Genomic DNA, 288,358 nt, shown 5'->3' on the forward strand with positions numbered 1-288,358 from the left:
GGCTCACTGGAGCCGCCCAACATCACAAGAGTGTACTTGGCCACATATTACTAGCCCAGGAAAAGATTCAAATTCAAAATTTGAAATATGGGTTCTACTGAATACATATTGCTTTTGTACCATCATAAAGTAAAAAAAAATTGTATGTTAAACCATTGTAAGTCAGGGATCATCTGTAGATATACTAGTGGACAGAGGCCTGGGGGTGAGAGTGGTGTCTGTTGAAGGAGCTGTTATGGGTTACAAAACAGTTTTGCACTCCTGGAGAATAAAATGTGAGATAGAACAGTTAGAATTGAGGCTGGAAAGAGATTCAGGACCCAGATCTTCAGGCACCCAGTGTAAAACATTACAGGTTCTCCCCATTTCACTAATTTGTCTTGCATTTCCTAATTATTAAGAAAAAAAAGAGGTATCATTTACGAGTCCCTTTTATGTACCAGTCCCTTACATATATTATCTCATTTACTCTTCACAGCAACCTTATGATATAGGTATTAGGATTCCAGTGATGATATGAGCTTGGAAAGTTTAAGAAGCTCTTGGACCACAATAAGGAGTAAGTAGTGGAGTCTGAATTCTAACCCACAGCTTTCTGGCTTCAGGGCTTGTACTTTTACCCCATTTGGTGACTTGTTTTTTTGAGACAGGGTCTCACTATGTAGTTCAGGCTGGCCTTGAACTCTCTATGTAGCCCAGACTGGCTTTGAACTCACAGCGATCCTCCTGCCTCTGCCTCCTGAGGGCTGGGATCACAGGCATGCTCCACCATACCTGGCCTTCAGTGGCCTTTTAAATCAGGCATGTCTCCATAGCTTCTTGGCCTTTTGGCTAAGATCAAGTATAAATCAGATATGTCCAATCCATGGCACCTGGACTAATGTAGCCCTGGACAGCTATGCAGTAATTTGGCTCCACAAGATGATAAACTTTTAACATTATTATGTGATTTTTAGTGCTACTTTTCATGATTCAGTTGTGTAGTGCTCTGGTGTAGGATGCATAGGTGACAACAAACACTGTGTAGGGGCGGGTGCAGTGCAGTGCTAACTGTTCCCCGTGTCCACCACATACAATCAGTGGCATCCAAACCTGCGTGTAACTGTATCCGACTTTACATGCACTTGAGTGGCTTGGAGGGTAAAACAAAGTGATTACCAATAATGATATTTCAATCTACTTGCACATGTGTATCTGTGAAGACAGGCAGCCATTTATTGTTATTTAGCAGATGTGTATATTTTCTTTTTTTTGGTATATCCTTTTATTGGTACATTTTAGGTGCACAATATAATGACATTCATCATTGGAAATTTGCACCTTTACATACTCTCTTGGTTCTTATTTTTTCCCCCTTCCCTTGCCCTCCCTTCAACCCCCCCATCCCTCCCTATTTACAAAGACTTTGTTTCCTTTTTCTCATTTTCTCATATTAATTCCATTCCCTTCTTTCCTTTCTCCTACCCCTCTATATTTTCTTAATTAATAAACTTGAGTTTCTTTTATTTTGAAAGATAATTTTTAAAAAGTTAAAATAGTTTTGTTACTTTTATACATTAACTATATTATATATTATATGAAGCCCAAGATAATTAATCTTTACTCATTGTGGTCCTGGCAAGCTAAAAGTTTGAACACATTTTAAGTGATGGGTTTGTCAAACATTTACAAAGTGTAACATCTGTTTTAAGAAGATTGTATAGTCAAAAGAAGAATATATCCAATCAATGATTTACTGAGTAATATGTTTAAAAACTTTTATTTGTACGGTAAAGGGCCAAGTAGGAAATTGATAACTCCAGTATAATAAATGAAATTTTTATGACTTTCTTATGTGCCAGGCACTGTGCTAAGTGCTCTACATTACATCATACAGTTTAGCGATAACATCAACCCTGTGAGTTAGATACTACTATCACCCACATTAAAGAAATAGGGGAAAAAAAGAAATAGGGAAACTGAGATACAATTAGTAAATATAGCACATCTGGAGAACAAGGAGCTGCCCTGTAGGCACTTACAGTCTAGGTAGGCTCAAATCAAGGCACACAAAAGTGATTTTTAGGCAAGTTTATTTTCTTATCATTGATACTCAATTTTGTCAACCTTTATTCTCTGGGGAAATCAGATTATCTTTCCTGAAAACTTTCACAAGTGTTCATCACAGATTTGTAGACTGCTAAAGCCAGTAAGGGTATAAATCTTTATCAGGGGCTTATAACCTTTTTTGTGCTATGTACTCTTTTGACAGTAAAAAGAAACTTATGGGCCCCTTCTCAGAAATTTCTTAATAATGTTCTTAAGTGCAGTTATCAAAATGTTAAAATATAGAAAAGTGTGGTATAGTTATATAAGTGCTTGTTATTAATGTAAAAATACCAAAATCTAGGTGCAGTTTAGAGTTATCATAATCATAGTAACTTCAAAATAATAGTATAAATATATTTAAAGATACTTGTAATAATAGTAATGTGACATAAAACAGTGATTTCTGACAAAGTCATAGGTACTGCTAATACTACTGGGATCTGTTCTCTGCATTTATAATTGAAGGCAATACAAATTTCAGTTGGAGGTTGGTGAAAATAAAGATGTAATATTTTTCTATCTAAATTTATTTATTCCCTTAATTTTTAAAAATTCATGTTCTAGAAGGACCCTGTTATGTTAATACAAATAGCTCACACAAGTAAACCTTTGCTAAAGGGCAAGCACTGTGCTGAGGGCTATACAATATCTTTGTGACTGTGAATATTTTTCTATATGGAATTTTTCAGGCCTTCCTCCTTTTTTTTTTTTTTTTTGGTACTGGGGATCGAACTCGGGACCTTGCACTTATGAGGCAGGCGCCGGAACCACTGAGCTAACTTCCCGGCCCTCTATATGGAATTTTGACTGTGGATACTGTGTATGTGGGGTATGGTGTTTGAGTATGATTGCTTATGAGTGAGAGGAAATTGTATGGAAGGGTGTGTAAATGTGCACATGTATCAGATTTCTTCATTTGTATTAAAGGCCACTTTCTCTAGTCTTTCCATTTTATTTTAAAAATAAAGTAGTAGTAGTAGTAGCAGCAGCAGCAGCAGCAGCAGCAACGTAAGTTCCTTGTCTCCTTTACTTTTTCTGCCAGATGTGGTGGCACATACCTTGTAATCTCAGCACTGGGGAGGCAGAGGCAGGAGGATTCCAAGTTTGAGACCAGCATGGACAACTTAGTAGGACCTTATTTTAAAATTTCACATATAGTATATACGACTGAGGATGTAGTTCAGTGATAATGGTGCCCTGGGCTCAATTCCCTTTGCTGCCAAGCACCTAAAAAGGTAAATACAAAAATCTTGACTTTTTCTAGATTTTTTTCTCCTCCTCTTTCCTCTCTTCTCAGGGCAAAGTAGACTTCAGAGAATTTGCAACTTCTCAAAGAGGTCAGACCCCATCACCAGCAAGCCTAGATCTTTAAACATTTATTTTGCTATAGTTGGAGGTTACATCCTTCTTTTTTATTTGGTACCAGGGATCGAACTTGGGTCCTTGCGCTTGTGCAGCAGGCGGCAAAACCACTGAGCTAAATCCCCGGCCAGAGGTTTTATCCTTCTATCACAACTGAAATTTTCTCTCCTCAGAATTTGCACATTTTTATGTTGTTTAAATTAAAATAGTTCCTCCTACCTAAAGATCCCATCTAAAGTATTGACAGTACTTACTTCTAGGAGGAGGGTGGGATTAGGTGTCAGAGGAAGAGAGTGAAAGAGGAGACTTTCTAGCTTTCTCATTTGCCAAATAATTAGCATGTTTTACATGTGTAATTTTTGTGAGATTCTCATTATGTAGCTCAGGCTGGCCTTGAACCTGTGATCCTCCTACCTCAATCTCCCAGTTGCAGGATTTACAGGCATGTGCCACCATGCCCAATTTAAAATAAATATTTTTGCTATGAAAGTAATACAAGGTGATTTTAGAAACTTGATTGGGCAGGATGGCATGATGAAGTCTCAAAACTTACCCATATGTCTGCCACCCAAAGAGCAAGTTTTATTTCTGATTCTCCTCCTTTTATATGTGCATGTTCGTGGAACAAACTTAAGAACAGAGAGAATATTAACACCCTTGGCAACCACTGTTGACATTCTGGTGCCTCTTTCAACTCACTTCTACCTCTCTGTACATTATGCAGATGTGACCTCCTTGACAAAGCACTGTTGCTGAGACTACCAGATCAGTTTATCCAGGCCTCCCCTCATCCTCACTTCCAATGCCTGGTCTAAGGGAGCACACAGTACCTGCCTTTTATTGATTACAAGATGGGTGCCTAGGACTCTGTACTCCCCTTTCATGACAGAGACTACAGGGGATGCATGTGTCTGATGTAAAACTCAGCTGTTTAAGGAAGCAGCCCTCACACCCGTGGACTAGGAACATCTGGGTCCCTGTGAGCTCAAAGCTCATATCTCCACAATATCTTTCTAAGGGCAGGAATCAGCAGGTGCTTTCTTTTCTTTTTTAGTTCTCCTTTTATTTATTTACTTTCCCCAGCCTTATTTTGTCATAATTGACAAAAATTGCATATTAGGTTTACAAAGTGATGATATACATATACCTTGTGAAATGATTACCACAGTCTGGTGAATTAATATATCCACTAGCCTCTCTCTTTATATAACTGTTTTACAAAGGCCATATATTTTTGCATCTTAATATCTTCAATGTTTTCTTCTGGAGTGTGTGTGTGTTGGGGATGGGAGCATAGGCAAGTAAAGAGACAATCACAATTATACATGGTAAGGGTTATGAAAGAGGGAAACATAGGGTGCTAGTAGAAGCAACACAGAGTGACCATACTTAACCCAAATTGTAAGGGTCAAGAAAGGCATTCTAGAAGAGATGATACCTTGAGGGATGAACTAGGAAGGGCAAAATATTTATCTGAGCCCATTTTCTAGTACCTAGTAGGCATTCACCTAATGAGATGGTGAGTATATAACAGTGCCTAACACATAGTAAATGTTCACTAGGTGGTAGAAGTAATTATTATCTGACATTTTCAAATGAACTTCAGTGATGACTTCTGTTCAATGAGATAAAATGCAAGGTATGTAAACTACTTAATATAGTGCTTGGCATATGATCATGGCACAGAAAACAGCAGTTGATAGTGTGGCTGTCCCTGCTATTATTTTTAGATTCTACTGGACTGAGGTGGAATCTTGTATCACCGACCTTCTTGGTTGTCTGGCTCTGCAGTTTGTCATGCTACATTATTTCATACACGATGTCTCCAAACATGATTATGTTTGGAGATTTTTCTGATAACAACCTCTGGCTCCAACCACCACTACCTCCATTACCAGCCACATGATATGCTCAAGTTTTACTCTCCAAAAGCATATCAAAAATAGAGAAGCCAATGATGGAAGAAGTGGAGCAAAACTGGGGTTGCCTTCAAAAATATTTTCTGTACAATAAAGACATGACTTTAGTTTCTCATCAGCCCAACCTCTGTATTGCAAAGCTAAAGACAGTTGGTAGAAGAGAATAAAAGCTTTCCTCATTTTTCCTGGGGACTTTACCTGTTCTGATCAGAGGACAAAGTAGTATGTGGGCCATAAGCATGCACCTCAGTCTAATCCCATAGCCCATAACAGCTGGCAGAAATTCCTTTCCCACTAGCAACTAGTGGTCACTGTTTCTCTAGTTTTTTGAGCCAGTGCAAATTTTAGTGTTTTTGCAGAGCATTTTGAATATTTTAATGGACATTTGTAAATGATGGTTATCAGACAGTTCCAGCTCTCTGCTGTGTTAACCAGAAGTTCCCTTGGATGCAATAGATCATCTTGCAATGATTTAATGAGAAAACACAGAAGTTTTTTGCTTTTTCATGGTCCTTTGTTACTAGCTTTTAATCTTTCCCTGTCCTTGGGATCTTGTTTTCACCAGTCATTTTACCCAATAAAGAAGTCTTCTTTCTTTTTGTGTGGAAAAACTATGCTGTTCTTTCCTTGATGACATTATATCTCTGGAAAAAAAGGAGGTTAAGGGCAGAGGGAAGTTGGCTGAACCTGGGGGTTGGATATCAAGATGTAGGGCTGAATAGGATGAGGGACATTGCTTATTATCTTCCTCTCTGAGCAGAGAGTAGGGCAGGAGAAGGTCAACTATCTTGGTGAGTTAGCTTATAAGGTATCAGTGTTGTTTGTAGATCCTAAGCTACTGACTGGGGGTTCCCTGACCTAATATACTAGAAAAATGATTTGTGTTTTTATGGCCTTTGTTTCTAAAATATCTTTCCCTAAGTGCATCTCCCTTCCTTTATTAGCTTTGTAAATCTTGATACTATGTACTTACATTGATCTATTTGCCCTGCTTTCCACTTCTTGTAGTGTTCTTCATTTGCCTTTCAGTTACCTCTGGAATTCTGGCTTTTGGTTTGTCTGCCCCTTTGTGACTACTCAATATGTTGACATACAAATAGCCTCCACTTTACAGGCAGGATGAGTTCTCAAAGTTCATTCTGAAGTCAATTATTTGGAAGGTGACACACATTTTTCTATAGGAGAAAAATAATTATAAATGGAATTACATTTCCAGGCCAGTTTACAGAAGATTTTCTTAGCTTTAATGTACTAGAAGTATAGGTCATTTGGAATGAAAAAGTAGGAAATCTTGGTAATTGAGCAAAAACCAGAAGACAATCCAATGGAATAAGAAATACTTGATCTTGATTGCTGGCACTGCAATCAAGGAGGTAGAACTGGGTGAGGTAGGCAGGACTTTCTGAAAGCCTTTTTGAAAGGCTGCAGAGGGTTCTAACAGTTCTTTAGTATTTCTAATTATACTTCAAAACTGATGGTTTTTTAATAATAATGATTACTGTGTATTGAGCACATACTGTGTGTCAGGTACCATGTTAGGCAGTTTTCATAACTTCCCCTCATTTCATCTTCACAACAGCATTATGAAGTAAATCCTTTAATGTCCTTTATTTTACAGGTGAGAAGACTGAGGCTCAGAAAGGTCAACGAGCTTGACGAAAGCTATGTAGGTGGCACATAGTATATCAGTCCTAGTCAATAGTTTCTCTTTACTGAAACTTGTGCTTTATAATATATACTTGGCCACACTTTTCTTTAAATGAGTATTTCAGGACTCCCACTCCTAGGGATGTTAGCCTTGATTAGAGTTATTTGCTAGCTCACTAGGAAACAAAGATCAGAGAAAATAAGAGGTGGAAGAAGGGAAAGAAAGAAGGAGGAAGGCAGAGAGAGTTTTGCTAGACAAAAGTTCAACAAAAAATCACATACAACAGGGCTTTTCAAATTGTTCTGTGCATGCAAATCACCCAAAAATTGTTAAAAGACAGAATATCATCCATCCAGCAAGTCTTGGGAGGGGCCTGAGGTCCTGCATTTCTAACAAGCTCTCAAGTGATGTTGCCTAAGGACAACACTTTGATTAGCAAGGCCATATAGTACAAATAATAAGTATTGTATCCATTAATATTGAGTTCATAATTTAATTGAAATCAGTTTCTACACTAAACAGTCCCTTACTCTCTTTTTTCTTACAGGATGCTCCAGGCCACTGTCTCTTCTTTGGGTCTGCCATTCTGTTTCAGATTATGTTTAACTGCTCATTTAAATACAGGTGGTAAACAAATACAAGCATCTTCTTCCATTCTGAGCTCTAAGCAGTCTTAATGAGGAACTAATTTGTCTTTGCACATACTAGATATCTGGTCTCTCTCTCTCTCTCTCTCTCTCCCCCTCCCTCTCTCTCTCTCTCTCTCTCTCTCTCTCTCTCTCTCTCTCTCTCTCTCTCTCATCTCTCCTTCCCTACACCAGCTCTTTCTAATTCCCTTTCTCAGAGCTACTGCCTTCATCTGAAGTAGGAAACAGCCTGGCTTTTTAGAGTCCAAAACCTTCCACATATCTGAAACAGCACCAAGCATTAGTTTCAGTCAGTCATTGAAAAGGTTCTTTTCAGAGTCCTCTCTGAAATCCAGTTAAATTTGTTTCTTGGAAGGTTATTTGCTTTTTCTTGCCACCTTCTCTCCTTCCTCCCCTCAGGATATTGTGATCATTTTGAGCCATTCCTCAAGATTTTCTTCTATTTTTAGTCTATGACTAATTCTTCCCCAATAGCAGAGTGGTGGGGAGGACTCCTAGTCCAGCCAAACTCTACTCTTCAAGTAGGAAATAGTCTGTCACAATGCCTACAAATCAACCTGATGGTCTATGGCCCCTGGCAACTGGATTGTTTTTTCTTCTTCTCTTTAAACTTTGGGGAGGTTAAACTTGGGAGGGGTAGATTTTTTTTTTTTTTTTTTTGGTACAGGGGATGGAACTCCGGTCCTTTTGCTTGTGAGGCAGGCAGCAGAACCACTGAGCTAAATCCCCGGCCCTAGTCTTTATAACAACCTTAGCAGGTAGGTGTTTATCCACCCTTTACTTTAACAGACTGAGTAAATTCACATTTCATCTTTGTTGAATTAAAAACTGCTGAAAAACAATCACAGTTTTCTCTTTGTACCTTGTATTCATCTTACTTTTACCATATGAAACAGAAATAGCCCTTAAATGTTTCATGGTAGCTACCATGCCCTCCTTTAGTCATTTGTTTGCTAGACTAAATGTACCCAATTCCTAATTAGTATTTGGGAATTTATTTTCTCACTCCCTTCCTCCTTCTGCTGGGGATGGAACCCAAGACCTCACGCATGGTAGCCAAGTGCTTACCATTCAGTGGTACTTTTTTTTGGTACCAGGGATCAAACTCAGAACCTTTCATTTGCTAGGCAAATGCAGTGCCACTGAGCTAAATCCCTGGCCAAGTACTTACCATTCAACTATTCCCACAACCCCTTGGAGATTTCTTGACTCTTCTCTCAATGCACTATGGCTCACGCATATTCACTTTAAAATAAGGCCCTTGAAAATGGACATACTGCTCTCTGTGTGTTTGACCAGTGCTGAGGACACTGGGACTGTCACTTACTGTGGTCTTCTGATGAAATTTTATAGTGTTGCTAGTTTAAAAATGAGTAAGTCATTTCTTCATATTTATTGCACACCTATTTCTGGTCAAGTATTTAACATCTACCAAGCAACCAACCTCAGAGTTTCAATGGTAGAGGTTCTCTGTTCTTTCTTACACTGTGGGGCTAAGAGATGCTATAGCCACTCTCTTCTAATCCTTTCTGCTGTCATCTACTGTCCTTCAGGTTTTTTACTTGTCAAGGACCACAGTACCTCATGTGCTCCTCCCTAACTCTGGTCACCATCCTGAGTGATTTTAATTTCCTTGAAGATGATCCATCTCTAAGCTTCATATATATTTTTTAAGACAGGATCTCACTATGCAGTTCAGACTGGCCTTGAACTCACTATGTATCCTAGGCTGGTCTCGTACTTGCATTGATCCTCCTGCCACAGCCTCCTGAGTGCTAGGATTACAGGCATGTGCCACCATGCCCAGCAAGCTTCATCTTTTCAGTCATTTTTTCACCTCCATTTCATTTCAACCTATTTACGTGACCCACTTTATTCTCAGCAGATGACCTCACCTCTTATTCTGTTATGGTTAGATCTAAAATGACTCCCAAAATTCCCATGTGTGTGAAAGTTGGTTGGATCAATCCATTGATTGGATTGATGAGTTCATAGCTAAATGTGTTGTCAGGTGGGGCCTGGTTGGAAGAGATGATTGCTGGGGGGCATGACCTGGAAAAGTGTATCTCCCTCTGTGGCCCCTCCCTTCACTCTTTAGTTCTTGATCACCATGGGCTGGGCACCATTTTTTTGTTTCTGTCACTGCAGAAAACCCTGCTTCTGAAAAATAGGATGTTAAAATAGAAGCAGGCTTTTCAGCTGTTTTGTGGAAATTTCAAGATATTCTGCCTTAACTTTAATCTAGATGGAATGGAAACTTGAAGTTGTTGCAAACATACTTTTAAGGGCACCATCATTTGTGATCTCAAGCAGTTGATCCTCTTCTAGCGTGGACAACGTCAATTCATCTCACTTATTCACAAATGGATCATGGATCCATTCCTTCCCTGTTCAGGGATCTTTTGTGTTTGGAAAGTAATGCTCAATCTCTTTAGAAAACTGAGATAGGTGATCATGCACCAACTGGGAGAGAGAAGGCCCTGGCTCAGTCTCTGTCAGTATCTTTCCTAATGTTTGAAACATATCAAAAAATCCTAATACTCACTCATGTCACCTTCATAATTCTAGTTTGGTATGAACAGACGTGAGTGAAAGGCATGTACTTTAATGCTATTAATTTTAATCACATCCTGCAAAATGTTGGTACAGTCAGGCAATGTTTTTAGCTAGCCAGTACTTCTGTATGGATGACACCATGCATAGACTCACATTCAGAAGCCACTTCTTTGACTCAAGTAGTGAAATCAGAAAGTGATCCAGTTATAGCAGCCACTCCATGCATATACTGACACAAAATGACCAGTTCAATCTTCCTGATATGTAATCATTCAAAGGTTCAAATAGTTCTGTAGCAGTGGTATTGGTTGGCAACAAAAGTGTGTATAACATATCCTCGTGCACATGGTTCTGAAAAATATGTACTATAAAAACAAGCATTGTTGCCTTATTGTGAACATCGGTAGACTTGTTAACCAGGATTGTGTACCACAGTGACTCACTAATCCTCTCTAATAATTGTGTGTCAATATATTTTCTGCTGTTTCATCAATTTATTTATGGTGCTAGCTAAAAGAAGAAAACATGCCACCATTTTTACTGCAGCCTCTCCATTCATGACAAATGTCCTTAGCAGGTTGGAGGGGGTCAACTCTTTACCAGTAGTAAAGGGATTCTTAGCTTTAGCAATGCAGTTAGCCACTAAGAGTGATGCTTTTAGGGCAGACACATTTGATGAAGTGGTGTCCTTCAATAATTGCTTCTGTTCTTTGTGTCCACGTTTTTTTCTTTTGAAAAACCCCAATGGCTTGTCTTTGAATGCAGAATGCTTGGTCTCCCTGTGGCAAAGCGTTTTTAGAGTTTTCATGGCTTTGTTGGATAGCCAGTTGGCACATATTATACAAAGTGGGTTTGTACTATAATACATCACTCATTGCAGTGAACCAATAATTTAAGTAAGACTCTTGGTATTTTATTATAAATTCAGTTTTCTTTTTGTTGACAGTCTTAGAGTGTCCTGCTGTCTCATCATTGGGCCTTTCTCCCATTATAAAGAAGCTCTCCAGTGACATTTGTTTTTTACTCATTTTGGCTAGTGTTACCTTGTGAGCTTAACAAAACTGTGACTGAGGCAAGTGCACAGTGAGGGAAAGAGGAGTGAACATAAGTGGTAAATAAAATAATGAATGGGTCATGTGCAGATTAAAATAAGTGTTTGATTCTGACTTAAAGTCTGTCAGTAGATGTAGCTGTACAATTAAGTACATCAACTCGCTTGCCACTATGAAGTCTGCCACCAGAGGCAGCTTAATTGTCACTTGTCACTCACTGATAAGATTATGAAATGAGTCTGCAAGCCATTGATTCATTATAATCTCTGTGCAGTCAAACCTCTCTGCTAATGTTCATCTGTATTTGTAGCCATTTCCCAGCACTAGCATCAGTGCTTCAGCTCCACCTCAGGTCATCAGGCATTAGATTCTCATAAAGAACCTGCAACCTAGATCCCTCACATGCATAGTTCACAGTAGAGTTGGTACTCCTATGAGAATCTAATGGAATTAATGTGAGTGATGAGGAGTGGCTGTAAATACAGATGAAACTTCACTTGTTCACCTGCTGCTTACATCCTGTGCCAGAGTCTGGTTCCTGATAGGCCACAGATGCTAGTTGGTCCATGACTCAGGGATTAGAGACCCCTGTTCTAGCCAAACCATTATTGACTTTCAAAATTGGACTCAGAGTATATCTAGATAGATACACAAGAAACTAGTGACAGTGATTTGCTTCTGCAGAGAATTGTGTTTTTGGAGCACAACAATAGGAAGAAGAATTACTTTGCCCATCTTTTTGGGCAATTTGAATTTGCAATTCAAAAATAAATATAATTATTTTAAAAGGCTCAAAGATCATAGCCCTTGACCTCTTCCTGTAGAGTTTTTCACTCCCTTCTGTGTGCTTCCTCTGGGCCTACTATGTGTTCCTAGACTAGAATAAACACACTATGTTTTAATTTATTTTATAAGTTGTCTTTCTCTCCAGATTGTGAGCTCCTTGTAGGAAGGAGCTGCCTCCTCAGGATCTAACACAGTGTCCCATAAGTGTTTATTGAATGAATAAAGAAAGGGAGTAAGTGTGGGATCTCCCCGATTATAATATAGAGCACCCAAGCTTATGCTCCCTCCAGATCTCCATCATTTTGCCCTTTTGCCATGTGTTGAGCCTAACAATAATCATTTTTATTAATTCTTGTTAATTATCATTCGTCATCTTGTCAGTTTGGGCCCCTGCCTCCTCTGAGACTATCTAAATCATTTCTAAATCCCTTCTACCTTTGTGTTATTGGTATATTTAAGATGTATTTATATGTCCTATTCTGAGTCACTGAATCAGAATAATTGGTATAACACCTACCATTTATTGAAATACATATAATGTGTCAAGCAGTGTGTTTTATGCTTTTACACATGGCATTGCCACAGAATTTGCTGCAAGGTGGATATTTTGATCTCCAGTTTACAGATGAGGAAATTGAAATCAGTATAGTTAAGTACCTTGCCCAGAGACACATTGCTAGTAAATAAATGATAAAGCTGAGATTTGAACCAAGTTCTTTTGATTTCAAAATTCATGCTTCATTCATAACACCACACAGATTAAAAAGATCCTCTCCATTGCTTAACTACCAGGCAAGATGCTCTCCAAGGTTGGCTTCAATCTGTTGGTGTCTAGTGCTTATTGTCCTTCAAGATAATGCATTCAGTCTTTGAGTGGTTCAACCATTTTGAAAGCTATTTGTTTGCTTGCTTGTTTTTTCTTAAATCTTTTATTGGTACATTTTAGGTATACAACACAATTACATTGTTTGTTTTTTGATACCGGGGATGGAACTCAGGTCCTTGCGCTTGCAAAGCAGGCAGTAGAACCACTGAGCTAAATCCCCGGCCCTTGAAAGCTCTTATTTGTAGTGAACCAAAATTAGAAATGGCCCAGGAATAGGATCTTTTGGTTCTCCAGTAGAATTTCCCTTCCAGTCTGACCAAATCATTCTTTCACTTTTTTGGCTACAGTTGTTTGACTAGTTACAGGCTCATCTCAAGAAACAGCTCAAGCATCTGGCTTATATTTTGTCATCTCATCCACAAGGAAACTATAGAAACTTTGTCCAATGATCTGATGAAATGAAATCCCCTATAGCTATCTCATTGCCTGATTTGCCAATCTAGTAACTAGATTAAAAAATTAAAAGGAAATGAACTCGGGGGGGAGGGGATATTTGTTTTTTAATGCAGCAATTTGTCAGTGACTCAAAGTAATGTTTCCAGTGGCATACTTTCAGACATCATTGATAGGCTGTCAGGAAGATGATCTTTTGGGCAGAGCTCTTCCTATTGCTCTTCAAATGACATCTAAATTGGCAGGGCCTCCCAGTTTCATTGCTTTGAATTGTATAGCATTGTTGTTACCACCTGGTATGTTTTTAGGCTTGCATTTCAGTTTTCTATACTTGTATTGTTTTTGAGTGTATTCTGTCGTTGCACATGTTTCTCTGCTTGGTTCATTCCTAAACTTCTACATCCCCCAACCTCTAATGCACACATCCACACACACAACACACACCCTCCTTGTCCCCTGAGAATTAGTGCATGCAGCCCTCCTCTAGAAACACTCTTTGTTGTCCCCAAGTTGGGTTAACTGCTTTTCCTCCTATGTTAGGTAGTGGAAAGTGCACACAGTGCCTGGTACAAAATAGAGTCCCTGTAAATGTTGGTTTCATCCTCCCCTTCTTCTAGAAGTATCTCTAACACAGTATTAATCACATTATGTTGTATTTTCTTGTCTGACTTTATCACTCAATTATGAACTCATTCATTTATCTATTCATTCAACAGATATTTATTGCATCTCTACTGTGTATGCAAGTTATATCATACCTGGGATACAATGATTTCTAAAAATTTTACTTTCACTGTGTCTTTTAACTCTTGTATTCATAGCACCTAGCATAATGCCTGGAGAATGTAATGCTCATTAAATGTTTATTAAGGGAATGCAGTTTCTCAGTAGAGTTTCTGAAAGTTTGGTCCTTGGCTGACTTGCAGCTGGATCACTGAGAGGCACAGGTTAAAATGTCAAGTCCTGTGTTCGTCTCCAAATCTACAGATGCAGAATCTCTTAAAGTCAGGCTACAAGAATCTGCATTTAAATTTAAGTTTAGTTTCAGGTATTTCTTTCACATTAAAATGTGGAAACCACTGCAATATAGGAAAGAGAAAGAGGGAACTAATGTCTATTTTTGAAAAGTGTAGATAAAATCAATTGAATCATTTTAAAAATGCCTCTGACGTCTGTAGGTAAATTTAGTAAAGGAGGAAAAGGGCATTTGTTAAAATTCTCTAAAAAGGGATTTAAAATAGACTTGGAATATTCAAGTAATTAAAAGTCTAAAGTCTAAGGTGACAAGTGGAATTACTGCTAATAAAATCTAATCTTAATTTAGGTTATGTTTATGACACCAGGAAGCTTTCATTTTTATAGAATTAATTGTATACTTGACAGTATACAGCAACTCTTTGTATGACCTGAAAATATAATATTTTTAAAAAATTTAAGTATAGCACATCAGAGCTTCAAGCAACAACACCCAATGAAACCCTGTATGACAAAATATCCTCCTTTTCCTGATAGCTTGGAATGTAAATGAAATTTGTTCCTTTTTATTGAAGAAAAAAACGTGAACAAAGTGTCCAATAGGATCAAATACCTGCTAAAAAGACTTGTCTGCTGCAATTAAACATGAGCAATTAGCTCTACACTGTAAAGCACTGCCTTAAACTGAGTCCTCTTTTTCTTTATAAAAAGTTTTTCTCAGCCATTTCAGATCACTAAGCCTTATAATGGAAACTGCTACTCAGTTTTAACTAGGAAATCCACATCCACAAAAGGCGTCTTCAAAACAGGGCATATTTTGAAAGTACATACACGCAAAACTAAATTTCTAAACAAATCTAGGAGCAATAATTTAGTATTCTATTGCAAAATATAAGTAGCCTTAAGAAAAACATGCTTGGTCAATCTTTCTTAAAGCTTTTGGGGCCAAAACATTTAAAAACAAACAAAAAATACCATAGCTCTTTCTTAATAGCTCTTAAGATATTAATTTGCAGACATAGGTAAATAATCATCTAAAAAAGTATCCAGGCTAACCAATTATATTTGCCATGAGTTCAAACACACACCTATAATATAAAAGTTTTTTTTTTTTAAAGATATTTTAGGCCTAAGAGAGTTTACCTAAATATGAGTTTACCTAATAATGGTTACATGAGAAATACCACATAAAATCCAAATAAACTTCGGATACAAATTTTTAGGATGTGGCTTTGTTTGAACACATCTAAAATTCAAATTCAATTTAAATAACTAGGCTGGCTTTTTTTTATATCACTAGCCTTCATTAGGGCCTTAATTGCTCTTGCCCTCATCTCAAGTTCTAGCAGCTCCAGTTGGTGTGCAGAAGGTTGAACATCTTCTGGTGGAGGAACAGTCAGGGTGGCTGCTTTGGGTTCCTTTGGGCGAGACTCTGCCAGTCCCAGAATTTCATTTACACTTTTTTCAATGTCTTTCTCCAGGTCATCTGTCTGACCAGCTTCACTTTGGACTGTGCTTTCTGGGGCCTCAGGAGCAGCTGCTTCTTCATTGCATGGGCCTTCTATGTTGCTGTCATAAACATCTGCATTTATACTGAGTACATCACTATCTTCCCCTTTGCCTTGTTTTAACTCCAAACCTTCAGGTTGCTTGTTGTCTCTCAAGGATGAAGCAGAATCTATACAGGTGTCTTGTTGACTGACTAAATCAGATCCCATCTTAGACCCATCATCTGCCTCCTCTTCCATTTCAGAGTCCATACCATTGTCACCCTCAAGAATCTTCAATATTTTTTTTTCAGACAGGAGCTCTAACTGTTCCTGGCATAGTTTTTTAATCTCTTCTATTGAACAGTTCTTTAACACATCAGGAAGCATCGTCTGTAACTTCTTCTCTCCTATGATACAGAAGCACTGTTGGAGCATTTCTTTTTTGTCTGATATATAGAAACTAACTGGTTTTAATGACACAGTCAGGTCCAGTACACCTTCTTCAAGATCACTGTGCTCTGGCAAGAATAATTCTTTTTCCAAAGTTGACAAAAGATACTTGGTTTCCTGCTGCAGAGAGCCCGAGACACTGGAAGAAGAGTCGGTGCTCCTGCGCTTCCAGCGCTCGCAGCGCTCCACGTTGCTCCCAGCGCCCGTGACACCGTCTCTGAAGCTGGCGTTCCCGCAGCAGCTCACACTCCCGCAGCCGCTGGCGCTCCGGCAGCCGTTGGTACTTCCACTACCGGTGCTGGCGAGGGCGGGTACGAGATCCGGGGCCGCGAGCGAAGCGGCTGCCTCCTGACCGCTACGTTTGCGCCGCTTCTCCCGGGAAGATTTCTTCCCCGTCATGATCCCTCTGTTGCAACCATGCAAAGAAAGCCCGCCTTGTGCAGAGCAACAGAAACAGGTCCAGCGGTACCTACAGCGGGCACTGGCGGTGCAGGTTTTACGTCACTTCCGGCCTCGATGCAGAAGGTTGACAATATAATATATTGATTCCCATCTAATAGATTTGAATTGCAAATTATCAGAATATGTCCTAACAACATTTGTGCCTTTTCCCCCCAGTACTGGGGATTGAATCCAGGGCATCACGTATGCTATGCAAACACTACCAATGAGCTGCATCCTTAGCCCAGTATTTGTACTTTGATACTTATATATGTGATTTATCTGATATCTAGTCCTTGATGAGGGATGGTAGTGCCCATTTTCCATGAGATTTTGATCTACTTAATTGTTGTATGTCATATTTTCCAAAAGTATACTATTATTAAAGTGTTCTTTGGTGACAGGTTAAGTTTATAAAATCTAAGTCAATCAAGGACAGACAGACTCTTTCAGGAAGACTTTAAAAGTTGGATTTTGTGATCATGTTCTTGGGCCTGCAACTGTTCTTTTCACTTTGCCTTGATATGATCCTCAGTTCAAGAGCTGAGCTGTTCTTACATCTGTACACAGATGTTTTAAATATCCACAAGTTTGTATCTGTGTCTCCCTCCTGATAATTTCCTTTTTAATTTCAAACTTAGAGTTTCACTGGTTGTGGCACTGCTACCAAGTTGGACTGAGAACTGCTGTTTGTACACTCCACACTTAGTACCATATCCAACGACTTGAGAATTTTGAGTAGTGATTCCTTTCTGGAGCTGAGTGAGTACCAGGACCAGCAGTTCCATTGTGATAGTCATAAGAGTGAAAAATTTCTGAGAGGAAGCTTCATATTGTATGTGGGGAATCTTTCCTTTTATACAACTGAGGAGCAAATATATAAGCTCTTTAGCAGATGAAGTGGTATCAAAAAATTCAATTCCAGGGGCCTGGGATTTAGCTCAGTGGTTCTACTGCCTGCCTTAAAAGTGCAAGGTCCCGAGTTCAATCCCCAGTATAAAAAAAATTTAATTCCATTTAACCTAGTTATTTTTTTACTAGGTATCTTCTCAAAAGAGTTAAAGACATTATATTATAGCATATTGATGTTTATAGCAGCACAATTCTTAATAGCTAAATCTTGGAAGCCCTCTACATGTCCACCACCAGACGAATGGGTAAAGAAAATGTGATAGTTATACACAATAGAATAGCACTCTGCTATAAAGATGGATAGATTTGAGTCATTTGTAGGAAAAGGGATGCACCTTGAAAACATAATGTTAAGTGAAATAAATCAGACACATAAGCTTCAATACCATATGGTTTATCTCATATGAGAAATACAAAGCATAAAAAAGTAAAGAACAAAATGAAAGACAGATAAGAGGAAATAGGCAGATAGATCTTTTGCAAATGGGAAGAGGACCAAGAGATGGAGGAAGGAGAGAAGAGGGGTAGCAGAAGGAGATATAAAAAGGAATTAAGATGTGTCAGGCACATGTGCCAAATATCCACAATGAACATACTCACTATGTATCACAAAATATACTACTAATTTTTAAAAAAAGAATTTACTTACTGGCTTGGATAGAATATAAAGACATTGGCATGTGGTTTCTATTTCACAGAATATCATAGCAGAGCTGATGCTGAAAATACTATGCAGTTCTTAAATAGGACCTGCCTGGATGATCTTATCATTTGCACAGATTGGGGGCTAGGTTTTTAGAGAGTACACAGTATGACTGGGGCCATGAGGCCAAGTAAGAGATGAATTTCATGAAGAATTTGATACTGACTTTCTCAATTACTTTATCGTTACTGAGACACAATACCCAACACACCCAACTGTAGGGAGGAAAGGTTTATTTTGGCTCACAGTTTGTAGAGGTATCAGTCTATCGTCTGTTGGCTCCAAAGCAGGGTGGAATGGCAGAGGAGGCTTACTTATGGATGACAGTGAAGCAGAGAAAGTGATCAAGGGAGGAGGGAGATAGACCCTTCCAGGCCATCCCCGCAGTGACCCACCTCCTCAGTCTAGGCTTCACCTCCCATGACAGCATGAGGCTTTGGGGGGCCATCTAGATATAAACCATAACATTGGTAGAAGAGGCTTTGAAAAAAAGTTTCAGCCAACAATAGCAAAGAATCCACTTGAGAAAACTTTGCAGCTCAAATGTTTTGAAAAGCCTATTAAATAACAACACTAGGTCTGCAAATAATCCAATGTATAGCTTTACTTGCTAAGCAGAAATAATTTTGATATATTTTTCTCTCTGAAAAGTTATTAAATGATACAAAATAAAATCTTTTTATTCTCATCTTAATTTTGAAGTTGGTTGTCAAATTACCAGTTTGGCCATTAGGTGGTGAAAGAGAAGTGTTTTTCAGGAATGAATTAGGTATATAAGGTCTGAATCCTCCAAAGCACAATTTCCCTTTGAGGGAGATTTCAGTTGGATTCTATGACCATGTTCCCAGAACCCACGGTGATCATTTTTTAGAGGCTGTGTAAACTAAAGTCAAATGAAAGGAAATTTTCAAAAATTATCAAAGGAGTACAAGAGCTTTATTTTAAACCATAGAAAAAAATCTGGAAGAGCCAGGCGTGGTGGTGCATGTTTATAATTTTATCTACTCAGGAAGCTGAGGCAAGAAGATAGCAAGTTTCAGGCCACCTAACAAGGCAACTTAGTGATGGCCTGGCTCAAAATAAAAATAATAAAAGGGCTGGGAATGTAGCTCAGCACTCCATAGATTCAATCCCTAGTACCAGGAAAAGAAGTCTGGAAGAGTTTATGATGAAAGCATAAATCTTCTTGTCTTACCCCTTTCTAACCTAGGCTTGTTCCTTACACAAGTTTTTAGCAGATTTTTGTTTGTTTCTTAATAGTTTCATAACTTTCTAAGCAACATGACTGCATATTTATTTTCTTTTCTATTTTAGTTTATTAGTACATATGTGTGGTACATAATATTTACATTCCTTGTGGGAAGTTGGTACATGTCATAACACATCTTAATTTCTTTTTTCATCCCTTTTACCTTCTCTTCTTTCCCTTTCCTCCCAATCCTTTGATCTCCTTCCTTTTTTTTGTACATGTTTGCAGTAAATAATATTCACATTCCTTGTGTGGAGTTGGTATGTGTACATAACACATCCCAATTCCTTTTTATCATCCCTTAGCCCTTTCCTTCCTTCCTCTCCCTCAATCTCTTGATCCCCTTCCCCTTTGAAAATGATCTATCTCCCTACTTCCTATGTTGATAACAGCATAATTCACAATAGCTAAATCTTTAAAAAAATTAATTATATCGGTACATTTTAGGTATACAATATAATAACATTCATCATTGGAAATTTGCGCCTTTACATAATCCATCTTGGTTCTTACTTTTTCCCCATTCCCCTGTCCTCCCTTCAACTCCTCTATCCCTCCCTATTTACAAAGACTTTGTTTCCATTTTTTCTCATGTTAATTCCATTCCTCTTTCTTTTCCCCTGCCCTTCCCATTTCCCCTTCCCCTTTGCCCCTTTTCTTCCTATTTCACATTATCTATTATACCTTTTAGTCCTTATTTACACTTTCAGTTTCTCACACTAGAGAAACTATTTGGGATTTACACATGTGTGTCCTATTTATTTCACTTAAGAGTGTCACCTCAATGTGCATCCATTTAGCTATAAATGTTTCTAATTTCTCATTCTTTATGGCTGAGTAGTGCTCCATTTTATCAAACAAAACCACATTTTCTTTATCCAGTCTCCAGTTGATGGGCAATTGGGCTGTTTCCAAGTTTTCATAATATCTAAATCTTGGAAGTGGCCCATATGTCCATCAAAAGTTGAATAAAGAGGGGCTGGGGATTTAGCTCAGTGGTTTCGCCGCCTGCTGTGCAAGCACAAGGACCCGAGTTCGATCCCTGGTACTAAAAAAAAAAAAAAAGTTGAATAAAGAAAATGTGGTACTTACACACCATGGAGTACTACTCTGCCATAAAGAAAGATAAACGAGTCATTTGTAGGAAAATGGATGCACCTTGAGATCATAATGTTAAATGAAATAAATGAGATACATAAGCTTAAATATCACATAATTTCTCTTATGTGAGAAACTCAGAGTAAAAAGAAAATGCTCATTTATTTTCATTTAAAACATTATCTATTGACTTCCTGCCTTCCTAAATGAAAATTTAGTTTACTCACCATCCCCATTTGTACTACTCTCTGCACTCTTAATATAGTTTGCAACATTTTACTTTTTCTATTGGTGCACAGCATAGGCCAGATTATGTTGTAGTAAGAAGTAATCTCCAAAACTTTAGTAGTTTAAATTCACTAAGGGCTTTTCATCCTACTACATTTTTATTGCTAACTACCTTGGAGCTCTTTCCATGTCATGATTATTATTCTTCTGAGGCCCAGGCTGACAGTATAACCACTACAGAAGAAACAACAGAATGGTAGAGTATGTGTTGGCTCTTTAAGCTTCTGCCTAGAAATGATATGTACCACTTTTACTCACAGTTTTAGTTCTCAAAACACATTGCCAAGCCAGGCATGATGGCACACCCCTGTAATCCCAGCATTCTGGGAGGCTGAGGCAGGAGGACCACAGGCTTGAGCCTACCTTGGGCAACTTAGTAATTTAGAGAGACCTTGTCTTAAAAATAAAAATAATTCAAAAAGGCCTGGGGATGTAGCTTAATCCCAAAGCCCTGGATTCAATCCCCAGTACCACCAAGAAAAAATATGTTGTCAAAACTGACTGAGGGGCTTGGGAATATCTGCAGGAAGAATCCCTGAATATAAGAGACACTCTTGTAACATTAGTATGAGTACATTTCCATTTTTGTTTCATCACATAGTACTCTCCTCACTTTATATGATGAAGTTAATCCTCTTTTGCCTTTCCTTCATCTCTCCTCCTTCCCTTCTACTTCCCAGCTTCTTTCATCTGTATTTTAAATCTTACATTGTTAAGTTACTAATTAAGTTATCCACACTGTCTTTAATTCCAAAAGGTTAAAATTAGTAAAGATTCTTTTTTTTTTGTATTAAATTCTTTTATTGGTACATTGTAGGTATACAACACAATTACATTTCTTATTGGGAATTGTACCTTTATATAATGCACCTTGGTTCTTATTTTTTCCCCATTCCTAGCCCTCCCTTCACGCCCTCCACCCTTCCCTATTTACAAAGACTTGATTTCCATTTTTTCCATTTCTCAGCATTTTTCCTTTCCCTTCTTTCCTTTCTCCTGGCCCTCCCACTACCCCTACCACTTTGGACCTTTTCTTCCTATTTTACATTATCGATTATTCATTCCAATCATTGGTACATTTTAGGTATACAATATAATGACATTCATCATTGGAAATTTGCACCTTTACATAGTCTCTCTTGGTTCTTATTTTTCACCCTTGCCCAGCCCTCCCTTCAACCCCTCCAGTCCTCCCTATTTACAAAGATTTTGTTCCTATTTTTCCACTTTCTTATATAAATCCCATTCCCTTCTATCCTTTCCCCTAGCCCTCCCACTTCCTTCCCCTTTGCCCCTTTTCTTCCTATTTCACATTACCTATTATACATTTAGTCCTTATTTACACTTTCAGTTTCTCACACCAGAGAAACTATTCGGTATTTACACATGTGTGTCCTATTTATTTCACTTAAGAGTGTCACCTCAATGTGCATCCACTTAGCTATAAATGTCTCTAATTTGTCAATTTTTTATGGCTGAGTAGTACTCCATTTTATTAAAAAACCACATTTTCTTGATCCAGTCTCCAGTTGATGGGCATTTGGGCTGTTTCCAAGTTTTAGCTATTACAAACTGCACTGCTATGAAAATGGGTGCACATATATCACTGTGGTATGATTCTTTTAATTCTTTGGGGAAGATCCCCAGCAGTGCAATAGCGGGGTCAAATGGGACTTCCAGTCCTAGTTCTTTGAGGTCTCTCCATACTGATTTCCACAGTGCTTGCACCAGTCTACACTCCCACCAGCAGTGGAGCAGGGTTCCTCTTTCCCCACAGCCCCACCAGCATTTGTTATTGGTTGATTTCATGATAGCAGCCATTCTTTCTGGAGTGAGGTGGAATCTCAGCGTTGTTTTCATTTGCATCTCTCGAATGACCAGTGATGTTGAACATTTTTTCATGTACTTATTTGCTATTTCTACTTCTTTGTCTGAGAAATGTCTGTTCATTTCAGATGCCCATTTTTGGATTGGGTCTTTAAATTTGGGAGGTCTGATCTTTTTAAGTTCTTCATAGATTCGAGATAGTAGACCTTTGTCTGAGGAAGAGCAGGTGAAGATTTTTTCCCACATTGTGGGGTGTCTCTTCACACTGCTGGTGGTTTCTCTTGCTGTGCAGAAGCTTTTTAATAAGAAGAGATCCCATTTGTTGATTGTTTGTGCTAGTTCACGGGCAACTGAGGTTTGGTTCATAAAATCTTTTCCTCCACTGATGTCTTCAAGGGTTCTACTTAACCACTGTTCCAACTGGTTCAGAGTTTCTATTTTAATATTTAGATCTTTAATCCATTTTGATTTTAGTTTAGTGCATGGTGAGAGATACAGGTCCAGTTTTAATCTTTGGCAAGTTGAAGCCCAGTTTTTCCAGCACCATTTATTAAAGAAGCTATCTTTCCTCCAGTGAGGGTGTTTGGCTCCTTTGTAGAAGATGAGATGGCTGAGTGTGTCTGGCGTTGTTTCTGCATCTTCTAATCTGTTCCATTGGTCCTGAAGTCTGTTTCTTTGCCAGTACCATACTGTTTTTATCACAGTAGCCTTGTAGTATAGTTGAAGGTTGGGGATTGTGATACACCCTGCCATGTCTCTGTTACCTAGAATTGCTTTTGCTATTCTGGGTCTCTTCTTGTTCCAAATGAATTTTTGGATTGTTTTCTCAAGGTCTATGAAGTATGCTGCTGGGATCTCAATTGGAATTGCATTAAATCTATATAGCAGTTTTGGAAGTATGGCCATTTTCACTATATTAATCCTTCCTACCCAGGAGCAGGGGATGTCTGTCCATTTTCTGATATCATCTTCAATCTCTCTTTTCAGAGTGCCATAGTTTTCAGAGAAGAGGTCTTTGATTTCTTTCGTTAGGATGATTCCTAGGTATTTCAGATTTTTGGATGCTATTGTGAAAGGAATTATTTGCCCTATTTCTCTCTCAGTGAGTCTGTCATTGGTGTAGAGGAAAGCTCTTGATTTTTCTGTGTTGACCTTGTAACCAGCTACTTGACTGAATTTGGCTATTAAGTCTAGAAGACTTTTGGTGGATTTCTTAGGGTCTTCTATATAGAGCATCATGTCATCTGCAAATAATGACAATTTGACTTCTTCATTTCCTACCTTTATTCCTTTTATTTCTTTCTCTCATCTAATTGCTGTGGCTAATGTTTCCAGAACTATATTGAACAAGAGTGGTGATAGTGGACATCCTTGTCTTGTTCCTGATTTTAGTGTGAAGGATTTCAGTTTTTGAGCATTTAGTATGATATTGGCTGTTGGTTTTTCATAGATGGTTTTTATCAGAGTGAGGTAGAGACCATCTATTCCAATTTTTTGTAGGGTTTTTATCATAAATGCATGTTGGATTTTGTCAAATGCTTTTTCTGCATCTATGGAGATAATCATATGGTTTTTGTCCTTGGCTCTATTGATATAGTGTATTACATTGATTGATTTTCATATATTGAACCATCCCTGCATCCCTGGGATGAATCCCACTTGATCAGGGTGTATGATCTTCTTGATGATCTTCTGCATTCTGTTTGCCATTATCTTATTAATGATTTTTGCATCTATGTTCATTAGTGAGATTGGCCTATAGTTCTCCTTTTTGGTTGTGTCTTTCTCTGCTTTGGGGATCAAGGTGATGCTTGCTTCCAGGAATGAATTTGGGAGTATTGCTTCCCTTTCAATTTCATTGAAGAGTTTAAACAGTAGTGGCAGCAGTTCCTCTCTAAATGTCTTGTAGAATTCAGCGGTGAAGCCATCAGGGCCAGGGCTTTTCTTAGTTGATAAGTTTTTAATTACATTTTCAATTTCATTGGTTGATATTGGGTTGTTCAGAATTTTTAGGTCTTCTTCATTCAACTTTGGTAATTCATATGTATCTAGGAATCTGTCCATTTCTTCTGTGTTGTCCATCTTATTGGCGTATAGCTTCTGGAAGTAGGTATTGATGATCCTCTGGATTTCTGCTGAGTCTGTTGTCATTTCACCCTTTTCATTCCTAATTGCATGGATTTGGGCCTTTTCTTTCCTTTTTCCGACAAGGTTGGCTAAGGGTTTGTCAATTTTGTTGATTCTTTTGAAGAACCAACTCTTGGCTTTATTGATTTTTTGTATCGTTCTCTTAGTCTCCATTGCATTGATTTCTCCTCTGATCTTTATAATTTCCTCCCTTGTATGAGCTTTGGGGTTGTCCTGCTCTTCTTTTTCTAGAAGCTTGAGGTTCAGCATCAGGTTGTTTAATTGGGCTCGTTCTGTTTTCCTAATATGTGTATTCACTGCTATGAATTTCCCTCATAAGACTGCTTTCATTGTGTCCCATAGATTCCTATATGTTGTATTGTCATTGTCATTTAATTGAAGGAACTGTCTGATTTCTTCTTTAATTTCCTCTGTGCCTCATTGGTTATTCAGAAGTGTGTTGTTCCATTTCCACATGTTTATGAAATTTTTTGAGTTTCTTTTGCTATGGATCTCCAATTTCATCACACTATGGTCTGATAATATACAGGGGATAACTTCAATTCCTTTGCACTTACTTAAACATGTTCTATGTGTGAGTATGTGGTCTGTTTTGGAGAATGACCCATGTGCAGCTGAGAAGAATGTGTATTCTGATTTTGTGGGGTGGAAGACTCTGTAAACATCTGTTAAGTTCATTTGTTCAAGAGTTCGATTGAGTTCTAGTATTTCATTATTTTTAGTCTAGTTGATCTATCTATTTGTGACAGTGGGGTGTTGAGGTCCCCCACTACAATTGTATTAGTGCATATATGATTTTTCATGTCCATTAATATTTGTTTTATATAGTTGGGTGCACTAGTGTTTGGTGCATAGATATTTATGATTGTCATCTCTTCCTCTTGGATTCTTCCCTTTACAAGGATGTAGTGTCCTTCTCCGTCTCTCTTAATTAGTGTTGGTTTGAAATCTACTTGATCTGCCAAGAGGATAGCTACTCCTGCTTTTTTTTGGGTTCCTGTCACATGCAGTATTGTTTTCCACTCTTTAACTTTCAGTCTATGAGTTTCCTTTTGAATTAAGTGTGTTTCTTGTATGCAGTATATTGTTGGATCTTGCTTCTTGACCCATTCTACCAGTAGATTTCTTTTGATTGGTGAATTGAGACCATTAACATCGATGGTTCTAACTGATACATATTGAGTTATCATTGTCATGACTTTTTCTTTTTGTTGGATTCTCCCCCTTTCCATTTAATTTCTTGTCATGCCAGATGGGTTCATTCTGCTTTGCTTCGTGGGGTTGTGATCCTCAATGTCTGTTCCTAGGCTATTGTGTAAAATTCTTTGGAGTGCTGGTTTGGTATTCACGAAGTTCCTAAGGTGCTCTTTGTCATGAAAGTATCTTATTTCTCCATCCATTTTGAAAGATAGTTTTGCAGGGTACATCAATCTGGGTTGGAGGCTGTTTTCTTTTAGGGCTTGGAATATGTCACTCCAAGCTCTTCTTGCCTTGATGGTTTGTGTTGAGAAGTCTGCTGTGATTCTGATGGGCTTTCCTTTGTATGTGATTTGTTTCTTTTCTCTGACTGCTTGGAGAACTTTGTTCTTCTGTTGTGTTTCTGGAATCTTAATAATGATATGCCTATATGTAGATTTTTTTTTATCAAGGCTATTTGGAGTCCTATATGCCTCACTTATCTGTAGGTCAAGCCCTTTTCCCCTGCTTGGGAAGCTTTCTGCCATTATTTCTGTGAAGAGATTTTTTATGTCATCTGCACTCTCTCCTGTTTCTTCATTGAGGCCAATCCGTCTTATGTTATTCTTCTGTGCATCATCTAGCAGCTGCTGGATTGATTTCTCATGTTCCCTTATAATTTTGAAGCAATTTTTCTTTTCCTGGTCACTAATTGCAATTTTATCTTCTAGATCTGAAATTCTGTCCTCACATTGGCTCATTCTGCTGTGTAGACTTTCAGTGGAGTTTTCCATGTCCTGAAAATCTATTTGCATCTGTTTTATGGATTCCATTTGTTTCTTATGTTGGGATTCCATCATGTTCCTCAGCTCCTCTCTAGATTTATTAATCATGTCTTGCACTAGGGGCACAATTTCTCCTGTTATCTGAGAAATTATTTCTGATTTCATTTTTTCCAGATACCCTTTTGTTGCCAGTTCAGTGGGTCCAGGTGGTTGAGTATCAGAGTGTTCCATCTCATTTCCCTTTGGGTTGCCGTAGGTGATCTGGAAGTCTGGTTTTGAGACTTATTTACGTGTTTTCTCATTTCGACTGGGGCAGGGGGCTGTTAGCGCCTGCACGGATTATGATTACCTCCTCTGAGCTGGGAGAGGTGGGCCAGGGGCCGGGAGCAGCGGTAGGGATGGTGACCCAAAAGCCCTTTCCTGTGGGCTGGGAGCAGGGGGGGGGGATGGTGGCCGGGAAACCCCTTCCTCTGGAGCAGGAGCAGTGGGATGGTTGCTCAGAAGCCCCTCCCTCTGGGCCGGGAGCGGTGGGACTGATGGTGGCCTGGAAGCCCTTTCCTCTGGGCCAGGAACATGGGGACAGAAGGTGACCCAAAAGTCCTTTCCTCTGGGCTGGGAGCAGTGGGATGGATGGTGACTGGGAAGCCCCTTCCTCTGGACCAGGAGCAGTGGGACGATGGCTCAGAAGCCCCTACCTCTGGGCCAGGAGCAGCGGGACTCAGTACCATGGTCTGGTGGTCTGGTTTCCTCTGCGTCTTTGTAGTGTGGAACCAGGTGGCTGCCTGTCTGCAGTGTGGTGATTCGGTGTCTTCCGCGTGACTCAGGACCTCGGTAGGGCGTGCACAGACCTTCCTGTGTGCAGCGGGCTGATTCGGCATATTCTGCATGACTCGGGACCTCGGTAGGGTGTGGTTAGACCTGCCTGTCTACTGCGGGCTGATTCGGCGTGTTCTGTGCCACTCAGGACCTCGGTACGGCATGGGCACACACATTAGCATATTAAGGCTTAAGAAGTCTTACCAAAAATAAAATCCATTTTAGTTTTTTTGAGTATTCCTCAAACATATTTGACCATGAAACATTTGTCCTGTACTCACTTATTAATATCTCTCAGGACACAACTCTCTCAGAATATAGTTTTGAAAACTGCCATAGATATATAGAGGTGGAGACAGAGATAGAGACACATATGCTTGTGTACATGTTTATGTATGTGTATAAATAGTATGGATATTAATCAGAGTTAATAAGATCCATGGCAATAAATTCCCACTCAAAGATTTGTGTGAGATGAAATAGAGTAGGATGCAAGTTTAAAATAAGGCAAAGACTGTAGATAATGCATCCTGTTGACATGTTAGGAAAGTACTGGCCTGCAGTGGGTGAAGAATGCTACTCTAAATTAGTTCAAATATCCTGGCCTGAATGAATTATCCTTAGGCTACAAAGACTGCAGATAAGATTGATGAACCACTGTCAGTGATCCTAGAGAAAACACAGAAATGGGAGAAATATCGACATTAAAGATTAGAGATAAGCAACTTTCAAAGGGGTAAAGGTTAATTCTACAAGCTAAAGACTGGTGGATTTGATGTTGATTTGAGGCAAGATTCAAACCACTCTTCCCCTTACTCATTTCAGTACTTTTTTCTGTTCCTTGAACTCTTCACATTCCTCCATGCCTATGGCCTTTGCATTTGCTTGTCCCTCTGCCTAGAGCAGGAAATGGTAAACTATTTCTGTAATAAGCCAATGATAAATATTTCCGACTTTTTGAGCCATATGATCTCTGTCCCAACCACTCAACTGTCCCAACAGCACTCTGCTGTTGAATCAAAAAGCACCCATAAACAACACATAAACAATAAAACTTTATCTTCAAAAACAGGTTGTGAGACAGATTTGGACTTTAGTTGTTCAACCTGGAGCATAATGTTACCAGGGTCCTTACATGACTCATATTTTTCATTCAAAATTCAATTCAAACATCATTGCCTGGGATTACACTGCCCAGTCTAAAGTAATTACATGTTTATTTGCTTTACTTGCTTTAAAATAACCCTATTTTAATTATCTCCATTACATCAATAACTAGTATTTTCTTGTTTATTGACCTAACTTCCTTACACATACATGTACCCCAGAATAACTAACATTAATTTCTTTTTGTGTGCTTGATGCTATTCAAAGCACTTTACACGTATTAACTCTTTTAATCTTAGTAATAACCTCCTGACAATAATCCTTAGTCTCTGCATTTTATAGATGAGGAAATGAAGGCTGAGAAATTAAGGAATTTATCCACAGTCACATAGCTTAGGCAGTGGTGATTCCAGGATTTAGACCCAGGCTCTTGAGCATTATGCTACATTAAGTCTCAATGACAAGCTCCTCAAGAGTAGGAATCTTGCCTGTGTTGTTTACTGATGATCCTAGGATAGAGTTAAGAATAATTTTTCACATATAATAAGTGGTCAATAAATATTTGTCAATTCAATAAAAGTTTGAAGACATGGTAATGATTAAGAAAAGACATACTAACAACAAGTCAGAGTAACCTGATTTCCTTCTTTGATGAAGCTAATAGAACAAAAGTGAGGCTAATAGAACAAAGAAAGGGGAATGGAATCTTACAATGCTTTGGATTTTAGCAAAGCATTCCACAATATTTTTCCTGAAATCCTTAATTTTCTAAACCTTTTGATGTCTTTTAATGCTGGTGTTGCTTTTTCCCTCTTTCTCCGTTTCTATGACATTTTTTGGTTTCCTAGTTCCCTGCACAACTTCTTATTCCTTTATTGTGATCCTCCTTCATCAGGCTAAAATGTAGGTGTTGATGAGGATTCCATCTTCAGTTCTTGGCTCTTTCTACTTCCCAAATTCTCTTAGATGGTCTCATCCATTGATCTACTTTTACCTCTATCCTGAGAACACCCCAATTTATATCTCCAGGTCAGAACTTTACTCCAAGCCTGAATAATTCCACAGGTACCTCAAGTTTAATGTATCCAAAACCAAACTCATGGGGCCAGGGATTTAGCTCAGTGGTTCTGCCTCCTGCTTCGCAAGCACATGGAACCAAATTCGATCCCAGGTACCAAAAAAACAAAAAACAAAAAACAAACTCATTATATTCTCCCTAAACCTATTCCTTTTCTTGCATACCTTGCCTCAATCAATGGCATCATCCCACCACACTCACAGTACCAACCTGAAAGTCATTTTTGCCTTCTCACTAATCTCATTCCACCCATACATAAACATTGACCCAATCTTAATGATATTCTCAAATAATTCTCAACTTATCACACACCTAGTAGTTATAACTACCTCTTCATTTGTTACTTCTAATAGTTGTAACTAACTCTCATTCAGTTTTCAACACAGCCACCAGAATTAGCCTTTTAAAGTGAAAATATAAACACGTAACATCCTATTGCCTACAAGACAGAGCTCAAATTATGTCAGAACCATCAAATTGCCTCAAAACTTCCCAGCTACTGTTACACTCACAGCTAATATTTCAGCAATTCCAAATAGCTTGCAACACTGCAATTCTCCACTTCCATGCCTTTATTCATAACATAGCTTCTGTTTTGATGCCCATTCTCCAACCACCCACTCTCTTTTTCCCTGGCTGACTTCTTGCCATCCTCTTAGATTCAGCCTGTGTATTATTTTCTCAAATAAGGCTTTCCTTAACACATCTCATCTCCAGCTGGTTTAGATGTCCCTCTTCTGTGCTTTCAAAGTATTTTGAACTTGTCTCTATCACAGTACTTGTCCAGCTGTACTTTTCCTGTTTGTTCACATGCTTTATCCCTTATTAGATCATGAGTTTCTTGAGGAACTATGGCTGATCCAAAGTTGTACCCAAAGTACCATGTACAGTGCTTGGAGCATAGTAAGAATTCAATGAGTGATGGATGAATCAACTATTTTATGGCCAAAACACACTGTTGGATTATTGAGTTGACTCATAACATCCTTAGTTCTTTTTCACACAATTATTACATAGCGTGACAAGTACAATGATAAAGGAAAAATAAAATAAAAGAAGAAGAACAGCTGACTTGGCCTAAAGTGAAGGGGATATAGGGAAAGGGAGAGATTAAAAATGTAATAATTCAAACTTACACTGCACTAACAGAAATAGCATATATGGATCCAGGGAGGAGATCATGTGAATCTATTTTACATGGTCAAACTATACCCAAGCAACATTTCAGTTGGCACAGTGGGCTCAGTTATTCAATAAATGTCAGTGTTTTGGAAAAAAGAAAGCCAAGTAACAGAATTGGTTGAATGAACAGGAAAAGTTTATCCAGGAGAGGAGAGACTGTGAGGGATTTGATGTTTTCTTCAAATATTTGAAGGGCTATATTATGAGTTGAATTATGAGTCCCCAAAAGAAAAGTTGAAGTCCTAACCCTTAGAATCTCAGAATGTGACCATATTTGAAAACAAAGTCTTTGCATATGTGATTAGTGAAGATGAAGCCATAATGGAATAGGTTGGGCTTCTACACCATTAAGACGGGTGACCTTATGAGATGAGGGAAATTTAGAAAAGACATAGAAGGAAGACAGCCATATTAACATGAAGGCTGAGACTGAAATTACACTGGCACAAGCCAAGGAACAGGGAGCCTCCCTCCAAAATAGAAAAGACAAGGAAAGATTCTCCTCTAGAGTCTTCAGAGGGAGCATAATCCTGCCAACACATTGATTTCACACTTCTTACCTCCAGAACTGTGACACAATGAATTTCTGTTGTTTTAAAACTCATGACTTTATAATACTTTGTTATGGGGGCTACAAAAAACTAATACAGGGTGTCAAAGAGTAGAGGGAGCAGATTTACTCTGTAAGACCCAATAGACACGAAGTACAGACAAACAGTTTAAATTGAATACAAACATTATGGTCATATTATCTAAAGATTAAAATGAACTGCTATGGTTGCCAGCATGTTCCTCATCACTAGATGTATAGGCTGGAGTTTTGTTTGGTAGAGATTATAATGATAATATTAATAATAATAGTACAACTACCACCTTTAACCTGATTTCAACAAGCCAACTTCAAAAAGAAGTTTATGACAATTGAGGATTTTTGAATATTGGTTTGATATTTAATTATATCAAAGACTTCACATTAATTTTAGGTGAAAATAATAGTATAATGCTTATAATGAGCGAGAAAGAAGAGAGAAATACCTTTTAATTATCACCATATTTCCCAAACTGTTATACAAATTCAATGCAGTCCCAAGCAGAATACCAACAGCATACTGTACAGATATAGAAAACAATCCTAAAATTCATGTGAAATCAGAAAATACCCAGACTACCAAAAAGCAACTTTGGGCAACAACAGCAAAGCAGGAGGTATTATAATACCTAACTTTAAGCTACACTACAAAGCATTAGTGATAAAAGACAGCATGGCACTGGAACAAAAACAGATATATGGATCAATGGAACAGAATAGAAGATACAGAGATATCCCAAGACACATAAAGCTATTTGATTTGAGACAAAGGGAGCAAAAGCATGTGTTAGAGAAAAGATAGTCTATTCAACAGGTGGTGCTGGGAAAACTGGATAAAGGGCCAAGAAGAAGCCTTCAAGGCCACTGAACCATCGCCCCCAACTTTGAGGATAAGAGGTTCCCCCAGCACCAAGGAGGAGGTGAGACTTCTAGGCCGCCGAACCACTACTCCCAACTCCAAGGAGCAGAGCCGACCCCAGTACTGAGGAGGTAAGCCACACAGGCACCAACAGCACATTCCCACCCACACACCCCACTCCATGGAAATGAGAAGATGCATAAAGAAGTCTCAAAACTAGACTTCCAGATCACCTAAAGCAACCCCAAAGGGAAAGGAGATGGAACAATCTAATACTCAACCACCTGGACTCCCTGAACTGGCAACAAAAGAGGATCTGGAAAAATGAAATCAGAAATAATTTCTCAGATAACAGCAGAGATTGTGCCCATAGTGCAAGACATGATTAGTAAATCTAGAGAGAACACAAATATAAAAAAAAAAGAGGTGCTGAGGAACATGATGGAATCCCAACATAAGAAACAAATGGAATCCATAAAACAGATTTCCAGGACATGAAAAACTCCACTGAAAGTCTACACAGCAGAATGAGCCAATGTGAGGACAGAATTTCAGATCTAGAAGATAAGATTGCAATTAGTGACCAGGAAAAGAAAAATTGCTTCAAAATTATAAGGGAACATGAGAAATCAATCCAGCAGCTGCTAGATGATGCACAGAAGAATAACATAAGACGGATTGGCCTCAATGAAGAAACAGGAGAGAGTGCAGATGACATAAAAATCTGTTCACAGAAGTGATGGCAGAAAACTTCCCAAGCAGGGGAAAAGGGCTTGACCTACAGATAAGTGAGGCATATAGGACTCCAAATAGCCTTGATCAAAAAAAATCTACATATAGGCATATCATTGTTAAGATTCCAGAAACACAACAGAAGAACAAAATTCTACAAGCAGTGAGAGAAAAGAAACAAATCACTTACAAAGGAAAGCCCAACAGAATCACAGCCAGCAGACTTCTCAACATAAACCATGAAGGCAAGAAGAGCTTGGAATGATGTATTTTAAGCCCTAAAGGAAAACAGTCTCCAACCCAGACTGATGTACCCTGCAAAACTATCTTTCCAAATGGATGGAAAAATGAGATACTTTCATGACAAAGAGCACCTTAGGAACTTCATGAATACCAAACCAGCACTCCAAAAAAACTTCAGACAATATCCTAGGAACAGACAATGAGGATCACAACACCAGGAAGCACAGCAGAATGAACCCATCTGGCATGACAAGAAATTAAATGTAAAGGGGGAGAATCCAACAAAAAGAAAAAGTCATGACAATGATAACTCAATATGTATCAGTTAGAACCATCGATGTTAATGGTCTCAATTCACCAATCAAAAGAAATCTACTGGTAGAATGGGTCAAGAAGCAAGATCCAACAATATACTGCATACAAGAAACACACTTAATTCAAAAGGAAACTCATAGACTGAAAGTTAAAGAGTGGAAAACAATACTGCATGTGACAGGAACCCAAAAAAAAGCAGGAGTAGCTATCCTCTTGGCAGATCAAGTAGATTTCAAACCAACACTAATTAAGAGAGACGGAGAAGGACACTACATCCTTGTAAAGGGAAGAATCCAAGAGGAAGAGATGACAATCATAAATATCTATGCACCGAACACTAGTGCACCCAACTATATAAAACAAATACTAATGGACATGGAAAATCAAATAAGCCCTAATACAATAATAATGGGGGACCTCAATACCACACTGTCACAAATAGATAGATCAACCAGACAAAAAATAAGTAATGAAATAGTAGAATTCAATCATACTCTTGAACAAATGAACTTAACAGATGTTTACAGAGTGTTCCACCCCACAAAACCAGATTACACATTTGTTTCAGCTGCACATGAGTCATTCTCCAAAATAGACCACGTACTCACTCATAGAACATGTTTAAGTAAGTGTAAAGGAATTGAAGTTATCCCCTGTATATTATCAGACCATAGTGCGATGAAATTGGAGATGCATAGCAAAAGAAACTCAAGAATTTCATATACACATGGAAATTGACCAACACACTTCTGAATAACCAATGAGGCACAGAGGAAATTAAAGAAGAAATCAGAGTTCCTTCAATTAAGTGATAATGACAATACAACATATCAGAATTTGAGGGACACAATGAAAGCAGTCTTATGAGGGAAATTCATAGCAGTGAATACACATGTTAGGAAAACAGCGAGCTCAATGGTGTAACCTGATGCTGAACCTCAAGTTTCTAGAAAAAGAAGAGCAGGATAAACCCAAAGCTCACACAAGGGAGGAAATTATAAAGATCAGAGCAAAAACCAATGCAATGGAGACTAAGAGAACGATGCAAAAAATCAATGAAGTCAAGAGTTGGTTCTTCGAAAGAATAAACAAAATTGACAAGCCCTTAGCCAAACTTATCAGAAAAAGGAAAGAAATGGCCCAAATCCATGCAATTAGGAATGAAAAGGATGAAATCACAATGGACCCAGCAGAAATCCAGAGGATCATCAATACCTACTTCAAGAATCTATATGCCACTAAGACGGAAAACACAGAAGAAATGGACAGATTCCTAGAAACATATGAATTACCAAAGTTGAATGAAGAAGACCTAAAAATTCTAAACAACCCAATATCAATCAATGAAATTGAAAACATAATTAAAAACTTATGAACTAAGAAAAGCCCGGGCCCTGATGGCTTCACTGCTGAATTCTACAAGAGATTTAGAGACGAACTACTGCCACTACTGCTTAAACTCTTCAATGAAATTGAAAGGGAAGCAATACTCCCAAATTCATTCCTGGAAGCAAGTACCACCCTGATTCCCAAAGCAGAGAAAGACCCAACCAAAAAAAACAACAACAGGCCAATCTCACTAATGAATATAGATGCAAAAATCCTTAAGAAGATACTGGCAAATAGAATGCAGAAGATCATCAAGAAGATCATACACCCTGACCAAGTGGGATTCATCCCAGGGTTGCAGGGATGGCTCAACATACACAAATCAATAAATGTAATGCACTATATCAATAGAGCCAAGGAAAAAAACCATATGATCAACTCAATAAATGCAGAAAAAGCACTTGACAAAATCCAACATGCATTTATGATAAAAACCTACAAAAAATTGGAATAGATGGTCTCTACCTCACTCTGATAAAAACCATCTATGAAAAACCAACAGCCAATATCATACTAAATGCTCAAAAACTGAAATCCTTCACACTAAAATCAGGAACAAGACAAGGATGTCCACTATCACCACTCTTGTTCAATATAGTTCTGGAAACATTAGCCATGGCAATTAGACAAGAGAAAGAAATAAAAGGAATAAAGATAGGTAATGAAGAAGTCAAATTGTCATTATTTGCAGATGACATGATGCTCTATATAGAAGACCCTAAGAAATCCACCAAAAGTCTTCTAGACTTAATAGCCAAATTCAGTCAAGTAGCTGGTTACAAGGTCAACACAGAAAAATCAAGAGCTTTCCTCTACACCAATGACAGACTCACTGAGAGAGAAATAGGGCAAATAATTCCTTTCACAATAGCATCCAAAAATCTGAAATACCTAGGAATCATCCTAACGAAAGAAATCAAAGACCTCTTCTCTGAAAACTATGGCACTCTGAAAAGAGAGATTGAAGATGATATCAGAAAATGGACAGACATCCCCTGCTCCTGGGTAGGAAGGATTAATATAGTGAAAATGGCCATACTTCCAAAACTGCTATATAGATTTAATGCAATTCCAATTGAGATCCCAGCAGCATACTTCATAGACCTTGAGAAAACAATCCAAAAATTCATTTGGAACAAGAAGAGACCCAGAATAGCAAAAGCAATTCTAGGTAACAGAGACATGGCAGGGTGTATCACAATCCCCAACCTTCAACTATACTACAAGGCTACTGTGATAAAAACAGTATGGTACTGGCAAAGAAACAGACTTCAGGACCAATGGAACAGATTAGAAGATGCAGAAACAACGCCAGACACACTCAGCCATCTCATCTTCTACAAAGGAGCCAAACACCCTCACTGGAGGAAAGATAGCCTCTTTAATAAATGGTGCTGGAAAAACTGGGCTTCAACTTGCCAAAGATTAAAACTGGACCTGTATCTCTCACCATGCACTAAACTAAAATCAAAATGGATTAAAGATCTAAATATTAAAATAGAAACTCTGAACCAGTTGGAACAGTGGTTAAGTAGAACCCTTGAAGACATCAGTGGAGGAAAAGATTTTATGAACCAAACCTCAGTTGCCCGTGAACTAGCACAAACAATCAACAAATGGGATCTCTTCTTATTAAAAAGCTTCTGCACAGCAAGAGAAACCACCAGCAGTGTGAAGAGACACCCCACAATGTGGGAAAAAATCTTCACCTGCTCTTCCTCAGACAAAGGTCTACTATCTCGAATCTATGAAGAACTTAAAAAGATCAGACCTCCCAAATTTAAAGACCCAATCCAAAAATGGGCATCTGAAATGAACAGACATTTCTCAGACAAAGAAGTAGAAATAGCAAATAAGTACATGAAAAAATGTTCAACATCACTGGTCATTCGAGAGATGCAAATGAAAACAACGCTGAGATTCCACCTCACTCCAGAAAGAATGGCTGCTATCATGAAATCAACCAATAACAAATGCTGGTGGGGCTGTGGGGAAAGAGGAACCCTGCTCCACTGCTGGTGGGAGTGTAGACTGGTGCAAGCACTGTGGAAATCAGTATGGAGAGACCTCAAAGAACTAGGACTGGAAGTCCCATTTGACCCCGCTATTGCACTGCTGGGGATCTTCCCCAAAGAATTAAAAGAATCATACCACAGTGATATATGTGCACCCATTTTCATAGCAGTGCAGTTTGTAATAGCTAAAACTTGGAAACAGCCCAAATGCCCATCAACTGGAGACTGGATCAAGAAAATGTGGTTTTTTAATAAAATGGAGTACTACTCAGCCATAAAAAATTGACAAATTAGAGACATTTATAGCTAAGTGGATGCACATTGAGGTGACACTCTTAAGTGAAATAAATAGGACACACATGTGTAAATACCGAATAGTTTCTCTGGTGTGAGAAACTGAAAGTGTAAATAAGGACTAAATGTATAATAGGTAATGTGAAATAGGAAGAAAAGGGGCAAAGGGGAAGGAAGTGGGAGGGCTAGGGGAAAGGATAGAAGGGAATGGGATTTATATAAGAAAGTGGAAAAATAGGAACAAAATCTTTGTAAATAGGGAGGACTGGAGGGGTTGAAGGGAGGGCTGGGCAAGGGTGAAAAATAAGAACCAAGAGAGACTATGTAAAGGTGCAAATTTCCAATGATGAATGTCATTATATTGTATACCTAAAATGTACCAATGATTAGAATGAATAATCGATAATATAAAATAGGAAGAAAAGGTCCAAAGTGGTAGGGGTAGTGGGAGGGGCAGGCGAAAGGAAAGAAGGGAAAGGAAAAATGCTGAGAAATGGAAAAAATGGAAATCAAGTCTTTGTAAATAGGGAAGGGTGGAGGGCGTGAAGGGAGGGCTAGGAATGGGGAAAAAACAAGAACCAAGATGCATTATGTAAAGGTACAATTCCCAATGAGAAGTGTAATTGTGTTGTATACCTACAATGTACCAATAAAAGAATTTAATACAAAAAGAAAAAAAAAAAAGAATTGCTGGTCAGGGGCTGGGGATTTAGCTCAGTGGTTTCGTTGCCTGCTGCGCAAGTGCAAGGACCCAAGTTCTATCCCTGGTCCCCCCCCCGCCCCCCGCACAAAGAAAGAATTGCTGGTATACAGGCAGTTGAGGCCCTGAGAGATGTGTCTGGCTTCCCAGAATGAACCTACTTCAAAAGCAGTACTTTTTGTCAAATGTTTCTTTTCATATGTGATATTCTCATTGCAGATTGAAAATTGGGGTAAATCTATGTCAGGGTTGCAAAAGTCATCTCTGAACTATACTTTTTCCATTTTTTATTGCCATTCATCCAGTTGTAGGTTTTGGAGATACACTTATGATAGAGATAGACAATGCTTTTGCTCTCACAAAATGCATATTCAAGTGTGTGTACAAAAATGCATACATAGAGATGTATAATAAAGATGTATGATAGTTTTCACTAGTAATAATTTCTCCAAAAGAAAGGAATGGGGTGCTATATTAGAAAACAACATGCAATATTACTTTAGATAGAGTGGTCAGGGAAAGGTTCTCTGACAAGGCGATACATAATCTGAGAGAAAACACCAGACAGTCTTGTGAAGAGTGGAAGTAAAAGCAGAAGAAAAAGGGCATATGAAGTTTCTGGGGGTGGCTAAGAGCATGGTATATTTTCAGCAGTGTCAGAAGGCCAGTTGTAGTGAACAAGGGTGAGAACAGAATAAGTTTGGTAAGATAAGCAAGGGTAGCTGATGCCAAGTCTTGTAGACAACCATAAGTAATTTTGAATTTTACTCTAATGGCAGTAATAGGAGATTGAGGGCTTTTAAGCAAGGAATGGGAGTAAAATGATCACATTTCTATTTTGAAAAGATCACTCTGGCTACAGTATTAATTGCAAGCAGAAAAGAGGAGACCAAATATGACTTGATCATGCATTGGATAACGGGCTTTGGGGCAAGGAAGGTGTCAAGTATGGCATCCCAATGTCTAGCTTTAGTAGTTGGGTGATGCCATTAACTGATATGAGGAGAAGGAAACTAAGATTTCTCTATTGGTCATATTCAGTTAGCATTGTCTAGAAGACAGCCAGGTGAAGATGTAAAATAATCAGGTAGATATGCAAGTCTGGACCCAGGTGAGAGGTCTGAACCTGAGAGAAAACTGAGATCTATCAGACTACAGATTGTATTTTAAACCATGGAATTAGAACAGGCCACCTCAGGAGTGAGTGCATGCAGAATGGAACCAAGGCTTGAGCCCAGAGATATGCCAGCTCTTCAGAGGTTAAAAAAAAAAAGGACCTGGAGGAAGACACAACTAAACTCAAAGAACTAGCAGTGAGATGAGAAATCAAAATGTGGTATGGTGGAAGGCAGATCCTAAGTGATGTGATGCTGTTGTCAGTATTGGGCCTGAAGACACATTAAAACTCTAGGAAAATATTTACTAATGTAACATGGATAACATACATGCTTGTTGTAACAAACCCAATTCAGATAAGTTACAAAATTGATAAAAGCAATGGCAGAATATAACTCAAAAGAGAATAATAAAAAAAAAACTACCAGAGGCATGCCATTTCTTCATACTGGGAGCATATTTATTTTGAACTACTCTCTTCTAAGTAGCCTACAGGACCCATTCACAACTAGGGTTTTAGAACAATGTTCTATTGATGAGTCCATGCCAAAAGTGCCTTTCTTCTCACCATCCTGTTAAGAGCCCCTGGTTAGTAAAGCCTTTGCTCAACCTCTGCATTTTAGACAACAAGCTACTTCTTTTGAGAACAGTATGAAGGTCCCCTTCTGCAGAAGCAATGATCCTCTTGCACAACAAAATCACCCTTCTGTGATTTTTCTTTCTGGAACAAACTGGGCTCTGTGCTTCTCTCTGCAGAAAGTATTTGGAGTCGTTCCTCCCCTCTCCTACATTCTTAGCTAGAAAAAATAGCTCATGAGCTGTCCTTTTCATACTGTGGGCCTGTGTTGTGGTGACTCTGCCTCAGATTAATTCAATTAAACACTTCAAGCTAAATCTGTCAAAGTCTTTTCTTTCATTGACCAGATTTATTTGGTTAATAGTATCAACATATGTTATATACAAAGGTAACCATTAATTATAAACAATTTCATCACATGCTTCTAGCCAATTTTGCATCTCCTGCCAGATATAAAACATTTACTTTAATAAATTTATGGTGAGTAATTTGTATAAAACCACTAAAAATGGGAATGTTTTTAAAGCAGCTACTTATATGATGTGATTAGCAAAATCTCCCCATCTCCCTCCCCTACCCACACAAGCTATTAGTCATTCCCTTGAATTAATACATTGAAGCCTTCTGTTAAAATTAAAATATTATCTACTAATAGACAAATGAAACTATTAACATTTAGCTCAAATTAGTTGATTAAATTCTTTAATCACTTAGCAAGATCCTTTGTGAAAGGGACCTGAATGTGGTTAAGTTTTGAGGAGGGAAAGAAAGATCCAGAATGTGGGTTGCTGCTTCAGAAAGGTAGATGGAGCTAGGGAGCACTGTGTAGAACCAGGGACTATCTCAAAAGTACTGAAAGTTTAGGTGGAGAAGAGGTTTCTAAAAAGTGAAGGATGGGACAGTTTCTAAAGGATGAGAAAAGCCATTAAAAGCAAATCTCCTTTACTGTCAGTTCTGCTAAGAGATAGCTAGTTCTTTCCCAATATGTTCCTGATGAAAAGTGGTCATTTCTTCACATTTTAGAAAATTCCCCAGCTCTCTGTGGGGATTATTTTGAAATTGAAGGAGAATTCTCAGGGATCAATTGACTTCTTACTCAAGTTTGGGTTCGACTTTGTTTTTTCCAGACATGCCATAAAATTTTGGTGTAACTTACCAAAGACATTCTTACTGCAGACTATCCAGGTGTGGAATAAATACAATTAAACCCAGAAGATCATTCAAATACCAACCTTAGTTCTAGGCTCACACTGTTTGCAGGGTACTCCCAAGCTGTCTTCCTTGCATTTACTGGCATATGCATATATCTCTTTTCTTACACAAATAAAATAATATGTACTTGCTCTGTCTACCTCTTTTTTTAAAGTTTATTTTATTGTGGTAAAATATACATAACATACAATTTATCATTTTCACTACTTATCAGTGTATGAATCAGTGGCATTAAATTCTTTCATAACGCTATGTACCATACTATTTCTAGAATTTTTCATCCTCCCAGACAGAAACTCTGTATGCTTTAAATAATAATTTGACCCCCGGGTAATCTCCATTCTTTCTTTACTTTTTTCCACCCTCATGGTATCAGGGATTGAACCCAGGGTCTTCACATTGAACTATATCTCCTGCCCATTTTCTTCTTATTTTTTATTTTGAGACAGGGTCTCACTAATTGCTAAGTTGCTAAAATGCACAAGCTGTGCTGGGACCTGAGATTCTCCTGCCTCACTCTACCAGAGTGCTAGGATTACAGGCATGTGCCACCTGGCCTGCCTCCTCCATTCTACTTTCTGTAGCTATGCTTGATCTTTTAAATTATTTTTGAAAAGGAAACTTATGAATATTACAAAAATTTAAACAATACAATACAGCATATTCAATGTTAAATGCTTCTCTGTTATGGTTTGGTTCGGAAATGTCACCCAAAAGCTCAGGTGTTGAAGGCTGGGTCCCTGGTAAAGCAGTGTTCAGAGATGAAATTCGGGGAAATGATTAGATCATGCAGGTTCTGACCTCGGAATGGATGAATCCATTGATGTACTCATAGTTTAAAGGGGTAGTGGGAGGTAGTGGCAAATTTAGGAGGTGGTGCCTAGTTGGAGGAAGTGCTACACTGGGGGTGCGCCCTTGAAAGCTATACTTGACCCCAGTACCTCTCTCAATCTTTGCTTTCACATGGCCTTAAGAAAAACAGGTTTGCTCTGCCATACTTGCTTTCCCATAGGACAGTGGTGGTGAACCTATGGCATGCATGTTATTTGTTTTTCTTTTAAGACAAAAGATGTTAATGTATGAGTTGTTTTTTCTAAACTAAAACCTCAGTACTCAGGTTTAATTGCAGTGTTGGTACTTTGTGATAAGTAATTGGGTTTGGGGTTGCAGTTTGAGCACTCATCTCTAAAAGGTTCACTGTCATTGCCCTAGGTTGTCTACTTCACCACAGGCCCAGAAATAAGAGTCAGAGAAATATGGGCTAAAATCTCTAAAACACACACTTTCTCTCCCTCTCCCTCACTGTCTCCCTCCTCTTCCCACTCCTGAGGATTGAATATTCTTAGATATTTTGTCACAAGGACAAGAAAGCAAATTCTCCCTCCTATGCTTGACCACCAGTATAATCAGCATCTTAGGTATCTTTACAGACCTCTTCCCTTTTTAACACAAGTAGTAGCAAATCATGCACATTTCTGCATTGTGCTTTATTCATTTAATAATATCCTATTTATACATATATATACACCTATCATATATACCTATATAATTATTTTTAATGTCTGTATAACTTATTTATCCACTTTCTCATGTTAGGCTAAACAGACTTTTTTTTTTAAAAGGTATTGGTGATTGAATCCAGGGCCTTCACACTGAGCTATATCCCTAACTATTATTTATTTTGTATTTTGAGACAGGGTCTTGCTAAATTGCCCCAAGCTGGCCTCGAATTTGTGATCCTTCTGCTTAAGCCTTCCTAGTAGCTCGGATTATAGGCGAGCACCACCACACCAGACTTAGTTAACTTTAAAAACTATTTATTTATTGTGGCAAGAAACCACGTAATATAAAATATATCCTTCCACCAGACATTTTCCAAGTGTACAGCATATTATCAACCACATGTACACTGTTGTACAAAAGGTCCCCAGAACTTCCCCCATCCTGCTTGACTGTAATTCTACACTGACCAAACAGCCCCCCCCGCAGCTCCTGGCAACTTTCTGTTTGTACTTTGTATGAGTTTGACTATTTTAGATATTAAATGAGTAGAATCACACAGTATTTGTTTTTTGTGTGTGTGACTAACTTCACTTGGTGTAATGTTCTCAAAGTTCATCCATACTGTAACATGTGACAGGATTTCCTATCAGGGAACCAATAGCAATCAGCCAACTCCCCTGTTAAACAATGTAAGAGAGAGCACTGAAGTGGGAACAAGGCAAAAATCACAACCCGAGTAACTTGGTTTTAAAGACTGAACTGTATTCCATTGTATGTATACACCACATCTTCTTTATCTGTTAAACATTGGATAGACACAGATGACTTTTGAATGTTTTTATTTTGAGACAGAGTCTCACTAAATTGCCCAGGCTGGGCTTGAACTTGTGATTCTGCTGCCTCAGCCTCACAGAGTGCTAGGATTAAAAGCATGTTACCACCACACCACCACCATACCTGACTCTGTTTTTTTTTTTTTTTTAATAGTGGCCATCCTGACGGGGTAGGGGAGTGGGGAAGTGGGGAAATGACCTCTCTTTGTGGTCTTGATTTGTATGTTCCTCATAATTACTGATGTTGGTATCTTACATACTTGTTGCCCTTTTCTTCATCTTTGGAGAAATGTCTATTTTCCATTTTTAAATAAAGTTTTTGTTGTTTTTATTGAGTTGTAATTGTTTATATATTCTAGATATTAACTCATCAGATATATGGTTTGCAAATATTTTCTCAGTGTATAGGTTGCCTTTTCACTCTGTTGATTGTGTCTTTTGCTATACAGATATTTTTAAATTTTATGTAGTCATATTTGCCTATTTTTCCTTTCATTGCCTGTGCTTTTGGCATGACTCATTAACTTTTACTACTCAGAGGGCCAGACTTTCCCCAGGGTAGCCTGGCTGTTATTTTTGCCTTATGTGCCTCAGTACTCTATCTTACATTGTTTACCAGGCATGTTGGCTGATTGCTATTGGTTCCCTGACAGGATACACCTTAATTTTTCTAGACTTGTTCAGAAAAATAGGAGGCCTATGAGAAGGGATTATTTTCTTCCATTTTCTGGCTTTTCTCCTTTTTGCTTCATGTTAGAAATAAGGTTTCTGATGGGGTTTCCTGGGCCTTCTTTCCCTTTCCTATCCATTTTGTGAGTGGGGTGGTGGCCTCTGAGCCAATGAAGTTGAGTACACAGGTTGACTTCAGACCAATGGGAGGCTCCTGGGTTCCAAATGAACCAATCATCTTATTAGGGATAAGATGGATAGCTAGCATCTGCCCTATTGTTCTCTCAGTAATGACCCTCTTGTTTTTCCTGTAAAGGATTTGAAGGTGCAAAATAAACCATACCCTCCAACCCCCCTCCCCATTTGGTGGCTTTAATTCATCTATACGACTTTTGTCCAAGGCCAATAAAACACAAGCATTCTCTTTGTAAAAAGAAAAAAGGGGTTAGATTTCCTTCAATTGTCTGCTTTCTTTTTTGTCTTCACTATTTTTGCTTTACTCTCTAGTGAACTTTACCTAAAGGACCTTTGCAGTGGACCCAGGCACTCTTCTCATTGGCATGTGCAAAGACCTTTTCTTACAACTTGGGGTTTGTGGGGCCAAGGGTGCCTGTGGCGGGAGAAGACTTTGGTCCTAGTCTCCTTCTGCATTTCACACATTCTGGGCTCACACTCCTGGTCTTTCTTCCCCTTTCCTCTCTCCCTCTCCCTCCTCTTCTCTTCTCTTCTCTTCTCTTCTCTTCTCTTCTCTTCTCTTCTCTTCTCTCTCTCTCTCTCTCTCTCTCTCTCTCTCTCTCTCTCTCTCTCTCTCTCTCTCTCTCTCTCTCTCTCGTTCGCATTAAACACACACACACACACACACACACACGCACGCGCGCGCGTGCCCGCTCGGGCCCCTCTCGGTGTGTCTTCCTTCAAGATGACAGGGCGCTGGAGAAAAGGCTGCTGGAATCAGCTGGTAGGTACAGTAGTAACCCGAACCCCACCCACCCACTGCCTTTGCTTGCTCAGGTTTCTCCGGTCCTTCCTGCCGGGGGAGAAAACAAGTAAAGGCGCCTCCAGAGGAGGGGCTGGGGGGACCTGGGAGTGGCAGGGGCGGTGAAAGGTGAGAGAGGGAAGGTGGCCCGGTGCCCCTTCAGCCGGGGCTCCTCTCAGTGCTCCCTGGGGGTGTCAGCCTCAACCCTGTCTGCACCCACTCCACCCCCCTTTTCGAAGGGGTTGCTTTCCCCCCCCCTCCTCTGCGGCAGCGGAAATGACAGTGTGGTGTTGCTGTGGTGTCATGGTGCTGCCCCTGGACCGACGGGCGAAAACTCTTTAAGTTTAGCCCAGGAGACCCAGCCTGGGCAGCGTCGCGGTCGCTGTGCCATTCCCTGAGAGGCGCGCGGGCTGGCGGATCTCGGCTGTGGTGCGGCGGAGGCGCCGGAGGCGGCGGCGGCAGCACCGGGGAAGGCGGGCGGCGGCCTAGAGTGGCGGCGGCGGCAGCGAAGGAGGCCCGGGAGCTCGCGCGGGAGCCCTAGCCAGTTTGCTGCGGAGGAAGGAGAGCGTCGGGCGCTCTTGAACGCGCCTAGGAGATGGCTGGCACCCGGGAACGCTACGGGTAAAACGCGCCCCCTCGCTGCGGCCCTGGGGGTGGAGCGTCGCCTCCCCCGCTTAGGGCTCGGCCGGGCTCCGGCCTCTCTTCAGGTGCTGCCGGGGCCCGGGGCTGGTCGAGGGCTCTTGGGCTCGGTGAGAAGGGGTGATGGGGGCAGCTGCAGTGGCCCCGGCCCATCACCGGCTTCCCGTCCTGCCATTTGGGTGCGAGCTTCTCCTGCTGCCCTCCAGGGACTGAGTTTGCACTCCCTGGTGCCTGGCGGGGCGGGCCCGAGGCTTCTCGCGCAGCTGGGCCGGGCGGGAGGGACGCTGGCAGTAGAACGGCTCCCTTGGCGCCTGGGCGCGAGTCTGGGAAAGGGCACTGCCGCCTTCCCACGCTCCGCTGTCTGCAGTTTCCTTGGCCCGGGCGGCGTCCTTAGGTCGGTAGTCTCCCTAGCAGTGTTGGTGCAGCAGCCTGCGACGCTGCGGACACTCTGCCGGCGGGAGGCGGGAGGCCCGGCGAAACTTAATCCTTGCTCTGCTCCTGGAGCGATCCTCCAGTCTCCCTCTGGGTAGTTCCTTATTTCTGGCCTAGCTGTGAAACCAGCTCTGTGGGGAAAAGGGAAAACTTACATATGTCTACAGGACAGACTGCAACTAAGCCAGGGGAAGGTGGGGTTTTTCCATTTCTGGCTGGTAAGAATTAAGTAAATAATGGCGGAGTAGATTTACAGAAACATTACTGGTAATGATCCGGTTTAGGTTACTTAGCACTTCCTGGACTTGGAAGCATCTCTTCTCAGAGCAGGAAATAGGGATCGTGGTTGGTTGGGCTCTTCACTTTCTTCCACATTGCACTATGCTCCTTCATGATCACTCAGCTTATTCTTGCCTCATAACACCTATTTGCACACGCAGTCTCCCACTGGATCCCCTCTGCTGCCAACCTTTCCCCACCAACCTGTGTACCCCCAGCCATACAGCTTCTTGCTTCTCAATCAGATTGCCTTCTTGAGGATTTCTGTGTGTGGGGCGAGTGAATGGTGATGATTTTGTGTCTCTGAGGAGGCGCCCTCATGAAGGAAACATTGGGAACTGTAAATAGACAAGTACTATGTGGGGATTAATTTTTCTGATTCTCAATTTAGGCCACAAGGGCTGCCTTTAACCCCTTCTGTTCCCTCTCAGCACTCCAAACGGTTCTCTGGCAAAGTTCCGAAAGAAGGGGAGTTGCCAAATAGAGAGTACCACCCACCTGCTTTTCTTCTGTTTTGCTCTACCTCAGATGATCCCCCTCTATCCCTCTTTCTACCTTCTCACTGCCCTGAGGGAGAAAGTCTTTGCTAGTTTTGTATATTCCTGCCCAATTAGCTTAACTACAGATACATAATGTGAATTAGATTTCTCCTGATTGTTCCTCCCAATTTGATTTATGTGGTTGAAATATAGGTCTAGGAGCCAAGAAGATCAGAGAGTTCACCCCAAATCTGATGTTGCGTTGGCTTTATGGCCTTAGGACATTCTTACGACCTTTCTTTCATAGTTAGCCCACTTGTATAAAAGGCATAATATTGTGTACTGAATATTGTGAGCCTTGGCTTGGTCCTTTGAAGATGAAAGGGTTCTATAAACCCTTAGCATTATACTTTTCAAAGAAAGCACTTAATTTACCTTTTATTGGGTTAGTGGATTGACTGGGTGTAAATAGGAGCCCTAATTTACAGAAACCTTAATTTGCCATTATTAGTCCCCTGGGATTCAAATCTATCATTGTATATAGGTCCTAAGTCTGTTTTCACCTCCTCAATTCATGTACAAGAGAATGAAAATATACAAATAGGCATACAGAGTAATGGTGATGATTTTGAGCTGTGAATCATATCTAATATGCTTTCACCTAACAATCTGAGCCAGACTCATTTGAAAACATAACCTCACCCATTTTTAGTCTCTATGGAGGTAGTCAATTTCTAATAAAAATGGTACAAATAATTACAGACCTGGCCATATAAGCATGATTAGTATCTAGCAGCAGTGAGTCAACAATATTAAGCACCTATAATGTACAGAGTTCTTTGCTAACTGGACTGAGGCTCCAGACTTGGCCCAACATTTTGTCCCCTTGTTTATTCCAGGATAGAGTCCATACTTGCTGCTTCAGGATTAGGATGCAGGAGTGTTGTGTTGGGCAGCGTAGAAGTGAAAGACGTGAGGGGCTGATTGTGTCTCTCCTATTTACTTTCCTGATGACTAGTATTCTCATTTAGCATGTTGTACCTTGCAAGCCTGCCTTCAGGAAGTACTGTTGCAAATTAGAGTGACTTGGATGCTTCATCTGAACAGTGCAAATTGATTTAGATGAAATTGGTTTAGTTAATCCCTTTAAGAACAATTCAACTTGCTTCAACTTGCAGATCTTAAAGTAGTACCAGCGGAGTCTCATAATTGCATCCAAATATTGCTGTGGGTTGTGAGCTTGTCCATTCATTCATCCCTTCTCCCATAAAATCTGCTGACACCACAACTGAGAAGGAATTTACAGAAGGAGTATGTCTTTATCACTCAACAAACCTCATTGGCTTGCTGGAAAAGGAGAGAATGCTGTTTTTTCATTTTGTCCCTTAGAACTCAAGTTTCCTCTTATTCATTTAGGGCATAGAGCTCTAGAGAGGGTGAAGACAGGGCTGAAGACAGGCACAGAGTATATCTCAAATGGCTGTTCTTGAAGGTACCCACACGAACTCATGTGTGTCTGTCATTCAGACTTTATGGATCTTGATAAGTTCCTAGCTGTTAGGTCATTGGACTTGGCTACTAGAGCAGGCCCAAGTATTTGCCATTTCAATTTAGCATTACATTTTTTGTCCCCTCTTCTGTGCAAAAGATAAAATGAGGCTTTGTATTCATGAAGCACCTTCTTACTTAACTTGGGTGTTATGACCTGGATCATTGCATCATCAAAATATGAAATATAACATGTTCATACTGGATATACCACAGTTCAGGAGAGTTCAAAGCTATTCACTTTTTGATGGATGAAATTTTGATGCCAAGGCATTATTGCTTTAATGCCTATTTCGGATCTCTAAAAAATATTGTGCTCATCACTGAGCAGTATACAGAAGAGAACAGAAAAGTATTTGTCAACCAGTGTATTGGGTCACACTAGCCAGTGAGAAGATCAAATGTGTGGTACTGGGACAAGAAATTCCAACCCGTTCCCTCCCCACCCTGCCCCGCCCCAGCAGACTGCTAGTCCTTTTTAATTCTCATCTTCAAGAATTAGTATATGTTTATTTCTCACTTTTGTGTATTAAAACTTTGCTAAGAGTTTTCTGTGGGTTCTAGAGGTCTGTGGCTCTTTCTATCTGTTACGTTTTTGATCTTTTCCTTCTTCATAACCATGGGCAGATGGAATGTTTATGATGGTCTTCTAGATCCTTCATTTTCCCTTAAAAATCTTATAAACTGGTATAAAATGTTGTGAAGTATGGGTGGTGGAGGGATTTTGAGTAATGTGCCAGCATCTCACCATTTCCTTCTCCATGTTGGGTGAGTTCATCTGAATACACACAAGGATATTGGTTTAGCCTAAGTGGATTAGCAAAGCACCATTTGTAAGAGATAGTCCACTGGAGTTCATATCTCCCTGCAGCATTCTGACTGCCTGACCTTGTCTCCAGCCTCTTTCCTGCAGGTCAGACTCCTCTGGTTGATAAACAGCATCTCTAGTCTCTGGAACTTTATCTTACAGAGATACCAGATGATCTGATAACAACCCATTATATAATCTAAAACTCTCCTGCAATATATAATCCAGCATTTGTAAATTGCCTTGATAAAAGCATAATGTATAGCATGGCAGACATGCTGATTCAGGACAAACAAGTGTCTGAATATATACCAACAGAGAGATAGAAAAAAGGTTTACGGTTCAGAATTCTCAATCACTTTTTCTGTAGCCCTTTGTTCAGTGTTGCTAGGATTCATGTGGTTCCCAAGAGAGTTGAAGCTTGATTTCAAATAGGCCTCTGTTCTCTGTCCCTTGTTTCTGACCTGAACTTTGGGTTCTCTCAGTGTAACATTCAACAGCATGCCCTACATACGTATATGTTGCTGGTTTCACTCTGTAGAAGTAGAGATGACTGCCAGTCCAGGTGGACCACTGAACTTTTAAAAATTCACAAATATTTCATTGGGAAATAGATTGGGAAAAGCAGTTCTAGAATAGATGAAAAGCTGTACTTGAAGCAGTAGGTAAGTTTGTTCTTCATTTGTTCCTCAACCTTATGACTTTGCCAGAATAATCTGCATCAAGGTGACAGTGTTATGAATTGTGCTTGAATTCCTGTCAAGTAATATGTGTTACCTTGGCAAATCCATTTCTTGGTTACTTAGATTAATCTTTTGCATTTGTACCAGATTTAGGGCCTTTAGTTCTGCTATTTTGATACTCATTTCAATGTTTATGATGACTATATTCTATGAAATGCCCAGTAGTTAGATTTAGAGGCTAATTATTGAAAGGAAAGAATGATTAAATTCATGTGCTATAAAATATTAAGTAAGCTTTAATAATCTATTACACAGGAATTGGTTGTGGTAATCAGCCTTCAATCTTGAGTTCTCCCCGTGTATTTTGAAAGTTTAAGAGAACAAGAACTGAGATAGTTCTTCACTGGGGGGTGGGGGTGGGGGTGGGGGTGGGAATCCTAGCCTAAGGGGAAAGCCATATGAGCTTAAGAAACAACTCTTTGTGGAAGTGTGATTTAATTGCCCTCCATTATGTCAACCATGTGTTTGGGGGCAAATTTCCAAACATTTGCTGCATTTTAAGAAGCAATATACTCCATGTCTCTCATCTGTGAATGTTATTATGAAAATACTAATATTTGTAAAACAGGCTAATAATTTTATTTTATCTTCATCTGATCCTCACAAAAGCCTGTGAGATGTATAGGGCACATAGTTTTTATTCAATAGATGAAGAAGCTGTGGCCCAGAGAGTTTAAATGTCTTGCCTAGGATTGCTCAGCCAATTCAGTTTAGATTCAAGACTAAAAGCAGGCTCTATTATGAGGATCAAATAAGATAATGGCTTTGAGTTCATTTGAAAAGTATAAAGTACTATGCAAATGTAAGGGAGATATTATTATTAATTGTGATTACTGACCAACTATTGCCCTTTTTCAGGGTTTCTCTTTTCAGTCCTTATTCTATCCAGTGATAGTTCTATCAACTGGTTGCCTTTTATGTTCTGAAACTACCTTTTTTGAACTTTAAAAGGTCCTTTGTTAATCATTATGTTTAAGGATTTGGTTGTCTTCTTTTTCAGTTCCACAAGGTGTGTCACTACTTTATACTGACACAGGATACTCCCAACCCCCATGAATGTCCACAGGAACAGTTATTGTATCTTCCTTGTGGTGTAACAGACCAAACCATTCACTGTACTTTAACACCTTGACTTAGCCAAAAGAAAATAATGAATTTTGTTTATTTCCATGTTCTCTGGTGATGTAATAAATAAGATACAGTACATGTTTTTATGAGCTGGTTTACAATAATCCAAAATATCTTTCCTATGTGGCAACAGATAGCAAGAACTCTATGATAATATGATGTTAGAGCTAGAAAGCATCTTAAAGAGATCATCTGTTGATTCTAGTCCAACTTGAACAACATTTTACAGTTGAGGAAACATTAGATTAAGCCAGGACTCATTTGCCCATTCCATTCCCCAAGGAAGGGAGACAGTTTCTAGTATTTTGAGAAAGTTCTCATGTGAGGTTAATGTTACTATCCTGAAGAATATTTATTTTATATAAAACATTTAAAAAATAAAACTCTATAACCCATTTCAATTATCAATCTACAGCTCAGAGGTCAGGGTTGGTTCTCATGGATTTTCTGTGAAGGAGGGTAAACTGTGGCTCCTCAGGAAGGAAGTGAGAACCCAGAGCCACATTCAGTAGATGGAAATTAGCTGTTGGAATAAGAGAGTGATTAATTATGTTCAAATAACATTTGAAATGAAAGAATTCTGCAAGTGTAGATCACATCTTTTCTCTTAATCAGAGTTAGCTAAATGCTGGATTTGCAGGGCGATGCTGAAATCATCTTTTTTTTTTTTCTGTTGGTATTTATTTATTTATTTTTTTGTACCGGGTATTGAACTCCGGTCCTTGTGCTGCGAGGCAGGCGGCGGAACCACTGAGCTAAATTCCCGGCCTAAGATTTCTTTCTTTTTTTTGGGGGGGGGTACCGGGGATTGAACTTGGGTCCTTGTGCTTGCAAGGCAAGCAATAGAACCACTGAGCTACATCCTTGGCACTGAAATCATCTTATGAGTATAGAATGCATTTTTTTTTTTTTGGTACGGGGATGGAACTTGGGTTCTTGCGCTTGTGCAGCAGGCGTCGAAACCACTGAGCTAAATCCCTGGCCCATAGAATGCATTTTTTATCTTAACTACTATCATTGAAACTTTTTTTTTTCTGCCAAGGCACAGAGCTTTCTGATACCTCATCAGTGAGTTAATACTCATTAATTTCTTTTTTTGACAGTTCGCATCCTGAAGAGGGGTGCAGGGTAAAGATAAACTATATGGAAACAATTATAATTGTAATGTGATAAAGCAAAGACAAATACATAAGCATACATATTTGACTACACATTACTAACTAAATGATTTGGAAAGGAATTAATCAAAGCGTATACATGCAGGATTTGTCCCCTCCCTCTCTCCCTCCTTTCCTTCCCTCCTTTCCTTCCTTCCTTCCTTCCTTCCTTCCTTGCTTTTTGAGACAGGGGCTCATTACATAGCTCAGCTGTCCTTGAACTCATGAACCTTCTGGAGTGCTGGGATTACAGGCATGTGCCACCTTGCCTAGATTTTATTTGTTTCTCAATATGACAAATGGTCCTGCCCTCCTGGGAATTTTATTAATGTATTTTAATGACAAACCATTGTGTTTTCTGGAAAGTTTCATGATTACCTGTTGTTAAGTCATACCCTATCAGGTTTACATTCTGTCTTTGTCCTGGGTCTACTCTCTAATTCTGCATAGATAAGTGATTCAAAGTTTTCAAGATGCCCTATGAAGAATGTGATCATTATGTACTACAAACATGTACCAATAAAAATAAAAATTTGGAAAAAATTTTGAAGTTGCAGTATATTTTTGTCATGTGACTTTCTCCTACTAAACGTATTTTGTGATGACAGGTGTCAGATATTTTTCGGGAATCACTTAAAGATTTTTAAGTGAATAGAAATTTGGAGTTGAGAATTTTATGACACCTGTTGATCATTAAAGTTATCTCAGGACACTGGAAAACCTAGATAAGGAATCATTGACCTAGAATAATTGAAAGAAATAAGCAATCTAATAGAGTTTATGAACTCTATATAATTAACACCTTTGGCAGTATAATTTTATTTTTTGGGGGGGTACCAGGGATCGAACTCGGGACTTTGTGCTTGCAAGGCAGGCGGTGGAACCACTGAGCTAAATCAAATCCCCGGCCCTAAATTGTTCTCCTCTTTTTTTTTTTAATACCGGGTATTGAACTCGGGACCTTGCGCTTGTGAGGCAGGTGCTGGAACCACTGAGCTAACCTCCCAGCCCGGTTGGCAGTATAGTGGTTAACTATTTACATTCTAGAGTCAGATAGACCTGGGTTTGAATCTTTATTTAAATTGAAGTATAATTCATATACCATAATATTCACCATTTTCAATGTACAATTCAGTAGTTTTTAGTATATTCACAAAGTAGTGCAACCATCACTGTCTAATTCCAAAACATTTTCATCATCCCAAAAAACTCTGTACTGTGAATGGTCACTCCACCTCCCTGCCTCCTGGCACCTGGCAACCACCAGTCTACTTAATATTCCTATGGGTTTGCCTATTCTGGACATTTCATATACAAGGGATTATGTAATATATGACTTTTTGCAGCTGATTTCTTAGAATAATGTTTTCAGGGCTCATCTGTGTTACAGCATGAAGCAGTATTTCATTCTTTTTTATAGCCAAACTGTGCTAGTTGCTTTTCTCATTGCTGAGACAAAATACCTGACACCCATAGTTAAAGAGAGAAAGGTTTATTTAGCTCACAGTTTGTAGCAGTTTCAGTCCATAATCGGCTGGCTCCAAGGCAGGGTGGCTTAGCATAGGGGCTTCACAGAGAACTGTTTATGGCAGTCACAAGGTAGCAAAAGCAACAAGGGAACCTTAACAGTGTCCTTCTGCCCTTTTTATCTTATCCAGACTACTGGAATTAGGGTGGTGCCATAACAATCAGTGTACTGGTTTAGTAATCACATACCCTTAATCCCAACATCACACACTCTAGATGCAGCCGCCTCTGAAAACACCACCTAAACCATAACACAAAATTTTATTATATGAATACACCACATTTTGTATATCTGTTCATCAGTCAGTGGACTTTTGGATTGTTTCCCTTGTGGCCACCATGAATAATGGTGCTTTGAATATTTGTGTACAAGTTTTTGAATGAGCACATTTTCATTTCTTTTGTGTGTACACCCAGGAAATGCTGAGTCATATGGTAACTACATTTAACCTTTTCAGGAACTGCCAAACTATTTCTCAAAGCAGCTGTACCATTTTATACTCCTTCCAGCAATGTGTGAAGATTCCAATTTCTCCACATCCTGGCTGACACTTGATATTTTCTGTTTTGTTTATTTTAGCCATCCTCGGTGTATGTTAAGTAGTATATCAATATGGTTTTATGTGAAGAGCACTTCACATAGTACTCAGAATACAAGAGGCGCTCCATAAATCCTAGATTCCCTCTAGATTAAGGTATATTTTATCAATAATTACTGAATATCTAGATTGTGGAAGTCACCATGTTGTGAATAAAGATATGAAATTATAATGGTTAATGATGTTGGGCATCTTTTTATGTGGTTATTGGTTATTTGTATATATCTTCTTTGGAGAAATGTCTATTTAAATCTTTTGCCTATTTTTAAATTGGGTTGTCTTTTCTATTGTTGAGTTATAAGAGTTCAGTATATTTGTAGATCCCATACTCATATAAAATATGGTTCGCAGATATTTTCTCCTATTCTGAGTTGTTTTTTCACTTTGTTAATGATGCTTTTTGCAATACTGAAGTTTTAAGTTTTGATTAAGTATCAATTATCTATATTTTCTTTTGTTGCTTGTGCTTTTGGTATCTTCTGAAAGGCTATTGCCTAATCATAAAGATTTACACTTATCTTTCCTTTCCAGAGTTTTACAATTTCAGCCTGTATGTTTAGGTCACTGATCCATTTTGAATTACTTTTATATATGTTGCTAGGTACAGCTCCAGCTTCATCTTTCTGCATGTGGAGATATGTTTGTCCTAGCATCATTTGTTGAGAAAACTATTCTTCCTTTATTGAATGATTTTGGAACACTGGACAAAAATAAATTGACCATAAATATATGGGTTTATTTCTCAGTTTTTCCAAGTATGAACATTAGCATTGCTATTTGCAAAGAAGTGGATAAATTACCTTTTTAAAAATAATAGTAATACTTACTTTTTAGAAAATTATTAAGCTAAATGAGAAAATGGATATAAAAGCTATTGTAAAGATGCTTAGATAATCATGCAGGCAAGGAACAGGGAGGATAGTTGAAAGAATGCCAAAACATTGGGTATAACCAGATGGAGATTTCATAAATGAGAGATGAATAAACAGATATTTGAAGAAGTTGAAGAAAAGTATTGAGTTTCCCCAAATTAGCTAAAGCGGCTACTATGTATTTTTTTAAGAGTAGGAAAAATTTATTGAGAGAAAAAAAGCTTCTGTCTAAGAGACACAGAAAGGGGACCAGAAAGTGGGTTGCCTGCCCACCCCAGTTTTCAAAGATGTTTTATACAGCAAAGCCATGTGGTGAGGTGGGTAGAAAGTGGGACAAAACTATAAGACCCAATGGAAATTTACAAGGTGGGCAGGAGGTGGGACAAAACCATGACCAACCAATAAGATTACAAGTACAGTCACCCAGGTAATATTAATTAAATGGGGATCAAATGGGAAGACAATTCACATACAAGGAATTTCCCATTTAGAATATCAATCACTGCTATCTATCTCTAGGGGAAGTAGTACTTCTTTTCCTTTTTATAATGCTAACCAGTGAATGTGCCTCAATTGTTCTCCATGTTGATTCCTTGCTGTGTTGGCTCCTGGTGGGCTGATGCCTTAAGGGAGGCTCTGTCTACCTGCCAACGAGATATCTAATTAACTTACCTATCTATAATATTCCCTTCTTTGAAGAAGTACCCCTAACTGCTGTGAGGGGGCAAAGGGCGAAGACCATTCTGGCTCCTTCCAGCTGAAGAGGGTCATAGTTGTGATCAGCAGCTAGAGTTACTCTACAGAGTCTATCTAAAGGCCCTCGATAGGTGCCAAGCATTGTCATCTTGGTAGCCATATAGCTTTGAATCTGCAGGAGACAAAGCCGAAGAAACAGTTAATACATGGGCCAAATTATAAGGTCAGCAGGATTGCTATGAATATAGCCAACAAGGGTCTCCACTGGGAGGAACTAGTAATAGCCTCCCACAAAGAGGATAAGGAGAAGGTCCAGGGGACTTCAGAATCCCAACATAGAAGTCATATTGTATAGTTTAGCAGTTATGATCTGTTTACAAGGTCGATCTGGTGAATCCCGGTAAAAGAAGTCTGCACATTTGTCATTGGTTCCATTTGTATGACTGCTTGGAGTTTGGGAGCCTCTAGGCAAGAATAAACAAAACTTTTAAGAAATTAGAGCATAATCTAAGCATGAGCACACTAGAACGAAAGGGCAGGTTGGGAAGAAAGTCACACTTAGAAATTGAAATAGTGATTGTAACCTGCTGACTCTTAGATTCTTTTATTGATAAGAGGTTATCTATAAGTCTGATACTTTGTCATAAGTTTCTCTAGTTTCAGCTGTAAGAAGATAAGAGACAATTTGAAGAACAAATTTCACTAAGAAATATAAAACTCTAGCTGAGCTCTCATAGATTTTACCATAGTTTTTTTTCTAATGATCCATAATCATGGTCAGCTACTGGTAGAGCTGGAAACTGCCAGAAGAGGTCAGTGACTGGAGCCCCATTTTTACATCTAGCTTTATTACTATGGCATTATTTTATACCTCTTTTGGTTATTCTTTTCTGCTGGGTGTTTAAGACCAAGTTAAAGTGAGACCTGTCAATCAGTATGAACCTCTTGCTATCTGTCAAGGTCAGTTAAGTCTCCTCAGGCATTACTTTGGAACCATGCATAGAGCCTCTCAGCTCCTCTGTCAGTGTCAGCTGTCAGGATGGGTCACAGCCTTGCTTGACCATGTTACTTTCAGTGAAACTGTGGGAGATATTTCCCTCTTGGTGACCCTCCTTTGGCACACGGTACATTTGTCCTCTGGTGCCCAGCAATCTCCCAAGCAGCTACTATATTATAATAAAATAGAACAGAATAGAAATAGTATAGAAAGTTACTTAAAATAAGCAACAGACTGTAACCATCTTATGTTATTCCTTAAAGAGCTGAAATCAGTTAAGCTAGGTTATTTTAGTGTACTGATGCTTGAGTTTTCTGTCAAGGACTCTTTTTTTTTTTGGTACCAGGGATCGGAACTCGGGTCCTTGTGCTTGCGCAGCAGGCAGTGAAACCACTGAGCTAAATCCCCAGCCCCGCCAAGGGACTCTTTTGATAATCCTTTGAAAGCTATGGAAAACTGTCTGTCTGTGAAAATGCATATATGACATTTATACAACATTCTTTGTTTCGACACATAGGCATGCCTTTCAGCAACGCTATTGACCAACCTAGGTAGCTTCCAACCCAGAAGTTGAAGAATGCAGACATCTACTCTGGAAAAGATAGTAATAGAAGTGCAGTGTGAAGTGAAGATGCGTCTAGAGGAAAGAGATATGATTCTAGAGGGGATTAGACTGAGGTAGACAAATTCAGATGGACACAGAGACAAAAATAGAAGTAGAAATATGCTGTTTTGAAACCCTTTTGAAAATATTCAAGATAAACTCAAGTGAAGGAGATGAGATGGTTGAAATAAAGGTGTAGGGGAAAGAGCACAGGTATTGGCAGTAGAGTGACCTGTGCTCTGGGTATATATATTCCTGGCTGATTTACTCGATGACTCAAGAGTCCTACTTTTCTAATTATATGATAGATATAATAATAATATCTTCCTCAAGGCATTCTGAAATAATGGAATGAAGTAATATTTGTAAAATGCTTTACATAGTACTCAATACAAGAGGTGCTCAATAAATGCTAGATCGTCTCTTCTTATTTCTAGTCAAGAAATTATTTATTAACAATTATTAAACACATAGTTTGGAGGAGGTACCATGCCATAAATAAAAATGTGAAATTGTCGATGCCCTCGAGGAGCAGAGAAAGTTAGCTAGAAATATTTGTATATAAATGAAACAAAACAATGTTTTGGAAACCACCAGTAATTGTAATAATAGATGTGTAAAGGAGAGAATTCATAGGTTTTTTGATTTGGACTTTGATATTCACCAGCTAGCAAAAATTAAAAAATTAAAAAGGCAGCAGATTTTTTTGTGTGGAGGTGGTTCTTCAATTCTAATATATATATATATATATATATATATATATATATGTGTGTGTGTGTGTGTGTGTGTGTGTGTGTGTGTGTATGTATACCTTTTTTACTTACTCTATAGGTGAATGCTGTAGATGTTATAAGCCACAAAATCCTACCAACAGTTTTCAAGCACTTGTAAATTATAAAATGAAAATATCACAAGTTGCGCCCTTTTTTTGGGAAAAGTGGTTATACAAACCTTTGAACCTACTGAACTGAGAATGGCTGCTTTATAAATTCTTTCCTTTTACAGTTTCCTATAAATTTCCATTAAATAGCTAGTTAGCTCAGTACATTTAAAAAGTTTCATTTAGAAACAGCTTTTAGATGTACATCTACTATACTTATGAACTAGGTATAATTGTATTCAGTATTCATGTATCTTGTGAGAGTTATATATCAGATATCACTGATAAATGACAAATCTGAACATATACCAACAGTAGAATCCAATAATCAAGCTCTGGTGTAGGTTTCTAATAATATGAGATGGTGAACAAAAGCTGGTCAAAATCAAAAGATGCCTTTCTTTTTCCTATAAATAGAATTAACATTTTCAGTCACTAAGATATGTTTTATATTTTTCCTTAGGGCTAACTTAGAATATTTATGTGCATGAATTTTAATTAGTGGAAGACCCATGACAGTACATATTTGTATATTCACCTCAGAAATACCAGTGGGAGGACAGATAGACAAGTTAGTTTCTTATTGGTTGGAATGATTTTCTTTTGCTCTCAATGAAATTTTTTTGCTGTTTACCTTGCTAATTTCTATCTATATCTAGATTTGCATCTGGTTGTTTTAGGCAGAATGGAAAGATACATGGGAGATGAACAGGCTTGTGCTAGTTTAGGGATTGTTTAATAATAAAACCAAGCTGAAGCCACATGATAAAATGACTTTCTTTATCAACAACTATTGCTGAGTAAGTCATAAAGTTGAAGTTCTTTTTCATTTGACTTGATGAAATGAAGGCTTTTCTGTGAATACAGAAAATAATTCAAGTTCACATTCTCAAGAACTTATCCTACACTCGGAACATTTTTTCTATAGCTCTCCTTTTTATGTAGGCTTTCAGAATGGAATCATTTCAGGAAGTAGAGAGTTAACTTGAAATACTGCCGTTTTCCTTCCACTGGATATGAAATGGGAGCAGCTCTTATATCTTGCCTTGAAGTGAAATAGAAAAACAATATGCGAGAATGGAGATTGAGAATTTTGTAGGGCCTCTGACTCATCATAGTCCAGAAGAAGAGATGTCAGTGGAGAACATGGGAAAGAATGATCCATGCCAATGTTGTAAACTAGAATGGTAACATTGAAGAAACCAGGATTCAGAGATGGTCACTCAATTCTGTTTATTAGTGCAGGAGAATAAACTCAGACATTTGTCAGAAACAAGATTTGAAAGGGGAAAAAGTTTTTTGATTAATTCCAAAATCACTTTCCTATTGATCAAGCATCTCTGGGGAGTCCAATATGTAAAGTCTCCATTGGTTAGAGTATAATTATGCGCTATCCAGTTTAACTTGGAAATGCTTAATGACTCTTGCTTTGTATTCATTGCAGGTGAAAGCCCAGCCTCTGTGGTTCTTAATGCCTCAGAAGAATTATTTTCACTAAAGATGGAAACATTGGAGTCTGAATTGACCTGTCCAATCTGCCTTGAATTGTTTGAAGACCCCCTTTTGCTCCCGTGTGCTCATAGCCTGTGCTTCAACTGTGCCCATCGCATCTTGGTCTCAAACTGCAGCTCCGGTGAAACCATTGAACCCCTTACTGCTTTCCAGTGTCCAACGTGCAGGTATGTTATCTCACTGAACCACAGGGGCCTGGACGGCCTCAAGAGGAATGTGACCCTGCAGAATATTATTGATCGCTTCCAGAAGGCTTCAGTCAGTGGGCCTAATTCCCCAAGTGAGAACCGACGGGAAAGGACTTATAGGCCCAGTTCCGCCATGTCTAGTGAGCGAATTGCTTGTCAATTCTGTGAGCAGGACCCACCAAGGGATGCAGTGAAGACGTGCATCACCTGTGAGGTCTCCTACTGTGATCGTTGCCTGCGGGCCACACACCCCAACAAGAAACCTTTCACCAGCCATCGCCTGGTGGAACCAGTGCCAGACACACATCTTCGAGGGATTACCTGCCTGGACCATGAGAATGAGAAAGTGAACATGTACTGTGTATCTGATGACCAATTGATCTGTGCCTTATGCAAACTGGTGGGTCGTCACCGAGACCATCAAGTTGCATCCCTGAATGATCGATTTGAAAAACTTAAGGTAAGGGATCTGGGGACTATCCCTTATACAAGTTTGACTCCTCATATATAGTTATACAGTTATCAAGTTTCCTAGTAAAATACGTCATTTTTCCTATATGATGAGTGAATTAACTCCCAGTTGTTCTCATGTAGAGTAGCCTACTCGTCTCCAAGCTCTCGTGGGAACTTATCTCATCTGTTGCATTAACCTGCTTCATAGACTTCTGGACAATTCTGGGGGAGTTAGCCCATGTCTCACTCTATCAGTACTCTGTCTAGGGAAGCAATACCTTCTCTGCTTTTCTCTAACAGAGATATAGCACATTACATATCTTTGCTATGATCCTTTTATCTCTTCTTCTAAGTGAGTACCCATGTTTAAGTGTGCTATAGTTAGCATATGTGCTGATTTGCATAAATTTGAGTGTATCTGTGTAGGTACGGGTGGAGGTGTCTATCTATGTAGATGGTAGATGAGAGATTTTTGTGGAGGACTTTAACATATGTTTGTGTTTGCACACTTATTACAGTACAGAAACAGAAGTTTGTCATTAGCCATTACAAATTGCCATTAATCACTTAACACAGGGCTAATTCTAAGCCTGTTTTAAAAAAAAAGAAAATAAACAAAAAAGAAACCAGTATATCATGAAATCTGGAGGGATAGTCAAACATTTGAACTAAAAATTTAAACTGAAGACAATAGTTAATCTAGTATTAAATTTTCTGCCAGTGCGTTTTATTGTGGGTTATTAGACAGAAGCACTTGTTTGATGTTCCTGCCTTAGAAGTTCCAAGTCTTTCATTTATATCTAGTGGGCAGTTTTCTGAAGTTATTGTGCCATATAATATTTATATACAAGGCTAAGTGCCTACTTCTTCTTCTTTTTTTTTTTTTTGGTACCGAGGATCGAACTCTGGACCTTGCACTTGCGACGCAGGCACCGGAACCACTGAGCTAAATCCCCGGCCTTAATTGCCTACTTCTAAAGTTCTCCTACCTTAAATTTACGTTAACAAATGTCAGATATAGCAAATTGGTTTATTCCCATTGCATACTTACTGTGTGGTATGATTTCCCTTAAGAAGGAAGCTACTTAAGAGCTTTCTATAAAAATAAAATGTTTAAATAGATGGTAAGACTACCACTTCAAAATAAGGCTTAGTATATAATCCAAGCTAGAAGAAAGACCGAGATAGCATGGAAGGGGTGGGGGGCAGAAGGGAGTGGCCTCCTGCCACTCCTCCTGCCATATTCCGGAAAATTCTTTCAAATTTAATATAAAAAGGGCCAGGGATTTAGCTCAGTGGTTCTGCTGCCTGCCTCACAAGCATAAGGACCTGAGTTTGATACCCGGTACCAAAAAAAAAAAAAAAGATTCCTTCAAAATTTAATATAAAAAGTTATACACAAGCTTAAATATTGCATAATTTCTCTTATATGAGAAACCCAAATTATAAATGAAGAGCAAATTTAAAAAAAAGGAAGTATGGAGATAGCTCTTTCTCTAATGGGAAAGGGATCAAGATATGGATGGAGGGGAGAGGGAGGTAAGGGAAAGGGGATAAAAAAAATTAAGATATGCTATGTAACATGTGCCAACTCCACACAACGACTGGAACATGACATTCTACAAACATGTACTAATAAATAAATTAAAAATTATGTTGGTGAGGGTCGCAGTAAAATATGATACATTTTTCCTTCTGTAATTTGTTGTAGGTAATACTGAGAGTGGTCACACTGACAATGGTTTGTATCTGTTTATCATTTATATTTAATGTGCATAAAGTTCAGTGTTTATCTTTTGCATTTACTCAAGGTGATACTTTCATGTCAAAGCTGTAGAGGGGAGTTCCTATTGATATCAGTTTTTAAAACTGTAAAATGTTCTGCCTTGGGAATAGTCTGATTGAAAGCTCTGTACTTTAAAGAGGCATAAACTGAAACTTGATGGTTCGCGTGATTTGGTTAAAGTCACAGAGCTGGTTAGTAGTAGAAGTGCTGGATCTGAAACTCAGCTCCTAGACTGAGTTAACTATTCTTTCTACTGTAGCCTACTGCCACTATTTTTGGACCTACGTTTTCCCCATGAAATATGATTTAAAGCTTAATGCTCGAGAAACTGCACATTTCATGCGTCATAGATAAATGGTTATCAGCATCAAAGAAAGGACATATTATATGAACTTACAACTTCATAATACAAAAGATGGGGGGGATTATAGGAAGAATGGAAGACATGAGGAGGATGGAACAATCTCTGCCAAGTATTTGCAGGTGTTAGGACTATAATAAGGCATTGGCCTTGAGAAATATTCCAAACAGAAATATCTGTATCCGTATGAACTGCTGAGATAACAAAACGACTGGATAGAGTAAGCCTGTATCTACAGAACACCAGCTATTTGAAAACATCTGATGATTGATTAGACATTTGGCATCATGCAACTATATAGCCCTTGCTTCCAGGGATAGAGAGAATGCAAAAGTATTTTATCAAAAGACACTGCAGCCTGTGATTAATCAGTATTTTTTGGAGAAAGGCCAAATTTATAATAGGTCCCCTTCAATATTTTAGAAAATGTGCAAAAAATTCTGATTATGAATTAAGTGGAAACTATTTTTTGCTCATTTTTGGAGGAAGAGTGGAACATATGAATCATTCCCAATCGTGTGGTTTGTTATGTTGTGTGGAACATCTTGGGCTTCAAGGAGAAGAGGGAGATGCTGCTAATGTGTGTATGTGGGGGAGTCACTTTGGTTTGGTGCCAAATGTACAAGAGTAGTATTTCTCCACATTAAACAGAGAGGACTGTGAGTGCCACATATAGTCAATTTTCTGGGGTTGATTTTAAATTAGAAAAGCATTTAGGATTATCCTCCTAATCTACTTGATTTTTCCCTAAGGAGATAGGAGAAAGCTGACTGGCGCAAGCTATGGGGAGACTGCCTGAGCATACTCTCATGGCCTTAAGAGGAGGTGGGGAGTTCTGTTAGGGACGGGGAGGAGTGATAGGACACACACACACACACATATACATACACACACACACACACAATCTCAAGGGCTTTGACTCTGACTAGTAACTGATAAAGTGTTTATTTTTACTGTTTGCTTCTTGAGCTTCATTTTTGGCATTTATAACTATGTTTTATGTACTAATCTCCCTGATTAGGATTAATGACCACTGATATTTTCTTGTTCAACAAAGAATAAAGAAGCCATAATGTTATAGACAAAAGGGCAGAATAATAAAAAGTTAACTTGTCTTCTTAACATGTACTCAAAATGGATCAGAGGACTGGGGGTACTTATATAGTTTTATGATCCTATTTAACTGTCTAGTCTACTTGTAGGGTTAAGATGCATGACAGATATCATTCCGAAGGTACTAGTGGTTCAATTAATTCTTCAATTTCAAAGAATACTTGCATTGCTGACAGTCATTATAGTTGTAGGTCCTATCATAATATTTACTTTCTTCATTATCTCTCTTTTTTCACACACACATACATATATGTACGTAACATATATATGTATATATACACACACACACATATATATATTAGTTCATGATATAGTCTGCATTTTTGTAAAACTGCTTCACATTTCAGAATTTTCATCCTATGAGTTCTTCCCCTTATAAAATATTAATATTTTTATATTATTAAATGTTAGCTTTATAAAAGGAGGTCAAATTTCAATGGCTCTTTTTTGCCAATAGACTTCAATTTGATATTCTAAGTCCTGTACAATTTGATTTCATGCCCACCGTTTATCTTTTTCCCTTAATATTCTCCAACAGCTTCCTTCATCTACCTACTTGAGCCTCCTTATTGACTGCTAAGCAACCCATTCTCTTTTCTCTTAACTTTCAAGAGTATTGTTCTTTTGACTTGCTTAGGAATTTACCTATTATTTAGCGCTCAATTCAAACCCCGTAAGTCCAATCCAACACACCTCAAGTACTTCATAAATTCCTTGAGGCCAGACACAACATCTTTTATTTCTCTAGTATCCTCTTTATTGTCTAGCATACTTACATATTGCTCAAGAAATCCAATTGAATTAAGTCCTCATAATGGTTTTGGAGGAAGGATACCAGTGACTGTAGCTTGGTTCAGTTCTCATCTTAGTAGATTAAAAACTATGAATACTTTAGAAGTCTGAAAAAAGTCTCCTGTGAACTGACAGTCTTCAAAGCCAGAGTGTTAGCGAAAGTATGATATGTCCTTAATTTTATGTGCCTATTCATTTTGATTGTTAGATTTTCTACCTGCCTAACCCTATGGTGACATCTATATAAATCAGATATGATTAAAATAGTTCTCTTGAGAGTGGTGCCTTCACATTTCCATGCCCACAGCCTGCCAAAAATATAGCTGATGAAAACCAGGGAGAATAGAAGAATTTTCTGAAAGAAATAAACAAGCACACTTTCTTTTTCTCATTACATTTCCACAAATTTATTACTACAAATAACTCTTAAATAAAGTTACATTTACATATCAGGGATCTTGTAAAATATTACCTGATACCGGAATAAACTTTTTGCCATGGGGAAGTAAAGCGCACACACACACACACTCTCTCTCTCTCTCTCTCTCTCTATATATATATATAGAGAGAGAGAGAGAGAGAGAGAGAGACTGAGACAGAGCAAGAGATGGCCAAAGAGAAAGATATGAGAAACTTGGAGAATGTTCAAAGGAAAGCCACAATGATAGTCAAAATGTTGGAAAATATGATATTGTAAAATTTTATCACAGTTGATTACTTGTCCTTCTAATTCAGTCACTCTGCCATCCATTCACCCAGCTGCCATCTCTTCCCAGTCATTTGTCTACTCACCCACCCTACACTCACTTCCGTTGTTCAAGATAGACACCCTCTCAACTTATGTACCACTGGGCATTTGACTATTTCTGAAGCAGTATGAATATGAACATAAGTATAAGAAAGAGAATTATCTTTATGAGGGACTGGGTTGAGAGAGGTTATATTTTCATACTTGCATGTGTGCATCATTATGCACAAATGTGTTCATTTCTGCATGAATGAGTAGCTGAGAATGACCCTGGCTGAGTACTGGTGTGTCTATAAATGCATATCACTGTATGTGAGGATAAGAGTTTGTGATACCTGCTGGTAAGTTGGGTAGGAAGAGGCCGTGAATGTAAGGCAAGCTTTCTGTGGCCACCCTTGAGAGGATTAGATCCTCAGTAGAAGCTATCCTGAGGCTAGAGATAACACTAATCAATGAGCCAAACTACATATAATCATAACAAAAATCTTCAATTGGAAGCCAGGATGGATCACCACAGGTGCAGGAACAAAAATAGTTACATCTTACCCTCATTGAAGTTCTGAATCACATTAGCTAAATATAATAAAAGCAAAATATCTGAGCCCGTATTTGTGCTCTCTAACGTGTGGTAGTGATTGTAGAGGATATGTGTAAATGAAAGTGGGGCCAGTCTCTTTCAAGGTATTTCTCAGTTAAGACAGTCTTCAACTCATGATCATAAAGTCATTACTGCTTGTAGAGTTGACTTCTCAGTTGTCTCTTAACTGCTTCAGGCTTGCTCCCTATTACGTATAATATATGTAAGTCTGCACATGTTTCATGTGTGTATGTGGGTAAGAATACATTTTATTCCATCTCTACTCAAACTGTGTTCTAAGATTCCTTTGAATCCCTATTCTTTCCCTTCCATGATTTATATTGATTGCTCCGGCTCTGTATTTGGTTAGTATTAATTGGACCCTGTGTTGGAAGTTTTCTGTTGTTTCTTTGGCTTGAAAGGAAGTTTAACAGATACTTCTATTATCTGTGATCTTATCTTTTTGTTTTGTCCCAAGTTGTCTCATCAACATCTGAAAAGGGTCAACAATCATTAGTTTGAGAACAATTTGCAAAATGTTATCTCAGATTATTCTTCAGTCCATAAAAATCCTATCTGCTATTGTTGGGCAAAGAAACATATATTCAAACCCAAAGCAGTGAAGTTTAAAAGGAAAAAATGTGATGATGGCCTTCAAGTTCATGAAAAGTTCATATATTGATGGTTCTTTGTCTCTTCTGATGATAGAATAACCAATAAGTAGCTTTAATATGGTGCACACTTGTAATTCCAGCACTCTGGGAGGCTGAGGCAGGAGGAATATTTAGAGGCTAGCCCAGGCTACATAGTGAAACCCTGTCTCAAAAAAGAAACAAACAAAAAAAGACTATAATTTAAAATGTAGAAACAGATATTTAGGCTAGAGAGTCATTCAGCAAACAATTAATGACTATTTACTTTGTTTATGAACACTTTGGACATTGTGGTGGGATCTGGTGAAACAGAAAATAAGGAATTGTCCCTCCCATAAAGGGGCTTTGAGCTTTGGGGATACAGCCAAGTAAATGGAAAATTCTAATTTAATATGGTAAGTGCCATGGCAGAGATTTGAACAGGATACTCTGAAACACAGAGGACAAGTCAGGGAAAGATGTCATCAAGCTCAAAAACAGAGGATCATGAGTGTTTTTGTGGGAGAAGAAAGGTAAAACTAGAGAGGATCAATGAAGAAAGACTTGAAAGGACTTGAATACTGGATAGTAGTTATAGATGATGGAGAGAAAGAATTAGAAAAGGACTTTTGTGTTGGGAATGTCTTGAAAAATGGTGGGATTAAGGACAGAAATGGGGAAATTAGGAAGAGGCAGCAGTTTTGGTGAGATGCTTTGATTTAATATTTGAATTTAATGTTATTGTGGGTCATTCAACATTCACTCACTCATCAGACATTTAATAGCACACCTATTAGAACACCTATTGGGCACCAGGAGATGTATTGAGGTTCCAGTGATAAAGACAGCATAGTTTCAGCCCTGGTATAACTCTCAGTTTAGTTTTGGGGAGACAAACAATTAAAGACACAGTTATAAGGCTGTGTAAACACAGACTCATAAGAGAGTAAAGGAGGGACAGTAAAAAAGACTTTAGGTCGGTTTTTGACCATGTCCCCCTCTCAGGGCATAAGAATAGGGACAAGGATGGGGAGTAATTTGGTTCAAGAGAAAAGAGTTTGTTCAAACATCTGGAAAAGAGAAAGCAAAGAGTACTGTACTCTTAGAACCGCAAAGGCAAGTGTTCTAGAAAGAACTGAAATTCAGGCTTTTCCAGTGGCTGAAAATTTAAGGCTGGAGAAATAGATTTGAGAGTCTTCAGCATGGAGTAGAGCCATGTAGTAGTGAGCTGAGTAGGAGCCATGGATTGAGTGTTATGGCACCCTTATGGTCTAGACATTAAACATGAAGGAAGAGTGGGTGAAAGATTATGAGGATGTACATGAGAGGCTGGCATTGAAGAGGAATAGTTCAAGTAGAATATAGTCCTGAGGTCTGCAGGAAAGTAGAGTAGGCTTTGGCTCACTATTCTGAGTGTTATCAAAATAAACACTGGATTTATGCTTTTAATTCAGATTTTTTAAAGAGGAGCCAAATGATAATTTACCTACTTAAGCTAGAGATTTAACTATGCTGTGTACCTGAAGAGGGAGAGGGAGAAGAATATCAGATGGTTTGGGTAACATTTCTAATAAGGGTAGAAGGGGAGGTGTGGTTCTTTGCTCCATGGTTGCAGAGACTTTTGGAATGAAAAGAGATGGCTACTTGTTTCATCTGGCTAGAGGGTCTGCTTATTTTCTAACAAGCATCAAGAAGAGTAGACCTATGGGATATACATCCAGTATATTACCCGCATCTCCTTCCGAGATATAGCCTGTGTCTATACAACAGCAAATAAATGTTTGGGGAAAGAATAAACTCTGGCATAAGGGTGTGGGCTTTAGTTTGTGGACCAGATGGTGTGTTCTGTTGTTTTAAAGCCATATGTAATTGATACATAAAGTGACAGACTGAAGTAAAAGCAAAATAAGTATTTTAAGACAAGCAGTCAAAAAGAAGGCAGAATATGACCCCCAAAGCATAAGTGAAAAATCTGGCTTTTGGAAGAACTCGGAATGTTAGTGTATAGACAAGTTGTCAAAAAAGAACATGTCAAGGAGTAGTTATGGGGTTGCTGGCTCAGGTTATTTTAAGAATGAAGCTGTCTTTTGACAACTAGGAAAACTCAGGTTTGGGGTACATTGACCTTCTCTTCTTTACCTCTCCTTCTCACTCCCTACCCTAGGGTTCAATTCCTACATCAAAACCCCAAGATTAGAATCTTGCCTAGATTTAAATAATATTCCCCTTGTGCCTTTCACAAAGCATGTGAGTATACACTTAATGGCTTTCAATAGAACAAGCACAGAGGCTGTACCTTTTTTTAGTCTTTGAGACTTACTGTGTCAGGGCATTGTGTGTAAGTGTGCACATATATGTGTGACTACATCTGCCTTCACAGAGCATGACAAGTGGAAATCAGGGTCCTGTTTGTGCCGTTAGAGTAAAATCATTCTCACTTTAGTAAAGAGCAAGTGTTTTGATTTATGGTTAGGTTTCTTGAGGGAGTCAATGAGAAAGTGACCTGAAGTAACCTATGTCTAGAGGAGTAAAAAACAAAAAAACAAACAAACAAAACCCAGAAATTATTTGAGAGGATTAGAGAAACCATTTCTTTTAATGGGATGCTGTCTGGAAGAAGAACAGCCTGTGTCAGTCTTCTTAAGATGGCAAAACATGTTCCTCCTTGGGAAAGGTACTACAGAGCACAAAGAGGCTGAGCCTATATAACACAAATGAAGTGGATCTTGGGTAAAAAAATGGAATCAGTGTAGATTGCCAATTTAGCTAACTCAGCCCTTTTAAAGTCTCAATTATGCAAGCCAGCGGAATTGTCCCCTAACTTTGTGCTGTTTAGACACACATATGATTTTGTGAGAGCTAGAATGATGCAGTTATCTGCAGGTGAAGAGGGTCTGAGATTCATAAGCTAAAATGGCTTCTGGACCCTCACAATGGGGAAGCACAGAAGGACCCAGAGGTAACCTCCTGCAACAGGAAATGGGAGCTTCCTCTTACTCTCCTGCCAACCTCCTGTCCCCATTTCCGCCCAGCAGATATTGTCATTCCAATCTCCCCTGCCACTTTGGCTCTCTTGCTGCTGTCATGGTTCAACTGTTCTGAGAAACTTGTACTCACCAGGCTTGGACAGAGGGAACTTGACCCAGGCATTAATTGGACTATATAAGAAAAGAGCAAAACAAGCCATTTCTTCAAAACTGAACAATATCAAAAAGACATGTTTATTTTTACTTGAAGAGATTTTACACACACACCTTCTTTTATTCAGCTACAGTACAGACAGGATAATTACTTGGTCGAATCAATCAAATCATTCAAACCTAGAGTGGCCCAGAATTTTTAGTTCTAAATGATTTGTCAATGGTAGGAATGATAAGGAAAGGATTAGGAAATAAACTGCATAATTGTTTCGCTTCTCTGCTTTCTTGCATATGTTCATTATTGAGAATCAATTCCAATTTGAGAGGTTTTAATTCTTTGTAAATGAATAGGAAGTGAGGAAGTAAATGTTCAGTGTTTTCCTCAAATTATGTCTCATAATGTAAGAAAATAGTGGCAAAAAGCCATCAACAGGTGGTGTTTTCATTAGCCAGTGATTTATTTTTCAAAGCTTTTTCATATTAATGAAGCAAGATTGAAATTAGAATCATCTTGTCAGTCCTAGTTCTGTGTTGTTAAAATGCACTTACATTCTGCAAATTTCTAGGAGGGCAGAGCAAACTAACCATTTGTCATAATTTTATGATGGTAACTTAAGGCCCATAGTCTAACCAGACCTCAAATTATGTGTTCAGCCCTAATTTTTGCTTTCAGTGGGTTTATGGAAGCTGTGAGTCTCAGGAACACACAGCAGAAATCTTAGTTCTGCTCTGCACTATGAAGTATTTATAAGATATCAATTTCATGACCAGCATTGCAACAGTTCAACATATATTTGTTAAACATATTCTTCCCATGGAATCCCATGTTTGAATGGAAGTATATTACAGTTGGAAACACAGATTTCTAATATTGTCTCTGCTCTGGGTTTATCAGTCTTCATTATAGTTACCTAATAGTCAATATAGTCATTTGTGATACATGGAATTTTCATTGATATAAGAATTAAGACCACTCTGCTAGAGGAAATCATCTATTGACTGGGTCTGTTACCAATTCTCATTCCATAACTGAAGCTAGCCCCTTTGGTCAAACTGAGTTCTATCACATTCACTTTAGAACTGAAGATTTGACAAGGAGTCTAGACTCGCAGCTCCACTTTGTCACCACGGACATACTCTTTAACTTCCTATGATTTAGTATCTCTTTCCGAAACCCAACTGAAACTCCATCAAAGGTTATCTGTAACCTCTAATTATGAAATCCAGCTTCCTTTTATCAATCCTTACATTTCTTGTATCTCTGCATACCTGATAATGACAAATCCTTTCTTAAAACACATTTCTCTTAATTATCTTCTTAGGTTGGCCCAGACCTGTATTAGCAACTACCTTAAATATTTCAGCCTCCTTCTAACCAGTGTTCCTGCCCCTAGGCTTTTCTGTTTCAATTTGCCCTAAATATTGCTGCTATGTTAATGTCCTAAATGCTGCCTTGATTATACCATTACCTTGTTCAATAGCCTTTGGTAAGCCCCTAATGCTAAAAAAAAAAAAAAGTAGGTATAATCTTACCTCTTTTTCAAGACTTTCATAACAGAGCTTTTATCTCCATTTCCGGCCTTGACTTCTACTACTCTTTGTCTCTTTGTACCCTCTATTCTAGCCAAACTAAACTACTGTTTCCTGAACATGCTCTGTACGTTTTTTTTTTGAAACAGAGGCTTGCTATGTTACCTAGGTTGGCCTCAAACATCTGGGCTCTAGTGGTCCTCCTGTCTCAGCCTCTGGAGTAGCTGGAACTACAGGCCCGTATCACTGTGCTGGCTATTTTATTCATTTTTACTTTTGCTCATGCTACTCCTTGTGCCTAGAATACTCTGCCCCCCTCTCTCTTTGTGTAGTAAAGTCCTACATATTCTTCAAGATCCATCTTAATTTCACCTCCTCTCTATCTGTGAATACAAAATAGGTGTTTAATACATTTTTGTTGTATTAAATCTCTGAACTGCTATTTCTTTTTTTCTGATATCTATGTAGAGATCATGCACAAATCACAGTTGCTTCCTTTGTGTTTTTCTTCCTCCTTCCCCTTGTCCTTGCTAAGAAGACCACAGATTGAGGTGTGAGTGGGATTTAAAAAGGTCAGGGCAACCCCCAAACCAAGAAAAAATGGAATACATAATGAAAAATCATGTCCGTGAGAACATAGCTAAAGAAAGCAAGAGAGATCTGGCAGGAAGGGAAGCAAGGTTGAGCTTTTGTTCAAAATCCAGTTTGAGAACAAGTGAAATTAGACTACTAAGCTTAGAAATACATGTATCTATGTGAATATATCCTCTGGGATATATTTATGGGACAGTGCCAAGGTTATTAAGGAGCTATAGCTACTTACTAGACAGAAAAGGAACAAAGGACACAAGTTCCCTCTATTTGTGCATGTCCCCTCATCCCCTGTGCCCTTCCCATCCTCTTTTCCAAAAGAATGAACTTTGAACAATTACAAATCACAAGACCCATAGAGACAGCGATGAAGCAACAAATATGACTGAAGGAAGGGATGCTGGCAGAATAAGGGCCAGTAAATTGGGGGTAGTATATTTGAAATAGACTTTGTGGAGGGTTGGGATGGCGGATGAGAAAGTAGTAGATATGGGCACAGGTCTTAGAGGAGAAGTAGCTGTCAAAGCTGAAGACTTGGGGATAGGAAGAATAAAAAAGTCTATGATCAATCTAGAGTGATGTAAGATTTTATTTTTCACATAAAGAATGAGAATAGCTTGCTCAACTGAAAATATGTTAAGAGTTCTGAGTATTATTATAACTACATTGTAGTCAGTAATCTGCAAAAGGCTCTTAATATGTACCAGTAAGTGATGGTAAGCAATGAGTGTCCACTGTTGAGACAGCCAGGCGTTGTGTTCAAAGCTCGGCATCTCTGTGGGTGATGTCTCAGTGCAAAAGAAGGAAAGCTATGAGGTACAATACTTGATTTTGATAAATCTTGCACTAAAAATACTGTTTTTATCCTGAAGGAGTCTACTGATAAATATATAATGTCACTACCAAAAAACTCAAAAGAATCATAGAATGCTAAGTGAAAACCATGACTATGAGTTTGAGACTGGTTCTAGTCCTAGCTTTGCTGCATACTGGTTGTATGATTGCAAAACACTTTATCATCACTCTAAAGTTCAGTTCTCGCACCAGTGAAATGCTGGCATCTTCTTTGTGGGATTGTTATGATTATTAATTGATATATGCGAAATTTTTTGGTATAGTGTCTAGCAAGCAATAATCATTCAATAAATTATAGTTTTCTTGGTCTACTCATCTGTTCATCATATGCTATAGAATTATTACAAGGGGAGAATGAGATATTGACTATGAAGTACTTTGAAAAGTTAAAAACATTAGGTTCTTTAATGTCAGTAAATTTCTGCAACCACTCACAAAATCATAAATGTCATCTTTTCTCCAACAGTGACAACCTGCTAGAATAGATATATATTATTAACCAGCATCTAAAATAGTGCTTGGCCCATAGCACGTATTCAATCAATCTCTGAAGTATTTGTCTACTGACTGACTAAACTCCATATGATAATTGGTTCTTAATCTCATTGTTTTTTTCCCCCTTCTTCCCTGTTTCCCTCTGGCTTCATACTTTGCGATGACAGCAAACCCTGGAGATGAACCTCACCAACCTGGTTAAGCGCAACAGTGAACTAGAAAATCAAATGGCCAAACTAATACAGATCTGCCAGCAGGTTGAGGTATGTAACAGAAACATTTGCAATTCCTTTAGACCTGGATCAGGCAATTGTCTGGGGCAACTTCAATTTTGGCAGAGTGTATTTCAATCATGTGGAGTGAAGGACTGAATGGTAGTACCAGGTGGTCTCATTTTTCCAGGATGCTTGTTCTAAGAAAAGTGACAAATATCTATATTTTTAAAAAATAGGCAATAGAAATGGATTGGGGGGAGAAGACAATCTGAGGGATAATCCCTTTTCCTTTTCAAACAGCAGGAAGTGTGAGAATAAGACATAATATGTGCTTCTTCTTTCATGAAATTGACATTATTACTCCTTAAAGATATTAATGGGGTGTCATAGGCAAGTTAGGAATCCTGAGTCTTTGGGGTTAGGATGAGGTTCATTCAATGAACTATTGTTTCTATAACAAAATAATCAGGACTGCTTCTCTTTCCTAGCTTCTCCTTCTTCATCCCCTGCCCTTGGTCCTAACTATACCATGTTCTCTACCTGGTCCTCACTCATCACCTTTCCACTTATTCTTATCATCAACAAATAATATCTATGTTAAAGTTGTTTGTGAATTGCAAACTGCTCTACACATATAAAGCTTTACAAATTGTTACCTACACTAAATCTTAGAGGATAGCTTAGAAGAGGACTTGACCTCTTTGTAACTGGACATAATAAAAGAAAGATAATATCTGAGCTTGGTAGTACATGCCTGTGTAGACCTAGCCTTTTGGGAGGTTGTAGCAAGAGGATCACGAGTTTGATACTAGGCCGGGCAATTTAGTAACACAGTGAGGCCCTGTCTCAAAAACCAAAAAAACTGCTGGAAGGTAGCTCATTACAAACACCCTGAATTCGATCCCCAGTACTGGAATGAATGAATGAATGAATGAATCCTTCTCTTTCAAGAGGATGCTTGAAACTCTGGCTATATCATTTAGTTTAATCTAGTGTTTACTTTGTTAAAGAATTGATGGTAGTAGGCCTCAAAGTCTAGACAGGGTCACATAAAATATTATAGGATTCCTAGGGCTGGGTATTTAGCTCAGTGGTTCCGCCACCTGCCTTGCAAGGGTAAGGACCTGAGTTCAATCCCTGGTACCAAAAAAAAAAAAAAATTATAGGATTCCTAATGGGCGGTGATTGAATAAAAATGTTTCTAATTCTATTTAAAGCCTCATAGTCCAGTTCTTTTTTTATTTTTCTTTTTAATATTTTTTAAAAATTTTATTTCCTTGGTACATTTTAGATATACACTATAAAGACATTCATCATTGGAAATTTGCACCTTTACATACATAATCTCACTGGGTTCTTATTTTTTCCCCCTTCCTCTGCCCTCCCTTCAACACCTCCATCCCTCCCTATTTACAAAGACTTTGTTTCCATTTTTTCATTTTCTCTTATTCCATTCCCTTCTTTCCTTTCCCCTACCCCTCCCACTTCCCCTTCCCCTTTGCCCCTTTTCTTTCTATTTCACATTATCTATTATATCTTTTAGTCCTTATTTACACTTTCAGTTTCTCACACTAGAGAAACTATTCGGTATTTACACATGTGTGTCCTATTTATTTCACTTAAGAGTATGGCCTGAATGTGCATTCATTTAGCTATAAATGTCTCTAATTTCTCATTTTTTATGGCTGAGTAATACTCCATTTTATTAAAAAACCCCACATTTTCTTTATCCAGTCTCCAGTTGATGGGCATTTGGGCTGCTTCCAAGCTTTAGCTATTCCAAATTGTGCTTCTATGAACATGGGTGCACATATATCACTGTGGTATGATTCTTTTAGTTCTTTGGGGAAGATACCTACTTCCTACTTCCTAAGTCCTACTTCTTTGAGGTATCTCCATACTGATTTCCACAGTGCTTGCACCAGTCTACACTCCCACCAGCAGTGGAGCAGGGTTCCTCTTTCCCCACAGCCCCGCCAGCATTTGTTATTGGTTGATTTCATGATAGCAGCCATTCTTTCTGGAGTGAAGTGGAATTTCAGTGTTGTTTTCATTTGCTTCTCTCGAATGATCAGTGATGTTGAACATTTTTTCATGTGTTTATTTGTTATTACTACTTCTTTGCCTGAGAAATGTCTGTTCATTTCAGATGCCCATTTTTGGATTGGGTCTTTAAGTTTGGGAGGTCTGATTTTTTTAAGTTCTTTATAGATTCGAGATAGTAGACCTTTGTCTGAGGAACAGCTGGTGAAAATTTTTTCCCACATTGTGGGTTGTCTCTTCACACTGTTGGTGGTTTCTCTTGCTGTGCAGAAGCTTTATAGTAAGAAGAGATCCCACTTGTTGCTTGTCTATGCTAGTTTACAGGCAACTGAGGTTTTGTTCATAAAACCTTTTCCTACACCAACATCTCCAAGAGTTCTTCCTAAACTCTCTTCCAGTTGGTTCAGCATTTCTGTTTAATATTTAGATATTTAACCCATTTAGACTTTAGTTTAGTGCATGGTGAGAAATATAGGTCTAGTTGTAGTCTTTGGCAAGTTGAAACCCAATTTTTCCAGCACCATATATTAAACAGGCTATCTTTCCTCCAGTGAGGATGTTTGGCTCCTTTGTCGAAGATGAGGTGGCTGCATGTGTCTGGAGTTGTTTCTGCATCTTCTAATCTGTTCCACTGGTCCTCAGGTCTGTTTCTTTGGCAGTACCATGCTGTTTTTATCACAGTAGCTTTGTAGTATAGTTTCAAGCTGGGGGTTATAATACCCCCTGCCATGTCTCAGTTGCCTAGAATTGCTTTTGCTATTCTGGGTCTCTTCTTGTTCCAAATGAATTTTTGGATTGTTTTCTCAAAGTCCATGAAGTGTGCTGCTGTGATTTCAATTGGGATTGCATTGAATCTATAGACCAATTTTGGAAGTATGGCCATTTTCACTACATTAATCCTTCCTACCCAGGAGCAAGGGATGTCTTTCCATTTTCTGATATTGTCTTCAATCTCTCTTTTCAGAGTACTATAGTTTTCGGAGAAGAGGTCTTTGATTTCTTTTGTTAGGTTGATTCCTAGGTATTTCAATTTTTTGGATGATACTGTGAAAGGAATTGTTTGCCCTATTTCTGTCTCAGTGAGTCTGTTGTTGGTGCAGAGGAAAGCTATTGATTTTTGTGTGTTGACCTTGTATCCAGCTACACTACTCAATTTGGTTATTAAGTCTAGAAGACTTTTGGTGGAGTTCTTGGGGTCTTCTATATAGAGTATCATGTCATCTGTAAATAATGACACTGTGACTTCATTTCCTATCTTTATTCCTTTTATTTCTTTCTAATTGCTGTGGCTAATGTTTCCAAAACTATATTGAACAGGAGTGGTGATAGTGGACATCCTTGTCTTGTTCCTAATTTTAGTGTGAAGGATTTCAGCTTTTGACCATTTAGTATGATATCAGCTGTTGCTTTTTCATAGACGGCTTTTATCAGATTGACGTAGAGACCATCTATTGCATTTTTTGTAGGTTTTTTTCATAAATGCATGTTTAATTTTGTCAAATGCTTTTTCTGCATCTATTGAGATGATCATATGGTTTTTGCCCTTGGCTCTATTGATATAGTGTATTACATTTACTGATTTGTGTGTGTTGAGCCAACCCTGCATCCCTGGGATGAATCCCACTTGGTCAGGGTGTATGATCTTCTTGATGATCTTCTGCATTCTATTTGCCAGTATCTTATTAAGTATTTTTGAATCTATGTTTATTAGTGAGATTGGCCTATAGTTTTTTTTTTTTTGGTTGGGTCTTTCTTTCCTTTGGGGATCAAGGTGATGCTTGCTTCCAGGGATGAATTTGGGAGTATTGCTTCCCTTTCAATTTCATTGAAGAGTTTAAACAGTAGGGGCAGTAGTTCCTCTTTAAATGTCTTGTAGAATTCAGGAGTGAAACCATCAGGACCTGGGCTTTTCTTAGTTGATAAGTTTTTAATTACATTTTCAATTTCATTGGTTGATATTGGGTTGTTTAGAATTTTTAGGTCTTCTTCATTCAACTTTGGTAATTCATATGTATCTAGGAATCTGTCTATTTCTTCTGTGCTTTCCACCTTATTGGCACATAGGTTCTCGAAGTAGGTATTGATGATCCTCTGGATTTCTGCTGGGTCCATTTTAATTTCATCCTTTTCATTCCTAATTGCATGGATTTAGGCCATTTCTTTCCCTTTTCTGATGTTTGGCTAACGGTTTGTCAATTTTGTTTTTTCTTTCAAAGAACCAACTCTTGGTTTCATTGATTTTTTTATATTGTTCTTTTAGTCTCCATTGCATTGGTTTTTGCTCTGAGCTTTATAATTTCCTCCCTTGTGTGAGCTTTGGGTTTGTCCTGCTCTTCTTTTTCTAGAAGCTTAAGATTCAGCATCAGGTCGCGCAATTGAGTTCGTTCTGTTTTCCTAATATGAGTATTCACTGGTATGAATTTCCCTCATAAGACTGCTTTCATTGTATCCCACAGATTCCAATATGTTGTATTGTCCTTGTCATTTAATTGTAGGAACTTTCTGATTTCTTCTTTAATTTCCTCTGTGACCCATTGGTTATTCAGAAGTGTGTTGTTCAATTTCCATGTTTTTATGTAATTTTTGCAGTTTCTTTTGCTATTGATCTCCAATTTCATCACACTATGGTTTGATAATGTACAGGGGATAACTTCAATTCCTTTACACTTACTTAAACATGTTCTATGAGCGAGTATGTGGCCTATTTTGGAGAACAACTTGTGTGCATCTGAAACGAATGTGTATTCTGATTTTGTTGGGTGGAACACTGTAAACATCTCTTAAGTTCATTTGTTCAAGAGTTTGATTGAGTTCTAGTATTTTGTTGCTCATTTTTTGTCTAGTTAATCTGTCTATTTGCAACAGTGGGGTATTTCGGTCCCCCACTACTATTGTGTTAGTGCTTATTTGATTTTCCATGTCCATTAATATTTGTTTTATATAATTGGGTGCACTAGTGTTTGGTGCATAGATATTTATGATTGTCATCTCTTCTTGGATTGTTCCCTTTATAAGGATGTAGTGTCCTTCTTTGTGTCTCTTAGTCAGTGGTGGTTTAAAATCCACTTGATGTGCAAAGGGTATAGCTTCTCCTGCGTTTTTCATGTTCCTGTCCCATGGAGTATTGTTTTCTAACCTTTAACTTTCAGTCCATGAGTTTCTTTTTGAATGAAGTGTGTTTCTTGTATGCAACATATTGTTCGAACTTGCTTATTGACCCATTCTGCCAGTCTGTTTGATTTGATTGGTGAGTTGAGACCATTAACATTGATGGTTATAACTGATACATATTGAGTTATCATTGTCATGACTTTTTCGTTTCCTTTGATCCTCCCCCTTTGCTTTTAATTTCTTGTCGTGCCCGGTGGATTCATTCTCCTGGGCTTCCTGGGATTGCTATCCTCATTGTCTTTTCCTAGGATTTTGTCTAAAATTTTTTGGAGTGCTGGTTTGGTATTCATGAAGTTCCTAATGTGCTCTTTGTCATGAAAGTATCTTTTTTCTCCATCAATTTTGAAAGATAGTTTTGCAGGGTACATAAGTCTGGGTTGGAGGCTGTTTTTCTTTATGGCTTGAAATACATCACTCCAAGCTCTTCTTGCCTTAAGGGTTTATGTTGAGAAGTCTGCTTTGATTCTGATGGGCTTTCCTTTGTATGTGATTTGTTTCTTCTTTCTAACTGCTTGTAGAATTTTGTTCTTCTGTTGGGTTTTCTGGAATCTTAACTATTACATGCCTCCGTGGAGATTTTTTTTTGATCAAAGCTAGTTGGAGTCCTATCTGTCTCAATTATCTGTATGTCAAGTTCTTTTCCCCTGCTTGGGAAGTTTTCTGCTATTACTTCTGTGAACAGTTTTTTTAAATGTCATCTGCACTCTCTGCTGTTTCTTCACTGACTCCAATCAGTGTTATGTTATTCTTGTTTGCATCATGTAGCAGCTGCTGGATTGATTTCTCATGTTCCCTTACTATTTTTAAGCAAGTTTTCTTTTCTTGGTCACTAATTGCAATCTTATCTTCTATATCTCAAATTCTCTCCTCACATTGGCTCATTCTGCTGAGTAAACTTTCAATGGAGTTTTTAATCTCCTGGAAATCTGTTTGCATCTGTTTTATGGATTCCATTTGTTTCCTTTGTTGGGGTTACATTATATTCCTCAGCTCCTCTATTTTTTTTACCTGTGTCCTCTCTAGATTTAGTAATCATGTCTTGCACTATGGGCACAATCTCTGCTGTTATCTGAGAAATTATTTCTTATTTCATTTTTTACAGATTCTCTTTTGTTGCCAGTTCAGGGAGTCCAGGTGGTTGAGTATCAGATTGTTCCATCTCGTTTCCCTTTGGGGTTGCTTTAAGTGATCTGAAAGTCTCATTTTGAAACTTGTTTACATGTCTTCTCATTTCAAGGGGTGTGAGGTGGGGTGAGGGGGGGTGTGCTGCTAGCACCCATGTGGCTCATCTCCTTGGTGCTGGGCGGGGGCTCTGTTCCTCAGCCCTGGAGGCAGCTCTGCTTCCACAGGTCCCACTCCTGCTGTTCTGCGCTCTTAGAGCTGCACAGGGTGCCCACACGCTCCCATTCTTGCCAAGCTTAGTGGGAGCCGGGAGCCTGGAGCTGCCTGGAAGGGAGGAAGGGATATAGGAAGCCAGCAGCAAAATACTTTTGTGAAAAAAAAAATCCTTTCCATTGCTTACCCCTGCGTCCTCTACAAAATATGAAATGGCAGTCGATGAGGTGAAGGTGAAGACTGCACCTTCGGCCAATTCTGCATCCTTATAGTCCAGTTCTAATGTAACTTGTATGACAGATAAATATAACTGTTCAAGTTTATTTTTAAACAATAATGTAATTTTATTATAATCTCACCTGGGGATTTCTATTTAATAGACAGTGGAGAATCTTCTCATAAGGTAAAGAATCCTCTTATCATATGACTAACTTCATATTCCCCAGTTGTTTGAATTTGTCAAAGTGTCTGACAAGTGCTCTTCTTCCAGTAGCACGTACTTGTCTAATGAGCCTAACATAGCAGTATAATCCTTGCTGTGGACTCCATTTGTAGACATAATGATATGCTATGTAGGGTGTATAGTGTGCATAGTGTACTGATTAAACTTATATGTGAGATGCTAGAATGGGGTAGGGGATTTGAGAAGCATAAGAAATGAAAAGAAAGAATATTAGAATGTGAGTTGGAAAATTAGGCTCTAAACTTAGCTCTTGTATTAACTGTATAATGTAAGTCATTTAGTCTCAGCTTTCAGGATCCTTACCTATAAACAGGGAGTTAAACTGACTCCATGACCTTTAGTATCTTTCTAGATTTCATCAATCACAATTCTGTGAATGGTTATTTTCTTTATTATGTTCTTTTTCTCTACAGTTTCTTCTTTTCCAAGAATGGAAAAAGCAAAGTAGAATGTATTTCAGAGTGGTTTTCAACTAATCAGAATCCTTCTGTGTTCTACTCTATCAAAGTTTTTGATTTTCCTGTTGGATAACAGTATAAGAAATGCACACTTGTGAAGGGACAGTGGAGTATTATAAGTAAGAGATGAGATAAGGGATCCCTGGGTTTAGAATTTGCATGATTGAAGGTGGAATAACTGCTAATAGTGAATAAAATGTGGCTAGAGATTGAAATCATCACCTTCCTCATTCTAATAAAAAGACTATTAAGTACAGAGCAAGTTATAGTCAAAGTAGGAAAGTTCAGTGGTTTACTTCCTTTGCTCATTCATTTTAGAACTTCTCTAGAGTCTCATCTCCTGACCCCTGAGAAGCTTATCACCTTGATCACTCTCAAGCAAGCATAGTCCTATTTCAACCTTGCCCAAGCCATCCTGCCATCCAAACCTTTATTTTTAGGACCCTACTCTTTTCAAGTGGCAAGGAGTTAGTCTCATAAAACAATTCATTATTGCCTTAGCCTGGGAGGATTCACACTGGCCTTTTGGGTAACTGATGATGTTTAAATAGTGCCTTTCTGAAGTTAGCATTCCTGTCTAAGCCTTAAAAAGGTAGCACTTGTGGTGACACATGTTAGGAAAGTAAGAGAGAAGAGTAGCCCCATGATGTATCAGCAAAGTAGGTATTCAAAGTAGGTATTGTTAAACTTCATGTAGGCCACTGCCTGCTCTGTTTAAACAAAAAGTTATCTTTTACTAATACCTTTTTATGCATGGCATCATACCAGGTACAAAGAAAACAGCACAGCCACACTGCCTATTCTCTTAGGACTTACCCAATATAGAAATCCAACCTGATGTGGATACATGTGGGCAGGGAATATGGAAAATAGAATAAAAACATTAACTCAAAAAGAAAAGTGAGATAGTATAATAATGGTGAACATGAGAATGTATTTTGGGAATATCAGTGTAGGATTCTGTCCATAACCAGGAGCCCTACAGAATGGATTATGGAAGACCATAGCTGTCCTGTATGACATCATCTCTTCTGAAAAGTTAGGGATGTATCTTTACCTTCCCTCTTAATTATAGGGTGAGCCTAGGGTACTTATTATACTCGTTTAACGCAGAGCATGCATGTCCAGATGCCTTTAGGAGAAGCCCCAGGACTAGAAATGCAGTTAAAGAAGGGACTTGAGACTTCATAAATGCTTATAAATACTTTATAAAATGAAATAAATAATAGGATTCTGTCAATCATGACAGCCAGACACTGAAAGGTGATTTGAATTTTTATCTAATCAAGATTTATCTATACGGAATGACTATTTTCACAGCGTAAGCCAGGCATTTCATATTGGTTGAGGGTAGAGGATACCAGCTCAGGCACTTCAGAGAAAACTGGAATAGGCTATTTTCATGCCAAACCTGTTCCTGCCTGCAAATATTTTTGTCACTGATTGACTTTTTATAAAGAGGCCATAACTATTGCCTTCCTATTCTAGTTCTTTCTCCCTGTTCTCTATTCTCCTCAGAAAGTAAACAAAGCTGCAGTCTTCCTTTTATTACAGAAACAGATTAAGATCACCACAGATTTATTACCTGAATTGTAGCTTGTTATAGTTGCTGCTCAGCCTTCAGAATTCAGTAAATAGGCAGTTAGAAATAGTTTCTTTGGGAGCTGGAGAGCGTAGGAAGGAGGTAGGTGCAGACCTCCAGCTCCCTTTAATCTTGTTAAGGAAGGGCATAATTTGACCTTGCTACTCTGGTCACTTAATCTCTATATATAGTTCTTTGTCCTGGCTCATCAGGCATCCTTTGTTTATATTTCCAGAGGAAATCTCTGTATAATGCATAGCTAAGGGAAAATGTATACCAACAGGTGGATACTTCCTTTTGGCTTCCAAGACACTGTGGTTTTGTGAATAATAAGCTTTCCTGAAAAACAGCAAAGGGAAAAATACTTAGTAACCAGTCTGTCAACAATATTTTTTGAGCATCCACTACATCCTCAGTATGGTGGACAATTTAGAGGCTACAAAAGAAATACACATGGTTGATGACCTCCAGGAACTTTTAGTCTAGCTGAGGAAAATACAATATCTATTGACAAAGAAAGATATTTATATAGCTGCAGCAGTACGATAGTACAGATAGCCCTTACAGTTTTACTTACTTAGTTTTATTCCTAGCGTTTAGGGCACTGAACACATTAAGGCACCTTCCTGGATATTTTGTGTCATTTTCTTTTTTCCACCTCAGAACTGCTATAATACAATGGGTTAGTCTCTTCCAGAAGTTGTGTGAGAAGGTTGAGCTCCTTCTGGCTCTTCTCAAGCAGCTGGTGGCAGTGGTCTTTGGCCTTAGGACAAGGAAAAAAAGAAAGGAGATGAATTGGTACAGAAACTCTTCCTTTAGTTTGGGGAATTTCAGCTTTCTGCCTTTTCCCTAGGTCTTACCTTCAGTCACTTTAAAAGACTTTTTCTTTGAAGTTTGAACTTGAGGTGACTTATTGTTCTCCCCTTCCTGTTCCTGTTGCTCACTGGAAGTGTATTTGATTTGGGAAGGGCAAAAATCTTGGCATCTTTGTAATAAATATCTGACCACTTCTGAAAGCATAAAAATAGATCATTTGAAAGAAATTAAAAATTACTGCTATCAATGATTTCAGCAGGTTATCCTTGATTATTTTAGGATAGTTGAAGAAAGGAATGGAATCTGAATCATTGTTGGAGGACATCTCAACAAGCATTGAGAACATGGTGAAATGAAGATGTGATTGGAGTGAAGTGAGGGTAATCAGGGAAACTTTAATAGAGAAAATGCATTTTAGTCAAATGTTGAAAGAGGAAAATTAAATTACTCTCTCTGGAGAGGCAGATAGTAGAGGTATTTAATGAAGACAGAAATGGTGAATTGTATGAGCAAAATGGCACCCTGAAGTCTTGATGTATAACAATAAATAAATATTAAATGGATCTTGCCTTCAAGGAACACACAGTTTTCCTGAGAACTTACTGGTTTTGAAAAGAAAGAGTTCTTTGAGATTTAAAAAATGTTTTTAGCCAAAATGTTCTGTATTTTTGTGAGAGGTGGAAGAATAAGGGAAGCAGACTTAATAGCTCCCAATCAGGATTTGGGCTACCCGTGCCTTATGGAAATGAAATATCTATTTTGAAACCACTGTAGACTTATAGGTGGAGAAAATGGTTTCCATGAACAGTGAAAAATAGGTGCATATTGACCTAGTCAGCCTATTCATTTATACTACAGTAATGACTAATTCAGAGTATTACATTCAATCTTATTAAGTATATAGCAATTGACATTTAATATAGATGAAAAACCTAAATCAGTGGTGCAATCTAAAGTGTAGACATAGCCTATTTTTGCACTAAAACAGAAAACACTTTGTAATTTTTCAGATACCTAAGGCATTCAATCATTACAGAAATGTGTAATGAGAATTCTTGATATAGTAAAATATCATTTTGAGGACTTCAAATGTTGCAGCTGAAATCTGATAGGGTTTAAGGATAAAATGAGTTAGATTAGCATTACCCCCACTCCCATCTATAGGACGAGTAAGTTTTTATGTCTTTGTAGTGAAAACAGTTCATAAAGGCATCCAGTCTCATTCTATTTTAACACTTACAGTACAGTACAGTGAAGCTCATTTTTAAAATATTCAATGAAATTTACCAGGAAAACCTATCTATTCAAATTCAGGGTGTGGTTGCAGAGACCCTAGTACACAAAAGATAAAAAAAGGAGAATGAATTTTTAAAAACTTATTTTATTGGTACATTTTAGATATACATAATGATAACGTTCATCATATAGAATTTGTACATGTAGGTAATGTATCTTGATTCTTTTTTTCCCCATTCCTATCCCCTTCCTTCAACTCCTCTTCCCCTCCTTATTTACAAAAGCTTCGTTTCCACTTTTCCTTCTATTCTCTTTTTTTTCTTTTCTCTTCTTTCCTGACCATCTCCCCCCTCCCTTGTTCCCTTTCCCATTTGAACATTTTCTTCCTGTTTCACAATATCTATTATACATTTTAGTCCTTATTTACACTTTTGGTTTTTCACACCAGAGAAACCATGAGATATTTGAACATATGTGTTCAATTGATTTCACTTAAGAGTATGGTCTCCGCATGTATCCATTTAGCTAGAAATATCTCAAGTTTATCCTTCTTTATGGCTGAATAGTACTCCATTGTATTAAAAAAAAGTCTTTATCCATTCATCAATTGATGGGGATTTGGGCTGTTTCCAAGATTTAGCTATTGCAAACTGTGCTGCTATAAACATAGGTGTGCATATATATTACTGTGGTATGATGCTTTTAGTTCTTTTGGGAAGATACCAAAAAGGGAAATAGCTGGATAAAATGGAACCTTTAGTTCTGGTTTTTTGAGGAATCTGCACACTGATTTATGCAGCAATTGACCAGTCTATACTCCCACCAACAGTGGAGAAGACTTCCTTTTTCCCCACAGCCCCACCAGCATTTGTTCTTGGTTGATTTCTTGATAATAGCCATTCTTTCTGGAGTGAGGTGGAATCTCAGTGTTGTTTTAATTTGTATCTCTCAAATAATCAGTGATGTTGAACATTTTTTCATATATTTATTTGCCATTTCTGTTCTTTATCTATGACGTATCTATTCATTTCAGATGCCCGTTTTTGTACTGGGTCTTTTTTTTTCCCCATTAACTTTATTGGTACATTTTAGGTATAAAATACAATTACATTCATCATTGGGATCTTGTACCATTACATGAGTCTCTTGGTTCTTATTTTTTTTTCCCCTTCCCTTGCCCTCCCTTTACCCCCTCCACCCTTCCCTATTTGCAAAGACCTTGTTTCCATTTTTTTCCTCTTCTCATATTTTTTCCTTTCCCTTTTTTCCCTTCTCCCAACCCTCCCAATTCCCCTGCTCTTTTAGACCTTTTCTTCCTGTTACACAATATCAGTTATACATTTTTAAAATGACAATATTAACATCTAGGAGACGTTACCACAGACTTTACAGAATTTAAAAGGATATAGAAAGCATATTACAAAAACCTTTTTTGAAATAAATTTGGCAACTTCTAAGCAGTACCTTGGAAGACAAATTAATGAAACTAACTCTGGAGGAAATATAAAATTTGAACAGCACCTATTAAAGAAAGTATATTCCTAGCTTGAAAACCTACCTATATGACAACAGCAGGCTCATGAACATTTTAACTGATAAATTATATCAAACATTTAAAGCAGAAAAAAGAAGGAACACTTCTCCCCTCATTTTAGGAACTCAACATTGTGCTAATCCTAAAACTGGATAAAGATAATAGAAGAAAAATGTATGAACATAGATAGAAATTTGTTTAACAAAACAAACTATTGGAAGTCAGATCTGGCAGGATGTAGAAAGTGGTTTTGGTATAGGGATGGCAGTGTTGGTTCAGCATTAGAAGATCCACCTCCAAAAGTCATCATTTTAACAGAGGAAAGGAAAAAGCTATATGATCCTGTCACTAGTTGGGGAAAAAGTATTGGACTAAATTCGACAGCTGTTCACAGTAAAAGCTATCAGGAGCCTAGAACTAGAACAGAAACTTCTCAACAGATTAAAGACATGTACTCCATACTTCCAGTGAGAACGCCTTATATGAATGGAGAAGATACAATGCTTTCTCCTTAAGGTGGGGAACAAGGGCAGATAGGCTTAGTCTTCATCTGTCCATTAAACTTTGAAACCTAGTCCCCACCAAAATAGTCTGGCAATAAAATGACACAACTAGGATAGGATTAGCATGGCAGAAGCAAAATCTTTATATGTAGATGAAATGATCATCTACAGAGAAAATACTAGGAAATCTCTAGGAGCCCCTAGAACTTGTACTTGAATTTAGCAGGATTAGAAAACACAAGGTATATATAAAAATTCAGGTCTGTGTATACTTGCTATAAATGAAGAATTGGATATTGAAATTTAAATGTTATGTAGGAGTACAAAGGACCGAGAAAAGTTAAAAACAAAAACAAAAGCAAAAACAGTGTTGGAAGCTGTTTAGTACCTAATTTTAAGACTTCTTCTAAAGCTACAGTAATCAAGGCAGTGTTGGTGTAAGGAAAGACATATAGATCATTGGAATAAAACACAGAATCTAGATATAGAACCACACATATATGGTCCACTGAGTTTTGAAAGATTATTTAACATTAGCATTTTACAGAATATAAACTCAATTCAAGAGCCGAGGAAGAGATAGTGTTTTCAGCAAATGGCACTACAACACCTGGTATCTGTATATAAAAAATTAACCTCAACCCTTTTTTTCCATACATGAAAATAACTTGAAGGGATCTATGAACCTAAATAAGAAAGCCTAAAAGTATAAAACTTTAAGAAGAAATTATAAGGGAAAATATTTATGAATTCAGGGTAGGCAAGAACTACCTAGGAGACAAAAAACATGACATATAAGAGAAAAAAACTGATAAATGAGATTCCATCAAAATTTAGAACTTCAAATGACATCATTAAAATGAGAAGTAGTCCTTAAACAGACCATATTTACAATGCATATAACCTATGAGCAGAATATATAAAGAATTCTTAGAGCTCATTAATAGACAACCCAATTAAAATGTAGACATAAGAAGATGATAAATAGCCAGTATAGCACAAGGAAAGGTGTGCAACTCTAGAATCAGAAAAATACTAATCAGTACAATAATAAGATTGAATTATACACTCATTAGGGAGATGAAGTTAAAAGTTTTCAAAGCCTTGTCATGACTTTTTCTTTTTGTTCGATTCTCCCCTTTTGCATTTAATTTGTCACACCCAATGGATTCATTCTGCTGGGTTTCCTGGGGTTGTGATCCTCATTGTCTTTTCCTAGGGTATTGTCTAAAATTTTTTGGAGAGCCGGTTTGGTATTCATGAAGTTCCTGAGGTGCTCTTTATCATGAAAGTATCTTATTTCTCCATCAATTTTGAAAGATAGTTTTGCAGGGTACATCAATCTAGGTTGGAGGCTGTTTTCCTTTAGGGCTTGAAATACATCACTCCAAGCTCTTCTTGCCTTGAGGGTTTGCATTGAGAAGTCTGCTGTGATTCTGATGGGCTTTCCTTCATATGTGATTTGTTTCTTTCTCTCACTGCTTGTAGAATTTTGTTCTTCTGTTGGATTTCTGGAATCCTAACTATTATATGCCTATGTGTAGATTCTTTTTGATTAAGGCTAGCTGGAGTCCTATATGCCTCACTTATCTGTATGTCAAGTTCTTTTCCCCTCCTTGGGAAGTTTTCTGCCATCACTTCTGTGAACAGTTTTTTTATGTTATCTGCACTGTCTCCTCTTTCTTCATTGACTCCAATCAGTCTTATGTTATTCTTCTTTGCATTGTCTAGCAGCTGCTGGATTGATTTCTCGTGTTCCCTTACAATTTTAAAGCAATTTTTCTTTTCCTCCTCACTAATTGCAATCTTATCTTCTATATGTGAAATTCTTTTCTCACATTGGTTCATTCTGCTGTGCAGACTTTTGATGAAATTTTTAATCTCTTGGAAATCTGTTTGTATCTGTTTTATGTATTCCATTTGTTTCCTATGTTGGGATTCCATCATGTTCCTCAGATTCTCTATTTTTTTAATCTGTGTCCTCTCTAGATTTATTAATCATGTCTTGCGCCATGAGCAAAATCTTTGCTGTTATCTGAGTAATTATTTCTGATTTCCTTTTTCCCCAGATCCTCTTTTGTTGCCAGTTCAGAGAGTCTAGGTGGTTGAGTATCAGATTGTTCCATCTCGTTTCCCTGTGGAGTTGCTGTAGGTGATCCAGAAGTCTGTTTTTGAGGCTTGTTTATGTGTTTTCTCATTTCCACGGGGGGTGGGGGGTGTGCTTCTGGCACCCACATGGCTCACCTTCTGTTCCCTAGGAGATTGGGATGGTGGTGGGGGAGCTTCCTTCCAGGTGCTGGGACTGGCTCACCTTCTCTGCCCTAGGAGCCTGGGATGGTGGCGGGGGAGCTTCCTTCTGGGTTCTGGGACCTGCTGAGCTTCTCTGCCCTAGGAGCCTGTAATGGTGGCAGAGAGCTTCCTTCCGGGTGCTGGGACCGGCTCACCTTCTCTGCCCTAGGAACCTGGGATCTCCCTTACAATTTTAAAGCAATTTTTCTTTTCCTCCTCACTAATTGCAATCTTATCTTCTATATGTGAAATTCTACCCTCATATTGGTTCATTTTGCTGCACAGACTTTCTATGGAGTTTTTAATGTCTTGGAAATCTGTTTGTATCTGTTTTATGGATTCCATTTGTTTCCTATGTAGGGATTCCATCATGTTCCTCAGATCCTGTATTTTTTTATCTGTATCCTCTCTAGATTTATTAATCATGTCTTGCACCTTGAGCAAAATCTTTGCTGTTATCTGAGTAATTATTTCTGATTTCATTTTTCCCAGATCCTCTTTTGTTGCCAGTTCAGAGAGTCCAGGTGGTTGAGTATCAGATTGTTCCATGTCCCTTCCCTTTGGGGTTGCTGTAGGTGATCTGGAAGTCTGTTTTTGAGGCTTGTTTATGTGTCCTCTCATTTCCATGGGGTGGGGGTGGTGGTGGTGGTGCTTCTGGCACCTACGTGGCTCACCTTCTCTGCCCTAGGAGCTTGGGATGACAGCAGGGGAGCTTCCTTCTGGGTGCTGGGACCGGTTCACCCTCTCTGCCCTAGGAGGCAGTGTATTATCTGATCACATCCAGTTTTAAGATGAGACTGACTTCTTTCAGTGTCTCAGGCCATTTTGAGGTGGGCTATCCCTGGCAGCTGGTGTAGTGGGCACTTGCAGCTGCTGGAAAGTGATGGCTCCCCATAGACTGTGCCTGCAGCTCCCACCTCCTGCCTCTTGCTCACTTCCAGAGGCTTCTGTCAGCCCCTCCTGTATTGGGTCTTTAAATTTGGGAGTTCTGATTTTTTTTGAGTTCTGTATATATTGTAGATATTAGTCTTTGTCAATATGTCCTTTCTGTGAGGAACAACTGGCAAAAATTTTTTCCCACTCTGTGGGTTGTCTCTTCACTTTGTTGGTGGTTTCAGGAAATATCACAAAAGAATCAACAATGGGGATGTCATCTTATTAGAAAGCTTTTGTACTGCAAAAGAAACCACAAACAGAGTGAAGAGTCAATCACAGATTTCCACAGAATGGGAAAAAATTTTTTTCTCAAAAAAAAAAAAAAGAGCCGGAGATTTAGCTCAGTGGTTCCACCACCTGCCTCGCAAATGCAAAGAACCCAGTTCAATCCCCAGTACCAAAAAGAGAGAGAGAGAGAGAGAGAGAGAGAGAGAGAGAGAGAGAGAGAGAGAGAAAAGAAAAATAAAGAGGGTGATGGAGCCCAGATCTGTGTTGATTGATACCAGCAAGCCAGCAGTACAATTATGGTACAGTGGTGGATAATCCCAGAAAGCCTGCTCCTTCAGTTCCACTGACGTGTAGGCTGCTTCTGGTCTCTGGCTGTAAGGCTGGGACCCGAGTTGTTCAGCCCACAACACTCTGGGGGCCTCCTGCTGGCTTGAAGTTGGCTTGGGTATCTAACCTTGAGTGTCTCCCATGGCTGTGCCTTAGTGTGACACTGGGATCTGCTAGATGGAGCCAACCCACAGCTGCTCTTAGTTCTGAGTTCAATTGGCCCCTTTTCAAAATGGCGGCCAGCCAGTCACCTTTACCTGGGGGATGTCTGAGCCAGAATAACTCACCAGCCATTGCAGTGGGCTGTGTCCACTGCTTCATTCCACTGTTGCATTTCTCTGTGGAGGCATCTGGGGTTGCCAGTAGTCATTGTGCCTCTGCAGGTTCAAGCCAGCTCTCCCAGACCATGAGCCAGGTCTCAGAGAGAGCATGGCTTGCCATGTCCCTCTTCTGAATTTAGGTCCCTCTCTTTTCTCTCCCTATGGGCTCCAGTTCTCGCTTCAGATCCTTTCTGGGTCCTGGGGACCCACTTCCCTCCTTCTTCTCTTCCTCATTGCCATATTCCAGCATCTGGACTCCAAATCTTGGAGAGGTTGTTTCTGTGGTGCTCACCATGCCACCATCTTCCTGGAAGTCAGTGAAGATCATCTTATAGATCTATTTCCCATTTGCTACCTTCATCCTCCAATTCCCATTTCTCCAGTTCAAGTTCGAGGTTACACTGTATGACTATTTGTGTAATTTTGGCCTTTTCTTTACTCTACGTTTTTCATAATTTGCCAAAGTCCTCCATTTCCATTGTGTTCTTGGAAAGTTGATGAAATCCTAATAACTCAGCTAAAGACCTATCAAGCCTATCTTATACCTTTAAACATTTCCAGTCCAAAACTAAAACAAAAGAACTTCAAACCTAAAACTAAACCAACTATTACCACAATAAACATGCACATAGCTGTTGAGAGAAGTCCTTACTTTTTTTGTCTGCACAGAGGAGTCCAGCTGTGTGGTATGGTAAATAGGAATTGGAAAGGGGAGAGAATCATATTTGAGTAATTTGTTCTGGATACTGTGCTACACGCATTTTTGTTTCCAGTCTCATTTAATGTCAACCCTGCAATGCAGCTGATCTTCCCATCTCTCCAATGAAGAACTCCAGGGTCAAAGAAGTCATAAATACATAAAATAAGCTGGGACTCATGCCTACATCTTCCTAACTCCAAAGCTCTTGTTCTTCCCACTTCACTGTGTAGCCAGAGGAGAAGCTCTTTTTTTATTGGCCACTGATTCATTTGTGTTCAGATAGTAAGGAGACAGATCTGGACTGCCCACTGTTTTTCTCCACTGAATAGCTCGAGCTCTAGAAAAATGGATGGTTTGTTTTGGACTTGGTGTTTCTGAATTCATGGCAAGCCTCTTCCACTCCTGCAGTTTTCCTGTCTTTATAGCTCAGAGCAGGCCTCCATGTCCTAGCAGCCCTTCTTGGGTAGGGAGGAGGGGAAGAACTGCTATAGTTGGCAGAAGGAAGCATTAATGCCCATGACTATGGACATACTTAGTCTGTTTGTTTTTTGGTTATGTGAGTGGTGAAAATAGTGTAGGCAGCTCCAGGTATCAGTACCGTTCTCAGTTATATATAGTCAGTTTACTGTGGGCCCTGCATTTTCTTGCCAGGACTGTCTGGCTCCTCCTCCTAAGGCTGTGCACTACCATGTTGCAGTGTAAAGTGGTCTCAATGAGACACAGGTTTTTTCAATCAGTTAGAGTTTGGCAGTGAAGAAGTACTCTCTGAAGCATACTTAATACTGTATTGCCACATTGAAAATAGACTATAAATAAATATAATAATACAATGATTGCAAATATATAGATTTCCTCAGAAAAAAGAGTGAATGCATTGTTCTCATTAATGGTGGACCCATGTCCGTTGATGGAATTATTATTGAGAAATGCGTGTACACCCAGGAAGTTATATACTGTCTAAGTTAGTTATATACTACCTGAGTTAGTTATATACTATCTAAGGACAGAAAAGGAATCCCACACCTAAGTCCTTCCTACTACTTCTCTCACCTAAATCAAATCTTGAATACATGTTTACTCTATCTCAGGTCATTTTAGAAACTCTCATTACTCCTAAGAGCCTTAAGTGCATTATCACAATAACCTGATGAGATATGTATTGTCCTCATTCTGTGCATGAGGAAACTGAAGCACAGAGCTGGTAATCAGTTTGTTCAAACTCACACAGGGAGTAAGTGGCAGAATGAAGGTTTACATCTAATTTGGCTCTAAAGTTTATACACTTAACTATTATGCTGTATTAAAAGTAAAGGGCAAAACTAACAAGATGCATCAATCAATGGCTCTATGTGCAATATTTTGCAAGTCACTGACTATTATGCTCATGACTGGGGTAAGTACAGATATCTGTTACTAGTCTTCTGTTATATGAGTATGTGCCCATGTGGGAATGGTGTAATGTGTTGGTAGAACAGTATTTAAGGATGCCTTTGTTTGTGGTAATAATATCTTTCGAACATTGTATGTACTATGTATTTCTATTTCTGGGCTGCCTGGGTGCTTATCTTTTGTATTTGTGTTGGGGGAGAGATGTGTGTGGAAAGAAGGTATATAACCAGTGAGAATTCATGTTTAAATTGGATGGTGAAGACTGCTTTGACCTCTGGGTTTTCTTTTTCCTCAAAGGGTTCTTTTAGTTCCTTAGTGTTTTCTTCATTTTAGGAGAAAAACCTAGACACAACTGGAGAATGTGGGCCTTTTTATTTTCTTTGATTTGAAACATTGTCTCTTCTGTTTAGAGCTGACTTTGCCCTCTTCTTCTCCATATCCCAAGCCATTGTACCTTCTGCTTAGTAACATCGAAGACACAAAATAATCATTGGCTTTGTAATGATTTCTAAACCAACAAAACTTTAGCTCAAAGATTGTATTGTACCAGTGGGAGTCTATGTCTCAGAATCACACAGTTCCATGCTTAGCTCCTCCACTCCAGTGTACATACGAATAATCATGCACTGATACAGAACAGCAGGTATCCGAATACCCAAAGATATCTCATTAGAAAAATCTGAGGTGCAAAGAGCAAGCCCAGATCACTAGGTAGGAGCACCAGGCAGGAAGGGATAAGAATGTTAGATAAAGTATGTGAAAATGAGAGGGAAAACAATTACAAAGTGCCGGTTCACTTTACAGTGCATATAATGTGACTTTTCACCCAAACTTGTGGATGTTTTAGCATCCAAAGACCTCTGAATCTTCTAGTCCCTGGGCCTTATTCTGGATTATTTTTATTGCCACCTAGTCATCAGTTAAGAAATCCAAACCATTACAGGATTCCATTGCCCTTCTAATGAAATGGAATTTATATTATTTTGGTAGCTCAGAGAAATCATTTATATTTAAGAAACAAAAATCTGATATTACAGATGAGTAGATGAATTGTATATTGTCTGAATGCTAGAATAAATTTAAGCACTTTCATGCTTTCATACTCAGTTTTTGTCAAAAACAGAATATTGGCAGCAAACCACCTGAAAAAACCCCACTGACCTCCAGTGAGCATTGCCAAGTCCCATGCTAAGCCAGTGACACCCCATTACCCTAGGAGGTGAGAGCAAATGATACTCCTAGGGTTTTGATGTTTATTTTATGGTCTTTAAAAATATTCTGTAAAACCTCTGTCACTTTTCCGTCTGTGAAACTTTATCAAAATGTACTTACTAAACTCTACTGCAAGTTAAATATTGTACTATGTGCTGCAGGAGATACAGCAGGTGTGTCTTCAGGGACTTGTCTTCAAGGACTTTACAGTCTACTTAGAAGTTAGCATTTGAAGCAACAACAAGCAATAAAAATAATTCAGTGCAAAATGGTATGATTAAAGTTAGTATCACAGGAAGGGGGATGGAAGAAATCTAACATTACCATTATGAATAGCTAATACTAATTAACACTTAGTGTGTGCCAGGTAATTATGCTAAGAGCTTTACATGTACTATCTCATTTAATCCTCAAAACCACCTCTGAGATAGGTTCTACTGTTATCCCAATTTTTCAGATGAGGAGTTTCAGATAGTTAAGTGACTTATCTAAGGGGACAGATAAGAGATGAGACTAAAGAGAGATGAAGGTACCTGACCACAAAAGAGCTATGTTAAGAAATTGGAAATTTACCCATGGTCATAGAGAACCCAATTGAAATTTACAATGAAGCCATTTTAAGCATGGGGGTAGAATTTTTGTTGTTGTTGTTGTTGTTTTTAGTACCGGGGATTGAACTTGGGACCTTGCGCTTGCGAGGCAGGCGGCAGAACCACTGAGCTAAATTCCTGGCCCAGGGTAGAATGTTTTTAAAAAAGATCATGCTGCCTAGCTGTTGGACTAAGAATTCATTGGGAAGATGAAAGACTGAGAACAGAGGGACCAGTTAGGGAGTGTTATAGCTCAGTACTTGGCACAGAGTGGGCACTCTACAGTATTTAGTAGATGGATGGATTACTTAAGAAAGAGATTTTGGTGAATAGATTAGTGAAGTAATGATTAGGACAGAAAGGAATAGATTTGAATTATTCTAAGAAGTAAGATATATGGAATGTGATGATTCACTAGATATGGCCATGGAAAAGAAAGGAATTAAGAATAGTGCTCAGGGCCAGGGATTTAGCTCTGTGGTTCCACCGCCTGCCTCACAAGTGCAAGGTCCTGAGTTTGATTCCCAGTACCAAAAAAAAAAATAAAATAAAGAATAGTGCTCAGTGTTCTTGAGAATCCAGTAGTGCCCTTCATTCCTTTAGGGAATATTAGAGAAGAATCAGATTCAATGGAAAAGGGTGTGGAAAAGAGACTAGTTCAGTTTTGGAAACACAGAGTTTGGAAATACACAGTGTAGTGCCTGTGGTACGCAAATGAAAATGTCCAGTAAGCAATTAGATATATGGGTCTAAATTTCAGGAGAGAGATTTAGGATAGAGGTAAATACAGTGAGGCAAATAGGGATCTATTTGAGGTGATGGAATTGTTCTAAAATTAGATTGTGGTGATGTTTACATAATTCTGTACATTTACCAAAGGTAACTGAATTGTCCACTTAAAATGAGTGAATTTAAAAAAAATTTTGTATTTCAGTAAATCCCTTAAAGATTTAGAAAACAGATAAGTAAGGCACTAGCATATAGATATTAACTGAGGCCCTAGAAATGGAGATCGCTGAATTCTCTGGGATGAGTCCTATTTTGTCTTTGAAGAAGAAAGTAAAATTAATTTCTATAATTTTGCTGTGAGAAGGAAGGCAGTGGGGTTGGAGCTCTGAGAAGTACAGTAGCTTGAGAGTCTACTTGAAGCTGGACACCATGAGTTTTTTCTTTTTTGGTACTGGGGATTGAACTCAGGACCTTGGGCTTGTGAGGCAGGCGCGGTGCCACTGAGCAATATCCCTGGCCCTGGACATCATGAATTTAAACAGGAGTTCATATATGCTTATGTGATCAACATATATGTCACAATTAATGAGAATGAATGAAATTGCCCAGGGAGAGTCAGTTGATTAGGTGAGAAGAGGGCTATATATATTAGTGATGTTAACCTTTTATTTAACACATATTGTAGGCCTTCTCCTCTCCCTGTTTGTAATTTGACTTTATTTTCATATGGCTTTTGATTTTTTGGCTTATGGAAAGAGGTTTCCTCCTCCTTAAACTTTATTTTCATATATCTTCAGTGTATTTTTTTCCTATTTTAAATTTTATATACTTGGAACTTATTTAGGATATGAAGTTTAAAATTTTATTTTACAATATGTAGTTTTGTTTTCTTTTTTTAAGATAGACATCTATTGTGCCAAGACCACTGTCTTACTTTCTCATCACTAAGACACAATACCTGATATCCACAACTTAAAAGAGGAAAGGTTTATTTTGTCTCACAGTCTGTAGAAGTTTCACTCCATAGTCATCTGGCTCCAAGGCAGGGTGGCATGGCAGAGGGGTACTGCAGAGGAGAAACAGCTCAGAGCATGGCAGGCAGGAAGCAGCAAGGGATCAAGGGAGGAGGAGGGCTGTTTACACTACTAGGCCACCCCCACACTGACTCACCTCTTCCCATCAGGCTTTACTTCCCAACGTCACATTTAGCTATAAATCCAGCAGTGGACTGTTCCAATGATGAATATCACACACCCATGATGCAGTCACCTCCCTAATGCTCCACCTATGAGCTAACAAGGCTTTGGAGGGGACATCTAGACATAAATCATAGCAACCAAGTATTAAAAAAATCCTCTACCCATTGAATGAATATGCTACCTTTGCAATATATTGGGTTTCTGTTTATACTTACTGCTATTCTAGACTCTGTTCTCTTCCACTGATCTAATTTTCTCTTCTCATGTCAATAGTTTTCTACTTTGAGTATAGTGGCTTTATGATAAATTTTAATATTTGATAATATTTGGTATCTTTTTTATAATTTTCTTTGTTTTTTCATATGAACTTTAATATAATTTGATCACTGATAAAATATAGTTTGATTTTTAACTATCATTTTATTACAATTCTATATTAAAGAAAAATTATTTTCAGAGGTTTGCCTTATCAAGAATCAGTGTAGTAACCAGGTGCATTGGTGCACATCTGTTCTCCCAGTGACTCAGGAGGCTGAGGCAGGAGGATCACAAGAGCTAGGTCAACCTAGACTACTTAGGGAGACCCTATCATGAAATAAAAATTTTTTAAAAGCCTAGGAATGTAGCCCAGTGGTAGAGCATTTGTATAGCATGGGTTCAATCCTCATTATAAAAAAAAATCATGGTAGTATTATCTCTGCATTTTTCAGTTTTATTTGAAGGCTTTTTTTGTTAAACTGATTCCTAAGTATTTTGTAGTCTCATCTCTGTTGTCAATAAGTTACTTTTCTGGTTGCACTTTTAAAAAGAACATGGAGAAAAGCTTTTGATTTTATGTGTTTTCTTGTACATAATGATCGTACCATATTGATATGTTTTGATTTATAGAAAACTAGAGTCTCTTGGGTTTCTCTGAGGCACTTTTATGTCCTTTACCAATACTTACACTAATTTTATTTTCTCTCTCTTTTTTTTTTCTTTTACCTTAACGAAAACATTAAAAGCACAGTGGTGATGCAAGACATCTTTGCCTTTTTCATGATCTTACTGGAAAAGGCTTTAGATTTCACCATTTAGTATAATATTTGCTATTTGTTTTTTTCATATTGAAGTCTTTTATTTAGTTTTCATTTGGATTGACCTGAATTTTGCTTAAAATCTTGTTTTTAATCTTTCTTTGTAGTCATCAATCACTTAAATAGCATGAGAAAGATTTGTTTTTTTGAAGAGTTTTCAAAACTCAGATAGAAAACCATCTGGACCTGAAACTTACAAAACATCAATGCCAGACTGGGGATTTAGCTCAGTGGGTCCGCCGCCTGCCTCGCAAGTGCAAGGACCCAAGTTCGATCCCCGGTACCAAAAATAAATAAATAAATAAATAAATAGCAGATCTTTAACCACCTTTCTAATCTGGTCTAAAGTTACCAGTCTTTTGAGGTTTTGTTATTTTTTGGGTAAAATTAGGTATTATTTAATAGAATTTTCACTATGCATCATAGTGTTCCCTTATAACTACTGTAATATCTATCCAGTAGTGTACAGGGTCTGGCTTGCCAATTATGTGCATTTTCCCCATTATTGGTTTAGTAGCTAAACATTAGTAGCTTAAAATCCACCATAGTGAGAGTTTTTACACCATGGAAATCAGTAAGTACTACAAATTGTGGGCAATTGTTAAATGTTTACCAGCATAAAATTGTCTTGTATTCTTTTCCATTGTTACTGTTGTATTTTTTGTTTTGTTTTGTTCTCCTTTTCCTTAGTAGAATTTTCAAAGAACCTTAAAGATTTCAGTTTTAATGATTCTTTGTTTGGTAGCTTCATTTTTATTTCATTAATTTCAGCATTTTAAAAATGAGCTCCCTTCTCCTAATTACTTTTAGTTTGCTTTTAAATTTTGAGACAGGAGCCCACTGCAGACAGGCAGGTCTGTGCACGCCCTACCGAGGTCCTGAGTCACACAGAAGACGCCTAATCACCCCGCTGCAGACAGGCAGGTCTGCCCATGCCCTACCGAGGTCCTGAGTCGCACAGAACACGACGAATCAGCCCACCGCAGACAGGCAGGTCTGTGCACGCCCTACCGAGGTCCTGAGTCACACAGAAGACGCCGAATCACCTCGCTGCAGACAGGCAGGTCTGCCCACACCCTACAGAGGTCCCCAGTCACACGGAACACAGGCCGAATCAGCCCGCTGCAGACAGGCAGGACTGTGCATGGCCTACCGAGGTCCTGAGTCACGCAGAACACACCGAATCACCCTGCTGCAGACAGGCAGCCACCTGATCCAACACTACAAAGATGCAGAGGACACCAGACCACCAGACCAAGGTACTGAGTCCCACTATTCCCAGCCCAGAGGTAGGGGCTTCTGAGCCGCCGTCCCACTGCTCCTGGTCCAGAGGAAGGGGCTTCCCGGTCACCATCCCTCCCGCTGATCCCAGCCCAGAGGAAAGGGCTTTTGGGCCACCTTCTGTCCCGCTGCTCCTGGCCCAGAGGAAGGGGCTTCTGAGCCACCATCCCACTGCACCTGGTCCAGAGGAAGGGGTTTAACGGCCACCATCCCTCCGGCTGCTCCTAGCCCACAGGAAAGGGCTTTTGGGTCACCATCCCTACCACTGCTTGCGGCCCCTGTCCCACCTCACCCAGCTCAGAGGAGGTAATCCGTGCAGGCCCTAACAGCCCCCCGCCCCAGTCGAAATGAGAAAACATGTAAATAAGTCTCAAAATCAGACTTCCAGATCACCTACAGCAACCCCAAAGGGAAATGAGATGGAACACTCTGATACTCAACCACCTGGACCCACTGAACTGGCAACAAAAGGGGATCTGGAAAAAATGAAATCAGAAATAATTTCTCAGATAACAGGAGAAATTGTGCCCCTAGTGCAAGACATGATTAATAAATCTAGAGAGGAGCTGAGGAACATGATGGAATCCCAACATAAGAAACAAATGGAATCCATAAAACAGATGCAAATAGATTTCCAGGACATGAAAAACTCCATTGAAAGTCTACACAGCAGAATGAGCCAATGTGAGGACAGAATTTCAGATATAGAAGATAAGATTGCAATTAGTGACCAGGAAAATAAAAATTGCTTCAAAATTATAAGGGAACATGAGAAATCAATCCAGCAGCTGCTAGATGATGCAAAAAAGAATAACATAAGACTGATTGGCCTCAAGGAAGAAACAGGAGAGAGTGGAGATGACATAAAAAACCTCTTCACAGAAATAATGGCAGAAAACTTCCCAAGGAGGGGAAAAGAGCTTGACATACAGATAAGTGAGGCATATAGGACTCCAAATAGCCTTGATAAAAAAAAAATCTACACATAGGCATATCATTGTTAAGATTCCAGAAACACAACAGAAGAACAAAGTTCTCCAAGCAGTCAGAGAAAAGAAACAAATCACATACAAAGGAAAGCCCATCAGAATCACAGCAGACTTCTCAACACAAACCATCAAGGCAAGAAGAGCTTGGAGTGACATATTCCAAGCCCTAAAAGAAAACAGCCTCCAACCCAGATTGATGTACCCTGCAAAATTATCTTTCAAAATGGATGGAGAAATAAGATACTTTCATGACAAAGAGCACCTTAGGAACTTTGTGAATACGAAACCAGCACTCCAAAGAATTTTACACACTATCCTAGGAATGGACATTGAGGATCACAACCCCAGGAAGCAAAGCAGAATGAGCCCATCTGGCATGACAAGAAATTAAATGTAAAGGGGGAGAACCCAACAAAAAGAAAAAGTCATGGCAATGACAAGTCAATACGTTTCAGTTATAACCATCAACGTTAATGGTCTCAATTCACCAATCAAAAGAAATAGACTGGCAGAATGGGTCAAGAAGCAAAATCCAACAATATGCTGCATACAAGAAACACACTTAATTCAAAAGGAAACTCATAGACTGAAAGTTAAAGGGTGGAAAACAATACTCCATGTGACAGGAACCCACAAAAAAGCAGGAGTAGCTATCCTCTTGGCAGATCAAGTAGATTTCAAACCAACACTGATTAAGAGAGAAGAAGAAGGACACTACATCCTTGTAAAGGGAAGAATCCAAGAGGAAGAGATGACAATCATAAATATCTATGCACCAAACACTAGTGCACCCAACTATATAAAACAAATACTAATGGACATGAAAAGTCATATATGCATTAATACAATGGTAGTGGGGGACCTCAATACCTCACTGTCACAAATAGATAGATCAACTAGACTAAAAATAAGTAATGAAATACTAGAACTCAATCAAACTCTTGAACAAATGAACTTAACAGATGTTTACAGAGTCTTCCACCCCACAAAATCAGAATATACATTCTTCTCAGCTGCACATGGGTCATTCTCCAAAATAGACCACATACTCACACATAGAACATGTTTAAGTAAGTGCAAAGGAATTGAAGTTATCCGCTGCATATTATCAGACCATAGTGCGATGAAATTGGAGATCCATAGCAAAAGAAACTCAAAAAATTTCATAAACATGTGGAAATGGAACAATACACTTCTGAATAACCAATGGGTCACAGAGGAAATTAAAGAAGAAATCAGACAGTTCCTTCAATTGAATGACAATGACAATACAACATATTGGAATCTATGGGACACAACGAAAGCTGTCTTACGAGGAAAATTTATAGCAGTGAATATGCATATTAGGAAAACGGAACGATCCCAATTAAACAACCTGATACTGAACCTCAAGCTTCTAGAAAAAGAGGAGCAGGACCACCCCAAAGCTCATACAAGGGAGGAAATTATAAAGATCAGAGGAGAAATCAATGCAATGGAGACTAAGAGAATGATACAAAAAATCAATGAAGCCAAGAGTGGGTTCTTCCAAATAATCAACAAAATTGACAAACCTTTAGCCAACCTTGTCAGAAAAAGGAAAGAAAAGGCCCAAATCCATGCAATTAGAAATGAAAAGGGTGAAATTACAACAGACCCAGCAGAAATCCAGAGGATCATCAATACCTACTTCCAGAAGCTATATGCCAATAAGATGGACAACACAGAAGAAATGGACAGATTCCTAGATACATATGAATTACCAAAGTTGAATGAAGAAGACCTAAAAATTCTGAACAACCCAATATCAACCAATGAAATTGAAAATGTAATTAAAAACTTATCAACTAAGAAAAGCCTGGGCCCTGATGGCTTCACCGCTGAATTCTATAAGACATTTAGAGAGGATCTGCTGCCACTACTGTTTAAACTCTTCAATGAAATTGAAAGGGAAGCAATACTCCCAAATTCATTCCTGGAAGCAAACATCACCCTGATCCCCAAAGCAGAGAAAGACCCAACTGAAAAAGAGAACTATAGGCCAATCTCACTAATGAACATAGATGCAAAAATCCTTAATAAGATACTGGCAAACAGAATGCAAAAGATCATCAAGAAGATCATACACCCTGATCAAGTGGGATTCATCCCAGGGATGCAGGGATGCTTCAATATATGAAAATCAATTAATGTAATACACTATATCAATAGAGCCAAGGACAAAAACCATATGATTATCTCCATAGATGCAGAAAAAGCATTTGACAAAATTAAACATGCATTTATGATAAAAACCCTACAAAAATTGGAATAGATGGTCTCTACCTCAAACTGATAGAAGCCATCTATGAAAAACCAACAGCCAGTTTCATATGTAATGGTCAAAAACTGAAATCCTTCACACTAAAATCAGGAACAAGACAAGGATGTCCACTATCACCACTCTTGTTCAATATAGTTCTGGAAACATTAGCCACGGCAATTAGACAAGAGAAAGAAATAAAAGGAATAAAGATAGGAAATGAAGAGGTCAAATTGTCATTACTTGCAGATGACATGATACTCTACATAGAAGACCCCAAGAACTCCACCAAAAGTCTTCTAGACTTAATAGCCAAAGTCAGTCAAGTAGCTGGTTACAAGGTTAACACACAAAAATCAATAGCATTCCTCTACACCAATGACAGACTCACTGAGAGAGAAATAGGGCAAATAATTCCTTTCACAATAGCATCCAAAAAACCTGATATACCTAGGAATCATCCTAACAAAAGAAATCAAAGACCTCTTCTCTGAAAACTATGGCACTCTGAAAAGAGAGATTGAAGATGATATCAGAAAATGGACAGACATCCCCTGCTCCTGGGTAGGAAGGATTAATATAGTGAAAATGGCCATACTTCCAAAACTGCTATATAGATTTAATGCAATTCCAATTGAGATCCCAGCAGCATACTTCATAGACCTTGAGAAAACAATCCAAAAATTTATTTGGAACAAGATGAGACCCAGAATAGCAGAAGCACTTCTAGGTAACAGAGACATAGCAGGGGGTATCACAATCCCCAACCTTCAACTATACTACAAAGCTACTGTGGTAAAAACAGTATGGTACTGGCAAAGAAACAGACTTCAGGGCCAATGGAACAGATTAGAAGATGCAGAAACCACGCCAGACACACTCAGCCATCTCATCTTCGATAAAGGAGCCAAACACCCTCACTGGAGGAAAGATAGCCTCTTTAATAAATGGTGCTGGAAAAATTGGGCTTCAACTGGCCAAAGATTAAAACTAGACCTATATCTCTCACCATGCACTAAACTAAAATCAAAATGGATTAAAGATCTAAATATTAAAATAGAAACTCTGAGCCAGTTGGAACAGAGATTAGGTAGAACCCTTGAAGACATCAGTGTAGGAAAAGATTTTATGAACAAAACCTCAGTTGCCCATGAACTAGCACAAACAATCAACAAATGGGATCTCTTCTTATTAAAAAGCTTCTGCACAGCAAGAGAAACCACCAGCAGTGTGAAGAGACACCCCACAATGTGGGAAAAAATCTTCACCTGCTCTTCCTCAGACAAAGGTCTACTATCTCAAATCTATAAAGAACTGAAAAAGATCAGACCTCCCAAATTTAAAGACCCAATCCAAAATTGGGCATCTGAAATGAACAGACATTTCTCAGACAAAGAAGTAGAAATAGCAAATAAGTACATTAAAAAATGCTCAACATCACTGGTCATTCGAGAGATGCAAATGAAAACAACACTGAGATTCCACTTCACTCCAGAAAGAATGGCTGCTATCATGAAATCAACCAATAACCAATGACGGTGGGGCTGTGGGGAAAGAGGCACACTGCTCCACTGCTGGTGGGAGTGTAGACTGCTGCAACCACTGTGGAAATCAGTATGGAGAGACCTCAAAGAACTAGGACTGGAAGTCCCATTTGACCCCGCTATTGCACTGCTGGGGATCTTCCCCAAAGAATTAAAAGAATCATACCACCGTGATATATGTGCACCCATGTTCACAGCAGCGCAGTTTGCAATAGCTAATACTTGGAAACAGCCCAAATGCCCATCAACTGGAGACTGGATAAAGAAAATGTGGTTTTTTTATAAAATGGAGTACTACTCAGCCATAAAAATTGACAAATTAGAGACATTTATAGCTAAGTGGATACACATTGAGGCAATACTCTTAAGTGAAATATATAGGACACACATGTGTAAATACCGAATAGTTTCTCTGGTGTGAGAAACTGAAAGTGTAAATAAGGACTAAATGTATAATAGGTAATGTGAAATAGGAAGAAAAGGGGCAAAGGTGAAGGAAGTGGGAGGGCTAGGGGAAAGGATAGAAGGGAATGGCATTAATATGAGAAAATGGAAAAATAGGAACAAAATCTTTGTAACTAGGGAGGACTGGAGGGGTTGAAGGGAGGGCTGGGCAAGGGTGAAAAATAAGAACCAAGAGAGACTATGTAAAGGTGCAAATTTCCAATGATGAATGTCATTATATTGTATACCTAAAATGTACCAATGATTGGAATGAATAATTGATAATGTAAAATAGGAAGAAAAGGTCCAAAGTGGTAGAGGTAGTGGGAGGGCCAGGAGAAAGGAAATAAGGGAAAGGAAAAATGCTGAGAAATGGAAAAAATTTAAATCAAATCTTTGTAAATAGGGAAGGGTGGAGGGCGTGAAGGGAGGGCTGGGAATGGGGAAAAAATAAGAACCAAGATGCATTATGTAAAGGTACAATTCCCAATGAGAAGTGTAATTGTGTTGTATACCTACAATGTACCAATAAAAGAATTTAATACAAAAAAATAAAATAAAATAAATAAATTTTGAGACAGGCTCTTGCTAAGTTGCTAAGTTGCCCAGAAACTGGGCTCAAATTTGCTATCCTCTTGTCTCAGCCTCCCATAGTGCCGGGATTACAGGTGTTTGGCACCATGCCAGCACAGCTCCTTAGATTAGATGGTTAATTCATTTATTCGCAATCTTTATACATTTTCCTGAGTAGAGATTTAACTGTATTCCATAGATTTTGATATTAAATGTATGCCCTTCCTTTATTTTCTGTAAAATTAACAATTTTGATTTTCTCCTTGATTCCAGGATTATTCGGGGTACGTTTCTTAATTTCCAAATGGTTAAGGATTTGGGTATTCATCTTTTTGTTATTTTATTCTTATTTTATATGATAATGATCAGCAATGGTAGACTACTCTTTACTTTTTTGAGTGTATCTATATTGTGTTCTTTGCAGCCGAATAAATGATTTATTGTAAATGTTCTGTGAGTATAAGAAAAGATTGTATATTTTCCATAAGGTACAAAGTTCTATACATAGCCATGAAATTGATTTGTTGATAGTTTTTTTCAAATCTTCTGTACTCTTGCTTAATTTTTTTTACTTGACCTGTTTCATACTATAACTGCATCTTATTTTCTTGTCATTTCTCCGTTTCTGCAGTGCTGAGGCTCTAACACCTGGCCTCATACATGCTAGATAAGCACTGTACCCCTGAATTATACCCCCAGCCCCTCGGTTTTTGAGAATTCGTTTTCTTAAAGTGAAACTGTCAATTTGAAGTTATTGATACATAATATCAACAATCTCTATGAGGCAGTTTTTACTCCCACCAGAAGTGTACCAGGGGGCACATTTTTCTTTATCATGCTGTTATAGAATGCTACTGAATTCAGTCATGCACACCTAGCATTTTTGGTCACCTCTAAGAGAATAGGTCATTAGTACCAGGCTATAGGTAAGAGCAGGAGCTCCTACTGGGTTAGTGTTAGTGCTGGCAAAACTGATAGATGTCATCCTGTGAGCCTGATGTCCCTGTTACAAATAAGACTGTTGAGTCTTTAGAACTTGGGTTGCTTCAGTGTAGGAGAAAGTCAGAAGAATCAGAAATAATTTTAAGAAATTGAATATTTTCATGTTAAGCTTAAGTACTACTTCCACAATTCTTGCCACCCCTACATTCCCTAGGTTTCTTGCCTTCTTTGCTCTATCCAGTAGTGATCTTTTCTTTTCTCTAACGTTGCCTTCAAAACCTGCTTTCTGAGACATTGAAATTCACAGTGCTGTGTGAATGCATGAAAACCATTGAGGGATCTGTGTTTTCATAAAGGACCTGCATTCTTGAGGTAAAATTGTGTCAGTAGTTAGGGTAGAAGGGGCACATAGTATTGATGAGTTCTTCTGCATTTTCAGTGTGAAACAGCAGTGATTATTTATTAGAAACATACATGGCCTTTGAAAAATCAGAATCAAACTCATCTTTATAAAGTACGTAATTCAAGCAAATCAACTATAATGGTACATTTTTAAGTATAAGTGGGAAATTTTACTGTTTTTTTTGGGGGGGGTACCGGGGATCGAACTAGGGACCTTGTACTTGCAAGGCAGGCGGTGACACCACTGAGCTAAATCCCTGGCCCATAAGTGGGAAATTTTAAATATAGCACAAGCATTAGATGAGTGATATTAGGGAATTATTTTAATTATTGTGATGATGTAATAAAATTTTCTTTAGTTTTTAAAATGCAAAATGAAGTATTAAGTGAAATAACATGATATCTCAAATTTGCTTTAAAATACTCCAACAGAAAAGGGAGGAAAATAGAGTAAATAAGCATAGAAAAATGTTGATGGTTTTGAAGCTGGGTGATGGGCAGATGGGGTTTCATCATATGCTCTAATATTAAATATTCTTAGATCTGGGCCAGGGATTTAGCTCAGTGGCGCTGCTGCCTGCCTCACAAGCGCAAGGGCCTGAGTTCGATCCCTAGTATCCAAAAATATATATATATATTCTTTGACAATTTCATAATAAAAACGTTTAAGGTGGTAATAGTAATATATTTTTACTGCAATCAGTTAAAACACCAAAGTGTATAAAGACATTTTAAAGCCTTCCCTACTCTCTCTCCTGTAAAAGTCTATAGTTTACGTTATATTTTTGTCTACCAAACCCATTTTTATATCAAAGTCTTGTATTCCCATCCCCAGGACTAGCCCAGTTTTCTCCCATGCCCAATTTATCTTCCTTTTTGTCACATTGTTTGAAGCTCCTCAGTGAGAAGAATGTGACAACAGGGAAAGATCCAAGTGCAAGCTAATTCACATGACTGTATAAAGACAACCACAGGAAATTGACTGCTAGTAAACACATCCTTTGTTGGAAAATGTATTTGGAATCTGGTGCTGAGGATGTGAGATCTGAACTGGTATCAGATCACAGACCTGAAGTGCTAACAATATGTTCAGACCAAAGTAATTGAATAAGTTACCTCACTATCCAAATAAGGGTAACCACCCTTTTAGGGTCTAGCTAGAAGAGCTTAGAAAAATGATTTATCTGATTTTATAGAGTGGAAAGCATTTCTGAGTAATAACTTAATCTTTAAATTATTTATAAACATTTTCATGTACATACAAGTTATAATTTCTCAATCTATCTCAAATAACCAACAGAAGATTATCAAAGTATCCATTGTAAATGATAAACCAAGAGTTGAAATGCTAGCTATCTTATATTACAGTAAGACTAGTGAGTAGAAACATGGATCAAAGCCTGAATTTAAGCTTTCTGGAAAATAAGTATTACCTAATTTTCAGACCAGGATAGCAAGTTGAGATGGGAGAGGACTGGGAAAGGAAAACAGTATTTATTTAACATCTACTATGTTTCAGGTAGTGTAAGGTCTTTATCTCTATTAATTCATTTCTTTCTCACAAGCACTTGTGAAATAGGTAATACTATTTCTATCTGAACTGGTCAGAAAGATAGGCTAGAAATACTAAGTGACTTGTCCCAGGTTACTCAGCTTATAAGTATCAAAGCTGGAATTCAGGCTCAAGCCTACTTGACTTCAAATCCAGAGCTCTTTCCATTCTACTCTGTTGCCTTCTGAGAAGAAAGTGCTGAGAAGAAATGGAAACTTAGTATGTGAAAAACCTCAAAAGAAAGAGATGGTGGTTTTCTTTCAAATAATTGTTTTAGATATAAAGAGAATGATCAAAGGGCACAGTTACTTTGAGAGTGCGAATGGAACGTGGGTAATCTGTAAGAGCCCTGGCCTTGGAGTTAGGAAGCCCATTTGGGTTGTAATTCCATCATAAGCTAACTTATGTGACTTTGATAATTCACTTTACCTCTCTGGTTCTCATTTTTCTCATCCACAAAATGCAGACAGTAGTGCCTGCCATATTTATTTCATAGAGTTGTTGCAAAGATCAGATTCAGAGATCAAATATATCTAAAAGCACTCTCTAGACTAAATTACAATTTTAGTCTCTAAATTGCAACAACTTGTGCAGTTGAATAACTACACAACTGTAATTATTTCTTTTTTTTTTTTTGGTACTGCGGATTGAACTCAGGTCTTGCGCTTGCATGGCAGGTGGCGAAACCACTGAGCTAAATCCCTGGCCCATTATTTCTTTTTCATAACAGCAACAATGTGTTAAGATGATTGGATCTTTGGGATTTCCCAGAATTTCTCTAGAAGCCATTGGATTTTCTTAAATTGTAAACCCTGAGCCATAGGCAGAAAGTAAACACCCCAAACAAATCATACTCTTTGGTTTCCTCCTATGCCCTCAACATTTAGATACAGACAAATCATGTTAAGGGTAACAGAAAGGGCAGACCCGTTAAGGGAAAGAAGCTCCATAAAGGTAGCTTTTTTCTAGCAAATGTGGTCATGGGGGACACAGCCCTACTTGCTTTGCTGCAGTGATGGTGGAGAGAGATTATGAATTATATGCATTACACACACACACAAACACTCACACACATGTGAGCCGCAGGGGTTTTCAATGTAAGACAGCATCCATCAGGATCCCTGGATGAGTCTATAACTGAGGGCAACCTCTGACTCCCATAATACTTTCATAGTACCATATTTTCTGTTGATATGTTTAACAACTGTCTTTCCTGTTCCTGAACACAGGCAGGTAACAGGTGGATTCCCTACTATGTTGAACAGTGATTGGACATGGGAAGGTGCATATTTATTAGTGCAGTAACAAGTGTTTTAAGGAGCTTACAGTATATAGGGCTCTACTGTGCTTGAAGCTCAGAGTACACAACAATCTTCTTCCTCAGGGAGCATCGTAGAGGAGACTAAAACTGAATGTAATTACAATATTATAGTTTTACAAATGAGGGAACATATTAGATATCTTACTGCTTGTGAATCTATTTCTTCTACATACAAGCTAATATCTTTTGGGCTTTGAGCTATGGGGATTGTGTTATGTGGGAGTCCAGAGAAGAAAAACTAGCTCAGGCCATCCAAATTCCTTCCTAGCCAATGATCTGAATTGTAGTTAGTGTTTTGTCAGAAATCACCAGTTGACCTTCCTCCTAACCTTGACCTTCTGCTCTGAATGAAAAGAGTAGGTGGTGGTGTGGCTCCTGATAGGAGGAGAGGCTATCTTACCTCTAGAGGCAGGACTAACCCTCTCCAGCAGTGTGGAAGTCATTGCATTTGGCAATCGGGTCTAGGTGCTTAGATGTGAGAGAAGGGACATGTCAATCTCAGGGAAAGGCAAATCCTGACCCAGTATATTCTAGAAAACAAATAGAATATATTTAGAACCTGAATAAAAATATATACAAAATTCTGTGAGGCTGAATATTAGTATTATCCTCATTTACAGAAGAATAAATTTAGATCTCTTACACCAAACCACACTGGCTGTTGGTAAGCAGCTGAAAGAACCAAGAGGCTAATCTAGGACACTGCTTAGCTTCAAAGTCATTCTTTTAACTATTTCCAATTTTAATTTAATTTTGGGTTTTGGTTCAGTAAAGATATACCCTCACACCAAGGCTCCCAGTGATCTTGTTTGGCACTGCCTTAGGAAATTTGTCCTTGGAGCCCCTGCTTTGATATCTATGTCTTCATCTCCCCGTCTCTGTCTCCTGTTCTTTCTCTCCCAACCCTTTCCCCACTAAGATAACCTGGCTAAGGGATCTAGTCAGGACCCCTTCACCCTGTTGGCATTTCTTCACAGAAACCCCTTAGATATAGTCCTTTTCCTAACATTTGAGGTAGTTGAGACATGTGGAAATATATCCTCAAGACATCTTCGTTATCTAATCACAGAGTTATGGATTATTCTGAGGCTTCCCTTCCCTTTGATACTGTCATACAGAATTCCTCAGGTCCTTGTCCTTGGGAATCTTTCCTAGTACTTCTCTATCTTCTCTCTCTATCCCCTTACTCCTCTACTCCCTGCCCCAGTCCACCCCTGCAGCTTTAGAAGCAATGCAGATTTTTCTTCAGGCCTTTCTGTTTTTTCCTCTTGAGCCCTTGCTTCTTTGTGTGATGATCTGCCTTTTCTGAACATGGAACCAGGGTTTGTCATCTAAGTCCCCTGCCTCAGAAAGAATGGTAATAATAAGAATGATAAGGTCCTCTTTGCCTTTAGCTGTCAGAATTTGAATTTTCTCCCAGCAGAGATTCCTAGATCTGTATTATATAGGGAGTATCAGGATGCTGAGTCCATCTCCCAGAAACAAACTTCTTAGGGGAGGAATGCTTTTGTCAGATAAATACAAAGGGGCTAAATTCTCTCCATAGTCCAGTCTGAGGTTAAAGAAATCAGACTTTCACCAGATTGCCTTGCTTTCTTTCCCTTCCATAATTCTGTAGTGAAAGGCAGTGAAAAGGGAAATTTTGTGGGAAAGCCCTGGACTAGGAATCAGGAAACCTGGGTTCTGATACTGGCACTGCCACCTGCTAGCTGCATTAACTCAGAGTGGCCTGTGTATAACTCTATTACTCTTCTGTATTGGAATTTCCTGATTATATGTTATTTCCTTTGTTAAACTGTAAGCTTCCTGAAGGCAGCAGCCATAGCCCTACCATATTCATTTTGTAAACCGCAGTTCCTAAGTGTTCTGTCTGACCTATCTTGTCACTCTCACTATTTGTTTTCTGCATTGCTGTGGGAATGAGCTTTCTAAAATGTAAGGCCTATCATGTCAATCCCCTTCCACAAACCCTTAATGGTTTTTCATCACCTTCAAAATAAGGTTTCTAAGATTCATCATGATCTGGAACCTGCTAACCTCTCTAACATATTCTAGAGAGGTTCTAGCATGCACCTTATACTTTGTTCATTCATTCCAGAAATATTTAAGCATATTTCTGCCTTGAGCCAGGCACTGAGAACATAATATTGGACGTGGCATTTGTCCTCACAGAATTTACACACTCTCCCTTTTCTTCTGGGTTACTACTAGTCCCATAAGACACAGTTCAGGTCTTATTTCTTCCAGGAAGGCATTATTATGCTCTATGCCTTTCTCCTTAACACCCTCATCTAGTTCAGGTATTTCTCCATTCTCTATCCACAGCACCCTGTGCATCCTTTCGTTGTAACACTTTTATGTACCGGTCCACCAGACTAAACTCTAAGGATGAGTTCTGTGCCCTATCAATTTTTTTTTATACCCAGCACATGGCTTGGAACACAGGATGTATAGTACCGAGAAGGGATAATTGAATAAACGCTGCCCTCTGGCGTCTGACTCTTGTAAGTACAGTCTCTTATGTATCTGAAGGATGAGTGGAGCACAGCCAAATTAACTAGGAAAGGGAACTTTTCTTCAAATATTGGGAAAGGAAGTAATTCATATGTGGTCTCCTAGGACCTAGGTTATTATTCCAACATCTCCACGTCATTCATAATTCAGAAAACAATATTGAAATGATGTAACAGATAAAATTAGTTTGAGTAATTGTATAAAAAGAAAATGTAAAAGAAATCTGTCTTATGTAATGAAGAAATGGAACATAGTATAGTCATTCTACGATATCTGTGGAGAATTTGTTCCAGGAGCCCCTTAAATGTCAAAACCACAGACAATCAATTTTCTTATGTAAAATGATGCAATATTTGCTTATAACCTGCCAGCATTTCCCCATATAGTCTAAATATGTTTAAATTACTTGTAATATAAAATGTAATGTAGATGCTTTATAGATAGTTTTCACACTATATTGTCTAGGGAATAATAATCCAAAAATATCTGTACATGTCTAGTGCAGATGCAGTATTTTTTTTCTAAATCTGAGGGTGGTTGAATCCACAGATACAGACCCATGGATGTGGAGGGTCAAGTGTATAAATATTTTCATTATACTTTCTCACGATCAATATACTCACATTCCTTGATTCAGTAAATACTTATAGAATACCTACAGTGTGCCAGGCACTGTTCTGTTTGTTGAGGATATAGTAGTGAACAAAACAAAACCCTTAACCTCAAGAAGCTTATGTTCTAGTGGGGAGAGATGCACAATTAAAAACATAAACAAATATAAGCCAGGCACGGGTGCACATACCTGTGTGCCAGATACTCAGGAGACTGAGGCAGGAGAATAGCAAGTTCAATCCCAGCCTAGGCAACTTAGCAACATAGTAAGATCCTGTCTCAAAAATTTTTTAAAAGGGGAGCTAGGGATATACCTTAGTGCAAAAGCTCTGAATATATATATACATAGTACATATGTACATATTCTTAAGAATTCTAAGTTGTGCCCAGCATGTGCAAACCTCAAATTCAATCCCAAGCACTGCAAAAAGAACAAAAAGGATTATAAGTGAGATAAAAATGAACTAGGATACAGAGTGGAGGGACAGGATTGTATTTTAGCTGGGCAAGTCCTTTTTCAGATGTATGCAAAGGCCTTACGGTGTATAAGTAAGAATTTCAGAAAACTACAGAAATGTTGATCCACTAGGCCTGCCTAAAACATTATGGGCCTTCTAGAGAATCTTCTTTTTTCATATTTTTATTTGATGTAAGTTTAATCTCATATGGAAGTTAGTAAAATAATGCAAAATTCCTGAATACTGTTTACCTAATCTTCCCCAGCATTAATATCTTACATAACTGTATAGGTATCAGAACCTGGAAATTGTCATTGGTACAATATTCTATTGAGCAAAATATAGACTTGATTCCATTTTCACCAGTTTTACATGCACATGACCTTTGTGTATGTGTACACATGTGCACATGTGCATACTTCTATTAATTACACTACATGTATAGATTCTTATAATTACCACCTTAATATCATTTCACCATCTCCCCAAAACTTATCTTTTTATCTCTTTATAGTCACAGCTTCCTTCCTTGCAACTACTGATCTGTTTTTCACCACTTTAATTTTGTCATTTCTAGAATGTTATGTATATGAAATCATACAGTACATAAAATATTGTGATTTGCTATGTCATTCATCAAGATGCCCCTGAGATCCATTCAACTTGTGTGTATCAATAGTTTTTATTATTTTTTATTGCTGAACAGTATTCAATTGTATGGCTGTTCTACAGTTTGTTCATCCTTGCCCTTGTTGAAGAGCATTTTATTTGTTGCTAGTTTTTGGCTAATACAAGGAAACCTGTTATGACTGTTCATTCAAAGTTTTTGTGTATGGACATAAACTTTCATATTCCTAAGGTTAAATACACAGAGGTAGGAACTAGAGAATTTTATATCTTCAGAGAGGTTTGTAAGCAAATACTTCACTTCACAAAACAAGCGGTAGAGTGGAAAGAACACTGGATGGGGAGTCAAAAGTTCTGGCTCTGGACTCGATCTGTCTGTCACTTATTAGTAACAAGATGTAGGTCTGAGGATTTAGATCAGTGGTTCTGCCACCTGCCTCAAAGCGCAAGGGCTGGAGTTCGATCCCCCGTACCAGAAAAAAACAAAAACAAAAAAATACCAAGTAATAAGATATTAGATAAGGCACTCTCCTCTATAAATCTCATTTTTGTCTATAAAGTGAAAGGGTGGGAATCTGATTGTCTTCAGTATTTTCAGATCTAGTTATTTCAGGTTCTAACGAAATAAAATAAAAAGATTTCTGCCTCATTCAACATAGGATTTATAGCTATGTACATAAAATGCCAGATGCAAAAACCTAGGTTATATCTTTTCCACTTTTTTTCTTTCATATTCTAAGCAGGTACCTTGCATGTGAAGATAAGGGCACATAGTGACTAGCCCTAAGACCATAAAGTTTTGGTGGTCTGATCCTTAAGGAAAAAGAACTCCAAAACTAATACAGAATTGCCACATGGTAATAACCATTCCTACATCATGTGTGTGGAGTAAGTTGTCCTCGCCCCTGTCTCCAATATTTTTATTATTTAGATAAGGGTAAAATAAAAATAGAACGTGTGTACATATACATGTGTGCATTAATTTATGTTTTCTAAATATGTTACATTACATGTATTTCTATACTGTATTTTCCCCAAAAGTCAGGAAGGAAATATCCAAAGTGTTTGCAATGGTTAACTCTAGCAAATATGATTATCTTGAGAGGAAATGCTAAGAAGAAAAGAGGCACATATTTGTTTTTTTTTTTTTCCTTAAATTCTTTTACTGGTACATTTTAGGTACACAATACATTTACATTTGTCTTTGGGTGCTTGTACCTGTACATGATGTATCTTGGTTCTCATTTTTTTCCCCATTACCTGTGCGTCCTTTACCCCTAAACCCTTCCCTATTTACATACTTCATTTCCATTTATTTTTCTTTTCTCATAATTTTTCCTTTCCATTCTTTCCTTTCCCCTTCCCCTCCCATCACCCCTACCCCTTTGGACCTTTTCCAATTTTAAAGTATCATTTATTAGTTATTAATCCTTTTAGTCCTTATTTACACTCTCAGTTTCTCACACTAGAGAAACTATTCGGTATTTACACGTGTGTCTTATTTATTTCACTTAAGAGTATGGCCTCAATGTGCATCCATTTAGCTATAAATGACTCTAGTTTCTCGTTCTTTATGGCTGAGTAGTACTCCATTTTATAAAAAAACCACCTCTTCTTTATCCAGTTTCCAGTTGATGGGCACTTGGGCTTAGCTATTACAAACTGTGCTGCAATAAACATAGGTACACATATATCTCTGTGGTATGATTCTTTTAATTCTTTTGGGAAAATACCCAGCAGGGGAATAGCTGGGTCAAATGAGACCTCCAGCCCGAGTTCTTTGAGGTATCTCCACACTGATTTCCACAATGGTTGCACCAGTCTGCACTCCCACCAACAATGGAGAAGGGTTCCTTTCTCTCCACACCCCTGCCAGCATTTGTTATTGGTTGATTTCTTGATAGCAACCACTCTTTCTGGGGTGAGGTGGAATCTCAGTGTTGTTTTCATCTGCATCTCTCGAATGCCCAGTGATATTGAACATTTTTTCATATGTTTATTTGCTGCTTTTACTTCCTTGTCTGACAAATGTCTGTTCATTTCAGATGCCCATTTTTGAATTGGGTCTTTGAATTTGGGGGGTCTGATATTTTTCAGTTCTTTATAGATTCTAGATAGTAGCCCTTTGTCTGTGTTACAACTGCTTAAAATTTTTTCCCACATTGTAGGTTGTCTGTTAGCTCTGTTGGTGGTTTCTCTTGCAGTGCAGAAGCTTTTTAATAAGATGAAATCCCAGTTGTTGATTCTTTGTGCTAGTTCCCGTGCTACTGAGGTTTTGTTCATAAAGTCTTTTCCTATGCCAATATCTTCAAGAATTCTACCTAACTTATCTTCCAGCAAGTTTAGTGTTTCTGTCTTAATATTTATATCTTTAATCCACTTTGATCTTAGTTTAATGCGTGGTAATAGGTATGGGTCTAGTTTTAATCTTTGGCAGGTTGAAATCCAGTATTTCCAGCACCATTTATTAAAGAGGCTATTTTTCCTCCAATGAGGGTGGTTGGCTCCTTTGTCAAAGATGAGGTGGGTGAGTATGTCTGAAGTTGTTTTTGCATCTTCTAGTCTATTCCACTGATCCTTGGGTCTGTTTCTTTGCCTGTACCATGCTGTTTTTATTACAGTAGCTTTGTAGTATAGTTTCAAGTTGGATATTGTGATACCCCCAGCCATGTCTCTGTTGCCCAGAATTGCTTTTGCTCTTCTAAGTCTCTTCTGGTTCCAAATGAATTTTTGGATTGTTTTCTCTAGCTCTGTGAAGTATATTATTGGAATTTCAATCGGCATTGCATTAAATCTATATAGTAGTTTTGTAAGTATGGCCATTTTCACTATGTTGATTCTTCCTACCCAGGAGAAAGGGATGTCTTTCCATTTTCTTATATCCTCCTCGATCTCCTTTTTCAGGGTGCTGTAGTTTTCAGCATAGAGGTCTTTTGCTTCCTTTGTTAGATTGATTCCTAGATATTTCATTTTTTTTGGATGCTATTGTAAAAAGAATTGTTTCCCTAATTTCTCTCTCAATGAGTCTGCTATTTGTGTATAAGAAGGCTATTGTTTTTTGAATTTTGACCTTATATCCAGCTACTCTACTGAGTCTGCCAATTAAGTCCAGAAGTCTTTTGGTAGAGTTTTTTGGGTCTTCTATGTAAAGTAACATATCATCAGCAAATAATGAGAGTTTAACTTCTTCCTTTCCTATCTTTATTCCTTTTATTTCTTTCTCTTTTCTAATTGCTGTGGCTAATGTTTCCAGAACTATATTGAACAGGAGTGGTGATAGTGGGCATTTTTGCCTTGTTCCCGATTTTAGTGTGAAAGCTTTCAGTTTTTGACCATTTAGTATGATGTGGGCTGTTGGTTTTTCATAGATAGCCTTAATCAGGTTGAGATAAAGACCTTCTATTCCAATTTTCTGTAGGGTTTTTATCATGAATGGGTGTTGGATTTTGTCAAATGCCTTTTCTGCATCTATTGAGATGATCATATAGATTTTGTCCTTGGCTCTGTTAATATAGTGTATTACATTTATTGATTTACATATGTTGAAGCATCCTTGCATCCCTGGGATAAATCTGACTTGGTCAGGGTGTATGATCTTCTTGATGACCCTCTGTATTCTGTTTGCCAGTATCTTGTTGAGGATTTTTGCATCTATGTTCATTAGGGAGATTGGCCTGTAGTTCCCTTTTCAGGTTGGGTCCTTCCCTGGTTTTGGAAGCAAAGTCACACTTGCTTCCAGGAGTGAGTTTGGAAGCCTTGCTTCCCTTTCAATTTCCTTGATGAGGTTAAAGAGTAATGGCATTAGTTCTTTAAATGTCTTGTAGAATTCAGCAGTGAAGCCATCAGGACCTGGGCTTTGCTTTGTTGGTAAATTTTTTATTACATTTTCAATTTCATTCATTGTTATTGGGGTGTTTAGAATTTCTATATCTTCTTCATTTAACTTTGGCAATTCATATGTATCTAGGAATCTGTCATTTCTTCTGTGTTTTCCATTTTATTAGAGTACAGGTTCTCAAAGTAGGTATTGATGATCCTCTGGATTTCTGCTGGTTCTGTTGTGACTTCCCCTTTTTCATTCTTAATTGCATGGATTTGAGTCTTTTCTTTCCTTTTTTTGATACGGTTGGCTAAAGGTTTATCGATTTTATTTATTCTTTCAAAAAACCAACTCTTTGATTCATTAATTTTTTCTATCATTATCTTAGTCTCCATTCCATTGATTTCTGCTCTGATTTTTATAATTTCCTCTCTTGTGTGGGCTTTAGGATTGTTATTCTCTTCTTTTTCTAGGAGTTTGAGGTTCTGCATTAGATTATTTATCTGAGTTCTCTCTGTTTTCCTAATATGGGCATTTAGTGCTATGAATTTCCCGTGTAGAACTGCTTTCATTGTGTCCCATAGATTCCTAAATGTTGTACTGGCATCATCATTTACTTGTAGAAACTGTCTAATTTCTTCTTTAATTTCCTCTGTGACCCATTGGTTGTTCAGGAGGATGTTATTCAATTTCCAGGTGTTTGTGGGAGTTTTTCAGTTTCTCATGTTATTGATTTCCAATTTTATTGCACTGTGGTCTGATAATATACAGCAGGTAATTTCAATTCTTTTGCATTGACTTAGACATGTCCTGTGAGCTAGCATGTGGTCTATTTTGGGGAATGACCTGTGTGCAGCTGAAAAGAATGTTTATTCTGATTTTGTGGGGTGGAACACTCTGTAAATATCTATTAAGTCCATTTGTTCAATAGCTTAGTTTAGTTCTAGAATTTCATTGTTAATTTTTTGTCTAGATGATCTGTCTATTTGTGATAGTGGGGTATTGAGGTCCCCCACTACAACTGTATTAGTGCTTATTTGGTTTTTCATGAGCATTAATATTTCTTTTGTATAGTTGGGGGCATTCGTATTTGGTGCATATATATTTAGGGTTGTCATCTCTTCCTCTTGGATTGTTCCCTTCACAAGGATGTAGTGACCATCATTGTCTCTTAATAAGTTTTAGTTTGAAATCTACTCTGTCTGCAAATAAGATTGCTACCCCTGCTTTTTTCTGGGTTTCTGTGGCATGGAGAACTGTTTTCCATCCTTTTTCTTTCAGTCTATGAATTTCCTTTTGAGTTAGGTGTGTTTCTTGTATACAGCATATTGCTGGATTTTGCTTCTTAATCCATTCTGTCAGTCTACTTCTTTGATTGGTGAATTGAGGCCATTAACATTGATAGTTACAATTGATAGATATTGACTCATCCTTGTCATGATGTTTTACTGTTGTTGGCTCTTATTTCTTTTTCCCCCTTTCCCTTTAGTTTCTTACCTTGTCTGGTGGCTTCCCTCTGTTGAGCCTCATGTAGTTGTGTCCTTCATTGCCTTTTTCTAGGATATTGCTTAGAATTGTTTGGAGTGGTGGTTTGGTGTTCATGAAATTTCTCAGGTGTTCTTTGTCATGAAAGTATCTAATTTCCCCATCAATTTTGAAAGATAATTTTGCAGGATACAACAGTCTAGGTTGGAAGTTATTTTCTTTTAGGGCTTGAAATACTTCACTCCAGGCTCTCCTTGATTTAAGGGTTTGTGTTGAGAAGTCTGCCGTGATTCTGATGGGCTTTCCTTTATAGGTGATTTGTTTCTTTTCTCTAACTGCCTGTAGGATTTTGTTCTTTTGTTGGGTTTCTGGGATCTTGACTATTATATGTCTAGGTGTAGATTTTTTTTTTGATCATGGCTGGGTGGAGTTCTATATGCCTCACTTATCTGTATGTCCAATTCTCCTCCTCTGTCTGGGAAGTTTTCTACTATTACTTCTGTGAACAGTTTTTTTATGTCAATTGTACTTTCTCCTGTTTTTTCATGAACTCCTATCAGTCTTATGCTATTTTTCTTTGCATCATCTAGCAGCTGATGAATTGATTTCTCATGGTCCCTTACTATTTTGAAGAAATCTCTGTTTTCATGGTCCTTCACCCCAATCCTGTCTTCTATATCTGATATTCTATCTTCAAATTCTCTTAATCTGCTCTGCATGCTTTCAATGGAGTTTTTAATCTCCTGAATATCTGTTTGAATATGTTTCATGAATTCCATTTCTTTCTTATGTTGGGCGATCATGGTTTCCATTTTTTTCTTATGTTGGGCATTCCTAGCTTCCAGCATGCTTCTGAGCTCATCTATTTTTTTTTATCAGTTTCTGTTCTAGAGCCTGTAATCATGTCTTTCACTCTGCTCACCATCTCTGTAGTTATCTGGGAGATTATTTCTGCTTTGAATTTTTCTAGAGCCTCATTCATCTGTTTTGTTACTTCCTGTGCTATCAGTTCAGGGTGTCCAGGTGGTTGATTATCAGACTTTTGCACCTCAGTTCCCCCAGAAATTGCCTTTTGTGGGGTGGAAGTCTGGGTTTGTGACTTGCTTAAATGCCTTCTCATTTTTGTTTTTGGTACTGTCCCTGGTTTAGTTCCTGGGTTGATATTATGAAGTTGTTTATTGTAAGTATTTTTGTTGATCTATTTAAAACCCTTATGGAATGATTGCTTCTCAGTGGTGTCTACCAGATATAGCTGATCTTTAGGTTTTGAGTCTATAATGACTCTGAGTGTATCTCATTTTCATTATACCAGGAGGGAAAACTGTTTAGATCAATCACAACACCTTAGCCCAAGTCATACAATCAGCAACTCCATAGCATCAAATACCTCTTAAAGAATGACAATTTGTGGTAGTTATTAATCTATCACCTTTAAAAAATAAAGGGCCTCCTTCAAGGTGTGTCTCTGTTGTCACAATAGACAACGTGGGCAGCAGTGTGCAGTTATAAGTCAATGAGTCTCAGTAAGTTGAGACCCGTGAGTTTCAGGCAGATTTCTGGTTGCAAGTCCCAAGTTGAGCTCCCTGTCCTCCTGCAGGGTTGCACTTTGCAAGTTTCTACTGCAGGTTTCGGCTGCTTTTCCCCTGAAGAAAGTCCAGTTTCCGATGGGAGCTGATAATCCCTCCAACTTACCAATCACGGTGGTCTGGTGTGCCTTTATTGCAGAGATTTCCTTCACTTTTCCAGTGGGCTTGTTTTCATCAGGGAGCCTGAGACAGGCACTGTCTCTGTTGTTCACTTCTGGAGCCCAGGACAGTGGCTTTTGTCCCCCTGTGCCTCTGCAGTGTGTAACCAAGTAGCTGCACATCCAAAAGGCTAGAGGCCCGGGGGGGGGTATTGTTGGAGACACCTGCAAGGCCAAGCCATCAGCTGGTGGGCCTGCCCGGGGGAGGGTCCTCCTCACCCTGTCCTGGTGGCTGGTGGAAAGCTGGTGGAGCAAGCCAGAGCAAGCAGGTCCAGGTCAGCCTGCAACCGCTCGGCCCCACTCCGAAGTACATATTTGTTAACTGCCTTTCTGTCTGTCTCACTCTGTTTCTCCTTTTCTCTGTCTCTGTCTCTCTGTCTCTCTCTCTCTTACACACACACACACACACACACACACACACACACACACACACACGTTAAAATCATAGATATAAGCCTAACTGCCTGGGTGCAAATCCTAGCTAATGTTTACTAGCTATATGACCTTGAGCAAGTTACATAACTGCTGTGTTCATCAGTTTCTTCTGTGGAACAACAATGATAATAATAGTGCCTACCTCACAGGGCTAATGGAAGAAGTAATGAGTTGAAATATATGAAGTAATTAGAACAGTGTGTAGCATGTGTGAACACTAGAAAAGTGTTAACTATTACGCATTTGTCCCACAAGTTGACAAGAGACTTACTTGTCTCTCAGGCCTCCCACACCATGAGTCTCTGAACCCAATTCACCAGCTTTCTTCCACTGCTAGAAATGGCCTCACCACCACCTCCCCATCTGTACTACTTGTCTAACATCAACAACCCATTCCCCACTTACCTGTACTTTCCTAATCTCTCGTCCCTCTCCTGTCCCCCCCCCAAACCCCACAAAAACAAAACATTTAATTAACTGTGCCTCAGTAATTTTTTAGCCTCCTAGACTGTAGTTATTTCAGTAGAAGGGACTAAAAATCTTATCAGTAGTTTCATTTATCCCTGAGTTCTTAAAGTGGCCACTTTGCCCCAAATCTAAATAGATAAGACTCCTTAAAGTAATTCCTGCTTTTTTTATTTGTTTTGTGTAAAGGTGGCTGGACTGTCTTTGAAATGCTGTGGTGCTTCTTCCTCTTATTCATTTTAACCTTCAGGAGGGGCCATGGTGCTGCCCCCTCTGTGTGTGTGTGTGTGTGTGTGTGTGTGTGTGTGTGTGTGTGTGTGTAGGCACATGCACTCTCTTAAAGTGTGAAAGTGTAACCTGGGTTAACATCTTAACTTTGAAGCTGCTACAGTGAGCATCATTATGAAAAAGTAATGAGTTTTTTTGTAGCTCAGTAAGAGGACAAAGTTGTTTATAACAACTTCTTTATAATTCATCAGATGTCCAATTTACCTCTCACTTTTCCTTCTTATTTCCCTTGCACAGAAAGCAACTACATATTGAGTGAAGTTCAACTCAGCCTCTTTTCTTGTTATAGAGTGGGTGGGATAGGGCAGTAATGGGAAGTAGGAAGTTTGTTGTGCCCTCTCTTCTTTGAATATTGTGCCTTCTCTTTCCACCTTGTTCTCAATGAAACTTAGGATATTGCTGTAGTGTCAAGATCCTGATATTTCATCCAGGTACTCTGAGAACCTTGAAATGACAGCATACCTCTCCATAATTTATCTGTAATCTCTGTTTCTAACCTTATTTCCTACATTACACCTGTCAAGCTGGTCTGCTTTTCCCGAGCACATTCTTTATTTTCCTTCCTGTGCTTTTGCTAATGCTAATCATTTCATTCTCTGCCTGTACTTCTGTCCTCATTTGTGCCTGCTCAAGTCTTACTCATCCTTCAGGACCAGTTCAGCTACACAAAACCTTATGTAATCCCCTGATTGTCTTTTTCCACAGACAAAATTAGTTTTCCATTCTGTATGTTCTCATAGAGCTTTTATTGTTATTCCATTATACTACATGTTCTGCTGTTCCTTAAATTATTAATTATATTCACACTAACTTTCTCTACTAAATTGTAGGCACCTTGAGGGCAGAAAGATGAATCTTTTTCATCATTATATCCCACTTAGGAAACAAGACATAGGGTCTTGTAAGTGAGGGACATTAAATAAACATTTGCTGAAATAGAAACTTATCCAAATGATCTTTGATACTGAAATTTCAAAATCTTCTAGGTAGAAAGGGAAGATCTATTTGGATAGAAGATTTTAAGGAATAAATTAGGTTGGCATTGACTGTGTAGAGTGGAGGATGCTGAGATGGAAAAGCCAACAAGTAATTCTTTCCTTTTTTTGCTTAAATTCATTTATTGATACATTTTAGGTATACAATACATTTACATTTATCATTGGGTACTTGTACCTGTACATGATGTATCTTGGTTCTTATTTTTTCCCCATTCCTTGTCCTCTCTTCACCCTCTCCACCCTTCCCTATTTATAAACACTTTATTTCCATTTTTTCCTTTTCTCATAATTTTTCCTTTCCCTTCTTACCTATCCCCTTCCGCTCCCACTTCCTCTACCCCTTTGGACCTTTTCTTCCTATTTCAAATTATCAATTATTCGTTTTAGTCATTTTAATCCTCATTAACACTTTCAGTTTCTCACACCTGAGAAACTATTGGTATTTACACATGTGTGTCCTATTTATTTCACTTAAGAGTATGGGCTCAATATGGATCCATTTAGCTATAAATGTCTCTAGTTTCTCATTCTTTATGGCTGAGTGCTACTCATTTTAGAAAAAAACCACATCGTCTTTATCCAGTTTCCAGTTGATAGGCACTTGGGCTGTTTCCAAGCTTTAGCTATTACAAACTGTGCTGCTATAAACATGGGTACACATATATTGCTGTGGTATGATTATTTTAATTCTTTTGGGAAGATACCCAGCAAGGGAATAGCTGGGTCAAATGGGACCTCTAGTTCTTTGAGGTATCTCCATACTGATTTCCACAGTGGGTGCACCAGTCTGCACTCCCACCAGCAATGAAGAAGGGTTCCTTTCTCCCCACATCCCTGCAGCATTTGTTATTGGTTGATTTCTTGATAGCAGCCATTCTTTCTGGGGTGAGGTGGAATCTCAGTGTTGTTTTCATCTGCATCTCTCGAATGACCAGTGATGTTGAACATTTTTTTCATATATTTATTTGCTGCTTTTCCTTCTTTGTCTGAGAAACGTCTATTCATTTCAGATGCCCATTTTTGAATTGTGTCTTTGAATTTGAGGGCGTCTGGTTTTTTTCAGTTCTTTATATATTCTAGATAGTAGTCCTTTATCTGAGGTACAGCTGCTAAAAAATTTTTCCCACATTGTAGGTTGTCTCTTAGCCCTATTGGTGGTTTCTCTTGCAGTGCAGAAGCTTTTTAATAAGATATCCCAGTTGTGGATTCTTGTGCTAGTTCCCATGCTATTGAGGTTTTGTTCATAAAGTCTTTTCCTATGCCAATGTCTTCAAGAGTTCTACCCAAGTTATCTTCCAGAAAGTTTAATGTTTCTGTTTTAATGTTTAGATCTTTAACTCACTTTGATTTTAGTTTAGTGCATGGTGAAGATAGAGGTCTAGTTTTAATCTTTGGCAGGTTGAAATCCAGTTTTTCCAACACCATTTATTAAAGAGGCTATCTTTCCTCCAATGAGGGTGGTTGACTCCTTTGTCAAAGATGAGGTGGCTGAGTATGTCTGGAATTGTTTCTGCATCTTCTGATGTATTCCACTGATCCTTGGATCTGTTTCTTTGCCAGTACCATGCTGTTTTATTACAGTAGCTTTGTAGTATAGTTTCAAGTTGGGTATTGTGATACCCCCAGCCATGTCTCTGTTGCCCAGAATTGCTTTTGCTATTCTAGGTCTCTTCTGGTTCCAAATGAATTTTTGGATTGTTTTCTCTAGCTCTGTGAAGTATATTGTTGGGATTTCAATCAGTATTGCATTAAATCTATATAGCAGTTTTGGAAGTATGGCCATTTTCACTATATTGGTTCTTCCTACCCAAGAACAAGGGTTGTCTTTCCATTTTCTTATATCCTTTTCATTCTCTTTTTCAGAGTACTGTAGTGTTCAGTGTAGAGGTCTTTTGCTTCCTTTGTTAGATTGATTCCTAGATATTTCATTTTTTTGGATGCTATTGTAAAAGGGATTGTTTCCCTAATTTCTCTCTTAGTGAGTCTGTTATTTGTGTACAAGAAGGCTATTGTTTTTTGAGGGTTGACCTTGTATCCAGCTACTCTACTGAATCTGTCAATTAAGTCTAGAAGTCTTTTGGCAGAGTTTTTTGGGTCTTCCATGTAAAGTATCATATCATCAGCAAATGAGAGTTTAACTTCTTCCTTTCCTATCTTTATTCCTTTTATTTCTTTCTCTTTTCTAATTGCTGTGGCTAATGTTTCCAGAACTATATTGAACAGGAGTGGTGATAGTGGGCATTTTTGTCTTGTTCCTGATTTTAGTGTGAAAATTTTCAGTTTTTGACCATTTAGTTTGATGTTGGCTGTTGGTTTTTCATAGATAGCCTTAATCAGGTTGAGATAAAGACCTTCTATTCCAATTTTCTGTAGGTTTTTTTTTATCATGAATGGGTGTTGGATTTTGTCAAATGCCTTTTCTGCATCTATTGAGATGATCATATGGTTTTTGTCCTTGACTCTGTTAATATAGTGTATTACATTTATTGATTTACGAATGTTGAACCATCCTTGCATCTCTGGGGATAAATCTGACTTGGTCAGCGTGTATGATCTTCTTTGTGTGTGTGTGTGTGTGTGTGTGTGTATGTATGATCTTCTTGATGACCCTCTGTATTCTGTTTGCCAGTATCTGCCAACAAGTAATTATTTTGCCATATAAATAAATTGAACTTGAGTCTGAATACATGGAATTATCCACCACTTCATATATATTGTTCCACCTGAACAGGAAATCTCAGTGTCTTCTGAACTCCTCCTATACAGCACTCTACAGGACTGATGGAAGTGACTGAGCTAAGGGAAGGGCGTTAGTGGGAAGTTTCTCAACTTTAAACCTAGGAAAAAATTCCTAAAAAAGAGCATAGGAGTGACTTCCCAAAAAACTATCCAATGGGATCTCTGAAAGAAGTTAAGTGTAAAAAGGTCTAGGCCATTAACATTTCAATGCAAAATCAAAACAATTACCAAAATAACTTTTTGCAATGTGTGGGTGTGGCTTTTACAAACTCCTACATATTTATTGTAGTGGTCAGCAGTAAAATCCTTGCATCAAATGACTTGTGTGTTTCTATTAGGGAAAGGTGGAAATTTGGGAAGACTGGGTCTTCCTCTGTAATCTTTTGGCTGGGAGATAAGAAAAAACTTCAAGAAATAAGGTAGGTTGGGCAGTTGGAAAAAATGTGCAAGTCAAATTCTTGCTGCCTTTTCAAAGAAAGTAAAAGAGCACTTTGCAGAGAGGAACACTTGGGGACTTAAAAAGGAGGCCTCTGCACTTGCTAGCACTTAGGCCTTGGAAGGATGAGGCTCGGACTGTTAGTCTTAAGCATCACATGCCTACCAAAAATCTTTTTGGGGTAGGTGAATTCACACATGTAGGTTGCCAAGATTACTCTAATGATATTTTAAAGGAGAATAGATTTTTCTACAGACATACAGCTATTAGTCAAACCCGCTAACCCTAAACAAAGAACAAAGATCAAATAAAGACCTGGGGTCTTTCACAAACCAACCAACCAACCTAGGACACTTAAAAAAGATAAACCCAGTTATTTTCAACTAAGGGTTAATATGCAAGTGAAATACCTTACTGCATTTCCCAAAAAAGATTACCAACAAAATGCCAAGGCTTTCAAGTGCCTTCCAAGCAATTTGAGTTGTTTTAGTCACATCATGAAGACAGTTTTTCCCTGGAGTATTTCCTGTTCAGAAAACACTTAAAGACCCTATTCTTTTGGGTTGCTTCTTCTTTTTTTTTTTTTTTTTTGGTACCAGGGATCGAACTCGGGTCCTTGCACTTGCGCAGCAGGCAGCAAAACCACTGGGCTAAATCCCCGGCCCTGGGCTGCTTCTTGACGTGGAAAGATTTTAACATGACTGCTTTACTTTTAGTTTGGAATTTTGCCTCCTCAGCCAACTTTCCACTTTGCTAATTGTGCCTAGTTGTTTTATAGCCCCTGATGCGACTGTCCCCAAACCCCCACCCTAGCTCTCACACTTCAGCCTACATTTTCTCTACAAACTACATTTACCAGAATATATTTTCTAATGTTTGACATTCTTATTTTGATATTTTACTGTGCTAAAACAATCAGTAAATGTTTCATAAGTGTTCATTGTGTGTAAGGCATCATGCCACATATGGTGGGAGGAAAAAAGTAGTGTAAAATCTTTCCTCAAGGAGCTTGCTGGCTAATTGAAGATTTTTGTGCAAGGGGGTGCTTCTCATATTTGACCTTTCCTTTCTATTCCTTTCTATTCTATTCTGTTCTATTCCTTGGCTTGGCCCTTTTCATATCATAGTAGTTTCCTAACTTGTGTCCTCAATCTTACCATTACTCCCATCAAATCAGTCCTACTCCTCTTTTTTAAAAACAAGTGAACTGTAGGCATCCTCCCACCATTTTACCTTCCCTCCCCTCAAAAATATTTTTCAAAGACCTCATATTGCCTAAAGAATAAAGTTTTTCAATATGGTATCATATTCAAACTTTATTGCTTGGTTTAAAATGTTCCACTTTCTTGCCTTAAAAATCTAAACCTTATTCCACTTTTAAGGTTTAACCCAAGTTCCTTTTTATTCATGTATCTTTTCTTCATTTCCACACTGAGACTGTGATTTTTGCTTTCAATTTTTGTGATTATTGCCTACCTCGCTCATTATTTAACTTATGCTACTTTGAGTGGTTTGTTTTATACATATGTGATTCTTCCCCATCTTGGTTGCCAACTTATTGAGGGCAAGGCCTTAGTGTAACATTGCACACAAGGATGCTTAATACATGTGTGATGATGATAGTGATGATTTTTCCTGGCTTCAGTGTAAAAGAAGGATTATGAGGATGGGTGGCAAAGGAAAGATTCTAGAATAGGGAGATTAAAGAGGTTTTTGTAATAATAATTCAAAAGGGTTATAAGCACCTCGATTTATTGTTTTATTGGCTTAGATCCTCATCTTAATTCCAGAGGAATTCTAGTGAGATTGAAAAAGAAGGAAGGAGTTTGAAATTGTTTTGAATTTACATGAGGGCTGAGAGAGTAGAAGTCAAAGTTTTACTGTACTGAGTAACTGCAATGATAATAGTAGCATTGACAAAAAGAAAGAGTAAATCAGAAGTGGAGGACAGATTTAGAGAGAAGATGACAAGTTCATGTTTAGATATAGTGTACAGAGCTTAAGGTAACTTGAGTAACCAAGTAGAAATGTCTAGTAGGTAGAAAAATACAGTTTTTACCATTAATTCAACCCAACACATATTTACTTAACATATACTATGTGTCAGTCACTATGCTGGACATAGACAAAGTCAAATAAGACACAATCCCTGGCCTGTACAACTCATGTTTAACTGAGAAGACAGACTAACACAATTACTATGATGTAAGGTAGTACATAATATTATTATATATAAAGTGCCATGAAAATATAGAGGACCAATTGATTATGTATGGGCAGATAAGAAAAAATTACAGAAGTGATGATCCTTGAGTAGGACTTTAAAAGATAAATAGAAGTTTGTTCAGTAAAGGAGGACATGCCTTTCCTAGTAAAGTGATAACCTCAGGCAAAGGCACAGAGCACGGAAGCCCTGTATTCTGGGAAAACAACAGAATCTGAAATGACTAAAGAAAAGGGATAACAGAATAAAAATGGATGGTGGGAAAGTGATAATGATTGTCAGAAACTGAAGTCAGGGAGAGATATGGTTACACTAGATTGAAGAGGCAATACGAATAATGGTTAAAAATGTGGATCTAGAGTTGGGCTATCTGGATCCAAATCTTATCTGTACTACTACTAGATGTGTAGCCTTGAGCAAGTCACTTAATCTCTTTGTGATTAGGTTTTCTTATCTGTCAAATGACAATAATGATACCTGCCTTGTAGAATTGTTTTGAGGATTGAGAGAACTGATATATGTAAGTGGATTAGAGTAGTGCCTGACGTACAATGAGTGCCGTGTAAAGGTTATTCCAGGGACAAAATTACAAGTAACAAGGTGTTGGTTTCAGGCAGCAGCCTGAAAAAGGAACTGTAAATGAGAAGTGTCTTAAGTTCCCAGATACTCTAAGCAAGGACCCAAGGAGAACTAGATGCATCTCTTATTCTCAGATGAGTAAGAGTTCCATAAGATGGTAAAGATACGTGTTTTGGAAAGGTAGATCCACTTTAGGGAAAGGGATTGGAAATCTAAAAAAAATTGGAATGGCCAGAGTGGGGCTGTTTATTCAGAATAAGAGTAGATGCTACCATGTGGCATTCCCTCTGGGAAGTAAAAATAAAGCAAAATAAGGTTGTCAATCACTAGCAAGTGCATTTTATTTTGATTAAATAATGAATGGAATGTTAGCCAACTCTCCCTTGCTAATGAAGTACATCTAGCTCCTTGAGTTCTGATACTCTCAAGTAACCCATTGTCTGTTCCTCAGTCTTCTGGAGCTGTGCTCAAGTGATCCTTGAATAGACTCTTCAAATGATTGTACTCTCTTGTGTGACTGCTCTGTGTGCTGCTGAAATGGAACTGAACCTTGTCTGCCCACCCAGCAAACTCTCATTTCACTTAATAGAACTCGGTTTGAATTCTGATTTTTACCACTTAATAGCTGTGTGATATAGAGTAAGTCACTAAAATTCTCTGAGCAGCAGTTTCCTTATCTGTAAAATGAGAATAAAAATGGTTCCTATATTATAAAGTTATAATGATAATCACATGAAGTATTTATCTATAAAGTGCTTGGCACATTACATGTTTGAGAGATGTTTGTTCCTTGTCCCTTCCTTTCCCTTTGTATCTGGGCAACCCAAATAACTCCTGCTCTCATTTTAGCCCCTTCTGGGCGCCCTGTACTATCTGATAGCAAGAGTAATAGAGATGAGGAACAGTCAATCCATAGAAAGACAATGAAGAATAGTGGCTTTTTTTCCCAGTCCTACCCTGACATTGCAGTAGAGATATTTTGGTATAGCTACTATATCAAAATAGGAAAGATACGCAGATACTGGACAGAAATTTTTCTTCAAGGTGAGAAATATTAATGAAATGTGATGAGATCTATGTGAAAAAAATCTATACATTCGTGTATATATATATATATATATATATAGAGAGAGAGAGAGAGAGAGAGAGACAGACAGACAGATAGACAGAGACAGAGATAGAACTGGGGATTGAACCAGGACCTTTGTACTGAGTTACATCTCCAGCCTTTTTCTAAAAATTTGAAACAGTGTCTCACTAAGTTGCCCAAACTAGGGTCAAATTTGTGATCCTCCTGCCTCAGCCTTCCAGAGAACTGGTATTACAGGTGTGTTCCACCATGCCAAGCTACACATTTATATATTTAATGTGAAAATATATATGTGCATTCATATATTTAAAAATTAGAAGGGAACAGGGAAAACTGAAAACATTTTGTTAGAACAGTAAAAAATATGTTGTTTCAGTGTTATCTTAATATTATTGTGCCTGTTGAGGAGGCTTCTCTTTTCTTCACATAAATAAATCTCCTTACCCTCTTTCCAAAAGAGCAACAGGAGGCCAGGGTGCTGGAGTAAAGGGAATGGCACAGTGGGAATAAAATGCCCCCATCTCATCTGTCCTTCTGCCCAGCCTTCCATTAACCATCATGATCTACCAGAGGTCTGGAGAGCTTCCTATCTGTGGTGCTTCAGTGTCCTTGCATCTTTAACATCATCATCTCTACTCTTCTTCTAGGAGTGGATCTTATTGAGGGAGGTATGGAAGAAGTTGTGCATGTTTAGCTGTCAGTCCGAACCTTTTAGAGCCAGCAGGGGACAAAGACAACAATCACTGTGTAATACTCTGGACTTTCTTGGCAGGTGAATACTGCTATGCATGAGGCAAAACTTATGGAAGAATGTGACGAGTTGGTAGAGATCATCCAGCAGAGGAAACAAATGATTGCTGTCAAAATCAAAGAGACAAAGGTAAAGCATAGCATTTCAGTGAGGCCAAGGAAGAGTTGAGCTTTTACAAACGTCAGAGCCTAATCCTGATGACTGCAGTTTGAATTTGGATCATGAAGGCAAGAAGAAATGAGGTAGTAAGGAAACAGGCAAAGAAGAGGCAATGTTTGACCCTAGTGTTGTGAATCCAATAAAAAAGATGATGATTATGGGTGCTGGAAATGTTCTATACCTTGACCTGATTGTTGGTTGTATATTGGTTACTAACATCCTTAGGAAGCCAGAGGACTGGTACAGCAGAGGTGACCAGGGCTGCTTAAAATGGGATAATGCCAAAGTCAGGGAATCAACTTAGAAGGCTTATGGAATGATTCTTGGTTGAAGATCTAAATCAGTGTAATGACAGCTAGCACACATGGAAGGGAAGAATGTAATAGGCACTGCTAGCAAGAAAATGATAGGAATTATCCAATTTATTAGATATAAAAGAGGAAGGAGACAGAGAAAGGCAATGGAGACCCAGATTTCTAACCTGGGAACTGAAGAGCCATGGTCCAAAAGATCAGGTGTGAGTTTCCATGGAATTACAATGGTTTTAGGCTTATTGGCCTGCTGCTCAACATTAGTGATTATAAACTCATGCTGTGAGTACATTATGAAAAGTTAGAGGAGCCTGGTTTGATGACCAATACTTTGTGCCATGCTGGGTGGTTCCAGCTAACACAAGCATTAAAATTCCCAGGAATACAGATTTGTTAACTCAGAGGTATGCGTAAATACACTTAGAGAAATACAGATATAAATAAAGAAAAAATGAGGCACTTTTTATTAAACATGTTTGTTTTTGGGTTTTTTTTGGTACTGGGGATCGAACTCAGGACCTTGCGCTTGCGAGGCAGGCAGTACAACCACAGAGTTAAATCCCCGGCCCCCACTTTTTATTAAACATGTATGTGAAGATATATTGACAGTAAAAGTAGTGATCTCTGAGTGGTAGAGTTTTCTTTTTATACTTTTTATTTTAAAAAATTTCTAGAATAAGCATGTATTGCTTTTTATAATTAGAAAAAATAATGTTATTAATACAAACAGAAGGAAGATAACTAATAGTCTATGATTGAATGCAATGCAAGTGAGCAAGCTATAGATTGGAGAAGAAGGGGTTGGCAAGAGAGAGGTAGCAGGTAGGGTGAGAAGGTGAGTGATTAGTACAGTGACCCTGGGATATTAATAAGCCTTATTTGTAGAATCACTACAGCAGCTCTCCTTCATGCTGTTTTATTGTTTTTAATTAAGCACTGTATGTTTTATCTTATTTTTTCTTTTACTAATTTCTTTAAGGTTATGAAACTGAGAAAGTTGGCACAGCAGGTTGCTAATTGTCGTCAGTGTCTTGAACGGTCAACAGTCCTCATCAACCAAGCTGAGCATATTCTAAAAGAAAATGACCAGGCACGGTTTCTACAGTCTGCAAAAAATATTGCTGAGAGGTGGGTTCCTTATATTCTTTTGAAATACCTGCTCTTGTGAAAAAGGGCCAGCTTAAAGTCACTTAATTCTGTTCAGGCATATATGTAGCAGCTGTCACCTGAAGATTTTACCATTGAGCCTTAGTTTCCCTGTGGACTTCTGGACCCTTCATTCCATCTTTGCAACCTATCAGTTCTTTTTAATGCACAGCCTAGAAAGAGGCCCAGCTTCCTGATGCTCATACAGGGCTTGAGCTGAGATGGTGGTGGTGTAGGGGCAGAAAAAATTTTGGTTACATTAATAGGTGTGTGTCTTCCCTGTCTACATGTAGTTTCTATTGCTTTCACTTAGTTCTTCCTTATATAAATCCTTCAGAGCAGTTATCCTTTGGCTTTTATTTAATTTCTCACTCCTTTGAAAAATTGATGAAAGTCAAAAACCTTATTCCACAGGGAGGAAATACATTTTTAGATACATACACAGGGAAGTTTTTGTACAATTTCAGAGGACTCATGGGTCTTTAGAGCTAGGTGGGGTGACACACGCCTATAATCCCAGCTACTTGGAAGGCTAGGGCAGGATGATCACTTAAGCCCACAAATTTGAGGCCAGCTTGGCCAACATAGCAAGACCATATCTTTAAAAAATAAAAAAGATCCTTAGAAACTCATCTATAAATTATGGGTAAAGAGTCTATGGTCTGACGTGAAACATTAATATGTAGTCACCCAGGCTTCATGGGGCTGCCATAGATCATTAGGCCAGCTTTGACTTCCGTATATTATATCTCATGCTCATTAATTGAAGATTTTGATTCCAGGCTCATAGTCTCGCTTCTATTGCTTCTGTCATCACTCTAGATGACTTCAGCAGTACCCACATGGCTGACTCATCTAATGTTCTATCCGTCTAGCCTCCTTGACATCCTCTTCTCCAGTGACTCACCTCTGTAGTCCAGATCCACCCACTTCTGAGGACTACATGTTGAACCTCATCATCACTCAAAATTGCACTGAAATTATAAAGTAAAGCATCCCACCTCCACACTTGAAACTCTCATTTTTTTTCTTCAAATACATATATTTTTCAACTTCATTGGAACCACTAAGTCCTGACTTCTATGTTTCCTACCTACCCCTTATCCCTTGTCCTCTCCCTCCCTCTCTCTTTCCTTCTTTTCTTTTTTTTTCCCTTTGTATTGGGGATGGAACATGGGTCCTTTACACTGAGCTACGTCCCCAGGCCTTTTTTCATTTTCTATTTTGAGACAGGGTCTTACTAAGTTGCCAGACTGGGCTTGAACTTAACAATCCTCCCACTTTAGCCTCCCAAGTAACTGGGCTTACAGGTGCATACTACCATGCTTGGCTTTACTTTTCTCATTAGCTTATTTCGTGTCTGTGATTTCTCCCTTCAGCTACTCTCTTTTTTATCTGTCTAACTCCTTTGTCCATTGTCCTTTTATCACACCAACCTGATAAAGTCCCAATCCTTAATCAACTATTCCCACCTTTTCCATGCCTATTTTTGAGTTACAGAGCCTTGCTAGACAAAATCACATAGCTATGGAGATTGGTCTTAACTGCGTAACAAATTTATGACTTCTAATCTCACTTGGACCTTTAGTAATGCACTCTTTCTGTGTAGCTTTGGTCAACTTTCTTTTTAACTCACCTCTACAATGGCTGTTTCAGATCACATGTATTTACTTCAAAATTCCAACCAAACCTGCCACCCTCCTACTTTTACTCTGCAAATGTCCTCTTATTTTATTTTACAGACAATGGTAGGTATGAAATGATAAATTCAACTTCTCATACCAAACTGCTGGACATACTTATGTCCACATCAATTACTTCCACCTTGCTTTTGGTTATAATGGTTATCATTGGTGCTCTGGCCATATATCCTCTTTTTTCCATAGCTTCAGTCTTTCCCCTTCTATGGTTTACTTCAAATTCACTTTCAAACTCCTTAGTGTCTCTCCTACTAAAAACAAAAGCAAGGCCTATAGGAGCTCCATGTCAGCTCCATCTTCCTCAGAGGACTTCTGGAATAGGTCATAGATCATCTGCTGCTTTGGATCCTTCATCAGAGAAAGAAAAGAAAAGATAAGGAAGAACCCAAACTCCAGTGCAGAACTCCTCCACTGTGGCTATTGGGAAAGCTCTAAGGCTCTTAGAGCAGAGAAGCTCAGCCGGTCCCAGCACCCGGAAGGAAGCTCCTCACCTCCATCCCAGGCTCCTAGGGCAGAGAAGCTCGTCCAGTCCCAGCACCCAGAAGGAAGCTCCCCTGCTGCCTTCCCAGGCTCCTAGGGCAGAGAAGGTGAGCCAGTCCCAGCACCTGGAAGGAAGCTCCCGCACTGCCATCCCAAGCTCCTAGGGCAGAGAAGGTGAGCCATGTGGGTGCCAGAAGCACCCCCTCCCCGTGGAAATGAGAAGACACATAAACAAGCCTCAAAAACAGAGTTCTAGATCACCTACAGCAACCCCAAAGAGAAACAAGATGAAACAAGCTGATACTCAACCACCTGGACTCTATGAACTGGCAACAAAAGAGGATCTGGGAAAAAGGAAATCAGAAATAATTACTCAGATAACAGCAAAGATTTTGCTCATGGTGCAAGACATGATTAATAAATCTAGAGAGGACACAGATAAAAAAATAGAGGATCTGAGGAACACGATGGAATCCCAACATAGGAAACAAATGGAATCCATAAAACAGATACAAACAGATTTCCAAGAGATTAAAAACTCCATCAAAAGTCTGCACAGCAGAATGAACCAATGTGAGGATAGAATTTCACATATAGAAGATAAGATTGCAATTAGTGAGGAGGAAAAGAAAAATTGCTTTAAAATTGTAAGGGAACACGAGAAATCAATCCAGCAGCTGCTAGACAATGCAAAGAAGAATAACATAAGACTGACTAGAGTCAATGAAGAAAGAGGAGAGAGTGCAGATGACATAAAAAAACTGTTCACAGAAGTGATGGCAGAAAACTTCCCAAGGAGGGGAAAAGAGCTTGACATACAGATAAGTGAGGCATATAGGACTCCAGCTAGCCTTAATCAAAAAGAATCTACACATAGGCATATAATAGTTAGGATTCCAGAAATCCAACAGAAGAACAAAATTCTACAAGCAGTGAGAGAAAAGACAAATCACATACAAAGGAAAGCCCATCAGAATCACAGCAGACTTCTCAATGCAAACCCTCAAGGCAAGAAGAGCTTGGAGTGATGTATTTCAAGCCCTAAAGGAAAACAGCCTCCAACCCAGATTGATGTACCCTGCAAAACTATCTTTCAAAATTGATGGAGAAATCAGATACTTTCATGATAAAGAGCACCTCAGGAACTTCATGAATACCAAACTGGCACTCCAAAAAATTTTAGACAATACCCTAGGAAAAGACAATGAGGATCACAACCCCAGGAAACCCAGCAGAATGAATCCATTGGGTGTGACAAATTAAACGCAAAAGGGGAGAATCGAACAAAAAGAAAAAGTCATGACAAGGCTTTGAAAACTTTTAACTTCATCTCCCTAATGAGTGTATAATTCAATCTTATTATTGTACTGATTAGTATTTTTCTGATTCTAGAGTTGCACACCTTTCCTTGTGCTATACTGGCTATTTATCATCTTCTTATGTCTACATTTTAATTGGGTTGTCTATTAATGAGCTCTAAGAATTCTTTATATATTCTGCTCATAGGTTATATGCATTGTAAATATGGTCTGTTTAAGGACTACTTCTCATTTTAATGATGTCATTTGAAGTTCTAAATTTTGATGGAATCTCATTTATCAATTTTTTTCTCTTATATGTCATGTTTTTTGTCTCCTAGGTAGTTCTTGCCTACCCTGAATTCATAAATATTTTCCCTTATAATTTCTTCTTAAAGTTTTATACTTTTAGGCTTTCTTATTTAGGTTCATAGATCCCTTCAAGTTATTTTCATGTATGGAAAAAAAGGGTTGAGGTTAATTTTTTATATACAGATACCAGGTGTTGTAGTGCCATTTGCTGAAGACACTATCTCTTCCTCGGCTCTTGAATTGAGTTTATATTCTGTAAAATGCTAATGTTAAATAATCTTTCAAAACTCAGTGGACCATATATGTGTGGTTCTATTTCTAGATTCTGTGTTTTATTCCAATGATCTATATGTCTTTCCTTATACCAACACTGCCTTGATTACTGTAGCTTTAGAAGAAGTCTTAAAATTAGGTACTAAACAGCTTCCAACACTGTTTTTGCTTTTGTTTTTGTTTTTAACTTTTCTCGGTCCTTTGTACTCCTACATAACATTTAAATTTCAATATCCAATTCTTCATTTATAGCAAGTATACACAGACCTGAATTTTTATATATACCTTGTGTTTTCTAATCCTGCTAAATTCAAGTACAAGTTCTAGGGGCTCCTAGAGATTTCTTAGTATTTTCTCTGAAGATGATCATTTCATCTACATATAAAGATTTTGCTTCTGCCATGCTAATCCTATCCTAGTTGTGTCATTTTATTGCCAGACTATTTTGGTGGGGACTAGGTTTCAAAGTTTAATGGACAGATGAAGAGTAAGCCTACCTGCCCTTGTTCCCCACCTTAAGGAGAAAGCATTGTATCTTCTCCATTCATATAAGGCGTTCTCACTGGAAGTAATGGAGTACATGTCTTTAATCTGTTGAGAAGTTTCTGTTCTAGTTCTAGGATCCTGATAGCTTTTACCATGAACAGCTGTAGAATTTAGTCCAATACTTTTTCCCCAACTAGTGACAGGATCATATAGCTTTTTCCTTTCCTCTGTTAAAATGATGACTTTTGGAGGTGGATCTTCTAATGCTGAACCAACACTGCCATCCCTATATCAAAACCACTTTCTACATCCTGCCAGATCTGACTTCCAATAGTTTGTTTTGTTAAACAAATTTCTATCTATGTTCATACATTTTTCTTCTATTATCTTTATCCAGTTTTAGGATTAGCACAATGTTGAGTTCCTAAAATGAGGGGAGAAGTGTTCCTTCTTTTTTCTGCTTTAATTTTTTAATATAATTTATCAGTTAAAATGTTTATGAGCCTGCTGTTGTCATATAGGTAGGTTTTCAAGCTAGGAATATACTTTCTTTAATAGGTTCTATTCAAATTTTATATTTCCTCCAGAGTCAGTTTCATTAATTTGTCTTCCAAGGTACTTCTTAGAAGTTGTCAAATTTATTTCAAAAAAGGTTTTTGTAATATGCTTTCTATATCCTTTTAAATTCTGTAAAATCTGTGGTAATGTCTCCTAGATCTTAATATTGTAATTTAAAAAATGTATAACTGATATTGTGTAACAGGAAGAAAAGGTCTAAAAGAGCAGGGGAATTGGGAGGGGTAGGGGAAGGGAAAAAAGGGAAAGGAAAAAATATGAGAAGAGGAAAAAAAAATGGAAACAAGGTCTTTGCAAATAGGGAAGGGTGGAGGGGGTGAAGGGAGGGCAAGGGAAAGGGAAAAAAAATAACCAAGAGACTCATGTAATGGTACAAGATCCCAATGATGAATGTAACTGTATTTTATACCTAAAATGTACCAATAAACTTAATGGGGGGGGGGAAGAAGTAGATGCTGTTAAAAAAATGCAATGTGTGTATATCTCTCAATCTCCCACATTGAATGTAATCACTATGTATGTGGCAAACATATACTAATAAAAAATTTTTAAAAAAACAAAAAGCAAAAAAAGCAAAAACCTCCACCACTTTTCTCTGCCTCAAATCCCCACTAGCTGTCACCTTATCCCTCTCCCAATCTTCATAGCAGACTGCTTGCAAGAGTTTCCATTTCCTCATCCCTATTTTACTCTTACCAGTATTAAAGTTTATTTATGTCAAAGTGATATTTTATACATATTTAGAAAGTAAATTACTATAAACCATATTGCAAAAAATGTCATTTGCCTCATCTCCAATTCCAGCTCTCCAACAACAACAGTAATAATATTGAGCACTTATTTTGTGTTGGACACCATTCTAAGCCTTTAAAATATTAATACATTTAATCCTCACACAAACCTTATGAGCAGACAGTACCATTATTTTGATAAATGAGACAACAAAGCTCAGAGAGATTAAAGAACTTGTCTAAGATCATTCAACTAGTAAGGGACAGAACCAGATTAACATAAAGGGTGTCTAGGGCTATCATCTACATTTTTAAAACAAAGCCAAACAATTTCAATTCTATTAGGTATTTCTATTGGTATGACCTTTGCAGGTCTAAATGGCATCCTTACATTGCTATTTTTTGTATCTATCTGTTGATTGATTGAGATAGGTTCTCACAATGCAATTCAGGCTGGCCTTGAACTCTGGGCAATCCTCCTACCTCAGCCTCCCAAGTGCTGGGATTAGAGGCGTGCACCACTATGCCTGGCATTTTTTGTTAATTTTAAATATTGTCAGCTGACTTCTACAAATTTGGCAAGCCTTTCAACCCTTCTCTTCCTCCTCCGTCTCCTTCTCCTTCTCCTTTTCCTCCTTTGAACCCAGTGGTTCTCTACCACTGAGCTATATTTCTAGCCTTTTTTATCTTGAGGCAAGGTCTCATTAAGTTGCCCAGGCTGGTGTCAAACTCGAAGTTCTCTTGCCTCAGTCTCCCAAGCAAGCAAGATTACAGGTGTATGGCACCTCACCTGGCTCCAGCCAGTATTTCCTCAAAAATTTTTTTGGCAACACTTCCTCTATTTAAGGGAGGGGCTCCAATTTACATATGTATTAGGATGCTTGAAGTTGTCCTATAGTTAGCTGATGTTTTGTTTGTTTGTTTGTTTTTGTGTTTGTTTGTGTTTGTTGGTTTAACCAAGAAGTACTCTGCCACTGAGCTATACCCTCAGCCCTTTTTACTTTTTGAGACGGGGTTTGCCAGCCTTAAACTTGTGATCTTCTTGCCTCAGCCTCCAGAGTAGCTGTGATCATAGGCATGCACGAAAACACCCAGTTTTTTAAAAATTCTTTTTTAAAATTTGTATGTTTCTATTGATGTTTCTTTAAACTAACTTTTTCTTTTATAATGCGTAATCTTATTTTAACCTCTCCAGTGTGTTTTCACTTCAGATATTGTAGTTTCATCTCTAGAAATTTGATTTGAATCTTTAAAAAGTATCTTCCATATCTCTAAGATATTCAGCTTTTCCTCTAGTTTTTTGAACATATGAGATACAATTATAATAAGTGTTTTAATTTCCTTCCCTGATAGTTCTGACATCTGTGTCAGATCTTGGTTGGTTTTGATTGGTTGCTTTTTCTTTTTAAAAATTAAAAAAATTAATTTTTATTAATACATGTTTGCATTACATAACAGCTACATTCATTGTGGGAAGTTGGCACATGTACATGACACATTTTAATTTTTTTACTTTGCCTTTTCTTCTCTCCCTCCCTCCCTCCCTCCATCTCTTGGTCCCCTTCCCATTTTCAAAAGATCTAGTTCCCAGTTTCCTATTATCCGTCTTTTCTTTTGATCTTTAAGGATTAGTTGCTTTTTCTCCTCATTATGGGTTTTACTTTCTTGATTCTTTGCATGTCTGGTCATTTTTTATTGTATGGCAGACTTTGTGAATTTTATTTTGTTAGTTGCTGTTTTCTCCCACTGTTTGAACCCAAGACCTTGTGCATGCGAGGAAAGTGCTCTACCACTCATCTATATCCCCAGGCTCTTTATTTTTGTATTCTTATAAATATTCTTAAGCTTTGTTCTGGGATATAGTTATGTTACTTGAAAATAGCTTGATCCTTTTAAGTATTGATTTTAAGATTTGTTAGGTGAAGGGCTAGGGGTGTACTTAGTAGCAGAGTGCTTTCAGGCATGCACAGAGCCCTGAGTTCCATCCCAACACTGCCAGAATTTTTTTAGGTGGGATCAGAGCAGTGTTTAGAGAATTTTCCCCACTACTGAACCAAAATCCTTCTGAGTATGCTAGCAAGTATTCCACAAATCATAAGATTTTCCAGTTTAGCTGCTACTCCTCACTATATCTGGCCATGTCTGAGCACTAAACATTGTTCCCTATAATCTTTTTGCATGGCTGTTTCCCTAACATTGGGTAGCCTCCTCATGTGCCTTAGGTGATCAATATTCTATTGAATGCTCCATGGCAACCCTCTGGAGGCCTCCAAAAATTTCCCTCTGTAGGTTTTTTCCCCTCTGGTTCTTTACCCTGTGAATTCCAGCCAACTTAGTTTCCCTGAAGTCTCAGTTCTGTTTGCTTAATTATAACAAGGCTATCAGGCTCTGCTTGGATTTACTCTTTGTGTACAGTTTGTTTTATTAAAAAATAGAACAAATTTTCATAACCAAATAATAAGAGAATAATAATATTTCAATATATATGCTAATTTATTTCATTTATACTACTAGTTTATCTTAGTTGAAAAGAAAGTTTTGTGTTATTATCTGTTTCTTTTCTGTAAGAATCTTTTGGTTTATGTCTTTACTCTGAGTAACTATTTTGAAGCTCATGATACACAGTGTAATAACTATTGTTATTCCTATGCAGTTTTACTTCTTAACTTTTTGAAACAAATTCTCCCATAGTATCTTTATTTTTATTTTTTATTTTTTTAAATTTTACTTTATTTAATTTTTTACATTTTAGGTATACAATATATAATGACATTCATCCTTAGAAATTTGCACCTTTACATAATCTCTCCATAGTATCTTTAGAAAGAATATGTATGAAGTAAATTTTTGAGAACTTTTCTCTAAAATGTGTTAAATAAATTTTCAGTTTGGAAATAAATTTCCTTTATAATTTTGAAAGCATGGATCCATTGGCTCCAGTTTTGTATTGAGAAGTTCACTATCACTTTAATTCCTGATCTTTTGATATGACTTATATTAAAATATTAGTATTTTTAATTGCTAAATCATAATTGTAACATTGAGTACAGTATGATGCTTTGATATTTATATACAATATAGAATGATTAAATCAAGCTGATTAACATATACTTCACCTCATTTTTTCGATGAGACATTTGAAATTTGCTTTCAGCTATTTTGAAATATACAATATATTATTATTGCCTATAGTCACTCTTCTATGCAATAGATCTTAAAAACTTATTCCTCATGTTTAACTGAAATTTTTTACCCTTTGGGTACCAACTCCCAGGTCCCTGCCTCTCTCTCTCTGTACCAGCTTCTGGTAACACTAGTCTACTCTCTATTTCTCTCTCTACTTTGAAGCTGACTTTGTAGATTTCACATGTGAGTGAGATCATGTGGTATTTGTCTCTATATTCCTAGCTTATTTCACTTAGCATAATGTCCTCTAGGTTCATCCATCCTGTCACAAATGATGGAATTTTCTTTTTTAAGGCAGAATAGTATTTCATTATATATTCATGGTATTTCATATATACATCTCACTTCCTTCATCCATTCATCCATTGACAGAATCTTGGGTTGATTCTATATCTTGGCTCTTGTGAATAATACTGCAGTGAACCTGGGAGTGCAGATGTCTCTTCAACATATTGTTTGTAATTCCTTTGGATATAAAATGAGAAGTGAGATTTTCAGATCATATAGTAGTTCTATTTTTAGTTTTCTGAGGAACCTCGATACAGTTTGCTATAATGGCTTCACTAACTTATTGTCTTAGTTACTTTTTGCATTGCTGAGACAAAATACCCAACACCCAAGGTTAAGGGAGGAAAGGTTTATTTGGCTCACCGTTTGTAAAGGTTTCAGTCCATAGTCAGCTGGCTCCAAGGCAGGGTGGCATGGCAGAGGGGTGCCGCAGAGAAGAAACAGTTCATAGCACGGCACAGCAGGAAGAAGGCAGCAAGAGCAGCAGCAGCAGCAGCAAGCCTTCTTTCTGTCCCTTATATCCCTTACAGGGTACCCACCCTTCGGGCTGGTAGCACTCATACCCAGGGTGGGGCACCCTTATTCCTAGCATCACACCCTTAATCCCAACTTCACATCCTTAATCCCAGCATCATACACTCTAGATACAGCCATGTCCAAAAAGCCTCACTTGTGACACATGAGAGTTTGGGGGGACATCTAGACACAAGCCATAACACTTATATTTTCACCAATGGTGTAAAAGTGTTCCCAAGTTTCACTAAGTTTCCCATTGGTTGTATGTTGTTGATTATTCACTTTTGCTGAATACTCAGTGAATCTTTTCAATCTGAAGATATGTGATCTTCAGTTCTAGAAAATTTTACTTTATTATTCTCTGATATTTGACTCCCCTTTGTCTTCTTCTGTTTTTCTGGGACTCTAATTAATCAGATGTTGGCCAACCTAGATTTGTACCCTAATTTAAAAAAATGTGTTTCCTGTTTTCCATGACTTTGTCCTTTTGTTTTTAGTATCTAAGATATTTCCTTAATTTTTTGTCTAGTCTCTCTATTGAAAAATTAACTTAAGCAGTCATATTTTTATTTACAAAAACCCTTTCTTGATACTTATTTCTTTTTTAGCATTCTATTATTGCTTTGTGGATACAAACTATTTTGTCTTCCAAGAATATTTTCAATTTAAAAAGCTTTCTTTAGAATCCTGCATTGTCTTAGTTTCCTCCAAGTTACTTTTCTCTGTTGGTTTTAGTTTTTGTTCTTCCCTAAATGTCTAGCCAGCTTTTTTGACCCTAAGCCCTAAAAGGTACCTGACCTCCTTGAGTGGGTGGGCACTATTTGTCCCTTGATGAACTTTGCTACAGTATTATAAGGCAGAGTGTCAGTTGTTTATTTTTTATTGAAGGACCTCAAGTGTTGGTTTTGTAGGTGTTTTCTCTTGGATCAGTTTCCCTTGAGGGGATCCTCCAGTCTCCTGATATTTGTGAGGGTGGAGGTTGTGAGCTTGGATGCCAGTATTCTGGGAGCCAAATAGGGTAAGGGAGTGGAGTTTTAAAACTGATTTTAGTGTAATGTCAAAGCTCTACAGAAAGTAAACCTCACGGCTCTTGCCAATGTGAAGGAAGGGCGATCTCGGTTGAGTGGATCTGGAGGTCTAGCCGTTCCTTCTACAAACTTTCAACTTTGTGGCACTAAATCAGCTCTCTGTTGGCTTCCTGATCCAGCTTTCTCTGGTCTGTTGTTGGTTACCACACATCCATCCCTTTCTAGCTTTCAAACATTTGTTGAAAATCTCTTAATTGCTGGCATCTCTTTCCATTTTCTTTGCCTTTGTGGATTTATATTGTTTTATTTTTTGCCCTTTCAGTGGGATTTCTTGAAAGCAGAACTAAAACATATATAGCTTTTTTGGTGGGGGGGGGATACCAGGGCTTGAACTCTGGTCCTTCTGCTTGAGAGGCAGGTGGCAGAACACTGAGCTAAATCCCCGGCCCCTAAAATATATATTTAAACCACTATATTTAATTGTTTTCAGTTAGTATTCAACCCTCCAAACTGTTTTCTCTCACTTTTACATCATTCAAAATATTCAATGTCACCAAATCTTGATAAATACAATAGCTCCTCTTTGTTTCATCTTACTCTTTCATCTTACTTCATGTGTTAGTAATATTTGTCCCTACTGACCATTTTTACTTGAAATTGCTCTGCCCTTAGCTTTTATGAATACTCTTGGTTTCCTAATTTGTGTGATATATTTTGCCTTTGAGAGCAACTCTTCCTTGATCCATTCTTTTAATGCTATCATTCTTCCTGGTTCTGTCTTAAGATGTTCTCTTCTCTTGCTGCACGTTCTTATTGCAAACCCTTAGCTCCCAGGGCTTTATTACCATTAAATTACCATCAAATAACATGTTGAGAAAAAAAACCCCAAATAACATGTTGAGGATTCCCAACTGTCTATGTCAGTCTTCTTTTCATAGGTTCAAGTATAGCCTATGGCAGTGGTGGCTGAAACTATAGCACTTGTCTTGTTTGTCTTTTAAAACAAAAGATGTTAATGTATGAGTTGTTTTTTCTAAACTAAAACCTCAATGTTCATGTATAATTGCAGTGTTGGCACTTTGTGATAAGTAAGTGGGTTTGGAGTTGCAGATTGGGCACTCATCTCTAAAGGTTAGCCATCATTGGCCTATGGTGTATGTGGAAAAAATAGCGATCTGTATGGTATGACTTACCTAACCCAAGTGTCTTTCTCACTAGACTCTCGCAGGGTCTGAAATTCCTCCCTACCATTACTCATTGTATTGTGTTAAGATGTAAGACTTCAGATAAAATGAAATTTTAGCTGAGAAAGATATCCCCTTCCCCTTCAAATGGCATTTATTATATTATTTCTAGTAGAGATCAAGGCCTTGAAAGACAGTACCAAGATGCTGATGTTGTGTTTTAACACACAGAAAGATAGATCGGTTGTGTGTGTGCTGTGTGTGTGGGGGGTATGCGTGTGTGTGGAGTGTCATCCTACATTGTCACTTTTAGCTCATTCTGAACCTTTCAGCCACTGTTAAGATTTGGGAATATACTGTGGTATTTTGATAGTTGTATATATTTCACAAACATAAGGTCATGTCACATATACTGTATTATAGCTTGTATCTGGAACTTTAATATATCATTAACTTTTCTGGTATCATTGTAAAACCTGATTTTCAGTGGCTCCATTATATTTCATCTTTTGATGTATAATACAATACTTAACTCAGTTATCATTATTAGACAGTTGATTTACATATACCACGTTGAATGCCCTTGTAGTTTTGTATCTTTGCATATATCTCAATTATTTCCTTAGTAAAAATTTTCTTAAGTATAGCTATAATGTCAAAGAATATTTGATTTTGGGCTGGAGATTTAGCTCTGGTGCTGCGCCTGTCTCACAAGCACAAGGTCCTGAGTTCGATCCCTGGTACCAAAAAAAAAAAAAGAAAATTTGATTTATTTGATTTTGAACTTTTTTGGTTTTTTGATACAGTGCCTGACTGACCTCGATCTCATGATGCTGTTTCACTGCCTCCTCCAAGTGCTGAGATTATAGGTGTATGTCACCATGCCTGGCTAATTTTAATATTTAATGATAAATTAGCCTCTAAAACATATCAATTTTAGTCTGAATTAAACTATGCAGGCATTATAGAATAAAAAACTCTTAGGGCCAGGAATTTAGCTCAGTGGCACTGTGTCTGCCTCGCAAGTGCAAGGTCCTGAGTTTGATCCCCGGTACCAAAAAGAAAAGCTCTTGTATTGTCATTATTCGTAATCTAACTGCTGTCTCATTTTAATTTACATTTTTTTAATTTCTCATGTAGTTGGACTTTTTAATGTATTTTTTGACCACTTGTTTTCATTTTTTCTGAATTAACTCTTTGTGTTTCATTTGTCTATACTCTTGTTACCACTCTACTTGTCGCTTATTCCTAGGCACTTTAAATGGTCTGCCTTAGCTGGATGTAGGGGCACACACCTGTAATCTCAGCACTTGGGAGGCTGAGGCAGGAGGGTCACCTGGAGTTTTAGGCTGGCCTGGTCTACATAGTGAGTTCAAGGCTAGCCTGAACTACATAGCGTGACTGTGTCTCAAAAAACCAATTTTTTTGTCTGCCTATTTCCAATTTTGACCCTTTCTAATCCATCTACTATAGCCATAATACTCTTTTTAAAACATAAATTTCAGTATACAACTCCTGCTTAAAATGCTTCAGTGGCTTCCATTATTCTTAAGATAAAGGCGAAAGTTGACAACTTTGCCTACAAAGTCCTACATGACTTTGTCTCATTCTCTAGCCTTCTGGGAAGAAAGAACATGTGTAGCCAAATAACCTTTGCATAGGTAAATCTTATTCATCATGTAGGTCATTTACTTCCTTGCGGGAGATTTCCCTTAGCTCCCAACTCTCTGGTAGGTGACTCTTGTGTTTGCTCTACTTTGTATGGCCTATTTAATGTCTGGATCCTCCATGACCTGTGAGTTCTGTGAGGGCAAGGACCATAGCAAACTTGTTTTCTCTGTGTATCTCCAGTGCTTGGCACATTAATTGTGCTCACTAAGTTTTGGATGGATAGGTGGATGGATGGAAGAAAGAAGACTGAGAAAGCCAGAAAGAAATTACATGAGCCGATTTTCTGGTGTAAGTCTTACCTTAAAGAAGTTAACTCCTTATTCACCAAATCCTAGAAGACTGGTTGTTCAGTGTGAGACCTTAAGATTGTACTCAGTTAGAAGGGCCGGGGATTTAGCTCAGTGGCACGGGGCCTGGCTTGCAAGCATAAGGTCCTCAGTTCGATCCCTGGTCCCGCAAAAAAAAAAAAAAAAAAAAAGATTGTACTGAGTTAGTCTTTCATTTGTTGCTTGTCTGCAGTTTATTCCTGAAGCATCTCTATTTTTAAAAATAGCCAAGAGATATTTTTCATAGATCTTAGCAGGGACTATGTGCATGAGGATATATATTTGTTCAACTCCCCATCTCCTCACAACTGATTCACCATAAAAGTTACCTTTCTGATTTTCCTATACTCTTAGCTCCTTTCCACTTTAACCTGCCTATTATTGCCAAGTTAATGTTTCTTTTAAACTGTCATTTGCAAGTCTAAGAATCTTCACTGGCTGATTCAGAAGGTCTGATAAAGGACTTAAATATGTATGTTTTGTCAAAGCTCTGCCAGATAATTCCGATGTGTAACCATGGTTGAGAATTGCTGATGAAAAGTATACTTAAGTTAAAAAAAACAGTCTCTTTGGGCATGGTGGTGCACACTTATAATCTCAGCTACTCCAGAGGCTGAAGAAGGAGGATTGCAAGTATGAGTCCAGGCTAGGAAATTTAGGGAGACCTTGTCACAAAATAAAATCTAAAAAGGGCTGGGGATATAGCTCAGTGATAGAGTGTTTTCCTGCATTTCACAATGCCCTGGTTCAATCCTAGTACCAAAGGAGGAGGGGGGAGGGGAAGAAGAGAAGGTGGGGAGACAGGAGAAGAAGAAAAGGAATAGTCTAAATGATTATGGGTATAGGGTTTAGAATTAGGTAGACATAGGCTTAATTATATTTTGACCTTTACTGATTGTGTGATCTTGGGCAAATTACTTAGCTTTACAATGTGTCAGCTATCTGACTTGCAAAATGAAAATAGCATCTACTACACAGGGATACAGCAAGGAAGAAATTAGATAATGTATGTGAAGTGCATACACAGTGCTTTGCATATATTAAGCACTCAATAAATGTTAGCAATTGTATCTTCACTAGTCTTTCAGTTATTCATTAATCAATTGTTTATTCACTATATATCCAACAGTGTTTTAGGGTCTGTGGAAGATACAAGAAGTACAAAATATGAACCTCATTTTTGAGTCTCAGCATTAGTTGGAGAGATAAAATTTTGCAATTAGTGAATATGAAATACAGACATTATAAAAGATATAATAAAGGGCAGTATTTGGGAGACAATATTAACCCAGCATGTTGGTTTCTTGATTAGCATAAAAAAATAGAGAGGGAGAATCTCTCAAACTGCTCTTACTAAGTTTTCAGAGGTCTAGTTTTGATGTTGCCTGCTAGATGGAAAATAATGCAGAAGGGGAAAAATCCTGAATTTACTTCTCAAAATTAAGAGAAAATGGGGGAATCTGTTTGAGGGGTGAACATACATGAATAAATATGCTATGTCTCTTAATTGGTTCCTGAAGATTAAATTGAAATGGTTTCCACTGAGAAAGCACAGATACAGTATTTTTACTTCCTTAGACCGAAATCAAACACTGGATGAAGGTTGCAAACCAATTTTGATGAATATTGATGTACTTTTCCTTTTTTTCAGAGTCGCTATGGCAACTGCATCTTCTCAAGTTCTGATTCCAGACATCAATTTTAATGATGCCTTTGAAAACTTTGCTTTAGATTTTTCTAGAGAAAAGAAACTGTTGGAGGGGCTTGACTATTTAACAGGTATGGAAATACAGTGCTTTCCTTTTTTTAATTTGTTTTCTTTTGGTGTACTTTAGTTTAAAATACTCTGAAAAGGATAATACGCTAAAAGTGTTTTTATAATCTTTAAAATGATACGTGTATCTTTTTAGATAGAATATATTTGAGCCCCTATAACAGAAAAAAAGATGATTTGTCAAATAGTTCTGGGGGCAGAGTGGATATATCATCTACTATTAAAAGTAAATCACAAGAAGTTGCTGATGAATTTCTCATTATGAGCCTATCAGTTACATATTATTGCTTGTTAGAAGGGCAGAACTCAAATGGGAATTAGAGAATATTAGATAGTGTACCACATGGGAACAGGTCCTACTCAAATGATTTTAAGGCAACTTGTTAATCACCAGGCCAGTAAAATGATATGAGATACCTGGTTTGCAGACAATTTTAGGAAATAAGGAATGCCAAATAAATGTGATCCTTCCTGATCTTTCTTTTCCTTAAGTGTAAATTACCTTAGTTCTACTGAGACTTAATCCTCCCTAAATTTGGTTTTAGTTTTCATGTTTATTTTCTTATCTCTTACAAAGCATCACATGAAGTCTCAGAGCTGTTAGGACTCAGAATTAGTTTTCTAGACAGGATTTGCTTATAAGAAACAGCTGTCAGAAGTGAAAGAGTACATTTGTTAGTGTTAGAACTAAGAGCCAATAAATGTCTAAAAGAAAAGAAAAAAGAAGTTGGTTGTGATGATGCACATCTGTAATCCCAACTACTTGGGAGGCTGAGACAGGAGGATCACAAGTTGGAGACCAACCTGGCAACTTAGGGAGACCCTGTCTCAAAATAAAATTGTAAAATTGCTGAGGATGTAGCTCAGTGGTAGAATGCTTGCCTAGTAGGCACAGGACCCTAGGTTCAATCCTTAACATTGAAAACAAAAACAAAAACTACCTCTCCAAGAGATACCAGGTTAGGTAGGAAGATTAAGGATTATAAAATTCCAGAAGAGATAGTATGCTTTCCTTACCTTCTTTTCTACCTTTCCTTACAGCCCCCAACCCACCCTCTATCCGAGAGGAACTCTGTACTGCTTCCCATGACACCATTACAGTCCACTGGATCTCGGATGATGAGTTCAGCATCAGCTCCTATGAGCTTCAGTACACCATATTCACTGGCCAGGCTAACTTCATCAGTAAGTCATGGTGTAGTTGGGGCCTGTGGCCAGAGATAAGGAAATGTAAGGAAGCAGTAAGCTGCTCAAGATTGGCCGGGGCGCCACGAGGCAAGTGTTTGTAAGACATGTTAGGTTGTTTAGTATAGTCTTTCATGGACAGTATAAGCTTCCCAGGGCATTTCAAAGACCTTACTTATAGGCGACAAGCAAGTTGTGGATTTCCTTGGTGGGCAGTCACTGGGGCCACTCCCATTTGTTTTTGTAATCCATTTGTAATCCTTAGCCTTTTCTCAATTAATCCATGCCATTCTACTCTGTCAAGGAGAGCACTGCTCAGTATTGGTTCCTAGGTAGCTTAACCACCATGATTTCTGGTTCCATGTGTGTGAACATCTCGCTCCCTGACTACTTCTTTCACTTCATTATCATGATAAAATATATTATGTGTAAAGGCAATTACATCCTCTACCAAACCCATTCATATCAGTGATCATAGCGACAGGCCTTCTGCTCTACTACTCTTCACTCTACTCATTTTGCCTTTCCATGAAGAATTACAGTAAATATAAAAACACGTGAGTCAGTCGACCACAAAATGAAAAATGTTTAAAAAAGCAGTTGTTCCTGGAAGTGGTAGTGCACACCTGTAATCCTAGCTACTTGGAAGGCTGAGGTGGGAGGATTCTGAGTTTCATGCCATCTTGGGCAATTTAACGAGAGCTTGTGTCAAAATAAAAATATAAAGGATTGGAGTTGTAGCTTAGTGGTAGAGCACTACTGGGTTCAGTCTCTAGTACCACACACACACAAGCAGTTGTTCAGCTAATGTGTTATGATGAATTCATCTTCTGGTGAATTGGAGTGAGACAAGGCAGAGTAGTAACTTAACTCATCATTTGCCAGCCAAGAGGTGAAAGTTGAGGTGAAAGTTCCCCTCAATGGTCTGGGGTAGGGGAGAATAGAAACAAAAGCAGAATCAAAGCTGGATTCCAGACTGGGACTTTTTCCCATCTTACGTTACATCTGCATAGCTGCAAATTAATACTTTTTTTTTAACTTTGTGATTTGACTTATGTCTGACCTCACAGGCCAGCATGAGAGTTTTTGTAACTAAGCTGTTCTTATAGGCTTCCATTTCTGGTTTTGTGACAATTCTGGGACAGAAATCTGTTTTGTAACAATAATGGATTTGGGAGATGAGAGGGCATTTGGAGTCAAACACTTGCCTCGTGCAGCTCCATCCTGAGCCACTTGGCCCACTTAGCTGTGTTCCTGGGTGTTTCTTCAGGTTCAGAAGTCAAGAAGTCTAAGGCCTCATCAATGTGCTTTTCTGTACACGTCTGCCATGTTCTGGAACGTTTTAGAGCCAGGAACTGTGCTTCTTCTTGATATGGGGAGAGCAGTTATCTCCTAGGAGTTAAGATCAAGTCCAAGAAATGATAAAGATCTAAAGGTCATACCTCTGTTTTAAAGGCTATATAGCCCTTTGTGAAGAAAAGCCTAAAGGATAATTCTTTTTTTTTTTTTTTAGTTTATTTATTTATTTATTAATTTTTTTTTGTACCGGGGATCGAACTTGGGACCTTGCGCTTGCGTGGCAGGCACTGGAACCATTGAGCTAAATCCCCAGCTAAAGGATAATTCTTAATAGTGTTGGAATCATAACATTTTAGAGTTGGAATAGACCCTATGTTATCTAGCCTAATCTTCTCTTCAGCCAGACATCTAGTAAATGACTGTTCTTTCTTTGCTTAAACATTACCAGTGATGGATACTCACTTCTAGCAAACAGCCCATTTGGTTGTTGTACAGCTGTAAATAATTGCCAGTGCCTCCTTATAAGAGGCCTTTTTCTTTTAGTAAATAATAATGACAATAATAATTTGTGTTTTGCCATTTATTAACACTCCTACATATTATCTCATTTAGTCCTTATGAATTTTTAGCCTTATGAAATCGATGATATTTGATTTACAGATTCCACCAAAATATGTACACACACTTCAGGAAAAGAAAAGCTTGTATAAATATTTTAGTACTGACTTTATTTTTAAAATTTTATTTTATTTTATTTTATTTTTTTGGTACTGGAGATTGAACCCGAGACCTTGTGCTTGCGAGGCAGGTGGCAGAATAGTACTAACTTTATTAAGACATCATGAGATTAATACAAGTTATCTTTGGCTTCTACAATTGCAAGAGGTTTTCAAAGTGGTGGTGATTAGCTTCCAGATATTTATTAATTTGGCCAACTGCTGCTTGGGTAGCATTGGTCATTGAAATTGCTGCATTTTCAATTTCTTCTCTAAGGCCAGCAGTGTAGTGGGTTTTCTGTGATATATGGCATCCTCTACGGTTCCCCATATGAGGGAACACCATCTGTTGAAAAAACATCACTATTTTTCTCTTCCTGAAATGTGTATACATTTTTTGGGCAGACTCTGTATTTTATAAATGAACAAATTGAGGCTCAAGTTAAGTAAGTTGCCCAAGATTGCAGAGCTATGAAATGATAGAGATTAGAGCCCAAGCCTGTTAGACTTCATGTTTGATGGTCCTTGAATCAAACCACAGCTACCAATTAGTCCTAGATTTGGCCCTTTGTGCCTCATTCACAAAATTAATCCATCTTTCACGTAATAGTTCTTCAGATGATTTTAGGTAACTCCTATTTCCCTTCTAAATCTTCTCTTTTCCTAGCTAGACATCCTCAGTTCTTTCAATTGATCCTCATATGACCCTTTATCATCTTGATATCCTTTTTATGGACATTCTTGTTTGTCATAGTGCTTTATAAAGTATACTTTCAAAAGAGTGAAAACAGTACTCTAAAACTGATCTGACAAACACAGAGGATGGCTGTATTTCTCTTTTTCATGACTTGCTGCTCTCTTGCCCTGTACTTTTTTTTTCATTGACAACCACATTGATTATTGACTGCTTTATGAGTGTATAGTCAACTGAAATCCCTTTGTATTCTAAATCCTGTTTCTATTCAGTTGTCTAAGCTGAAACTTTGCACCTTGAATTTATCCCTATTATGTTTACCTGCATAGCTTTGCCCCTTTATTCTAGCATGCCAAGATCCTTTTGGATCCAAATTTGACCTTCCAATACATTTCCCTCCCAGCCTGTCTTCTATGTCTTCCTCCAGTTGTTGATAGAAGAGTTCAGTAGGACAAGAACAAAGGCTGAGCCTTGAAGCAAAATTTCGGAGGGCATTGGAAAATTGTTTTAATGGAAATAATTATGAAAACTCAATGTCCCAGTCCTACCTACCCATTGGGCCTACCACTGTTGACTAAACCCAGTTTCTGAGAACTACTTTTCTTTGAGTTTTTTTCACATTTTCTTTATTCAGAAATTTTTGTCTTGTTGGTTAGAATTAAGTCAGGAGAATTGGTTCTCCCCCTTTTTAAAACTTCCTTCATTGTTAACTTTCTTCCCACCTCTTTTAAGATTTGAAATTACCTAACCAGTAATGTTTTAGATGATGACGTTAGCTAAAGGAGAATTTTAACAGATGTTTATCTTCCTAATTACTGCACTGTATTATTTTTCCTCTATTCCAGTGTTGTGTATTTATTTTTTTTTAATTTAATTTTATTTTTTTTTTGGTACTGGGGATCGAACTTGGGTCCCTGTGCTTGCGCAGCAGGTGGTGAAACCACTGAGCTAAATCCCCGGCCCTGTTGTGTATTTGTTTAGTGTGTGTTTTTGAGACAGGGTCTTGCTATGTCATGCAGGCTGGCCATGAGTTCACTATGTAGCCCAGACTGGCCTCAAACTTACGGCAATCCTCCTACCTCAGCCTGCTGAGTGCTGAGACTATAGGCATGCATCAACATACCCAACTTCAATTCTGTGTTTTGCATTTAGAAAGCAGTGGCCATAACCTTTGTCTGGCCAGGCAGTCTATAATATACTGCCATACAGATATATACAACTTCTGTTTCCCTTTCTTTTCATTCTCATGTAAATGCTGTCCACCACACATTTAAATTCAGGTTCTTAGATTTTCATATTGTGATGTTTCCCTTTTGAACAAGAGGTATGCTTCCATTACCACAACTCAGTCATAAGTCCCATCTTACCAAATCTCACTGATAGCCACAAGATCATATATTTACCTTTTAAAGTTTAGAACTGACTTCAAAATTACAGAAAAGTTGCAAGGCTAGCACAAAGAATGCCAACATATTGTTTACCCAGATTCACCTACTGTCAATATTTTGTCCCATTTTCCTTTATCATTTGTTAAAATTTTATTTTTTTCCAGAAGATTTGAAAGTAAATTGTATATGTCATGGTCTTTCACCCCCTAAATTCTTCAATAAATGTTTCCTAAGAATAAGGAGAGTCTCTTACATAACCACAGTACAATCACCAACTTTAGGGAAATTTAATACTGATGTAACACTTTTATCTAAACCACCACTCATATTCCCATTTTGATAATTGACCCAATAATAGTCACTACAACATATGAAGGGCTCAATGTTGTCCTTTATAGTTTACGATTGGATATTACATTTAATTGTCATCACTTTACTTTCCTTTAGTCTGGGATATTTCTGCATTTCTTCCTTTTCTTTAATAATATTAACATTTTTGAAGTGCTCTTTTATTCATTTTAGTGTTTCTTCTTTTGGGTTGGTCTGATGTTTCCTCACAATTATATCCAGGTCATACCTTGATGTCTGGAATACTGCATAAGTGATTTTGTGTCCTTCTTAGGGTGCGATATCTGGAGGCACCTGATAACTATTTGCCCTTCATTCTTTTTTAGTAGCAGGGATTGAGCTCAGGTCCTTGCGCATGCGAGGCAGGCAGTGGAACCACTGAGCTAAATCGCCGGCCTTGCCCTTCATTCTTGATGCTTCAAAATGTTATCTGATTTCTTCACTCTTTAGTTCCTGTTTTTTTTTTTCTTTTGCCACTAGTAAGCAACCTGTGTGGTGATACTTTAAGATCACGAAAATATTCTGCTTCCTCATCAAATCCATGTCCTCTCCACCACTGTTCTAGCATCAGTTGATGACTACTGCCAGATCCAGTCTTTACTATGATGATTGCAAAATTATGGTTTTTTAACTGAGTACTCCCACATTTACAAGTTGATACCCAACATTCTACTGTAAGCCTAGACCCCACTCTCTATTTCCCATCATTTATTTATTTATCACTATGGACCCTTGAATTTTCTTCTGTCAAAGATTCTTTACTGCCATTACTTATTTTGGTACTGAAATTGTCCAGATTTAGCCAGTGGAAGCCTTTCAAGGTAACTCATAGGTCCTTAGGCTATTCTCACATTATTTTCATGAATATTTCCTTACTTTCTGGCATAATAAAATGCTCTAAGGTTATTGTAACCCGCCTTGAAATCAGCCATTTTTATAAGGAGCTCTGGTTCCTTTTAGTGGGAGGAAAAGATTTAGACCAAGAGATGGGTACTAGAGACTAACATAAGTAAGCATATGCAGACACATATAATATGCATGCATATTATACACTCTACATATGTGCACATCTGTATGCATACACAAAGCATATATCATCTCTTGGTATTCATGTGGCATTGATTCCAGGACCTACTGAGGATAGAAAATCTCCAGATGCTCAAACCTCTTATAAAAATAGTATTGTATTTGCATATAACCTATGCAGATCCTCCCATGTACTTTAAATCCTTTCTAGAGAATAAAATATAAATGCTACGTAAGTAGTTGTTGCACTCTATTGTTTAGGAAATAATGACAAGTAAAAAGTTTGTAGATGTTTAGTACAGATGCAATTTTTAAAAATAGTTTCTGGCTGTGATTGGTTGATTCCTCAGATGTGGAACCCGATAATAAGGGAGGCCAGATTGTTCATATTTTAGAAGCCACACAGTCATGTCAAACCCCCAGTTCCAATCCATCCTCACAAGTTCTTTCTTGTCTTCCCTAATTTCATATTATTCCCTCTTCCACTGTGAGAACCTTGGCTCCCAACAAAGTCAATAGATGTATTTATTTGTTTAATCTCAAACTATTTCTAAAATACTTTCAGAATTGCTTTGTTCATATCATGACAGAAACAAATTCCTAACAGTACAGTGTCATTCCCTCCCTATCATTTTTTTCAGTTGATATTTTCAGGGTGAGTAGTAGTTTTTTTTTAAATTTATTTGTAGGTAACCAAATTCATTATTTTCTGGGTTATCCATCCTGTTGTTACTGTTGTTCTGTAAGTCCAAGAAATGTAGTTTGTTTCTTATTTGCTTTTCTTTCTCTCAAAGAAGTAGCATAGTATGTATGATCTTGTATAATTTTCTTTGTTAAATTGACCATATATCCTGGAAATCATTCTGTGGTAGCTCATAGACAACATCCTCATTCTTTATTCACAGCTATATATACTTAATTTTGAAGTTTGTTTTTATTTGTTTGCTTGTTTTGTATGGTTGAATGTATTGAGAAGATTATATATTTTCCTCTTTATATTAAAATTTCATGTGCAGTTTATGATTCATATTGCATATTGGCATATAGATAAGGCCTCAAGCATTGTTCTTAGACCTTCTCCTTATAGTCTTTTCATAAGAATCACTATGTATCTCCACATTCTTATTCTTCTTTCTATAGCAAGTCTGTTTGTCCCCATTATGTTTATTTTTCTAGTTTTAATTTAGGCTACTTCTACTTCCTCCCAAATTAATTGTTAAACCATTTGATCAGAGTTCTTGCAAAAGATTCATGATTTATTATTTCCAAATTTCAATCTCACTAAATCCATTACTAGAACTACACAGAAGTAACTAAATTCAATGCTCATTTTCTTCCCCTTTTCTTTCCACACTGTGGTAGAACTGTGCTTAAAAGTAGCAAACTGACTGAAAAACAGACAACAGAAGAGAGAAGTCTAGATAAACCACAGATGAAAATGTTGGTCCCTCTTTTACTGGAAGCTAGCCAAATTCATGTTTTTAATGATGCATATTTCCCCTGTTTAAGCCAATGTTTATAGTCTAAGAGCTTTCAGAAGCAGAAGCCTAGATTTCTGATCCCTTTCCCTACTTGGGAAGGGAAAAGGTTCCAGGAAACTGTGTTTGTTCCTGGACCACCTGACTCCAGAGTAATGTAAGAGTCAGAGCTAGAAAGGGGTAATAAATATGTAAGTGCAGTGAGGAGATAATATCTTCTTTGCTTATCATGTCATCTCCTTGGTCTATAACATACATGTTAAGTTTGAGAAGTAAGGCAGAAGATGGGGTGGAAAGGTGGAATCACAAGCCCTGAAAGCCTCACCACCTTGCAAAGATAAAAGAATATTGTCATTCACCCCATGAATTTGTCATGTAGTGGAGAGAACACTGGACTAGGAGTAAAAGACAGGAACTTGAACCAGGGTTCTGTTCTCAGCATCATCACCAATTATTTATGGCCCTGGGAGAGTCACTTTCTTCTCTCCATCCGAGTGTCCCACTTGTAAAATGAGGGAAATTTGATGTCTAGGTGTCCTTTACACTGAGATTCCATGTTTCTGTGCTCAGCACTGGACTGCTCCATCCATACAAGGCTAGTTGCAGCTCTCAGAGAAATGGACATTTGGGGTAAAGATTTAGAGACTCTGTAACAGTGATGATTCTTTGATTTGAATAGTGGCCATTTCTGTGTTATTTGGCAGGAAATTGATATAACTTAACTTTTGCTAGTACCCAAAAAAAGCAAGTAAGTTTTGCTAGCTTCTCCATTGCCAAAAGTGAGGATCCTGGCATGATCCTAGCTCAGTGGGAGAAAACAAGTAGTGAAATCATAAGTCCTGGTTCATCTCATATCTTTCAAGACTCAAAAGCAAACAAAATGAATTCACGGGGGTGGGGGCTTATGGTTGAATTGTTAGTGTTCTTTTTATACTATCTCTTACTTGTTGGTTGATGTCCTTGTCTTTCCCCGTTTTACAGGCTTGTATAACTCAGTGGATAGCTGGATGATTGTGCCCAATATTAAGCAAAACCATTATACTGTACATGGACTCCAGAGTGGAACACGCTACATCTTCATTGTTAAAGCCATAAACCAAGCAGGCAGCCGGAACAGTGAACCTACCCGACTAAAAACAAACAGTATGTTGTGGTGATTCCCGAAAGAAAGACCTGTTTTCCTCTCCATGCCAGGGAGGACACAGCCTGAGCAGGCACTCACAATAATGCATGAGAGCAGTGGCACTAGGCAGAAGACCTTTATACTTATAGTTCATGCTTTGGGCAAGAGGTTTGTTAGTGTCCATGGGAGATTTGTGGCTGAAGAAATACATAAAATAGCCGGTAGCTTGGGAGAATGTTAAGTGAAGGATTTTCCTCTGGTCTCCACCCCCATGCTTGAAGAACAGTTGAGTGAAAGAGAATTATTTGTGATAATCTAATAAAACTACTGCAGAGAAGCCATATCTGCTGGAAATGCATTTGATTGTGAATAACAGGGAGTACATTTAACAGCTTAAAAACAGTATTGGTTTTAGCTTAAATAGTGTTTTTTCCCTTAAGTTCTTGCTTTCATGTAGCAAGAACATTAAAGGTAAGCAAGCAGTCCAGGGCTGGTGCAGCGGTTCTGTGACGTCATAAAAGGCACAGGCTCTTTCTCCCTTTGTGCATTTACTTATTGCCACATGGTGGCAAGATGGCCACTGCAACCTCCAGACCCCATATCTCATTTCAAGAGAAAGAATTGGTACATACAATGGTTGTCCCTTTATTGGGAAAACAGAAACTTTCCTGGAAGCTTCTGCCACTCCGAATTCTACTTTCATCTTATTATTCATCCCTAGCAGCAGGGAAGGCTGGGATTTTGAGTAAGAGAAAAAGTAGGGAATAGGCATTGTGCTAGCCAACAGTGGCTGTCAGAGAAGCATTTGATATAATAAAGCTTTTGTGATACCCAGCAACTGGCTGCTGGTAACAGTACTTTTGTCAAATGGTTATAAGGAATACTCTGTTGTGAATACTCCTACACATTAAATGTTTTCTTTGTTCATCGATGATGGAATAGTCTCTCTAACAAAGTTGTCTAATTATGTTATTTACATCCCAATTTTAAGAGGAGAAAAAATTGTCCTCTTGCCGAGATCTTTTCAAGTTTTTTTCTTTTTTCGAGCAGCATTTGCCTCATAAGCGTCCCTCACTTTGTCCCACTTCAAACTTGATAACACTCCTTAACCCTACAATCAACCCAAGACCCAAACCACCTACTGAAACAAAAGTAAAGTACAAAACACATTTGTGGACCTTAGACTTTGAGAGCCCCATTTTAATTTGGTAATACATGGTAGAGGTGGAGCTTACTGGCTCCTCTATTCTTGGAATATGATTTCCAGCAAAATACTTGTATGAGAGATCCACATTTTTCCCACAGTGGGAAAATAAATGCGTCCATGCAAGTTATTTTATGGGAGATTGACCTCACCTCCATTCTTATTTAATTGAAAACTGTGGCTTCTGGCCTGCTTTCTTAATATAATCTACTTGTAGCCAACTTGCACTAACCCAAGAATGATAATCAGATCATAGTTCCCCTGCTAGTGATAGTCCTAGAAGACAAAGGTATAATTTCCTAAATGCTTCATTGTGCTTTTTCTTTTCTTTTTTTTTCAGGTCAACCCTTTAAACTGGATCCCAAAATGACTCACAGAAAGTTGAAGATCTCCAACGATGGATTGCAGATGGAGAAAGATGAAAGTTCTCTGAAGAAAAGCCACACCCCAGAGAGATTTAGTGGCACAGGATGCTATGGGGCAGCGGGAAATATATTCATTGACAGTGGCTGCCATTATTGGGAAGTAGTCATGGGTTCCTCAACATGGTAAGTGAATCTCATTTTTATTTTATCTCCTTTGCTGTTAGTTCTTAGTAAGTTCACACCATAATACAAATATGTCAAGGTTAAAAATATGTGATGAAAACTAGTCCTTTTCATAAAATCATAGGAAACCTACTGGACTAGGGGATAGAAATTGCTTCATCACTCTGCTAACTTTTTAAAGCTCTGAATGATATCACTATTATATATTTACATGTAAACTATTTAAGGAAGGGATATGTATTCTATTTCTTATATATCCAATATGGTTTCTGTTTCTCCTTTCTACTGTTTTATAGGTATGCAATTGGTATTGCCTATAAATCAGCTCCAAAGAATGAATGGATTGGCAAGAATGCTTCCTCATGGGTCTTCTCTCGCTGCAATAGTAACTTCGTGGTGAGACATAACAATAAGGAAATGCTAGTGGATGTGCCCCCGCAGTTGAAGCGTCTGGGGGTCCTCCTGGACTATGACAACAACATGCTGTCTTTCTACGACCCAGCTAACTCTCTCCATCTTTATACTTTTGATGTGACCTTCATCCTTCCAGTTTGTCCAACATTCACAATCTGGAACAAATCCCTAATGATCCTGTCTGGCTTGCCTGCCCCAGATTTTATTGATTACCCTGAGCGGCAGGAATGCAACTGCAGGCCTCAAGAATCCCCCTATGTTTCTGGGATGAAAGCTTGCCATTAAGTTTCAAGAAAGCATATAATTTGCTGGCTACCCAATTTAGCAGTTCTTCCCTTCTTAATCCTCAGTTAGTGTTCAATATATGAGATACAAAATAAAGTTCATTTGAAGCTTCCAAAATAACTAGATATTGTAGATTTAATTTTTATGCATAAGGTTTATATTTGAATTCATGTATTGAGTTTTTCAGAACAAATTATCTGAGTAGTCTGGGTTCCAGCCATTGGAAAGTAAATTTAGAGAATGCCTCCGTTGTCACTGGAAAATTAAAAATTTGCAGAATCAGTGATTTGCAGTATAAATGATTTTGGAAGGAATTAGGACAATTCTAGGTAAATAATATAAAAAGATACTTTACACAAGGGGCTAGCCAGTTAGAAAGCACAATGGTGGTCAGCATTTCTAGTACTGGCCGGTTTGGCCAAATAGAATTTTGAACAGTGTCAGATTATCACATATTGTAAGGAAATCATGACTGTGTATATATAATATATAAAAAGATTGAATTTATTTATTAAGATGAATTCATTAAAATTTATTCATTAAATTGAATTCATTAAAATAATTCAATCATTGTATATATTATATATAATATATATGTACATAATAAACTTTTACATTTGCTCATTTGAATATGAAATATATTGGAAGGGAAAATAACTTACAACATTCATCTTTGTCCCCTAAAAGAAACATCAGAATTAACCAGAATTGAGCGTGATTGCCCATGCCCTTAATGCCAGCATTCTGGGAGGCTGAGGCAGGAGGATCCTAAGTTTGAGCCCAGCTTGAACACCTTAATGAAACCAGGTCTTAAAATAAAAAAATAAAAAATGAAAAAGGACTGAGGATGTAGCCCGGTGCAAAAGCCCTGGGTTCCATCTCCAGTACTGAAAAAAAAAACAAAACAGGATCTCTCTCCTCCCTCTCCTATCCTCCCCTTCTCCCCCTTACCACACACCCATTCACATGCAGTCATGACATAGACAGCAAGAAGAGCTTATGGTTGGATAGAAAAGATTTGGGAACAAGATTGCACAAGAGATGTTATTGCTAGACAGAAAGCTGATCCAGGTAGAAATGTCCTGTTTAGCATAATTTCATTGATGCCTCTTAATGGAGGCAGTCCATCTGAATTGTTAAAAATTTTGTCACAGAACATTTCAAAGAAATACAGTTTTATCATTCACTCCCAAGAAATAGTTACTACAATTAGGCTCAAAACAGAGTTGTATAATTTGATTTCTTTAGGAACTTGCTTTACTTCATAAGTATGAATGGAGTGTTATACTTGCAACAACTGTTTACATATAAATGTACTTGTATTTTCAGATAGAGCACTTCTGAAGTGCTTAAGAATGCCTGAGAATAGTTTTTGTTTTCCTGCATAGGTTAAATATTTATTCCTTTTGCAATCTTGTTTACATTATTCATTCACTTAGCCACCCTTTTATGGCAAATGTAGACATAATCTCCTTCCTACTCCTCATCAGCATAGTTGAAGAAATTGAGCTTTATGGTTTGTGAGTTTCATTGCAGGGGTTGGAGATGTCAGAGAGCCAGAACTTTGTCCTTCCTAGGAGCTAAGTCTGCTTCAAGGAGTCTACTCTCTAGGAGTTGTGAAAATATTACTGTTATGAAGTGATAGCTGTAGCAATCCCCTATATTGGAGCCTTCCAACAATGTAAAAATTCTCCCCTCTTTCTTTCCACCAGCTTGGTGGATGCTCATTTATTAATTTGTTCAATAAACAGGTTTCACATTGCTAATGTAAGGGTGCATTACTAAGACACAGCCCTTGCTGATAAATGATTTATTCTATAGAAGAGACAAAATATCTAAATAAATTCTGCCCAATAACAATTATATTGTCTGTTCACCCAACATGGAAATTGAGATTGATGCAGATATAAAAAAAGCTCTAATTTCTATATTTAATAGAAAAGTCAGTTTTTTTGGTTTTAAAGACCGTAAGTACTTACTGCCAATCAGCAAATGAACAACCTCAATAAGATTCAGCAGGGCTGCTAAATAGTTTAATGGAAAGCTCATACCCTTTGGATTATAATACTCCTAATATATTTGGCATTTACTAGCAGTGTGACCTGTAGCATATATTGCACTTCTGAACCTGATATCTCTTCCATAAAATAATACCTTCTCCACAAGGCTGTTTCAAAGATTTAAAAATATAGCATGTGTAAACTGCCTAACACAGCACCTGGCACTTAGTAAGTGTGCCATAGATATTAGTCTTCTCCCCAAAGCCATTCATTTATTTTTGTGTCCTTTAGATTTTAGTGCTCTGGGACAAATTTAATTTGTCCACCCTACTTTTCACTCTGGGGTGGATTACCTTTGCCTATCCCTGCCTCTCTCAACCAGACTGATTCCTGACCTCCTAGCTGGGTTATGTGTTCCTCTTTGGAGCTCCCATGGGGTCCTAAGCATCCCCCTCTGAGCAATAATCACGTTGTGTAGCAGAGTATTTTTCAAAATGTGGGCCTCAGAATACATACGTTAGAATCACCTTTGATAATTTGTTTGTTAAAATAATTGATCCCTGACCCTACTCTTGATCTACTTAATTAGGATATTTAGAAACAGGTAAAAATTTACATTTTGACAAGCTTCTCAGGTTATTCTTTTGCACATAAAAATTTATTGTATAATAATTATCTTCCCTACTAGACTGGGAATACCTTGAAGACAAGAACTGTGTCTTTTGCTGTTGTTGTATTTTAAATACCTGGCACAATGTCTGGAACAGAGTAGCTGCCTGGCTAATGTTTGCTGAGTGAATGTATGAATGAACAAATGAGTAATCAAAGTTTCTCTCTTGTACTCTGATATCCACAATGGTATTTGTTATTTACTCGGCAGGAAAGCTGGGGTTAGTTCTCTACTTGGTCTGTATTGATATTATTTTACGGATGTACCAGAGCTCATACATATAAGTGAGTATTGTTCTTAAAAACTCTTTGACAGTTATCTTAGGGAATTGTCTTTAAACATGTAGCACCATTCTTTTCAATAACATTTCAATTTTTTCACACTTTGTTCTTTAAAGGATTAAAGTTTTGATTATAGGAAAATACTCACAGCTCAGCCTATTGAATAAACTGGGAAATTAATCAAGGTTTGAAGTAAACAATGAAGTTTGACTCTGAAGTCTCAACTTGAGCCAAGTAATGAAGTGACTTCCAAGATACAATAGAGTTGCAGAATACTCAGTAGGGGTGTGGTGAGTCTCAGATATTTAATTCACCAAACTTAAGAGTTTTATAGAATCCTGGCAATACCAGGCATCTTAAGAGAAGCCATTGGCTACCTCTATCTGAACCCAGTTGCTCAAAGGGACTACAACATGTTTTTAACATCTGCAAGGAAGACAACTCCATAAGCTTTTGCTGTTGTTGCTTTACTTGGTCCTCCCTGCTAGAAAATTATTTTTTGTTTGCAAAGTATGCTTGTTCCCACTTTTTATATTGTCTTATTGAAGAAAGCACAAAATGAAACCTGTTTTGAGACTACGAAAGAAATCTTAATGTTACATTCAGATTTGGCTACTTGTAAGAGTAACTGCATCTGGTTGTGTTTTTATTATGTAATTCCATTGTCTATCTTTGGATGCAGTGAAATTCAGATTGCAGCAAAATCACTTACCCATTCTTTTCAGCCTAAACACTCTAGGTGAACTTTCTAAGCTTCCATAGTTTACATATTTATATATGACTACCTGGGTGGAACAATCCATGGATAGAATTATGAATAAGCTCAAATATTTGATACCCTTTTTCCCAAGGAATGGAGAATATGAGACAGGTAGATATGAACCACTCCCACACTTCTAGCTCCTGAAGCCAATTGCAGCCTTGGAGCCATTGGGCTGTATTTGGCTGTGTATTACAAGTTGGCCAGACTTACTGCCATCAGGTTAGGCAAAACTGCCTTTTATGATGTAGTCTGCCAGCCTTAGACATATGCTGTGTTACCGCTATTGGCTAGAATATTTATTAGATTATTGTTGAAGTATTTTTTATCAAATGCTTTACCCCCAAGCTTGTTTGTACTGGGAGCTTTGGACCAATAGTGTCTCTCCTGGTGACAGAAATTTGAGTGTCTGTGTATTACACAGTCTCATCCCTCTCTGAAATATCCCAGCCCATCTGAAATGCTATATTATGACTTAAATAAATATATATGTATTCATGAGTTCTTGATTGCTTCTCATTGGAGTTTAATTGGGGGAGGACTAAGTGGAGCATGGTCATGAGTTACTGGAACTTGGTAAGTGACTTGGGAGAAACCAGATATCATGTAATAGGTAAGATCTGGGCAGAGTGGGTTTGGAAGGTCTGAAACTCAAGATCTAGTCATGACTTTGATTTTAGGAGTAGGATACAGTCTAAAAATCCAAAGAAATCAAGGTGTATGATCAAAGGAAACATGGCACATCCAGTTTCAACGATTGGACCAGAAGATAGGAATTAAGAAAGAACAAATAATTACCCATGCTAGAATCCACTGGTTAAGATTAGAATAAGACCAGAAGCAAGTGAACTGACTTGCTGTTCAATGTTGGACCTGTGGGAGAAGAGAGTGCTAGGTGGTCATTTAGGCCTGGAATTGGGCATATTTTAGTGAGAGCTGTGGTTACACTGAGACTAAAGAGACATTCAACGTGAAGTGAAGCAGAGCATTCAAGTGGGCAGTTAGAGAAGTGACTTGAAACAGGTGCTCAATTCAAAGTCCCAAAAGCAACAATTAAATTGTAAAGGAGATGAAGATCTGGAAAATCAGGGGTTTAGTGATCTACCTGGTAGCCTGGACAAATGCCAAATGTGAGCCATTGCTCACAATAACATTTTAATATAGTCTTTTGTGTGTGATTTGATGTTTGGAAAAGCAGCTCCATTCAGTATACCAGAGAAGAGAAGACATAGGGTTCTTTATGTTCCCCTACCTAGAAAGAGTTGGTCCCAGAGTCTTGTGAAACTGAACCTATAGGTAGAGGTGAAGTGGGCTCAGTTACAAATGTTAGGAGTAACATTGGCCAAAAAGGTTGTTACACGAATAATGGGAATATATATAGTATGATAGCTAATGAAAATAATTCCTTCACTGTGAATTTCCAGGAGTGGAAGATTGAAGTGGTCTTCCTATAACACTTGAGCACACTACACAAATTATAGTTGTGACTGGTCTGTCCTGGTCATTGAGGCAGCATTTATTGACCACTTATTATATTCCTAGTACTCTTTATTTCTGTGGGGTGATGCTAAGATGAAAAATATTCCTAACATTAATGATGGAGCATCCAATTCAATACTTCCTCTCAAATAGTTTTAGATCTCTAAACTCAATGAGTTATTGTTAGGAAAGCTAGCATTTCCTGGAGGCATAGGAATGAGTGGAATCTCTTACCAGGATCTAACTTAGAGACATGTGCATAGTAGATTCTTAGTAAATGCTGGTAAAATAGAATTAGAACCTGACTGGGCCGGGGATTTAGCTCAGTGGTTCTGCCACCTGCTTCAAAAAGCACAAGGTCCTAAGTTTGATCCTTGGTACCAAAAAAAAAAAATGAACCTGATCAGCAGAATGACAAGAAGGCCACTATACACATTGTGAGGTCTGTCTTTGGTGACTTCACCAGCACCAACTGTATAATTCCCCTCAAGCACATAATCCTGGCACAGTATTCCCATATCTGTGTCTTGCCATTGTCCTTCAGGCTCCTTCAAAGGGAATCATTAAAAGAACTAATAAATTTATTATCAATAATACTCTAATGAAGGAGTGTGGACAGAATACATACCCTTACCAACTACTTACTTTACCTCTACTAGGTAACAATGTGAAAAAGATTCTTCTAGAGACAATGTTTTCATTGTCTAATCTAGAGATGATAAATTGAGGGAAAGCTTTGGACTTTCGGGCTTGTAAGGGTCAGCTGGCAATGTGCTAGAAGGCATGTGGGGAGAATCAAATAATGGAATGTAGATGCCAACTCTGCTCTTTTATAGGGTTGGCCCCATATGCAGAATGCCAAGAAAAGCTTCCACTTCTCCAGCCAAATTGAAAATCTTGTCAAGTGGGATTCATCCCAGGGATGCAGGGATGGTTCAACATATGCAAATCAATGAATGTCATACACTATATTAAGAGCCAAGGACAAAAACCATATGATCATCTCAATAGATGCATAAAAAGCATTTGACAAAATCCAACACGCATTCATGATGAAAACACTACAAAAAATTGGGATAGTCTCTACCTCAACCTGATAAAAGCCATCTATGAAAAACCAAGAGCCAATATCATACTAAATGGTCAAAAACTGAAATCCTTCACCCTAAAATCAGAAACAAGACAAGGATATCCACTATCACCACTCCTGTTCAATATAGCTTTGGAAACATTAGCCACAGCAATTAGACAAGAGAAAAATAAAAGGAATAAAGATAGAAAATGAAGAAATCAAATTGTCATTATTTGCAGATGACATGATACTATTTAGAAGACTCCAAGAACTCCACCAAAAGCCTTCTGGACTTAATAACCAAATTTAGTAGAGGATCTGGATACAAGGTCAAAACACAAAAATCAGCCTTCCTGTACATGAACAACAGACTCACTGAAAGAGGAACTGGAGAAGCAACTCCCTTCACAATAGCATCCAAAAACTTGAAATACCTAGGAATCGACCTAATGAAAGAAATCAAAGATCTCTACTCTGAAAGCTATAGTGCTCTGAAAAAGGAGATCAAAGAGGATATCAGAAAATGGAAAGATATCCCTTGCTCCTGGGTAGGAAGAACCAATATAGTGAAAATGGCCATACTTCCAAAACTGCTATATAGATTCAATGCAATCCTGATTGAAATCCCAACAGTATATTTCACAGAACTAGAGAAAAAACCCAAAAAGTCATTTGGAGCAAGGAAAGAGCAAAAGCAATTCTAGGCAAGAAAGACAAGGTAGGGGGTATCACAATCCCCAACTTGAAACTATACTATAAAGCTACAGTGATAAAAACAGCATGGTACTGGCAAAGAAACAGACCCAAGTACCAGTGGAACAGATTAGAAGATGCAGAAACAACTCCAGACACACTCAGCCACCTCATCTTCAACAAAGGAGCCAAACACCCTCACTGGAGGAAAGATAGCCTCTTTAATAAATGATGCTGGAAAAATTGGGTTTCAAACTGCCAAAGATTAAAACTAGACCTATATCTCTCACCATGCACTAAACTAAAATCGACATGGATTAAAGATCTAAATATTAAAACAGAAACACTTAACCAGCTGGAAGAGAGGTTAGGTAGAACTCTGGAAGACATTGGCATAGAAAAAGATTTCATGAACAAAACCTCAGTTGCATGTTAACTAGAATAAAGAATCAACAAGTAGGATCTTTTCTTATTAAAAAGCTTCTGCACAGCAAGAGAAACCACCAGCCTCGTGAAGAGAACCCACAATGTGGGAAAAAATCTTCCAGCTGTTCCTCAGACAAAGGTCTACTATCTAGAATCTATAAAGAATTTAAAAAAGATCAGACCTCCCAAATTTAAAGATCCAATCCAAAAATGGGCATCTGAAATGAACAGACTTTTCTCAAAGAAGTAGAAATAGCAAATAAACATATGAAAAAATGTTCAGCCTCACTAGTCATTCGAGTGATGCAAGTGAAAACAATGCTGAGATTCCACCTTACCCCAGAAAGAATGGCTGCTATCATGAAATCAATAACAAATGCTGGTCGGGCTGTGGGGGAAAAGGAACCCTTCTCCACTGCTGGTGGGAATGGAGACTGGTACAACCACTGTGGAAATCAGTATGCAGATATCTCAAAGAACTAGGATTAGAGGTCCCATTTGACTGAGCTATTCCTCTGCTGGGTATCTTCCCAAAAGAATTAAAAGAATCATACAACAGTGATATATGTGCACCCATGTTTATAGCTGCACAGTTTGTAATAGCTAAAGCTTCGAAACAGCCCCATTGCCCATCAAATGGAGACTGGATTAAGAAGATGTGTGTGTGTGTTTTTATAAAATGGAGTACTACTCAGTCATAAAGAAAGAGAAACTAGAGATATTTATAGCTAAATGGATGTACATTGAGGCCACACTCCTAAGTGAAATAAATAGGACACACGTGTAAATGCCAAATAGTTTCTCTGGTGTGAAAAACTAAAAGTGTAAATAAGGATCAGTGTATAATTGATAATGTGAAATAGGAAGAAAGTGTCTAAAGGAGTAGGGGAAGTGGGAGGGGTAGGGGAATGGAAAAAGGGAAAAGAAAAAAATATGGAAAAAAGGAAAAAATGAAAACAAAGTCTTTGTAAATAGGGAGGGGTGGAGGGGTTGAAGGGAGGGCAGGGGAATGGTGAAAAAATAAGAATCAAGATATATTATGTAAAGGTACAAATTTCCAATGATGAATGTCAGCATATTGTATACCTAAAATGTACCAATAAAATTAATTTTAAAAAAGAGAAAATCTCAGTAAATGAAGCCTGGACTGATTTTCCCTTCAATATACAGTAGCAGGTAAAAGCCATTATTATCTATATCTTTTTGTTCAGCTCCCTCAGCAATGAGAAGGGGGCTTTAGTATATCAAGAATGAGGAATTAATAGTAAGCAGCTATCAAGCACACAAGGCAAGATGAAGCTCAAGGCCTGGCTGATTCAGCAGGTACAGATAAAATAAAACATTCTTAGGTACAAGTTCCCAATGAGAAATGTAAATGTGTTGTATACCTAAAATGTACCAATAGAAGAATTTAAGAAAAACCCCCACAAAAAAACCATTCTTAGATTCAAGCAGTATATTATTTGCACAGTGAGACTTTCACTTATGCAGTCAAAACTTCTAGTTCTTAGGGGTGTATCTTAGTTCCAGTTCCCAGCCTGGAGTTAGTGGTTCATGCCTGTAATCCCAGCACTCTGGGAGGCTGAGGCAGGAGAATCACAAGTTCAAGCTCACCTTGGGCAACTTAGCAATTTAGCAAGGCCCTGTTTCAGAAAAGGGAATGGGAATGTGGTTTAATCCCCACTACCACAACAAAATTTCCAGTTCCTAGTAGTCTTTGTCTGAAATACCTAAAAGGATGGCCCAGAAACAAATGGGGCCAGAAGACTACTACATAATTTGTGGGATATCCCAGTGCTAGGAAGCCAATTCTAGACTGAAGCCAAGCAGCTTTATAGCCTCTATTCTGAGGGAAGTATGTCAGAAAGCCTTGTATCCCAACAGAAACCAGATAGTGGGAGGCAATGAAAAACTGATTCATGACAACCTCTAGGGGAGATAAGAGGGCAAGTGGGAGTTGTCCTTGAGGCAGGACCTCTTAGGCCTCTCATCACAAGCGTTCTGCCAAGACTCAGGAGCTTCAGTTCAAGTCTTTGCCTGTGGGATCTATGTGGATAGTGCAAGGTTACTAGGGTGCCAAGAGTAAGGCTCTTCTCCCACAGAGGGTTGATGACATCCTAGTGAACTTCCCCTGGGGTTGGGGGAAGCAAAAGGAAGTAAAGTCAGGGGTTGTTGAGAAACCTCTTCTTTCCCTTCTTTCCAGTGACCTTCCATTCATGTCTTTATATTCTTCTCAGTCTCTTTGTGGTAGGGGATAGGGAAGGGGCAGGGATTAAAGAAATAATGGGATATACCAAATATTCAGGCCTTATAAGATTCAATACTAAGACCAGAGAATCTCAAGACCCCTGTTTTTTGCTATCGGGTTTTTAGTTTTTCAACTATGAATTGAAGTGTATGGGTGATTTCTAACGTCCCCTCTGGCCCTAACAATATGGATTTCCATAAATGCAATTTAATGAATGTAGTGACAGAAGCCTAATCTGCACAACTCTTCCAGGAATCCTGGGACATCAGAGTAGATCCTCAGGAATCCTATAACTACAACAGAGAGGTACATACCATTATTGTTACTTTAGGATCACCAACAGATTCCCTCTTGGGATGACTGCCTTCCCCCATACACATTTCACTTGGAGCTCCTCTGCCAATCTCCTCCACTTATATTTGCATCATTATTTTTGAGATGCATTTTTCTCTTCAGCTTTCTACCCCTACCCTGTTTTTACTCACTATCCGTACAAGATGCAAATAGTGCTCTAGCTAGTCATGTCTCAGTTTCAAATTTCAGGTCAATTGTCTGACAGTCTTTCATGTGTCCATTTAGGGAAATGCTGAAGACATGCCACTTTCCAAGAGCAGAGAAGGTCACTTGATATAGCTAGCAACCAGCAAGGGTTCTGTGTACCACTTTTTCCAATTATAACCTTTCCCTCAAACTCCCACAAGTACACACCTTATCTGCCAGAAGAGAAGGTCTTGGTCTAGCCACTGTCCAAGCTATCATTCAGTTATTTATTTAATCATTCATTCATTCAATAAAGTCATTTATTGATAATCTCTTTGTTTCAGGTGCTGGAGTTTAGTGATGAATAAGACACATGGTCCTTTCCCTCATAAAATTCATAATCTAATGGGGGCAGATAAGCAATGAAGAATTTTGCTAATCATAAGTGCTATCACTGATGAATTCTTTGTAGTGTGTCTGACACTATGCCAAGCGCTTGAGATGCAGTGATTTATTAATCCATCTAGCAAGTCTGTGAAATAAAGGCTATTATTGCCTCCCTAGAGCAACAAAAAAAAGGGTTAATCCCTGTGTCTTGTGTCCAGACCAGTGGATTCCTAGAAGCATGGTCAACCGCAGATAATGGTGTTAGCCATAGCTAATTTTGGGACTGTGGAATCAAGTTAAAGACTCAATATTGAAGAAATTACCTAGCCTAGCAGCTTCTGGAATCAGGACTGATCAGGAAGGATTTCTAAGACTTCCTTAGACGCCTTCACGACCGACTGCCCCTGGTACAGTTTTCTCACCTGCTCCCCAAGCTGGTCCCTCTCTCTGAGCTGCTTCCTCTCTGAGTCCTTTCCCCTTCTCCCCCCAAAGACTTTGAATCTCACTCTTTTGGAATCCCTTCCCCATTGGCAGGAAGTAAAGGAAGGGTAAACTCTCTTTGGGAACCAGATGAGCGCTCTCCTCAACGCGGATGAGAAGCACCTCCTCCCCTCCCGGATTCAGAGGAAATGGAAATAAGAAGTTCCTTCAGACCGAGCTGCTAGCGTCCTTGTAGTAGGAAGGCCCCGGTCACCAAGAGTGGAAGGCGTCCCCCGGCCCCATTAGTGTCTCTAGGGACTTGAGCGAAGTGGAGGCCCAGACAGGCCTCCCGGCTGCACGGATTCTCCTAGAGAGCTCAGTGTGCCTGGGAGGGAACTCTTGGTGGCTGAAGCTGGAGGACCAGCCCCAGAACCGGCCATTGTGAGGGGAGAAGGGAAAAGGCCCCAAAGATGCTTGTGAGGGTGGGGGTGTATGCAAGTGGGCTGATACGTGTGCGGAAGGGCGATGCAAATGTGTAGAGAGGTGCACATATGGGGAGGCGCCAGTGTGTGAGAATGCATGTATGTGTGGAAGTGTGTGGAGGCAACGCAAATGTGTTGATTTATATAGGAGTGGAAGTGGGGGATGTGCGTGCGGTGACTTAGGTACTTTTGAGAACCGACCGACGTATTGTATGGAACCCTGAAAGATTTATGTGCATGCGCGCAAGGTGCGTACAGTGCGGTACATGAGTATGGGGTGCTGCGTGCGTGCGTGTAGGCGTGCGTGCGGGGAGGAGAGAGCAAAAAGAGAGGGTGACCTACAGCAACAGCAGGGACTGATACTGCATGCGTGAGAGACCTGGGTAAAAATGTCAGAGGTAACGACATCAGGAAAGCACTTGCTTACAGAGTTTAAAGTCCTGAATCTGAACTTTTTTGGGGAGGAGGCTGAGGGTGGACATAGACTGTTTGGAAATCTGAGGAAACTATTGACCATCTCCTTAAAGAAAACAAACAAACAAACAATGCCCGCGGTTTGCATATAAAGCAGAGAGGGTTCGTGGACTCACTGTTGACTATTTGTAGACCCAGATTATAGTTTAAAGAGAGGATCAAACCTAAGTAGGTTAATTTATATTTAGTGTTAAATCTTTTGATTCTGTGAGAGAAGAAATGAAACAGATGGTCGAAATAGTGTCTTATCTGTGAGTCTGCCCTTGGCTTGGCGTGGCTTCAACACCAAGTGTAAAGCTGCTCCTGCAGGACCTGGTGCCCTCAATGAGGAAGTTATAAAACAGACCCCTCCCCCAAGTTTCCAGGACTTCAGCTAGGGTCTGATTGTAGCACAAAGTATGCATGGTCCCTCCTGGGATCACCCTAGTCTCAAGGTGCACTGGTCAGTTCCTTGCTAAATAAGGTTGGAAGGTTGGGGTAGAGATTTGCAGTTCTTTCTTATGGGATTCTCAGCTTCCTCCCCCAAGTCTCCAGGGCTTGTGGGTGGTGTGGAAACTATGAATCTAAGGTTGGGACCTTATTGAGTGTGACTTTAAACTCCATTTTCCTCTTTTATAAAATGAGTTAGTAGCCCACAGGGAAGCTGGAAGTATAAATGACTGTAATACATTCCCAGCACATGGGAAACCTTTAATAAATTAAAAAAAAAAAAAATATATATATATATATATATATATATATTTATAGTGGTCCCTTGGTATCTTATGAAAATTGGTTCCAGGAATGACTGCAGATACAAAAAAATCTCAGATGTGCACATTTCTTATAAAATGGTGCAGTATTAACATATGGCCTATGCACATCCTCCAGCATATGTTAAGTCATGTCTAGATTACTTATAATACCTAATACAATGTACATGCTATGTAAATAGTAGTTATACTGTATTGTTTAGAAAATGATACCAAGGAAAGGTCTGTGTTTAGTACAGACAATTTTTAAAGAATGCTTTGGATCCTCAAATTATTTGAATGCACAGATGTGGAATACACTGATAAGGGCTGATTGCATAAATATACATATATACACACACATAAAATACATAATACGTGTATTTCTAAGGAAGGTATACTAAAAATTTTATTCTGATTGAAGATACTAAACTGATTTCTTCTAGGCATACCTAGTTGTGCTGTCCTAAGCCAAAGCTCACTGAGACTGTCCTGTAAAGTCACATTTATTTCTCACAACAAATTACTGAGGTAGATACTATTATCTCTGTGGTGTGTGTGCGTATGCGTGTATGTGTGCATGCGTGTGTGTGTATGTGTGTGTTTGGTGTTGGGGATAAAACCCAGAGTCTTGTGCATGTGAGGCAAATGCTCTACCACTGAGCTATATTCTCAACCAGCAGAAATTAACTGTATTTTACATGTGGGCTACTGGAGTCTCTGTTAATTTACTCAAGGTCATATTGAGAGAAAGAATGAAAATGGGACTCAAATATTTGAATGCTATAGTTTAGAATTATTGAGCCTTTACAGTGTACCATGTAGTGTGCTGAGCATTTTGATTGCCTTATCTCATTCAGTCCTCATAACAACCTTATAAGAAGAGTACTGTTGCTATTCGTGCTTAGTAGATAATGAATCTGAGGCTTAGAGATATTAATTCCATGGTTGTCATACCATAAGTGGTAGAGTCAGGGCTTGAACATATTTCTTGCTTTTAAAGCCCACGTGCTTTACTAATGCACTCTTTTCCTCTGTCAAAGATAACTAAACCTTAGAACAGTGCCTCTTTTTCCTGGCTGCATAGTAAAATCACCTGGGGACTTAAAAAAAAATCAATGTCAAGCCTCAGCAGAGATACTGATTTGATTTATCTGGAGTGTGGACCAGATCACTGGATTATTATTTTTATTAGTAAATGTCAGGAGTACACAATGATCACATTTATTGTTGGGGAATTTTTGCATGTATATAACCCATCCTAATACTTTTTTCATCCTCTTCCCCGACCATCCCTTCCTACTCCCCCCAACTCTTGTTCCCCTTCCCATTTGCAAAAGCTCTATTTCCTTTTTTTTCTTCAATTGTTTTTCCCCACCCCCAAATGTTTAAGTATCACATAGTTTCTCTTATGTGGGAAGCCCAGAATATAAATAAAGACAAAATAAAGGGTAGATAATAGGTGATAGCTAGATCTTTTTCAAATGGATTATTTTTAAAAGCTTCTATTCATTCATTCAACTTAATCAATAAGTATTTAATGAATATCTACTCTGTGCCAAACACTTTCTAGTCACTTATATTCTAGCAAGATGTATCATTTAGCTATTGCTACAGTGATATGCAACAACAACTGCAAAATTTCTGTGCCATTAAGCACTTACTAAGCACTCATTGTCACAGATCTGGAGGCCAGTTGATTAGGAGTGCTCTATTAGGCAACTGTGATTCAGGCTAAGGTGGCTCTACATGTTTTGCTTCAGAACTATGGGTAAACTAGGGTGGCTGTATTTCACATATCTCTCATCCTCCTTGGACTAGTGGAGTAGCTGGAGCTTGTTTCTCTTGTGGCTCTTCTCATGATAGTAAGAGACTCACAAGAGGTACATGTCTAATTCTGGATACATTCTGTTAGCCAAAGCAAGTCTTGAGGCTGAGCTGAAAGACTAGAATAGGGAAAATAAAGTGTGTGTGTGATTGCAAAATTCATGACAAAGGCTGAGAATTGGGCCCAATAATTCAATTTTAGTGGGAAAGACTAACAAAGAATGATAAGCATAATATATCAATAAGTTGACTTAGCCCACTGGAGAGAGAGGTCCGGGGTCACAGGGAGCCCCGCTCCATCCAGCCTGTGCCAAGCACACCGGCAGTGGGGACCAGCCAGAAAGTGAGGACCCCTCGCCACTGGCCACGCCCACAGCAGCAATCCCCTTAGCTGTGTGGGCGCCTGCAGGAGCCCCCCCCCCCCCAGTCTCTGGCCTCCTGGCTATACCGCTACCTGGTTCCACACTACAAAGACAGGGGACACCAGACCACCATACTGGGTAAGTTGGAGGGATCATCACCTCCCATCAGAACCTGGACTGTCTTCAGAGGAAGGGCAAATAGAACCTGCAGTACAACCTTGCAGAGTTCAACCCTACAGGAAGACAGGGAACTCAACTTGGGACTTGATGCCAGAAATCTGCCTGAATCCCACGGGTCTGTGACTGGCTTGCTGAGACTCACTGACTTATATCTGCATACTGCTGCCCATTTTGTCTATTGTGACAGCAGAGACATACCCTGAAGGAGGCCCTTCATTCTCATTTTTATTTTTTATTTCCAAAATTATTATTGTTGGGTTTTCTTTTTGCTCTTCTTTTTAATTTTTTTCCTGCTCTTTTCAAATTTTTATTTTTCTCTTCTTTTTTTCTTTTTTTTCTCTTTTCTTTCTCTCACACTAACTCTCTTGCTGTCCCACATTGTTCTTCATCTCTTTTTTTGTTCCTGTTCTGGCCTTAATTTGGATTTCTTCTTTATTTTTCTTTTATTCTCTTTCTCCTTCTCTTGCCTATGTCCTCTGGCCTTACTGCTAACCTTCCCCTATCCTTCTTCCTATCTATCCCTCCCTCCACAACTCCTTCTAACTCCGCATCCTGAAGGGTAAAGTTGCTATATTGAAGAGTTTATTCACTATAAACATATGTTGGGTTGGTCCTCAATTTTTATTTAATTCACACAGTTAAAGGTGATAGATTAATAACTTTCACAAATTGTCATTTTCTAAGATGTACTTGATGCTATGGTGTTGCTGATTGTATTACTTGGGCTAAGGTGTTGGTCCTTCCTGGTATAATGAAAATGAGATAGCCTCACAGTCATTAAAGACACAAAACCTAAAGACCAGCTATATCTGGAAGACACCTCTGAGAAGCAATCATTCCATAAGGGTTCTAATTCCAAGCAACAAAGATACTTACAATAAGCAATTTCGAAGTATCAACCCAGGAATTAAACCAAGGACAGTACCAAACACAAAAGTGAGAAGACATTTAAGCAATGCACAAACTCAGACTTCTACCCCACCAAGGGTAAATTCTGGGGGAAATGAGGTGGCAAAGTCTGATAATCAACCACCTGGACACCCTGAAATGAGAGCACGGGAAGTAACAAAACGGATGAATTAGGCTCTAGAAAAATTCAAAGCAGAAATAATCTCCCAGATAACTACAGAGATGGTGAGCAGAGTGAAAGACATGATTAGAGACTATAGAACAGAAAATGATAAAAAAAAGAGATGAGCTCAGAAATATACTAGAAGCCATGAATGCCCAGCATAAGAAAGAAATGGAAATCATGATCGTCCAACATAAGAAAGAAATGGAATCCATGAAACAGATTCAAACAGATATTCAGGAGATTAAAAACTCCATTGCAAGTATGCATAGCAGATTAAGGGAATCTGAAGATAGAATATCAGATATAGAAGATAGGATTGTGGTGAAGGGCCATGAAAACAGAGATTTCTTCAAAATAGTAAGGGACCATGAGAAATCAATCAAGCAGCTGCTAGATGATGCAAAGAAGAATAACATAAGACTGATAGAAGTCCATGAAAAAACAGGAGAAAGTACAATTGACATAAAAAAACTGTTCACAGAAGTAATAGTAGAAAACTTCCCAGGCAGTGGTAGAGAATTGGACATACAGATAAGTGAGGCATATAGAAATCCAACTAGCCATGATCAAAAAACACTACACCTAGATATATAATAGTCAAGATCCCAGAAACCCAACAGAAGAACAAAATCCTACAGGCAGTTAGAGAAAAGAAACAAAACACCTACAAAGGAAAGCCCATCAAAATCACAGTAGACATCTCAACATAAGCCCTCAAGTCAAGGAGAGCCTGGAGTGCAGTATTTCAAGCCGTAAAAGAAAATAACTTCCAACCTAGACTGTTGTATCCTGTAAAATTATCAAAATCGATGGGGAAATTAGATATATCCACAACAAAGAACACCAGAGAAATTTCATGAACACCAAACCAGCACTCCAAGCAAGTCTTTTTTTTTTAATAAATTCTTTTATTGGTACATTGTAGGTATACAATACAATTACATTTCTCATTGGGAATTGTACCTTTACATAATGCATCTTGGTTCTTATTTTTTCCCCATTCCTAGCCCTCCCTTCACGCCCTCCACCCTTCCCTATTTACAAAGACTTTATTTCCATTTTTTAAATTTCTCATCATTTTTCCTTTCCCTTCTTTCCTTTCCCCTGCCCCTCCCACTAACCCTACCCCTTTGGACCTTTTCTTCCTATTTTACATTTTCGATTATTCATTCTAATCATTGGTACATTTTAGGTATACAATATAATGACATTCATCATTGGAAATTTGCACCTTTACATAGTCTCTCTTGGTTCTTATTTTTCACCCTTGCCCAGCCCTCCCTTCAACCCTTCCAGTCCTCCCTATTTGCAAAGATTTTGTTCCTATTGTTCCATTTTCTCATATTAATCTCATTCCCTTCTATCTTTTGCTCTAGCCCTCCCACTTCCTTCCCCTTTGCCCCTTTTCTTCCTATTTCACATGACCTATTATACATTTAGTCCTTATTTACACTTTCAGTTTCTCACACCAGAGAAACTATTCGGTATTTACACATGTGTGTCCTATTTATTTCACTTAAGAGTATCACCTCAATGTGCATCCACTTAGCTATAAATGTCTCTAATTTCTCATTTTTTATGGCTGAGTAGTACTCCATTTTATAAAAAAACCACATTTTCTTTATCCAGTCTCCAGTGGATGGGCATTTGGGCTGTTTCCAAGTTTTAGCTATTACAAACTGCACTGCTGTGAACATGGGTGCACATATATCACTGTGGTATGATTCTTTTAATTCTTTGGGGAAGATCTCCAGCAGTGGAATAGCGAGGTCAAATGGGACTTCCAGTCCTAGTTCTTTGAGGTATCTCCATACTGATTTCCACAGTGCTTGCACCAGTCTACACTCCCACCAGCAGTGGAGCAGGGTTCCTCTTTCCCCACAGCCCCACCAGCATTTGTTATTGGTTGATTTCATGATAGCAGCCATTCTTTCTGGAGTGAGGTGGAATCTTAGCGTTGTTTTCATTTGCATCTCTTGAATGACCAGTGATGTTGAACATTTTTCCATGTATTTATTTGCTATTTCTACTTCTTTGTCTGAGAAATGTCTGTTCATTTCAGATGCCCATTTTTGGGTTGGGTCTTTAAATTTGGGAGGTCTGATCTTTTTAAGTTCTTTATAGATTCGAGATAGTAGACCTTTGTCTGAGGAAGAGCAGGTGAAGATTTTTTCCCACATTGTGGGTTGTCTTGGGAAGAGATTTTTTATGTCATCTCCACTCTCTCCTGTTTCTTCCTTGAGCCCAATCAGTCTTATGTTATTCTTCTTTGCATCATCTAGCAGCTGCTGGATTGATTTCTCATGTTCCCTTATAATTTTGAAGCAATTTTTATTTTCCTGGTCACTAATTGCAATCTTATCTTCTATATATGAAATTCTGTCCTCACATTGGGTCATTCTGCTGTGTAGACTTTCGATGGAGATTTTCATGTCCTGGAAATCTATTTGCATCTGTTTTATGCATTCCATTTGTTTCTTATGTTGGAATTCCATCATGTTCCTCAGCTCCTCTCTAGATTTATTAATCATGTCTTGCACTAGGGGCACAATTTCTCCTGTTATCTGAGAAATTATTTCTGATTTCATTTTTTCTAGATCCCCTTTTGTTGCCAGTTCAGTGGGTCCAGGTGGTTGAGTATCAGAGTGTTCCATCTCATTTCCCTTTGGGGTTCCTGTAGGTGATCTGGAAGTCTGGTTTTGAGACTTATTTATGTGTTTTCTCATTTCGACTGGGGCGGGGGTCTGTTAGCACCTGCATGGATTACCTCCTCTGAGCTGGGAGAGGTGGGACAGGGGCTGGGAGCAGCAGTAGGGATGGTGACCCAAAAGCCCTTTCCTGTGGGCTGGGAGCAGCGGGAGGGATGGTGATGAGGAAGCCCCTTCCTCTGGAGCAGGAGCAGTGGGATCGTGGCTCAGAAGCCCCTACCTCTGGGCCCGGAGCAGTGGGACTCAGTACCTTGGTCTGGTGGTCTGGTGTCCTTTGTGTCTTTGTAGTGTGGAACCAGGTGGCTGCCTGTCTGCAGCAGGGTGATTCAGTGTCTTCTGTGTGGCTCGGGACCTCGGTACGACATGCACAGACCTGCCTGTCTGCAGCGGGCTGATTTGATGCATTCCGCGTGACTGGGGACCTCAGTAGGACGTGGGCAGACCCACAATTCTAAAGAATATCCTAGAAAAAAGCAATGAAGGTCACAACTCCATGAGACCTAACAGAGGGAAGCCACAAGGCAAGGTAAGAAACTAAAGGGAAAGGGGGAAAAATAAGAAATAAAAGAGCCAACAACAGTAAAACATCATGACCAGGATGAATCAATATCTATCAATTATAACTATCAATGTTAATGGCCTCAATTCACCAATCAAAAGAAATAGACTGGCAGAATGGATTAAGAAGCAAAATCCAGAGCCCAGAAGAAGGGGCTTCCGAGCCAGCATTCCCTCACCCCCAGCCCAGAGGTAGGGGCTTCTGGGTCAATGTTACACCACTCCCAGCCCAGAGGAAGGGGCTTCCATGCCTTTGTGCCACCTTTCCCAGCCCGGAGATAGGGGCTTCCGGGCCAGAATTCCACTGCTCCAAGCCCAGAGGTAGGGCCTTCCGGGCCGTTGTTCCACCACTCCCAGCTCAGAGGAGGTGAGCCACGCAGGTGCCAACAGCATCCAACGCCCCCGTCAAAATGAGAAGACACATAAACAAGTCTCAAAACCAAACTTCCAGATCACCTACCAACCCCAAAGGAAAATGGAACACTCTGATACTCAACCACCTGGACCCACTGAACTGGCAACAAAAGGGGATCTGGAAAAAATGAAATCAGAAATAATTTCTCAGTTAACAGCAGAGATTGTGCTCCTAGTGCAAGACATGATTAATAAATCTAGAGAGGAGTGAGGAACACGGTGGAATCCCAACATAGGAAACAAATGGAATCCACAAAACAGATGCAAACAGATTTCCAGGAGATCAAAAACTCCATTGAAAGTCTAAACAACAGAACGAGCCAATGTGAGGACAGAATATCAGATATAGAACATAAGATTGCAATTAGTGACCAGGAAAAGAAAAATTGCTTTAAAATTGTAAGGGAACATGAGAAATCAATCCAGCAGCTGCTAGATGATGCAAAGAAGAATAACATAATACTGATTGGAGTCAACGAAGAAACAGGAGAGAGTGCAGATGACAGAAAAAAACTCTTCAGAGAAGTAATGGCAGAAAACTTCAGAAGCAGGGGAAAAGAACTTGACATAGAGATAAGTGAGGCAGATAGGACTCCAAATAGCCTTGATCAAAAAAAATCTACACATAGGCATATAACTGTTAAGATTCCAGAAACCCAACAGAAGAACAAATTTCTCCAAGCAGTTAGAGAAAAGAAACAAATCACATACAAAGGAAAGCCCATCAGAATCACAGCAGACTTCTCAACACAAACCCTCAAGGCGAGAAGAGTTTAGAGTGACATATTCCAAGCCATAAAAGAAAATAGCCTCCAACCCAGATTGATGTACCCTGCAAAACTATCAAAATTGATGGAGAAATAAGATATTTTCATGACAAAGAGTACCTCAGGAAATTCATAAATACCAAACCAGCACTCCAAAAAATTTTAGACAATATTCTAGGAACAGACAATGAGGATCACAACCCCAGGAAGCACAGCAGAATGAACCCAGCTGGCATGACAAGAATGTTAGTGTAAAGGGGGAGAATCCAACAAAAAGAAAAAGTCATGACAATGTTAAGTCAATACGTATCAGTTATAACCATCAATTTTAATGGTCTCAATTGACCAATCAAATGAAATAAACTGGCAGAATGGGTCAAGAAGCAAAATCCAACAATATTCTGCATACAAGAAACATACTTAATTCAAAATGAAACTCATAGACTGAAAGTTAAAGGGTAGAAAACAATACTCCATGTGACAGGAACCCAAAAAAAGCAGGAGTAGCTATCCTCTTTGCAGATCAAGTGGATTTCAAACCCATACTGATTAGGAGAGATGAAGAAGGGCACTACATCCTTGTAAAGGGAACAATCCAAGAGGAAGAGATGACAATCATAAATATCTATGCATCAAACACTAGTGCACCCAATTATATAAAACAAAGTAACAGACATGAAAAGTCCTATATGCACTAATACGATAGTACTGGGGGCCCTCAATTCTCCACTGTCACAAATAGATAGATCAACTAGAGAAAAAATAAGTAATGAAATATTAGAACTCAATTGAACTCTTGAACAAATGAACTTAACAGATGTTTACCAAGTCTTCCACCCCACAAAATCAGAATACACATTCTTTTAACCTGCACACGGGTCGCTCTCCAAAATAGACCACATATTCACTCAGAGAAATGTTTAAGTAAGTGCAAAGGAATTGAAGTTACCACTGTATATCCCCATAGTGCAATGAAATTGGAGATCCATAGCAAAAGAAAACACCAAAATTTTATAAACACGTGGAAATTGAACAACACACTTCTGAATAACCAATGGGTCACAGAGGAAATTAAAGAAGAAATCAGGCAGTTCTTTCAATTAAATGACAATGACAATACAACATATCAGAATCTATGGGACACAATGAAAGCAGTCTTACGAAGGAAATTCATAGCAGTGAATACACATATTAGGAAAACAGAACGAGCCCAATTAAACAACCTGATGCTAAACCTCAAGCTTCTAGAAAAAGAAGAGCAGGATAAACCCAAAGCTCACACAATGGAGGAAATTATAAAGATCAGAGCAGAAATCAATGCAATGGAGACTAAGAGAACAATACAAAAAATCAATGAAGCCAAGAGTTGGTTCTTTGAAAGAATAAACAAAATTGACAAACCCTTAGTCAACCTTATCAGAAAAAGGAAAGAAAAGGCCCAAATCCATGCAATTAGGAATGAAAAGGGTGAAATTACAACAGACCCAGCAGAAATCCAGAGAATCATCAATACCTACTTCAAGGACCTATATGCCAATAAGATGGAAAACACAGAAGCACTAGCCAGATTCTCAGATACATATGAATTACCAAAGTTGAACGAAGAAGACCTAAAAATTCTAAACAACCCAATATCAACCAATGAAAGTGAAAATGTAATTAAAAACTTATCAACTAAGAAAAGCCTGGGTCCTGATGGCTTCACTGCTGAATTCTACTAGACATTTTGAGAGGAACTCCTGCCACTACTGTTTAAACTTGTCAATAAAATTGAAAGGGAAACAATACTCCCAAATTCATTCCTGGAAGCAAGCATCACCTTGATCCCCAAAGCAGAGAAAGACCCAACCAAAAAAGAGAACTATAGGCCAATCTCACTAATGAATATAGATGCAAAAATCCTTAATAAGATACTGGCAAATAGAATGCAGAAGATCATCAAGAAGATCATACACCCTGACCAAGTGGGATTCATCCCAGTGATGCAAGGGTAGTTCAACATACACAAATCCATAAATGTAATACACTGTATCAATAGAGCCAAGGACAAAAACCATATGATTATCTCCATAGATGCAGAAAAATCATTTGACAAAATCCAACATGCATTTATGAGAAACCTGTACAAAAAATTGGAATAGATGGTCTCTACCTCAATATGATAAAAGCCATCTATGAAAAACCAACAGCCAGTATCACACTAAAAGGTCAAAAACTGAAATCCTTTACACTAAAATCATGAATAAGAAAAGGATGTCCATTATCACCATTCTTGTTTAATATAGTTTTAGAAACATTAACCATGGCAATTAGACAAGAGAAAGAAATACAAGGAATAAAGATAGGCAATGAAGAAGTCAAATTGTCATTATTTGCAGATGTCATGAAACTCTATATAGAAGACTGTAAGAACTCCACAAAAAGTCCTCTAGACTTAATAACCAAATTCAGTCAAGTAGCTGGTTACAAGGTCAGCATACAAAAATCAAGAGCTTTCCTCTACACGAACAACAGACTCACTGAGACAGAAATAGGGCAAACAGTTCCTTTCACAGTAGCATCCAAAAAAGTGAAATACCTAGGAATCAACCTAACAAAAGAAATCAAAGACCTCTTCTCTGAAAACTATAGTACTCTGAAAAGAGAGATTGAAGATGATATCAGAAAATGGAAAGACATCCCCTGCTCCTGTGTAGGAAGGATCAATGTAGTGAAAATGGCCATACTTCTAAAACTGCTCTATAGATTCAATGCAATCCCAATAGAAATCCCAGAAGCATACTTGACGGACCTTGAGATAACAATCCAAAAATTCATTTGGAACAAGAAGAGACCCAGAACAGCAAAAGCAATTCTAGGTAACAGAGATATAGCAAGGGGTATCACAGTCCCTAACTTGAAACTATACTACAAAGCTACTGTGATAAAAACCGTATGGTACTGGCAAAGAAACAGACCCAAAGACCAGTGGAACAGATTAGAAGATGCAGAAACAACTCCAGACACACTCAGCCATCTCATCTTCAATAAAGGAGCCAAACATCCTCACTGGAGGAAAGATAACCTCTTTAATAAATGATGTTGGAAAAATTGGGTTTCAACTTGCCAAAAATTAAAACTAGACATATATTTCTCACCATGCACTAAACTAAAATTGAAATGGATTAAAGATCTAAATATTAAAGTGGAAATGCTGAACTGGCTAGCACAGAAGGTATGTAGAACTCTTGAAGTCATTAGTGTAGGAAATGATTTTATGAACAAAACCTCAGTTGCCCGTGAACTAGCACAAATAATCAACAAGTGGGATCTCTTCTTATTAAAAAGCTTCTGAACAACAAGAGAAACCACCAGCAGTGTGAAGAGACAACCCATAATGTGGGAAAAAATCTTCACCTGCTGTTTCTCACACAAAGGCCTACTATCTTGAATCTATAAAGAATTTTAAAAGATTAGACCTCCCAAATTTAAAGACCCAATCCAAAGATGCGCATCTCAAAATGAACGGACATTTCTGAGACAAAGAAGTAGTAATAGCAAATAAACATAGGAAAAAATTTTCAACATCACTGGTCACTTGAGAGATGTAAATGAAAACAAAACTGAGATTCCACCTCACCCCAGAAAGAATGGCTGCTGTCATGAAATCAACCAATAACAAATGCTGGTGGGGCTATGGGGAAAGAGGAACATTCCTCCACTGCTGGTGGGAGTGTAGTTTGGTGCCACCACTATGGAAATCAGTATGGAGATACCTCAAAGAAGTAGGACTGGAAGTCCCATTTGACCCAGTTATTCCCCTGGTGGGTATCTTCCCCAGAGAATTAAAAGAATCATACCACAGTGATATATGTGCACCCATGTTCATAGCAGCACAATTTGTAATAGCTAAAGCTTGGAAGCAGCCCAGATGCCCAACAACTGGAAACTGGATCAAGAAAATGTGGGTTTTTTATAAGATGGAGTACTACTCAGCCATAAAGAATGAGAAATTGGAGACATTTATAGCTAAATGGATGCATATTGAGGCGATACTCTTAAGTGAAATAAATAGGATGTAAATACCGAATAATTTCTCTAATGTGAGAAACTGAAAGTGTATATAAGGACTAAATATTATAATGGATAGTGTGAAATGGGAAGAAAAGGGTCAACAGGGAAGGGGAATTTGGAGGGGTAGGGGCAAGGAAAGAAGGGAATGGAATTAATATCAGAAAATGGAAAGTATGAAAAAAGTCTTTGTAAATAGGGAGGGTTGGAGGGGTTGAAGGGAGGGCAGGGGAAGGGGAAAATAAGAACCAAGAGAGTTTATGTAAAGGTGCAAATTTCCAATGATGAATGTCATTATATTGTATACCTAAAATGTACCAATGATTAAAATGTATAATTGATAATGTGAAATAGGAAGGAAAGGTTGCAAGGGGTAGGGGAAGTGGGAGGGTTAGGGGAAAGGAAAGAAGGGAAAGGAAAAATTATGAGAAATGGAAAAAATGGAAACAAAGTTTTTGTAAATAGGGAAGGGTAGAGGGGTGAAGGGAGGGCTAGAAATGGGGAAAAAATAAGAACCAAGATACATCCTGTATAAGTACACGTTCCCAATGAGAAATGTAAATGTATTGTATACCTAAAATGTACCAATAAAAGAATTTAAGGGAAAAAACCCGAGCAAAATCCAACAATATGCTGTATACAAGAAACACACCTAACTCAAAAACAAATTCATATTCTGAAAGTAAAATGGTGGAAAACAATTCTCCACGTCACAGGAAAAAGCAGAAAAAAGCAGAGGTAGCAATCTTATTTGCAGACAAAGTAGATTTCAAAACAAAACATGAAGAGAGACAAAGATGGTCACTACATCCTTGTGAAGGGAACAGTCCAAGAGGAAGAGATGACAATCTTAAATATATATGCACCAAATATGAATGCCCCCAATTATACAAAACAAATATTAATGGACATGAAAAACCAAGTAAGCACTAATACAATTGTAGTAGGGTACCTTAATACCCCACTATCACAAGTAGACAGATCATCTAGACAAAAAATTAACAATTAAATTCTAGAACTGAACCAAGCTATTGAACAAATGGACTCAGTAGATGTTTACAGAGTGTTCTACCCCACAAAATGAGAATACACATTCATTTTGGCTGCACATGGGTCATTCTCCAAAATAAACCACATGCTAGCTCATAGGACATGTCTAAGTCAATGTAAAAGAATTGAAGTTACCCCCTGTATATTATCAGACCATAGTGCAATAAAATTGGAGATCAATGACATAAGAAACCACAAAACTCCCACAAATGTGGAAATTGAATAATATCCTCCTGAACAATCAATGGGTCACAGAGGAAATTAAAGAAGAAATTAGTTTCTACAAGTAAATGATAATGCCAGTACAACATACAGGAATCTGTGGGACACAATGAAAGCAGTTCTACATGGGAAATTCATTCCAGTGGATGCCCACATTATGAAAACAGAACTCAAAGAAATAACTTAATGCAGAACCTCAAGCTCCTAGAAAAAGAAGAGCATAGCAAACCCAAAGCTCTTACCAGAGAGGAAATTATAAAGATCAGAGCAGAAATCAATGCAACAGTGATTAAGAAAATGATACAAAAAAAATCAATGAATCAAAGAGTTTCTTGGCACTAGCTGTGGCACGTCTACCTGAAAGCCTCCTCTGTGCCGGGAGCAGTGGTAGGTTGACCCAGAAGCCTCCTGCTCTGCACTGGAAGCTGTGGCTCTTTGATCCAGAAGCCTCCTCTGTGCTCGGACATCTCTTGCTATTTTTAAGAAATCTTTCTTTTCATGATGTTATACATATTTGTGAGAAGAGGTGCTGAAGTCATACACTGTGAATGTATTTGGGTATATCTGACACTTCAATGCTGCCTCCAAGGGCACAATACTGCATGGCAAAGGATCATAGAGGAGGAAAATCTGTTCATATCACAGCAGCCAAGAAGCATAAAGACAAAGGAGGAGCCGAGAAAAAGAGATATAGCCTTCTATGTCATGCCTCCCAGTGACCTACCTCTTCTGATCAGACTCTACCTTCTAACAGCAAGTTGGCTATATTACCTCCATGATTTAGTCAACTTCCAAAAGCCCCACCTCTAAGTGCATGAGGTCTTTGGGGGGATATTCTCAATATAAACCATAACATTCTGTCCCTGGCCCCAAAGACACATGTGTATCTCTTTATGCAAAATATATTTCATCCTTCTCCAAGAGTTGCCAACATTTTGACAGTTTCAGCATTGTTGCAAGTTCAAGCCCTCAAGCCCTCTAAGGCCCAAGACAACCTTTCAGCTGTGATCCTCTTTAAGAAATCAAAAAGAGCTTGGTGTGGTGGAGCATGCCTCTAATCCCAGCACTCCTAAGGCTGAGGCAGGAAGATCACTGTGAGTTCGAGGCCAGTCTGAAATACATAGCAAATCACTGACTAAAAGAAATAATAAAAATATAGCTAAACACTTCCAACATACAATGGCACAGGATAAATATTCCAAAAGGGAAGACCAGGAAGATAGAAATGAATCAGACCAGAGCAGGATAAAAACCCAGCAGGAAAAGCATTAAATTCTGTTGCTCCATATCCAGGACCTTGATCAGGTTGCAATGAGATATGAGCTCCAAACTGCTTGGGTGGCCAAACCCCTATGGAATTGCTGGTTGCAGCAGTCATGCCCTATCTGTTGGCTTGTTTTCTTTACTGCCGTCAGTTTTCTTCAGCTGATGATTCACATTCCTGGCTCCTCCAGATTCCCAGGGTCTGCACTGGACTTTTAGCTTCACAGATTTCCCTCTCAGTGACACTGCCTGGCCTCCTAGACCAGTAATGGTGAACCTTTTAGAGACAAGTGCCAAAACTCCACCCCTTTCCCCCAGGTGAATCACTCTAGATTGAAAAAAACTAGCATCAAAAAAAAAAATCTTAAACCTAAATAAAAGGGTCCACTAACAGTCATTCTGACCACCTCCATAGCTGTCTAAAAGAAAGGGGTCCCCATGTAGATCCACCATAGTAATGTAAAAAAGGAGAACAACACCAGAGTAAAAATGTTCCAGAGATCCCCACTGTGACACCAAAATCATCCTGATCTGGAAGGAACCCTCATCAGGCCAGAGAATGCCAGCACTAAATCTTTTATAGATTGGTATCTTTTAGCCTATAAGACCCTACAGGCTGTTTTTTGATCTATGTTGGTATTTATCATGGAGTTTAAGGCTCACATTGTCACAAGTAATAAACATGGGATAATTGAGTAGATCCACATAATGGTAATAAATTTTTCCATCTTGGTTTTAAAACCTCTTAGAGCTGAGAACTGTCTTTTGAACATTTTATTTTATTTAGCTCTGGACTGGCATATAGGCTAATTTCTGTATTTTCTTGGTGATATTTTTTATCACCCATCCTTGATAATCTATCTGTAGACAACAATTTGTCAAATTGAATTTCTCATAAACTCTTTTGTAGCTAGTAGGCAATCTAATGTTAATCTACTTGAATATATTGTATTTTGAATTTTGTCTGTTGTTTACCTAAGAGATTTAGTGTATTGCAGTTTTATTGGTTAGAATATTTAGTACAGCTTGTAGCCTAATTGTTTTGTTTAGCATGTAAATGGGAATGTAATGCCCCCACATTTTATCTTTGGCCCAAATGGCTGGCCCATAATATTTGACTTTTTTGGTGGCCACTTATCATCTTTCTCAATCTTTTTTAAAGAATTTAAGAAAAAAAATTTAAAAAATAAGTTACCCAGTATATTAGAAAATGATAAGTCATATTGCCAAGAACAAAAATAAGTTCTAGAGGGCAGTATGTTGAGCTAGGACTGAGAACCTCTGTTTTTGCAGTGTTCAACCTAGAAAGAAACCTGATCTAGCATTGCCTCAGCCATTTAAAAAGTAATGAAACAGACCTATAAAGAAGAAGAAATTTGCTCCATTCCATAGGTAGATAGAACTGGATCTAAGGCCTAGGTCTCCTGACTCTCACTGTTTATCTTACATTACAGTACACCAGTCTATAGTTTTAGAATTCTCCCTTTACCAAGAGGATCAAAATATATTTTAGGAAGGTATTACAGTCATTATCTCTGTTCTTAATTATAGCCTTTTTTGATGTTTTAGGATGGCCAGTAAGAAGAAAAGAAAAGATAAGAACCTGCCTGTACCTAGAGTATATTGCCTGAAGAGAAACTCAAGTAACTGAATGAAAAGGGCATATGCTAGGTAAGCATATTCATTCACTTTCTCCTACTTCTGAATCTTTACGTTTTTGTTATATGTGTATATATGTATGTATATTAAGATATTACATGGATATAGTATTTACCTATTAATAATCTCCTGAAATGTACTCCCCCAAATGAGAAGATAGAAAGGTGAAGTGGCAACTGTGGTTCCTGTTGTTTTTCATAATCTCCAGGATATTATACTTATAAAAGATTCTGCTTGGTGTGGTGGCACATGCTTGTAATCTCCTCAGTCTAAGAGACTGAGGCAGGAGGATCACAAGTTCATGCATAGCCTGGGCGACTTAGCAAGACCCTGTCTCAAAAATTAAAAAAAAGAGAGACTGAGAGTTTAGCTTAGTGTGAAGGACTTGGCCCTGGGTCCTGTCTCTAGTACCACCACCAACACAACAACAACAAAAAGACTCTAAGTCTCTCCCTTTGTTGTAACCGTAGCTTTTTCACAGGAGATAGCACAAAAGAGCAAAGAATAAGTTTTCTGGAGTCCTTTCCCCAGTAGCTGATTCCCTAACTCTAGGGAATGTTTAGCTATGGAGAACAGAAACTAGTATCTTGCTAATATCTGTGATATTCTAATGTCTGCCTCTCCAGACCCTGTTTCCTTCCATCCATCTTTACCACCTATCTGGTCACACCTCCCCAACTATAAGTCCCATCCATATTTTTAAAGGTGTGCACATAGTAAAAAACTGGGAATGGGAGTGAGGTGTGGTGGTGTACACTTGTAATCCCAGCACTCCAGGAGACTGAAGCAAGAGAATCACAAGTTCGAGCACAGCCTGGGCAACTTAACTACTTAGTAAGACTCCATCTCAAAAAAAAAATAAAAAAAGGACTGGGGATGTAGCTCACTCTGCAGGTCCTATATTCAGTCCCAAGTACCACAAAACAAACAAACAAAAAACAAAACAAAACTTACTAAGAATGTGGAGTTGTGTGTGTGTGTTTATTTACCTATGTGTGCAAGTGTTTAGATTGAGTGTATGTATGTGTATTTGAAAGTAGGTCATTGTATGTATCTGTTGAACTAATACTCAACAATGCCTTACTCTTTCCCATTACCAAATTGGGCTCAAAAGAAGCCTCAACAGAAACAATAGGCTAATGTTCAATGGAAATCAAAACATCAAAAGCATTCACTTCAATTATTGTACACATCTTTATATTCATGTCTAAATTTTCCTTATTAACCATAAATTAAAATGTTCATACCTTAAATATATATGTAAGGGAAGTTCCTCAGCTTTACTTTATATTGAACCTTAGCTATAAAATACCTTTGTGAACAAGTTAGAAAAGATGTGAGATCATAATTGGATGTGTCACCAAATGCTGCAGGTAGGACTAGCTGTATAATTTGTAGGGTTTATTACAAAATAAAAGTGCAGAGCCATTTGTTCAAGTATTAAGAATTTTAAAACAGTAGAGCATTAAACTATGCATGGATCCTTCTAAGCACGGAGAGCTGTGTGACTGCACAGATTGCATACTCATGAAGCCAGCTTGGTTATATGTTTGAATTTCTTCAATTGTCAAATGAGAGTATTGTGGGAAACTGGAAGTGTATGTAAAAGCCTGTTACATTATCTAGCACAGAATATGCAATAATAAATGGCTTGTTTTTATTTCAAAAACATTTATAGCCATACTCAATAAATATTTACTAAGTGCCTACTCTATACTGGGCACCATGCTAGGTACTCAGGGAACTGTGGTGAAAAGGATAAGCCTTCTGTCATCATGTATTGTTTAGTGGGAAAGACAATTAAAAAATAAACAGACTGGGGATATAGTTCAGTGGTACAGCATTTGCCTAATATGTGCAAGGCCCTAAAATCAATTCTCAGTACTACAATAAAAGTGAACAAAAAATATGATAGTTATAAGTTGTGATAAGTTCTGTAAAGAGAAAAATGGTGCTGGGAAGAGGAATAATATAGAAGATCTGTTTTAATTACAGATTCAGGCAAATCCTCTTCTAGGAAATAATAAGTTGAGATCAGAAGGATGAGAAGGAGCTCTCCATGGGAAGAACAGGAGGAAGAATATTCCAAGTAGAAAATAGCTAGTGCAAAGGCTCTGAAGTAGGAAAAAACATTGAGTTTTCGAGAAACTAAAAGTAGGCCATTGTGGACTAAGTGGAGGGAGGGAGGAGGAGAAATGAAACTGGGGCGGGGTAGGATCCGATCATAGAACCTTGTAGTATGAGGTAAGGATTGTGGATTTTGTACCAAATGCAATGAAAAGGCTTCTGAAGGATTTTGGACATGGTGATGATAGGATCTAACTGATATTTGTAGAAATTCACATTGGCCGCTGGAAGTAGATGGACAAGAGTAGACAAGTGAGGGGCTATTTCAGCAGTCCAGGAAAAAGGTCTAAATGCCTTGGACTTTGGTGATATTTGAGAACATACTGATAAATGAACTTGAGGCTTATTTTGAGATATAAATGATAGCCCTTGTAAATTGATTGACGTGAAGAATTGAAAGTACAAAAAAGAATGACTCCTAACATTTTTCTGATCAACTGGATGACACCATTTAACTGAGATGAAAGATGCCTGGAGAGAACTGTTTTGGAGGATAAAGGGCTTGTAGAAATCAAGAGCTCGGATTTAGATATGCAAACTTTGAGGCACCTTTGAGGCATCTAAGTAGAGATGGTGATGGTGGTATTAGTCATAGTTGTTTGCATTGTTGTCAGATTCTGTGATTATTAACTCTTTGTGTCACCTCTTTAGATTACCAGGAATTATACCAGAGACATCTAAGAGGAAAATATCTGAAAATTGGAGTTGGTAAATGTTATCATCATGGCAAGCATATCGAATCATGACTGCTTCTTGTAAAAGAGCATGATGTATCAAAAAAGACATCATTTGGAATCCCTCAACAAGATCATTTTATAGAGATGGAACATATATTTGAGCCTAATGAAGAAGGCCCCAGTTCATCCAGAACTGTGGTGCTTCAGGGATATCCTGGGATTGGGAAAACAGCTGTGGTACACAAGTTCTTGTTTGACTGGGTAGCAGGAATGGTCACTCCAGGAAGGTTTGACTATCTTGTCTATGTCAACAGCAGAGAAATAAGCCATACTGTTAACCTTAGTGCTGTTGACCTGATTACTAACACTTTTCAGGATATAAATGGGCCAAACCTGGACATTATCTTTACATATCCAGAGAAGCCTCTATTCATTCTTGTTGGATTTTCTGAACTTCAATGCCCTGTTTGTGACCAGGAAGAGGATCTTAGTGCTTAACCTCTGGGAGAGGAAGCTGGTAGATACACTGTTAGGCAGTTTTGTGAGGAAAAAACTGTTCCCTGAATTCTCTCTCTTGATAACTGCCTGGCTTATAGTCATGAAAAGCTCCACTCTCTGTTAAAAAGCCTCTCCAGGCAGAGAGCCTATGGTTTACAGATGCTGAAAAGAAAGAATATTTCTTGAGTCAGTTTTCAGGTGCTAATGCAGCAATGGAAGTCTTCTATGGTTTGTGAGAAAGTCAAGACCGTGACATTATATCTTTTCTTCCTATAGTCTCCTGGATGTTATACAGTGTCTTACAGTCACTGGGAGATGGTGATAGGATTTTTTTGAGGTCTCTTCAGACCATGACTGACATGTTCTCCTTTTCTAAGTGCCTCAAAACCCTTGCAGGCATCTCAATGTGGAAGGGACAAAGTTGCCTGTGGGGTCTTTGCTCTTTGGCTGCAGAGGGACTGCAAAAGCATCAGGTTCTGTTTACATTCAGAGACTTCGGAAGGCATGGGATGGGAGTTTATGGTATCAATTGCCTGTTTCTCAGTTGCTTTTTTAAAAAGGTTAACATGTACACTTCCCTTCATTTCAGTTTCCGAGAATTCTTGACTGCTATGTTATGTTCCCTGAAGAATGATGACAGCTGGTTGTTTTTTGATCACATGGGGAAAATATGGCAAGAAATATTCCAACAATACTGAAAAGGTTTTTCATCACTAACAATTCAATTCTCATTTGGCCTCTTACACAAAGGAAAAGGAAAAATTGTGGAAACTAATTTTCGAAGAAAAGTCTCTCCAGGACTTAGGGAAGAGTTATTGAAATGGACTGAGAGAGAAAAAAGTATAACTCTTCTAGGTTACAGATGAGTCAGTAGACTTATTTCACTGTTTGTATGAGATGCATGAAGAAGAATATGCGAAAAAGATAATTCATAACTTACAGTCAATTATGTTTCTCCAACCTACCTTTACAAAAATGGACATTCCTACTATGTCATTCTGTGTAAAAAGCAGTCACATTCACCTGTCAATGTCTCTGAAGTGTCAGCACCTACTTGAATTTGAGGAAGAAGAGCAAGCCTCAGCATTCATGCCACCAACCTTAACATTTAATCAGTGAGTATATTTGTGCTTTCTTCTAGGACTTTTGGCCTACATGGACAATGGGCCTATTTTTTTATTTTATGTATTTAGGCACATGATCATTTCTAGCATTGTGAATAAATACAGTCATCTCAGCTTTCCATATTTTATATAAATCAATAGAGTAAGGATTTATTGATTATCTAATGCATTAAACACAGATCTAGGTAGACACTAAGGGAAAACTAACATTTCTGAGAACTTACTATATACCAGGCACTGTACTAGTCACCATAAGGGTGTGTGTATGTGTGTGGGGGTGGGTGTGCTTGCACCCTCCTGTGCATGGGCAGTAGTAGTAGTCTTCATTGTTATACTGTGGATATGCTTTATAATCACAACGTGTTATCAGCATTTATTTTTCAATATTATAATTAAGAATTCTGCTGTTCAGTGTAAATGATCATTCTGGAAATAGTTGTAGACCTATTATTGGATTGGTTGTTATTCTTTACATATACTTCATCACTGAGGCCTCAGAGAGCTCCAGGTTAGTAAGGAGCAGAGCTACACTTCTGTGTATATTTTTGTAAAGCCCACTAGACCTTCACAGAAGGTAGAGAGGTGAAGTTCAAAGAGAAATAAACCACTTTTATTATATTTTATAAGCTTATTTTTTATTAGTATGTAATAATTACACTTGTTTTTGGGAATTAGTCCAGTGGTACCTTGGTTCACAAATGCTTTTGTTTGCAAACAATTTGGTTTGAAAACAAGCATTTGGCAAAATTTTGTTTGCAAACTCTGCATCAGATGACAAACATGACTGCAGCCATCTTTCCCACACAAACACAAACAAGGTCATCTTTTCCAAAATCGTAGAACAAATTAAATTTGTGAACCGAGGTACCACTATACATATGCATATCAAATCTTGATCATTTTTACCTCTCTTTCTTTTCACCTTTGCTTCTCTCCCCTTTCTCTGATTCTCTTCCTATCTTCAAAAGGTCTACCTCAATGTTTTCTACTATCTCTCCTTTTTTTGCTCTTTGAATTATTTATATTTTAGGTTTCTCATGTAAAAGAAACCACTCTATATTTAACTTTCTGTGTTTGATTTATTTCACTTAGCATTATGGTCTCAAGATCCATACATTTTCCTATAAGTGAATCAAATTTATCCTTTATGGGTGAGCAGTACATCATTGTGTATATATACAACATTTTCTTTATCCATTCATCTGTTGATGGGCATATAGGTTGCTTCCATGATTTGAGCATTATGAATTGTGCTGCCATAAATGTGTGGGTATGCATATATTGCTGTAATATGACTACTTTAACTTTTTTGAGAAGATACCTAGGAAAAGTTTAGCTGGGTCAAATGGAATTTCTATTTTTAGTTTTTTGAGGAATCTCCATACTGATTTACACAGTGGTTTTATTAGTTTACATTCCCATCAACAATGTAAAAGTGTTCCTTCTTCCCCAAAACCTTCCCATCATTTGTTTTTTGAGTCCTTGATGATAGCCATTCTTACTGGAGTAAGACAGAATCATGGTGTTGTTTTGATTTGCATTTCGCTAATGGCCAAAGACAGTTAACATTTTTTCGTGTGCTTATTGACCATTTGTACAACTTCTTCTGAGATGTATTTATTAATTTCAAGTGCCCACTTTTTGGTTGTGTCTTTTATTTTGGGAGGGGGACTAATTTTTTTGGAGTTCTTTATATTTTCTAGATGTCAGTCCTCTATCCAAGGAATAATTGGCAAATTTTTTTCCCCATTTGAAGGTTGTTTCTTCACTCTGTTAATTATTTCTTTTGGTGTGCAAAGCTTTGTAATATGATATAATTCCATTTGATTCTTGCTATTATTTCTTGTGCAATTGGAATTCTTTCAGAAAGCCCTTGCCTATGCCTTTTTCTTCAAGAGTTTATCTATTGTATCTTCCAGCAAACATCATGGTACTGGCACAAAAAACAGACATGTAGACCAGTGGAACAGAATAGAAGACACAGAAAAAGCCCCATGCACCTTTTAGCCACCTGATCTTTGACAAAGGGGCTAAAAACAAATGCTAGAGTAAAGATAGCTTCTTTAACAAATGGTGCTGGGAAAACTGTTTTTTTTTCTTTTTTTTCTTTTTGTATTAAATTCTTTTATTGGTACATTGTAGGTATACAACACAATTACATTTCTCATTGGGAATTGTACCTTTACATAATGCATCTTGGTTCTTATTTTTTCCCCATTCCTAGCCCTCCCTTCACACCCTCCACCCTTCCCTATTTACAAAGACTTTATTTCCATTTTTTAAATTTCTCATCATTTTTCCTTTCCTTTCTTTCCTTTCCCCTGCCCCTCCCACTAACCCTACCCCTTTGGACCTTTTATTCCTATTTTGCATTATCGATTATTCATTCCAATCAATGGTACATTTTAGGTATACAATATAATGACATTCATCATTGGAAATTTGCACTTTTACATAGTCTCTCTTGGTTCTTATTTTTCACCCTTGCCCAGCCCTCCCTTCAACCCCTCCAGTCCTCCCTATTTGCAAAGATTTTGTTGCTATTATTCCATTTTCTCATATTAATCCCATTCCCTTCTATCCTTTCCCCTAGCCCTCCCACTTCCTTCCCCTTTGCCCCTTTTCTTCCTATTTCACATGACCTATTATACATTTAGTCCTTATTTACACTTTCAGTTTCTCACACCAGAGAAACTATTCGGTATTTACACATGTGTGTCCTATTTATTTCACTTAAGAGTATCACCTCAATGTGCATCCACTTAGCTATAAATGTCTCTAATTTGTCAATTTTTATGGCTGAGTAGTACTCCATTTTATAAAAAAACCACATTTTCTTTATCCAGTCTCCAGTTGATGGGCATTTGGGCTGTTTCCAAGTTTTAGCTATTACAAACTGCACTGCTGTGAACATGGGTGCACATATATCACTGTGGTATGATTCTTTTAATTCTTTGGGGAAGATCCCCAGCAGTGGAATAGAGGGGTCAAATGGGACTTCCAGTCCTAGTTCTTTGAGGTATCTCCATACTGATTTCCACAGTGCTTGCACCAGTCTACACTCCCACCAGCAGTGGAGCAGTGTGCCTCTTTCCCCACAGCCCCGCCAGCATTTGTTATTGGTTGATTTCATAGTAGCAGCCATTGTTTCTGGAGTGAAGTGAAATCTCAGCATTGTTTTCATTTGCATCTCTCAAATGACCAGTGATGTTGAGCATTTTTCCATGTATTTATTTGCTATTTCTACTTCTTTGTCTGAGAAATGTCTGTTCATTTCAGATGCCCATTTTTGGATTGGGTCTTTGAATTTGGGAGGTCTGATCTTTTTCAGTTCTTTATAGATTCGAGATAATAGACCTTTGTCTGAGGAAGAACAGGTGAAGATTTTTTCCCACATTGTGGGGTGTCTCTTCACACTGCTGGTGGTTTCTCTTGCTGTGCAGAAGCTTTTTAATAAGAAGAGATCCAATTTGTTGATTGTTTATGCTAGTTCACGGGCAACTGAGGTTTGGTTCATAAAATCTTTTCCTACACCGATGTCTTCAAGGGTTCTACCTAACCTCTGTTCCAACTGGTTCAGAGTTTCTATTTTAATATTTAGATCTTTAATCCATTTTGATTTTAGTTTAGTGCATGGTGAGAGATATAGGTCTAGTTTTAATCTTTGGCAAGTTGAAACCCAATTTTTCCAGCACCATTTATTAAAGAGGCTATCTTTCCTCCAGTGAGGGTGTTTGGCTCCTTTGTCAAAGATGAGATGGCTGAGTGTGTCTGGCGTTGTTTCTGCATCTTCTATTTGTTCCACTGGCCCTCAGGTCTGTTTCTTTGCCAGTACCATGCTGTTTTGATCACAGTAGCTTTGTAGTATAGTTGCAGGTTGGGGATTGTGATACCCCCTGCCATGTCTCTGTTACCTAGAATTGCTTTTGCTATTCTGGGTCTCTTCTTGTTCCAAATGAATTTTTGGATTGTTTTCTCGAGGTCTATGAAGTATGCTGCTGGGATCTCAATTAGAATTGCATTAAATCTATATAGCAGTTTTGGAAGTATGGCCATTTTCACTATATTCATCCTTCCTACCCAGGAGCAGGGGATGTCTGTCCATTTTCTATATCATCTTCAATCTCTCTTTTCAGAGTGCCATAGTTTTCAGAGAAGAGGTCTTTGATTTCTTTCGTTAGGATGATTCCTAGGTATTTCAGTCTTTTGGATGCTATTGTGAAAGGAATTATTTGCCCTATTTCTCTGTCAGTGAGTCTGTCATTGGTGTAGAGGAAAGCTGTTGATTTTTGTGTGTTGACCTTGTAACCAGCTACTTGACTGAATTTGGTTATTAAGTCTAGAAGACTTTTGGTGGAGTTCTTGGGGTCTTCTATGTAGAGTATCATGTCATCTGCAAATAATGACAATTTGACTTCTTCATTACCTATCTTTATTCCTTGTATTTCTTTCTCTAGTCTAATTGCTGTGGCGAATGTTTCCAGAACTATATTGAACAAGAGTGGTGATAGTGGACATCCTTGTCTTGTTCCTGATTTGAGTGTGAAGGATTTCAGTTTTTGACCATTTAGTATGATATTGGCAGTTGGTTTTTCATAGATGGCTTCTATCAGTTTGAGGTAGAGACCATCTATTCCAATTTTTTTGTAGGGTTTTTATCATAAATGCATGTTGGATTTTGTCAAATGCTTTTTCTGCATCTATAGAGATAATCATATGGTTTTTGTCCTTGGCTCTATTGATATAGTGTATTACATTGATTGATTTGTGTATATTGAAGCATCCCTGCATCCCTGGGATGAATCCCACTTGATCAGGGTGTATGATCTTCTTGATGATCTTCTGCATTCTTTTTGCCATTATCTTATTAAGGATTTTTGCATCTATGTTCATTAGTGAGATTGGCCTATAGTTCTCTTTTTTGGTTGGGTCTTTCTCTGCTTTGGGGATCAAGGTGATGCTTGCTTCCAGGAATGAATTTGGGAGTATTGCTTCCCTTTCAATTTCACTGAAGAGGTTAAACAGTAGTGGCAGCAGTTCCTCTCTAAATGTCTTGTAGAATTCAGCAGTGAAGCCATCAGGGCCTGGGCTTTTCTTAGTTGATAAGTTTTTAATTATGTTTTCAATTTCATTGGTTGATATTGGGTTGTTCAGAACTTTTAGGTCTTCTTCGTTCAACTTTGGTAATTCATATGTATCTGGGAATCTGTCCATTTCTTCTGTGTTGTCCATCTTATTGGCATATAGGTTCTGGAAGTAGGTATTGATGATCCTCTGGATTTCTGCTGGGTCTGTTGTAATTTCACCCTTTTCTTTCCTAATTGCATGGATTTGGGCCTTTTCTTTCCTTTTTCTGACAAGTTTGGCTAAGGGTTTGTCAATTTTGTTGATTCTTTTGAAGAACCAACTCTTGGCTTCATTGATTTTTTGTATCATTCTCTTAGTCTCCATTGCATTGATTTCTCCTCTGATCTTTATAATTTCCTCCCTTGTATGAGCTTTGGGGTTGTCCTGCTCTTCTTTTTCTAGAAGCTTGAGGTTCAGCATCAGGTTGTTTAATTAGGCTCGTTCTGTTTTCCTAATATGCGTATTCACTGCTATGAATTTCCCTCATAAGACTGCTTTCATTTTGTCCCATAGATTCCGATATGTTGTATTGTCATTGTCATTTAATGGAAGGAACTGTCTGATTTCTTCTTTAATTTCCTCTGTGACCCACTGAGAAGTGTGTTGTTCAATTTCCACGTGGTTATGAAATCTTTTGAGTTTCTTTTGCTATGGATCTTCAATTTCATCTCACTATGGTCTGATAATATACAGGGGATAACTTCAATTCCTTTGCACTTACTTACACATGTTCTATGTGTGAGTATGTGGCCTATTTTGGAGAGCGACCCGTGTGCAGGTTAAAAGAATGTGTATTCTGATTTTGTGGGGTGGAAGACTCTGTAAACATCTGTTAAGTTCATTTGTTCAAGAGTTCGATTGAGTTCTAGTATTTCATTACTTATTTTTAGTCTAGTTGATCTATCTATTTGTGACAGTGGGGTGTTGAGGTCCCCCACTACAATTGTATTAGTGCCTATATGACTTTTCATGTCCATTAGTATTTGTTTTATATAGTTGGGTGCACTAGTGTTTGGTGCATAGATATTTATGATTGTCATCTCTTCCTCTTGGATTCTTCCCTTTACAAGGATGTAGTGTCCTTCTTCATCTCTCTTAATCAGTGTTGGTTTGAAATCTACTTGATCTGCAAAGAGGATAGCTACTCCTGCTTTTTTTGGGGTTCCTGTCACATGCAGTATTGTTTTCCACCCTTTAACTTTCAGTCTATGAGTTTCCTTTTGAATTAAGTGTGTTTCTTGTGTGCAGCATTTTGTTGGATTTTGCTTCTTGACCCATTCTGCCAATCTGTTTCTTTTGATTGGTGAATTGAGACCATTAACATTGATGGCTATAACTGAAACGTATTGACTTGTCATTGCCATGACTTTTTCTTTTTGTTGGGTTCTCCACCTTTACATTTAATTTGTTGTCATGCCAGATGGATTCATCCTGCTTTGCTTCCTGGGGTTGTGATCCTCAATGTCTGTTCCTAGGATAGTGTGTAAAATTCTTTGCAGTACTGGTTTGGTATTCACGAAGTTCCTAAGGTGCTCTTTGTCATGAAAGTATCTTATTTCTCCATCCATTTTGAAAGATAGCTTTGCAGGGTACATCAATCTGGGTTGGAGGCTGTTTTCTTTTAGGGCTTGGAATATGTCACTCCAAGCTCTTCTTGCCTTGATGGTTTGTGTTGAGAAGTCTGCTGTGATTCTGATGGGCTTTCCTTTGTATGTGATTTGTTTCTTTTCTCTGACTGCTTGGAGAACTTTGTTCTTCTGTTGAGTTTCTGGAATCTTAACAATGATATGCCTATGTGTAGTTTTTTTGATCAAGGCTATTTGGAGTCCTATATGCCTCACTTATCTGTATGTCAAGCTCTTTTCCCCTTCTTGGGAAGTTTTCTGCCATTATTTCTGTGAAGAGATTTTTTATGTCATCTCCACTCTCTCCTGTTTCTTCCTTGATCCCAATCAGTCTTATGTTATTCTTCTTTGAATCATCTAGCAGCTGCTGGATTGATTTCTCATGTTCCCTTATAATTTTGAAGCAATTTTTATTTTCCTGGTCACTAATTGCAATCTTATCTTCTATATCTGAAATTCTGTCTTCACATTGGGTCATTCTGCTGTGTAGACTTTCAGTGGAGTTTTTCATGTCCTCGAAATCTATTTGCATCTGTTTTATGGATTCCATTTGTTTCTTATGTTGGGATTCCATCATGTTCCTCAGCTCCTCTCTAGATTTATTAATCATGTCTTGCACTAAGGGCACAATTTCTCCTGTTATCTGAGAAATTATTTCTGATTTCATTTTTTCTAGATCCCCTTTTGTTGCCAGTTCAGTGGGTCCAGGTGGTTGAGTATCAGAGTGTTCCATCTCATTTCCCTTTGGGGTTGCTGTAGGTGATCTGGAAGTCTGGTTTTGAGACTTATTTATGTGTTTTCTCATTTCGACTGGGGCGGGGGACTGTTAGCGCCTGCACGGATTATGATTACCTCCTCTGAGCTGGGTGAGGTGGGACAGGGGCCGGGAACAGTGGTAGGGATCGTGACCCAAAAGCCCTTTCTTGTGGGCTGGGAGCAGCGGGAGGGATGGTGACGAGGAAGCCCCTTCCTCTGGACCAGGAGCAGTGGGATGGTTGCTCAGAAGCCCCTCCCTCTGGGCCGGGAGCGGTGGGAGGAATGGTGGCCTGGAAGCCCCTTCCTCTGGGCCAGGAGCAGAGGGACAGAAGGTGGCCCAAAAGCCCTTTCCTCTGGGCTGGGAGCAGCGGGAGGGATGGTGACCGGGAAGCCCCTTCCTCTGGACCAGGAGCAGTGGGACTCAGTACCTTGGTTTGGTGGTCTGGTGTCCTCTGAGTCTTTGTAGTGTGGAATCAGGTGGCTGCCTGTCTGCAGCGGGGTGATTCGGTGTCTTCCGCATGACTCAGGACCTCGGTAGGGCGTGGGCAGACCTGCCTGTGTGCAGCGGGCTGATTCCACGTGTTCTGTGTGACTCAGGACCTAGACAGGGCATGGGCAGACCTCCCTGTCTGCAGCGGGGTGATTCAGTGTCTTCCGCGCGACTCAGGACCTCGGTAGGGCATGCACAGACCTGCCTGTCTGCAGTGGGCTGATTTGGCGTGTGTTCCGCGCGACTGAGGACCTCGGTAGGGTGTGGGCACACCTGCCTGTCTGCAGTGAGGTGATTCGGCGTCTTCCGCGTGACCTCGCCTTGGTTTCTCATGTCTTTCCCATATAGATCATTGCTATCTTTCTCTCCTCCCATCCCAGAAGAAGAAATGATCTTTTCAAATCCACTGAACTCAGTAAATTTATGTTCTTTTATTTTTGTGAACATCTAATTGTCTTACTTTCACAACATGGAAGTATATAAAGAAAAAGCACTTCACTGAACTGCCCTGTATTCTATCATATCATATATCCCTAATACTCCACTGTGTCTGATTCCCTGACCCTATGAGCCCACCTTCCCTTGGTAATGCTTTGTTTACTAAATGTTTTTCTAGACCTTTTCCTATTCTTATATAAATCTGTATTTTTAGCATAAGGCAAACATCAGTCTTTAAGTATATATAGCACACACATACACACTTAGAGAACTTTGGGAGGGCTTGTTTTACACAAAAGTGATTGTCATATAATTTTATTCATTTAACAATACATTAGCCATGCCTCCTTTATGGTAAACAGGATCAACCTCATTCTTTGACATTTCTTTGCCTTTTTGTTAGTTATGTTATTAGTTTGCTTTTTGAGACAGAGACTTGCTATGTAGTCCAGGCTGGCCTTGAACCAACTATGCAGCCCAGGCTGTCCTCAAACTCATAGGGATCCTCTTGGCTCAGCCTCCCTAGTGCTGAGATTACAGGTATGCATCACCACACCTGGCTTTCACATTTTTTGTATTGTGAAGCTTTCTTCTTCTATCACTTTCTCCATTTCTCAAGTTTCTCCCATTAAAAAAAAACCCCTCAACTATGTATCCTGTATGAATTCTCCTTTCACAGCCAGCCTTCGTCCTTGAAAAGAGCTTCCCTTCACTGACTCTACTTCCTCACTTCCCACTCACTCTTCAGTCTTGTAGTTTGGCTCTTACCCTGTCACTCTTCTGAACTTGCTTAAAGATCTAAAATAAATGCCAGACCCAAAGGACATTTTTCAATTCCTATCTCAAGGGCTCCTTACTGTTCCTGAGTACTTAACTGCCTCCACCATTCCCAAATGGGGGTGCATTGCCCTCTAGTGGACAGTGGACATCTGGCAATATCCAGAGACATTTTTGGTTGTCACAACTGAGGGGGGGTGTGTGTGTGTGTGTGTGTGTGTGTGTGTGTGTTGGGGCTTCCACTGGCATCTACTGTGCAGAGGTTAGGGATTCTGCTAAACATCCTACAATGTCCTGGACATCCCTCACCAATAAAGAACAATCCAACTCCAAATGTCAAGAGTACTTAGGTTAAATAAATCTTGTCCTAGAGCAAGATAAGAGATAAATTAGGCAAAGATATTCCTGAAAAGTATAGGCTAAAGACCTGGCCCCCAGGATGTGAGGGGGATCTGGCTGCCACATCTGTCACCCCATTAATCGCTAGGGTTGATTCGGCTGATCTGGCTGGCTAGGCGGGTGTCCCCTTCCTCCCTCACCGCTCCATGTGCGTCCCTCCTGAAGCTGCGCGCTCGGTCAAAGAGGACGACCACCCCCGATAGAGGAGGACCGTTTCCTCCGTCAAGGGTATAAGAGTAGCTGCGCTCCCCTACTAGAACCTCCAAACAAACTCTCAAGACCTGGCCCCCAGTACTGATGGTGATTGTCCATGCCATCCCTCAACAGGAGACAACCCAAAGTCACACTTCTGCTGCTACAGAGATGTTCCAGGGCCATTACAGCTTCCTAGTCTCTAGGTCCACAGTCCTAGGCAATGTCCAGGGCTCCCTTGTTTGTGTCGCAATCTGGCCCAGGTGCAACTGCTCCCCATCCTTCCACCCGAGGGTTCAAGGACACATTATACAGCTTGTAGTCATCAGAAGGGGAGAAACAAATCAACCTTCCATCAACCCCCTTATCCCACTTACTCCCACCCACCCCCACCTCTGAAATAGATTTTCTATTGTCATATGTTTCTGTGCCATTTCAGATTTCTGGATTCACAAAGACCTTTGTAGCCCCATTTATCATGGTGGAGGGTTGGAGAAAGAGCATCGTGCTTTGGCCCATGGTCTGCACCAGCAAACTTTCTGGGTACTGTAGTTGCTGACTCACCTCCTGTGCAGTGGTGTGAGTTCCCTGTTCAGATCTGCCTGCCCCTGGTTCTGCCCAGCAGGGACTGGGAAGATTCTCCTCATGAGGCTGTACAGCCTGTAGCTGATGCTGGCATCCTCTGTATACAGCCCTATGGGATTCACTTAGGGATGGCAAATCTCTGCATATTAATTTGAATCCAGCACACACCTAAGGTTAACTCCAGACCTGTAACCCTAAGCCTGTTTTATTTCTTGTGATATGACTCTCCCAACAAGAGCCTCCTATCCAGTTCATCCCTGGGGACTCTTAGGATGCAGGAATACTCATTACTTGCCAAACCATGATGTAACTCCTCAATCATTTCCAACATTTTGATAGTCTGTTGTTTGAAGCTGCTCTCCTAGTGCCAGTTTCTGACTTGGAAATGACCTGGTTACCCACAAGAGGAATGCATTGAAGTAAGTATAGGGAAAGGGGATCTGGGTAAAGTGGATGTTCACATAGCACAGTTGCAGGAAGAGAAAAGTAGTTGAATCACTGCCACTCTCCCCAGCTCTCTGGAGCTACTGTATTAACTCCTCTGTGCTCTGCTATGTCTTTCTGTTCCCTGTACCTTATACTGTACTGGTACCCCCTAAAAGACACCCTCTGTAAAGTACCTAGTTCTGCTTCACCACAGTCAGGGCTATGCCTCAGTGTTTGTGCCTGAGACCTGACCCCAGCTCCAAGCAATCCACTATTCTGCTGTCCAAACCCATTCTGAGTATGGAACTTGCCTCTCTGTTTACATTCTCCAGTTTGAAAATCTGTGTGGCTCAGGATGGGTCAAATGCTCACTTCTGCTCCCATTATCTGAGGCCTGGGGATAGCGGTAAGAGGAGGTTTTACATACATGGCTGTCCAGTCTTCTTCTAGACACTAAGATGGGGAAACACACACACACACACACACACACACACACACACACACACACACCAAAGCTATAGCAGCAGTTCTGGGGTGTTGAATGCTAATGCTCTGGAATATAAAAAGGATCATCAAAACATGTCTCTTTCCCACCATCTGTACCTTACCCAATTCCCACCTAATATCACTCCCACTGCCTTGTCCTCATCCTCCCACCCACCCTTCCCCCCCACACTTCACCCTGGCTGCCGCTTCTGAAAATTCACTTCCCGAATTGGGAGTGCGTTTCTTTTTTATTGCACATTGCTGATTTTACTAAGGGCTTTGCAGCCAGATTGCCCTTCTACAGTGGAAGCAATTTTCCCTTTGTGAAAAATTCATGGCCTTACACCAAGGGCAGTTCCAATCCCTCAGCTTGGGAAATGTTGGATGTTTTCTCTGCTGATGGAGTTCTGTGTCTCTCTTGTTTTTCTGATATTCTTGAGCGTCTCCTCCTTGAGCCCCCACATCAGACCACAAGCTAACATCAGAGGCTGAGCAGTGGGGGGACATCTGAGATGGAAAAGGTGCTGTGATCGTGGCTGCCAGTTGGGATGGTGTGGACGTGACTGGGAAACCGGACAAAGGGCTTGAGTAGCTGTATGAGAATGAGGCAGGGAGCTGGACAGGAAGGGGTTCTGGTGAGGTGGTGGCCGTGGCTGTGGCTGTGGCCTTCAGTGTCCCAGAGAGATAAAGCGTGGCTGTTTCCACAGGCCTAATGTCACCCTCCCTCTCTTTGCCAGAGGTGTAATTTTTCTGCTGGACAACTCCAGGAAGCTGCAGGAAGCTTCTACTTAGCTCCTGTGTGGCCTCCTCTGGGGCTGCGCTAATCACATTCCTCTCTTCTTCTTCTTCCTCTTCTTCTCCTCTTCCTCCGCCTATAGCACTAGCTTCAGCCTCTGCCACCTCTTGCTTCTCACCTCCTCCTTGTATCCCCACCTCTGGAACAGTAACCAGGTCTGGCCCCTCCAGAGCCAGCTCTGGGAGAGCCTTCAGCTTCTGAGGAGAGATGAGCAGGACTGAGATACATCCTGGGGGTGGGGGCCCGATGGGGGTACAGGTGTAGGATTGGAGTAGGGGGCAGTGGGGTCATCTTACCTCCTGCACAAGCTTCCACCTCAGCAGGTCCCTCTCTTTCTGCACCTTGGCCAGTTTGGTGTGGGCCAGCTGCAGTTGGAAGGCAGCCTCCTTGCGCTCCATTTCCTGCTGCTCTGTGAGCTGCTTCAGATCTGAGGCCAAGGCATTTGTGGCTGACTTGTGCAGTTTGGCAAAGTCATGCAGCCACTGCACCCTGCACTCCTGTAAGCTCCCCTGCCTGCAAGCTAAGCGCGCGCCCAGGGCCAGGCTGCCCCAAGTACAGGCCTCTTGAGCCTCACTGGGCACCTTGCTGTCCTCTAGGATGGCCCTGATCTTATCTTCTATCTCCTTCCAGGACAGAGACAGATTTTCAAGGTAGAACTCAGGGCCTTTTGGGTGCCTGGCCATCTTCTCATTGATGAAGGCTATCACTGTGCCATGCCGGAATCCACTACCGGGGTCTTCAGGTTTCAAAGGCATGATGGCTAAGGGCTTTAGTGGCTTTGCTGGCCCTGTTGGGATAGATCAACCCATTGTCTCTTCCCTCCCTCTTAGGCCCTCTTCCCCCTCCTCCTTCTCCCCCCTACCCTCCCCAACCCTGATCCTCAGAATGACCCCTTGGCCAGGCTTTACCCCACTTTAGGACATCTTCCAAGGAGGCCTTAACTCTGTAGCCAGGGGGCAAAGGAGGTGTAGGCTGCCCAACCCCCAGTCTACCAGGCCCGGAGAGAGGAGGGTCTTTCTTCCTCCCAGATGACCAAGGAAAGGGAATTGTGAGGTCAACTCTCCAGATTTTTACTCTGGGACTGTTCCAACTTCCAGAGAGTACAGGGGTGGGAGGGAATATGAGAGGCATGTCCTTAACTCTCCTAGGACACAAGGGAATCCACCACATGGGTGAAAGCCCTAGAAGGTGGAAAGAAATGGGAGTGGTCAGAAACAACTCAAAACCAAGAAAATGAAGCTCTTGTAGGCGAGTCAAAAAGTCCCACTCCCACTGTAATGGTTTGTTCCATGCCCTGAGCCCTCCTCCTAGAGATAGAACTGGAAGCAGTTCTAGAACAGGAAGCAGTTCCAACCTTTTCAGTGGTTTCCAGTAGCCCCAAGGGAAGAGGGTATAGCGAACAAACAGCTCCTCCCCACTTGACTGGACACTATGGTCAACCTAAATGATTATAAATGATCATTTCCATCCTCCAAATATGTCCTGAATCTGTTCACTTCCTCCCTCCCATCCTAGTTCACTCTTCATTTCTTCCATCACTGCGGTTCTCTGATATCAAGTCAATCTCCTGTTCTACCCTGTCACCAGAGGAATCCTATCATATCTCTTAATACCTTCAATGACTTTGTGAGGCCTATAGGATGAACCACAGATCATAGGCTGAGTTCTGTTTTGCCACTTATTGTATGACATTTTACTATAACAGAATTTCAGTTTCTACCTACAGGCCTGTGATGAAGACCAAAGGATAAAAGTGTGTGTAAAATTGAAGTAATTTTTTATTATCTCATTTTTATAGAATGCACAAATAAATCATATGCACACATATTTATATGTGCTTCTGTAATCTTAGAGAACTAGAGTGAGGAAGGATATATACCACACTCAACAGTAGTTATCTCTGGGAAGTAGTGGTGTTGAATGGCACATCAGGAAAAAGTTTTTTTTAATTTGTTTTGTTTTTAAAATTTTTATTTTCATTACTGAATGCTTGCAGGACATAATGATTACATTCATCATGGGGAGTTGTTACATGTACTTAATTGTTGGTTTTTTTGTTTCTTATGGTGGTACTGAGGATTGAACACAGGGGGACCCATAGGCTAGGCAAGTGCTCTGCCACTGAGCTACACCCTCAATGCCCCCACCCCTTTTCTGAGATAAGGTCTAGCTAAATTGCCCAGGCTGGGCTTAAACTTCAGTTCCTCTAGCTTAGCTTCTCCAGTAGCTGGAATTAGAAGTGTGTGCTACTGCATCTGTCAGGAAACAGTTTTTAACTGTTTAAGAAATACAACTTGGGCTGGGGATTGAGCTCAGTGGTGCCACCGCCTGGAAGGTCCTGAGTTAGATCCCCGGAACCAAAAAAAAAAAAAACAAAAGAAATACATCTTTCTCCAATTTCATTTGTTATAAAGAATGTATAACTATATGTATGCATGCATCTGAACCTTATATACCAACATTTTAATAGTGTTTATCTCTTTGGGTGATAGGAATATAGAACTTTTGGGGAAAAAGCTTTATTTTAATTTTTGTCTATTGTAAAAATTTTTGGAATAAGCATGTATTGTTTTTTTGCAAATTAAAAGAAAGCTTTTCCCAATAACATATGATCATTGTAAATAATTTTTAAATTCCTGGAAAGCATATATCATCCTATAATCCCACCCACACCCCAACCTGGGACAGAACCACTTTAATTGTTTTATATATATCCTTCCAGTGTTTTAAAATAGGCCATAGCAAATAATTTTCAGTTTCTTATATGAGGCATTTACCCTTTTGTCTCCTTGCCTTTGCACAGGCTGCTTCATGCAAGGGATTCATCTCAGATCTTCCTACTCTCTGCACTCCTGTTCTCCTCATCCACCTAACTCTTACTCAATTTCCATTCCCTATACATAGGCATTTAAGCATTTCTTCCTCATAACTATTTCTTGACACTCCAAACCCACTTTGAGTTGGACTGATTTGTAAAACCTCTCTGTGTCTCCCAAAATACTTTGTGCATACTTCTTGCAGTATTTTTCACACTGTATTATAATCTATAATTTTCTAGGTTTTTTTCCTGCTGTTTGCAATCCTTGAGGGCACAGTGTGTGTCTTAAGTTATCTCTGTGTTTTGAGCACCTGACACAGTAGTAAGCATCCAATAAATTAGTCATTGAATGACTTAAAAGAATTCATTAAATCAGTAAGGTACAAATAAGTACCTTTAAAGAAACTGTATTTTCTTTCTTTTTTAAATGTCTTTTTATTTTTTTTTATTTTTTTATTTTTTCCCCCCATTAACTTTATTGGTACATTTTAGGTATAAAATACAGTTACATTCATCATTGGGATCTTGTACCATTACATGAGTCTCTTGGTTCTTATTTTTTTTCCCCTTCCCTTGCCCTCCCTTAACCCCCTCCACCCTTCCCTATTTGCAAAGACCTTGTTTCCATTTTTTTCCCTCTTCTCATATTTTTTCCTTTCCCTTTTTTCCCTTCCCCTACCCCTCCCAATTCCCCTGCTCTTTTAGACCTTTTCTTCTTGTTACACAATATCAGTTATACATTTTTAAAGTGACAATATTAAGATCTAGGAGACATTACCACAGATTTTACAGAATTTAAAAGGATATAGAAAGCATATTACAAAAATCTTTTTTGAAATAAATTTGACAACTTCTAAGAAGTAACTTAGAAGACAAATTAATGAAACTAACTCTGGAGGAAATATAAAATTTGAATAGCACCTATTAAAGAAAGTATATTCCTAGCTTGAAAACCTACCTATATGACAACAGCAGGCTCATAAATATTTTAACGGATAAATTATATCAAACATTTAAAGCAGAAAAAAGAAGGAACACTTCTCCTCTCACTTTAGGAACTCAACATTGTGCTAATCCTAAAACTGGATAAAGATAATAGAAGAAAAAAGTATGAACATAGATAGAAATTTGTTTAACAAAACAAACTCTTAGAAGTCAGATCTGGCAGGATGTAGAAAGTGGTTTTGGTACAGGGATGGCAGTGTTGGTTCAGCATTGGAAGATCCACCCCCAAAAGTAATCATTTTAACAGAGGAAAGGAGAAAGCCATATGATCCTGTCACTAGTTGGAGAAAGAGTATTGGACTAAATTCTACAGCTGTTCATGGTAAAAGCTATCAGGAGACTAGAAGTAGAACAGAACCTTCTCAACAGATCAAAGACATGTACTCCATACTTCCAGCAAAAACGCCTTATAGGAATGAAGAAGATACAATGCTTTCTCCTTAAGGTGGGGAACAAGGACAGATATGCCTACTCTTCATCTGTCCATTAGACTTTGAAACATAGGTCTAAACCAAAATAGTCTGGCAATAAAATGACACAACTAGGATAGGATTGGCATGGCAGAAGCAAAATCTTTATATGTAGATGAAATGATCATCTACAGAGAAAATACTAAGAAATCTCTAGGAGCCCCTAGAACTTGTACTTGAATTTAGCAGGATTAGAAAACACAAGGTATATATAAAAATTCAGGTCTGGGTATACTTGCTATAAATGAAGAACTGGATATTGAAATTTAAAAGTTATGTAGGAGTTCAAAGGACACAGAAAAGCCAAAAACAAAAACAAAAACAGTGTTGGAAGATGTTTAGCACCCAATTTTAAGACTTCTTCTAAAGCTACAGTAATCAAGGCAGTGTTGGTATAAGGAAAGACATATAGATCATTTGAATAAAACAATCTAGAAATAGAACCACACATATATGGTCCACTGAGTTTTGAAAGATTATTTAACCTTAGCATTTTATAGAATATAAACTCAATTCAAGAGCCGAGGAAGAGATAGTGTCTTCAGCAAACGGCACTAGAACACCTGATATCTGTATGTAAAAAATTAAAATTAAAATTAACCTCAACCCTCAACTTGAAGGGATCTATGAACCTAAATAAGAAAGCCTAAAAGTATAAAACGTTAAGAAGAAATTATAAGGGAAAATATTTTTGAATTCGGGGTAGGCAAGAACTACCTAGGATACAAAAAACAGGATGTATAAAAGACAAAAATTGATAAATGAGATTCCATCAAAATTTAGAACTTTAAATGACATCATTAAAATGAAAAGTAGTCCTTAAACAGACCATATTTACAATGCATATAACCTATGAGCAGAATATATAAAGAATTCTTAGAGCTTATTAATAGACAACCCAATTAAAATGTAGACATAAGAAGATGATAAATAGCCAGTATAGCACAAGGAATGGTGTACAATTGTAGAATCAGAAAAATACTAATCAGTACAATAACAAGATTGAATTATACACTCATCAGGGAGATGAAGTTAAAAGTTTTCAAAGCCTTGTCATGACTTTTTCTTTTTGTTGGATTCTCCCCGTTTGCCTTTAATTTGTCATGCCCAATGGATTCATTCTGCTGGGTTTCCTGGGGTTGTGATCCTCATTGTCTTTTCCTAGGGTATTGTCTAAAATTTTTTGGAGTGCCGGTTTGGTATTCATGAAGTTCCTGAGGTGCTCTTTATCATGAAAGTATCTTATTTCTCCATCAATTCTGAAAGATAGTTTTGCAGGGTACATCAATCTGGGTTGGAGGCTGTTTTCCTTTAGGGCTTGAAATACATCACTCCAAGCTCTTCTTGCCTTGAGGGTTTGCATTGAGAAGTCTGCTGTCGGAAAGCCATCAGTCTTCAAAGGCCTCAGAGGACTTTTCTACTAACTAACAAGTGCACGATCTCAGTCGGGTCGCTCGCGAAGGCAGGTGAAGGTCTCGTGCAGGTGGCTCGCGGTGCTAGCTCCTTGACGCAGTTGGGGCTGCGGTTTCTCCTCGGTTACGACTTCCTGTTGGGAAGGCATCTGCCGGCCAGGCCCGGGACGGGAGCTGGGGTGGGGCTAGTTTTGTGGGGAAGCAGAACTAAAGTTAGCTGTAGCATCAAAAGGGAAATCCTTTTCATGTGTGCGGCATCCCGGAGTAACAAGAGGCTCCCAGGCCAGGCGGGTTAGAATGGTCGCCCACGAACTCACTGCCCTGCTGCGCCCGCCTGTGCGACTGGGCTCGGGGCGCACCGGAAGGAGCGGAGCCTCCACGGCGAGCGAGAGGGGGCCCCAGGCGGGCGCGCCTCCTCCACTTCTCTGCAAGATCTCGGGCGAGTGCCTGGCTGGGCACAGCTGGGCTGAGGATTCCAGCCGCGGGAGGGACCGCCCGTCCCGGGGCACTCCAGGGGCAAACTGCGGGATTAACAGAAGTTGGCTGTGGTGTTACTAAGTGAATCTGGGGCCTGACTGGGGTGGGGCGGTGGGGGGGGATGTGCTTTTATTTTGACAGAGCTTTAAAGAGCAGATTTGTGGGTCTTAGAGGGGGTGGGTTCCCCTTCTCCATTTGGAAACATTATAAATTGGGTCATTCTCCTTTTCCCCAAAGGAGACACATGAATAATGAGACTGAACTGTGCAGTGACTGGGAACCGAGTTGCAGTAAAGCGGGCCACGCTTTTAGCCCAGTTCACTTGCAGGATGAGGAGGAATTCCTGCAAACATGCGGATTACATTTTAGATCTGGGGGCAGAAGGAATGGAGTGGGAGCAGGAATCACAGTTCCAGCAAACATCGTGAGTCTGTTAGTAAAGACAGAGATTTAAGTAAAACAGGTTTTACTGTTTGGCTGTGTTGTTAGTAAGATGTACATAGCGCGTTAGCCCCCCGAGACTAACAGGATCAGTGGTCAGTGTGGTGGGACATGCTGTGGTTATGTATACAAGCACTTGCAAACTCTTTATATCCCTGTTTCTTTAAAACAAAGTAAGACGGAGTATGAGGCCCTGGTCTGACAGACAGCAAGCCCAGTTGGTGAGAAGCCGCCTGTTAGCCAGTCTGATGAAGTTGCAAACCGCAGACTGTGTTGCGAGCGAGGTCCTTTTGTTTTCATTGTTACACGCAGGTGAGTGTTGGAACTGTTAAAATCCCCATCTGTTTTCATTCAGTTAGTTTAGTTCTAAACATAGCAAACCCCACCCAGGTGCTATCTGACGACCAATTACTGCTTAGGTAACTAGGTGTAAAGTTTTACATACCCATTAATGTCAATAGTTTATTACAAGTTGTGTAAAATGGACTCTGATCACTGGAAAAGATTAGGTTGCTCCTGAGGCTGACTGTAGAGCATGTAAAATGATTTACCAGGTTCTGTTCTGCTGTCGTCAATGAAAAAGATGTATGTTGTAGACAAAGTTGCAGAATTAAAAAGAAATCTGCTTTTAATTTATTCTTTTTGTATTAAGAATTTGTATAGTACCTTTACATTTTGCAAAAACAGTGTTGTCAACACTTATTAAAGCATTTTCAAAATGAAAAGATAAAAAAAAGAGAAGTCTGCTGTGATTCTGATGGGCTTTCCTTTGTATGTGATTTGTTTCTTTTCTCTCACTGCTTGTAGAATTTTATTCTTCTGTTGGATTTCTGGAATCCTATTATATGCCTGTGTGTTGATTTTTTTTTTGATTAAGGCTAGTTGGAGTCCTATATGCCTCACTTATCTGTATGTCAAGTTCTTTTCCCCTCCTTGCGAAGTTTTCTGCCATCACTTCTGTGAAGAGATTTTTAATGTCATCTGCACTCTCTTTCTTCATTGACTCCAGTCAGTCTTACGTTATTCTTCTTTGCATCGTCTAGCAGCTGCTGGATTGATTTCTCATGTTCCCTTATAATTTTAAAGCATTTTTTCTTTTCCTCCTCACTAATTGCAATCTTATCTTCTATATGTGAAATTCTATCCTCACATTGGTTCATTCTGCTGTGCAGACTTTCGATGGAGTTTTTAATCTCTTGGAAATCTGTTTGTATCTGTTTTATGGATTCCATTTGTTTCCTATGTTGGGATTCCATCATATTCCTCAGATCCTCTATTTTTTTATCTGTGTCCTCTCTAGATTTATTAATCATGTCTTGCACCATGAGCAAAATCTTTGCTGTTATCTGAGTAATTATTTCTGATTTCATTTTTCCCAGATCCTCTTCTGTTGCCAGTTCAGAGAGTCCAGGTGGTTGAGTATCAGAGTGTTCCATCTCATTTCCCTTTGGGGTTGCTGTAGGTGATCTGGAACTCTGTTTTTGAGGCTTGTTTATGTGTCTTCTCATTTCCACGGTGGGGGGTGGTGCTTCTGGCACCCACGTGGCTCACTTTCTCTGCCCTAGAAGCTTGGGATGGTGGTGGGGGAGCTTCCTTCCAGGTGCTGGGACCGGCTCACCTTCTTGGCCCTAGGAGCCTGGGATGGCAGCAGGGGAGCTTCCTTCTGGGTGCTGGGACTGGCTCACCTTCTTGGCCCTAGAAGCTTGGGATGGCAGCAGGGGAGCTTCCTTCTGGGTACTGGGACCGGCTCACCTTCTTGGCCCTAGGAGCCTGGGATGGAGGCGAGGGAGCTTCCTTCCGGGTGCTGGGAACAGCTGAGCTTCACTGCCCTAGGAGCCTGAGATGGATGGCATATGGGTTCTTGAAGTAGGTATTAATGAGCCTCTGGATTTCTGCTGGGTCTGTTGTAATTTCACCCTTTTCATTCCTAATTGCATGGATTTGGGCCTTTTCTTTGCTTTTCTGATAAGGTTGGCTAAGGGTTTGTCAATTTTCTTTATTCTTTCAAAGAACCAACTCTTGGCTTCACAATTGTTTTGTATCATTCTCTTAGTCTCCATTGAATTGATTTCTGCTCTGATCTTTATAATTTCCTCCCTTGTATGAGCTTTGGGTTTGTCCTTCTCTTCTTTTTCTAGAAGCTTGAGGCCCAGCATCACGTTGTTTAATTGGGCTCACTCTGTTTTCCTAATATGTGCATTCACTGCTATGAATTTCACTCCTAAGACTGCTTTCATTGTGTCCCGTAGATTCCAATATGTTGTATTGTCATTGTCATTTAATTGAAAGAACTGTCTGATTTCTTCTTTAATTTCCTCTGTGATCTGTTGGTTATTCAGAAGTGTGTTGTTCAATTTCCATGTGTTTATGTAATTTTTGCAGTTTCTTTTGCTATTTATCTCCAATTTCATCACACTATGGTCTGATAATATACAGGGAATAACATCAATTCCTTTGCACTTACTTAAACATGTTCTATGAGTGAGTATGTGGTCTATTTTGGAGAACAACGCATGTGCAGCAGAAAAGAATGTGTATTCTGATTTTGTGGGGTGGAACACTGTAAACATCTGTTAAGTTCATTTGTTGAAGCATTCGATTGAGTTCTAGTATTTCATTACTTATTTTTTGTCTGGGTAATCTATCTATTTGTGACAGTGGGGTATTGAGGTCCCCCACTACTATTGCTTAGTGCATATATGACTTTTCATGTCCATTAGCATTTGTTTTATATAGTTGGGTGCACTAGTGTTTGGTGCATAGATATTTATGATTGTCATCTCTTCCTCTTGGTTTGTTCCCTTTACAAGGATATAGTGTCCTTCTTTGTCTCTCTCTCTTTTTTTTTTTTTTGTTTGTACTGGGGATCGAACTTGGGTCCTTGTGCTTGCGCAGCAGGCGGACAAACCACTGAGCTAAATCCCTGGCTTCTTTGTCTCTCTTAATCAGTGTTGTTTTGAAATCCACTTGGTCTGCAAAGAGGATAGCTACTCCTGCTTTTTTTTGGGTTCCTTTTGCATGGAGTATTGTTTTTCACCCTTTAACTTTCAATCTATGAGTTTTATTTTGAATTAAGTGTATTTGTTGTATGCAGCATATTGTTGGATTTTGCTTCTTGACCCATTCTGTCAGTCTGTTTCTTTTGATTGGTGAATTGAGACCATTAACATTGATGGTTATAACTGATGCATATAAACTTATCATTGTCCTGACTTTTTCTTTTTGTTGGATACTCCACCTTTACACTTAATTTCTTGTCGTGCCCAATGGGTTCATTCTGCTGTGTTTCCTGGGGTTGTGATCCTCATTGTGTGTTCCTAGGATATTGTCTAAAATTTTTTGGAGTGCCAGTTTGATATTCATGAAGTTCCTAAGGTGCTCTTTGTCATGAAAGTATCTTATTTCACCATCCATTTTGAAAGATAGTTTTGCTGGGTACATCATTCTAGGTTGGAGGCTGTTTTCCTTTAGGGCTTGAAATACATCACTTCAAGCTCTTCTTGCCTTGAGGGTTTGCACTGAGAAGTCTGCTGTGATTCTGATGGGCTTTCCTTTGTGTGTGATTTGTTTCTTTTTTGTAACTGCTTGTAGAACTTTGTTCTTCTGTTGGGTTTCTGGAATTTTAACAATTATATGCCAATGTGCAGATTTTTTTTAATGAAGGCTATTTGGAGTCCTACATGCCTCACTTATCTATATGTCAGGTTCTTTTCCCCTGCTTGGGAAATTTTCTGCCATTACTTCTGAGAGCAGTTTTTTATGTCATCTGCCCTCTCTCCTGTTTCTTTGTTGACTCCAACCGGTTTTATGTTATTCTTCTTTGCATCGTCTAGCAGCTGCTGGATTGATTTATCATGGTCCCTTACAATTTTGAATAAATTTTTCTTTTCCTGATCACTAATTGCAATCTTATCTTCTATATCTGAAATTCTGTCCTCACATTGGTTCATTCTGCTGCTCAGACTTTCAATGGAGTTTTTGATCTCCTGGAAATCTGTATCTGCTTTATGGATTCCATTTGTTTCATATTTTGGGATTCCATCATGTTCCTCAGCTCCTATATTTTTTTATCTGTGTTTTCTTCAGATTTATTAATCATGTCTTGCACTATGGGCACAATCTCTGCTGTTAACTGAGAAATTATTTCTGATTTCATTTTTTTCCCGATCCTCTTTTGTTGCCAGTTCAGGGAGTCCAGGTGGTTGAGTATCAGACTGTTCTATCTCATTTCCCTTTGGGGTTGCTGTAGGTGATATGGAAGTCTGGTTTTGAGACTTGTTTACGTGTCTTCTCATTTGGGGGTGTGGGGGAGGGCTGTGGGGTGTGTTGTTGGTGCCTGTGCAGCTCACCTCCTCTGCACTGGGGGCAGTGGATCAGTGGCCTGGAAGCCCCTTCCTCTGGGCTGGGAGCAGTGGAACGGCGGCCTGGTAGTCCCTACATCTGGGCTCGGAGTGGTGAAACCTGAGATAAGAGATTTTAGAGTTCTGCCAGAAATATTATTGAAATGATAACTTTTGGAATCTAGGCTAAGTAATGAGTGAAATGAAAAGTACAGCTTAGGGCCGGGGATTTAGTTTAGTGGTTCTGGCACCTGCTTTGCAAGCACAAGGTTCCAAGTTCAATCTCTGGTATCAAAAAAAAAAAAAGTAGAGCTTAGATGGGATGGAAGGACCTAGAGGGATTCATGGATTTGAGGAGTTGAGAAATGATCATGTGGTTAGTAACTGAAAATCTGGGAATAAGAGGTTGTGCCTAGAGGATGAAATGCTCAAACTTGTGATATTAGTTCCTGATTCTGGAGTTTCAGGTAATAAGATTTCAAGTGTTGCTATCAGTGTGTATGGACTAAAGTAAAAGAGAAGGTTATTTGAGATGAGGAGGTCAAGGAACTGAGTGGCAAGATATCAGATTCGTTACCCTTCAGGATGGTGAAATTACTCAGGATAGTGGCAGAATTGAAATGGGAAGATTGTAAACCATAATCCAGAGGCCAAGATTATAAATAAATGAAGGGGAGTGGCCTAAATGTGAATTCATGAGAGACTTGGAGGGAACAAGGGGGAAAAATTGAATGGCTTCAAAGATCAGATTTGGGTTTTATAGCTTTTATTTTTGTTTCAAAAACATAGAGAAGTAATGGTCTCAAAGCAGAAATGGGAGTAATCAGGCCACCAACCCCACTGTTCATCTTGCTGTGTGATGAAAGCTTCACTGGTAGCCAACCAGGGGGTAGGGGAGTTGGGTGAAGGGAACTCTTGATTTTGAGGTTGACGATATACAAGGATTTGCTGAATGTGATGAAACAATGCCAGAAGTTACAGAGTAAAATTAATGGGGCTGGTGTAGAAGTGGCAATCTGCATCAGGAAGAAGGAAGTACATGGCATTATGAAGATAATGGTTGACTAGAGGATAGGTGCCAGGGAAAGAGGAGTGATAACAACCAGGATAAAAACCCTATGGATTTAGTCTAATCACATTCATAGAGAAGCCAGGTTTAATGGGTAGAGTTATCTCAGGCCTATAACCTATAGTTCTGGTCTATTTGAACTAGCATGGTTGCAAACCCAGTGATTATAGTTTCTGCACTGTTATAGCTTAGAGTGTGGTACTAGTGCCAGATGAGGTGGCTTCAATCTCAATCCTTGTGGCTTGGAGTAGTAGCTTCCTTGCTGGCTAGAGTTCTACTTCTCTGACTAAATCCTTCTACCTCTCTAGTCTTTATTATTATTATTCTAATTCATTTAGCTCTCTTGTCTTTTGATCCATCCATTATCTCTTAAGCAGTTTATCAGCCCTCTCCTTCATTTCCAGCTCCAACCACTCTCTTACCAGTATTTTCAACTGTTTTTTTCCTGGTCTATCCATTGCACTTGTATAACAGCAGAACCTCAAATTTATATCACACCAACATTTCTGTCTTCTATACATGGGAATTGGCTTTAGTCTCAAATGTACTTTCAACAAGCCATGGAACAATAGGCCCATTGTCAGCATTTTCTCTCATGCTTCCATTTAAGTAAGAAGCCCTTTCAGCCCTTTGCACATTTTCCTAAGTCCCCTTTCCCCCATTTCTTAGCAGATAACTTGGAGTCCCACTTAACCATAAATATAGAGGCCAGGAATAGCTTCAAATTTTTGCCACCAACCTGATACACCCTTCACGAACTTACGGGCCTCTAAGTTAATCATGGCATCCATGTTCTGTTTCTTTCTTCCTTCTTAGGGAACTTGAGCTATTGTTTGACAACTCTCCCTCCCTACTTCTTACTGTATCTTCAACCTTTCTCTTTCTGCTAGCTTTTTTTTGTCTGTGACACACATGCAAATATGTACATACAAGGAGTGATTGAAACATGGTCAATGTTTAAATTTAAAATTTTATCACAGTAAAAGACACATTCCCATTAATCCCCTTCAAAATACTCCACACACACTTCAAACACACTTATCCCATTATTCTTGCCACTTTCTGAAGCAATTCTGGAAGTCCTTTTTCATGAGTATCTTTACAAGGCATGATAAAAAATATATAGTGAATGGTGCTGCAGAGTGCCACCCAATGGAAATGGAAAAGTAAGCTCATAAAAACATTATGTTGTCTCTTCATCTACCTTATTCACTGAATGTGGCACTGTGAAACTTTTGGCTCTTCCCCAAAGTCAAAAAGATCTTAGAAGGTAAAAGTTTAAAATTGATTCAGGACATCAGTCAACCATGAACGTGCAACTAAAGATACTCATGGAAAAGGACTTCCAGAACCACTTCAGAAGGTGGTTATGATGGGATAAGTGTCTCCAAAGCAAAGGAGAATATTTGGAGCGGAATTAATGGCAATGTGTCTTTTTCTTCAATAATTGTTTTTTACTTACACAGTGTATTTTTCAATCACACCTCGTATGCTCAGTTTAAGAAAACAAATTCTTTCAAACAGTATTTCTCTTAATATTTTCTTCATTTACCATTATGTCTATTTTGGATGAATGAACTTCACTTTTACTTCATAAGGGCTTGTGTTAGGGTAGAAGGGAAGGAAAGAGAAAGGAGGTGATAGAAGGGGAAGGGAGAAGAGGGGGAGAAGAGGGGAAGAAAGAAAGTATAGAAACTAACAGTGAAAGAAATGATGTTTCAACACAGCTTGCAGGAATATCAAGCAGCTTTTAGAATAATGCTTACACATTTATTAACATAGCAAAGTGTTTACATATATTCTAATTGAAAAACAAGTTACAAAACAGTGTGCATGATCAAATTTTGTTTTTGTAAAAACATGTGCATTGTTATATAGGATAACTACAGATCAGAAAGAAATGCCAAAATGTTGCTCATGATTATTTCTGGTTTGTGGGATACCTTTTATTCTCCAATATCTTCTAAACCTTCCATATCAAACATGTAACTTTTGTAATAACAAAAACATGTCCCTAACTACTAGATTACTCCCCCTTCCCCTCTAGCTATCACTCTATCTCTCTCCTTCCTTTCCAATCTAGACTTTTTGAATAGTCTTCATTCACTGTTCCCATTTCTTTCTTCCTCTTTCTCTCCTCAGTTGTTTGCAATCTGCCTTAATTTCCCATCACCCTCTGGGAAACTGTCCTCACCAATGTCATCCATGATATTCTGTTGTTAATCTATTGGATGTTTTTCTGTACTTCTCTGACTTGACCAAACTACTGGACTCAGTTTGATATTACAGTGTGAATTGTTCTGTTCTTCCTTATATTTCTTCATCTCTTGAATCCCAGGACCACTCTTTCCTAGATTTCTCAACAGCAAGCATGTGAACTGGAAAAGCAGACAAATCTGGGTGAATCCTGGCTCTGCCACTGACTAGCAGCATAAACTTCAGCAGGATATCTTCATGTCTCTGAGCTCCAGTTTCCTTCTCAGTAAAATGGGAATGACAATGCTTACTTCATAAAGCTTTGCTTGGTATTAAAAGAGATGATATTTGTAACCATTTATCACAATCCTTTGGCACATGACAAGCAGTAGTAAACTATACTGGTGGCATTAATAGAATTATTATTGTCCTACTTCTTTCAATCCTCTTTTTAGCTTCCTCTTAAAAGTCATTGTTTTCTTGGATTCAGTCCTGGTTCTTTTTTTCTGACTCTACACATTTTCCCTGGATGAGCCATGCTCATGGCTTTATCATTTTATACTGATAAGCTGTCAAATATGTACCCTTTTCTAGATTTTTTTCCTGATTATAGACTCTTCTATCTCCCTGAGGATCATCACCACTTGGATTAGAGCTATGAGGATTGTGGAGACAAGTGGCTATTAACTGAGGCCCATCACCCCCCAGGAGACATTTGGTAATGTGTGGAGTTCTTTTGGTTATCAAGACTGCACGGTTGCTACTGACATCTAGTGAGTTGAGGCCAGGGATGCTGTTAAACATCCTACAATGCACAGGACAGGACTGCAACACACAGAATTATCCTGCCCCTAAAGTCATTAGTATCAAGGTTGAGAAACCATGGCATAAGTAATCTCTAAAAGCCCAGCTCTGACATTCTTGTAAGGGACATTCAAGTGGTGATGAATATGGACCTTGAGATTTATGGAAGGAAATAGCATGATTAAGATCACAGAGGTTGTAGTATCAATCTAATAATTGATTCCATTTTGCTCCATCTTGTCCCTCTTGTTGTTCTTCCTCTACTTCCTTTGTATTCTTCCTGAATTTATTCCTTAAACAACTGTCCTTTCAGTATTGTGTCCCAATCTTTGGCCTCCAACAATACTCCCTGATTGCTATCACCTATTCCCATGGCTTTAACTTTAACCTATATGTTGATGACTTCTAATTCTTTATTTCCATGTCAGATTTTGTACAAGCTTACTTTTCTATGTCTGCATAGGCCTTCTAGATATAAACACTCATAAATTCCCTATTTTTATTTTTAAGGTTACACTGAATTTTATTTTAAAGATAAAATTCATATAACATAAAATTCACTGTTTTAACCAGTTCAAAGTGTACATTTCAATGAGCTTTAGTATATTCACAATATTGTACAACCATTAACTCAATCAAATTTTAGAACATTTTCATTGACCCTGAAAAGTAACAGCAGTGGAAGAATTGAGATGTGCTATGTACATATACCAACTCCCCATGAGGAATGTAATCATTATGTACTGCAAACATGTACCAATAAAAATAATAAAAAAGAGGGTGTTCAGTATTTGAGGGAAGCCACCATAGGATAGCATACTGAGTCATTGGAGGCTGAATGATCAAGAAAATGTTCTTTCTCTTTATACCTTATAGTACTTTCCCATCAAGCAAAAAGGTCTTGTCTGAATAGAATAGGAAGGGTGCAAGGAATGAAGAGAAAGATATATTGAGAAGTTAAGGACTCAAAGCAGACAAGCGAAAGGTTAGAGGGAATGAATGTGTTTTACTGGTAAATTCACTATTGAGATTACTATTCTGATGAAGGGTGATAGGAAACTAGAAGGAATTAATGAATGGGGGAAGTGTGGCTCCAGTATCTAGAAAGAGATAAGATGATCATGTATGAATAAGTAGAGTTATTTATCCTTGTTGATCCAAAGAGGATGTGGGATAGTGGGGAAAGTTGCCTTCCTTGGAGGATGGAAATCATTTTGTTTTTGATTGAGTGATTGTATAGGGTTGTTTTTGATTGAGTGATTGTATAGGGTTGTTTTTGATTGAGTGATTGTATAGGGTTGCCAGGTACAATACAGGAATCCAGTTAAATTTGGATGTCAGATAAGCAGCAAATCCTCTTTTTGTATAGGTGTGTACTAAATATTTTAAAGACATATGCTAAAATATTACTCATTTATCTGAAAATTAAATTTTGCTTTATTTTTATTTTATTAAATCTGGCAACAAAAACTGAGTATCATGTTTCCTTGCTGAGATAGAACAGTTGTGAATCCAATGTCTGTGACTGTATGTGTGGTATTTGTAGAGGGCCTTTTGTTTTACTCAGGCTAAGCTGTCATGATGTAAGTTTGCAGTGTGTGATTTTCTGCTTGTTTATGATGCTCTCCACAAAATGCTAGACTACAGTGCTGGGCTCAAAGTGTTGCAAGTCATGAATGGGAGTGGTCTGCCAGCTTGTTTTATGCTTTTAAATAACATCTGATATTTCAGACTTAAGGTCATTAGCAAAGAAGTTACAGATTTTTTGTCAGGTGTTAACATTAATGCGAAAGCCATAAGTATTCCTTAAAAGTTGTTTTAAATTAGTATCTAAAATTAGACACAGATTTATCATGCCCTTGTCCACAATTTAGGATTATTCCTCAGTCAAGCAAAGAGGGGAAACCTACATAGGTTGCCTTTAAAACACTTTCTCCTATCTCTGGCATTTGCATATTCAGAGAGGGTGGAGGCAAGGGTCAAAGGGTGTGAGGAGAAGAAAGAGAACATAACAGATGACAGAGAGCAGAGGATTAGGGATGTCAGAATGCCATTAAGTAATACAATACAGGGCAGAAACAGTTGGATAGAAAGGATATCTTTGGGGAGAGAGAAGGCTGTGGTTATTTTGAGGCAGCTCATCACATTGGAGTCTTTGTCTCTTTTCTCAGTTTCTTTTTTTATTAATTATATTAGTACATTTAAGATATACAATATAATGACATTCATCATTGGGAATTTGCACCTTTACATAATCCATCTTGGTTCTTATTTTTTCCCCATTCCCCTGCCCTCCTTTCAACCCCTCCACCCCTCCCTATCTACAAAGACTTTGTTTCCATTTTTTCTTTTTCTCATATTAATTCCATTCCCTTCTTTCTTTTCCCCTACCCTTCTTATTTCCCCCTCCCCTTTGCACCTTTTCTTCCTATTTCACATTATCTATCATGAAGAAATGGACAGATTCCTAGATACATGTGAATTACCAAAGTTGAATGAAGATGACCTAAAAATTCTAAACGACCCAATCAGTATCAATCAATGAAATTGAAAATGTAATTAAAAACTTTCCAACTAAGAAAACCTGGGTCCTGATGCCTTCACTGCTGAATTCTACAAGACATTTAGAGAGGAACTACTGCCATTACTGTTTAAACTCTTCAATGAAATTGAAAGGGAAGCAATACTCCCAAATTCATTCCTAGAAGCAAGCATCACCTTGATCTCCAAGGCAGAGAAAGACCCAACAGAAAAAGAGAAGTATAGGCCAATGTCACTAATGAACATAGATGCAAAAATCCTTAATAAGATACTGGCAAATAGAATGCAGAAGATCATCAAGAAGATCATACACCCTGACCAAGTGGGATTCATCCCAGGGATGCAGGGATGGTTCAACATACACAAATCAATCAATGTAATACACTATATTGACAGAACCAAGACAAAAACCATATGATCATTTCAATAGATGCAGAAGAAGCATTTGACAAAGTCCAACATGCATTTATGATAAAAATCCTACAAAAAATTGGAATAGATGGTCTCTACCTCAATCTGATAAAAGCCATCTATGAAAAACCAACAGCCAATATCATACTAAATGGTCAAAAACTGAAATCCTTTTCTCAGTTTCTTAACACTAAAAGGCAGCTTCCCACTGTAAATTAGCTACCTTATCTTCTTTTTTTGTGCTAAGGTGCCACATAAATACACAAGTCTTTATATGGCCCAAGATTCCAAAATGGACCACTGCAGTATGAAATTATCTTCCTTGAAGTCATGCTGTATAGCTCATTACCAAAATGGTCCAACACCCAAGAAGGAAGAAAGGTCTTGTCCTACCTTATGACCATCATCTAATTCTCTGCTCCCAGAGAATTGAGGGCCAGAAAACTCCAAAAGACAAAAAGAAGGTAGTGGCAGTGATTTTTTTTTTTATCAGACAATAGGTTAATCCTTTCAAAAGATAACAACTTTCAACTTCCATTCTACAACAAAATTCAGAGTACATGAGCAGGAACAGGACTTACCATTTGGGTTGTTAGAGGCCTTCAAGAAAGGAGAAAGAAGGATCTTCAGTTTGTTCTATCGTTACTTAAAACCTCAGTTGGCTCAAGGCCTTATTCAGGCTTAATCCAACTCACATCAAAACTCATAAGTATGGAAATAGTTAAAATGACTCAAATAGAGGTTACAGTTGCATCAGAGAACAAAAACCTGAATATTAGGGAGCCAAAATACAATTGGAGCTTTTATAGAAGATTGTTCTGGCTTATCAGGACTCTTTCTTGGGATCATTGGTGCAATCTCATTTTGGCCACTATCAGCACAGTTCTTTCAAAAGTTTGTAAAGCTGTGAATTATTTTTGTTAACTGTTTAACATTAGTTAAGGTATAAGGGATGAAGACGTAGAAAATAAAAAAAGAAAGAAAAAAAGGAAAAAGAAAGGAGACAGAGTCTCAAATGAGGAAAAGCTAGGGTCTCTTTTAATTTTATTTTTACAGTTTAACAAGTTTCCACCATTTGTGCACACTCCATTCAGATGTACAAATTCCAAAGTTCAAACTTCAGATTTTCCCCTCTACCGGCTCTAACTTTCCCAGTGCATCCCTTCCACACCCAATACTCCTCTGCAACCCAGCTCTGTTACCCTCATATGCTCACAGAAGAGGTCATAGCTGTTAGGGTAATCATGAAATCAAGATTCATGGATGAGGTGGTATTTAAGGTGGGCCTTGAGAGATAAGGCAGGATTTGCCAGGGTAGAGACAGAGGGAAACACCTTCCAGTAGGAGACAGTGGTATGAATATATTCATTCTTCGAAGAGAGTGATATGGAGTGCCTTCTTTGTGCTAGGCATTAATTGTCCTGGGTAAGAGGATGGACTTTAAGGAGAAAGGCTCAAGTCCTAAGCCTTGTCACCTCCTGGCCATACCAAAGTTGGGGATTAGCCATAATACAGTCAACATAAACAGATTGGGCAGAGATCCTGGCAAACTAGAGAGCAAAACCCCCGTTAAACAGGGACCACTCCTGCTTATGTGCTGGTAGTTATAGCCTTGGGGGCCTGGTAGGGTGTGGTATTCTGCCTTGCAAGAAAAACTAGGGTCGTATTTATGTGAAATATTAAAGTTTTAAAATACTGGCCATTAAATAAAAAAATAATGTTATAGGTAAAACTGTAGACATCTGTAGACTTGCTCTGTCCATATTTGCCATTCTAACTTATAGGTTTACCTCTCCACAGTAGTCCCCCTTATCTGCGGGAGGGGACAGGGTCTCACTACATAGTTCAGGCTGACCTCGAACTCACTATGTAGCCCTGGCTGGCCTCAAACTCACGGCAATTCTCCTGCCTCAGCCTCTTCAGTGCTGGGATTACAGGCATTTGCCACCATGCCTGGCCAGTAATCCTCCCTTATAATTGACTTAGCTTTCTGTTATTTCAGTTACCTGTGGTCAACCATGCTCTGAAAATATTAAATGGAAAATTTCATCATTAACAAATTCATATATTTTAAATAACCTCTAGTATAGTACATTGTTATAATCATTCTATTTTATTAATAGTTATTATTGGGCCGGGGATTTAGCTCAGTGGATCCACTGCCTGCTGTGCAAGCCCAAGGACCCAAGTTTGATCCCCGGTACCAAAAAAAAAAAAGTTATTATTTTTAATGTCTTACTGTGCCTAATTTACAAATTAAACTTTATCATAGTTATGTATGTATAGGAAAAATGTAGTATATATGGGATTTGATACTATTCATGGTTTCAGGAATCTACTGGGGGTCTTGGAAAATATCTTCAATGCATACATGGAGACTACTGTACTTAGAACACTAGTCAAGGCTTTCAAACTAGAGCCTCTGTTTGATCTCCAGACTTGTTTTTATCTGTATCTCTCCTACCCTGCTATTCTGTAGCCCAATATAAGAGAGCTCTTGCCCAGATGGGCTTCAATGTTCTAGAACATGTTGTTCCCTCTGCTTGGAGTGCCCTTCTCCACCTCCTCACTTCATATTTACTCCAGACTAGCATCTCCTGTTCTTCAAGGGACATTTCCTTTGAGAAGACTTCATTAATTCTTCTCCATGCTTCAAAAAACCCTTAGTAGTACTTATTACACTCTACTGCAATTTCCTGTCTACTTATTTTTCTTTGCTACTAATTTGAGCAGAAAGCCTGAGTCATAAGGGCATACAAGAAACATTTGTTTGAAAATGAATATATGTGTCATCTGTTATATATAAACATGCACCAAGAAAAATATAGAAATCCCCCTTCTCTATCCAATCATCTACTTATTCAGTAAAGCATTATTCATTGAGCATCTATTATGTACCAGGTACTGTTCTAGGTGATGAGGATACAAGGATTGAACATACCCAAATCCCTGCCCTTGCAGGCCCCATATTTTAGCACAGGAAAACAGTAGACACAATATATATTGTAAGGTGAGGTTGCAATAAATGCTATAAGGAGAAAAAGTAGGGCTAGTGGATAGAGGGTGATAGCTTGCACTTTCAAGGATGGTACTTGAGGAAAGGAACTCTGAGGAGATGACATTTAAGCAAACACTTGAGAGAAGGGAAGGAGCACCCTATACAAATAGCTAGGGAAGAGCATACCAGGTGGAAGGAACAGCAAATACAAAGGTCCTGAGGTGGACTCATGTTTGAAGAATAGCAAGGAGACAAGTGGCTACAGAAGAATGAGCAAAGGAGAATGGTGGGAAATGAGGACAGAGAGGCAATAGAGGGCCAGACCATGTTGTTATCAACCTACCCAACCACCACTGAATTAGCCTTGTTGAATAATAGGATAAGGGATTTCAGCCCTGTTAGGGTGAGTGGTGGCAGTTTCAGGGAGATATGCATAGGTCAAAAGTGCTTACCCTTCATATTATCTACATGCTTACCCTTAGGGTGCTCTTCTTACCCAGAATTTTCCCCACCAGCCTTTCAGATGAAAGTCCCACAGGAGACCAGGCACTGTTTGCTTTGGGAGGATCATGAACTCATGGAGATTGGCCACAGTTGCTTCCTGCTGGTTGGCGCTGGGACCAGGTTATGCACCTCCACCCAGTTGGAAAGGGCTCTGGAGCTGTTATTCATCAGATATGCTGCTATTTAGAACAAGTCTCAAGTTTCCCACCTCTGCACCTCTCCCTTTCCCAGAAGTCATGCCAGAAGTCAAGAGACCCATATTATACTCCCTATTTTGCCTCTACAAAAAGCTGTGAGACCTAGGGCAAGTTTGGCACTCAAGGAAATAAAGGATTTGGACTCAGGGTTCTAGTGCCACAGGCCATGCCTGTGTCTTAACTCCTTCTGCATGATGGGCCACCTGATTTCTAAGCTCAGAGGTGGGCCTCTTGTGACCCTCTTCTTGCTGCCCTACCTGCAGGTAAGCATTGCAGGGTTACTTATTCAAAAGCAGCATAGATGGCAGGGTTTGAGCCCCAAGGTATTTTCTGCCAAATATTTCCCTCTCTGACTTTTCTCCTGTGTGCCCTGCCATTCCCAGGATTAGTCATTTCCTACAAATGAAGGTGGGAGGCTGTCTCCTGGTGTGACATCTAGAAGCCAGGAAACCTGCATGCCCAGCCAGCCCAGCATGACTCAGTCATCCTCCCGAAGAGCAGAAAGGAAGGACATCTCCCCTTGGGTGTGTGTGTGTCGGGGGTGGGGGGAAGTAATAGTCTCTGAGACTGTCAGAAATTGACTGGGGGAAATTCAAGTGGGACTCACCACAAGCAGATTCAGAGACAAAAAACCAGGGAAAACTAGGAAGCTCACTGCCTAGGAATGCCTTAATGAACAGTGCCTCTGAAGACAGACTTGATCCATCTCACAGTTTTGTTTGGGGTCAGCTATTGTGTGAATTATTCCTGAACTGTAGATTTTTCAGACCTGGAAGCACAGTTAAATCCACTAAATAAGCATAAGTAGGAGGACATCATTTTTAAAAAGGCCTGCCAACTCAGAGGAAGGCTGGATGTTCTTGCTTTGCTGATCTCAGCTCTGGGCTTCCCTCAAAGTTGCTGGTGCAAAGGATTGTGGGAACCTAGTCCTCTTTCTCATCTGAAGTACTGGGCAGGAAGATGTGAGACACTGGAAGAGGTTTGGGGGATGGCTAGGTGCTTATGTAGCTCAGTGGCCTAGTACCTGCGGTCAGGAGGGATCCCGTCTGGGAAAGGAAGGCAGATACTTTCTACTACGCTTTAAAGTAGCCTTCAAACTAAACCAGGCCTGGCTTCTGGCTCCAATTGCTTCCGTTGTGAGCTCTTTTTGTAAATAAAGAGGAAAAAGGATATTCCTCTTACTTTTAACTAGGATTCATAGGATCACAAGAAGTGGGCTGGGTATAAGCAGCCAAGGGTGATGAGACCCATGTGAACCAGAGGGTACGTACCTCACCTAAAGACAGCAGCAACTATCAGGCTGTCTTCAATTCTTGCCAGGCTGCAATTTGCCTATATGGCCCAATCTATCAGGGCTTTTTGTTCTTTTAGGAGAAAGATACTTGCAAAAAATATTAGAAATTGCTCACATTTAAACATTAGTAGCAAATTACATTTATATTTATATAACAAGCATGTTGATAACACTATCTGCAGGTATTGTCTTAAGCAGTTTGCAAATAATAATTTATGTTGTTCTTATAGTAGTCTTATGAGACTACTATATGAGAATTTTTACACTTCATCTTTATGAATAAGGAGAAGGAAGGACAAAATGTTAAGGTCCCTCAATTGGTAAATAGCAGAGGCTGGGTTTAAGCTAATCTGCCTGATTATAGAATTCATGCTCTTAGTCACAGACATCCCTTGCTGTGGGTCACACTACATTTTTTGTACTTGTATTTATTTTTTGTGTGTTGCTTGATGCAGCCTTTCATGATCATTATGCTGCCTCTCATTAAAACAAATACATAAGTAAATCTAAGACTTCCACATAGTGGACAAGGGTGTAGGTTTTGGAGCAGTCCCACTTGGACTCAGGTCCTGGTCCTTCCGATTACAGGCTGATTACCAATGGCAAGCCACATGTCTCAGTGAACTTCATTTTATTCATCTATAAGATGAGTGGTATTAACTAATACCTCCTTCGCAGGATTGCTGTGAAATATAATGCATATAAAACGCTTAACCAAGGGCCTGTTACCCGGTAAGTTTTCAGCATTGGATAACCCTTACTCTGTCACAGGCACCATTAACCAGTTTAAGCAGCTGTGAAATGCTTCAGTCTCCTGACTTTATTCTCACTATCTCTGGTTTTTAGGGTTAATTTCACTCAGGTATGGCATTTTTAGGAAGTGTTAGATAGGACTGGTTAAAAAAATATAGCCCTACAATGACATGTTAGAATGTGATTTTTCATAGTTCAAATCAAGCTTGAATTTTCCCTAATGGAAGGAACTGGAGGTTCTAGTAAGTCTTTGGGTTCTGTCGGGATATGTGTGCATGTATATGTGTGTGTGTGCATATGCGTGTGTGCTGTACAAGTGCACACATGTGATTTTTTTCAAAGCAGACATGTGTTTGTACAATGCGTTAACACAAATTGCCTAGGAGTAGGCTTTCCCAAACACTATAATGTACATAGCAGATTGAGTCACACTATCGGATAACATAGAGTTCCTGGTACTAACCCTTCCAGCCTCCCTACTATCGCTAGGTAAGCAATCCCAGGCTACTCAATAAAAGCTGACTCACAGTTATTGTTAAAACACAACTTGCCAAAGGAGAATTTTCTGCATGGTTCCTCCCTCTAGGACAGGAAGCAAAAATTTCCCAAATTCAAGTGGACAAGAACCTCCACATACTTCCTTAAACGTTCTCCTAAAATCCCCCTGCTTCACAGCTTTATTAGGGCCCATTCTGGAATTTTTCTAGAAGCCTTCGGAGGACTCCCAGTAAGATATCCAGAGAACACAGTTAGGGGATGCCTGTTCATGCTAGATTAATCACTGAGCAAAATTCCAGTCCTTATTCACGGGGATGGCAGGAGACGGGGTACTCGCATTGCATAAATAGTATCACAGAATTCACTAGAGAGTTTCATCTTTTAGAATTCCTCCTCTGGGACTTCCAACTTTTTGGTTTAGTGAATTGTAGAATTATGCATTGGATAAAAATAAAATCCCTTTTATTGTCTTCAAGACAACCCACTATTAACCTAGTTTAAGGAAACTTGTTGAAGATGACAATGATGTGATTTTAGGCTTGGTTTTCACCAAATATACAGATTATGTGCATTTAAGTGAGGTGTTAACCTTAAATATAGTTACTTTGAGATATACCGTGAACTTGAAAAAGTGAATTCACCAAGTCTCTCTTAAACATTTACTAGATGCCAATACCAGGCCAAGTCTTTAAAACCATAGTAAGTTAACCATAAGTTAATAGTATGTGCTCTAGAGTCAGCTGACTTTGGCTAAGGTCCTGGTTCTGGCATTTATGTAATCTTCAAAAAAAATTCTCTCTGAGCCTCAGTTTTAGCAAAAAGGTGATTACTGGGGACTAAAGCTTTGACCAACAACTGCCATATTTGTGAGAGGGGTGACTGGCAGCCATTTCACATCAGAGAACTGGTAAAACAAGATAAAAATGGCTACCTACTAAATGTGTGCAGTAAAAGATGGAGAAGGGGAACAAATAGGTACCACTCTCTGAGGAGAACAGATACTATCTAAATGTGCATATGAAATAAGACAAGGCACATAACAGAAATATTGAGATGAGTGGTGAGAATATGAATGAGTCCTGAGTCTACCTGTTCCTATCTATGGTTTTGGGGAAATTGCTTAAGTTTCCTCACCTACAAAATGAGAATAATATGACTACTTTATTAGGCATTGGTAAGATTAAGTGAGATAATGTGTAAGGCACTTAGCACACTGTTTGGCCAAAAACACAATGTCACCAAAAAAACAGTCCCCTTCTTCCTTAGGAGCTTGCAGCCTTAGTGACATGAAGAAGATACGTGCATGAATATCTTTGATATACTCTAAGCACTCTGTGAAACTAATGTTATAAGGCAAATGCACATCATGTAGGAATCAATAGACAATCTATGGAGGTGTTAGCATTTGTGGTGGGGCTTATAGGATGAGTAGACTTTTTGACAGTTAGACTTGGTGGGGGTGAGTGATCTGGGAGGAGAAAATAGCCAATGTAAAATAAACTGGGGTAGAAAAGTGCGGTGTATGCTTAGGTAACAGAGAGTATTCAGCTTTGTATGGAGACCACTTCTGCCAGCTTACACATTCTTTGTTGTTAAAAATAGCAAGAAAGTAGACAGGAAAGCCAGAGTATCGATTGAATGCCAGATAAAAATGTTTATATCTAGGGGAAATGATGATGGAGAGTTATGGATGATTTTTAAGCACAAGAATGACATGATTGGACTTTAAGAAAACTTATCTGGTAGGGTTACAAAGGATGGATTTGAGAGGGAAGAAGAGTGGAGGCCAGAAGATGAGGCTATAGCAACCATCGAAATGAGATAATGAGGGTTGAATTATAGTGGCACAGGAGAGGGGAAGGAGAAGATGGGCTGAGAAGTTGCAGAGCTCTCTTCAAAAGGTTTTGGTACTGGTGGAATGGCAGGGTGAATAAATGTAATACACCAATAGAGAGTTATAAGGGGCACCAGCAACAGGGCTTGGGAGCTAGCACAGTTTTGGAGATAGAGGGTAATATGTGAAGTGGAGCTTGAAATGTCAATGGGGCTTATAAGAGGAGATGCTTGGTCGGCAGTTGGAAAAAGGAATGATGTTGTAATCATCTACAGGATTTTTGAAATGTCTTCTTTGGAACCATTCCAACAGAAATAAACTACTGTATTTAGACTCAAGCACTGACTAGATTGTGCCTATCCATGTGTAATTAAAACATGTAAAAGTCATATAAAACCATAAAATATGTTCAAGGAAATCCAATAAACTCCAATTTTCCATGATGGCTACTTTAATGATAAAAAATATGTATGAAAATATTTAGTTTCAGATTTCCCTTCCTTCATTATTTGTTTCTCTCTGTATCTCTGTCTCTGTCTCTCTCTCATCTTGATGCCATTGGTGTCTTCTGGAGCCCCAAACTGTCTTCAGAGCAGCTTGCAAGCTACACAAAGGTAAAAAGCACTTTATGATTACAGCTCTTTTCTTGACTGTAAAACATTACTGAGCTTGATCACCTGCCTTCTAAATAAGAACCAACCTCAAATGACCTGTTTCCAAAGAGCAAACCTCTTTCAAAGGGTAATGATTTGCCACTCTTTAGGACATGTAGAGATCTTTAGAAAACATTTCACTGTATGTCATAAAATGCACAAAAATAAATTCCAAATAGATTAAATACAGATTCATAAATTCAACTATTTGACAAATCGTTCTTGAGTACTTATTGTGTACCAGACACTGTTCTAGGGCCTTGAGATAAATAGTGAAAGAACAGGCTGAAGTTTTTCGCCTCTTAAAGTTTACATTCTAGCTGAGGGGGAAATTGAACAAGTAAACTGTTTCTTATCCATGGGGGATATGTTCCAAGACCTCTAGTGGATTACTGAAACCATGGATAGTATGGAACTCTATATGTAATGTTTTTACCTATACTTAATAGATCTACAATAGTTTAATTTATAAATTAGAAAATTAATAGATTAGCAAAATAATAATAAAGTAGAACAATTATAACCATACATTATAATAAAAGTTATTTAAGACTTATGAATTGTTTATTTCTGGAATTTTCCATTTAATGTTTATGGGCCATAGTTGACCTGAGTAACTAAAACCATGGAAAACAAAGTGGTGGGTAAAGGGGACTACTGTACGCTAAAATTAAATGAGTGCTATGAAAAAAAAGGGAAAAGGTAGTGTGATTGGAAGGGCTAGCGTGGGAGGCAGGTGAAGTTCAAAACTGTATGCACAACAAATGCCTTGCTCAAAACTAACAATTGAGCAAATATTTCAAGATGATGAGGGAGTTGGCCCTGCTGATATCTGGGGGTAAAGTTTTGCAGGCAGAGTCAATCATGAGTACAAATGCCCTAGAAAGTGGGAGTCTTCATAACTAGTTGGAGATTCTACAAAGAGAACAGTATGGCTAAAGCACAGTGATAGGGATAAGAATGGCAGATAAGGACAGAGAGGTGATGGAGTTGGTGAGACAGATATTTCAGGGTCTTGTATGCTACTTTATTTTAACTTTAAAAAATTTTAATAATTAAAGTTATTTAATCCAATGTATCTCAAATACTATCATTTCAATATATGATCAGCATTAGAAATGATGATATGTTTTATTTTTGTCTTACTACATCTTTGAAATCTGATGTATATATTACATGCACAGCACATTTCAACTCAAGCAACAATTTCAAGAGCTCAAAAGCTATGTGTGGCTTATGGTTGCCATACTGGAAAGTATAGTTCTAAGAGAAATATAAAGGGTACTAGAACTGACTTTTGTAAACTTAGGAGCTTATCATTGCTCTCCATCAACTGGCTTAATGTGTTGACTAAGATATTTAGTGTATGGATGATGAAATTTAAAAAAAAATTTAGTTTTCACTCTAAAAGAAATTGAGAACTAGTGGAGGATCTGAGCAATGGCCAGACATGTTCTGATTTACATATTAAAAGAATCCTTCTGGCTGCTCTGAAGACAGTAGATTGAGAAGGGACAAGAGTGGAAGCAAGGAGACCAGTTAGAAGAGTGTTGCAGTGATCCAGGCAATGGGTGCTGGTGCCTCAGATTAGAGTGGAGGCAGAAAGGTGGAAGCAGTTGTTAAGAGTATGGATAGCTTTTAAACATGGAGTCCAAAGAATTTGATGATGAATTAAATTTGATGTGTGAGAAGAGAGGACTCAAGGATGACCAACTGGAAGGACAGAATTGCCACAACTGAGATGGCAAAAGACAAAGATTACAGAAACATGAGAATATATTTTAGCTATATTTAATAATAATATGGACTGACATTTCTATAGAAAATTCAAGCTCAACCTAGGCAACTTAGTGACTTAGGAAGACTCTATCTCAAAATAAAAAAGTGCTGGGGATGTAGCTCAGTGTGAAGGCCTTGGGTTCAATTGACAGTACTGAAAAAGAAATCCTCATAATTTTCATTGTTGAGAAGGCTGTGGAGAAATAGGCTTCTGGAACACTCTTTAATGGAAATATAGATTTGTAAAAAATTTCTGGTGGACAGTTTTACAGTATACAAAATCTTAAATATTCAAGCCCTTTGACCTAATAATTCCATTTCTAGGGACTCAATCTACAGAAATAATCACACAAATAAACAGAGATGTAAACAAAAGAGTGCTAATCTAGGCAAAAGGATGGTCATTACATTATCATTTATAATAGCGAAAAATTTGAAACAATCTAAGAATTCACTAATAAGAAGGAGAATGGTTAAATAAGTTATAGTATCTTCATGTCATGAGCTACCATGAAGCTTTAAAATAGATAAAATAGAAGTAGTTGGGCATAATGTCAGAGACAATAGAAATGCTTCTATTAATAAAATAGATGATAGAAAACTTCTTCCACCTTCTCTGCCCCCACTGGACTCTGAGCCACCAGTACCGAGTACCTGGTTTACTTCAATAGCCTCCTAACTGGTCTCCTTGCTTTTACATGTATCCACTCTCAATCTACTCTCATCACGAAAGCCAGGAGGATCTTTTTAATATGTAAGTTAGATTATGTCTCATCTTTGTTCAGCTCCTCCACTGGTTCCCAATTTTTCTCAGAGTAAAAAATCTAGAGAGAAAAAAAAGCAAATTATAGAACAATCTGTATACTATGATCAGTTTTATGTTAAGGACAAAAAACCAAAAACGTTAGGCTGGTTGGGTAGCTCAGTAGTAAAGCATTTGCCTAGCATGTGTGAGGCACTGCATTCCCTTCCCAGCATCAGAAAACAAAAAATAAAGAAAAAAACAAAAAACAACATGTGTACATATGTGTGTAAATGCATAGAAAAAGATCTGAGAAAAATGTTTAACTTCCATTGTGAGCCTCAGCATAGAATTATACATTTGGATGAATAAATGGGCACAAACGATTTTTTCTTTTGTGTACAGTACTTAATTGTTTTTATGAAATCCCTTTGCAATGAAACTGTACTGTTTTTGTAATTTATTTAGTAAAAACCAGGGATAAATCAGATGTCATGTATTTCTGAACGTTCCCAAGAAAGAATCCTACAGACAGAAGTATTTTTGTTACATTGCAATCACACTGGGCCACTGTGCAGTGTGATGGGAACAGCTTCTAATGGGTGTTGTGTGGCCTTGAGAAAGACACAAAATTTCTGACCCTGAGTTTTCCTACATAGAAAATGTAGCTAATACTTGCTCTATTTGTTTTATTGGATAATCATGAAAAGAAAATGGAAAAATAGTTTAAAGCATGGTAAAAATATTAATACTAATATTTTGTGGGCCAGTGATGGCCCACTTATTTTGAGCAATAGTCAATTAACACAAAATTCAGTTGCAAGCAAAGAATTTGGATGATCTCTTTAAATTTGTTTTAATAGAATTCCTTCTGTCCCAGTTCTTACATAACAGCAGTGTAGGTATTTTACTTAAATGTTCAAGAGTGTTTTTTATGTTTGTATGAGATATTTTGTTGCAGATGGGTTTTGACAACACCCTTATATCATACCCATCTTAGGGCCAACCAGCTTAGACACGTTGAATTAATTAGCAAGTTTTTTTTTACTTAGCACCTACTTTTTGCTTAGCATTCCCCTATGGGTAGGTGGTCACACATCCAGGCTTGCCTGGGACTGTCCCAGTTTGTGCTGTCTGTCACAGTTAATTGTTAATAGTGTCCCTTTCACTCTAGGAAGTATCCTAGTTTCAATGATCAATTATATGGTCACTTTGCTATGGTAACTTATGGGGCATGGAATGAAATGTAGGACCTTCTAGATTACAAACACCAGTCTTACAAATCTCTTTCCCCATCCTACCTCCATACCACTGGAAATGTCTATTTCGGGGAACCCATTGTAAAAAACCTTGAGTCTTTTAGATACTTGGTTGACACAGAGGTCGAGGCAGAACCAAGGGTGAGAAGAGCTGGTATCAACCTCTTCAGGGCCATCTTTATCTATATCTATACCCTGTTTTGCAAAATTTCCTCCCCTATACCATTTCTATTTAATGCATTGACTAGTCCTCCTGGCAGAGATTTATTTGGAGAACACAAGCATTCTGCTTTCAGTAGTACAAACAGGTTGGGGAATGTTCATGAAAATTGATTTTCCCCCTCCGAACATGGGGCTTATATTTCCTTATGCAGAGGATGAGAATGTTTCTAGGATGAACAGAGATAGAAAGGAAAAGGAAATTTTTGCAACATGGAATACTCTGGGGAGTGAGATTTCCTTCATGGATAACCTAGGGACATAAGGAATCGTGAGGGTGAAGGTAGATATCAGGGTCATGAAATACTTACTTTGGGGTAAATGTCTTCTTCACAACTCTCATTTTAAAAAATAAAGTACTGATCTTCCTTTGCCACCTGCTGTTCTTTATTTTCTTCCCCTGCTTTGTATGGCCCAGCATCCAGAATTGAAGCCAGTGCTGAACCATGTGCTACACAAGGCTGGGAACGACACTTTCTTGAATTGTTGCTTTTCTGGAAATGTGTGTTTTAGGGTACGTTTGGGGACACATCCTTTTATAACTTGATCCCTGCCCTGAAGGGGCTCACAGTCACTGGATTTGGAGCAGATTCAATTAATAAATAGGAAATTACTAGAGCTCAATCAAGTGCTGACTGTAGACTATTGTCTGACTCTAAGTAGCTAAATTAATCTGATTTTGTAAAATGTGAATCTATGGGAGGGGGAGCCCAGAGAGAGGTAATAATTAGGTACATAGAAATCTTTACAGAGGATAACATGACTGATCTGCCCTAAGAATATTCTTGGATAACAAGAGGAGGGAGGAGAAAAACCTATAGTGACAGAAGTCACCTGGAACCAAGGTTTCCATCAGACATGAGTATGGATGGAAAACCTAAAGGAAGGAAAATGACTTTCTGAAATGTAGGAGGAAATTGACTTGCCTAAATTAAAATGGGGTCAAATATTTCCTGTAAATTAAAGCTCATAAAACATATCACTTGAAACTTATGCATATTTCATGTGCCTAAACCCTTTGAGGCAATAAATCTTGACAGTATTTTTCAGGTGGATGAATTAATGTGGCTGAAGTTCAGATATGGTGAGGTCCAAATCATAGAAGGCTGGGAATTCAGATGAAGGACTTTGGACTTGGTAAGAGTCTCTGTAAGTTATTATTAAAAATACTTGCCTAGGATTAGAACATTGGCCTATTTCTGGTACAGAAGACGATGGAGGAAGTTTGGAAGACCATTTAGGAAGCTGCTATGGTAGGCCAGAGGTGAGGAGCTGAGTATCTGGACCAAATAGAAGCAACAGACTGGAGAAGTGATAAACCTGAGAGTCACTGTAGAAGCAGAAACAACACAATCTAGAGATTGTATGAGAAGGGCCAAAGGAGATCTTTAGATTTCTCAGGGTAACGTAAGCATTAAAGGAACTTTGTTAGAAGTTCATGTTCACATGAAGGCTTCTCATTTGTGCAGTCTCCCATGCCTTCCTAGTGAAGCTCCATTTCCAAAGAAACCCTATAGCATCTATTCAGTAAGTTAATTCTCCAAAGTTTCATATCCTTCTAATGAAAGTCTTGAAGCATTCATTTACTAATCTGATTTTGAAAAATTAGATTAGCGAATAAGTGTTTTAAAATTTTGAACTTGGGAGACATAAGCATGTAATTCATTCTATTGCCGTTTATGGTGGAGGGTAGTGACAACTGCCAGTGCTTCAGAAAAGTGACATGTCCAGAGTTTATTCACATGGCAATGAATGATTTTTCACTTCATAACCCCTGTGTCCTTCCTACGAACCCCATTTCCCCAGGATAACTTATAGCACCAATTTACTAACATAATTTGTAAAAGAAGGTTAGTGAATCAATGCTATAAGACTTTCATGGAAATATATGAATTTAATTATCCTTGTCAGCTTTTATTTGCATGGGCTCTCTTCCGACAATTTCTTTTCCCCCAGGTAAAATTTTTAAAGATTGATTTTAAACAATGAGACTTAGAGAATCTGTGTACAAAGAGCTTGAAGAATTTAAATATATGGGTTTATTATTAACACAGTAGCAAATATATCAAGGAGACACCCCATGGAAAGTGTTTCAAAGAATCAGAAGTCTTCTCTGAGAAAGTTCTGTACCCAATAAGTAAGCTCAAAGAGGCATGTTTGCTTGGTAATGCCCAGCAGATAAGCTTGGCAAACCTCTGGCTGATTGAGGAAGCCAGTTTGAGACTCAGCCTAGTTCAGTCAAACTACTGGCACCTACTATTCTTGCAGCTCAACACAATGGTATTCGCATTTTGGAAGGTCTTTCTGATTCTCAACTGCCTTGCAGGTAAGGAAAAAATCTCCAAATGACCAAAGATAATTGGAAATGGCATTTTCTTTTAGACTGAAGTTGCAAAGTTTTACATTGAATTTTCCTCTCCTGTATGTCAAAGGAATTGTGATTAGCATATGGAATAATTTTCAGAACTCTTGCTAAGCAAATATAGGGGGCCAGCCTGTAGTAAAATTGTTATGGAGCTTCTGAATTGAATTTTTCTCAGAAAAAAATCACAATGCCTTTCTCTACTTAGTTTGAAAGGTGAACAAATTAATTTGTTAGAAAATGGAAGTTTGTGCTAAGGATACTTTTTTCTCTGCTTTACTTTGGTATTTCCTTTGAGCTTACTGTGATTGATTTGCTTGGCTACAGCAGGCAGAGCCTGGGTTTGAGCCTGCCCTGGCTTACATGTAGGAAGAAGAGAGATTTACTGAGTGCTTTATTGTCTAATATTTCTCAGGGAGCTGCAGTTTTCCAATCCTAAGGCTGTATTTTGGAAAATATGTGAGTGATTTATTATACCATGCATAATATGAGTGATTTTAGGAATTTGAACAGAACAAAATTATTTCTAGTGTTAAAAATCCCAACTTTGGTTCAATGCAGTAGAGATCACTAACTCAGGAAATGCTTTGGCCAGTTCTTTTCAATACCAAATACATTTTGAGCCTCTCCTTACGATATGTAGGTCCAAGGTAGACACAATAAATACTGCTTATTGACTTCAGATGCTATTTATTTATTTATTTATTTTTGGTACTGGGGATCGAACTCGGGTCCTTGCACTTGAGCAGCAGGCGGCAAAACCACTGAGCTAAATCCCCGGCCCTAAGATGCTATTTTAAAGCCACCAGTAATGTTAGACAGTCATTAGAATGAAGTTTATTAAACATATTTAGTGATACAAGAAAATGGTTAGGATAAAATATTAAGCAAAAATCAGGACATACACATACCTATAATGAATTACTAGGTCATATACTGAAGCACTCATGATAGTCATCTCTGAATGATGAAATTATAGATGATTTGAGTTTTACTCCCCAGCTTCCATACTTCCCACTTTTTCTACAAAGAATATTATATTTTCTTTTTTGTTGGCGGTGGGGCTGAGGTTTGAACCTAGGGCCTTACTCATGCAAAGCAGACACTGTACCACTGAGCTATATCCCACCTGTTGTACTATTCTTATAATTAGAAAAAAAAGTGTTACTTTTCAGAACTATCTTGGGGTTGGTAATAATTCTCTAAATATTCATTATTAAATGTTTAAATAAAGATGTTGTATGGAGTCAAAAATCAGGGGAGGGAAATACTGTGTTTATCCAAGATTTAACCAGGTCATAAAGCTGGAAACATATGTTATTTTTTTCCACTCCCCTAAGAATATTCATTAAAATGTAATTTTAGACAGTGAAAATTTTTGTCTCTTCTTGAAGGACTTCCAATTGGGTCAAACCCCAGGATATCTACACCAACCCTGTAAGATACCTATAGTCAGTCAACATCTACTTCCTTATGTGAGGCCTTTACCCTGGCCTATACTAGAAATAGCATTTGAAACAGTTGCAAGAATATATACATTATCATTTTCACTGATCATGGACAAAATGAATGATCATTATGGAAAGGTTGGACTATATGGAAATGTATAAATAAGAAAATAAAAATCACTGTCAATCTTACCCATTAAAATTTTGGTGAACTTTTATCATTTTTTTCTTTGAAAAAAATATATATTACATTAAAGATGAAGCTTGTACCCTGTATATAATTTTTTCTTTTTAATTTTAGTTCATTAGTATGCATGTGTAGTGCATAATGTTTTCATTCCTCCTGTGGAGTTGGCATGGGTACATAACACATCTCAATTCCTTTTTTCATTCAATTTTCCCTTCCCGCCCTCCCTTCTACTCATCTCTTGATTCCCTTCCTCTTATTTCTTTTTTGGGTGGTACATGTTTGCAGTACATAATGTTTACAGTCCTTGTGTGGAGTTGGTACATGTATATGACACATCCCAATTCCTTTATTTTCATCCTTCATCCCTTCCCTCCCTCCCCTGCCTCCCATCTCCTGATTCCCCTTTGAGAAAGCTCTATCTCCCTACTTCCTATTATCTATCTTTTATCTGCTTTTTATTTTTACTCTGGGTTTCTCACATAAGAAAAACCATGTGCTATTTAAGCTTGTGTGTCTGGTTTCTTTCACTTAATATTATGTTCTTAAGATGCATCCATAATTTTTCTATTGTTGAAAAATTATTTAGCATACTGTTGGGATCTTATTTGTGGCTATTAGGGCTGGGGATTTAGCTCAGTGGTTCCGCCGCCTCGCAAGTGCAAGGTCCCGAGTTCCATCCCCGGTACCAAAAAAAAAAAGGGGAACTTATTTGTGGCTATTAGAGCAAGGTCCAATTCAAATGACCAGTAAATACTTCAGAGTGTTTTTCTTAAATTATTATAGAGCTAGTTTTGTTCGTAGACAGTGTATGCCATATATATTATGCATACATGATATAGCTGCACCAAAGCAAAATATGGTAGTCAACCCAGCAACTCGAATGAAAATATGGTACTATAAACTGTCATTTGCTATACTTCCATACATATGGAAGTCAGAGAAAGGAATATTGAGGTAATTGGTGTACTCCATTCACAGTGATCCAGATCACTTCAATGATTCATCTCCATTCATTGATCTAGATATGGCTGTGGGACAACTGATAATGTTTCCATCAATGTACAGCTTAATGTCCCACCTACACTTATTTCAGAGATAATGTCACCTTTTGATATCAAGCATGATTCCTGGCACAGAGTGGGCACATGGTAAATGTCTGTTGAAAGAATGAATTCCCTTCCCAAACCTCAAACACCCAGAAATAATTTTCATATACATACATAAAATAAATTTTCTGTGTAACTAAGCACATCAGATCTTATTTTAATCAAAATATTTTCAATGACTTCATAGGAGGTCTTAATTTAAGTTCCAATCCAAAAATATAATTATTTTTTGGTACCGGGGATCAAACTCAGGACCTTGCGCTGGCGAGGCAGGTGGCGGAACCACTAAGCTAAATCCCCGTCCCCCAAAACAGTAATTTTTAAAATTAATTTTATTGGTACCCTTTTGATATACATAATTATCAGATTCATCATAGGAAATTTGTACCTGTACATGATATATCTTGATTCTTCTTTTCTTTCCTATTGCCCTCCCCTCCCTTCAACCATTCTTCCCCTCCTTATTTACAAAAGCTTTGTTTCCATTCTTTTCCTTCGATTCACTTTTTTTCCTTTTTCCTTCCTTACCTTCCCTCTCCCCCCTCCCTTGTTCCCCTTTCCACTTGAACACTTTCTATAAGGACCAAAATGGATGATAGATATTAGGAAGAAAAAGTAATTTTTTTTTTTGGTCCCGGGGATTGAACTTGGGACCTTGCACTTGCTAGGCAGGCGGCAACACCACTGAACTAAATCCCAGGCCCAAGAAAAAGTAATTTTAATAAAAAATTTCTTCTGCAAAAAATCATGTACATCATTTTATGTAATATGTATTAGTCACCCGTTGGAAAGATACGTCAATGTTGTTTTCATTTTCTGGAGATATGTACTATGCTTTGAAAGCATTAATATATTTTAACTGTGGTTTAGCCATCAAATCTAAAAAGTGAGTAGTCATTTGGTTATATTATTTTGTAACTCAAAAATGAAGCAATTATACATGAAGTTGTTGGAAGCTAAATCAATTCAAATGCATCCAGTTAAATATGGCTAATTGGGCAACATTTTTGCTGTGGTATATTAGTATGATTATCACCCTCCAAATAAGCAAAGTGCTTGTCCCATTGTGGACATTAAGAAATGAATGAGCAATCATTAAAACAAAACATTTTAAAATCTTTAAAATGTTGATTAAGTGTGCATGCTATGAATTATTTTCCCTTAATGATAAACATTGATTTTTAACAGAAATTACACATATTTCAAATCACATATGCATCTTTTAATTCAGTCAGGACAATAAGGGAAACTGCAATCCTTGGTTTTGTTTAAATCAGGTATTAGTCTTTAACTTGTTATTTATTTGTAGACCTGTTAATGTAGATATTTTTCTGACTTTCTCAATTTTAAAATATTTTTTTCAGTTTAGAATGATTTAGTCCAAAGGAAGGGAACTATTTTTTGTTTTTCTTTTTGCTTTTTTCTTTTCTAATGAGACAGGGTCTTACATATAGCTCAGGCTGGCCTTGAACTTGCAGTGATCTCCTGCCTCAGCCTCCCAAATGCTGAGATTACACACGTGTGCCACAATGCTGAGCCTGAAAGGAACTGTTTTCTCCTGACTCAGAATAGCTTCCAGTTTAAGATTAAATTTGCATTATCCACTATCCACATGTGGCTACCAAAATTTAAATTAACTCTAATTAACCATAATTATAACATAAATTCCTTGATCTTACTAGCCACATTTCAGGGGTTTTATAACTACATATAGGTAGTGGCTATTGAATTGGACAATGTGGAGATAGAACATTTCCATTGTTGCAGAAAGTTCTGTTGGACAGTGCTGAGTTAGAGACAACTTCAAAGGTTTAAGTAATGTGTGCTAATTGAATGATGTTATGTTTTAAAAAATCTAACCTTAAATTACATAGCTCTTAGCTCTGGAGTGTATTGCCACTATGTTAGGGTCTGGACAATGTCTGCAAACCATCTTTTCTTCCGAATTTAAGAATCAGTTATGGTACTGAGTATTGGGACTCTGGGCAATAAAATGACCCAATGGTTTTGCTTTGCCCACTATTACCTATTTACATGAAAGTGTGTAGTATCCTTAAAAATATATTGTCTCAGGCCGAGGATGTAGCTCAGCAGCACTGCACCTGTCTGGCAAGCGCAAGGTCCTGAGTTCGAATATATATATATATATTCATTTAAAATTTTGAAATTACTATTCCAATTTGATATTGCTGAGCTTCTATAGATCTCAAATTAGTTACAGATTTATATGTCTTCTATTTTAAAATGTTGGAAATATTTTAATTAGTTTTATAGTTCTCAAGTTTTTGATGTTCAATCATGTTCCTCCTGGTCTGTGCTGTAAGTGACTATGTGAGATTGTGTCTGTCTTGTTCATCATTGCTTTACTAGTGTTCAGCAGATACTTGTTGATAGGCCTTATGTCCTCTTCCATGGCTTGCCTTGTATGAAAACTGCTTATTCTACCTTCAAGCATTTTTGCATCTTCAAGCATTTTGACCATTAAGGTTTGGGGTTTTTGTCTGTCTTGTTTTGTTTTTTGCCTTACCTAGTCATAAATTCCCATTATCAGTCAATCTCATAACAGATATTGGAACTCAAACTGGAGAGCAAAGATGATGGCCAAATAATATCTCCCAAATCTCTGTTTTTAGGGAAAAGATTCTGGGAACTTTAGTGGCTACCAAATCCCCAGTTTTATCCTTTTTATTTTGGACACTTTAAAGACATTTGTAAGTCATCATTTAAGTACAGCCAGATGCAACTAACTTCCAGGAGAAAGGAAATGGGCTCTTTGAGTGCACAGGGGATCTCCTTTTTCCAACGGAGGGAACCAGCTTTATCCAATGAAGTTTTTGTTGGAAAGAATAGCTGCTTTCTAAAGGTCAATTTCCTTTTTGAGGGAGATATTATGGGAACGAGGAAAGCATGGGGAGAAGAACGTTACAAGAAGGAAACTGTATGAAATTAGAAAATGCTGTGCTTTTGTCTACTCTATAAAGCACTTTTCTCAATTCATCAATTCATTGAGTCCCATGCAAACAACTTCCATCAGGGTAGGTGTGGCTATAACAGAGAATACAGTTATTGAATCTAGGAAACAAGGCATAATCAGTACAATGGTTTACTTTTAAAAAAATTAAATATTTGCAGTCCTCTAAATTCTTTTCTCTGACTGCCATCATTAAAAAAAAAGGAAATAAAGAAGTCTTTGGGTTTGAAAATTGGGAAGGAGGGTAATAATTTAATTTGGTGTACTATTTCTTCTGAACCTCTCATGATCCTTTATAGCCTTATCTATCCCCCTCCCATAACCCCACAGGCAGATAAAGCTCTCACTACAGCCTCCTTGCAATATAGACAGCATCTCTTGACCTTCTTTTTCAGTACTTACCTGTCAGTCCTATATCCTACCCCAGATAATTTTAAAAAATATTTGTGAGATAAGTTCTTGCTATGTAATTCAGGCTGGTCTTGAATGCATTATGTGGCTCAGGCTGACCTCAAACTCACAGCAATCCTCCTGTCTCAGCCTCCCAAGTGCTGGGATTACAGGCATGTGGCACTATGCCCAGCTCTGGAGAATTTTATACTCTTTGATTTTGCAATGGATAATAACCAGTTAGATGAACTAGTGCCTTTTAATATTACCCAAGATATTTTCATCTTTCACAGCATTTCAGAAACGTACTTATATGGTACTTGGAATTTCAGATGTGGCAGGCTGAATTTTTTTGGTAGGAGGCTTTTTGGTATTTTTTCAAATTACGTAGACAGCTCATTGCTTTTGTAAAGTCAACAATTCTCAAAATTTGTGGTCTTGGACCATTATATACTCTTAAAATTGAAAGATATTTCTGTTTTAGTATATGTGCTGCCGAAGTGAGCACTGAGAGATATTTCTGGTCTGGACAATATGGCATAGATAGACTTGTTTCTTCTTCCATCTTCCTGCTAAGCACAAATACAAACCCTAGAAATAATGCAAGATGCAACCAAGGGAGAACTATGAAAGGTGTAAGAAGAAAGAATACTGCTTTGTGATGGTAGGAAAAATAGAGGCAGGGCATATCTCCCACTAAAAAGAAAGGGTCCCAAGAAAAAAAGTGAAAATAGAAAGAAAAAATGGAAACAAAGCTCTGTACAGGGAGGGGAGGGGGGATGAGGGGGGAATGGGATAAAATAAAGTTTATTTTAAAAAATGAAGAAAGGGTCCCAATCCTGGCATTTCCTAATCCCCAAACTGACAACAGAAAGTGGCCCAGGTAAGTTCATTCCTTCTCCAGATTGAATTCAATCTCTAAAACATCAAGTAAGCCCAATACCACTGGCAAAGAGGAATCATTACAAGGAATACCAACAATAATGGGCATAACAACCATTCTCCTTCTCTGCTGGGCCTGAGATTCAGGGCAAAGGCCATGGCAAGTGGCCAACTCAAGGCTCTTCAGGTCTATGTCTCTTCTGCCTGCAGAATGAAACCAGGGAAACAGGGACATCAATAGGAACATTGTCCATTGAGAAACATTTGGCAACCTGACCTAAGGAAAGCTTTTTATTCTTTCAGGCAACACAATCAGGGACAAATGGAACCTCCAGCCATACCAGCTAAACCAAATAGGCCACAATAACACTGCAATGATGTTGAAAATTAAAATACCATTAGAACCACAGCTCACAAAAATAGGCCCAGACCTGTGTGTGACACCTAAGTAAGATTACTGTATGCTAAAATAAAAGATTTAAATAGGAGTACCTTAAAATAACAGATATTGTTCAATCAAAAATCATTTGTCAGGAGCCGGGCATGGTGGTACACACCTATAATCCCAGCACTTAGGAGGCTGACCCAGGAGGATCTCCACAAGTTCGAGGGCAATCTGGGCTACATAGTGAGTTCAAAGCCAGCCTAAACTACATAATGAGACCCTGTCTCAAAAAAACAAGCAAAAAAAAAGTCATCTGCCATACCAGGAACCAAGAAAATTAAAACTTGAATAAAAAAGACAATCAACTAATGCCAACATTGAGGTGAATCATATATTGGAATTATTTGACAAGGATTCTGAAGTAGCCATCATAAAATACTTCAACAATAAAAAAATTCTCTTAAAACAAGTGAAAAACAGAAAATAGCAGAGAAGAAAAAGAAATTATAAAAATATAGAAAGAAGAAAATTCTGTCATATACAACATGGATGAACCTAGATGACATTATGCTAAGGGAAATAAACTAGACACAGAAGGAAAAATATTGCACTCTCACTCGTGTGGATCTAAAAGAGTCAAACTCAAAGCAGTAGAGAGTAGAATGGTGGCCACTAGGTGTTGTGCATGATGTGTTGGGGATGGGGAGAAGTTGATCAAAAGGTATACATTTCCAGTTAGGGGAAATAAGTTTTTAAAACCCATTACATAGCAAGATGAACATAGTTCATAATAAGGTACTGTATACTTCAAATTTAATAAAAGAATAAATGTTAAAGATTCACACTACCAAAAATGGTAAATATGTGAGGTGATGGATATGTTAATTAGCTTGATTTAATTCTACTATATATCAAAACATTACATGTAACCCATAAATATGTACAAGTACTGTCAATAAAATAAAATTTCAATGAAAACAGTAATTCAAATAGTATCCATATATAGTAATTATGTACTATTTCTCTGAAGACAAATTTAATGTATAAGTTCACCCTGTTTCCTCTTTTCCCTTCTGTTTCTTTTTTGAAACAGGGTCTTGCCATATAGTTCAGGCTGGCCTCGAATTTGCAGTGATCCTCCTGCCTCAGCCTTCCAAGAGCTGAGATTACAGGTGTGCACCACCACACCTGGCTTTCCCTTCTATTTTTGAATATAATTGTGTTATTTGTTCCCCTAAAAACCCAAATGGAAATTATAGAACTGAAAAATACAGTAACAAAAATGAAAAATGTTCTGATGAATTCACTAGTAAAATAGAATTGATGGTAGAAGCTATATCTGGTGAAACTATCCCTCAGGAACGAAAGGGAAATAATGAGGTTCTCAAACAATAAACAAATTGCTAGCAGGAATACACTTAAAGAATGGTTAGAGAAATTTCTTTAAACACAAAGTAAATGATAGAAGAAAGAATCTTGATGCATCAGGAAGGCAAAAGTAACACTAGAAAGAACAGAAATATGAGTATATAAAAGACACTTGTAGGTTTTGTAAACTACACGTGACAATTGAAACAAAATCTATATTTTCTTATTCTCAAGGGAATAATATTCTAAAGTGGTGAAGGCAAATAAGCCTAAATGAAATTGAGACTTATACACTTTATTAAAAATGATACAATATTGATACTAGTAGATTCTTATGACTCACAGATATATATACTGTAATACCCAGAGCAACCACCATGGAAACTATATAAAGATATATTCTGTAACAGATTATGAATGAAGAAAGAATCATAAAAAATGTTCAAGTAACTTACAGAGGGACAAGAAAAAGATAAACAGAGGAATGAGAACCAAAGGAAAGAAATAAAGAACGAATAATAAAATGGCATACCTAAGAGCTAAACTATCAATAATACATTAAACATAATTACATTGGCTGTAAATCCAATTATATGCAGTTCAAAAGAAATTCACATTAAATTTAATGATATAGGTAGATTGAAAGCAAAAGGACAGAAATGTAGCTGAGCATAGTGGCATGCACCTGCAATCTCAGCATTTGGAAGGCTGAGGAAGGAGTGCCATGAGTTCGAGGCCAGCCTGAGATACATAGTGAGTTCAAGAACAGCCTGAGATGCTGTCTTAAAAAACCAAAAAAAGAAAAAAAAAGAAGTATAGTAGTAAAATCAACTTTTTAAAACCTGAAATATCTATATCAATATCTGACAAAGTAAACTTCAGAGCAAAGAAAACTACCAGAGACGGGGCAAGAAAAAAAAAAAGAATAAAAAGGAAAAAATGGAAACAAAGCTTTTGTAACTTCTTTTTGGGATCGAACTCGGGCCCTTGCGCTTGCAAGGCAGGTGGTAGAACCACTGAGCTAAATCCCTGGCCCTGCAAAGCTTTTGTAAATAAGGAGGGGAAGAGAGAGGTTGAAGCGGGGAGGGGGATGGGAAAAAAAGAAGCAAAATATGTCACACACAGGTACAAATTCCCTATGATGGATGTTATCATTATGTGTATCTGAAATGTACCAATAAAATTAAAAAATATTTTGGCTTCTGGATAATATAAAATAAAAAATCTAATTAATGTAAAAAAACCCCCCTGGAATATCTATATCAATATCTGATAAAATAGACTTCAGAGCAAAGAAAACTACCAGAAACAGAGCAACATTACCTAAAGATAATAGAATCATTCCAGCAGTAGAACATAATGATTCTTAATGTCTCCATACAAAAACAGACTCTTAAAATACATGAGCAAAAACTGATAGAGCTGAAATGAGAAAGAAAGAACCAAGTCCACAAATACAGTTGGGAATTTTAATACACCCTCTCAGAAACTTATAAATCTACTAGATAGAACATGAACAAGGATATAGAAAATGTAGGAAAAAACCCCCGATGCACCAGTAGAATGTTTTGATTTATTTATAGTGTTTTAGATTATATCTCTTTGTATAGAACATGTCACTCAACAGTAGGATAATGAACTTTTTATCTCAAGTAGCTATAGAACTTTCACTGAGAGAGACCATGTACTTGACCATAACATGAACTTAAACATATTAAAAAAATTGAAATCATACAAAATATGTTCTCTGACCACAATGGAATCAAATTAGAAATTACTAATAGAGGGATGCAAGTGTAGCTCAGTGGTAGAGCACTTGCTTGAATGCATGAGGCCTGAGTTTGATCTCCAGTACTGCAAAGAAAGACAAAGAGAAAAGGATGGAAAGGAAAGGGAGGGAAGGAGCGAAGAGGAGAGAAGAGAGGGAAAGGAGAAAAGGAGGGAGAGAAAAGTCTCTAAACACATGGAAATTATACAACATCTAAATAATCTATGGGTCAAAAAGGAAGTCTCAAAGTGAATGTTTAAAAGTACATAAAACTATGAAAATGAAAATAAAAATACTGAAATAGATAACACGCAATTAAGGCTGTACTGAGAAATTTACAGCATTAAATACATTAAAGATGAAGAAAAGTCTCAAGTCAATAATCTAGGTTCCTACATCAAGGATCTAGAAAAAGCAAACCAAAATAAACTCAGAGCAAGCAGAAGGAAAGAACTAATGAAGTGCTGATATCAGTGGAATTGAAATAGAAAAACTATCAAAAGAATCAATAAAATAAAAACCAAATTTTTTGAAAAAAGTCATTAAAACTGACTAACCTCTAGCAGAACTGATAAAAATAGACCTAGCACACATATTACCAATATCAGAGAAGAAATATGGGATACCACTGCAATCTTGTGATCATTAAAAATACAGTATAAAGGAATACAACCAGGCATGGTGGCACATGCCTGTAATCCCAGCACTGTGGAAGGCTGAGCCAGGAGGATCACAAGTTCAAGCTCAGCCTGGGCAATTTAGCAACTTAATGAGACCCTGCCTCAAAATAAAAAAAATGAAAAAAGGGGTGGGTATGTAGCTCAGTGCAAAGGCCCTGGTTTCAATCCTCAGTACTACAAACAAACAAACAAAAAACTGGGAAGGAGAAAAGGAATACTACGAACAATGTTACAGTCATATATCTGACAATTTAGCAAAAATGGGCTAATTCCTCAACAAACAACAAACTACTAAAACTCACTCAATAAAAAATAGATATTTTAAATATTCCTATAACCATAAAAGAAATTGGATTCATAATTTTAAAAACTCTTATAAAGGAAATCTTCAGGCCTAGGTACTTTCAGTGTGTAATTCTACAAACATTTAAAGAATAATTAACATCAATTTTACACATTCTCTTCCCAAAGAAATAGAAAAGGAGAGAACACATCCAACTCATTTTATGAGGCCAGTATTACTCTGACACTAAAACCTGACAAAAATAATAGAAAATTAGAAAATTACAGACCAATATGTCTCAAGAGCTTCTATTTAAAAAGCCAACAATTTACTAGCAAATTTTATCAAACAATGTATAAAAAAATTTACATCATGAACAAGAAGGATTTTACTTCAGATATACAAGTTTGGTTCAACCTTCAAAAATTCAGTGCGGGCCGGGGATTTAGCTCAGTGGTTCCAGCACCTGCCTTGCAAGCACAAGGTTGCGAGTTCGATCCCCAGGACAAAACAAAAATTATTCAATGCAAATCACCATATAAACAGGATAAAGAAAGAATATGATCATATTAAGTGCAGAAAAAAAGTACTTGACAAAATCCAATATTCATTCATGATAAAACTCTCAGCAAGTTAGGAATAAATGGTGTATTAAGTTCCCAGAGATACTGTAACAAAGTGCCACAAACTAGGTGACTTAAAACAAGAAAAATTTATTATCTCACAGTTCTAGCGGCCAAAAGTCCTAAATCAAATTGTTAGCAGGGTTGGTTACTTCTTAAGGCTCTGAAAGAAAAATCCATGCAACAATTCTCTTCTACATGGCTGCTGTCAATTCTTGGCATTCCATGGCTTGTACATGCATCACTCCAAACTCTGCTTCCATCTTCACATGACCTTTCCCTCTGTGAGTCTGTGTATCAAATCTTCTTCTCCCTTTTCTTATAAGGGTAACAGTAAGGCCCAACCTAAATCTATCATAATCTTATTTTAAGATCCTTAAGTTAATTATATCCACAAATATCCTGTATTCAAGTAAGGTTAAGCTCACAGATACTGGAGGTTAAGACTTAGATTCATCTTTCTGAGAGACACAATTCAATCTACTGCAGAGGAGAATTACTTCAAGTTGATAAAGAACATCTACAAGTTACCTACAGCTAACATTGTACTGTACTTTATAGTGAAATACTGAATCCCCTTCTCCTAAGTTTGGGAACAAGGCAAGAATGTTCACTCTCATTTGTATTATTCAACACAGTACTAGAAGTTATAGCCATTGCAATTAAACAATAAAAAGAAATAAAAAGCATACATATTGGAAAAGAAGAAATAAAACTCTTTACCGAACAAGACTAGTATCTAGATTGTGTAGAGAGCTCTCAAAACTCAAGCATAAAATATTAAACAATCTAATTAGAAAAAGGGTAAAATATGAACAAATATTTCATTGAAGAAGATATACAAGTGACAAATAATCATATGAGAAGATGTTTAGTATAATTAGCCATTAGGGGAATTCAAATAAAAGCACAATGATATATTTCTACATAGATATCTAACAGAATGGCTAAAATAGAACATAGTGATGATACCAAATGCTGGTGAGTATATAGAGAAACAAAATCACTTATACATTATTGATGGGAATGTATAATGACATAGCCACTCTGGAAAACAGTGACTTTTTTATATATATAAACTAAGCATGCAACTACCATATTACCCAACAATAGCACTGTTAGGTGTTTGTCACAGAGAAATGGAAATTTATGTTCACAAAAAAAATATGTACATGAACATTCATTGAACTTTTATTCAATAGACAAAAGCTGGAAACATTTCTGATGTCCTTAAATGGACAAATGGTTAAAATATGGTGCACATTTCACAACAAATATTAATAAACAATAAAAAAAGTAATACAACCTGAGTGGATTTCCAAGTAATTATGCTGAGTGAAAAGAGCCAATGCCAAAAGTTTTTTAGGATTCCATTTATATAACATTTATGAAATGACAAAATTTTAGAAATAGAAAACAGATTTGTGGTTGTCAATGGTTAGAAGCAAAGATAGAGTTTAGGATACAGGTGGGTATGATTATAAAAGAAGAACATGGACATTTGTGTTGATGGAAATGCATAATATCTTGACTGTGGTACTCTGTACACAAACCTATAAAGGTGATAAAATTGAATAGAGCTAAATGCACACATACATATTGTCTTAGTTACTTTTCTTATAGCTAAGACATAATATGTGATGCCCGCAACTCTAAAATCAATGGTTTATTTTAGGTCACAGTTGTAGAGGTTTCTGTCCATGGTCAGATGGCTCCAAGACAGGGTTGTATTGTATGATGAGGTGGCCAGTGGTCCTTTTCAGGCTCTTGCTGTCTTGTTCAAAGAATTGGACAAGACAACCAGTGGACACAAAAGTTCAACATTTATTTTAGATAAAAGAAGAAGAAAAAGAAGTTAAAAAGGAATGCAGAAAGGAGTGCTCAAGAGGAAGAAATCTTCTGAAGAGAAAATATGTCCTATATGCAAGGCGGGCCACTGAAAAAACAAAAGGGCTGTGGGAATGAAGCCAATGGCCACAGTCTGTTGTATCTCCTGATGTCAGATTTAGGCTGTCTCACATAGGGCTCCGAAGCTGCTCTGCACACCTATCCTGACCATGATTTGAAAACTCTCCTGTGATTAACTGGTCATGCCTGATTTTCCAGCTGGCTTGCCATGTCCGAATGTCCTGCCTCAGCATGGCAGAGGGGCATAGCAAAGGAGAAACAACTCATTATATGGTGGCAGGAAGCAGAGAATGGTCAAGGAGGAAGGAGGGAGATAGAAATTGTCAGGCCACGCCCCCAGTGACCCACTTCCTTCAACCAGACTTCATCTCCCAACATCACATTTAGCTATGAACTGGTCAATTAACTAATCCACTGGTGAATATCAGGCACCCATGACCCAATCACCTCCCAAATCCACACCTCTGAGTGCATGAGGTTTTGGGGGGACATCTAGATATAAACCATAATACATATTCCTGCAAATACAGTAGGAGAAACATGAATAAGAACAGTGGATTGTATATTTCTTGGAACTTCATGTGACTCTATAATTACTTCAATAAAGATTTCAATTAAAAATTATTGAGATGAGGCTGGGAGTGTAGCTCAGTAGCAGAGCTCTTGCCTACCATATGCAAGGTCCTGGATTCAATCCTCAGCATTGAAAAAAAAAATACTGACAACTTCAAAAATATTTCTTTATGTGAGTTATTTCTGTCTATATTTACTGCTTTAGAAATTAAAACTAAAAAAGAAGAGAAAGAAACATGTACAAGCACAAATTCCATTAACTGCCAAGGTAATGACTACCTGCCATGTAGATTTTGGAAATCTTTCCTGTATACTCATGAGAGGATGAAAATGAAACAGAAAAACATCTTAGTATTATTATTTTGATTTCGTAGTTCCCCTTGCCTCTAAATATTCTTAGAGATAGGATGACCTACCCATCCCAATTTACCTGAAAGTTTCCTAGATTTTAGCCCTGAAAGCCCTAGAAAAACCAACATGCTTTGCTTGAGACTTACTTGGTTTTAAAACTAAATGTCCCATATTTTAGGAACCCTCTTGATCCTGGGAAAACTGGGGTGATTTTTCTCCAAACTCATGGACTATTTTAGATGCTTGAATAGGACTCTAAGGACCTCTGTGTAAGGCAACCCTTACACAGAAGGAATTCCCAATTCATTGCTATTACCTCATCATCACATAGGATTTGAGTGTCTTCACATTTTAACTTGTTAGAAATTTTCCTCTCCCTGACTCATTGCATGCTTAGTTTTTCTGTATGGTTCATTCTACCTTCACCTCCACAGTTTGGATTCACTAAATACGATGTCTTTGAAAATGTTTTGTGACCAAAAGAAAAAAAAATGATTGGCATCAGAATGTAAGTGTGTACTATTGTTTTTCTGATTATTATCTTTTCAGGTCAAGTTAGTGTGGTGCAAGTGACCATCCCAGACAGTTTTGTGAATGTGACTGTTGGATCTAATGTCACTCTCGTCTGCATCTACACCACCACTGTGGCCTCCCGGAACCAGCTTTCCATCCAGTGGTCTTTTCTCCATAAACAGGACGTGGAGCCAATTTCTGTAAGGATTCTCTTCTTAAACTCTTCCCCTTTGGTAGCTCTGACTGAAAATTTTTTTTGGTAAGTGTATGAAGGAATGGTAAACCAGTGACAACGGTGACAAAACCTGAGATATGAAGAGTTTGAAAGTAGATGTTTAGGGAATACCATCATCTAGCTGACTTGGCTTTGTGTTCTCTTCATATTTATTTATATCGTTATTTCAATTTTGTGTAGGTCAACATCATGTGTTCATGTATTCTAGAGTAGATAGAAGTAGTCCTTCTCAAATGTGAAATGAACAGTAGTTTTGAAAGAGCTTTCCCCTCAAACATCTCCCTATTATTTCCAGAAGATCCTAGTTCAAATAGAAGTTCTAATAGATCAGCAGCTCTCTGGCTAACTTAATATCTGGCATCTGCCTGTCAAATGAGGTAGTTCAGTGTTTCAGTCTGAGTCCTTATAGAAGGAGACTGGTCAGATAGGTGGAGAGAAACCATGGTAGTGGTGAATCCTGGGTAACCAACAGTAGCATGAGGCTAGAAGATGAGGTGGGTAGGCATAGGGTCTAGGGGAAGAGGATGCCACAGAAGGGTGGGTGAATGTCACCTGGGGATAATGATCCATAGACAAGCTGCCCATTCACAGATTTTCTTTATTTGGACTTGAAGATAATTCCTTCTTTAAATTAACCTGAGGATTAAAATTGCATACTCAGTGGGGTGTGTGTGTGTGTGTGTGTGTATACATGCACAGACTTGTGCAAATATGTATGTGAGCATGTATGCCATGCATGCCTACACACATCCCTTTCGGGACAAGGGGAAAGCTTTCATCAGGTTCTGAAAAAGAGGCATGACTCAAAATGGAGTTTAAAGAGTACACTCCATGTGGTTTGGAATAGTTGGATGCCGTTGAGTTAGGCCTTAAAGGTAAGGAAGGATTTGGTTAGTAGAAAGATAGAGGGAGAGCAAGTGGTAGGCTGGGGGAGGCCTAAGGGCAGAGGTGGGGGATAAGGTGGGCAGTAGTTTGGAAGAACCACACCCTGGCCAGTGTTGCTTCGCCATCACCGGCCATTTTCTGGTACTGAGTCCTCTCTATACCAGGGACCCTGAATATTTGCTTGAAAGAAAACACTGTTTGGGGGAGATCTCATCAATGCAACCCTCTTATTAAAGTCAAGCAATTTTGGTCAGTATTCATTACCTTGGAATAATATTTGAATCACTCAATTGCTCTCTAAAAAATATGGTAGAACAATAATACTCATGAGGAGTCAATTGACATAAATGTGAAAAAACTTGAAAAAATTAAGTCCTATGAGTTTTATCCCTTGTAAGCACCATTATGATTCAGCAGCAACTGTAATGCCAGCAGCAATAACAACCGTAATTCTGCCACTTCCATCACCCAAAATGTCCTGACCCAAGGCTTTGCATGTTGGAGTCAGCTAAGAAATTATCACTTTCTTTTTCAGGTTGCTCTTAGAATGTAGAAGGCAACAATCACATAATCTTTTATTCTTTTTAAAGTCCAATTCCCTGACTATTTTTCCAGCAGGGGCTTGGGAGGCCTTGCTAATATATTTTGAAATGTTTTATGCTTGATACTCAAATCAAGATGTTCGACTACCTGGAAGCCAAGCAAACCTAGTCTGAATTCAAAAGCACAAATTCTTCTGTATGTCTCTTCAGGCACTGGGATTTACAGGATCACCACTCGGTTGAACTGTGCGACTAGTAAGAAACTGGGAGGGAGTTGCAGGACTGAAGTATCTTTTCACCAGCTTTTTCTAGACCTGGGACTGCAGGGGGAAGAAGGTATAGGTGATTGAATGGAGGGTGGCTTGAGGTCAAGACACCTCTTAAAGAAAAGTTAGAGTAGTTTATTTACTTGCCATTTACCAACTTCTCCAGAATGCCATTTGCAGGTGGGGCAAGTAATTTCAGATATTTCCTCTTTTGGAGTGTCAGGATCAAATGAGGTCCTCTGCACTGAGCTTCTGGATCAGGGAGAACATACTCCCTCATCTTAAAGCTGTGTGACACCTGTGCTATGCCTGGGCCTTAGCCAAAGGGAAAGCAAGGTAGAGTAGAGCCATCTCTCGGCTTGAGGACAATGAATGCTCCAAAGACAAGTTTTCTCCTCCTCCTGTTTTCCTGCCTTGCTTCAGCTTGCCCTAGCCAGATCCTCATTACAACCTTCTTTAGGTCTCTACTTCTAGAGAACTGGAATCCCTCCTTTCTCTCCCCATATATACCCTTCGGGCGTGTGCTTCTCTTTGCTTTCCCAGATGAGTAATTTTGGAGTCCCAGTGGAACGCTCCTGATACAGGACAGTTCTACTCTTTGCTTTGCCACTTAATTACTGACTGAATGACAAGTCATTTGGCCTGTCAGATGTTCAGTTTTCCCATCTGTAAAACTGGGGCTACTTACCTACTTCATAGCTTTAATTAGAGAATTCAATAAGACAATGCTTGTGAAGCCCTAGGAAGCCTTCCACACTGTAGGCACTCCGTGTATAAACTACTATTAGTAGGATCACCAGTCATTAAATAGTGATTTTTGAAAACATTAATCCCACCCATGCTCCCTGGTATGCTAGAGGAACTGAATAATGAGCACTAGGCAATCCAGCCCAACATAATATACTTAGTACAACTGAAGAGCTGGGACATCCTGGCCCAAGATTAGCTCCCAATTCCACTGCCTATGAGGACCCTATAGCTAGAGGGAGAGCCCAGACTCCTCTGCTACATCTAGTCCTCGAACAGGGAGTGATCAGCCAAGGGGCTATCGAATCCTGGGTAGAGATAGCATTTTGCAAAATGGTATTTGGCTTCCATTGTAAGTCCCTTTCCTCTTTGAACACTTCCATGTGATTATAATTCTGTAGAACACATTGTATGTTAATGTAGGTATTGCTGGCAGGACATTTTGGGGATGCTGAAAAGAGACTACTATGTTATTAGACAATTCTATGACTTATAGGAGTAAGATGTTGCCAGACTGACCAATGAGTGATTCAATTCACCTCCTGGGTTGGTTTGGCATTATACCATGTAGCATTCAGCTCTCAGATCCACCCATTTCTGCTCAAACACAGCACGGCCCGTGCCTCAATACTGAGAGTATGGAGGAAAAGACAGTCAGTGAGTGTCTAAAAATGATGCATGCAAGAGATGCTCGGGGAAGATGTAGCTGGACCTCTCAGGTAAGAACACCTATTGGTGTACTACTAGACCCCTTCACTGTTTGGTGTCTCTAGGGGACTGGCACCAGCTTTAGGAGTGGGATAAGAGGGTAACAATCCAGATCAGCACGAGCCTTTGAGAAAACTGGAAACATCCTGAGTTTACATTCTCATGTTGATGTCTGGAACTCTTCAGCCTCCTCCAAGAGGTTCAGGGCTCCATTTCTGCCCTGATTAGGGCATTGGAAGCTCTTGCCACATGACCATCTTCTTCTCTCCCTCCCAAATTATTGTATTAAAGTAGCAATTGACTCTGAGGCCTGGTGTTTCTCAGTATACAGGAGCAGGTGCTGCGTCTTACTGACTGTCTCCTACAAGAGGTTGCTTGGGTGAAATGGAGACTATAGATGTATCTTACAAGTCTTATAACTTGGAGGCAAGGACATTCATTAGCATGGTCTTCCTCTCAGAGACCCACCCCCCAATTATGGACAGCTTCAGATAGTCCCTCAGCAATGAATCTCAGCTGAAAATTCTAGGCCTGGTATAGACAGGCTAGCATGGAAGTTTGGGTGGTCGCATAGATGCCCTCTTCTTCCATTCAGCCTATTAGGGTAAAACTACAGAGACCTCACTTGCCTACACACAGAACACACATTGATCCTGCTTAACATAGTTTCTTAGACAAAACTCTTCTAGAATATAGTAGAAGAAACCCTTTGCCACCCACATATCTCCAAATGCATATATAATTTGGACAACATCTTTCCAGGAGATAGTGTCTTTGTAGTCTTGGGCTTCTCAGATTTTCCAACATGGTCTGTCCTCTCTGGGTAACATATTAAATTCTTTTCAAATGATGATGTGTGTGTAAATGGAGAAATGTTTAATCATTTCAGGGACATCATTGATTTGATTGCTAGGACTGGGAGTCACGACTGGCATTTAGTGGGTGCTGGCTAGAGATGCTAAATGCCTGAAATACCTAGGATAAACCCATACAACAAACTGTCTGCCCAAAATGCTAGTGTCACCCTTATTGAGAAACATTACAAATCTTCCCTCCATCCCTATCAAAGTTTATGTATTCTGGGTTCCATTCCCCAAGTCTCTATATTTGCTAAATCTGATAAATTAATCTAATGCTGAGATGTCAGGAAGTGATGACAGTTTACATTGTTCTCCTCTAAAGAAAAGCACTTAAGTGGGGATCTTCCATGACTTTACTCCAAAGTACCACAAGATAGTAACTCAACTGGTGGATATCTCAGGTAAATGGCAGACTGGTAAATAAGTGGTTTGGGGACAGGATAGCCTTTCTCTTCATATTCTAGTCCATGTGCAAGACCGTGTGCAATACCAGCTCCCAAAGTACAGAGCAAAGAAAATTCTGGGCTTGAGACCTTTGCTACCTTACCCCCTTGGGTATCCCCCCTTTATAAGTAGTAGTGGAAAGCAAAAAGCTGGAAGGGAAAGAACAGGTGGTTTACAGTGGACCCATGCCTTCCACATCTCCTAAAGGGACCTGCAAAAGCAGCTCTTGAAGCTAATGATGTTTAGTAACTCCAATTCTGACTGGAATAGAAAGCAGATGGACTTCTTTGAACACTTACTATTTATACCAAACTTCTAGTTTGAGAGCAGTGGCACAAAATTGAGGAAACAATCTTTGAGGACATATCTGACTCCCAGCTGCATAGCCTTGTGTAGCTAGGAACTTGGCACATTGAGAAAGGCTGTTCTTCAAGGAACCCGGGAGCCTGCAGTGTGGCTAGCAAATGTCAAGGGCATCACATACTGAAATTTCTCAGCATGGGAAGTATCAGGCCAGTGAATAGTAGCAATGGGCAGGAAAAAGGTCAGACTGGAATAGCAGATGGAATGGCCCCAAAGGGGTGCCTGAGAATTGTCTTCCTTGCCTCAGACAGGACTATGAGTACTCTCTTAATGTTGTCAGTGGGAAGCAGGAGGTGTGGATTCCAGGTCTGCCTGTAAATTGATGGCGTGACCTTGGTAAAATTACTTCCTCTAATGGGACCTCAGTGTCCTTCTCTGTAATAGAAGAGGATGAACCAGAGTTTGCAAATTGGAGCCCTCTGGGCCAGATTTGTCCAGTGGCTGTATTCTGGTTGGTCATCCTGGGGTTTTGTTTGTTTGCAAGCTTTTGCTGGCTCTACAATTTACTATCCCTTATGATCCTAATGCTGCCCACCAGTCCTTCCCAACCATTTCCCAAATTTCCAGCATTCATCTGACTCCTAAAGACTCCTTAACTTTCGAAACCATAACTAAGTGATCTTGAAGAGGGTCTTATAACTAATAGGCTATTGTGACTCTCTTCATCAGTCTCTAGCTTCACCACTGGGACAGGAAAAGAGGACCCTGGGAGAAAACAGGGCTATCTGCTATGAAAACAGACACAAAGGGCAAGTGGGTATAAAATTAACAAGCACAACTTAAGGGAACACACGGATATGTTTTCTTAAGGCAAGACTTCCCTTACTCCCACCAAGGATGCAGCTTGTTGAATATCTGAAGCTTTTTTTGGACCTCAATTGCTTTGATCTCTAAGTTGACAATATTCTTTCTTTGAAAAGTATACAAGCCACAAGGGATCATGGGCAGGGCCTTGGCTCCTACACAGTTCTGATTTTTAAAAGAATTATTCTTTTGTGGAAAGTGGAACCAAGTTGCAGTCCTTCCTGTGTGATTAGATAAGCAGTTTCAGGGAAAATATTTCTTTTTTTCTTTACAAGGACAGTGTGACAGAGTGGACTTCCCCTATCAGAAAAGGCCTCCATCTCTGTGTCTGGATGCTATGTAACCCTGGGGACTTTCCTTTTCACACAGCATCCTGAGGCCAAGGTCTTTCCCTTTTAAGTCTCCATTGTTATCTCTCCTTACCCCCATTCCTATACTTTACTGTCATTCATAAGAGGGAAAATTTGATTAGACTGCAGTGTGAAGAGCGAGGGTAGAAGGGAGTGGAGAAGATCCTTTTCATGGGTAAATTATAGGTTCAAAGCCTCACTGCTTATTTGCTAATTTTACCTTGATTCATGTTAAACTAAGACGCTTTTGTAGTGGCTTCTTTTCATGTCCTAGTCCTGGCCTAAAACATACCCTTGATCTCTGCAGAAACAAGGTCCTTTTCACCTGTATCCTCTGAGACTTAGCGTGGGTCTCAGGTAGGGCTGATATTGTACCTCATTGTGATGTCATAAAGTATTACTACAAAACAGGGCTGACCTTTCCCCAGTCTTCTTGGGAGCAGAGGAAGTGGCCAGATGTTCAGATTATAAGGGCTTTCTTGATGGACAGCAGGCTACATTCTAGGTAAGCGACAATAGGACTTTAAATTGTCAATTAGAAAGTAGATAAACTCTGTGTTGACTAGTCAAATGAAAGCAAAAGATCTCTAATGAGTTGAAGTTCTTCCTGTCCCACTTGAGTACCTGGAATTAATATTGGTTTTCTGATTTGTAAGTTAAACAAAGGGCAAAAACTTGTGATTTCAATGGGTATTGATGAATGAATTATAATTATTCCTACCACATTTAGGGCAAAGTACGTTGATGATAGAAAAACCAGAACAGTGTTGTTTTCTCCTTAAATATGCCTGTTTTTTTTGAATTTTTCTCTCAAAATCTACCTTTTTGTCTGTCTTAAAATATGTTGATTTTGTGATTAAAGGAGAAGGCATTTGAATTCATCTAGACAATATGTTTTTGTTTTCTGATTTCTTTCTTTTATTGATTATTTAGGTAAAGAGCACTGGAAAAGGAATTAGGTGAACTGGATTCAAGTCTGGCCTAAAACTGTTCATTTTGTGTGCAAATATATTTTTAACCTGTCTGAGTTTCTTCTGAAAGTGAGAGAATTAAATGAACTGTAAGAGCCTTTTAGTAAATTTTATGAAAATAGTTTCACTGGACTAAGGCAGTGAAAAAATAATAATTGAAAAAATAAACAATAATCACTGAATGACATACATTCATATGAAACTAACAAAGTGTTTGCACTTAAGATGTATTATGCCCGGACCCCAGGGATTACTTAGTCTAGTGATTCTCATGTTTAAATCATGGGATACTCACGTATTCTCTTTGTGATTTTTGTCATATTGGTGTATCACCAGCATTATTAATTGTTTAATGTTGTTTTCTGTACTGACTTGGTTTCTTAGAATCTTTAAAATCATATACCTTAGTCTCACCCCAAAGAACAATATTTGTGAAGTCACATATTTGATGTGTTAGATATATCTCTTTATAACACATTAAAATTATTAAGTTTTTATTTTGGTACCACCTAAAATCAATTTAAATGCCTATATTCTGGGAATATATAGCATACACTGTAAATATTACTCTGGTTCCTCATTCAGATGTGGAAACTAAAGGTTAGCGAGATTAAATAACTTTGTTTCTTATCACAGAGCAGGTTGCCATGGAGGCATGACTAGAGGCCACATCCCTTGACTGTGTCACAGTCAAAGGCAAAGCCATGGCCAAATTACCAGCCCTCTGACTCCTAGACCAAGTCTCTTTCTATGATACCATGCTGTGCCTGCCCATAGTTGCCATGATTATCCAAGTATCCATATTCTCTAATGGAGGGACTAGAACCCAGATCTTTCTTAAATCTTCTAAGTTATAGTAATAATAAATGAATCCTTGTGGCTGCAGATGAGTCATTTAATCTCTCTGGGTCTGAGTTCACTTATTTGACATGGGGAGAAAGATGGTAACTATGAATAAGCACTTCCTAGGCCTTTTATTAGCTCACATTGTCTCATACTTATATGACCACTAGAAGGGGATGGGTCCAAATGAATTCTCAGGGAACTTTCTGCTCTGAAATCCTACACTTTAACAAACATAATAAATCCAAGTTTGCTTATCTGAAGGAATATGTGTTTATGAAAAGAACATGAATAGTTGAACTTTTAGGGAAACTAGATAGTCTCACTGGGTAAAGTAAACTCTAATCAAAAGATTACAAAGTGGTAAAAATGATGGTTTTTACCCCCCCCCATCAGACATTTGTGTCATATATGATGACTTTTCTTCAGGTAGACTCAGCAGGTGAGCGCCTTGATCTCTTAACCCAGGTTTAGAAGTTGAATCTTATAGGCTCCAGCTGTCCCTTCCTCTGTAAAACAGGCACACCTTGATGACATCACAGAGCTGATTTGAGGCACAAGTGAGACAATGGCTGTGAGTAGCTACAAAAAATTAAGTGTCCCTCTGAACCGAGAACTCTTGGCTACAGGGATCTGTTCTTTGTGGAGGGAAGATGCTGCTTCTTATCAAAAGTAATGTGAATAAAAGGAGATTCCAGGTAGCTTATCCTAGTCCTGAGCTCTCTCCAGTTCTCATTTCAGTTATTTTTCTGTCCTAGGTTTACTATTATGAAGGTGGAGAAGCTTCCGGCATCAGACAATTCAAAGGTCGAGTTATAGGGTCCACCGATCCAGGTAATGCGTCTATAACTATATCACACATGCAACCAGCAGACAGTGGAATTTACATCTGCGACGTTAACAACCCCCCAGACTTTGTCGGCAAAAACCAAGGCATCATCAACGTCACTGTGTTAGGTATGGGCACTTCTTTTTGGCTTTTCTCTTCTTGGAGCAACTTAGTACACTGAATGAACCAGGACACTAAGATATGATGCCAATTAAATCTTTCCATCCTTTCATTGTCAGGGAAATAGAGACATTCCACCAACTCAACCCATACAGTAGCACTGAGAAATCACTCATAAAACATTTAGAAACAATTGTCAAAGTAGGAAAGCTGCCAAAATGACCATAGTAAATGACTCAACCTCCAGCGATCCTTGTCTCTGAAGAATACAATGGGAATGGATGAGATAACCTACTCTCCCACCAAATGATCACTAGCAAATCTTTCAGACAGAACTTCCAATTATGTATAGCCAGACTTACCTGGAAGAGACAGTTGTCAACTTATTATCTCTTCCAAGCCTCTCATAATTCCCACTATCAAATAATTCTTTTAAATAAAGGCAAGAAGATCCCTTTTTTAAAATGTGAATGCTTTTTGAAGGACTACACATTAAGCCATTGTCAAGAACCAATTTATTTATCTAAACATTCATTATAAGACATTGGGCAAGTCATATCTGCTCTCAAAATGAATTTGGAGTAGTTCATTTATTCTATATTTATTGACTGCCTATGTTGTTCTGGGAGAGATAAGGTTTGCAGTGATAGAGGCATGCATTGTGTCCTGGGGGAGCTCCCAGTTTTAGCAGTTTCTAGGGATCCTTCCAACTGCTCTATGAGAAGACAGTGGAGGCTAAGCAGATGTCTGCAGACCTTGGAGGTAGAAAGTACTAAAGAGAGGGAGGAAAGGATTCACAACCCTTACCAGATAACCAGTTGACATTTTCCCACTTCCAAGGAACCCGAAATGGAGTTGATCTAGTTATTTTTCCTCTCAAGCTGTATATATGCGTCATAGGAAAAAAGGAACTAGATCAAATCAGTGACTTGATAATTGAGTTACTTGGAAAAGGAACAATTGGTAAGAAGATGTACACCTAGAACTGTCAGCCATTGCTATGGCTTTCCACTCGAGTGATGCCAAAAAGGAACCAGTTGATATTTACTGTGAGGTTTGCCACTGCATTTACCCACCTGGAAAAGAGGGAAAGGTACCCAAGAGCTGATGTTTAAGAGTGGGTTGGTTGAATAAATTGTGTTTTATTTTGCTAAGCAAAATAGAGCAAGCAGAATAGGTGCTCCTATTTGGGATTTGAGAACTGCAAAGAGGCTCTTAATTTTGAGAGAAGATTAGCAGTCTCAACATTTCCAGGAAGCCTAAATTCACAGCCTGAATTGTATGCCTAAGGGACAGACAAGAGAAGTATTACTCAAGCAGTTTCCTGGGAGAGTTTATGTTCCAGTTTGGAAGACCAGTCATATGCATGGGAACTAAATGGCAAAAAGGTATGTTATAAATGCCAAAGTATCAAACTAGGAGTCAGAAGACCTAGGTTCTAGACCTTACTCTGTACTTAGTGACCTCATGCAAGTCAGTCCACCTTTCTTTAGCTATTGTAAGATGGGATTGTAGTTCCTGTCCTATCTTCTTTGTTTGGTTATGAGGATCAAATGAGATACTGGAGACTTACAGGGTCTTCAATTATGTTCAAATAACTTGAGGGATTAATTCTTTAATTGATTTTCTGCTGTTCCTTGGCTCTGGGGTTTTCTGAGCTGAAACAATCTAAACAGGCTAAGCTTCTTCATAACATGGCTTGGAAATAGTCTTGAAATAAAGCTAAACAATAAAGTTAATGCTCTCAAATTTCAAAGTCAGAAGCTGGGCGTGGTAGTGCACACCTGTAATCCCAGTACTTGGGAGGCTGAGGCAGGAGGATCGTTACAAGTTCCAGGCCAGTCTGGGCTGTACAGTGAGTTCAAGACCAGCTTGAACTACACAGTGAGACCCTGTCTCAAAAAAAAAAAAAGGGCCGAGGATTTAGCTCAGTGGTTCAGGCACCTGCCTTGCAAGTGCAAGGCCCCAAGTTTGATCCCCGGTACCAATAAATAAATAATATAAAATAAAAAAATAAATAATGGCTGAGAATTTCAAGTCAATTTCCATAAGAAGTTGAGTTATTCTTTCCCATGAATTTTTGGGTCAGGCAATGTTTGCTTTGTGTCTTGACTTTTCCTTAAGCTGTTAGGACTCAGGCAAACTAACAGACTGGATAGTCTGTGGATTTCCTCTTTAGGAACTCTCAAAACTTCTGTCTTTATTAACAGAGTGAAGAACAAAGGCATCAGATAAATTTAGGTTTTCTGGAAATTTTGAGACAGCTAATTTTCCCTAAAACTTAAGAGGTTGTTTGTAGTTCTCAAATTTCAAATGTGAGCACCTATTCTGCCTGCCCTGACTCAGGTTGGGTTGAGATGTTACAGGTGGTAGAGGCGGCCAATTGTGGGGAGAAGAATTGACATTTCCTTAAAGATGGCTCTTCATAGTGATGCGTCATTCAGAGATATTTCATTACCCAGTAACAGGTATCAATCCTTTGTATTTACTCATGCAGGCATTAATTCATTCAATAAACTGAGAACATAAGACAATTACTGTGCCAAGGAATGGAAGATGTAAAAGACAGGGTCCCAGCCATCCAGAAGTCCAATGTAGTGAAGGAGACAGTTTTGTAACATAAAAGCTTTCAGTGGAGATATGATAAGAGCACTGTGAGGATGAGGGGACAGAGGAGAGATCTAAAAGCTACATAAGGGCAACTTGAGAATACTTGATGGGGAAAGTGACTTTTGTGCTTACTACTAAAGGATGTATAATAGCGTGTCAGGCAGAAAAGGGGCCGAGGTGGCAGAGCACAATTTAGGTGAAGGAAACAGCAATGAGCAAAGAACCAGATGGTCTGGATGGTCATTTATTTGAGAGAGTTCCATTACTTATGACAACCTTGGAAAATTAATCTCCAAAAAATACTGAGACCAAATCTGAATAATTATTTTGTGTGCATTTGGAATGAACATCGTCTCCCTTCTGCAGTTTGGCACATGGCAGAAAACTGATTAATTTAGAGAAGGTTTGAGAACACACCCAAGCATTTTCACTTATTTTCTGAGGTGAGTCTATTGCTCCCATGCCAATTCTATTGAAAACAATAAAGCCAAAGAGTAGATCAATGGCTTTGCCAGTAAAATATCTAAATTCTGCTGGGGACTTCAACTCAATAAAATGTCAATGCAATTCTGATTCAGTAGTTTTAGAAAATATACAGGCTTGGGACTTGGTTCAAAGTAATCCACTAAGTGTTCAATAAAAGGAAAAAAGTATTTGACAACCCCGCCCCCCAATGTCTATCTGTTTCTTGAATCTGGGTTCAAGAAACAAGTACAAATCATTTTGGGTGTCTGTCCACAATTTAGTTCAAGTCCTAGTGTTTGACTTTTTGTGTTTTTACAGTGAAATACCAGCATTACTTTTCTGTTTAAATTGTTCTATTCTGCTGTTAAGGCTATACAATCCCCATCTTTATAAAAAGGCTGTATCTATATCTAGTGATAATTGCAATGGACTCTTGGTTAAATAGCCTAGTTTAAGATAGAAAAATCAAGTTTTTCTTATCTAAGAAAATCATTGGTAATGAAGAAAGAATCAAAAGCTAAATAGAGAAATAGACAGGGATAGTGAAGCATTTCAAAGAGTTAAAACTACTGGTACAAGCACATCTTCTTGCTCATGTGCAGAAGGGATTGGACTATGAGATGGCTGAATAGAGCAGAAAGTGGGGGAAGATTAACTTCAGTAGCAGCAATTAGTCTTGTCCGTAGCCAGCAACAATTCCATATGCAAGACCCTATATGAGTTATTTTATTTAATCTTTGGATCAGCCAGAAGTTAGATAATCTCTTATTCACATTTTATAGATGTGTCAACCAAGGATTGGTTAAGTTCAGTAACTTGCCCAAACACGTCAAAGGCAAAGTTGCAGAGCTAGTATTCTGTGTGGATGCAGAGCTGTGTGCCCTTAACTACTGTGTGCCAGGTTAGGAGCAGGAAGGCTACAGAGATGTAGCTCAGTGGTAGAGTGCTTGCCTAGTATGTGCCAGGCTCTGGTTTGATCCCTAGCACTGCAATAATAATAATAATAACAACAACAACAACAACAACAACAATAATAACTACTAGAGGGCTGAGTGGCCCAAACCATTTAAGATATAACTTGCCTAAGTTAGAGAATGCCAGCCTTTGGGGGGTTTTATATCCAAATTAAGATGAGGAAGGTAAGTTAGAAAGTATAGAACTTTAGATGATTGCATACTGTATATGATTAAGGACAGAAGAAACTGAAAGGTTGAATGGGGAGATTCAGATTCCCTGCTTCCTACAGAACTTCTCTACCTAGGTATTTTCATAAGCAGCTAAGATGTTCCAAACACCTTATCATCTCTTTTTCCTCATATACCCCCCACTGACCTGCTCCTCTACTTGAGATTTTTTATGTCAAGTAACAACAGGATCATGTATCCACTTGTCCAAATGAAAACCCTGGAAGTCACCATACATCCAAGTCTCTTCCTCATGCCCCATATCCAGTTGGTCACCAAATCCTGTTGACTTTTTTTAATATTCTTAATAGCTTTTGAGCCTGCCTCTTCTTCCCCTTTGGTTCAGCTACCCATAGTGTCAGAGTGATCCATCTAAAATGTTAAAATGACCATCATCAGCACTCTAGATTTCCTCCATGGTCTCCCTGTTCTCAGTATAAAAATACATGAACTACAAAGGTCTCCAAGTTATGGGCCCTGATCCTCTCTAACCTCATCTGCCATTACGTCCCTTACCCTACTTCAGAACTGTGCCAAACTTGCTTTTGAATTTCTGGTGCCTAGTCTTGTGCTGAGCACACAGAAGGCATATAACTAAATGCTTGCTGAGTGAAGGAGAAATACAGATTGCAGTGCCAGTAGCACACATCCCAAATGGACTTCCCTTATTGATTAGGGAGGGACACAAGCAAATTCAAACCTTTCAACTGTTGCATATCACCCACAGATGAATAAATGAAAAAAAGAATTAAAAGAATAGAAAAATATAGTATTAATAAAATTTAAAAAGAATAAAAACTAGATTATTTTAAAATATTTAAGCATTCTAGTTTCCTTTAAAACTACTTTAGAAGTATAAGCTATGTTCCTAGTCATTTAGTGTTTGCCTACATTTAACTGTTTTAGTTAAGGCATATTTTAAGGCATAATGCTGAAATTCATGGTTATAAATCTGGGAGGAGACAGACAAGAAACTATTTGAATCTTAATGGCCTCCTGCATAGAAGGTCCCTGCACCTGAAGTGCTCTACTCCCACCTGGTGGTACAACTAGAAATCTGTCAAAATTAGTTTTTATAGATTTTAAAAAATAAAATAAACACATATTCTGCAAAATGAAAGCAAGGAAGTGACTATGTTGTCATGGGCCACCATTCATCTTGCAGGAGTTTTACTCTTTGTTATTGTCTTACAGTCAAACCTTCTAAGCCTTTTTGTAGCCTCCAAGGAAGTCCAGAAGCAGGCCATACTATCTCTCTTTCTTGCCTCTCTGCGATTGGAACACCATCTCCTGTGTACTATTGGTATAAACTTGAGGGAAGAAACATTGTGCCAGTGAAAGAACGCTTCAGTAAGTATCACCTTTGGCAGCCCCTGTCAATACCTGGTGTTTGAGGTTAACTGATACCACAAGTATGTGACCAGCTGCTTGTCCTTAGTGTTCAGTCTTCTCTTTTTCTTGAAGAGGGAGTGAAATTTAAAAAGAGTATCCATTTCCTAACATGATGATTGTGGTATGATCTATTCCCAAACTTGTACAAGGCAATGTAGAGGTGGTGAGTATGGGAAGAATAGCCATAGTCCTAGCAGGCCCTTGTTGGACATCTCAAGAAAGGGAGGCCAGTGTGGGGGAAATGGGTGGGCACTAAATAATCTGTTACAATGACATAATCTGTACCCACTTAAAAGATATTAAAAGTCTATTTCTTGGTTTTGACAGATCCAGTCACTGGGATTTTGGTTATTGGAAATCTGACAAATTTTGAAGAAGGGTATTACCAGTGTACTGCCATCAACAAACTTGGCAATAGTTCCTGTGAAATTGATCTAACCTCTTCACGTGAGTTGACCCTACAACTTTATAACAGTTTCTCTTTGAGTCAAGTAGTCCATACCTGTCAGCCAATTAAATTATTTAGGATCTCTGGTTAGTCCTTCCTGCCTTTCTGGAGATTGGTGTGCCTTATTTATAGATTGATAAAATGAATGATCATCCTAATATCTAATGTTTATATAATATTTAATACACTCCTTAAGTCCTTTACAAAACCAGTTTATTTAAATTTCACCAAATCTCTAGAAAGTAGGTATTACTATTTAATAAATAAAGCAATAATCTGATAGATAGTATCAGGCTGGATTTTTCTTTATGATGCTATTGGTAAATACAAGTGCCACTGTAGGTATCTCTCTCAAATATATAGCTCACAAACTTCCCAGCTCTTAACTGCTTTGTTAAGATTTGCCTCTCATGATGATGATGATGATGATGATGATGATGATGATTTTGCCACTCACTCACAATCACAGTACCTAATATTTGTCATCATCATTATTATTACGTGCCAGTTGCTGGGCCAGGTGCTATATGAGCATTATCTCACTCAATCCTCCCATCCATCCAATCTAGGGAGGTAGAATATATTTTTAGCTATATTTTACTGAAGAAGTAACTAACATTCAGGGAGGTACATGACTTGCCCATCATCATCCAGTTCGTAACTGGCAGAGCCAACCAAAATACCTCTAAACTTCAATCTTCCAGTTCAAAGGTGCTTACTTACTCTCCAAGCATAATACTTATGGGCCTTGGAATTCGCAAACTGGGCCAATCCAGGGGCAAATTCTTATATGAGATGTCTTCCTGAGCCTCTTGACAATCACTAAATAACACTTAGGGTCTTGCTATCTATTAATTTTTCTGACATACTTTGAATTTGTGGTTTTAATGTATGACATATCCAGGGGTGGCAAGTTCTATCAGATTACTGCTCTTCTTATGAAGCTGAACTTTCTTCTTTATTTTTTCTGAAACTCATTCCTTTATATTCTCATATCACTTCCAGCTTTTTCCCCAGGACGTTTTGTTGTTTTTAGATCTCTCCCATGCCCTTTCTACCTTCCCAGAGATATAATCATGTGGTAGTTATACAGACATATAGGATTTGTATTTGAGTCTTGCTTCCTTTCTAATCTTCCAGTGATGTACAGTGTTTGCCTGTCTTCCTACCTCCACTCCTCCCCTCTTCATTCCCTTGCCCCTTCTTCCCTCCCTCCCTTCTTTCATCCTTCCCTTCCTTTCCTTCCTCCCTTCCTTCCTTCCTTCCTTCCTTCCTTTTCTTCCTTCCATGCTTTCTTCCTTCTCTCCTTCCATCTGGAAGCATTTATTGAATGTCTTCTGTGTGTCAGGGACTGTCCTAAGTGATAGAGATACAGGATATATTCTATGCTTAAGAAGTTCACAGTTCAGCTAGAGACAAATAAAAACTAAATTGTGCTAAATGTCATAATAGAGATCTGCATATCTGCATAGAGTCTGTTAGAACACTAAAGAAGTAACAATTATGCTTATAGATTTGGGGGCAGCTTTGCCAACCAAGTACTATCTTAGTTGCCTCTTGAAGGAACTTGTGAAGCCTGTTTCTTTATCTATAAAATAGGGATGCTGAAGGATAAAAGTAGAGCTGCAGACACAGAAAGACAACCAGTCTATGGTGGATAAAGAGGGAAGATAACTCCAGAAAGGATGTTTCTGACAGAAAAAAAACTTTTAAAAAACAGATATCTGATGCGTTTGAATCTATTGAAAAGAATTTAATGATTTCCTGGAAATTTTGGAATTACTGATGATGCAGTAAAAATGTAGAGAAATCTCCAAATGAGGCAATTATTAATGTTGGGAATTAAAAAAAAAGTTGTACAAGGAAGAATCACAGTATACTATGTTCCTCAGCTGAGAACAATATTTACATAGTCATAATACTGCAATTTTGATTTAACTAAAACTTGGGATGTAACTATATTAGGAGAAAGTGATGGGGCTTCAGGGGAACTAAGTCTCTAACTTTCAGAGTAGGAAATCAAGAGGAAATAATGAAGATTGAAAAAGGCAGGCCATACCAGGACAAGCATAATAGAACCACGGGGGCAAGATTTTTTAAAAAAGATCCATGGGCTGGGGATTTAGCTCAGTGGTTCTGCCGCCTGCCTTGCAAACTCAAGGTCCCGAGTTGGATCTTGGGTACCAAAAAAAAAAAAAAAAAAGATCCAGAGTCATTGCCTTCAGTGAATGGGACTCAGAAATGGGGATAAGTGAGGCAGGGACTGATGGTTTTGTTAGTTTAGAACTATTTAACTTTCAAAATTATTCACATGTATTTCTTTAATCATAAAATTTTAAATGATTTATTAGGCAACTCAATCACTCATCTCAATATTAATTGTTCATCCTTGTTTGAGGTAAAATGGACATGCATGGGCTAGCTTATGACCAGACATGCTTTCACAGGGACAACACCTCCAGGCTTGAAGGTCTGGTGCTCAGCTGGATTGTCTCACAGTCATTAAAAGTTTCCATAGACTGATGTAATAAAACTGTTTATTGAAATGACCATATCCCTTCCCAGTGGCCAGAATGCATAAGGCTCTGTGGTGAGCACAGAGTGTGTGAAGGGGAAAATTTTTAGGGACTTGTTTCACCTATGTGCTGGGAAAATCTGGTGAAATGTGTTTTGCTGTCACAGAGGAATGTTTCTGGTGTCCACATTGCAGACTTTCTTCTCTAAACCCCTTTTGAAAGCAACCTTGCCTGCCCAAATCAGCACTTTTCTTATATGTGTGAATGTCAGTGGTTAACTATATAGTTAAGACAGTCCTTTTTCTTTACATGCTATGAATCCAACCAGCAGAGTTCTAGGGATTTCTATTTCCCTAACCTGTACAAGTAACCATCCATGTGAATTTTCCAAATGTTCTCCACCAGTCATAAATGCATGTGTATGAGGTGACAGTATGTTCTAATTTATTAACCAGTTGCCTGCATCTTCCAGATCCAGAAGCTGGGATCATCATTGGGGTCTTAGTTGGTATCCTGGTAGGTGCTGCCATCATCATAGCTGTGGTGTACTTTGCTAGAAACAAGGCAAAGGAAAAGAAGAGGCATTCTAAATCTACCACAGAGCTTGAGTAAGCCTTTTATTTAATTGAATAAAAACATTTCTCAGGCATGTCTCTTTCATTCAGCTCTTTCTAAGCACCCTTTATAGCATAAAATATTAGAGGTATCTTTCTGCTTGGTTTCTATTCTTCTACAAAAACAGTGATTGTGGCTACAATTGCTGAGACTCGATTCTAAGCATTTTATGTATATCAACTCATTTAACCATCACAACAACCTTTTTAAAACCAATAAAATGGTTTATGATACACTGTTAATGTGTTTGGCTTTATGCCAACATAGTTATAAATATAGTTTTAAATATTTTTTATAGATTAAGAGGCCTATGAAGGCAAAGTGCCTGTGGCCCACAGAAGTCAGAATGTGGCCTTCCCACAACCCATGCTCTTAAACCACTCTGCTGTTTATTCTGTAGTGTAGATCAGACTCATTCATTTGTTCACTTTTCATCTCCTTGCTTCCACAACTCTGTATTGGGCACCAACCAGGTACCACATATTGCCCTAAATGGAGTCGGAGATAGAGACATATCAGAGCTATGGATTTAGTCCTTATTAGACCAAATCTAAGACCTTCTAGCTTCTTAAACTCTTTTGTCCTTATCATTTTCCCATCTTTTAAACATGGTTTGCCTTTCTTGAACTTTCATCATATTTGAGATCTAACCTTTCTAAAAAACAAAATGGACACATATAGTGAATCAAAACAGAATTAACAGACCTTTTGAACAGTCTGGGACCGATGTTACTGATGCTACAGAGAATATCTCTCAATGTGAAATTTCAAAGTTAGCATTTCCCTTACTTTTTTCTGGATGTTCTTTCTTGCAGACCAATGACAAAGACAACAAGGCAAGTGAGAGAAAGCGAAGCAATGCCAGCGGAAGATGCTATCCATCTAGAAGCAACACTGCCATCCTCCAGTCATGAGAATGAGCCTGCTGCCATCTCAGAACCAGACCATGAGCCTTCTCCACAACCAGAAGCTGCTACACAACCTGCCTCAGGAGCAGCACCTGTGCGTGTGCCTGAACTTGAGATCGAGCTGCAGCCAGAGCCAGAGCCAGAGCCGGAGCCGGAGGTGGAACCAGAGCCTGGGGTAGTAGTTGAGCCCCAGTGTGATGAGGGAAAGGGTGTGGTTAAGACATAGGCTACACCTCTAAGTACAGCATTCATCACTAAGGAACCCATTACTAGCAACTGAAATTCAGTTGACCTAACCAATCCCCACCTCTTCTCTCCATTCTGACCAACTCTCTTCTAACATAGTGCTCATTCTTACCATAAATCCCAATAAATGGATCAAGTTAACTGAAAAATAAATGCAAGGGTTCCTTCATTATTAGTATACAATGCTTAAAATTGTACTAACATGTAAGCATAACAAATGACAAAGGAAGTGATTCCTAACTCAGTTGAAAGAGTTTTGCAACGGTAAACATCTTATTGCAGAAAATTTTTATTCTCTATTTTTCAGCTATTTTGTTGTGTTCCACATGCACACATGACAAAGTGTTATTAATGAGATTCAATATTATTTATAGGATTAGTTTTCTGGCTTTCCTATTCATTTTTATATTTACTAAGGAAAGAACTCAAGCGCATTTCTCATAGATTAGGAAGACATTCTCCACAAACAACAGAGACTATATAAAGAAAGGGAACATATTAATTGGTACATAGCATTTAAAGCCAAATTTTACAATTGATACATTTATCATGTTATATTTCCCAAGGGATCACCCTGGTGTCCAATATCTGAGCATAGCAAATTCTGAAAATAATCCATTTTTAAAATGCCAAATAACATATATACAGGCAAATGATTTCAAATACAATTTTCTTCAGTAAATACAAAGTGCTGATTATTGTGATGTAGAATTTAGCTATGAATAAGCTATTATGTTATCACTGTAACTGATGCTACTTACTTTGAAGGGGAAGACTAGGAAGGTGTTCTAAACGAACACTTAAGGTCTAGTTGACAATCTCAACTAATTTTTTAAATAATCTATTTTACTATTGGTAGATTCCACATTAATAAAGCAAATTTATTCTTGTGTAAATGCTAGATATTAACTAAGATGCATTGATAGCTTCTCTTCAACTCTTAGAAAGCTTTTTCATGATCATATTTCACTCATATCCCACCTTGAAGAAATTTACAGGTAACTTACTTTTTCATTTGTGTAATCAATTATATTTTAAATCTTATTTTAAAGCTCAATAAATACTCAAAATCTAATTTTAATGATTCTTAAGATAAATCTTTAAGATAAATCTTTTAATAAGCAACTTTATTGACATATAATTTATGCACAATAAACTGCACCCATCTTAAGTGTACAATTTGATGTTTTCAATTGTACACATGCATGAAACCATCATACCCACTTGAATAGAGAACATCCACAAGCCCAAAATGTTTCCCCTATGCTCTTTTGTGCAATCCCATTGTGCCTTAGACTTCAGCAGCCACTGATTTGTTTTCCATAGAGATCTTTGCCTTTTCTTGACCTTCATACAAATGGGATCATACTGTGTGTGTGTGTGTGTGTGTGTGTGTGTGTGTGTGACTTCTAAGGTGAAAGTTTTTCAAGTGAGGTAATGAATCTCAAACTTACCACATCCATATTTTCATGTTAGAAGATTTTCTTTAAACTGCAAACTCCTTTCTATACATCATACTCATAAAACAAATTGAGGAAGAATGTTTAGGTTTAATAGAAATAAAAATTACACTTGTCCAGGGGCTGGGATTTAGTTCAGTGGTTCTGTCGCCTGTCTCACAAGCGCAAGGACCTGAGTTCAATCCCTGGTACAAAAAAAAAAATTACACTTGTCCAAAGTCATGGAGAGAGCAGTAAGCAAGCTTTAACTTACGTATTTTCTTTATTGTGTCAGTTTGCAACTATTCTCAGGGATTTCTGAAGCATCTGCAATTTCATTCACAGAAAATAACAAACTATATGACATATACTGCCTGAATAGTACAGGAAGTAAAATGATGATCTGAAGAATAGCCTAATATTTAGATATTAAAAACTGAACATCAACAGTATAAAAAATTCAATGGCCAGAATGTCTAAGTAGCTGGAAGTCATTTTTCCCTTCCACTTTTATGATTCAGGTTAATCATAAGACTGACATGTAATAGTCAATACTAAGTCCAACATTTCTGATGGATCAGTGCTGAGCAGGAAGGAAGGCACTACTGGTCTTATACAACCCTGTAATTATTAACACTGTTCTGTTCAACATACTGATGAGTAGTTTGATCAAATGGTTTTTAACCTTTTTGTAGTTATGGATCACCTTGAGAGTCTCCTGAAAACTATGAACCCTTTGCCACTGAAAAATACACTCATAGAGTATCACACACAATTTCAGATGTTACAGAGTACCCGAATCCAAGATTAAATACAGTGACTTAGACAAAAACACAGAAGTCATACTTATTAAATTTGTGGATGACACAAATAGACAAAAATGTCTGGCTTTTAAAATATGCAGAGTATGTGTTGTCCAGCTGGGCAAGTATGTACCTTTGGATTTTTCCTCAGTCCCTTTCCTGGCCTTTGCGGTGCCTTATTTTCCAGACACCCAAGATTCCTATGCTTTTACTAGCTCAGTGACCTACTGAGGTCTGTATCCCTCAGGCAAGATTCATTGCTCAGGACCAACCCCTACTCTTGGCACCCTTTAAAAGGTGGCTGTTCTATAACCTGTTCTTGTCCAGTGAACATGAACTTTTATCATCCAGTCATCTCATTCAGATTGATAAATGATTTACGATTATCTTAGTTTTACCTTTTTTTTTTTGACAGGGTCAAGCTATGCTGTTCAGGCTGGCCTCCAAATGAAGTAATCGCCTTGCTCAGTCTCCCAAGTAGCTGGTTCTATAGGCATGCACCACCATGCCCAGCTCAGGAGAATTTACCTTTTAAAGGGGACTTTTGAACATAGATAACCCATAACCTAAAAAGTCTAAATGGGGGGATTTTATATACTGAAATAATCTAAGGAAGATATTCATAGAAAAAGGAATCTTGTCAGCCCTCTCAAATCAAACCATGGAGTTTGGCATCTACTCAGCCTACTCTGGTCAGTGCAATTTCATCCCAGTCTCCTTTAAGTACATCCATGATACACCCAATATGTACGTTTGTGATGAATCATGAATCCCTGTAAGATACTGGCGTAACACAATTCTGCTCACTAAATCTCACTTAGACAAGAATAGGCTTGTATGTTAAAAGCTTCCCAATAAGGGAACAAAATGTTTCCTGTTCTTCATCATTGGATCAGAAAATACTGACTAGTTAAGCTTTGACTAAATTATTTTAGAATAATCCTTATTCATAGAGGGTACCAAATTATTTATTTTGCCACAAGTACTTAAAATTTAGTGGGTAGTCTCACAAACTTCTCAAGCCAGCCCTATGCTTCTTAAAGATCCACTCTTTCCACACAACAATTTCCAGGAACTTCTCTGTCTCATCTGTTTCTGCATTTAGCAACTAGGGTGTGCCTAGTCAACAGAACAGCTTTATTGGTAGTAAACCCTTATCTAATTTGTTTCTTTATTCAACCACTCACCGGACATTTATTGAATAGCTAGTATGAAATTGGCACTGCTGGTGGTACAATGGTGAGCAGAATCAGAGGTAGCCCTTGTCCTCATGGAGTGTTGCTAACTATGAGTAGTGAGCGTTATCAACAATTCTGCAGGATAGGAAAGCTGTAATTTTTACTGCATTAGGGAAAGCCTCCAAATTATAGTGATCTATAATGAAAGGGGACTAAAATACAGTAATTTTTGATCAACAGATAAGAAATCACACAGATTTTTTTTTCGGTACAAGGTATTGAACTCAGGACCTTGGACTTGCCAGGCAGGTGTGACACCACTAAACTACATCCCCAGCCTTATATGCTAAAAAGTTAGTATTTGCCTTTTACACTGGCCTGTGCGTAACTCAAGTCTGATAAACCTTCAGTAAGTATTTCAGAGCTGGAAGAAAACTTCACCATTGATCATATTCAACTTTTTTCAACTCCAGCACATATGATGGTTATAACGCATACAGTGCTTCTCTCCTGATAATGATGGGGGTGGAAGTAGATGATATAGAATTGTACATTCTTGGTGAGAGAGACAGGAAGGAGTCAATGTACTTTTAAAAAGCTGCTTTGCTCTTACATAATCCTACCCAGGCTCCAGACGAGAATCCCTGAGTAAAGAGAGGGAAAATAATCTTCTTGAGATTATACAAACTAGATCCAAATTCTGGTTCCCAATGTAATACTCTTTCAAAGGCACCAAACTACTAATTTCAATGAAGCCCAAGTTTTAGTAATACAAAGTTGTTTTACAATGTCTACATGTTGGAAAACAGGCTACAGGGCATCACAAAAGGTTCAAGCCATGAAGCTGGGGGTCTAACTCAGTGGAAGAGCATTTGCCTACTATGTGCAAGTACCTCAGTTCCATCCCCAGAACCACAAATAAACAAACAGGGTTCAAACCAATCAAGTTAATGATCCCACTTTTCTTTGAAGCTTTGGTTTAAAAACAAAGAACTCAGAAAATGATGAGAGAAACAAAAAATGCCAATGAAGGAAAACAAAATAGTTCCTTTATTCACAGCCCTTGACCCTAAATGTGTTTTCACTTTATCACATTATTGAGTCTGCAGCACAGAGGGGACTGGGAGACGGGGCTGAAAGTTTCAAGTTTCTGATCATGGTTTGGCCATTATAGTGAAGAGACTGTGTGCGTGTATGTGTATGTATGTGTATGTGTGTGTGTGTGTGTGTGTGTGTATCACATGAAGCTATTCAGGAGCCTAAGAGTTGCACAATTAGAACAAAAGATGTTCCTATTACCAAGAAATCTGAAGAGATTTAGTAGTTCTGGATAAGATACTCCTCTAACCTCTATACCTTGAGGCTATAATGTTAAAGTGAAATAAATCAGACACACAAGCTTAAATACCACATGGTTTCTCTTATGTGAGAAACCCAAAATATAAATAAAGAGCAAAATAAAAGATAATAGGAAGTAGGGAGATAGATCTTTCTCAAACAGGAAGGGGAACAAGAGATGGAGTGTGGGGAGGGAGGGGAGGAGAAGGGGATGAAGAAAGAATTAAGATGTTATACAAGTAACAAATCCCCACAAGGAATGTAATCATTATCTACTGCAATATGTACTAAAAAAGTCACAGGAGCTCTGTGTCAGTAACTGGGGACTGAAGTCAAATATGTATTTATTATTACATCACAGGCAATTTGAAGAAAAGCACAGGGTAGGTGTTAAAACTAATGGGTTATCAATGCCAGAGTACCTTCCATTTGGTCCACTGTTTTTAAGTATAGGTAGAAAAAAAAAGGTATTAGGATCCAGGAAAGCTGTATTTTGGTATTGGTATTTTCTCATGTGTAAAATGGAGATGGTTTCTGTCTTTTTAAAGGATATAGTAAGAATACATGTAAAGCCTATAAAGTGTGGTAGAACTACAATGTTCTGGAACTTATATCTCCTGACAATTGATTTGATATTCTTTTTTCTCTTACCCAGTGATTCTTAACTTTTTGAGGAATTACAGATCCTTTTTAGAATTTATAAAATTATGAACCTCTTTCGAGAAAAATACACATACAACATTCTGCATTCAAGTTTTGACAGTCAATAGTACTGTGAAGGAGGAGCCATATAAAGCAAAGTGAAGAAATTTGCTGACAGACTAATATTCCATAACAGAATATAGAAACAGAAAACAGTAGGCAGAGCTGCATAAAAAATTCATTGTAGTTGGTATAATTGAAAAACAGGAAATCAAAATGCTAGGGTCAGAGAATTAAACTGTTAAGTCAAAGATTCTAAAGTAGAATGTAGATTTACCTAGAATCTCACCAAAATTATGAATTCCCTATAAAAGGTACTTAAGAACATAAATTTTTCCAGTTTTATTGACCCATTTCTTCCAAGTTATACTTTCAGTTAAACTTTAAAATTGAATTATCTTTTTTGAGTTCATTTTGGAATTAAAACATGCTGACCTCGAGTCAGCTTTACCTGTATCAGATTTTCTACAGTTAACAATTTGGTCAGGATTTGAGGCCATTAATACCCTTAGTTTATATAAATCAGTGATTCAAATATTGTTAACAAGTCACTTAAGTGTACAAATTACCTCAGTCTTGGTTCCATCTGTATTGCTCACTGAAGAACTCATACTAAGGAATTATAATGAGTTTCTTTTATACCATAAAGCCTATTACCTCAGATAATAAATTCAACATTTAAAGGCCTTTAGTCTTAACAGATCCTATTAGACAAAACTTGACTGTTTAGTCACATTAAAAATATTGGAAATACATTATTTCCCCTACCACCTATTCTATCTCCAGCATTGAGTAAAGAAAGATTTTTGTTCCATAAGGAGATGCTTCCCTGGGCTGGGGGTATATCTTAATGGTAGAGCACTTGCCTAATGTCCCAAACGTCAATCTTCAGGACTGCAAAAAAGAATTTATGTAAAATGGTTTTGTTTATAAACAACAGAGTTCATATTTACTAAACTCATTTTACTTACTTGTCAGTAAGTCTTTGACCTCAAATTAATACAAGTTTGTGGGCTCACTTGGATTACTTATTTCAAACAATATTTACAGCTTAAAATTCAAATTAAAAAATAATTTGAAGAATCACTTTGAGTATATTAGACTTTATAACTAATAATCACTTAAGATGCTTCCCTAAATTGAGCCCAAGTTTGCACTTATTAATTTCCTTTTGCTCTGCATTTAGTTGGCAATTCAGAAGACTATTGTTTCCAAGATTTTAGTTGCAGTTCAAGCTTCACTAATTTTATCGACTTTAGAGCTACCCACAACTGAGAAATGTCTTTACTTAGAATTTTAAGGCTTAAGTGAATGTCTGAGTTGAAAAAAAAAATTGTGCAATTGTTTTAACATTTAAAGTTCTGAAATACAAATCAAAATACATATTTGTTACACTTTAACAATGTGGACATTCTTTTCAATACAAGTTGAGTCAACATAGGTATTTTTAAATTTCCTTTTTAATTTTTTTTTTCGGTACCGGGGATCAAACTCAGGACCTTGCGCTTGCGAGGCAGGCGGCAGAACCACTGAGCTAAATCCCCGGCCCATAAATTTCCTTTTTAAAAACAAAACATCTTGTGGAGGAAAACAGCTCATCAAAGAGACACATGGGTACACAGGATACTGTACTCTGTTATTTTAGAGCATACTCTCCAACTTAAAATTTGGTCGACTAAATAAATATATATATTTATATATAACAATAAGTGAAGCCTTACAGTTGGAAAAAAAGGAAATATTTGGTATAGGTCTCTGATTGTGCTTGAAAAACAAGTTAGGATGTGTTTCAACTATATGAAGATACAGAATCCACCTGGAACCACCTGACAGAACCTGCCTAGTGCTACTTGGGTTGTTCTGCTTCAGAGGGAGAGAGAAGGTACACAGGAAGGTGCTGAAGATTCACAACAGCCACACAATCACTTAAAATTAACCAAAATTCAATAATAGAAAACATGTGATGACAGTAGAACAATCTCAACAATTATTCAATGCCTGGAAAGCAGGTTGTAGAACAAGTATCTCAGCAGGAACAATATAACATGTTAATAAGATTCTGAAGGTAAGAAAACTTCCTTTGCAGATGATGCCTTGTGCACAAGTACATTAGTTTCCAGGACATTGGGGACAACAAAACATATAAAGTAAGAGTAAATCCAAGCTACTTTAACCTTCGACCATTCTCTTGATTATTAAACCTAAGCCACCTTTGGCCACTTGCAGGGGTGTCTTTTCTTCTTTATTTTCAATGTAAATACTTGCTCCGTGGGATGCCAGGAATTTTGCTTCTTCTACTCTCTCCTCATCACAGGCTAAGTGTCTGAAATTGGGGAACACAAAGACTAATTAATCAGCACCAATGTATTTAATGGTTAGGATTTCCTACTAAGTAGTCTAAACTGCATATTATTAGGCTTTAGTAATACTGGAAATTTATATAATCAGGAAAGGAAAATCAATTGTATGGGAAAGATTGTTTATAAGTTAAAATTCACTGAAATGCCTTTATAATAACAGATCATAAATCATAATCTTGGTCCTACTACTCTATGGTAGAAGAATGGATCTAAATGACAGCCTAAGGCAAAACTTCGTCATTTTATGGAGATCAGCAATAGTTTATCCCAAACACTACATGTAATGATTCTGGGTTAGAGTTTAGAAAAGCCTCAATTCATAACCTGTGAGTAGCAATTTATACAGCTTAAACTTTGAAAAAGTAGTTGAAAATATTTCATGTCATTTCATTTGATCCATGATGTATCTACCTGGTAAATTAGCAAGGTATTATCAACACCTTTTATAGTTAAAATTGTGACAGAGGTTAAAGTTCTTAGTTATGATGACATAGCTGAGGAGTAAACTGGGTGGGGAAGGAAACCAACCTCTGTTAGGCATTTAGTTTTCCATGCAGGGTACTAGGTACTTTACATGGCATTTTACTCAAACTTCACAATAATATAGTGAGGAAAGAATTATTATCATAACTTTGCAGATGTTAAGACTCAGAAAGGTTAATGTATATTTAATATAGCCGGAAAGTGGCAAAGTTTGGATTGGAAGAATAGCAACTAGCTATTCCACAATGTTGTGTTTTTCCTAGGATTCTATATTGTCTGAATTCTATTCTTCCTCCAGGCAATCCTGCCTTTTGAGTTTCAGAGAAAAGAGCTAAAATACATAAGTCTTTCCAAAAGAGTCACTCTGAAATACAGGGAACACCCTTTAAAATAAAAGTTAATAAAATAATATTTTTTAAAAGTTGGTGTAAAGTCAATCTAGAAAAGGTGGAATGAACCTCACTCTGGACTAAAAAGAAGACTAATGCTTTCTGGTCCAAAAACAGACACCATTCAGTGTAGAAGAAAAGTGGCCAAATAATGTAGGAAAATATCAAGGCAGAGGCTGGCTTCAGGTCATACATACAAGAATTAAATGCAAAACAGTAACAACAGGGCTGGGGATTTAGCTCAGTGGTTCCGGCGCCTGCCTCGCAAGCTTCAGGTCCCGAGTTCGATCCCTAGTACAAAAAAAAAAAAACCCAAAAAACAAAACAGTAACAACAAATCTCAATCAAAACCAATAAAGTGTTAAAGAAAACCTATAATAAAATATAGGTGAGTACTTAACTAATTTCAAGGTAAGGATGAGCATTCTAGTCATGAGGGAAGATTAATAGGTTTGATTACACAGAGATGGAAAACTTGTGTTATTTTAAAAAATCATGAACAAAATAAAAAGATCAACTGGGAAAAATATTTTCAAATAATGTGGCAAAAAGTTGTATTTTTACTATGTCAAGTGAAGAGTAATTAAAAGCCATTAAAAACAAATTAATTTCCCTAAAAGAAACAGAGAAAGGAACACAAAATATTACAATTTAACATGTCCCTATAGGCTTGAACCACTGGTGGTGTTGGCATGACTGTTCCATGCCACCCAATGGGACAGTCATGCATACACCACTGGTGGTTCAGAGCCACTTGGTAGTGAGACATACGAAATCACGCCCTATTGTGAATGTGTTAAAGAAATATAGTTTGCCATAGGCATTAAGTTTCAAACTTAATGACAATAAAAATGTAAATTGAAAACAAAATACAATTTTTCACATAATAAAGTGATAATTTCAGTGTTGATGTCAGGTAATAGGCATTCTTAAAATGCTCTTGGGAGGGTAATGATACAACTCCTCTGGAAGCAATTTGGCAACACACAGCAACAGCCTTAAAATATGTGTATTTGTTGATCCAATAATTCAAGTTCTCGGAGTCTACACTAAGGTACTAGCATTATGGACAAAGGTTTTTACAGAAAGTTTGTCAATGCAGCAGTGTTTATAATAGTGGAAAACTCAAAAAAGTTTATAAAGTAATAGAAGAATGATTAAATTGTGACCCATCCATAAAATTGACTGCATGGTCATTTAAAATGTTTTAAATGTATTTAATGACATTGGAAAATGCTCACAGTATGAGGTAAAAAGATCAAGATATAAAATTACAGATACAGTATGACCCCAATTTTTCTGAAATATATATGTAAAATATACGCATATACATATAAAAGACTGGGAAGAAATTCACAAAAATGTTATCAGTGGTTATTTCTGGATGGCAAATGATAGGCAATTTTCATTTTTATCTGTATGCTTTAGTGTACCTTTAGATTTTTGCTACTAACATTTATAAACAGAATAATAATATAAATGATATATAAGAATTACTGCAAGAGGGCTAATATTAAATAGAATACAAATGACTGTTACTTGTCACTTACAGAGGAGTGTTACCCTCAGTGTCTTGGATGTTTGTGGATGCTTTGTAGTACAGAAGGATATGAATCATCTTCAAGTTACCCTTGGCTGCTGCCCGGTGCATTGCTGTAGCCTCATAATGGTCCTTAGCATCTGGATTAGCCCCACCTTCTAGTAACATGACAGCAATCTGGAAAAGACAGAGAAGAGACTACTGCAGAGATCTATTTGTGTTTATATACATGTTCAGAACTCAACAGAAGTACCTAGGGGCAGAACTATACCTCATGCCTGTTTTTGGAAGCTGCGTAATGTAGAGGAGTACAGCCATTTTGATTGACAGCATTAACTTGTGCACCTTTTCCCAGAAGGGCCTTTACGATCTCATCTCGGCCGGCAGAAGCAGCAATATGAAGAGGAGACCAACCAGCCTGCAAAAGAGGTGGGTTGTATGAAACCAGGGGAAAAAGGCACAGGTATCAATATGAACATTTACACAGGGTTTACTACGTTATGTGTGAATAGTTTAAAAAACATTCATTTTACCCCTCCTCAAGCATTGCAGAATTTGGAAAATAATATACTATAAAAAAGAAAAAATACAATCCAATAATATAGACTTAATGATACATAAGTCAAATTCTAAGTTATTTGCTCCTATATAATATACTATTTTAAATCAAAGCTAGGATCAGAGGATATGAAGTTATTTGAAGTGCATTTTTTAACCATTTCACTTATGTTGTGAGAATTTTTCTGTTCTTTGTAATTATAACTTTGTTGGTTGCCTATTATTTTACCATAAGGATATACTTTACTGTTCTCAATCATCCCCCATAAATTATTTTTCTTTCTTATTATAAATACTAATTCAGTAAGCATGCCTGAAAAAGGAATTTTTGCCAATAAAAAAGGTTCTATTCTTATTCTATTCTTATTCTTCACAATTCTAATGCTATCTTTATATAATCTTCATTATTGACCAAAAAGATCCAAACAAAGTAAAAAGAATTTACAGTCTTTTAGGTTTCACAGTAATAAGCTCTGATCTGTATTTTTACCCCAAATGATATAGTGGCAAAATTAACATTCTAAAATAATGCAACCACTAGTCACATGCTTGATCGCCAGGGAAATGCTGTAACTTCCTCGCTGTAAAGGTTATAATTTTGTTTATGAACTTAATATCAAGGCTTCAGTAAACACCAGGCTGTAGTCTAAAGATTACTGAGAATTTATCGGTTTTGCCTAGTACTCACGTCATCTTTATCATTCACTGGCACACCGAGTTGCAGCAAGAATTCAACAATCTCTGTATGTCCTGCTGAACATGCCCAGTGCAAAGCAGTTCGGCTGTCCTACATGAAAAACAGAGAAACGCTATGGTCCACATTCTTGAAGAGAAATAGATGACAAAAAGGCAGAAAATAAAATAATACTGGTGCCAGCAAACCCATTGTTTGAAAACAAAAAATGGAGCACACTGGATCCTCAGGTAGGTAACCTTAAGCTGTATTACTCACTCCCATAGTATGAGATAAAATTTTAGTAACATGGAGTGAATAACATTGATGAAGGTAAGTAATTCTGGGTAGAATACAGTGATGAAGTCGGTAGAGCAAGAAACTGATTCCAATGCTTTGGCAGAAAAGGAGCTTTGGCTGTTTACTATGTACTTCTACGTCAGGCACAGTGCTAGGAGTTTTACATGCATCATCTCACTTAACGCCCACCATCCTATACAGTGGATACTATCTCCATTTTATAGATAAAGAAACTAAGACTCCTTGTGGTAAACAGCTTGTTCAAGGTCACACAACTTAGCCAAGATCTGCCTGGCTCTGAAATCTCTACCTCACAGATCTCAAGTTAGATGCTCTGGAAAGAACTTATGAATAATGGAGGAAGAAATACCCATAAAATTAGTTGAGACTGCATACCATTAAAAAATATCACACACAGAATAAGAGAGCAACAAAGCTGCTTTTTAAAAATAACAAGACAGGGTTTGTCACGTTTCTCAAAGAGAACTCGTATTTGCATTTATAGCTGTATTTCTTGATGAGTCCTACGTAAGAGAATGTAGAATTTTTTTGTTTTGTTTTGTTTTGAATGCTGGAGATAGAACCCTGGGCTTGCTGCATGCTAGACAAGTTCTCCACTGAACTATACTTCTAGCCCTGAAAGTGGTACTTTCAACTTTTCACGAAAATTTCAAACACATAAAAATACAGAGAATTTAATAATGTCTGCTTTTTCCACTCGACCAATTTGAGCGCTTTTTCCCCCAGCTCCTAACAAACTGGCGGGCACAGGAGACGCGTTCAGTTACACGTGTTTCACTTAATGTAACTACTGCATTCAAGGTAAAGAAATCCATACAAGTCTGTCCTCACGGATACCTCAAAGTTGGCATTTCTGAGAAGTGCGGTAGACGTTCTAGAAACGTCCAATTCTACCAGTTAAACGCTGCCCCCCCCCCCCCCCAAAATTGTTGAGGTTTGTGTTGCTGGCTCCTGCAGCTAGACTGCGAGTCCTGAGGTGACCCTGGGGTATGGACCGCGAGGCGAGGGTAGGGATCTGCGCTCGAGCCGGCCTCCGCTTGGGCTGGGCCTGAGAAGCCACGTAGGTTTTGCAGACGCCGCCGGCTGCGGACAGGCTGTAGAGCGGCTTTACCTGGTCGGTTCTAGTAGCCAGGGACTTATCGGCCAGGATGCTCTCCTTCAACTCTTCCAGCTTCCCACTATAGGCCAGGTTGCAGACCATTAGGTTAGACACACACCCCTCCATTTTGCTTTCGCAGAAGCTCGATAAACGTAGGCAAAGCCCGCCTCCCGGCCTCCAGGTGCCAATCAAAAGACGCTTAAACTCCACCAATCACCGGCCTTTCTCGTTCCGGTGTTTCTTTTCTTATTGCGCAGAGCTTCTGGGAGTTGCAGTTTGAGGGCAGTTCTGGGCTGGGAGGTGCCTGTCCTGTTCTCAGGGATTTGGCCCCTAACAGTGCAGGACTACAAGCCCCAGGGTCCCTTGCGACCTCCGTAGTCAAGTTGCCGGTGGAATTGGCCCAGGATGACAGCTGGAGAATGGAGTCAGGTACGGAGAGCGGCTTCGTGTGAAACTGTGTGGAAGAGCTGGGGTGGGTGGTCTCTGTTGGTGCACTGAGTCGAACATATTAAACGGGCACAGGAGCGAGGCAAGTGAGTTACTGAAGCCTAAAGATTCTGTTTCTCCGGGGCCCTGACCTGCAGGGGCAGGCGGAAGGGACAACAGTTGGAACTGAGTACTATCTTGAGCCTCAAGCGGTGACTGTAGCTACCCTCCCCCTCCCGGCCACCAACGAGGGAGTGGAAAAAAAGTAGGGTTAAAAAATCTCGCTGGAGTGGCATCAGGCGAGGGTTCTGCCACAGCAGTGATAGCACACGACACCACAGTAAAGTGTTGTGCCAGGGTGATGCCAAAGGCAGGGTGTGATGCCGTGGGAGCCACTTGATATCTAAGAGATCTCTGAATCTGTAGCTTGGTGACATTACCATTTAATAAGGGTCACCCTCAGGATACAGTGGTATGGTGTTGCCACTTTAACATCACAATAATGACGATGATATCGAGGCTTTGCTAGAACTATTAAGCCGGTAGTGTTTCTTTTTATGGAAATCCCAAATAGTGTGGTAGCAGAAGAGATGCAAGGCCTTTCCTTTAAAAGGCATATCCAGGAGGGCATTTTGCCAAAACTAGGTAATGATAAAGAATACATTCAAGAAATAAACTGTTTATATTTATATTTATCCTATTAGGGTGTAGAACAGGGCTTGCCAACATTTCTGTAAAAAGCCAGGTAGTAAATATTTTAGGCTTTGTGACCCAAAAGGTGAAATTGAGAATATTTTGTAAATACTTTTATGACAAGAGAGAAAACAAATTTTGACAAATGTTTATTGATGACATTCAAAATATAATAGCTTTCTACTAATAACATAAGAATGTACAGTTTTGTAACACAAGAATACTGAGAATACAATTCTTTTGAAGCAATAACATTTTGCTTAACTGGGGGTCAAAGTTAGTGTTCCCTATTACCCAAATTGATTCCAGATATTCATTCATCTGTTAATGCTGTTCTGTAATGAGATTTTATGTATATCATCTTTGAAAGTGTCTTTTCATACAAACAGGTATGCCAAATATTGATGTCAATCCGTGAAGTTTATTTTTAAACTTTTATTTAAATAAATTTCTTATTTTAAATAGTTTTAGATGTATAGAAAAGTAGTAAATACAGTACAGTTCCCATATATTCTTCATCCAATTTCCTGTTTTTTCCATTTTAATGATTTTACTGAAATATGTTTTACATATCATAATATTCATTTTTCAAAAGTATATAGTTAAATGATTTTAGTAAGTTTACAGAATCATGCAGCTATCACCAAAAATCAGTTTTAGAATGCTTTCATCTTCCCAATAAGATCTCATGTCCAGTCTCAGTTAATACCATTCCCACTCCCAGCCTAGGCAACCAGTAATATTTTGTCTATAAACCTGCCTATTTTGGACATTTCGTGTAAATGAAATCATATAATATGTGATCTTTTGTGTCTAGCTTCTTTCACATAGCACAATATTTTTAAGATTCAACTATATTATTTAGCATATTTAAAAGCTTTTTTACTTTTTACTGCCAAATAGCATTCCACTTTATAGATGTACCACATTTTTGTTACCAGTCTATAGATTTTAGATTGTTTCCAATTGTTGGTTATTATGACTAATGCTGCTAAGAACATTCTCATGCAAGTCTTTGTATGGACATAGGTTTCCATTTCTCTTGAGTACATACCTAAGGGTAGAATTATTGGGTCATAGGAAAGTTTTATGCTTAACTTTTTAAGAAACTACCCAACTGTTTTCCAAAGTGGCAGAACCATTTTACATTTCCACTACAAATGTATGAGGGTTCCTGTTGTTCCACATCCTCAGCAAGATTTGTGTCTGTTTTTTATTATAGTCATTCAAAGTGGGTGTGAAATGATAGCTCATTATGGTTTAAATTTTTATTTCCTTAATGACCGATGTGCTTATGAATCATTTGTGTATCTTCTACAGTGAACTATCTGTTCATATTTTATCCATTTTATATTGTGTTTTAAATTGCGTTATGAGAATTGTTTATATATTAGAGATGCAAGCTCCTGCCAGTGGGCTGCTTGTCTTTCCCTTCTGTTTGTTTGTTTGTTTTGTTTGTTTCTTTTTGGTACCGGGGGAGGGAACTTGGGACCTTGCGCTTGCAAGGCAGGTGGCAGAACCACTGAGCTAAATCCCCAGCCCTTGTCTTTCCCTTCTTAGCCTTTTTTTTTTTTTTTTGGCATGATATTAGGGATTGAACCCAGGGCCTTTGTGCTGAGCTACATCCTCAACCCTTTTAAAATTATTTAATTTAATTTATTTTTATTTTTGAGACAAAGCCTTAGGAAGTTGTCCAGTCTGGGCTTGAACTTGTGATCCTCCTGCCTTAGTGTTCCAGAGTGCTGGTATTATAGGCGTGTACCACCACAGTCAGTTTTAAAGGTATTTTTTGAAGTGAAAAAATTTTGAATTTTGATGATGTCTAGTTTATCCTTTTTTCTTTTATGTAGCATGTGTTTAGTGTTGTACCTAGGAAGTCTGCCTAA

General features: G+C 38.3%; 5 protein-coding genes and 2 pseudogenes across 15 annotated transcripts in view; 4 read left to right on the forward strand and 3 right to left on the reverse strand.

Moving 5' to 3' along the window:
* Window positions 1–15,917: 15,917 nt before the first annotated feature.
* On the reverse strand, window positions 15,918–16,730 carry LOC147822548 (caspase activity and apoptosis inhibitor 1-like; annotated as a pseudogene).
* A 28,084-nt stretch (window positions 16,731–44,814) lies between these two features.
* Window positions 44,815–160,181, forward strand: Mid2 (midline 2). 6 transcript variants are annotated; one of them, XM_004861455.3, is made up of 10 exons: window positions 44,815–45,066; window positions 59,917–60,632; window positions 73,413–73,508; window positions 130,212–130,319; window positions 131,640–131,788; window positions 147,513–147,640; window positions 148,677–148,910; window positions 156,751–156,912; window positions 158,437–158,644; window positions 158,941–160,181. In XM_004861455.3, exons 2-10 carry the CDS (start codon window positions 59,973–59,975, stop codon window positions 159,341–159,343), a joined length of 2,148 nt encoding a protein of 715 aa, XP_004861512.1. In that variant the 5' UTR covers window positions 44,815–45,066; window positions 59,917–59,972; the 3' UTR covers window positions 159,344–160,181. The 6 variants fall into 6 exon arrangements, with proteins under 6 accessions (XP_004861512.1, XP_004861513.1, XP_087052867.1 ...); XM_004861456.4 differs by having other exon boundaries at window positions 44,958–45,066; window positions 148,677–148,820; XM_021241605.2 differs by lacking the exon at window positions 44,815–45,066 and adding an exon at window positions 45,136–45,705.
* A 22,846-nt stretch (window positions 160,182–183,027) lies between these two features.
* Window positions 183,028–192,081, forward strand: LOC147822549 (NACHT, LRR and PYD domains-containing protein 12-like; annotated as a pseudogene).
* An 11,956-nt stretch (window positions 192,082–204,037) lies between these two features.
* On the reverse strand, window positions 204,038–205,627 carry Tex13b (testis expressed 13B). Its single transcript, XM_004861454.3, has 3 exons — window positions 205,513–205,627; window positions 204,901–205,391; window positions 204,038–204,801 (listed from the first exon to the last, which is right to left on the reverse strand). The coding sequence occupies exons 2-3, from the start codon at window positions 205,357–205,359 to the stop codon at window positions 204,079–204,081; spliced, it is 1,182 nt and encodes a 393-aa protein (XP_004861511.1). The 5' UTR covers window positions 205,360–205,391; window positions 205,513–205,627; the 3' UTR covers window positions 204,038–204,078.
* Window positions 205,628–236,421: 30,794 nt separating this feature from the next.
* On the forward strand, window positions 236,422–272,639 carry Vsig1 (V-set and immunoglobulin domain containing 1). 3 transcript variants are annotated; one of them, XM_087196746.1, is made up of 7 exons: window positions 236,422–236,455; window positions 253,156–253,319; window positions 261,896–262,094; window positions 267,540–267,695; window positions 268,065–268,184; window positions 271,174–271,309; window positions 272,132–272,639. In XM_087196746.1, the coding sequence occupies exons 1-7, from the start codon at window positions 236,437–236,439 to the stop codon at window positions 272,448–272,450; spliced, it is 1,113 nt and encodes a 370-aa protein (XP_087052872.1). In that variant the 5' UTR covers window positions 236,422–236,436; the 3' UTR covers window positions 272,451–272,639. The 3 variants fall into 3 exon arrangements, with proteins under 3 accessions (XP_087052872.1, XP_004861510.1, XP_087052873.1); XM_004861453.4 differs by lacking the exon at window positions 236,422–236,455 and adding an exon at window positions 237,413–237,644; XM_087196747.1 differs by lacking the exons at window positions 236,422–236,455; window positions 253,156–253,319 and adding an exon at window positions 256,399–256,513.
* A 1,530-nt stretch (window positions 272,640–274,169) lies between these two features.
* On the reverse strand, window positions 274,170–285,546 carry Psmd10 (proteasome 26S subunit, non-ATPase 10). Of its 2 annotated transcripts, XM_087196748.1 has the most exons (6): window positions 285,366–285,546; window positions 283,949–284,047; window positions 282,974–283,120; window positions 282,713–282,879; window positions 281,360–281,453; window positions 274,170–280,253 (listed from the first exon to the last, which is right to left on the reverse strand). In XM_087196748.1, exons 1-5 carry the CDS (start codon window positions 285,477–285,479, stop codon window positions 281,399–281,401), a joined length of 582 nt encoding a protein of 193 aa, XP_087052874.1. In that variant the 5' UTR covers window positions 285,480–285,546; the 3' UTR covers window positions 274,170–280,253; window positions 281,360–281,398. The 2 variants fall into 2 exon arrangements, with proteins under 2 accessions (XP_087052874.1, XP_004861505.1); XM_004861448.4 differs by lacking the exon at window positions 281,360–281,453.
* Atg4a (autophagy related 4A cysteine peptidase) overlaps window positions 284,003–288,358 on the forward strand; it is a 63,275-nt gene continuing 58,919 nt past the window's right edge. The window contains exon 1 of one of the 3 annotated variants that reach the window (XM_087196745.1): window positions 284,003–284,184. In XM_087196745.1, coding sequence (XP_087052871.1) covers window positions 284,163–284,184 — 22 coding nt within the window. In that variant the 5' untranslated portion in view covers window positions 284,003–284,162. Of the gene's footprint in view, window positions 284,185–285,617; window positions 285,783–285,863; window positions 285,887–288,358 lie in introns of those variants that run through there. The other 2 variants (XM_004861451.4, XM_021241636.2) reach the window with 2 other exon arrangements.

This window comes from Heterocephalus glaber, unplaced genomic scaffold (genome assembly GCF_053883595.1).
Source record: "Heterocephalus glaber isolate CG9 unplaced genomic scaffold, H.glaber_assembly_v1.0 deba00001613, whole genome shotgun sequence".
NCBI classification, from domain to species: Eukaryota; Metazoa; Chordata; class Mammalia; order Rodentia; family Bathyergidae; genus Heterocephalus; species Heterocephalus glaber.

Coding starts and splice junctions, on each gene's coding strand:
- Mid2 (XM_004861455.3), top strand. CDS start 59,973: ATGGAAACATTGGAGTCTGAATTGACCTGTCCAATCTGCCTTGAATTG. Junction 73,509..130,211: donor AGATCTGCCAGCAGGTTGAG/GTATGTAACAGA, acceptor CTTTCTTGGCAG/GTGAATACTGCTATGCATGA. Junction 131,789..147,512: donor GCAAAAAATATTGCTGAGAG/GTGGGTTCCTTA, acceptor CCTTTTTTTCAG/AGTCGCTATGGCAACTGCAT.
- Tex13b (XM_004861454.3), bottom strand. CDS start 205,359: ATGCCTTTGAAACCTGAAGACCCCGGTAGTGGATTCCGGCATGGCACA. Junction 204,802..204,900: donor GGTGGAAGCTTGTGCAGGAG/GTAAGATGACCC, acceptor ATCTCTCCTCAG/AAGCTGAAGGCTCTCCCAGA.
- Vsig1 (XM_004861453.4), top strand. CDS start 237,596: ATGGTATTCGCATTTTGGAAGGTCTTTCTGATTCTCAACTGCCTTGCA. Junction 262,095..267,539: donor CATCAACGTCACTGTGTTAG/GTATGGGCACTT, acceptor ATTGTCTTACAG/TCAAACCTTCTAAGCCTTTT. Junction 267,696..268,064: donor GCCAGTGAAAGAACGCTTCA/GTAAGTATCACC, acceptor TGGTTTTGACAG/ATCCAGTCACTGGGATTTTG.
- Psmd10 (XM_004861448.4), bottom strand. CDS start 285,479: ATGGAGGGGTGTGTGTCTAACCTAATGGTCTGCAACCTGGCCTATAGT. Junction 284,048..285,365: donor TGGCTACTAGAACCGACCAG/GTAAAGCCGCTC, acceptor TTTTTCATGTAG/GACAGCCGAACTGCTTTGCA. Junction 282,880..282,973: donor CTTCCAAAAACAGGCATGAG/GTATAGTTCTGC, acceptor TGTCTTTTCCAG/ATTGCTGTCATGTTACTAGA.